Genomic DNA, 288358 nt, shown 5'->3' on the forward strand with positions numbered 1-288358 from the left:
GGGGAATAAGTAAAATCTACCCAATGAGAAACCACTAGATTCTTGAAGACAGCTAAAGTTCAGGGAAGCAAAATGATAACCAAATTCACACAGACAATTGACAGCATCACCCTATCTCTAAAGGTATTAGAAAACAAGTAACCACTAAAACCATTTGAAACTGGTTAAAAACAGAAAACTAGATCAGTGGAACAAAACAGACAAAACCAAGAAAGAAATACATACCCAAGAATTTGATCAATTGAAAAAATACAAACAAGAGGAATATTGCAATAAAAACCAGAATGAAATTTGGCAGAAAATAAGTCAGATCAGTATCATATACTATGTAGTACAATATGCCCGAAATATATTTGACTTACATGTAAAAGATTACATTATTTTTTAAAATTAGAAGAGAATAGAGGTACCATTCACAACTATGCTTAGCAATTTTTCTTTGTTAAACCAGAAAATTTTTGTTAGATAGTGGGGGTGGGGAGGAGGTTACATTGGAAAATGACTGTGGGTTTTTTCTCTTTAAATAGTATTTTTTTTCTCAAATTACATGTCAAGAAAATTTTTGGCATTCATTTGTATAAGACTTTCAGTTCCAAATTTTTCTCCCTCCCTCCACTCCCCCTTCTGAAAATGGTAGGCAGTTTGATACAGTTTATACATGTGCTATCATGTAAAACATATTTCCATATTTGTCACAGTTGTAAAAGAAGAAATAGGTCAAAAGGGGAAAAAACATAAGAAAGAACAAAGTAAGTGAAAAAAGTATGCTTCAATCTGCATTCAGAGTCCATCAGTTCTTTATCTGGATATGGATAGCATTTTCCTTCATGAGTCCTTTGTACTTGTCTTGAATCATTGTGTTGCAGAGCAGAACTGAGTCATTCATAGTTCATCATCACACAATGTTGCTGATACTGTGTAGTGTTTTCCTGGTTCTGCTCATTTCACTCTGTGTCAGTTCTTACAAGTCTTTCCAGGCTTTTCTGAGATCTGCCTGTTCAACATTTCTTATTGCACGAAAGTATTCCATTACATACATACATACATACATACATATGGATATATATATATACACATACACACATACATACATATACAACAGCTTGTTGTGACTATGGTTTTTAAAAGGTATCAATGGATTTTTTTGAAATGGGCCTTTATGCCAAAGAATAGCTTGGGATCAAAAAACATTGTAGTTTTCTGAGTGCTATCTAGTTTACTTTCCTACTTTTTATTCAATTCTGAACCCAGTTTATTGTCTGTCTATAATGCCTATCCAAGACAGATTGTACTTACTCAATGGGAAGTCCATCTAATTGTATATCACATCTCAAATCTCACCAGCTTATTTTGTACCTCTCCAATGAACTTAACATATGATATTTTGTTTTATAGTTATCTGTGTATATATGTTATCCTCCTTCTAGACTGGGGTTCCCAACATGGGATATATATACTCCCAGAGAATATGAGAAGCTTGTCAAGGGGGTACAAACGATAGTTAGTAAATAATTATATTATCCTTTTGAGAATTATTAATCTCTTAAAATTCTAATGTATATTTCTGTGGTAAATTCTAGAATCAACTTCTGAAATTTACTAGATTTACCTTAAAATTAATTCATTGAACATACTTCTAGAATTTACTTTACTGAGAGACCCTTCTCGAAAAAAAAAAAGGTTAGCAACCGCCTAAAGTAGACTGTGAGTTCCACCAGCGACTATGTCTTACCTAAACTTTGTATCTTTCTGTATTTAGCTTCTCTGCACACTGTGTATTCTTAAATATTTGTTTAATTGAGACTTACAGAAAAATCCACCTATTACTATATAAGAACTTTGGACTACAGTGACAGGGGTTCTCATGGGAAAGTTTATACCCTTAAACACTTTCATCAATACAAGAAAGAACAGATCGATGAATTGAATAGATCACCCAAAAAAACCCCACAAAAAACCAAACAAACAAAAACCGTGGGAAAGTAACAAAACAACCCCCCCCCCCAAACAAAATAGCAACTCTAAAAATCAAAGAAATGGTTAACTAAACTGAAAGCAAAACCATTGAATTGACAGCTAAAATGAGATGATTGTCTATGTATTTTTAAAATGCTTCATTGGCTCTTCTTTTTCTTTTGTACATCACTATCACTACCCTCTCCAAACTTGTTCGGTGCTTGCTTTTGCCCTTTGAAATATCGTATTACAAGAATTGTAGGTCTACATTCTTTTGGAATGGCATCTTTTGATAGAATACACTCCCCTCCACCCCCGCCCCCCACCTTCCCACAACCCTGTTCCTCCTTCAAATAAAACCCTATCATTATAACAAATAGACAAAACAAAACAAACCCATGCAACGGTCGCGTTATAAACTCTTGAGTCTCTGCATATCGGTGGTCCAGCTGGGACTACATTTCCCAGAATCCCTGAGATCCACTTTCCCAGAATCCATTTCGGCCGAAGCCTCCAGAAGCGGAAGCGGCGCGGCAGGTGCAGTCAGTCTTCTCTTGGTCTCTCAACGAGCTTAGTTCTGGAGGTAAAGTCTGTTCTACGTTCGCGGCGTGTCGGGGTGATTGTGTCACTAGGGGCCTGAGGGCAGTGGGGTCCGCCTGCCCTGGGGTGTGGAAGGGGGCGGGGAGAGCCTCTCGGCATCTCTGCAGGAGACCCGTGGTCCTGCGGGGGGCGGGGGGCTTGGGGTCCCTGGCCTCCAGTGTTCGAGGCTTGACAGCCCTCTTGCCCCGTCCTCTCCTTAGTTAGTAAACATGGATGAAGCGCCTCCTCTGTGCTTAGCGTCGGGGATACGGAAAGGGGCAAAAGACTTGTCCCTGCCCTCGGGGAGTTTACCATCTAATGGGAGAGGCCAAAAGCAAACACCTAAGTAAGGATAAGCCAATTTGGGATTCCTACAGTCGGAAGCTAATTGGGTAAATTGGAAATAATTAATTTGTAGGAAGGTACTAGAATTAAGGGGGGTTAAGGAAGTCTTCCAATAGAAGATGGGATTTCAATTGGGACTCGCAGGAGGCAGGAGGTTGTAGATGAGGAGGGAAGGCATTCAGTCCCGGGAGACTGCCAAGAAAAATGCCCAGAGTCAGGAGATGGAGATCCTAGTTTGAGGAAGAGCCAGGAGGCCAGTGTAGCTGGATCGAACACTACCTGTGAAGGGCTTTGAATGCCGGACACAGTATTTGATCCTGAAGGTGGTAGGGAGGCACTAGAATTTCTTGAGTAGGGTGTGTGTGACGTGATAGGATCTTCAGTTTAGGAAGATCACTTTGACGGCGAGGTGGAAGATGGACTGGAGTAGAGAAAGGCTTCTCCATCCAGGGTGTTGCCAGATTTTCTTTTCTTTTTTATTTTTTTAGAAGGTACTCTCAACTTTGACTTATTTTCCTTACTGCCAGAGCCAGGGTGGTATAATGGATAGAGAATGGGGTTATGGAAGCAGGAAGATCAGGGTTCCGGTCTCATTTCTCTAACATATCCTGCCCGTACGATGCCGGGCAAACTACCTTAACCTCTCTGTGCTCCAAGTAACTCTCAAAGATTGTAAATTTCAGAGAGAGTGCTAACCTGCATTGGTAGAGTACCTTTCCTCACTCAGGGAATTCCCTCTGCTCATCCATCCTTATCCACTTCATTCATTCTCACTAGTCCTAGTCACTCATCATTTTGAATGTATCTACATCAGAGGTTCTTAACCATTTTGTGTCATGGAGTCTGGTGAAGCCATTGGACTCCTCAGTATAACGTTCTTAAATAATTGACGGGAATACTAAGTTTCATTTAGAAGTTAGTGAAAATTAAGGTATCTTGAAATCTATCCTCCACCACACAGTTTCTGTGGACACCAAGTAAAGAACCCCTGATCTAGAACATCTTGCCTCTAATCTCTCTCATTCTCAGCCCAAACTAATATTTATAAATTCAATAAATCACTACCCAGATTGAGGCCATACTGGAGCCTTACTGTTGTCTCCAGCAGTAGTGGTGAAATTTGTGTTTAGGAACATCAATTTGGCAGCTTTATAGTTGATAGATTGGGCGAGGAAATGACTGAAGGCGCCAACTAATTAAGAGGCTATTGTAATAATCTAGACTAGGGGTAATGAGGACCTGAATTAGGATAGAGACTGTGTGAGTCATAAGAAAAGGATCCAAGAGAGGGGTGTTGAAGTCAAATTGAGATCCAGGGCAAATCTCAGAAAGGGACCTGTGCCCAGGCGTGGCAGTTCTTCAAAGTAAGAAGCTGCCAAAGATTGTAGTGTGAAAGGAGAAAGCTCAGAAGCAAACAGCAGCAGTAGGACTCCTTTTTATTTTTTGAAGGGGGAAGGCCGGGCAGTTGGGGTTAAGTGACTTGCCCAAGGTCACACAGCAGTATGACTCCAACCCCAGGAGCAGAGCAGGGTCTTCTTTACAGCCTATATAGCCCAGTCTGAAGCCTGCAGAGAAATAACAAGGATAGCAATCCCCAACCAAAGCCTACAGATCTGTCATTTAGAACTAGAGCTTCCTAGATGCCTAATAGTGGCTCTGTCAAGTTGCAGTCTCTTATTACTTAGACCCAAACTCAGGTCAGAAACTTGCAAAGCTCAGAGCAGCAGGGCAGTGATCAGACTTTGCCCTGTGTCTGACATTCGTCTGACTTTGGGAGCACCTGAAAGCTTGCAGATCTTCAGCTTGAGATGTTCCTGGAATTCTGGAATAGCACAAAATTCAATATACCTCAAGACCATCTGGACCATCCCTACAGAAGAGCAAAAGTCTGGCCCTAACATCAAGTCAGAAAATAGACTGGAAGAATGAGCAAACAAACAATCTCATTGTGAAAAACTGTTATTCTAATGGGGGTGTTCGAGACACAAACCCAGAAGAAGTAAATTATTCCAACATATCTGTAAGCAAAGTCTCAAAAAAACCAAAAAAGCTTAGGCATAAATTCATTCTACGAAGAAATGACTCTAGACCTCAAAAAAAGAGTTACAAATGTTTTTATCAGTGAAATAAGAGCACTAGAGGAAAATATTGGAAAAGAAATGTGAGCAGTGGAAGAAAAAAAGTGGAAAGGGAATTAACAAGAGATACAAAACCTTGCCCAAGCAACAAACTCCCTCAAAATTCAAATGGACTAAATAGAAGTTAATGACTCCATGAGACAAGAAAAAAACAAAGTCAAAAGGCTGAAAAAATTTAAGAATCATTGAATTGTGTATGAATGCCATGACCAAAAAAAAGAGCATAGATATAATACTTCAAGTAATCTTAAGAGGAAACTACCTCCATCTCTTGGAATCAGAGGGCAAAATGGAAATAGCAAAAAAAAAAAAAAAATCTACTAGTCATGTCACAAAAGAAACTTCACAATGAAAACTTCCAGGAACATTATATTGAAACCAAGCGCTTTCAGGTCAAAGGAAAAAGAATTCTGCAAGCATCCAGAAAGAAGGGATTGAGGTACCAAGGAGCCATAGTTGGGTTCACATGACTTAGCAGGCGCACTATAAAGGAGTGGAGAACTTCAAATGTTATATGTCATTAAAAAATAGACAGGAATTAAACAGTGTTAAAAGACTAAACAAGGGCAAACTGTCTACATTCCAATATGAGGAGATGGTGCATATGTTTTCTCTGGATCCTATCATCATGAGGAGTTATAAAAGGAGTCTAATTGGAGTGGTTCTTGATGGTTTTAAGAAGAGAATGAAAAGAAAGAGGAAAAGGAATATACTTGGGAGGGGGAAGCGAAAAGAAAGGTAGGGAAAATTATTTCATACAATCAGGGTGCTCAGCTAGCCATCCGTACAAACAGAGTGGGAAGCAACTGATACTTGACCTCACATGAACTAGACAAGAGAGGGAAGAACATAAACACACAGAGTTGGGTACAGAAATACATTTTGCTCAGTAGAGAGTTAGGAGGGAAAGGGGAAAAGGGGGAATAGTAAAGACAACCAACTTTGAAAGAATTAGGAATTCTAATAAGCACGATGATTAACCATAATTCCGGAGGACTAATGATGAAACTTCTACCTCTCTCATGATAGAGAATTGAAGGACCCAGTCTAGAATGAGACATTTTTTGGACATGGTCAATGCAGAAATTTGTTTTACTTGGCTATGCATGTTTACAATAAGGTTTTTCTTTTCTTCCCAGTTGGGGTGGGAAGAGAGGGTTGAGGGGGGGGGGATTTTTGCTGATCAAAAAAATATATAATTAAAAATGGAAATGGGGAAATTTGGAGAATGGACTGGTTTGGAGGAAGATATGATGAGTTCCATTTTGGACATGTTGATTTTGAAATGGCTATGGGACATCCAAGTAGATATGCCTTCTAAACAGTTGGAGATGTAGGTGTGAAAGCTTAGGAAGCCAGGAGATAAATATATAGATAGGTTATCTACAAAGAGATGATAATCTAATCCTTGGAACTTGTTGAGATCACCAAAAGAGCATAAAGAGAGAAGAGGACTCAGGACCAAGTCCTTGGTATGACTAAGATGAGGAAGATGATCCAGCAAAGGAAACTAAGAAGTGGTAGTCAGTCAAGTAGTAGGAGAACCAAGAGTGAATGGTATAGAAGGAGAGTGTTTAGAGCAAAAACTGCACAGAGATCAAATAGGATGAAGAATGAGAAAAGGCCATTGGGTTTAGCAATTAGAGTAAGAGATCATTGGTGACCTTGGAGAAGGCTGTTTCAGTCAATAAGTAGGACTGAAAGCAGGATTGCAAGAGATTGAGAAGTTAATGGTAATGAGGTAATGGAGAAAAGCATTCCTAGATGTTTGGCTGAGGAGGGAAAAAAAGATACAGAATTATAGTTTGAGAGAATAGCAGGGTCAAGTGAAGATTTTTAAGGATGCAAGGTAGACCCAGGCATATTTGTAGGGGTCATGTCAATAAATAAGAAAAAACTGAAGATTAAAGAGGGAATGAAGAGAGGGTGTAAGTTCTCAGAGGATACAAGAAGGGGTGAGTACCAAGAACACAAGTGGAGGGGTTAGCTTTGGTGAGGAGAAGCCTCATCTTTTCTGTAGAGACTGGGGCAAAGAAAGATAAGAATGGGGGAATGATGAAGGAGTTTTAAGGTATAGGGATGGAGAGAAGAAGGAACTCACAATGCACACCTCTTTTGTCAGTAAAATAAGAGGTGAGGTCCTATGCTGAGAGTGAGTTGATAGGAAATAACGTAGAAGCTGTGAGGAGAAATTTGGAATAGCCAACGTAGAGTGTGGTAGAGAATCAATCAGGTCAGATTAAAAGGACTCTTGTGCAGCAGTGAGTGAGGGACAAGTTAAGATTAGATAACATAAATAGGTAATGAACTCAGCAGGTTGCATGACTTGCTCCAGGATCCTTCGGCTCACAAATATGATCAGAGAAAGCAGGGAAGGGAGTAACTCAAGTTTGGAGTTTAAACAAGAGAACAAGGAACTTTAGTGGAAATTTTGACCTAAATGTTTGAAGACAGATGCAAGGAATCAAAAAATTTAAGAGTTGAGGGGGAAAAACACTCTTATCCTAGTTAGGACTGTCCCCTTTGTCTTCTTAAGCTATCAAGGTACAGTTACAATATCACACATCTTCTACTTAAGTGGCTCTTAGCCTGGCAGCCATGAACTTTTTTTTAAATTTGATAATAATAATAACCAAACACTTATATAATGCTTACTATATGCCAGGTATTGTGCTTTACAATTATTCTCTCATTTAATCCTCACAGCAGCTCTGGGAGGTAGGTACTATTATTGTCCTCATTTTACAGTTCAAGAAACTGAGGCAAACAGATTGAGTGACTTTCCTAGGGTCAAAAAGCTAGCAAGTTTCAGAGACTGGATTTGGACTTGGGTCTTTCTGATTCTAGGTCCATGCTCCATTTCCTGCACCACCTTACTGCCTATATTTTAGAATAATTTGTTTTCTTTGTAACCCTATGTATTTTATGCGTTTAAAAACTCAAAGGATCCATAGGCTTCAACAGACTGACTGCCAGAGGGAGTCATGAAATAGGAAAGGTTAAGAAATCATGTTCTATTTTATCCTGTCCTTTCAGTTTCTTTAGCTGCAATAACACAGAATCAAAAGGAAAAATGAGAGCCATCTCCTTTGGTCATTTCTATTAAAAACACCATCTACTTATTCCCTTGCACTTATAGAAGATGTACCTCTAAAAGTTTGTGTGATTTCCATCTTAGTTCATTAGTTTTGAGAATTAGACTAAACAATTATAAGATTTCTTTTGGCCCTTTTAGTATTTGACATGCTTTCCCATCATTTAGCTTAGATTTCCCATCATTGACCCTTAGAAGAACAGTAGGTCCAAGGAAGTAGAGAGAAGGTTCTGGAGACAAGGTATATAGTTCTCAATGGACAATTGAATTTTTTTCATGTCCCTTTGTGATTTTGCATCTTGTGTTCATATGTCTTGTGTACTTCTTTCTTCTAAATAAATTGTGCCTTAACCACCAAGTGAGGCCAGAGTGCCTGACTTTCAAGAAAGTAGAGGGAAAGGTTCCGGAGAGCAGCAGCATGACGTTATGAGTGGGTAGATCCCATTATATTGTTCTAATCTAACTCACAGAAAAGCAATTTGCAATAGTAGTTAACCATAAAGATCATCCAAGAGAGCTACCCAAGGGAAGATAAGAAACCCTAGAACTTGGCTTCATGTAAGAATGGAAGGCAAGGAAAATTTTGATGTAATCTTCAGATAGTATTATATTAATGTTCTGCCAGTACCAAAGCATTACCTATGTAACTACAAAATCCAAGTTTTCTTTCTAGAAGGGAAAGTGAAAAGGCTGTCATTGTAGACATTGTTCTCTGAGTTCTCACTTCACTCTGCATCAGTCATAGATGTTTTCCTAGTTTCCTCTGGAACCATTCATTTTGTCATTTCTTATGGCACAATATTCCATCACCTCATACATCACAACTTGTTTAGTCACATCCCAATAGTTGGGTACCAACTTAGTTTCTGGTTTTTGACTACTATGAAATGAGTTGCTATATAAATATTTTTGTGCATATGAATCCTTTTCTTTCTTTAATATGAAAGGGCTGGAAGGACTTGTTTCTAATGTGCAGGTTATCAGGTTGAATGAAATGTCTCTTAAAAGAGTAGAAGAAATACTCTCGGTGAAGAAATGGGGAAAAAAGAATGTGAAAAAACAGGAAAATTTCACCTGTGTGTAGAGTTTGAAGGGTAGAGAAATCTAACACAGAAGATAAAAAAAGGAAGAAAGAGTACCAAGAAGACGACTACCACTAAGTACTTGGAGCTATGTAGTAATAGGCATGAAGTTATCCCTAAAGAGGGAGGAATTGGACCATATCTGAAACAAGGAGCATCTGCTCCCAGGAATGATGATATAGATTCATAGGCACCTTCAATTGGGAAGGCATCTAGTAATGGTGAGAAAAAGAAGGTAATAGTGGTTGTAGGTGATACTCTGCTCACTATATATATATAAAACTATTTATATTATATACAACTATTATATATATTTATATTATATACAACTATTTATAACTATATAACATAAGTACCAGAAAGATTTGTTGTCTTCCAGGAGTGTGTCTGGGAGACGTGACAGAGCACTTTGCAAGAATTGTCAGTTCTGATGACTACTACCCACTTTTGGTGATTCACATGAAAAAAATGATAATACACCATCCTCTCTTCCTCACCCTCTCAATTAGGGATTTCTCCTCACGTACTAAAAAAATAGAGGTGGTTCATCATGTATTCTCTCTTCTCTACATCTCAAAACACCTTCACATCATGTCACATTCTCTTATCCTTTGTTTCAATCTATCATGAAAGGATGACTCTACTTAATAAGACCAACATCTTAACTCCAGTTACATATCTCCATCTGCCTATTGGAAATTTCCATCTAGGTATTCTAGAGACATCTCAAGCTTAACATGTCTGAAACTGAAATAATTTTTTCCCCAAAATCTATATATGCATCCTTGCTTCTGTCCTCTCCTGTCTTCTCTGCCAGATGGCCCTTGTAATCATCCCATTTCTCTCTCTAATCTTTAGGTTGTCCCTATTTATTAGCTCCTTCCCTGTTGCCTTCAAACATACCTCAATCCCCTCTTCCCCCTCCAAATCTCACTAGACCTTACCATTTCCCTAACTATTATTGTCATATCTCTTTACAATCAAACTTCTCTTACCTTTACTTCCTGTCCTTTCACTCACTTCTTAACCCTTTGCAATTTGTCTTCTACTTCAATGGAGATTACTCTTTCTAAGATTGCCAGTGTTCTCTTAATTGTTCAGACTAATAATGATCTGTTCTCACTTTTCATCCCTTTTAACATTTACAGTATATTTGGCGCTTTGCTCTATGTTCTTTTGTGACACTGTTCTTTGTTAATTTTCCTTCTATCTGTCTGGCTTCCTCAGTTGCCTTTGCTGGTTCATCATCCATATCATGACCCTTAACTGGTTATTCCCCAAGGCTGTCTTCCCCTTTTAAAATTTTCTTCATACTGTTACCAAGTGACCTCTTGAACTTCTATGAATTTAGTGATGATTTACACATACATACGTGTGTGTGTGTGTGTGTGTGTGTGTGTGTATGATTCCCAAATCTATATATCTAGCCCTAGTCTCTCCTGAATTTCAGGTGCACATTTCCATTTGCCCGTGAGACATTTCCAACTTGATATCCCATAAGTATCTCAAAATTAGCCTGTCTAAAATTGAACTCTTTATGTTTTGCTCCTAACACATCTCTTTTCAGACCTTCCCTGTTTCTCTAAAGGACATCAGGCATCTTTCTAGTGAGGTTTTCAACCTTGATGTTAACTTTGAGTGCTCACTCCCCACCTCCATTCATTTGCCAGATCATATTATTCCTTCCCCCATATCACTTTCATCTTTCCTCTTCTCTTCATTCAGAGGGCCACCACCCTAGTTTAGGCCTTCATTACCTCTTGCCTGGACTGTTGCAATAGCCTACTAATTTGGCTCCCTGCCTCAGGGTTTTCTGCTCTCTAATACCTTCCCAGAATTGCCAAAGGGCAAAATTTCCCCTGTACAGACTCTCTGATCCTAGAGCCAAGATAGTGAAGAGATTCCCACCCCACCCATTTGCAGATGTGGAAAGAACACAAGTATTTCATGTGTTTTCAGACTTTTGATGTATTGCTTGTTTTGTTGGTCACACTAATTTTTCTTCCTTTTTTGTTTTTTAAAAATTATTTCTTATATGGGGAAGCTCTTTAGGAGTGTCAGGGGAAGGATACTAAAGGAAACTATAATGATGTACAAAACATTAATAAAAACTTATTTAAAATTATAGAGAAAAAATCCAAGCTACACGTAGTAAAGATTTATGGTTTCATACGCAGTTGTATGTCCTTCTACAATTAAATGATACAGTCTCCTGTAGTTATGAACTATAGGACTAATCCTTTGTCCTGGTTCATGTGCCTTTGTATCATATTCTTCTCCAAAACAGTTATCTGAATCTCCATCCTCAGACCTGGATGTAAAGCTTGACATTCACACATTGAAGCAAACAATGCTTCAAATACTGATTTATCACTTGACACAAGTCTGAACTTAACTAGCCGTCCCAGTATCTTCATCATTGTCATCGTTTTCTTCCCCTTCAACCATAGGAGCATCTTTTTGTTCTTCCTTGCTAAATTGGACATTCACCATAACATACAAATGTTCTTGGGGAGAGGCATTTAGGACCTTGGAGATAGCATGTAAACTAATGGTGGGATAGTCCAGGGAAAACCCTAGTCCAGAGGTATCTAAACAAGACAGGTGGCTTTCAGTGATACAGAATGTGCCAGTGTCCTGACTGTTGCCATCCAGTCCTGCTTTGGTGTCGGGTCTCTGTTTCCAGAGCCCAACTTCCAGGTTCAGGATTGGGAATCTCTTTAGGAAACTCAGACTGAAGAGGAAGTTGCTGCCTGAATCAGGAGAGCCATCAGTTGGGGGTAGAAGGCGGTGAGGTTGGAGGAGACTGAAGTGAGTGGCCCAACTGCAGAAGGAAACGACTTTCTCTGTATTATTCATATTCATTGTTTCTTATAGCACAATGATAATATACACTTTAAAAACTATGCATGAGTTTATGGTTTCATGTGGAGTCTTTTGTCCTTTCTTATATTAGAATCTTTCTGTTTAACTTCATAAAAAAGAAAAAAATTAAAAATCATTAGAAAAGGTGGAGATCAGAAAGCATGATGGAAAGGGAGGGGGATTTCAACTATTCAGACATTTGCTTATTATATCCACAAAGGACTAGAGAACATGCCATACAAGGAACAACTGGAGGATCTATTGATGTTTAGCTTGAAGGAGAGAAGACTTAAGAAGAGATATGGAAAACTCTTATGCAGAAAATGGTTAGACTCATTCTAATGGGAATTGTGAGTGGCAGATTTAGTTTTGATGTAAGAGAAAAAAAAACTTCAATGATTAGAGCTATCTAGTAGTAGAATGGGCTGCTTTAAGAGAGAACAGGTTCCACCTTACTAGAAGTTCTCACAAGCTGTGTGATTGCTTGTCAGTTTTGCTGTTAAAGGGATTTTGTTCAAGCACAAACTGGATTGGATGTCCTCTGAGCTTTTCCAATTCTGAGATTTAGTGTTTCCCTGATGTGAGGTAGTAGTAAAAGTAATGAAACAGACTTTAGTGAGTGGTTTTTGTAATCACTCCTATTGCTTTTTAGTCGCATTTTATAGATAGATAACAAATAAGCTAAATGATTTGCCTTTGATTGCATAGATAATTACTGTCACAGCTACTCAGTTTTCCCTCTGATTCTAATGGCATGTATCCATGAGGCCACTTTGGAAGTCAAACTCTTGATTCTTTATATCAGGAAACAGGAAAGAGAATGAGAATTACTTTCCCTCAGTTAAGTAGGTTAGCAGCACAGAGATGTTGAGGTCTGTGGTCCAAATCATATAGCCAGTTGATAACAGAACCCTCAGTTCAAGTCATGTTTCCTGTCTTGGAATCAGAACTCTGTTCCTTGTAATGTTCTATGAGCACAGGAATGTGAAGTTATCAAGTTGTGATATCCTTGATCCTTGTCTCTTACCCAAGGAAAGGGCAGGGCAGACTCCCTCTGGGTGATGTGAAGGAGATGGGAAAATCACACCAAATCGTTACGTACAGAGTTATAGTCTGTTGAGTCTGGGAATTGCAAGACAAGACCAGACTTCCTCATGTCTTCTTTTTCTTACCCTAGCCCTACATTCTGTGGACTTTACCTTTCTCCAAGAGGGGAATACAGAAGAAGAAATGGCTCCTGTGTTCCTGGCAGCCAGATCCCAGGTAAATTGATTTTTCATGAAATGTAGTCACAATTTCCAGAATGTGCTTCCTTTTTCTACCCTCATCATGAAGCTTCTTTGCCCAGCTTTATCCCATCCAGGAGCAAGAACCTCCAATTCTTCATCCCTAGGAAACTGGCCCCATTTTGGTGCATGATGGACCATAAGGAATGTTTCCTCCCCTATTGCCTTCCTTCAGTGTGGCTCAGTGATAGGCACAGTGTCTTGGAGACAAGATGGCTTTTTTGCCTTATTCCTTATTCCACAGTACTGAAAGTCTTTAACATTACCAGACTTATTTACCTCCTGTCTATCCCATCTATCTCCTTTAAGTGCTTTTTATCAATTCCTTTTCCCCAGGAGTGAGGAGTCCATGGGTGAACAAGAATGTATTTGTTTCAGGAATCAGTTACATTCAAGGATGTGGCTGTGAACTTCACCCAGGAAGAGTGGGGGCAACTGAACCCTGCACAAAGGGAGTTGTACAGAGATGTGATGTTGGAGAACTATAGAAACCTTATCTCATTGGGTAAGGATAACTTCACCCTAAGGTTCAGATTCCACCTTGACAGCTCTAGGGGTGCAGGTATATCAGAGGAAATTGCTAAGAGCCGGGCAGCTTTTCAGTTGCTCAGCTGAGTTTTGCCTTGTGGTTCAGGTCAGAGATTTCTAATCCTTTTTGAAAGTTCTACTCTGAATAGAGTTGAAAATAAGTGGTTTCATTTGTTACCCCACCCACTTTTCCCAAGTTGTTCCTTTCCTATCCTCCATTCCCAGAGGCTCTGGAAATAATCCTTGAACCTCCTTCAGAAACCTATTCATCTCCTGGCTTGTTATTGTGTCCTAACCCAGTAAAATGTAGCATGTTATAGTGAAAGAGGGAGGAGTCAGAAGACAGTGGATTCATTGCAGCCAGCTCTTTCACTTGTTAGCCTTGTGATCTTGAGAACATAAATTACTTTGCTTAAGCATCTGTTTGCTCACATGTAAAATGAGACTGTACTAGATGATATAGTAATTTTCACTTCAGATAAATATATTTCCCTTCTCTTTGCAGAAAAAGGGCCGGGATTGACTTCTGTGACAGTTCTCTGTCTCCAAGACAAACTGCTAAGTCTCATTCCCTTCTCTGTAAACAGGACTCCCTATTTCCAAACCTGATGTGATTTTTCAGTTGGAGCAGGGACAAGAGCCTTGGATGCTTGATGGGCAAGGAACTGAAGGGAGAGAGGTCCCAAGAAATACCTCTTCGGGTGAGTGACAGAGAGACTGCTAATGACTTAATGGAAATTACAACTCATGTCTTTAGTGAAGTGTTCCCAGTGACCCTAAGGCCTGCTGAGATTGTTGTTGCTCTGGACCCAATCAGGGAGGCTTTTTTCCCATCCTGTATTGGTAGGCATGGGAAATCTGTTTTTCTTTAACCATGTTGCTTCTGATTCCCTTCTCATTTTTTAGCTGCATACCCTTTACCTCTCTATACATCATCTAAAGATCATCCTTCATTACTCCCTGAAAGGGTATTTATCCAAATCCTATCCTAACCCTTATGTATTCCTTGTTTTTCCTACTCATTAGTATCCCCTACTTTTAAGGATGCTGAGAGTAATGTTAACCGTATTCCTGAATAAGTTCTATCATATTTTTTACTTACCTTGCTAATTACTTTCCCCTCTTCCTACTTTTTCCTTCTTTGCTCTTCTCCAGTTCCTTAATTTCAATCCTGTTGATACTTGCCCAATAATATGGATGATTCAGTAGGCATTTTTAGTATCAGTATCCATATTCTACCAGATCATTTTCCTTTTAAACACCACAGAGAATGTTAATTTATATTACTTATATTTATTATTACCGTATTAATTTACATTGTTTTCTCTTAGTTTCAGGCTGGGAGAAAAAGCCCAATACCTATAAGTCAGTTCCAAAGCAGAACATTTCAGAAGAAATAAAATCACCAGAGATATTAACAGAAAGATCCACAAGTGAAGTTACTGTTCCTGAGGTTAGATTGGAGAAGAAAAGAGAAAACTCTGAAGGGAAGACATTGGAAAAATCCCTTTCCCAAGAGAGAAGTTTCAAGAAAGTTTCAATCAATGCCTCCAAAAATTCCAGTAAGGAGAGAGGCTCTGAATGTAATATATGTGGAAAAACCTTCAGACATATAAGTAGCCTTCGGAGACATCAGATAACTCACACAGGAGAGAGACCCTATGAATGTAATGAATGTGGGAAGGCTTTCTTTGACTGTTCATCCCTTACCATACATGAAAGAATTCATACTGGAGAGAAACCCTATGAATGTGATGAATGTGGGAAAGCCTTCTTTGACCGCTCACATCTTAATCGACATCAGAGAATTCATACTGGGGAAAAGCCCTATGAATGTGATCAGTGTGGGAAAGCCTTCTTTGACCGCTCATCTCTTACTCAACATCAGAAAATTCATAGTAAAGAGAAGCCATATGAATGTGGTGAATGTGGAAAAACCTTTATCCAAAAAAGGAACCTTAAACGACATCAGATAACTCATACTGGAGAGAAACCCTATGAATGTAGTGTGTGTGGGAAAATTTTCAGTCACAAGTCATCTGTAATCCAACATCAGCGACGTTATGCCAAAGAATAACCCTGGGAGTGTCATGAATTTTGGGAAAATTTCAGCCATACTTGTCACTTTATTAAATTCTCAAGAACTTAGGCATGATGAGAGATCACATAAAAACTTATGATTAATCTCTCTTATTTTAAATAAACCTGTTGTTCAAACTTACTACCATTTCTGCTTGCTATTTAATTTTTCTCCCTTCTTTTGCTGCGAAGCAAAAGAGCAAATGGTCCATGGGTAGTATGTCATGATCCTGGTGTCAGATACTCTATGTACAAAATGAACTGAAAAACTTTCCAAAAAATGGACTTTTCTTGGTTTTGTTGGGCCTCAATCTGAGAGGGACACAAATACTCAAGAGAAAACTTAAAAGTCTCCTTATCCTCCTAAAGCATATCAAGATGTGCAGGTAGGTCAAGTTTTCCTAGTGAATAATTTACCATAATTATAAGGTTGGGATGGTCTGGGGGCAGCTTGACAGCTCATACAAGGCTGAATCAACGAAGCATTTATTGAGTTCTTACTATGTTCTAGGCACCAGAAGCTGGGAGGCCCAGGAAAGTCTTCCTGAAGGTGGGATTTGAGCTGTCTTGAAGGAATCTAGGGAAATAAGGAGTCAGGGTCTGGGGGAAGCATAAGCACTCTAGGCACTGGGGGAACCATTACAAAAGCCCAGGGTAGGAGAGAGCAGGTAGGACAGTGCAGCTGGTGCATAGAGAGGAGTAAAGTGTAGGAAGACTGGAAAGTTAAGTAGGGGTCAGGTTATGAAGAGCTTTAAATCCCAGAGGATTTATATTTGGTTTGGAGGTAGAGAGCAGGGAATTGAAATGGTTAGACCTACCCTTGAGAAAATTCAGCTTTGACAACTGAGTGGAAGATGGATTAGAGCCAGTGTTGGTTATGTGCTATTCTGCAATGGAATGAAATAATGTATAGCCCTCCTTTTTCTTTCCATACTCCTTGAGTGTTCATTTTTCCTAAATCTCACCAAGTTGCCAATACCATTGCTCTCCAGTAGACGTTAAATTTCCTTATCATTTTTCTACTTGAAGCATTTGTCAACTTTTGGCCTTTCTTATTCCAGTCTCTCCCTATAGTAGGAGCTGCACCTATCATGCACAATTGTAGCTGCTGCTCTCTTTAGCAGCCAGGCCAGGGATGTGAACGGAAGCTCCATTCTCCACGTATGAAGAAGAGCATACCACCTCCTCTCCCTGCTACCCCTACCCCCTCATTATTGTTTTGCTTTCCTCCTTGGTGGGCCCTGGGCACAAGCTTCATTGGCAAGTAGGCTGGGCTAGTCCTGTAAGGTAAGTGGGTGAGATGTTTGGCTTCCCTGCTACCTGAGGTGTAGAAGGCCTAACTTGAGGGAATTTGGCATCTTGCTCACCATGACCAGTTGTGGTGACTGTGGAGTCTTGAGGAAGTAGTGTAGAGTCCACGTACCCAAACATTTTAGCTGAGTATGGATGACGCATTTGTTAGGGATGTGGGGGAAGGGATTCATGGATTGGGTAAGAGGTTAAACTAGATAACCTCTAAGTTTCCTTTGAACTTTACAACTACATGATTTTATGAAAATTAAATTTTTATGAAATTTTTTTGGTTCTACATCTAGTCTTAACCTATTTTACATCTGTTCTTAATTTCCGTTTCAGTGGGAATATCACTACTGCAGTTTAATTTTTTGACATTTTATTTTTAATTTGATGTGGGAAAAACAAATCAGAATTTAGAACAGTATCAAATTCATTGCTGCCTTGGCAAACTAGATGAACTGTGTCATACCTTTTTTCTTTTAAAGAATCTAGAATGTGGATCTATCCCCCTGAAGTATTCTTGATCTTACAAATTAATAACATCACTATGTAAAGTAAGGCAAAGATAATATAAAATGCCACTACAAACCAAACTATGGGGCTGCTGTGGATAGGAGGAAGTAGGATGGATGAAAGACCCTCAGTCTATCAGCCCATCCCCATTAGGCAGCTGTATGGTGCTGAAACATACTTGTACAGGTCAGGGATTTGACATCCACTTAGTCCTACTGCAGAAATCTTCAAAATCATTAGAAATTATTATGGTACTTTAAAGAGGATGGTAACATAAACTTCATTTAAAAAGAAAAAACAACCATGAGGTTTTAACCATAATAGTCCCATAAACTCAAAAGAACTCTTAAGTTGTTGTTTAGTTATGTTAGTTGTATCTGACACTTCGTCAGATAGATTTTTGAGATTTTCTTGGCAAAAATACTGGCGTTGTTTGCCATTTCCTTCTCTAGCCCATTTTACGGATGAGGAACCGAGGCAAACAGGATTAAATAACTTGCCCAGTGTCACAGCTAGTGAATGCCTGAGGCTAGATTTGAACTCCGGTCTTCCTGACACCAAGCCCACTGCTCTATTCACTGTGCCACCTAGCTACCCTAATAGTTATGGTAATAAATATTATATATAAATAAATATGGTAATAAATTCTGACTGTACCAAGAACTAAAAGCAAAAAACTGCTGAGAGGAATACTTTAAAAAAATAATCGGGTCATATATGCATACTTACTGTTTTTTAAGTTTTAGAAAAATTTCTTTGTAAATGAGGAAATAAAATTTATTAAATTATTACCCAAGCTGGATTCCTCATACTTTCTCACCCCCCCCACCTCCAATTTGTTGTTAAGTCCTATCAGTTTGACCTCAGAAACATCTCTTGTACGTATATGTCCCACCTTCTCTATTCTAACAATGTCACAACTCTAGTCAGTCAACCTACCACGTACCAGGCACTGAGCTAAGCACTGGGGATACAAAAAGAGGCAAAAACCCTCAAAGAACTTATATTCTAACGGGGAAGATAGTATACAAAAAGTATATATACAAAGCATGCTACACAGGATAAATAGGAAGTAGTTAATAGAGGGGAGGCACTAGAATCAAGAGGGGTTGGGGAAAGCTTCTAGTAAAAGATGAAATTTTAATTGAGACATAAAGGAAGCCAGAGAGGTCAATAGTCAGAGCATTCTAGGCATGGGGAACAGCCAGAGAAAATGCCTTGAGCCTAGAGATGGAGTGTCTTGTTCATAGCCAGTTGGCACTGGATCAGAGTATGTTTTGGAGAGTAGGGTGTAAGAAGACTGGAAAGATAGGAAAAGGCTAGGTTTTTGAATGAAGGCCTTTGAATACCAAACAGAACTCTCATCACCTGATGCCTGGACTATTGCAGTAGCCTGCTGTTGATCTTCCTGCTTGATGTCTCTTCCCACTCCAGTCTATCCTCCGCTCAGCTATCAAAGTGCACTTCATAAAGTGCAAGTCTGACTGTGCCATCTTCCTCTAGTCAATAAACTCCTGTGGTTCTCTATTACCTTCAGGACCAAATATACAATTTGTCTTTTAAAACCCTTTAAAACCTGGCCCTTTTCAAGTCTTCTTACACTTTTTTCTCCATGTACTCTGCAATCCAGCAACACTGACCTCTTCCCATGCATTTTCACTGGCTGCCCCCCATGCCTAGAATGCTCTCACTCTTGTCTCCAACTTCTGGCGTCTTTGGCTTCCTTTGCATCTCATCTCAAATTTCATCATTTGCAAGAAACCTTTCCTGGAGTCCCTAAATGCCTGTGTTCTCCCTCTGAGATTATATCCAAGTTATCCTGTATATATCTTGTTTATACATAGTATTTTGCATGTTGTCTCCCCTATTACACTGCAAGTTCTTAGAGACAGAGACTATCTTTGATTTTCTTTATGTCAGCTACTCTTAGTACAAGGCATGACATCTAGTAAGTGCTTAAGTTCGTTGACTTGCCATACATTTTTGATGGGAAAATTATCAGATGGGCTAGTGAGTAAGAGCAAATTGCGTAGTCAAGTTCTGGAATGCAGCACCTCAAATTTATGGGAGCCCTACACATTTGTGAAATTTTGATGTTCTAATGATCGAATTACACTTTAGAGTTGTTCCATTTATGTCTAATTTTAGCATCTCGTGCCAATTAAAAAATATCCATTACAGGAGGTCGTGCTCGAAAATATTAAGATACTGCAGGGCCTTCAATAGACACAACTGTCTTTCTGTGATTTGTCAAGCGGACACACCATTCTCCTAAGGAATAATATCTCATTAACCATCCATGCCCTCTTGCTTCAACCCCATGGCAGTGCAACCGAGGAGACAGGACTACATTTCCCAGAATTCATAGAGCCACATCGTCTCCCATTCAGACTCGATTTCCCAGAATCCATCTCCAGGACGGACTGGGCGGAGCGCCGCGGAGCCCTCCGGGAAATGGAGTCTGGGGGTGGAATCTGGGGCGGCTAGAGGTGGCAACGGGTGCGCAGGCGTAGTAGCCTGTTGGAACCGAAGTATAGGACTTTGGACCATCCTTGGTCTGGAGGTAAAGGCCGTTCTGTCGGCACGCGCTTGCGTAGGTGTGGGAGATTGAGATTATATCACGAGAGGCTTGTGGGGAGCGGGGGGCGCTGACCCTCACGGCGGGGAGGGGGTGGGGTGCGGGGCGGCGGGGAGCCGGGGTTCCGCTCTCTCCTCCCAGGCAACATCCCAGCTGGGACCTCTCTCGTGTCCGCTCTCGTGAGTGTTCGTGGCCTTTCATGGGTCATCGTGGGTGGCGCCGAACGTTCAGGTGTCCGTTCAGGTGCGGGTATGGGTATCCCCGTGTGGAAGCCTGGCACCCCCATCCTCTGGGCTTCTAGGCTGCCCATCCGCAGGCATTTATTAAGCGCCTCCTGAATGCGGAGACCTGTGCCAGGCACTGGGGAGTCAGAGACCAAGGGGTTCAGGCTTGTCCCCCGGGGCTCCTGCCCCTCCCCCTTCGGTCTCCGGACCCAGTGCTGGGTCGGGGTCTCCTTGGACCAAATGAAATACACAGAATTGCAAAAGAAACAAATTAATAAAGATGTAGAGGGGTTTTTACCCTTTCGAAGCTCATGGAACTCCTGGTTCAGAAGGGGCTCTCGGGGGTGACCACCACACTCTCACTGCTTCCACCTTGGTCCAGACCTCCATCACTCTGTCCAGCTGGTCTAACTGGCCCCATCTTCCCCCACTCTCAGCCCAATCTATCCTAAATATAATCTGTCACTAACTCGAGTGGGAGTGGGGTGGTTTGGTCCTTGCTGCTCACCCCAGATAGTGGGGTAGGGTGGAAAGAGCTCTGGACTTGGACCCCCGGGTTTGTGCCTCAGCACAAACTGGCCATGTGACCTCGGGCAAAACTCTCTAACTTCTCTAAACTGTAGTTCTTATAAAAGAGGTGTTTACACAACCCCTAATTTTATTCCTTCCTTCCAAAAATATTTAACGTCAAATAAGATTCTTTGTAAAGCACTTATCATAGTGCTTGGCACACAATAGGTGTTTAATAAATGCTTGTCTCCTTCCCCTTGTTACCTGATAAATGCTGGGCACTGGGGATAGGAAGGTGAAAAAGAAAACCAGCCCTTCCCATCAAGGAGCTTATGAAGTCAATGTGAATCTTACATTTAACTTGAGAATCGCTGTATCAGCTTCCTGCTCTCCCTGCTTACACATGGACTACACTCTTTTCAGTGGTCTTTGGACTCTGTATGGATCAACAGTCTGATATAGCAGTCAAAACGGCTAATATTAGGTTACATTAAGGGAGGAAGAATTCCTAGCACTAGGAAGATAATGAGATTTGGTGGGGAGACCACTCCAAGATCCTTAAAGTCTGTAGAAATGTCACTTGCTTTTATTAGGGAGGTGAGAGTTCCACTATCCTTGGTTAGTCCATATCTGGAGTATTCAGTTCTGGGCACCCCATTTTAGGAAGAGCATTGTTAAGTTTGGGGAGTGTCTAGCTGGAGGGCTAACATGCCATATGAGGATTTGTTGTAGGGATAAGAGATATTTATCCTGGAGGAGGGAGGACTTAAGAACATGTCTTCACATTATTTGAAGGACTGTCATGTTGAAAAGGGATTAGGGAGGGAAGAAACATTTATTAAGTGCCTTCTATGTGCCAGGCACTGTCAAGTGCTTCATGAGTATTATCTCATTTGATGAGGTTTCTTTTGATTGGCCCCATAAGGACAAACTAGGAGCACTAGGGTAGAAGTTGCAAAGAGTACAATAAAACTTCATTACAATTAAAATTAGTCAAATGTAAAATAAGTTCCTTGAAAATTAATAGGCTCCCCCTCACTGCCGGTCTTCAAGTAAAGGCTAAGTGACCATGTTTGGGTATATAGCGTAGAGAAAATTCTTGTTCAGAAATTTGACAAGATACTTTGACTTAGATGCTGGATTTCGTGCATCGATATAGTTCTTATCTTTACTTCTCAAAATCCTTCCTTCAAGCCTCAGCTCAAATTATCCATGATGAAGTCACCTTTTCCCTGATGAAACCTTTCTTCCCTCTCATTGTTCATTCTTCTTTCTGAAATTATAGTGCATTTATGTATTTGTGTATATATTGTATTCCTTAGGAGAATGTAAGCTCCTTGAAGGTAAGAATTGTCTTGTTTTTGTCTTTGGTCCTTCAGTGCATTGATCATATTAATCACTTAATAAAATGGCTGTGGAACTGGTAACGCAGTGGTAAGATTTCAGTTCAATGAATGTAAAAATTGCCTAAATTTTGGATCTTACCATTCCTTTGTTTTAAAAAAAAAAGGAGAGTTTTTGTAGGAATTGAAGTGAAACTCACCAGCCTATATTTTGCAGATTCCATACCCTTTCCTTTTTTTGAAAGCCAGGACATCAGCTCACCTTCAAATCTGTGGTCCTCCTCTTACCAATCTTCAAATGACATGAAGTTGAGGCCTTTTGTCCTCTTGCCCTTTAAATCCCACTTCCACAAGGCTTTTCTTTCTCTTCCCATCTGAAAGTATGAATTTGTATTCCTTGAAAGAGGAAGGGAAGGCATTCCATGTAGGAGTGGCTGCACAAAAAAAGGGGGACCTACTGTATATTTTCCTCATCATTTTGACTTTTATCATTGACTGCCGGTTGTTGTTGTCAGTTCATGTTTATACATTTTATGCCTTTAAGTAGATTATAAACTCCAGAAGAACAGGGACTGTGTTTTTTGCTTTCTTGTATTTCAATGCCTATTTCTTCGTTGATGGATTGACTACTCACCAGTTCTTGAAACTCCTCTTCTCTCCCCTGGCTTCTATGACACTGATTTTTCTGGTTCTTCTCCTCTCTCTCCCTAGTTTCCTCCTCTGCCTCTTCCTCTTTCCACCACTAAATGTTGGTATTCCACAAGATTCCACCTTCAGCCTTTTGTGCTTTACTGTTATGAGAATACCCATTGTATCTAAAGTCTTTCACAACTCAAATCAACACCCCTAATTCTAAACTCTTTTCACAGGATAGCTAGGCTTTTGATGGGGGATGGAATGGAGGAAGAAAGACTATTACTTATGTGGAGAAAGGCATAACCAAATCACAGAGATGGATAGAGAAGACTGGGACTAAGGAGAGAGGGCAGGGCTGGAGATAATAGATTTGAGTGACATTTTTTATAGAGGTGATAGTCTAGGCCACGTGAACAGATGATATCTTGTAGAGGCTGATGGCAACGTGAGAAGGCTGAGGGCAGAACCTTGGGAAACAGCCATGTTTGTGGTACTAGTAGAGCCCTAACTTCACTGTTTATATTGTGGACAGCACCATCTTGGAGGCACCCAGGCTTATATCTCCGGGGTTATCCTTGGCTTTCCCTCGCTCTTCACATCCAGCCAGTTACCAGGTCTTACTGATTCTATGTCCACAACATCTGTAACATGTGGACTCTTCACATGGCCACTACCCTAAGGTAGGACCTCATCATCTCTTTCCCAGACTGGCAGGAGCTTCTGGATTGATTTTCTTGTCTCAAGTCTTTCCCATCTCCTATCCATTAACCACACAGCTGCTACGGTGATATTCTTTAAAGCACAGGTCTGATCATATCACCTCCTTTCCCCACAAACTCCAGTGGTGCTCTCTTACCTTTAGAATCAAATATAAATTCGTCTGATTGGTATCTAAAGTCCTTCACGAAGTGGCCTCAACTTACCTTTTCAACCTCATTATACACAACTTCCTTTCTTGTGCTCTGAAGTTCAGCTAAACTGACCTCCATCCAGTCAACAAGCATTTATTAAATAAACATCTGCTACACGGCAGGCACTGCTCTTGCTTCTCCTTACACATGACATTTTTTCTCCTGTCTCTGCATTTGCACATACCATCTACCATGCTTAGAATGAATTGACTCTCTGCCCCAGCCTTTTAGAATCCCATGAAGAATTCTTCAGATTTAAGTTTAGATGCCACTTCCTGCATCTGATATTTACTGAATTTTATTTTTTTGTCACAGCTGGCTGGGGCTTACCTCCCAAAATAACTTTAACTATTTTGTACATATTTTGTATGTGTAGCACTTGTCTCCCTCCATTAGAATATAAGTGCCTTGGGCACAGGGATGGCTTCATTTTTTAAAAATTTGTATCCCCAGTGTTTATTGGTGCTTAATAAATGCTCGTTGATTGATTAAGTGATATTTTGAAGACTTAAATCCTAAGAGACACCAAGGACAGGAGCAAAGGATATCAGCAGGTCTTAACTGGAGTGTAAAGGCTGAAATGTAGTTTTAGTTGTTGACTTTTGGCAGTCATAGTCTTTAGGACGATACCAGGAGGATCAATGATGATCTGGGTCCCAGGACTTGGCACAACATCCAGGTTCCAACAAGCTAGCACCACTCCTAGGTCATATGTGGGGTAAATGGATCCTTCATAACTTCTATACCATGGCAATTCAATTATACTTTAAAAAGCTGTTGGTTTTAAAGGAAGTCCATTTGTTGGGTATGCTAATATGGGGGACTCTTTTTTTGTATGGGTTGGACTTAATGGCCATTAAAGGCCTTTCTAACTCTCAGATTCTGTGATTTTGTGAACTCAGCAAGCTCTTACCCAGATGCATCTGATAGACTTCCTGTCTCTGATGTTACAGGCAGGAAAAGGCAGGGTATTGACCTGCAAGGATCTGGCCAGACAAGCATGGAGCATGGAAGTTTTCAGAAAAGGGACCAGAGCAAAGACTGCCTGCTACAAATGTTTAGAAATCTTAAATAACAAAACCCAAACAAACCTAGAGAACTACGAAGTTCTGAAGACAGAAGGAGAAAATGATCCTGATTAGGAAGAAACAGGGAAGCTGCTTGAAGAGCCTTATATGGATACAAAGGGAATTAATCCACAAAGTCAGATTTTTAAAAGATATGTATAAAATATGGAAGCAAAGTCAAATAGCTAAGGACAGTAACAAGAGTAGCATGGTTCTGAGAGAACTGTGGCAGGAGCACCAAGTCCCAGAATGAAATGAGGCCGGCTAGAAAAGCTAAGAACAATACAAAGGATTTTTCCCCCAGTAATGTTGGGGGCAAGAGGAAGATCAAAGAAGGGAAGGACCTCTGTTCAGGAAGGATGGAATAACAAACAACGATGGGAAAGTTGGACAACTCAACTCTTACTTTTCCCATTTTTCTTCCAAGGAAAACAATCTTTGCACTAGGAACTGAACAAAAAATGGTTCAAAGGGAATAAAAATCCAGACCAGATGATTCTCAGTGTTGTAGATCTTTGGAAGATCTTGGAGAACTGGAGAAGGTTAAATGTCTCAATTTTCAAAAAGGGGAAAGGGTGGATTTTACAAACTGCAGTGAGTTTGACTTTGATTCTTGACAAAAACTCTAGACTGTATTATTAAGGGGTGTTTCGGTAAGGCAAGATTCATGACCTCGAAGATGACCATGAACATGCCTATATAGTTTGGAATCACAAAGTATAAGAGATTCTCTAGGTAGAAAGCAGAGGAAGCATAACATTGATTTAGACACCAGAGAATCAAATCCCAGAACCAATAACCCCAATTTGATATAGCAGTAATTGTATTCCAAAACCAGTAAGTCCACCTCAATGTAACAACAAAGAAATTATAACGCAGTATTACTGCAAGGAACCAAGTCATCCTATAACCTTCCCCCCTGCTGGGGCCTCCCCATAAACACTCAGAATCTCAACTGTCTTCTTGCCTTCATTTTCTACCCCCTCACTTCTCCGGTCTTTGCACTCTCTCTGCAGCCCTGCCTCAGAGTTCTTACTCCTTCTCCTTGGGCTAAATTCTGACCTTACAATGGCTACCTTCTGGGTATATCTATGAAGGGTGTAGGCCTGGGGCTTAGTAATTTGTAAGTAAAGAGTGTAGGCCTGGGGCTTAGCGCCTAGTAAGTAAAGGGTGTAGGCCCACCTACAAACACACCTCTAACCAAGGTTCCCTTAACTAGTCCCACCTGAGGCCTATTGAATGGGGTGGGGGAGAGAAGATCTTTAATCACTGATTGGCATCAGAAGGGATAACATGAGAACACTTAGAAAGGGAAGCAGTGATCACTGAAATCTAGCATGGCTACAGTAGTTCGTGCCAGCTTAATCTCATTTCCTTTTCATCAGGATAATTTAGCCAGCATGGCATAGTGGATAAGACCATCCTTAGGAAGACCTAGGTCCAAATCCTGTTTCTGACACATCCTAGCCGTGTGACCTTGGACAAGTCACTTGAACGTGTTTATATACCAGGCATTCTCTACACATGAAATTACAAGTGTATACTTCACCCCACCAAAAAGAGAGTGCTTTATCAGGGGAATCATTTAGATATTTTGTGTGCTGAAATTGTAGCACAACATCTAACAAAGCCTTTCATGCTGTGCCTGTGGATAAGATAGAGAGATGTGGGCTAGATGATGGATTATCTGGATTTGGACTTGGCCAATATCAACTTATAAGAAGGTCTCTAATGAGGTGCCTGTAATTTGTCCTTGGCCCTGTGCTAATCTATATTTTTGCCAATAATTTGACTAAGAAATAAGAGGTGAGCATGTTAAATTTGTAGATGACATAGAGCTTAAAGGGATAGCTCACATGAGGGATGATAAGAGTCAGGTACCAAAAAAGACTTTGAATACTTAGAACAGTGGGTTATATTGAATAAGATCATATTTAATATAGACAAAATAAAGTTCCCTTAAGTTCCAGAAGTCAACTGCCCATATGTAAAAGGGGGCAGTGTACAACATCCTGAGGTGAAGAAGCTCTTGGGATTCAATGGACTGCAAGCCCAAGCTAAGCCCACTGGGTGACAGCAGCCTGAAAGGTTAATGCTGTCCAGGCCCCAAAATAGGTAAAGTCCCCAGAGAGGCAAAAATGCCACCGTGTGGTCAAGATATGTGAAGTTCTATATTAAATTCTAGGCACACAACTTAAGAAAGACATAAGCTGGAGTGTGTCCAGGAGGAGACCAGGGTACATGATAGGGGACTTCAGCCTTCTGGAAAACCTGTGAGACAGGGTCTGATGGAAGGAATTGGGAAGTACTTAACCTGGAGATGAAAAGTCTTTGGAGAGAAATGAAGAACTGTTCTGTAGAAAAGAAACTGGTTCTGCTAGAAGGCAGGACTCAGAGGAATATATGGAAATTGAGAAGTGGCCTTAGCCTGAGAGAAAGGAGGAGGAAATTCAGTGAGAGCTATGCAAAAGCAGAATGGGCATCTAGGAGAGGTAGGATGGTTTCCTCTTACTAGACTGAGTCCTCAACCACACGCTAACTCTGATGCTCATATTATGTAGCCATGAGGCAGCTGGTGAAATCAAAACATTTATTCTTTATGTCTCATGTGAAACGGAAGAAATCTTTCCCTTGAAAGTGACTGAGGCACAGAAAGGTTGAGTCTTATTACAAATCACATAGCCACGTGTCCTGACTCCAATAAGAGCTCTTTCCCCTGCTGTGTATTGTAAACACAGACACAGAGTCAAAGTCACAGGTATTATTATTCTTGACATTTTTCTCTGATCTTGAGAGAGAAGACAAGATAGCACACCTGTGCTCTTTCTAGCCTCTGTCTTTATAGGGTATGGAAAAGGTAAGAAAGTCACACTCACCTGAGATTTCTGGCCTGGTGAGTTTAGGAGTCGTAAGACAAAACCAGGCTCCCTCATGTCCTCTCTCTTTTTCCCCAGCCCTGCATTCTCAAGACTGCCTTTATTTAAGAGGGGAATCTGGAAGAAGAGGAAGAAGAAGAAATGGCTCCTATGTTCCTGACAGCCAGCTCCCAGGTGAATTGGACTTTCTTCTCTCTTGAAATTCAATCCCATTTTTCCTTCCCTCATCAGGGATCTCCTCCATCCAGCTGTGGGATGGATCAGAGCCCCAGGTATTCATTCCTAGGAAACTGGGCTCACCTTAAGGAGTGTTCCCTGCTGTGGTGCCTCCCTTAGTGAAGCCCAGGGATGGGCACGATGACCTGGGGACAAGGTATTTCTGCCTTGGATCACATGCTTTTACCTTATTCCATAGTACACAGGATGTGTCCTTTATCCTCATCAGAACCACTTGTATGTCTAAACTATTCTTTTAATTGGCTCCCTTTCCCTAGGAGTGAGGGATTCCTGAGTGAACCATAATCTATTTCTTTCAGGAATCAGTGACATTTAAGGATGTGGCCGTGAACTTCACCCAAGAGGAATGGCAGCAACTGAACCCTGCTCAGAGGGACCTCTATAGGGATGTGATGCTGGAGAACTATAGAAACCTCATCTCACTGGGTAAGGTTGGCTTCATCCTGTGATTCAGAATCTGCCCTGTATTAAGAAAATATAGCTCTTCACTAAATGGAATTAAGTAAATTTAATTCAGTAAGCATTCATTAAATGCCTGATTATGCAAGGCACTTGGGATATCAAAGGCAGAAACAAAAAGCAGCTACTGCCTGGCATTTACATTCTACTAGGAGAATGGAGTACAGCATGTGCACAAATAGGTACATACCAGGTAATTTGAGAAGGGAGAGAGCGTTAACACCTGGGGGCATGAGGAAATCCTCTATCCAGGACGGGGCACCAGAGTGGAGGTTGGAAGGAAGCTTAGTCAGTTCTGCTATGTAGTGTATAGATTATCAGGTGTACCTTGCCTCTTTTTTTTAAGGCAGTTGGGGTTAAGTGACTTGCCCAGAGCCACACTGCTAGTAAGTGTCTGAGGCTGAATTTGAATTCAGATCCTCCTGACTCCAGGGCCATTGCTCCATCCACTGTGCCACCTAGCTGCTCTATTTGTTGCTGTTGTTTTTTTGGTTAAATATCTTGTTTAATTATGAAAAGCTTAACAGCTTTACCTAGTTCACATTTCTGCCAAAGAGCCACAAGCTGCTTGCTGGTTAGTACCCGGGCCTCCAGTGGGCAAAAAACACTCAAGTTTGGCAGTATTCAAAATAGACACATCCAGTTTAAGGAGGCCTGCTTGCTGTATATCGCAGGGCTGGTCTTAATCTACCCCAGGTAGACCAGGTATATAGTGTATAGATTAATCTACACTAACGAGAGTTAGTTTTAGTTCTCAGGGGTTGTAGATCTTAATTAAGGGTGAGAGTGTGTGAGAGTTACTATTTAATACTTTGAGGATTAGCGGAGGTGTTGATGTGGGGACTTTCTACGGTTAACCCAAATTACAAAGCCCTCTAGAGGTTCGTAGACTGTCTTCATGAGTCTCTGTGGCCAACAGATTCAGTCTTCAGTCAACTGGTGATGAGGCTCTCCAAACTTAGCCAGCCTGATTCTTGACAACTGAGTCTGTTAGGCCTCCCTTTGAAGCTTTTCTAGTTGGATACAAAGCCTGTTAGAGTCTATGCTCTATGGGCCTAGCCTTGGAGAGCTCAGGATTAGCTCTGTGCCTCAGTGAAGCATGATAGGTCTTTAGTGGAGGAGTGTTAATGGATGTTTATAGTAAATGTTTAAACTACATGACTGCTATCTAACTGTGAAGGTGACAGGTCCTGTTGTTTGCACAAAGACTAGGTAAAGAATAGGGTTCCTGGAGAGGACAAGGATCTCAAAAGATGTGAGTGCTTCAAGAATGGTAACAGGAGAGAGGATTCTGGGAAGAGAGCTGAGTAGGTCAGAAAACTCCAAGCTCTCAAGATTTTCCCCCACAAAAGAGTTAAAATAGCACCTTAGGGCAAACAAAGTGTGGGTGGAGACAAAGAAGAACAGGGGTGTAACTGGGGTCTTCCTGGGACCATTTGAGAACATCAGAGGAAAAATCCCAGGATGAGGTTTGGTCCCTACGAAGAGTAAACACTTCCAGGCTAGGGTCCATTTTAACAACTAGCGGCAAGCCCTGGGGTTAGTTGGTTAGAGAGGTGGCGTCATTCCCAGCCACTGGAACTTTTCATCCTGGGATAGTGAGGAGAGTTGGGCGTTTGATCCCAGGAAGATTGAGGAAACCTTGGCTGATGAGGAACGCCAGACCCAGCTGTGCTTAGAAGAGCGGTGGGGGCGAGAAGGAACAGCACATGCCTGGTGAGTGCAGAAGCAGTGTGGCAGAAAGCCCCTGGCTGTGGGCACTAGGTTGGAGGTTTAGCTCTGGTTCCAGGCTAGAGGAGACAACTGAAGATCTGGGGCAAGAGGCACCATTTCCCATACCCCAGGGCTAGAGGTGATTACAAAAATCAAGTTATTACCACAAGAAATGCACAGGCAAAGGAGAAAGAATCCAACCATAGAAACCTATCATGGGAATAGAGATGACCGGGGTTCATCTTCAGAGGAAGATATTGAAGTAAAAAAACTCCCAAAGAGCAACATCAAATGGTCACCTGCCCAAAAAGAATTTATAGAAGATACAGAGGAATTAGATGGGGGAGGAGGGCTAGTAGTTCTGATAACCTACTTTCATTGGGAATGGGTTTAAGAGGGAACAATACATATATATTTAGAAGAAATAAAATGGTAGGGGTATAGAATGGGGGGAGAGGATAAGGGAGGGATTTTTAGAAGGGAGAATGAGGGAATAGGTAAAAGGGGGGTATAGATGGGTATTTAAATTTATGGCAATGGGAAGATAGGGGAGGGATCCTTGGAGGGGGGTAGGCAAGTAATAGGAGGGCAAGGTAGTTGGCAGAAGTAAAGTAGAGGAGTCAGGAGGGATAGGAAACAAGAGATATGCACAAATGTAAAAACAAAGATCAGGAGGAGAGGATGTTTGGGAAAGCATATGTCTATATATGTATATGTGTATGTATATATCTGTAGCTATAGAGAAACATATCCAAACTTTATTGTAGCCTTCGGGGGTGGGGTTGGGGGAGGGAAAATAAAAAGAACAAAGTCCTGTAGGAGGCAACATGGACTAGATGTTGTAGGTCCTTCAAATTATCATGCTTCATAAGTCTGTTATTTTCCTTGTCTTTCCTTTTAGAAAAAGGGCATAGGACTGACTTTGGGGGACAGATTCAAAATGTTCTATTCCATTCTGTTCTTTATAAACAGGGCTTCCCATTTCTAAACCTGATGTGATTTTCCAATTGGAACAAGGAGAAGAGCCTTGGATACTTGATTTGCAAGGAACTGAAGAAAAAGCAGTACCAAGAAATACTTCTCTAGGTAAGTAAGTTAAAGGGAAAAAGGGAAGGGAATAAGTATTTCTATGGAGCCTACTATGTGTCAGGCACTGTGCCAAGCATATTTTTCTCCGAATATTTCATTTGATTCTTACAACAAGCCTGTGAAGTAGGTGCTATTATTATCCTCATTTTACAGTTGAGGAAACTGAGGCAGACAGAGATCAAGTGATATACCAGGATCACACAACTAGAAGGAGTCTGATGCTGGATTTGAACTCAGGTCTTCCTGTCTCCAAACCAGTGTTATTACAGCTGTGCCACCAGCTGCCTGTGAAAGAGAACCAGACAGATGGGACTCAGTGGAAATAACAGCCCAGATGTTTAATGAGAGAGATCTCCTCAGTTACTCCAAGGATTGCTGAGATTGTCGTTGTAATGGACCCAGACAGCAAAGCTTTCTTACATTTGGTGACCTGGGGGGTGGAGAAGAGTCTCTTTTTTTCCTCAGATGTTATTCCTGCACTTCTCTTTTCATGTTGCCAGCCTCCAGTTCTTTCCTTCTCTTCATCTTTCCCAAAGACCACCCTTTCTTACTAAAATGGTATCTTCCCACATCCATTCTAATTCTTATTCTTTCCTTGATATTTCTCCTCATTACCTTCTCCTCCACTTAAAGATGACCACAACAGTATGCTACCGTATTCCTGCATGGGTTTTCTCATATTTCTTGCTCACATTGATTAGAGAGATAATCCCTACCCCTTCCTCCAGACTGCTTGGTTCTTTTCTCTTCTCCCCTCCCCTCTCTTATTTCTTCAACTTTCCAGTTTTCAAGACTGGTTTGGAGATCTGCCCAATAACATGAATACCCAGTACTCATTATTTTTGGTTTAACTCTGCTTTTTTTCCATTAGAGCATTTTATTTTCTTTGAAGAAAGAGAATACTCTGTCCTTATCAAAAATTACATTTGTATATTCTTTTGGTTTCAGGCTGGGAGTATTTGCCTGAAATCCAGGAATCAATTCCAAAGCAGAACATTTCTGAAGAAGAAGAATCACCAGGCACATTAAAAGAAAGAATCAGAGGAGAGAGTTCTGTACCTGAAGACAGAAAGGAGAAGCAGAAGGAAAACTCCGAAGGGAAGACAAAAGAAAAACCACTTTTTCTTGAGAGAAGTTTCAAGCAAATATCAGTAAATCCTACCAAAAAACACACTAAAGAGAGAGGCCATGAATGTAATCAGTGCAGGAAATCTTTTTTTGATCGTTCTTCCCTTAATCGACATCAGAGAACTCATACTGGAGAGAAGCCTTATGAATGTAAGGAGTGTGGGAAAGCCTTCAGCCACAGCAGCAGTCTTCGGAGACATGAGATGACTCACACAGGAGAAAGTCCCTATGAATGTAGTGAATGTGGGAAAGCTTTCTATGACCGTTCATCCCTTGCTGTACATGAGAGAATTCATACTGGAGAGAAGCCCTACGAATGTGATGAATGTGGGAAAGCCTTCTTTGACAGATCATCTCTCACTCGACATCAAAGGATTCATACTGGTGAGAGTCCCTATGAATGTAATGAATGTGGGAAAGCCTTCAGCCAAAAAAGCATACTTACTCGACATCAGCTAACACATACTGGAGAGAAGCCCTATGAGTGTAATGAATGTGAAAAAGCGTTCTTTGGTCTCTCATCCCTTATTCGACATCAAAGGACTCATACTGGAGAGACTCCCTTTGAATGTAGTGAATGTGGGAAAGCCTTTTTTGACCGCTCATCCCTTACTCAACATCAGAAAATTCATAGTAAAGAGAAGCCCTTTGAGTGCAATGAATGTGGGAAAGCCTTCAATCAAAGAAGTCACCTTAATCGACATCAGAGAACTCATACTGGAGAGAAACCCTATGAATGTAGCGTATGTGGAAAGGTTTTCAGTAGCAAGTCATCTGTTATCCAACATCAACGACGTTATGCCAAAGAGTAACCCTAGAAATATGAATTTGGGGAAACTTCATTTATCCTTTCACTTTATTCTATTGCCAATATTTAAGATGGGGCAAGAGACCTCCATTAAAATATTAAGAAGGGGAGATCGATCTTAAATGTTTCTTAAATGTGCTACTATTTCTGGTTACTATTCTATTTTTTCTCCTTTCTTTTGTTTCCTAATTCTTTGAACAAATGGCCTATAGGTTCCATATCATGAATATAGAGTCAAGCATCTTAAAAGCAAGATGTTGCCCTAGTCATTGCTAAGGCTCATCATAAAGGGAAAAACAGAGGGGACACAGATACTGAAAGAGACTCATAAATCCCTCATAGACATACATGTTCCCTTATCTGATGATATATATTGAACCCCATACCAACAGATGGCTTAGCACCCCAAGCCCATGGAAGCCTCCACCTAAAGTAGAAAGCAGCAGCCCTTTAAGAATCTGGAAACCCTGACAACAGGACTATAAATACTTTCAGTCCATTGTGAAAAAAGCACTCAGTCAACATGCAAGCCTTTTAGCTGTGCTTATGACTCCAGTCTTCTCCACTTGGCAGCTTTCCTGGGATTTGCCCCTTAACTCCTGATTTGGTTCTTCCTATGTCCTGATTCTTAGGATGCTAGGTTTACTTGGACTTTGGCCCTTTTAAACTTCAGTTATCATAAACTCTAGCTTTCAGACCTAATTTACTATCTCTGACCCACTAACAGCTTAAATCACTCTTGCTTCTGGGCCAAGTAAGTGCTGGGCTTCCCACTGACAAAGAGATATGATACTAGGCTCACCATTCTCCCCTCTGACTGAATCTACCCTATTGCCTCTACTTTCTCGTTACCCATTCATGTCTTAACCCTTTATGCTGTACTTCTCAAAGGTTACTTATGATTTTCTTCTTTCAGAATCCAGTGCCCTATTATTATTCCTTAGTGTTGCAACAATTCAGCTAGCAGCAGCTGTGGGTGGTGAAAAACCACCACAAGCCCAACAACAAAAATGCTGCAAGCCCAGATTCTTTTGATCTGTTTTACTAAGGAAAGGAACCTTAAGGGGTTAACAATCTTACTTTGATCCAGCATACAAATATCATTCACTTAGTTCTGGGAAAAAAGCCAGCACCCTGAACTTCAGAGTAAATACAAACAAATTACAAACATCAACAGACAGACCTTGTCTGATTCAAATCTCAATGCATAGTGACCAGAGTTTAACAAAGTCTGAACATCCAGGTTTACAGGCTCTTAACTATAGCTGCCCAGAGTCTCCATATCAGCATACCGCCAAGAGTGAAAGCCCTAAGCAAATAGCTTTGTCTTCCCTTTTTATGCACTCTTTAGCCATCATCAAACATCATCTGAGTGACCAGAACTTAAGCTCTTACTTTTGGCTCTGGTCTTAGCAACTCCCCTTAGGACCCTGGGGGCTTCATGCCCACATCAGCTTAGCACCTAGTAGGTAGGAGTTTGGGGCCTACTTGGGAGCGAAGATATAATTGGACCTTCCTTCATTGGCCCCACCTTGGTTACCAATGCACTTACTTACTGCCTCTCTACTCCATATGATACTTTTGACTGCTGCTTTCAAACCTTCCTCTGTTTCCATAACAGTACCACCTCACTTTCATGCCTCCCACCTTAGTGGGACACTGCTCTTTTTTTCTTTCTTGCTTATAACTAGTTTTTCTCAACCAAAGGCTGGCCCTTGGTTTCATCTCTCCAGTTCATCACTGATGTTGGAATCCTGCTATAGAATACTGGAAGCCCTGGAAGTTAAGGGATTCGTCTGGACAGGCAACCAAACCAGCCAATAAACCAGCATTCCTCCTCTTCTCTGTTTGTTCTGTACGTAGAGCTTCAGCAGCAACACAATCTCACTGAAGGCTGGGGTGCACTAAAGGTTGAGTGTGTTCATGGGTTTTAGCGAAGCGTAGGATGCAAGGGGCACAAAGGTGCCAGATCTAAGGAGACCAGTGAGCACATCCATGAATGAGAAGACAAGTCCACTGGGGCAAGTGAAAGTGGGAAACAGTATATATCAAAACCATGAGGGAACTGGTTTGAGGGATGTTCTTAGTTCTTCATAACCCATGTGAGTTGGCTTGTGATAGGGCCAGGGTGTTTGTGGCCCTCTTTTAACTTGGCAGGATGGGGTGGCAGCTGTTCCTCCTGACCTCTTAAAGGACTAAGGATAATGTTCACAGTTCACAGTTATTGTTCTATTGTTCACAGTTATTTTTCTATTCCATTTTCACATAGGGAGATGGAGAGTTCTGTGGACATTGAAGGGATCTAGTCAGGAGCAGGCCACCTGGAGCCTTCCAGTACAAAAAGTGAAGGAGAGCCTGTGACCATGCACTAGGATCAGAAGAGATCCTGGATCCAGTACAGAGAGGTCTGATACTGAGCAGGAAGCAGGAACAGCAGCTCTATGGCTTATAACCAGAGCTGGGTGTGGACTATGGAGGGAACCTGTGCCTAGGAGTGGTGGCCTAGGGCAAGGATGCTGTGTACAGGGCAAGAAGCTGGAAAAGAAGTGAGCAGCAGCTTTGTGGCTCTGCCTCCAGTAATGGAGTGGGTTCTCAGATCCAAACCCCAGGCCAGTATGAAGCCTGCAGTGGAATAACCAGGGCAGGAAGTTCAGAACAAAGTGAAAGCTATAGTTCTATTGCTCTGAACGTGTAATGTAAATCTTTCTAGATAGCTGATGCTAGTTAGGTACAACAGTAGTTTATTAGCGGTCCAACCAGGGGCAAGCCCACATTTGTGTTGCTCAGGCCCAAACTCAGGTCAGGAGCTTGCAAAGCTCAGAAGAGGAAGGCAGCAATTAGATTTTGTCCTGGATTAAATTGCTTAGGGCACACTGAAAACTTACTGGTTCCCAGTTTGTGCTGTCCCTGGGATCCTTGAAAAACATAAAGATAAAAGCTGTAGGACTTTAAAAAAGAAAACATTAAAGGAAGAAGCAGGACTTTAAAGGATACGAAATAAGACCAAACAGGAACTAGACTTTCCCTCCATAAGTGCATAAAACTGTAACAGCACACTCTGGTACACCCAGGATGGCCTACTGGCACAGGTTCTTTGATCTGCTTTTGAAGGAAAGATAGCTTTTAAAAGGGTTAACAATCTTCTTTTAATTACATTCACTAGTTCAGGGGAAAGGTCAGCACCCTGAACATGGAGAAAATACAAGCAGAGAAATTAGCACAAAGACCAACAGACAGGGCTCCAGCTGTCTGATCAAAATAATGCAAGCACCTACATATACCACTGGATCGGAGGAGCACAGATACATCTGAGTAGTCGGAGGGGGCCTCTGAACAAATTGCTACTCAGAGAGTCCCATCCAGGGAATCAAGAGGTCCTTATCATAAGTGAACCCCCAAAGCAAAATCTCACCCCAGAGTATATATACACTTCTCAGAGCCAGAAGGCATCACAACCCTCATGACTCAGTGTCTAATTAATTTAGTACCAAAAGGTATGAAAGCTTTCCTATAAGCAAGCCTCCCCATGAGCAAGCTTCCCCTTTAAGCAAGTTCCTCCTTAGTCAAGTTCCTCCCCCAATGGGTTCTGTGTGACTCAGGATGTATCACAGCTGTGATTGAACACATGTGGTCACATAGGCCTATTAATGGATGGGGAAGATCTTCCTATTCCATTAACATTACAAAAACCTATACCTAATTCAAAATCTAAAGTGGGGAATGAGCTACCCCCCAAAAAAATCCTATTATAAGGAGCTATCATGATTACAGAGATCCCCAAGACCCGAACCTAGAAGAGAACTCCAAAATACCCACAAGCAAAGCTTCAAAGAAAAACACATTTTGAGCACAAATTTAACTAGAATTCCTAAAAGAAATGAAGCAAAAGTTAAATGAAAAAAAAATGATTTTTAAAACAAAATGAGACTATTTAGAGGAAAGAATTATAAAAGAAATGAGAAATGGAGGAATGATTTGTAAACGAATTAACAGTTTGTCACAAAAGGTACAAAACCTTGCACAAAAAAAATTTGGTGAAAATTAGAATGAACCAAACAGAAGTTAAGTCCTTAAGACAAGAAATATTAAAAATAAACCAAAAGATTAAAAAATAGAAGAAAATGTAAGGTATCTTATGTAACCAAAAAAATGACCTAGGGAAGAGATCAAGGATAAATAATTTAAGACTCATTGAACTACCAGAAAATTTTGATTAAAAAATAGCCTAGACATCAAATTTCAAGAAATCACAAAGTAAAATTTCCCAAATCTCTTAGAAACAGAGGGCAAAATGAAAATAGAAAGGCTCCACCAGTCATGTCCTAAAAGAACCCCAAAATGAAAACTCCAGGGAACATGATATCCAAAATCCAGACCTTCTAGGTCAAAGAAAAATACTGTAGGCAGCCAGAAATAAAGAATTCAAGTAGTAAGGAGATATAGGTAACATCACTCAAGATTTAGCAGCCACCCCTAATGAGGAGCTGAGAGCTTGGAATATGATATTCTAAGGAGAGGCTTACCTAGAATAGGCAAGAATAATTTACCCAGAAAAGGTATAATCCTACAGATGGAAAAAATAGGCCATTAATAAAGTAGGGTACGTTCAAGCATTCATGATGAAAAGACCAGAGCTGAGAAGAAACTCTGAAATTTAAAAACAGGAATCAAGAGGAGAAAAAGGTAAGTACACATAAGCAAGCATAAGGGATTAAACAAGGAGGAAGTGTTTAATGGGGGATATATAAGTATCTCCTCAGAACCATAATTTCATCTGAGGTTGTACAGAGAATCTAGTTAGATAGAGGGGGAGGGAGGGAATAAACATTTATATAGTGCCTACTCTGTGACAGGCACTGTGCTAATCACTTTTTACAAATATTATCTCACTTGATCCTTACAACAACCTTGTGAGGTAGATGGTATTATAATTCCCTTTTTATGGTTGAAACTGAGGCAAACAGACGTTAAGTGACTTGCCCAGAGTCACATAGCTAGTAAGCGTTTGAGGTCAGATTTAGTTAATAATTTCAGCTACATTTCAGTACAAAGAAATATTGTAACATAAACACATGTGATACATATGTGATACATATAGTAAATACTATGAGATATTCACTTGGAATATTACTTATACATGCTGTTATATAGATAAAAATCTAAACAAGGGGTTTAACTTAGCTCAAAGTGAAATATGTTATTTAAGTTAACAAGCATTTGTTAAGAGCTTACTACATACCCAATGTGTTAAATGTTTGTTGTTCAGTCATTTTTCAGTCATGTTTGACTCTTTGTGACCCCATTTGGGGATTTCATAACAAAGATACTGGAGTGGTTTGCCATTTCCTTTTCCAGCTCATTTTACAGATAAGGAAACTGAGGCAAACAGGGTTAAGTGACTTGCCAAGGGTCACACAGCTAGTAAGTGTCTGAGATCAGATTTGAACTCAGGAAGATGAGTCTTCCGGACTCTAGGCCCAGCACTCTTATCTGCTCTACCACCTAGCTGCCAGTGCTAAGTGCTAGGAATATAAATATAAATAAAAGTGAAAAGAAAGACAGCATCTGCCCTCAAGGAGCTTACATTCTAATATATAACAGTGAAGACAACAATACATAATGTGAATACAACACATGGGAGGAAGCTAAAAAGTGGTGTGGAGTGGAGGTAGAGATGGAGGGTGGGAGATGAGGCAGGAGAAGGTGCCAGTATTGGGGACATGGAGAAAGAAGTGCAGAGAATCAGGAAAGGAGCCTGGGGAGGAATGAAGGAGTGAAAATGGCTGGCCTGGATGCTTCCTTAAAATAAATGTTCTGGGAAAAACTAGCCAACCAGAGGAAAGTACCACAGGGATCTCCCTGTACAAGGAACTTCTTGGATAAGAAGGCTTTTGGGACTTGGTGGTGGAGGCATCTTCCAGGGCAAGAAGGCCACTGGGGTATAATAGTGAAAGAAATATATCCAGAGAGTTAGTGAAGTCCAGAGAGGAATGAGTTACCCACCAAGCAGTATTCCACTAAAGCTGTTCCTCATCAAAGAAAATAGCAATAAATGTAAATCTGCACATGATGCCTTTTATCAGGCTGACATCCTGAATTAGTATGGGTGTCTTTCCTTGCCCCAATATGTCATCTCATTGGGTGGCAATTTGCTCTTGTTCTCAGGTCTCAATTGTCATCTAGAAGATGAAATATTGATAAAATATTACATATATATGCATATACACATGTGTGAACATATGTATATATGTATTTACCTCATTATTCCAAATTCATTATATATTTCAGTTTTGCTGGTCTCTTCCCTTGGCACTCACTAGATTCAGAACTCAGAATATAATGACATATTTTAATAATAGAATTAAAGTGCAAAAGAAAACATAATTTCTTCTCCCTCATGTCCATTCCCTCCTAGATCTTTAGGGCAGATAGAAAAAAAGTCCTGAGCACAAGCAACTGAGTGGTAAAGAGGCATGGGAGGCGGAAGGCGGTTACTCTCCCCTCCTTCCCACCTATGGATGAAGGGGAGATGGAGATGATGTCTCCTGGATCCCCAGTCTCCCAGCAAATAGGATTAATAGTAGTTGGCAGTCCTCAGATGATCTTGGACAATGTTGACTGTGACATGGTGCCTGCTTCTCCCTAAGGTTTGTATTTTACTTTACAGGCAATAGGTAGCCAAAGAAAAATTTTTAGTAGAGGACTAGCCAGGGTGTGTTGGACTCAGCTGAAACTGGTTTGAGAGAGTCAATTGTTAAATTGTCAGTGTGGGCATTTACATCTTGGACATAGGCAAATGCTACATATTGAGACTTGAATTATTGTTTTGTTGATCATCTAGCCTTTAGAAAGTGATGGAGTAAACATTAATAATGAAGATTAAACTTAAAAATTATGTCATACATACATTTTTATTTCTGGGAAGCCAGTTGTAAAACATTTACCAGCATACCACGGGGATTTACCTTATCAAGCTATGTTCCTAAGGAAAATTATTTTGGCAGCTATGTGGGAGATAAATTGGAGGGTCTAGAAGTAGGAGACCCATTAGTTCAGTCAGTCAACAAGCATTTGTTAAGAGCTTACTATAAACCAACCCTTGTGTTCAGCACTGGGTAGGTTTAAAGAGAGATTAGAATTGGGTAAAAGAACCTCTAACATCAGAGGATGGGTTGTGGAGGGGGAAAGAGTGAGGGGAGGATGGGGAGGGAGAAAAAGGAAGGGAAGATGGGAGGGGAAGAAAAGGAAAGGAAAAGGTGGTAGGGAAGTAGAAGGGAAGAAAGGGCCTAATTTGGGCATCTTAGGGAGGGGAAGGGAAGACAGAACAGCAAAAGCTGATTATACCAAATATTACACTAGTACTGAGCACACCTCTCTCTCATCACTCTCTTCAAATTCACATATTAGTAATGGCTTTATTAAGAGGGTGTTAGAGACTCAAGAAAAGGAAGAGGCACAAGAGGATGGGAGGGAAATATACTGTGAACATGGATGGGATGAACTCATCTATAAAATGGAAAGGGACAGAGAAAGGATTAGAAAGCAGACTCCGATATGCTGTTTACACACTTGAAAACAAAGGTTCACACAGCCTTAAAATTAGGGGCTAGAGCAAAATTAATTATGCTTCATCTGAACTTTATAAAAGCAGAGATAATGATTATAATCTGAGAAAAGGAAACGGTGAAAGTGGACTAGATTAAAAAAGATAAGCAGGGAAACTCTATCACACTTAAAGGCACCAGGGACAATGAATTAATATATATGCAATGAATGGCACAGCACTTAAATACTTAAAGAAAAAGTTAAATGATTTACAGGAAGAAGTAGCCAGTGAAACTATAATAGTTGGGAAACTCAATGTATACTTCTAAGACTTAGACAAATCAAACAAAAAGGAAAACAAGAAAAAAATTAAGGTTCTGAATAAAATTTTGGGAAGCTTACATACACTAGCTCTCTGTTAATTATTGGTTTGGAATGGAAAGGAGTATACATGTTTCACAGTTGTGCATGGCTCCTTTAAATTGGCAATGTGTTAGGATAAAAAAAACTTTACAAACAAATATAGCAAAGCATACTAAAATCATATTCAATAAAAGAACTTTAAAGAAAGCAATAAAATTAATTGGGACTAAATAACAATACTAAATAATTGGTGGGTCAAAGAACAAATCTTAGAAACAAAAACTAATTTCATCAAAGAAAATAGCAATAAATGTAAATCTGAAAATTTGGGGAAGGCAGCCAAAACAAATCCTTAGAGTAAAATGTATATCTCCAAACATTTTCATCAACAAAAAAGAGAAAGAACAGATAAATGAATTGGACAAAACTAGAAATGCAACAAATAAAAAAAATCATGACTAAACAACAAAATGAAATTCTGAAAAGCAAAAAAGCAAAAAATAATCCATTGAATTGATAAACTAAACTAATATCTCTTAAAAATAATAACATGAACTATTAGCTAGTCTAATTTAAAAAAAGAAACTAAGAGGATGCCCATCGATCTGGGATTGTCAAAAGTAATGGAATATTATTGCACACTAAGAAATGATAACAGAGGCGGTTTTAGAAAAACCTGGGATAACTTGTATAAACTGATGCAGAGTGAAGTGAGCAGAACCCAGAGAACAATTTATATAATAACAGCATTATAAAGAGCAATGAGGAAAGACTTGAAATCTGCTCAGTGCAATGACCAACCATGATGCTAGAGGACTGATGATGAAAGATGTGACACACATACTTTTTGAGAAAAAGAGCATTGACTTAAGATGAAGAACGAAGCATATATTTTCAGACATGGCCAATATAGGGCTTGACTATGTGTATTTGACGCAAGGGTTTTGTTTTTCTTCCTTTCATTATGTGTGGGTTTTTGGCAGGGGGGGGGTTCGGGAGATTGAGAGGAGCTAGGGCTAGGTTTACTTAAATGGATAAATAAAAAAGTAAAGTAAGAGAGGAGTGTCATGTGAGCATTTTAAAAAATGCACAGATCATAGGAGAAAGGCCAGTGGGAAAAAGACAAGCAGGAGAGCTTTGAAAATCATGATGAATCTTTTATATTTAAAAATAAAAGCTATACAGACAGTTTTCAGATGAAAAAATTAAAGCTATCTATTGTCATGTGAAAAAATGCTCTATATCACTACTGATTAGAGAAATGGAAATTCACACAATTCTGAGGTACCACCTCACACCTATCAAATTGGCTAATATGACAAAAAAGGAAAATGATAAATGTTGGGAGAAGATGTGGGAAGACTGGAACACTAATGCATTGTTGGTAGAGTCATGAACTGATCCATCCATTGTGGAGAGCAATTTGGAACTATGCCCAAAGGGCTCTAAAACTTTGATCCAGCAATACCATTACTAGGTCTGTATCCCAAAGAGATCATAAAAAAAAGGGAAAAGGACCCACCAGTATGTACAAAAATATTTATAGCAGCTCTTTTTGTGGTGGCAAAGAATTGGAAATTGAGGGGATGCCCAACAGTTGGGGAATGGCTGAACAAGTTGTGATATATGAATGTAATGGAATACTGTTGATAAGCAAGTGAATTTTTAAAAAACTTAAAAAGACTTACACGAGCGATGTGAATAGAACCACAGTTATAGCAACATTGTGCAATGACCAACTTTGATAGACTTAGCTCTTCTCAGCAATACAATAATCTAAGACAATTCCAAAAGACTCATGTTGGAAAATGCTATCCACATCTAGAGAAAGAGCTATGGAGTCTGAATGCAAACTGAAGCATACTATTTTCGCTCTTTTTTTTTCTTTCTTGTGATTTTCCCCTTTTGTTCTGATTCTTCTTTTACAACATGACTAATGTGGAAATATGTTTAATATGATTGTACATGTATAGTTTATATCAGATTGCATGCTGTCTTGGGGAGAGAAGAGGGGAAGGAGGGTGGAAAATTTGGAATTCAAAATCTCATAAAAGTGATTGTTGAAAATTAAAAATAAATAATTTTTTTTAAAGAAAAGAAATGATTAAGGGGATGGTTTCAGGGAAGACTTGTATGAACTGGTAACAAAATGAAGTGAGCGAACTAGAAGATTACTTTATAGGATAACAACAATATTGTAAAGACAATCAACTCTGAAAGACTTAGGAACTATATCAACACAATGACCACTCACAATTCCAAAGGACTCGAGAAAATGTGCAACATATCCACTTCCAGATGGAGAGCCAATAGACTCAAGAGTTCAGACTGAAGCATATTTTGTTTTCTTCTTTTTTTTTCTTGACATGACTAACAAAGTAATTTGTTTTGCATGACCATAAAAAATAAAGGTTATAACAGATTCGTGGCTTTATGTTCAATCCTCCACTGTATTAATTGTACATGAAAATGCTCATCTTATTCGGTGTTTGTTAGGTTGTTCACAATTAAAATCACCGTTGCTGTATTCTTTCTCTTCTTTCTCTCTCGTGCGTCACCGTCACTACCCACCACTCACCATTCCCATCCCGACCCCCCCCCCCCCCCAAAGCCCTACAACAAATTAGCGGAGTCAACAAATCAAAACAAATTTACGCTTCGGCCACGTTTCCGCACATCCTCTCCGCCAAGCAGAGGGGCAGCGGGGACTCTATTTCCCAGGATCCGTAGGGGCCGGTTCGGCTCCCGTTTCCCAGGATCTCCGTCCGAGCCTGCCTGCGAACAGAGCGCCCCGAGGCCTTCGGGAAATGAAGTCTGGACGGAGGAAGCGGAAGAGGCCCGGAGAAGGCTGCGGGGAGTTCGGCGCTGGCGTGTGCGCAGGCGCAGGTGTGCGGTGGACTGCGCTCCTGGGATCCCGGACCACCCTTCCTCTGGAGGTAAAGCCCGCGCCGGGGTTGCCGTGCGTGGTTGTGAGTGGGGTTGTGTCGAGAGGGGTCGGCGGGCGGGCGGATGCCGAGGCTGGGGAAGGTGGGGTGGAGTACCCCTATCGCCGAGAACCGGACTTTCCTTCAGTCTGCGGCAGCGGGAGCCTGGGTTCTGGGCTCGGGGAGTCTGTTTAGGTGTCCGTCAACCGGGCTAGTCAAGGCGTCACGCATTTATTAAACGCTTACTGTGTGCCCATGGTCTGTGCTAAGCGCTGGAGAGACAAAAAGAGGCAAAAGGCAGCCCCTGCCCTTGAGGAGCTTACAGTCCAGTGAAGGAGACAAGCAAACATGTAGGAACAAGCGATAGACAGGATAAATAGGAAATAACAGACAAGCACTGTCAGTATTTTATTAAACGCCTACTGTGTGCCAGGCACCGTGTTAAGCTCTGAGTAAGCAAATAGAGGCAAAAGATAGCAAGGAACTTACAATCAGATGGGAGAGACAAGCAAACATGTAGGAACGAGCTATACGCGGGATAATTAGGAAATTGTCAACTGAGACATAATATTTGCTCAGTGCCTACTGTGTGCCAGGCACTGTGCTAAGCCCTGGGGTCACGAAGAATGGCAAAGGACGTTCTCTGCCCTCGAAACGCTCATAGTCTAAGGTGGAGGGAGACAACATGCAAACCACCACCCACAAAACATCGTGTATACAGGATAAATTGGAAGTAACCGAAAGACAGAAGGCGCCAGCGTTGAGAAAAGGCTTCTGGTAAAGGGAGACTTTAGGTGGGTCTAGATAGAAGGAAGGCGGGAGGTGGAGATGCAGATGGAGAGCATTCCGGCATGGGGGGCAGCCAGGGAGAAAGCCCAGAAGTGAGAGGGGAAGTTGTTCATGGGACAGAAAAGCGGCCAGCGCCGCTGGATCCAAGAGTACTAGTTGGGGAATAGAATCTAAGAAGGCTGGACAGGTAGGAGGGGTCTGGGTTACGAAAGGCTAAGAATGCCAGGTGGAGGAGACCATAGAAAGTCACTGGAGTGTATTGAATGTGTGTTGGGGGCGGGGAGGGGGTGTGGCCTGGTCAGGCTGGAGCTTTAGGAAGATCACCTTTGACAGCTGAGTGGAGGGTGGAAATAAGCATTTATTAAGTGCTTATTTGCTTACTACGTACCATGCACTATGCTAAGGTATTGGGATACAAAGCAAGACAAAACGCAGTCCCTGCCCAGTTCTAAAGGGGAAGACAACATGTAAACAGCTGTGCCTACAAAATAAATACAGTGTACACGAGAGAGAATCTCAGGGAAGCGGGTAGGGGAGGAATGGGACTGGAAAAGACCCCCAGCAGAAGGTGGGGTTTGAGCTAAGGCTTGAAGGAAGCCCGGAGTGGAGCACTGTGCCTGCAAGCATTTGTGTGGGTGCTGGTCTGGGTTTGTCTGAACTAACTTTCAGGAGTTAGAGTGTGTGCCCTGTGAGGGCAGGGGCACGGTGCCTGGCCCATAATAAGCACTTACCTGTTGATGAGTAAATGACTGAATTGGATTCAGCAGAGGAGTCTGGTCCCTCCACTGTCCAGGCTTCCGTGTAGAAGTCTTGTAGACTTTGACCAACCCCTCGTCCATCCTCTCTGTCCAACATGTTGCCGAGCTTTATTATTGTTATCCTTTAGAAGGAGTTCTGCAGTTAAACAGTTTTCTCTTCGTTCCTATTGCTGCCGCCCTAGTCCAGCCTGGACCAGCACATCTGCCCCGCTGGTCTCCCTGCCACCAGTCTCCTCAGCCCAACATAAGCTTTCTGAATTCAGCATATCACTGCTGAGCCTCAAGTCCACAGTAGGACCTTGTTACTGAACCCAGCATATTCAGACCCCTGGGAATGGGATGTGGCGGACAGAGGACTAGATTGGAAATCAGATCTACTTATTAACTGTGTGATCCTGAGCAGATTCCTTTATCTCTTTCTCGGTTCTCTGAGATCTTGTAAATTGGCTACTTTCACTACCTTTCAATTCATTCAACAACCATTTATTATGTACTTACTACATCCAGGCCCTGGGAATATAAGGCTAAAAAACCCCAAAACACCAGCTCCTGCCCTCAGTGAGCTAGAATTTTCCTTGGAAGGCTTAAGACTGAGCAGCCTCTGCCTCTAAAACAAGACCTAGGGGATGGCAAAGCAGAACAGTGACCATCTCCTGAGGGGTTGTAGGCCACAAACATTCCATTCTCTTTCCACGTCTGAGGAATATCTTTCCTCTAGCTGGCTCTAGACATGCTTGGATTTTTTTTTTAAGTAGAAGTATTTACTGTATTAATCTGTTTACCATGTACCATAATGATTATGTATCTCATTAAATATGTAATCATATTGGCTGGTATGAATTTAAGTTGTTTTCATATTCTTTTTAAGGAATGTCTCTTAAGTGTTACTTATGGTATGATGTGATAAATATCACATATATATATGTGATATATATCACATAAGTATAAATAAAACATTTAGGGGGTTTTACAGTGAAAGAAAGGAAAAAAAACATCTAAAGGGAAAGTATGGTTAAAAAAGAGTTTCTTTAAGATAAGCTCCCAGAGGAGAGAAGGAAAGAATGTGGAGAAGAAGAGATCGAAGATTCAGGAGAGGAAGGGGATGATTGTGGGATTGAGATCTGAAAGGTGATAGAGGAAGATGGGATAGAAGAGAAGAGGGGATAGTGTTAGAGGAAGAGGAAGATCACCCTTCCTAAAAATTGTCTAGGAAGGCAACCATGATGGTGAAGATGCCATATGAAGATCAGTTGAGGACCAAGAGATGGCTAGAGCCTCTGGGGTGGAGGGGGGAGTAAGGGTACAGAGCCATGATCACCATGGCCACACATGTAAAGGATCATTATATGGATGTTGAATTAGACTTAGTCGGTTTGGTCCCATAGTAAAGAACCAGAGTAATGGGTAGAATATGGAAAGAAAGGAATTTGAGGCTTGATATCAGAAAAAAAACTTCCTAACAAGTAAAGCATCCCCAGGGTGGAACAGGTTGCCTTGAGCAGAGGTGGATTCTTACTCATTTGGAAGACTTTAAGTAGGGTCTGGATGACCACTTGAGTATACAATGGGTTTCCTTTTGCCTGTGGGTTGGACTAAATGACCAGCTGAGATCCTGTCTAACTTTAAATTCTGTGAATTCTGATTCTTCTAAGGAAAGGCTGAAGTAGGGTCTGTGAAGTAAAATGACAACACATAATGAGCCCACAGTGTATGGTCTGAAATATTCTCCATTAAGTGTATAACACAAAGACATCCACTGAAAAAGAAAGTATGAGAGTCAAGGAAAACCCCTGCTATGGACCAGACTCTGGAGCTACAAAGAAAGTTTTTTAAGAAACCCCAACAAAACAGTGTCTGATCTCAGGTGTAATGGGGGCCTCAATATAACGGGAGAGACAACATGCAGACAGTAACTTCAGTCTGTTCTATTTTTAATAAAGCACCGACATTCCTTTCTAAGCTACAAAAGGGGAGGAGAATGAAGTCCATATGGGGAAAGAAACAATCAGGGCAGTGTTGGGACTATCATATTAATTTAGAAACAAAGAATGGAAAGGTCTGTATGAACTGATGCAGAGTGAAGCAAGCAGAGCCAGGAAACATACACACAATGGAAGTGGGAAGAACAACCACACAGAAGAATCAAAAGTGAATACTGCAAAATTTTAAACAACAAGCATGACTTGGAAGAAGAGAAATGAGAAGACACTGTCCCCCCGCCCGTTTGCAGAGGTAGGAGGTCCACAAGTGTTGAACATTTTACATAGTTTCAGACTTTTTTAATGAATCGATCAGTTACAATTGGTTTTCTCTTTTTTTGGCTTGGTAAAATATTTGTTATATGGGATGAATGTTTTGGAGGGGATGGGGAAAGGATACTGAGGGAGACTGTGATATAAAAAAGACATTAATAAAAACTCATTTTAAAAAATAAGTATATAGATAAAACCCAAGCTGTATAGAGCAAAGATTTGTGGTTTTATATGCAGTCCTCTTTTTCCTCTTTATTTTTATATAGGGAAATGTTCACATTTCTTGACATTTGTCAAGTTCATAATACTTTAAAGAAAAAAAAATCAAAAAGAAAACAGTGTATCAATTAAAAAAAAAGAACTCTAACGATCATGGGCAAATTATTTTTATGAGGAAGAAAAAGGCAAGCTCCCCCAAAAAACTGATGTGGCTTCCTAGGGCCCTCATCAACAAACTCATATTTTAAAAAGATGTGTAGAAGATGGAACTTGACAAAAAAGCGCAGTCATAGCAATTCTGTAGAGCACTCTCAAGCCCAGGATGAGGCTGGCAAGGAAAGCTAAGGACAACGAAAAGGGGATTTATTTATCTGTTTGTTTTAGCTATGTTGGGGTCAAGAGAGTGCCCAAAAAAAGTATATAATTGTTATTGAGGCCAGATGGAACAACAGATGACAGTGAGGTAGATGAAATACTCAAATATTATTTTGCTTTTCTTTTTAGGAGGAATGACCTTTGGAATGGGAAGGTAGAACAAACATTTTTACTAGGGAGTGGAAACCAAAGATAAATGAAGAGACAATCAGGCAGCATCTCTCTGCCCTGAAAGAATTCAGGTCACCAGGCCTAGAAGAATTACATCTTAGAGAGAACTGGCAGATGCGATTCCTGAATAGGTATCTCTGATCTCTGAAAGATCTTTGAGAATAGGTTGTTAAAGGACTAAAAGAAAGCAGATATTCCAATTTTCAAAAGAGGGAAGAAGGTGAACTCTACAAACCATCAATGAGCTTGCCTTCAATTCCTGGCAAGATTCTGGGGCAGATCATTAAAGGGTTGGTAGTGTCAGTCCTTAGAAAGGGAAACTATTGGTCTCTAAATTTCAGCATCACTTTATTAAGGACAAGTCCTACTAGACTAAACTTATTTCCTTTTTTCACAAGGTAAATAGACTGCTACATCAGGGGAATAGTATCCATATTAAATATGGATTTAAAGATTTCAACAAAGTTTAATTTGGTGCTTGCAGATAAAATGGAGCAGTTTGAGCTAGATCAAAGTTCTTAACCTGGGGTCCATGAACTTCTTTTTAAAAATGTTTTTATAATTATTTCAATGTAAATTGGTTTCCTTTGTAAACTGATGAATTTTATTTAATGCATTTAAAAACATTATACTGAGAAGTGGTTCATAGGCTTCACTAGACTGCCAATGGCAAAAAGTAGGTAAGAAGGCCTGAGGTAAATGATAACAAAATTACATGTATTTGGAACCGATTGAATATCCAGAATGGAAGAGAAGATGTCAATGAGTCATTGACATCATGGAGGGATTTCTCTATCAGAGTCTCTTATTCTGTCTGTGGCCCTGTACTATCCACAAATCTGTGAATAATGCGAAAGCATAAATGGCATGTTTCTTAAATCTGTAAATCATATGAAGTTTAAAGAAAGAGATAATAGGTTAGGTTGCAGAGTCAAGATTCAAAAAGATCTTGATAGGCCTGGATAATAAATCAAATGAGATTAAATTTAATAATAATAATAGCTAATGTAGCATTTATTGTGTGCCAAGCGCTTTACAGTTATCGTCTCATTTGATTCTCACAACAACCCTCAGAGGTGGGTGTTATTATCCCTATATTACAGTTGAGGAAACTGAGGCAAACAAGTTAAGTGACTTGCCCAGGGTCACACAGCTAGTGTTTGAGGCCATATTTGAACTCAGGTACTTCTGATTTCAAACACTTATCCACTGTGCCACCTACCTATGGCAGATATCTTTATACAGATAAAGGTAAAGTTAAAACATTTGGGTTCAAAAATTCAGTTGCACAGGCACAGGAAGGGGGAGGTGTGGCTAGACAACATTTCCTATGAAAAAAGATTTGAAGGTTTTAATCAACTTCTTCAAGCTCTGTGTGAATCAGCAGCGGGATATGGCAAAAAGGCCGAAAATCTCCTGCTATCAAAGGCTGGGTCTAGAGAGGCTACTATTTAGAACACCAAGGATAGTCACCCTTCTTTGTCCGATCAATGCTATGTCTGGAGTACTCTGTTCAGTTCTCTGAGTACTACATTTTAGGAAAGTCAGATTGGGAAATGGGGTGGGGGGGAGTGTGTGATCTTTGTGAGGAAGTAACAAATGCAAAAAGAAAGCATTAGTAAAATATAAAAACACATTAGAAAGGAAAACGAGTTCCGTTTAAGACAGTCTTGTTACTATTTTGTTAAATATAAGCTTTGGGAGAGATTTTAAAAATTATCAGTATTTTTTGTTTTTATGTCACTTTTATTTTCATATGTATATATACATACACACACACATGTATGTATGCATATAATCTGCTCCATCCCATAGAGACATTGTCTGTTAAAAAAAATTCAATAAAAAACCATTAACACTTTGAGTCTGACATATGCAATGATCTGTAGTCACCTACCTCTGCAAAAAATAGAAGACATAGTTTCTTAATTCTTTTGGAGTCAAGCTTTGTCATAATTTCACATCATTTTTTCACCTGTTCTGTTCTTTCCGTGTATATTGTTAAAGTCATTGGGCATATTGTTTTCTTGGTTCTCCTTACTTCACTTTGTGTTCCTGTTTCTTTGTATTTTTCCTAAAGTACAGTAATAATATGCATTTTTCAAGGAAACTAAGTAATAGAAATTCGTGGTTTCATGTCATTTTGTATATTGGAGTCTTTGTATTTAAGTTCATAATAAAAAAAAGAAATTGTTTTAAATCAATAGAAAAACTTAAGTGTGTCCTAATGGAAACTAGAATGCATGGTGGGAGAGGGGTATTCCACTCTTTAGGCACCTGCTTATTATATCCACAAAGGACTAGAAAATATTCTGTAAAAGGATTAATGAAAGGAATTAGAAATATTTAGCTGGCATATGGATAACTTATGTGGAAGGGGGCTAGACTTATTCTGCTTGGACCCTAACCAAGGAGCATTGAGGAAGAGCTGTGTGAAGGCAGATTTAGGTACAATGTAGGGGAAAACCTCAAATAGTCAGAGCTGTCCAACAGTGGAATGGGCCACCTCAGGAGAGAATAGGTTCCCTTTTAGTACACGTCCCCACGGACTGTGTGGCTGCCGGACAGGCATGTTCTGGAGGGGATTTCTGTTCAGGTACAAAGTACGCTAGATAGTCTCTGAGAACATTTCCCCTTCTTACATTCTTTGGTTCAGTGATACGAGGTGTCACTAAAAGTCATGAAACACATTTTGGTGAGTGGTTTCTGTTCTTGCTCCTGTTGCTTTTTAATCACACATCATAGAGAGCAGATGAGAAGCTAAGATTACATAGATCCTCAAAGGCACAGCTACTCAGCTCCCTCTCTGATTCTGTGTCATGTGTCGATGAAGCCATTTTGGAAGTCAGAGACTTAATTCTTCATAAAATATGTGAAACAAGAGAATGAGAATGATTTTCAGTGAAGGAGGCTGGAGGCCCAGATGTTAAGGTGAGTAGTTTGTAGGAATAGAGCTTGAAAGGACCTTAGAGGCCATCAAGTTCAACTAGCTTCATTTTATCGATGAGGAAATTGAAGTCCAGAAAAGTTAAGTCACTTGCCAAAGGTCACACAGATATTAAGTGACAGAGGCAGTATTTGAACTCAGGTCCTCCCTCTGATTCCAGAGCCAGTGAATATTGAACCAGGTGAGGACAGAGCTGTTAAGTCAAGCCACATTCCTGACTCAGAAACCAGACTGTTCTGGGTAATGAGTTACAAGCCCAGAACCAACAGCTCAGGTCCCTTGATCCTTAATCCTTCTCCCTTATCTGGAGAGGGAACAGGGCAGCTATGCCTGGGCACCTTCTCTCCCCTCTCTCTGTGTGGTATGGAGGAGGTGGGAAAAGTCATACCAAGCTGTTATGTAGAGATTCTGGGAATTGCAAAACAAGTCCAGGCCCTCATGTCCTCCTCCTCTTTCAACAGCCCAGCATCTCTGGACCTTGAGTTTTTTTCCAGAGGGAAATACAGAAGAAGAGATGGCTCCTGTGTTGTTGACAGCCAGGCCTCAGGTGAAATGATCTTTCCTTTCTTTTTCCTGAAATGCAGTAACAGTTTCCAGAGTGTGTATACTTTTTCTTCCCTCATCATGAAACATCTCTGTCAGGAATGAAAGCCCCCAATTCTTTATCCCTAGGAAACTGCCCCATCTTGGTGGATGATGAACTGTAAGGAATGCCTCTAGTGCCTTCCCTTACTGGGGCCCAGTGACTTGGAGACAAGATGCTTTCTGCCTTAAGCCACATGCCTCTGTCTCATGCCTTATTCCAAAGGACACAGTACTTAGAGCCCGTGATATCATTAGACCTACTTCCTACCTACTCCTATCTCTGTAGTGCATTTAATCAACTCCCTTTCCCCAAGGGGAGGGTCCATGGGTGAGCAAGAATGTGTTTGTTTTAGGAATCAGTGACATTTAAGGATGTGGCTGTGAACTTCACCCAAGAGGAGTGGCAGCAACTGAACCCTGCTCAGAGGGACCTGTATAGAGATGTAATGTTGGAGAACTATAGAAACCTCATCTCCCTGGGTAAGGATGGTTTCATTCTGCAATTCAGAATCTATACAGTATCAAGAAAATATTCTTTTGGCATAAATGGAAATAATTAAATTACTTTTTAAAATTAAGTGCTTGTACCAGATCTCAAATTATACTACAAAGTGTTAATCATCAAAACAATCTAGTGCTGAATGAGAAAAGAGTGGTCAATTAGTGGAGTAGACTAGGTGCATGACATACATAAGTAAATGACCACACTAACCTAGTATTTGATAAACTCAAAGATCCAAGCTATTGGGGCAAGAACTCACTGTTCAACAAAAACTGCTGGAAAAAGCAAGTTTGGAAGAAACTAGGCATAGACCAACATCTCACAAGGTAAACTCAAAAGGGATACATGATTTAGACATAAAGGGTGATGTAAGCAAATTAATGGAGCATGGAAAAATTACCTGTCAGATCTATAGATAGGGGAAGAGTTTATGAACAAACAAGAGATAGAGAGGATCACAGGAGGAAAAATGGATAATTTTGATTACATTAAAAGGATTTTGCACAAACAAAGCCAATGCATCCAAAACTAGAAAGAAAGCAGGAATCTGGGAGAAAAAGTTTTTACTGGAAGTTTCTCTGATAAAGGTCTCATTTCTCAAATATATGGAGAATTGAACCAAATTTATAATATTAATTTAATTATTTATTTAAATATTTAAATAATTTAAATAATTATTTAATTAAAATATAATAGAAGAACAAAGAAAATAAAAAAAGAACTGGCAAACCTCTGATAAGGATAGGAAATAGACTAAAGAAAATTTATACTAGTTTTGCCCGTGAGGGGAAAAACAAGGCATGGTCTAGAGAGTAGCTTTATAAAGGGAGAAGGGTCCTCCATCTTGAGCAGTTCTTAAGGTGCAGGAATACCAAAGACAATTGGTAAGAGCTGGAGAGCCTCTGAATTGCTCAACTGTGTTTATATAAGATTTAGACCAAAGATTTCTTTTTGAAAATTCTACCTTTAATGGTTCCATACCTGGAAATAAGCAGCTTCATTTGTAATCCTTCCCTCCCCATAAGAGGTACCTTTCCTGTCCTTTTCTCCCAAAGGCTCTAGAAATAAGCCTGAACCTCCTTCAGAAATCTCTGTGACTCCTGGCTTTCCTATCCTCTTTCAGTAGGGAGGCAGCAAAGTATAGTGGAAGGAAAAAAGGCAGGATTGACTTTTAGAACAATCTTTGTGTCTCCAGGACAAACTGCTATGTTTCATTTCCTTCTTTATAAACAGGGCTTCCCATTTCTAAACCTGATGTGATCTTTCAGTTGGAGCAAGGAGAAGAGCCATGGATGTTTGACTTACAAACAATTGAAGAGGGAGAGGTCTCAAGAAATACCTATTTGGGTGAGTAAGAGAGAGACTGATAGGTAAGACTTAATGGAAATAATAGCCCAGATGGTTAGCGAGGGAAGCCTTCTCAGTGGCCCCAAAGCCTGCTGAGATTTTTGATGCCCAGGACCCATGCTGAAAAACTGTTTTTGTGGCAGTGGGGGTAGAAGACTTGTCTTTTCCTCAGCTGCTGTCCTTTTCATTTTGTTAGCCCCCAACTCTTTCCCTTTCTTCATCCTTTCTAGAAACCATCCCTTTTTTCAAGGAAAGTTTTATCTTCCCAGATCCTGCCCTCATCCTTATGCATTCTTGGATAATTCTCCTCACCAACCTCTCCTCCTCTTAAGGATGATGAGAATCAGATTACCTTAACTCCTTTGATCATATTTTTTGCTCATCTTTTTCTCCTTCCCAATTCTTTATCTCCTATTTTCTAGCCTCTTCTTAGTTTACAAGGCTATTTAGAAGACTATCCCAATAATGTGGGTGGTCTAGGGGACATTTTTGTCTTATCCACTTTCCATCAGAGATTTTCCTTTTAAAAAGTACATGGAATACATTAATTTCTATTTTCTTTTGGTTTCAGACGGGGAGAGTAAACCTGAGACCCAGGGATCAACTCCAGAGCAGAGCATTTCTGAAGAAGAATCATCAGCAATATTAATGGAAAGATTCGCAAGAGAAGTCAATGTACCTGAGGTTAGATTGGAGAAGAAAAGAGAAAACTCTGAAGGGAAAACAAGGAGAAAATCTGTTTCCCATAAGAGAAATCTCAAGAAAGTGTCATTAAATGACCAAAAAAATCCCAGTAAGGAGAGAGGCCCTGAATGTAATATATGTGGGAAAACCTTCAGACACAGAAGTAGCCTTCGGAGACATCAGATTACTCACACAGGAGAAAGACCCTATGAATGTAATGAATGTGGGAAAGCTTTCTTTGATTGTTCATCTCTTACTATACATGAAAGAATTCATACTGGAGAAAAGCCCTATGAATGTGATGAATGTGGGAAAGCCTTCTTTAACTGCTCAAATCTTACCAGACATCAGAGAATTCATACTGGAGAGAGTCCCTACAAATGTAATGAATGTGATAAAGCCTTCAGACATAGTAGTAGCCTTAGAAGACATCAAATGACTCACACAGGACAAAGACCCTATGAATGTAATGAGTGTGGGAAAGCCTTCTTTGATCGTTCAACTCTTATCATACATGAGAGAATTCATACTGGGGAAAAGCCCTATGAATGTGATGAATGTGGGAAAGCCTTCTTTGACAGATCATCCCTTACTCAACATCAGAAAATCCATAGTAAAGAGAAGCTCTATGAATGCAGTGAATGTGGGAAAGCGTTCAACTTGCGAAGGCACCTTAACCGACATCAAATAACTCATACTGGAGAAAAACCTTATGAATGTAGTGTATGTGGGAAAGTTTTCAGTCGCAAGTCATCTGTTATCCAGCATCAGCGACGTTATGCCAAAGAATAATCCTAGGACTATGATGAATTGAGTGAAAACTTCAGCCAGATTTGTCACTTTATTAAATGCTCAAGAGTCAAGGTGGGACCACAAACCCCATTAAAAACTTGATGTTGACTCCCCTGACCTAAATAAACCTATTGTTCAAGCTTGTTAACTTTTCTGCTTACTTTTTAGATTTTCTTCTTCCTTTTGCTATTAAACTTTTTGAGTAAGTGGCTTGTAAGTGGTATGTCATGAACCTGGCCTTGATTACTCTAATACAAAATTAACGAAAAACCTCTCAAGAAATGGCTCTCACTGTCCTTGCTGGCCTCAAATTGAGAGAAACACAGCTCAAAAGGAAACTTGTTTTCCTCGTCCACTTTAAGACATAATCTTCCCTTACCTGATTATAAGTATTTTTTCCATACCCTCTATTAATGGTCTAGAGCCTCAAATCCATGGGACCCTATAGCTAAAAGCATTAAATACATGTCAGGGTTTTTAGTTATTTCAGTCTATTGGAGAACAGCTTATAATGAACACTCAAATCTATAGGACATGAAGCTGACCCCAGACCATGCTTTGTATCCCAATTAGTCATCTACCAAAAAACCTGTGCTTTCATGCCTGGGAATCTTGCTGTCTTTCCTGCCTCTCCCTTCCCCTTCCCAATCTGGACTACCTCCAAAGATTAAGCCAGCCCAGGCCTCCAACTTCCTTGGAGTTGTTGATCCACTAGGAGTTGAGCTATCCTTATTAGTGAGTGCAAATACAGCTAATCCACTATAATACAGTAGGAATGTAGTCCTTGGGTGTGGCCTTTTGACTGAGTCCCAAGTTTTACAGAACAAATCCTTTTATTGAGAGTATTTGTTTTGTGAAGTTAGGATTTAGTCAAAGGACCACACTTGAGGACCTAGAGGACCGCATATGGCCTTGAAGCCACAGGTTCACCACCCCTGCACTATATCTACCTGGCCCCAGGTCATGCTTTACATCCCATTCAGTCCTTTGCCATCCCTATTCAGGTTACTGCCATCTGTTCCACCCCCTCTTGATACATTTTGCTCTAGGATCAGTAATCAACTCAGTATACCTTTGTCATGGGAAAGGAAATGGCGATTGATTTCTCTCTGCCTCCACTTAAAATCCCTGTGACTTCCCAGATCGCTTCCTCCCAGGCTCTCCCCCTCCCACATATATGTATATATTTATGTGTATATATGTACACATATAAATTACATCATTGTGGTGCCACTGCCATGAATATTCAGTAGACAGTTAAATTTTATTATCTTCTTTCTACTTGCAGCATTTTTCTTCTTTACAATATAGAAAACATGACATTTTTGTTTTCTCTTCATTTCAGAGTGGGAGAATAGATTTGAAATCCAAGATTCATCTCTAAAGCAGAATTATGATTAGGGGGAGAATTGAGAAATAGAAAAAATAAAACACTTTTTGACTATAAAATGTAAATATTTTTACACAAAATCAATGCAAGAGACCATAAATATGAAGAACTGAGAGAAGCATGGGAAGACTTACATGAACTGATGCACAGTGAAGTAAGCAGAACCAGGAAGACAGTATACAGAATGGCCACAATATAATTTGAAAGAACAAAGAAGCTGAGTGTTGTGCAATTGTAATGACTAAGCTTGGCCCTGGAGAAAAAAGTGGAAGAATATATTTCTGTTCTTCATAGATGTGAGAGATTCTGTGCATGGAATATTGCATAGGCTCTCAGACTGAGTTGAATTTGCTGAACTACTTTTTCCCCTTGTCGTTTAAATCTTTGTTACAAGGGATAGCTCAGTGGGAAGGGGTGAGGGAGGAGAAATATTTGAAAATAAAGGTACATAATAAACAAATTTCTTGTAATGCTAAAAAATGCTAGTAATAGCATAAGATAAAAAATTAAAAGCATAAAGATAGACAAAGGGGAGATAAAACTATATTTGCTAATGATCTGATGGATTACTTAGAAAAGTTTAGGGAATCATCAAAGACACTAATTGAAATAATAGCTTTGGCAAAGTTGAAAGTTACAAAATGAACTCACAAAATCATAGTTTCTACATGTTAATACAATTCAAGAGGCAATAATAGAAAAGCAAATCTCATTCCAAATAAATACAAGGTGAATTGAAATACTTGGGAACCAATCTATCAAACCAGCTTCAACACTTGGATAGATTCAATTACAAGGTGCTTCTGAGAAAAATAAAGAACAACTTAAATAGCTAGAGGAATATTCAGTGTTCATGAATGTGCCATGCTAATGTAATAAAAATAATAATACTACCAAGTTTATCTATAGTTTTAATGCTATTCTAATCAATTATCTTTTTTTCTTTTTTTTTTTGAGGGGGGAAGGCAGGGCAATTGGGGTTAAGTGACTTGCCCAAGGTCACACAGCTAGTAAGTATGTCAAGCATCTGAGGCTGGATTTGAACTCAGGTCCTCCTGACTCCAGGGCTGGTGCTCTACTCGCTGCGCCACCTAGCCGCCCCAGATTCTAATCAGTTATCAAAGGGATATTTTATAGCACCCAACAAAATCATAAAATTAATTTGAAAAAAGATCTATAATATGAGAGAAATAATGAAAAAAAGATCTAGAATATGAGAGTAATAACATTTCCAGACTTCATATAATATAAAGTAGCAGTCATCAAAAACATTTGGTACTGATTAAAAAATAGAGAAGAAAATCAGTGGAATTGACCATAGAAGAGAAAGTCAGATACAATGGAATTCAATAACCCAGTGTTTGATCAACCTGAAAACATATTACTTAGGAAAGAACTTCCTATTTGATAGGAACCACTGGGGAAAATGGGAAAATAATCAGGTAGAAATTAAGCTTAGACCAATACCTTATGCCATATTTCATAATAAATTCAAAATGGATATGTGACCTTAATATTACGGATCATGCCATTAAAAAAAAGCTAAAAAAAGAAAGCGATAACATGCCTTTCACAGCTGTGGACAGGAGATGTATTCTTAACTGAACAAAGGATAGAGGTCATTGCAAAAGATAAAATAGATCATTCTGATTACATGAAATTGAAAGACAAAATGAATGCATCTAGGATAAAAGGGCAAGTGGTTGGATGGGGGAAAAATAACGATTTTCTCAGATAAGGATTTGGTATCTAGGATGTATAGACAACTAACATGTATATGTATACACACATATGCACTCATATATAACTATACACATACATAATAACTATATGCATATGTGGATAGATATCCAAAAACTGTTTCCAAAGAGGGAAAGGGAAGGGAATAAGCATTTATATAGCACCTACTATGTGCCAGGTACTATTCTAAGTACTTTACAAATATCTCATTTGATCCTCACAACAACACTGGGAGACAGGTGCTGTGATTATTCTCATTTTACGGTTGAGGAAATAGAGTCACCCAGGGTCACCCAGCTACTAAGCATCTGAGGTGAGATTTGAACTCAGATCTTCCTGCCTCCAGTCCCAGTGCTCAGTGCACCATGGTGTCACCTAGTTGCCTCTAGATTAGATTATGGCCAAAGGATATAAACAAACAGTTCTCAAAAAGAACTGCAAACTATTAACAACCATATGCAAGAATGCTCTAAATAACTAACAGTAACAAGTTTTCGCCTGGTACCCTGCAAATTGGCAAAAATGACAAAAAATGAAATTCCTCAATGCTGGAGAAGTTGTGCATTACTAGTGAGGCTATAAATTGATACAACCATTTTGGAAATCAATTTGGGATTATGCAAATAAAATGACTAAATTGTTCATACCCTTTGTCACAGAGATTCAATTATTAGGCATTATACCTCAAGGTAGTCATTGATAAGGAGAAAATTCTCATATACACCAAAATATTTATAGTGGAGCTTCTTATAGTAGCAAAAAACTGAAAACAAAGTATATATCCATTGGTTAGGGAATGGTTTAACAAAGTGTGGTACATGAATGTAATGGAATATTACTGTCCTGTAAGAAATTATGAATGTGATCAACACAGAGAAGCATGGAAAGACTTAACATGAATGTCTGTAGAATGAAGCAGAGCTAAAATACATACACACACTGTTAGGGGCGCTCTGGACCTGGGCCCCCCGAGAGGGTAGTGAGACGCCAGGGAGTCTGGACCTGCTGACGCGGCGGTGCCCGTGTGGCTTCCACCACGTCAGTACCGGGGCGGCTCTTACTGGAGGAGCTCCACCCTCGGGGAGGAACTGGGGAGGAGCCAACCCGAAACACCCAATATAAGGCGCGCCCCAGAGAGGGTCAGTGGGATTTGTGTGAGATTTCTGGTACGCCATGCAATAAAGCTGCTTGTTGACTCCGGCGTACTGCCTGGTGATTCTCCTCTCGCATCCCCCAGAGGAGCCGGAGACGTCCGAAGACCCGAGGGCAGGGTGAGTGATAGGCGGTAGTCGGGGAGTACGGGGTGCCAAAGTGGGGCACATCCCGTCCGGCCGCCGACAACACACAACATAGATGAAAAGAACAACCACAAAATAGTCAAAAGTGAACATTGCTGAATTAAAGATAACAAGCATAGCTCTAAAGAAGAGATATGAGCAGAAGCCTCCCCAAAATCCTTTGCAAGAGGTGGGAGGTTCCTAAATGTGGAAGGCTCCATCTATTTTCAACTTTTTTTTTCAATATACTGATCAGTTTTTCCTGATTTTTTTTTCTCTTCTTTTAAAAGATATTGTTACATGGGATGCCTCTTTGGAAAGGGGAAGAGAGGGGTGACAGTGAAATTTAGGCAATGCAAAAACAGAAGATATCAATAAAATTTATTTTAAAAAGTAAACCTGGCTAGTAAAGGACAAAGCATTAGAAAGGAGTTCCTGCAATATCACTAAATATAGAAATTGTAACAGCTTCAAACACTAACACAAGTTGTCCTTGTGAATTCATTTACTAAATTTTGGACATGCTTGTTTGAGAAAGTGATCTAGCTGTCCCCCTAGTCCACCTTCATCAAGTATCAGTGTGGTGCTATGGTCAAGCATGTTTATACTGGTCAGGTTTGTGGCTTTACGTGTTTATCCAGAACTCTTACCTAGCACACATGAGTTTCCATGACTCAGGACTCATGTGTGCCCCATAAGCTTAACTTTGTTTCCCACTTTACTCAAAATAGAGGCTCTTGGCTGTGAATTGAGCCATCTTCCTTTCTTTCTGCATCTGAATACCTTTTTTTCCACTTGTTTTTTCTACCTTCACTCATTTCAGAGGAAAGGGAGCCCTCCTCTTCAGGACTAACCCTTTTGACTACCTTCAGTGTTCTACACTCCTGTCACATGCATGGTCTTGTTTCCTCAATTCTCTACTATGGTTTCCATCATTCTCTACTACGGTTTCTTTCTAACAAACATCAAATATTTTTCAGGTCTTCTCAATCTTGAAGTAGTCTTCACTGGACTCAAATGCCCCTTCTAGCTACCTTTTTTAAGTATTTTCTTCCATTCACTGCCAAACTTCTTAATTCTGCGGTTTACCCCTGAGAACTCTGGCTTTTGGGTCTTACTACTGCCATACCAATGAAATAGTACTCTTCAACAAATCATAAATCTCTAGAGATTAAAAACTTTTGAACAGTCTTCATTTCCTTGAATTCCTCCTATATTTGACACTATTGGTCACTCCACCCTTCCTGAATCTCTCCTACTTTGTATTCTATAGCACCCTATTGTCTTCATTCTCTTCTGACCCTGTCTTCCTGTTTGCTCATTTTCCTAGTCCCACTCCCTAACTGAAAATAGTCTCTAAGGTTCAGGCCTTATTCATTTATTCTCCTCCTTCTACACTCTTTGACTTAGAAATCTTATTTGCTTACATGGCTTCAACTATCAACCTCTATGCAGCTGATTTCCCAAATCTTTTTTCCAGCCCTTAATGGTTAAAGAAGTAGATTCCAGTCAATAAGCATTTATTAGGGGAAGGGAAAGGAAAGGGAATAAGCATTTATATAGTGTGTACTATCTGCTGGGCACTGTGCTAAGCGCTTTACAAATATTATTTGATTTCAGCCTCACAACAATCCTGTTAGGGAGATGTTATTAACTCCATTTTACAGCTGAAGAAACTGAGGCAGATAATGGCTAAGTGACTTGTCCAGGGTCACTCAGCTAATGAGTGTCCGAGGACAGAGCTGAACGTAGGTCTTCCTGACTCCAGGCCCAGCACCTCCTAACTACCTCATCAAATACTTAATATGTGCCAGGCCCATACATGTGGGGCAGCGAGGTGGCTCATTGGATACAACATTGGGCCTCAAATATAAGACCTTCAGGACTCTCAAGCAACTTTCAGGGGAAAGGTGGGAAGGGGCCAAGTTATGAAGAGCTTTAAATTCCAAACAAAGGACTTAATATTTTATCCTGGAAGTAATAGGGAGCCACTGAAGTTTTTTGAGGGAGGTGCAGTGGTCTGACCCATGCTTTAGAAAAATCTGATTGGCGTCTGAGTAGAACAGGCCAGAGGGAGAACATGGGGCTGGGAGACCAAGTAAAAAGTTGCTGAAATAGTCCAGGTTGGGGTAATGAAGGTCTGAATTAGGGTGGGGCTGGATGAATGGAGGGAGGGGGGATATACACGAGAGATGTTATGTTGTGGAGACAGAAATGGCAAGATCTGATATGTGGGATGAGAGAATTGTATAAAAGTGCTGTTGATTTTCGGAATGACACCTAGTGTGATGCATTTGGAACAGTAAGAGGCTAGAGCCTCCTTGATTAATCCTGTGACTGATTTATGAATCAGAGCTGGAAGTAGGTGGTGGTGTATGCCATAGAGAGCTGGATTTAGTCAGGGAAACCTGAGTTCAAGAACTGCTGCTGATACTTACTGGCTGTGATACTGGGAAAGTGACTTAACTTTTCTCTGCCTCAATTTCCTCATCGAGGGTTTGGAGTCAGGAAGACCTGCATTCATTCAAATCTGGCCTCAGACAGCATCGTCTGAGGCGTGTGACTCTGGGCAAGTCACTTAATCTAGGTCTCAGTTTCCTTCTCTGTAAAATGGGAATAATGATAGCATTTGCTTCCCAGGGTTGTTGTGAGGATTAAATAAAATAATATATGTAAAGCACTTTGTAAACTTTGAAGCACTATTTAAATGACAGTTATTATTATTATTATTATTATTATAGCTTTTATATAGCAGAGACAATTGTTTTGAAAACAAAGTGCTCTTACGGAATTTATAGGTATTTAAATGTATATAATCCTAGTGTGTGAAAAAGCTAATTTGGTAAATAATACAGCAGAAACTGGAAAGCTAGAAATACTATCTGGAACACATTTTAGGAACAGTCAAGTGCTCAAGAACCAGGATGCTTTGAATGTAATCAAAATGTCAAATAGACTGCCTATGTCGTATTTAAAAGATAAATTTGGTGATTTAGAGAACTCTAGTTCATATTACTCTAGGCCAGGGGTGGGGACCCTGATCTAGCCCATTCAGGTGACTTGCATCTTATCTTTAAGACTGTTAAACTTGTATCAGTCCGTGTTTGTAACCGGATCTCATCTAGCAGTAGGCAGCTGCCTGAAGACCTCTTCTCACTGATGTGAGATATTCCGGCATGTGAAATTACTCTCTGTGTGAATGCAATAAACTTGTTCAGTAAGGACCACTTGAGGAGAGCAAAAAGTCAAATGAACAATTCAAGTTGCAAACAAACTTGGGTATCCTTGCTTTTGTAGATTGCACAAAGAGAGATTTTTTTCCGAAGTAGCATCAAAAGTTATGCTAAAGATGAATAGGCAGTTTAGACAGGAGATCTAGGCTCACCCCCTCCGTAGCCAAGGTCTGTAACCTTTTTTAACCTTTAGGAAGAACAATTGTGATATAATCTTATTTCTTTCCAGCTTCTATTAGCTAGTCTAGCAGAGTTTGTTTTTTTTCTTCAACAAGAGTGTAAAAAATGACCCATATTTGCTCCCATGCTTGGCACAATGAGGCACTTGAGGAAAGAGGGGAATTTGATGGGTTTTTTTTTTTTTGGTGTTGTTGAAGTCAAAAAATTTGGTTGAAAAAAGACTGTTTGAAATTTTTCTTTAAATGTTCAACAATATTATTGTATCTGCCTCATCCTCAAGGGTGAAAGAGAGGACAAAGAAGGGACAAAGAGAGCAGTGTATAACATAAGTCTTTTTCTTTTGTTCATATAATGATTTTATTCAAATGACTAAATGCTAAAATGATGACTATGTTCCTGTTATAGCTATATATGTTTTTAGGATGAACCGAAGTCTGCCCAACTGTTAACGAAGACTCCAAAGCAGTCACAAAGAAAACTGCTGGAGGATTTTTGTAACCAAATTACTGTCGACAAATAAATGGCTGCTGAAAGCCTGATTTCAGCAATTAAAGTCAAGACTGACTTCTGAAGTTTCAGGATAAAAATACATGAAGGCCTAGAAAGAGAACACTAGTTGGTTACTTAGTCAACAAGGATTTATTAAGCACTTACTACTGCTGTTGCTAGGCACTGTGGCTAAGGTCTGGGGATATTAAGAAAGTAAAAATATGGTCCTTACCTTCAAGAAGCAATTAGAAAATGTCACTGTCTTTATGACAGAAGTCTTATTGAATGGAACACTGAAATAGTGAAACCCCCTCAGTATGGCACAAGACCTTACCTCTCCTACCATCTACCCTGCCCCGCACCCCTTCTATATTTTTAGAAACTGCTCTGCTGAGAAAGTAGAGATAAGAAATTACATCAGTAGACAAATACCTGCAAGGTCCTGTTTATCTAGCTTTTACTCCCTTTTTAGCTTTTACTAGTCCCTGGTCTCAAGCCTTTTTGTTCTTTGTTCTCTGTTGCTGGGAAAAGATTCTGCATTTAGAATGTGAGCTCCAAACCCAGACAATGGGAACAGGAGTCAGTAGGGGGTGGGGGAACTCTGTGTTAGGGTCTATATAACTTTCTTTGAGCTGTATGCCACACGCATGTGCTTGCTGGCACCATCTTGGGCCATGCTGGGGTGTGTTCTTTCTCATGAGAAAGTAATAAACTCCTTTTTGCCTTTTCTCAAGAATGTCTCTGTATATTTTTAATGTGAATAGTGGTCTCTGACCCATACATTATTGAATCAGCTCCCGGTGGATTTGGGGGGCTCCACATCATTTGGGCAGCTAGGTAGCACAGGGTATAGAGTGCATGTCAGGAAGACCTGAGTTCAAATCCAGCCTCAGACCCTTACTCACTCTGTGTGATTCCAGGCTAGTTACTTAATCTCTATTTACCTCAGTTTCCTTATTTGTAAAATGGAGATAATTATAGAACCGATCTCCCAGATTTGTTGTGAGATTCAAATGAGATAATAATTATAAAGTGTTTAGCACAGTACTGTAAGCACTATATAAATGTCATATACACATATGTGTATATATACATATATATACACACGTCATATATAGTAAGCCCTATATAAATGTTAGCTATCATCATCTTCATTTCTGCACTAGGCAACCATATTAAAAACTCTCCTCATTAACGAGTAAGATAATCTAATAACAGGTGAGACACTCCAGTGGGACAGAGGTCCAGAATTTCTTGAATGACCAGCTGTGAGCCATAACCAGTGCCCTCACTCATCACTGTTGGCCTGAAAGTTCAAAGAATCAAGAATCCCATTTGACCTATGGCCATGAAGTTATGCCTGCAGGTTCTCAGGTTGGAAGGACAGCTACTCACAATGCACCTTTCTTGCCTATGGTCTCATTACAGGAATCTGGGGGATGCTGGAAAATCTGCCCTCAGATTAAGTCATCAATCAACAAGCATTTATTAAGCACTTACAATGAGCCAGGCACTGTGCGAAGTGTTGGAGATACAAAGAAAGGTAAAAGCAGCCTAGGCCTTTCAAGGAGCAATTATGTACATAAAGATACACACAGGGAGTAATATCAGAAGAAAGTTACTAATGATAGGGGCGTGGTGGTAGGTGGGAAAGGCCTCTTCAGGTAAGATTTGAGATATTCTGAAGGAAGTCTGGAGCGGTGGAGATAAAAAGGAGGGAGAGCATTCCAGGCATAGGAGACAGGCAGCATAAAAGCCAGAGGTGGGAGACAGAGCTTTCTATTCAAGAAAGAGTAAGTAAGCCAGTGTCACTGGATGGTAAAATACTCAAAAGGGAACAAAATATAAAAAGACTGGAAAGGTCAGAAGGGGCCAGGTCATGGACTTCAAAAATAAATAGCATTTCATGTTTGACCCTGGAGGTAACGGGAGCCACTTTATCCCTTTGACAGGTGAATGGAGGAGGGAATGGAGTATGGAAGAGATTTGAGGCAGGAAGACCAATCAGTAAGTTACTGCAATGCTGTAATAATACAGAGAGATGGTGAAGAGGTGGGGCAGGTAAGAGGGGGAACTGCTTAAATAAAGGGAATGGGACCTTTAAAACCACTGTGATAAGAGCCTAATCTACTCATAAATGGTCTGTGATAAAATCAGATATTTGACATGAAATGGAAATTAGGGAACTTTCAACCCTTTACAATTGTCCAGAAGAAACATGTACAAAAATTTGAGATGAGGATGTAGTTGCAGGACGTGATCTGTTTTTTTGTCAAATAAATAATACAAAGTATGCTCTCCAGATGAGAGTTATAGTTATACAAGAAGAATTAGTATAGACCCAGAACCTCTACTCTGTAATAGCTATGGCTAAAGGGAATCAGGCTATCCATTGGCCCATAGGAAAAAAATGTTACTTTTAAATTCCATACTCTTTTAAACTGGACCACCTTGCATGAATGTGAATGCTGGGTTTTGTCTCTACAAATTGCATTGGTCTGTGTCTCAGTTCAAGGCAATGCCCTCAATCCTATTAGATCACTCGGCATAGTGTTCTAACACATGGAATAATTCTTGTCATTTCACAGCTTTGCTGGATCTAATTTATTAAAACAGATTATTTTGGATCTGCAAATTATGCTTTAGCACAAAAAGGAGAGGAATGTGGAAGCATATGAAAATCCTCCCTGCATTACAAGGTCAGCAAATAACCATCTCCAGTCTAAAGTCCTTTCCAGAATTTTCCCTTTAGGAAAATACATAAAAGATCAAGTATAAAAGCTAAGGCTGGACCAAAAGCCTTAACAATGGTAACTAAATACAGAACAAGAAACACCTCATCTAGTTAAGAGCTTTGCCCTCTCCATCTCCAGAAAGGATGAGTTATGACTCACCTAAGAGCTCTGCCCTCTTTCCTTATTCTATAGGGATTGGGTTGGTGATCTGAGGGAGATGGTCACTTTGACTACTTCGGGAGAGCCCTTTAGGGGAGTGGTTAGGAAGAATGAGTGGCGTTAGAAGAATGATTCCCAGGGGTCTTCGGGAAAGATAAGGTGATAAATGTTCTATTAGATGAAGTATGTTAAACCCATACTGTGTTTTATCATATTGTGGCATTTTCTTTTTCAGGATTTCTAGGAATGTTACTTCAAAATGTCTTGTGCTAGAGAGACACCCAAGGTAATGAGGGGACTCTGCCAGTTTGGCTAATTTCCCCTCAAACAGCCAAAGCTTGAGTGTAGAATAAATGAATAAAAATATAAAAATTGTTTCTGGAAGAGGCAGAGTACAGTATACCTATGTACACACATACATACATACACATGTATGTATACACACATATGTGTATATGTATACAAACATTTACTTATCCCCCCCCCCCCCCCCCGCCACTATCTTATAAACCCCTTCACAGAGCTCTGGTGAAGTTAATTGGAATTGGGTGACTTCTTTTCAAACACACATCTACAGGTGGTTAGACACCAGTCTATAGAGGGAGATTTCTAAAAGAACTACCTCCAAATAAGTCTCCTTAGAGTAAAATATTTTAGTAGTGTTGGTGTCTTTCAATAAGCATTTATCAAACCCCTATAACAGAATCCAGAATTAACCAATAGCTGTTAAGATGTAGTTCTTACCCTAAAGGATCTTATAAGCTAATTATACCAATACTGATGAAGCAGAAAACTAAATCATGAACTTTATGGTAATATTAAGTAGAAAAGTTTTAGGATATTAATGAGAAATTGTTTCAAAAGGCTAGAGCAAAGGATGTGTTCTTCAAAAGACTGATCTGTAGTACCTCATTTAACTCCATTCTATCCCAGTGTCTGTTGTAATGTAAAAGCTGGGGATAAAATACATTTTCTTCATTGCTTCAAATGGAAAGAGTTCCCCCTATTCCTATCCTATCCCTAACAAGTTTTATAATATTTATCTTTTGAAAGAAGCTATTAATTAGGAGAAGAAACTTTTTAGGTGCTTTAGATGAACTATAGGCCTTAAGGCTTCTTTACAGGGGAAATTCTCCTATTCTCTGAAGTATGACTAGACAGAAAAAAAAATCCATTAGAAAGTCTAGTCATTTTTAAGAAGAATAAGAAAATGAATGCAAAACAAGTTATTTTATTTTTGTAAAGTTTGGATGCCAAATCAATAAAATTGTATTGAGCACCTATTATGTGCAAGGCACTGTGCTAAGTGCTACGAGGGTTACAAAGACAAATAAGATAGTCCCAGCTCTCAAGGAGCTTCATGTGTGAAAAATTAAATAACATTTAAGTATTTAAATAACAGTTCAAGTCAACAATAGACACCACAAGAAAGTACATGATTAATTACCAAATGAATCACACAGACAATAATTCTTATTCAGAGTAGGGGGAAGTCACACAATCCAGAAAGGGGAGGTCAAGAAAGTCTTTCAGAGTGGGATTTGAGCTGGTAGGAAGGGCAGAGGGCAGATGGGGAGAGCATTCCACAGCATTAGAACTCTATGAGTAAGAGCTGAGGCAGCAAAGTGAAAGGTGGATCAGCCAGAAAAAAAGCAAACCAGTTGGGTTGAAGCCAGGAGTAAATTATAGCAAGATAACGTTAACCCTTGGACTGCCAAGTTAATGCGTTTAGACATTATCTTTGAAGGCCAAGGGGAACCATTGAAAGTTTTTGAGCAGAGGAATAACTATGACTAAGCACAAGGGACACTTTCCTTATTCTCATGTCTGCTACCCAGTGGGATGTTCATGATATATAAGGGTAAATTATACTCAAAGACTATCCTCTAGCCATTGTTAATAATGCACCCCTTCTGAATTCCCCAATATGCAGTAAGGGTTGAAGTGACTTAATATTGGCATAGTAAGGAAGGGCTCAGGGTTAGTGGGTAAAAGCAGGAACGCAGTAGCTGTGCTCAAGGGCACTGAGGGGTCTTCTGGCATGCTGACAGTGTCTGCAGCCAGCCCACAAAAGAAGGTAAAAGACTTTCACTTTGTGTCTGAAGGTTGGTCCTAGTCATACCACATGTGCAGGGTTAATGGTGTTAGGAGAGAAAGAACAGGAGGCAGACGGATGGGGATCTTGCTTAATCACAATAAATGCAAGTGGAGTAAGTGCTCTTAGATTTTGTTCCTTGCGTCTATGATTTCCTTTGTGTTGTGATTATTCTTCTGTCAAGTTTTATGTGCCAAACAATGTTGCTGACCTGCCAGAAATCTTGGACACAGAACATCAAAGGGAGATGGCTCTGAGTCTGTATCACAAGTTCGGCAAACCCCATATTCTTGGCAGAATCTTCTGATCCATTCCCTTTCCTTTAGGGCACCTTGGTCTCAACCATGACAAGGGACCATGACACTGAAGATTATTTTCCATATATGTAAGCAGCACAGGATAATGGAAAGTTCACTGGGCTTGGATGTAGGGGACCAGGATTCAAATATTGGTTCTAATATTTACTAGCTGTGTGACTTTAGCCTCTCTAAGCCTCAGTTTCCTCATCTTTAAAATGGGGATAATACTACCTACTTCATAGGGTTGTTAAGAAAACAATCTGCAAACCTTAAATCCTATATAAATGTGAGCTGTTATTCATGACATTTCTATACAGTATAAGGTAGAGGCAATGTGGGATAATGGAAAGAGCAAAGGACTGGGAGTCAGGAAACCTAGCTTTTAGTCCTAGCCCTGCCATTTATCAGCTGGGTGACCTTGAAGAAGAGGGTTGACTATAAGACCAAGGAGGGGTCTTCCAATGCTAATATTTTATGATTCTATGAGTTCTCTGATGTTTAAAAAGGGATGAGCTCTGGCTGAAGGCCTTTCCACATTCATTACATCCATATGGTTTCTCCCCAGTATGAGTTCTCTGGTGTTTAATAAGGGATGAACTCTGGCTGAAGGCTTTCCCACACTGATTACATTCATAGGGTTTCTCTCCAGTATGAGTTCTCTGATGCTTAATGAGGGATGCAGTATGACTGAAGGCTTTCCCACATTCACTGCATGTATAGGGTCTCTCTCCAGTATGACAACTCTGGTGCAGTGCAAGAGATGAGCTTTGACTGAAAGCCTTCCCACATTCATTACATTCATAGGGTTTCTCTCCAGTGTGAGTTCTTTGATGTTTATTAAGGGATGAAGTATGACTGAAGGCTTTTCCACATTCATTGCATTTATAAGGTTTCTCTCCCGTATGAGTTCTCTGATGCTTAATAAGAGATGAAGTATGACTGAAGGCTTTTCCACATTCATCGCATTCATAGGGTTTCTCTTCAGTATGAATTTTCCGATGTTTTGTAAGAAACAATATGTGACTGAAGGCTTTTCCACATTCATTACATTCATAGGGTTTCTCCCCAGTATGAATTGTCTGATGTTGAGTAAGATGTGTTCTTCGACTAAAGGCTTTCCCACATTCATTACATTCATAGGGTTTTTCACCAGTATGAATTCTCTGATGTTTAACAAGGGAGGAGGTGTGACTGAAGGCCTGCCCACATTCATTACATTTATAGGGCTTCTCTCGAGTATGAATTGTCTGATGCTCAGTAAGGTGAGTACTCCGGCTGAAGGTTTTTCCACATTCATTACATTTATAAGGTTTCTCTCCAGTATGGATTCTCTGATGTTCGGTAAGGTGTGTACTCCGGCTGAAGGCCTTTCCGCATTCATTGCATTCGTAAGGTTTCTCTCCAGTATGACTTCTCTGATGTTTAACAAGAGATGAGGTGTGCCTGAATGCTTTCCCACATTCATTACATTTATGGGGTTTCTCTCCAGTGTGAAATCTCAGATGTAGAGTGAGGGATGAGCTCTGACTGAAGCCTCTCCCACACTCATTACATTCATAGGGCTTCTCTCCAGTATGCGTTCTCCTATGTCGAGTAAGTTCTGAGTGATAACGGAAGGCTTTTCCACATTCATTACATTTACAAGGTTTGTTCCGCAAATCAATTTTCTGATGACCAATTGTTAGTGGATTTTGCTGGAAGTTATTTCCATTTGCATCATATTTATAGGATTTTTCTCCCATAGGAACTTTGTGCTGTGTAACAAGGATGGAACTTAAATTGAAACTTCTTCCAAGGTCATTACAACCATGGTCTTTTTCCCAGATTGGTGATGGCTTGTGGTTAATTGCTACTTCCCTTAACTGTGTTTCCTGGTTTCTTGGCTGCCCCTGTAACCAAGTTTCATGTTTCCAGGCATCACCTGACTTAGAATGCCAAAGACTATCCCTTGTGAATCTTTGAATGATCACGTCCCGAGATAATCCTTCTTCAGAAACATCCTGCTTTGCAGTTCCCTTGATTTCAGTCCTGGTCCCCAAGTCTGAAAGAAATGAAAAAAATTAAACATCCCTTGTTCCCTGTACTCAGGATGCTGTGATAAAACTGAAAATAATGTATATGATGTACATATTTCTTTGAGAGCTCACAAATAGTGTCTTTTAACTGATGAAGGAGATAGGAAATGTCAGGAGAGAAGTAAAAGAACAATGGTGTATAAATTAAGCCCAGACAAGGAGAACTTATCAGGATGGATTACAAGATTAGAATGGAACCAAACTAAGCAGAGTAGACCAAGATCTAAGCCACCATCACCTATGCCTAGATTGTAATAGGTTTCTAATTCGTTTCTCTACCTCCAAATTGTCTCACTTTAAATCTCTCTTGAATACTACCATTAGACCTTCCTCATCTCAACTCAACATGTACAAAATAGAAACCATTATTTCAAATTTACCCCATTCCAAAATTCTCCATTTCTACTAAAGGAACCACCATTCTTCTAGACTCTTGGGTTTGTAACCTTATCCTCAACTCTTCATTCTCTCACATCTAGTACACAGTCAGTTGCCAAATCTTGGTGTTTCTACATTTACATCTCTCATACCTGTAGATGGTGACCTCCACCTTGGTTCAGGTCATCACCTCTTGCCTAGACTATTGCAATGACCTATTAATTGGTTTCTCAGTCTCAAATGTCTCCCTACTCCAACCTATCTTGTTTTCCACATCGCTGTCAATGATTTTCCTTAAATACAGATCAGACAATAAACTTGAACAGTGGCTCAGATTGCCTCCAAGATGAAATATAAATGCCTCTATTTAGCTTTTAAAGCCTCTTACACCTGGCCCCAACCTATCCTTTCAACCTCATTACTCCCCATCCCTCATTCTACAGTCTGGCCAAATTAGCCTTCTTTCTGTTTCTCATATAGCTTTTATTTTTAAATATAACAACTTATCGTGTTATTTTCAAAACTGTTCTGTACATTTTTAAAATGCTCCCATGACATGCCTTTCTTATTTTATTTTTCTTTTATCTATTTAAGTAATTCCAGCCCTACCTCCTCTCAATCCCCCAGCCTCTCCACCCTTACATAATGAAATGAAGAAAATCAAAACCCTTGTTTCAAATACACAGTCAAGAAAAAAAATCCCTATATTGGCCATGTCTGAAATGTATGTCTTGTTCTGTATCTTAAGTTAATCATCCTTCTCTCAAAAAATGTGTGTGTCATGTTTTTAATCATTAGCCCTCCAGCATCATGATTGGTTATTTCACTGACTAGATTCTTAAGTCTTTCCTGGTTGCTCTTTACAATGATATTATTATATAAATTGTTCTCTGGGTTCTGCTTACTTCACTCTGCATCTGTTTATACAAGTCATCCCAGGTTTTTCTAAAACCACTTCTGTTGTCATTTCTTACAATGCAATAATATTCCATTACTTTTGACAATCCCAGATTGCTGGGCATCCTCTTAGTTTCTTTGTTAAAATTAGATTAGCTAATAGTTCATTTTATTATTTTTAGGAGGTCCTAGTTTAACTTATCAATTCAACAGATTTTTTGCTTTTCAGAATTTTCATTTTGTTGTTTAGCTATGATTTTTTTTATTTGTTGCATTTCTAGTTTTGTCCAATTCATTTATTTGTTCTTTTTCTTTTTTTGTTGATGACAATTGTTTAGAGAGTTACATTTTACCTTAAGGATTTCTTTTAGCTGCCTTCCCCAAATTTTCAAATGTACATTTATTGTCATTTTCATTGATGCAATTATTTTTTGTTTCTAAGATTTGTTCTTTGACCCACCAATTATTTAGTATTGTTATTTAGTCTCAATTAATTTTATTACTTTCTTTAAAGTCCCTGTATTGAATATGATTTTATTATGCTGTGAATTTGATTTTATTATTCTTTGCTACATTTATTTGTGTTTTTTTATCCTAACACATTGCCAATTTAAAGGAGCCATGCACAGTTGTGAAATATGTATACTCCTTTCCATTCTAAATCAGTGACCAACAGAGAGAGCTAGCACATGAAACCTTTTTAAACTTTTATTCAGGATCCTAATTTCTTTCTTGTCTTCCTTTTTATTTGTGTAAGTCTTAGAAGTATACACTGAGTTCCTCAACTACTGCAGTTTCACTCTGTACTTCTTCCTGTAAATCATTTAATTTTTCTTCAGGCATTTAGATGCTATGCCATTAGGTCTTCCCCTTCCGGTTTGATTTTTTTTTTGATTAAAGGGGCCATCCCTTGGCTTACTTCTTAAACAGCTCTAATCACTGAATTGCCTCAGTCAAAGTGAGAACTAGGAAAGACCTTAACTTCAAAAGGCTGAGGTCTGCCACTGCATCCTGGGCCATTGCCAGTTGTCCTGATCTATATCTAGCCACTGGACCCAGATAGCTGCAGAGGAAAAAGTGAGGCTGGTGACTCTGCACAGCCCTCCCTCACTTAAATTCAACTCACCTGCAAGTCATGGCATCATCTTCCTGACATCATGGTCCTCTTTGAGAACAAAGGCACAAAAACCACCAAGCACCCCATATGGTAGGCCATTTTCTATCTCCTAGACAGAAGTGGGGAACTTATGGCCTTGAGGTCACATTTGGCCCTCTAGGTCCTCAAGTGTGGCCCTTTGACTGAATCCAAACTTCACAGAACAAACTTTTTTATTTAAAAGACTAAGAACTATATCAGATCAACTGATCACAGTCACCTTTGGCCTTGTGACCATCTCTGTTGATATTCACCCCAAAATATTTGACTTCCCTTTGCTCACTCCCTTTTTATGACTTCACACTTCTTAATCTTGCTCCTTGACCCTAACTAGGCTAAAGGAACCCTTATTATCTCAACTAGAATGAGGCAGATGAAACCCACAGTATAAATTAAGTAGTTTACTTCCTCTGACAAAGAGGGGAATAGGAAGCCTGAGGGAGACTATCAATGTTAAGGAAAAAACAAAATATTTGAAAGTGCTTATAGTAAATAATTTCAAATTTTTCCTAGGCCTTCACGATTTTGACAGTGGCTCCTGACTAATGGCTGAATGGTTCATCCTCCCTGAAAGACCAGATGAAATGTTATTTGTAATCCATCTGTTTAGTTTTTACTCACTCACCTAGACAGATGCCTCTTGAAACTTCTCTTTCCACCACCCAGGGTTCTTCCCCTTGTTCCAGCTGGGAGATCACATATGGCTTAGAAACTGGAAACCCTGCTCATGGAGAAAGAAATGGAACTTGTTGGTCTGTACTGGAGACAAAGGCAATTGCACAGTCAAATTCTGGCCCCTTGATGTGAGATGACAGAGAAGATAGTATAAGAAGGGTCCAAGGGTGATATGAAAGCCTTTAAAAATTAAGATAGTTGAAACATCTGAGATAGCACAATGAAGGCCTATTTTTCATTCTGTAAACAGCAGACCTCTCATTTGAAAACAAGGAACAGAACTGCCTGGCCTCTGAGCCCTAAAGAGATTATAAATCATTGAGTCCCAGGCTAAAACTTGGCTAAACACCTTTTAAAAATCAAGGAAGCAGAGATGTTCGAATTGACACAGTCTGAATCACAGGGGGAAGACATCCTTACCCAGTGAGACCAGGTTCCCATAGTTCTCCAGCATCACATCCCTGTACAAGTCCCTCTGAGCAGGATCCAGCTGCCCCCATTCCTCCTGGGTGAAGTCCACAGCTACATCCTTAAAGGCCACTGATTCCTAAAACACCAAATATGTTCCTGCTTTTAAGTCTGGATTTAAGTCCTACTTCTAACATATATTAGCTGTGTGACCATAGACAAGTCACAACTTCTCATGCCCTAGATCAAGTGTCAAATTTGCCTTTTAAATTAAAATGGGGGCAGCTAGGTGGTGAAGTGGATAGAACATCAGCCTTGGAGTCAGGAGGACCAAAGTTCAAATAAGCCTACTCCAAACATAGCTCACGGATGATGTGAGAAGTTGGCAGCACCAGGATAGGTAGATGGGATGTACAGGACTTCTAAAAGTGTTTTCAACCACTGATATTTTGGATATGATTCTAACAAAAAAGGGAGAAACTGAGGTGGAAATGACAGGAACCTTGGGAAGAAATAGCCATGCTATCTTAAGGAGTTCATGGTAATTAAGAAAGGGAATACTAGACATAGTCTGACCTATATCCTTGAGGTATAGGCCTATAGCCTTGAGGCCACATGTGACCCTCTAGGTCCTCAAGTGTAGCTCTTTGACAGAATCCAAACTTCACAGAACAAATCTCCTTAATAAAAGTATCTGTTCTATAAAATCTGGACTCAGTCAAAAAGCTGCACTAGGATCTAGAAGGTCACATGTGGCCTTGAAGCTGCAGGTTCCCCACACCTGCCCTAGATTTTTGGAGAGTGTATTGCAAAGAGTTCAGGGAAAGTCTGGATAGGATCCTGTGGCCTTGAATTTTATAAGGGAAGCTGGCTCAAGAGATAGGGTGGTCTTAAGAAATCAATTCTGAAAATGAAAACAAATGATTCTGATGAAGAAAACGGGAAAGATGAACATTGAAACTAATTTGATTGAACAGGCAACTCATCAATGAATTTAAATTGTAAAAAGATATAAAGACATGAAAGAAAAAATGGGGAGTTATAAATAGAAAATAGTGATACAGCCTTGTAAGAATAGTATCAGGCAATGATCCAAGATAATTCCAAAGGACTCATGTTGAAAAACGTTATATACCTCCAGAAAGAGAACTGATGAACTCTGAGTACAGATTGAAGCACACTTTTTAAAACTTTCTTTTGTGTGTGTGTGTGTGTGTGTGTGTGTGTATGTGTGTATGTTGCATGTGCCTGCACATTTTCTTTTGCCATATGATTAACAAGGAAATGTTTTCCATGACTTCATAGTATAATCATTATCCTATTGTTTTCTTTCTCAAGGGGTAAGGGAAGGGTGGGAGGGAAGGAAAGTATATAGAACTCAAAATTTAAAAAATGAATGTTAAAAATTTTTTTTTACATGTAATTGGGAAAATGAAATAAATAATGAAATAAATAAAATTCTGAAATAGAATCAGGAAGACTAAAGAATATAAAAAAACAGAAAAAAATCTTCAAGGCAACAAACAGAGCTTTTTAAAAGCTATGTTGGAAGCCAAAGTCTGATTAAGAGAGCAGGATATCTGCTTGGAAAGAGAAGGATGAGGGTGACAGACAATAGCAAGGCAGAAATATTTCATTCCTATTTTGTTTCTACCAAGGAGAAAACTGATCTGAGGATCAAACAAAAATTGTCTAAAGAAAACTGAAACTTAATTAAGTGAAGAGATAACAAAAAAGCAACTAGTTGCTCTCAGTGAGTTCAATTACCCAGCACAAGTAAAAAAGGTACTTCTCAGAGCCCTGAAAGAACTTGCAGATATGACTGCTATTGACAATTTTATAAAAGCAATGGTGGAGAACAGGAAAGTCACCACAAGACTAGACACTACCAAATTTTGCTTGGTTTTCAGAAAGAGTAATAAGACAATTTTTCAAACTCTAAGCCAATGAACTGTATGTCAACTTCTGCAAAAGTCTTAGAAGGCAAGAACCAGAAGAAGAAATTCCGAGGAATCGGCAGGGGTTCATTACCAAGTCTTGACTTCGTACCCTCATTTACAATTTTTACAGGGTTTACTAGGTGGACATATATTGCAGCAAAGCCTGTGATATCTCATTATCCTTGTGGATACAGTGGAGAGAATGGACTGAATGATAGTTCAACTAAATGGATTTGGAACAGGATGAATACTAGCACCTGAAGAGTGGTGATTGAGGGAAACTCATCAACTTGATGAAAGTGTCTAGTGATGTCCTGGTCTCTGTCCTTGGTCCTAGTTTGTTCAACATCTTTACCAATGACTGGAGAGAAAGTTGGACAGCATGCTGTAGATGACATAAATCTGAGAGGGAATTAACATACTGGATGACAGAATCTGAATCCAGAGAGATTTCAGTGGTGGAAGATGATGGGAAAAAATCTAATAAGAAATTTAAAGGTGATAAATGTAAAGTTAGCAGTAGTGTGGCATAGAGGATAGAGCGTCAGCCTTAGAGTCAGGAAGACCTAGATTTAAGTCCTACTTCTAATATATGTTAGCTGTGTGACCACAGACAAGTCATAACCTCTCATGCCCTAGATCAGGTGTCAAACTCGCCTTTTAAATTAAAATGGGGGCAGCTAGGTGGTGAAGTGGATAGAACATTTGCCTTGAAGTCAGGAAGACCAAAGTTCAAATCCAGCCTCAGACACTTGACACTTACTAGCTGTGTGACTCTGGGCAAGTCAATTAATCCTGATTGCCTTGCCCCCCCAAAAAAATGTAATTGGGAAATGTATAGCAAAGTAAATAAAAATACAACATAATGCTAATAAATGTAACAAGGAAATACATAACGAAGTAAATAAAAATACAATGTAATGCTAATTTTCTAAGACAAAACATGGCTTGCAGGATCCATTTCTATTTGAGTTTGACACCATCCCCCTAGATAACCAAAACCATAAGCAACCCTGCTAATCTGTTTCTGTGGAAGGAGTTACCATACTGGGAATCCCTTACAACCAGTCTAGACCAAAAGTTTAAAAAAAATCAAATGCACAAGTACAGGAGGGATGTGTCTAGACTGCAGTTCATATGCAAAGGACCTAGGGCCTTTAGGTGACTGTAAGTTCAATATGAGACTGCAGTATAAATAAAATGTGATAGCCAAAAAAGCTAATGTGAACTTAGCCTGCATCATCAGAAGTACAGTCTCCAGATTGGAAAGCGATAACTCCCATTGTATTCTATCTTGGTCAGATTACATCTGGAGTACTGTGTTTATTTCTGGATGCCATATTTTCAGGATACTGGAAAGCTGGCATGTAACTAGGGAGAGTAACTAGAATGAGGAGCGTGGAATGCTGAATATACAGTCAAATGTGGTCATTATGTTGGTTAGTTTTGTTTTTCCTTTGTTACAATGGAGGATTCCCTGATGATGGTATATGTTTAGGGAATATATGAAAATGACCATGGTATAAAGAAGGTATAAAAACACCTATTTACACACACACAGTACTAGTAAAAAAAAAAACCCTCCTACTAAATTCAATGATCCTATTGCCTTTACTTCCTACGTTTCCCTCACCAAAAAAAAATGTGCTTTAATTTTTAACGTGGAACTGACTCATAAAAGGTATGTGGCAAGATTCAATGTATAATCTCGGAAATATTATGAATTATGATACCCAGTCTCTCTAATGCTAAGTGACATAATTAAATAAGAGAGATGCATGACAGGGAAAGGATTAAGAGATAGCCAGTAGACAGCCAGCTCCTTTGCTCCACTGGTATCCACAATGTCAAGAGATGGATTCCCCTGCGGAGAATTTACGGAAGGACCTTGGCAAGAATCATACAGGGTGAGAAAGTATAGATGGACAGGTTGGGATCTGCACTTTTGAAAGTAGTATCCACACTGATGAAATCTCAGAACCACCCAATTAATGTGGTATCATTGAAACTATCTATTTTGGGGCAAAAAGTAAAAACGGACCATGGGAACAGAGCTGAGATTACAGAAAAAAAATATCCAGTACCTAGAAATCGAGTTGCCCAAAAGACTAATAGTGATTTTACGTTATTGTGAAAGTATGCTCAAGATGATCTAAATCGGATAAGTGATAACTACACTTTTATATTGTAGACAATAAGGTCATGAAAGTTGAAACTCCATTGTTTATTATTATTATTATTAGTTAACATTACATAGCAGATTAAAGTTTGCAAAGCCCTTTACAATGTAAGCTCACCAAATTCTCACAACTCAGTACAGGAGATTTCCAGAGGTATTAACGAGACTCAGAGCAGTTAAGAGAATTGCTCAGTCATACTGCTAGCTAGGGTCAGTGGTGGGATCTGAACCAAGGTTTCTCCTGACCACAAGTCCAGTGCTCTTTCTACCACATCCTTTTGCCTCTCATTTAACCGCCACTGTAAAAAGTCTTTCTGGTGTTTTTTCCTTTTATCCAGGAAAACATAAACATTTCACTTCCATTAAACAATCAAACAAGTTATAATCCCTGGCTTCTTGGAAAAGACTAACTAGGCCCAGAAAACTACTGGGAAAGAATCTGGGAAGAATCCTGTAGTCACCACATAATCCCATGGATTAACATTTTGACTATCTGATCGTTTATAATTGATATTTCAAGGCCTGTATATATCCACCTTTATTACTGGAGACTTATCTGTCTTCTAAACTAGCAACTCTGAAATTTTTTTAGACTCTTCTCCCTCATTAGATTTTAAGCATTTTAAACACTTCATCCTTAAAACTATCTAATAACTTTCAGTATACGGTCTAAACTGAGGATGGCATTCAAGGCCCTCCACCGTTTGTTACAATTCTACATATTTAAATTTATTACCTATTACGTCTCAACAGCAATTTCCTTAAGCCAAACTTATTCTTTACTAGTGTATGTGAGTGACAATCAATTTTGCCTGAGTTTCTGTCATGTTGTTCTTTCTGCCTGTAATGTCTCCCTCTATTATACAAATCCTTCAGGACTACCTTAAACCCCATCCCTTCCATTACCTTCCCCGACCAATCCAGCTTATACTGATCATAAACTTTCATAAACTCCAATACAGCTGTTATATATAATACTTATTTTGCACTTATTATCAACTTTCTTCTATCACTAATCCTTGATGTGTTAGTCTGCTATTACTGATAATACTGTCTGCATATTTAGGGTGAGGACTATGTCTTATTTTTATTTTCTATCCACCAGTGTACTTAGCATATTAATGACCACACAGTAGGCCCAAATGTCTTTTTAAATGAACTGAGTGCATATTAAATGGGGAAGACAGAGGCACTGAAGGAGAGCACTCAATAACAGGAAAGCATTTTCTACGGAGTCATTCACTCTTAGGGGCCCCATCTCCCTGGGAAGTACCTGTATGGGGATTCCTTGAAGAAAGGGGTGTTCTCAAGAGAAGGGAGTAAATGTCTCCATCATCTAGGCCTTTCAGAAGAGAGAAAACTCCAACTCACCTGAGACCTGGCTTTCAGGAAAAGAATTGTCATTTGCTCCTCTTCTGGTTTCCCCTCTTGAGAAAGGCCAGGATCCTGAGAAGATGAAGCTGAAGGGATAAAAGACACCAAGAGGACGGCTGATTCTATCTTATAGTTCTCACATTCAATAAGTTATAAACTCCACCACACCAGTTAGACTGGATTCCCATATTTCTAAGAAAGAACTTGTTCAAAAAGGGGTCAGAATAAGCCTGCCAAACTGAAGGTCACAGAAGGCCATGACTTGTTGCCGAGAACCCCCGCTCAGTGCCCATGGCAGATTCCAGGTGAAAGAACTGTAGTCCTGAAGTCAGAATATAGTTGAGGACACAGATAGGTGTGATATTGAGTCTATTAACAATTCTTTGTTGCTCATTCTTCTCCCTTAAAAAAAAAATCTCCTTTCTTTGCCTTCAATTTGTGTGAGGAATTATATGCTAATTCTTTTGGAAAAAGCAGCTATGTGGTCATACCTATGATGACAACTTAAATATCAGAAATGTAGCACTGGCCTAATGAAAATATGCTGAACAAAAGGCCACATGGGATAACATAAAGAACACCAGACTAGGAGTAAGGAGATCTGAGGATTCAATTATCATTCTTCTATTACCTAGCTCTGTCATTCAATGCCTTTAAACCTTAATTGCTTATCTAAAAAAATGAGAAGGGTGATTTTTAAGGTTGCTAAATTCTGACTTTATGAGGACCCTAAACTACATGATGTTCCAGCGGTCACTAAATAGTGCTGTAACACATACCTCATTGAATCATTGTTTCCAGTCTATAAAAGATACTGAAGCTCTATCTGCTTTAAAGGGTTTTTGTGAGGATAAAACGAAAATTAACAGCACTTAATAAAAATCCCATTGACTTGCGCTGGTCCCTCCAAAGGCGTATCTAGGAGGGAATGTTCTCTCTGTGGCTTTGGTAAGTTTGTTACTATACAAAGCTGGGCTAGAAGGAGTGTGTAATAATCTGGATGTTCTTGATTTAAAGGGCCTGCATATGCTGAAGTCTCAAATATTCTTATTTGTTATGACACTGAGATTGGGAAGTCTTTCCCCCAACTCTTTGGCCAGGGGTACCTTCCTTTGAGATGTTTTCCTTTTTCCCATAAGGAGAAGATGGCTTCCTCCATACCCCCTCCACCTAAACATTTATCTTCTGTCTGATCATTTCTTACCTTTTCCCTCAAGAATTTGAGTCAAATGCTCCATGGTCATCCACTGTTCCATGTTTTCCGTATACCTTGTGACTTCACCCAAATCCTGACCCTTCCCTTACAGGGTCATCAGGAATCCTTCCAACTCCATCAGTTTCAGCATGGACTCTGCAGACTCTTCCTCGAAGCTCTGGTGTCAGGCTTTAGTTTGGGTTTCTTGCTAGGAGGAATCCCAGGGGACTTCCGTCTTCTCTTCTGTCTTCATTCTTAAGGGCCAGACTTACTGCGGGGGATCCGTCATCTAGGAGCTAACGTCACTTTAGCCCGAGGATCCAATTGTCTGTTTCTCCAGTAGGGAACGGGCTCTCCCTCCAGACTCTCAAGAAGGACCCGCCAAAGGCCGGTGTCGGAACAGGAGAGATGCAGCGCCTTCAGTCACACGGAGATAACGGTACGAGAAGTAGCATCGGGGGAAAGTGAGGCACTGTTTGTAAACGAGAAGAATACGGCTCGGATAAATGTGCACACACGGACACACTTCCTCCCCTCTCCTGCCTGACGCTTCCCCTGTCCTCCACACCCCAAACTCCCACAGGACGCGGATCCTCATACCGGACGGCGCCGCCGGACTCACCTCGGCTCCCCGCGGTTGGGGAGGGAAGCGGGGGGGTCAGACAGGTCCATCCATGCTCAGGGAGGGAAGGGAGGTTTCTCCCGGTCTCTGGTCCCCAAGCTCCCCAACGCCGCCCCTCTCCAGCCTCAGAGCCCTCTTCGGCCCCGGGACACAGACACCACCACCCGGCTTCTTTCTCTTAGCAGCCGGGCCGGCAGTCGAGCCGCCCGCCCTGCACAGGTCCACGACCCACAAAGGAAACCAGCTCCCAAACCGGAAGGAACCGCTGACTTAGCCAAATCGTTGAACTACGATTCCCAGAATCCTCTGGGCGGCAGGCCGCTTCCGGCTCGGGTGTGAGAAGCTCAATTCCAGTTGAGGGCTAGGGGCCGAGACCTGGGGTGGGTACAGAGGTGCTCTCCATCCCTCCCACTTGTGCCCCGACCTCTGGGAGCGCGTTCGTGCGAGCCAGTCGCAGGCTCTTCTGATCTTTTGTCATCACCTGGGCTCCCTCGCGTCGAGTGTGGGTTGGGAGCGAGGAGGACTGGGGGTCGATCTAGGGGTTCTGGCAGCTCGTAGTGAGTCTGTCGCTCAGGCTCCCCAGGTGTGCCAAGGTAAAGCGGCACTGTAGGAGGGGAGCTCCTGGAAAGCGGAGACTGGCTCGTTTGTTTTGCCCTTCTGTGTATTCCCAGCGCTTAACTGTGACTGGCACTTAGTAGGCGATTAATAAATGATCATTAAGTGACCTGTCGCCTGGTGGGGAGAAGAAGGGAAGGGTCTTTTACAGCCCCTCCCCACTAGTGCTTCCCCTCCCCTCTCTTTTACTCTATACATCTTATATTATCTAATCATTTACGTGTGTATATCTATTTGTTGACATGTAGCTATCTCCTTACTAACATGTCTATATCTGGTAATTACCTGATTATTTTCATGTACATACTTGCTATCACCTGGTATTTAGCATGTTTCTATCTTAGTTGCATATATATCTAGTATTAACTAGTTATTTACACATACATAGCTGCTATTACCTAGTTATTTACATGTATATATCTAGTATCATCTAGTTATTTACATGTGTATGTTTGCTATTACCTAATCATCAATGCATACATATCTGGTCTTATCCAGTTATTTTATCTCACCTATTGGAATGTGAGCTCTTGAGGGCAAAGACTGTTGCCTTTCTTTGTATCTCTAGGGCTTAGCAGAGTGCCTGACTCCTAATAAGTGCTTAATAAATGCTTTTTTAACTGATTGATGAGAATTGGTGTGGGGGGCAGGGAGAGTGGTGGTTCAAGTGATGTGCACAATGACAAAACTTCCTATATATACTTTAATTGCAGAGGAAATGTCACCATTAGCCCACTTCCCAGGAACATTTGAGAGGTTGTTCCTTTAGGAAGGAGGTGTTTTAGAATCTGATTTTTGAGGAATTAGCTGTGTATTTCACATCAGAGGAGTAAGCCCGAGGGAGCATGAGTCCTGGTACCATGCTTCCCCAAAGGCCTCAGAACCTATTATTCGATACAACAAATATCAAACTCTAATATGTGCAAGGCAATGAGGACACAAAACCAAAATCAGTCTTAGCCCTTAAGGAATTTACACTTGTGGGGTAGGATTGGGTAGGGAATAGAATATATAAGCAATTAATTATATACATGATTGAGGAGGGAGAAGGTACTAAAAACTAGGGAGACCAGGAATGGCTTCCTATAGGAATTGACACATGAGATAACACTTAACAGAAGCTGGGGTCTCTCACAGGCAGAACTGAGGGACTGAATTTCAGGCAAAGGGGATATAGTTTGTGCAAAGGCATGGGAGGTCTAGACCAAGAAAAAAACAAACAAAATCCTCAAATATGGAGAATACAAGACTTGGCATGTGGGGAATGCTAGCCTTTACTTGAAAGACTCTGTAGAAATATTAGACTTTTTTTGCTTTCCTAAAAATAGAACTAGAAGCAAAAGATATAGGGGTAGGGTAGAGTTTTAAAGGAATCACGGAGAAGAATATTTCAGCTCATTTTAAGGGAATATTTTTTCACAGTGAGAGCTGCCCAACAGTGAAATGGACTACCTTAAAAGTAATGACTTCCCCTTCATTGAAGGTCTTCAGCAAAAGGCCAGATTATCACTTGTTAGGGACATTATAGATATAGAAGATATAAATGACCTCTGAGATCTCTTTCAGTTCTTAAATTATTTGGCTCTGAAATTGTCAGCAAATAAATGAATAATTTATTAGATTTTGCTTTTATCAGATTAGCAAAATAGCATATTTTGAGATAACTCATCATGATTATATATTGTCCCCCATATAACTTTGCAGTCTGTATTTGGAAAGCATCATCAATATACTCCATCTGGTCAAGTGGTCTGTGTTCTGTCACAATACATGTCATTATTCTTTGATTGCTTTTTTTATTCCCAACAAATTGCTCTCCACCATGTTCCCATTCCTTGCTTTGTGGATTTCTATAAGTCATATAATTTTAACATGATGTTACTTCCAACTCTAATCTCAAGTATTAATATTTCTTTTGAACAAAGTATATAGTTCCACCACCGTAGCCAGGCATGTCACCTCTTCCCCAGAAATCATTCAGTCAATAAAAAAAGTATCAACAGATCTAGAAGCTCTCATTTCTTTTCATCGTATGTTGAATCAGTAAAATCTCTGTGCTAAAGCTACCATTTTAAGTGACACTTTGCAACAAGTTATAAGTATTGTTAACGATATTCCTGCAATTGCAACACAGCATTGTCAATTTCATATCGTACTAAAGTTGAATGATGAGGGTATTCAGTGTGGATTTGCCTTATCATTCTGAAGTGTGTTGGCTATTGCAGGTCAGGTGTTAGCCAAAATTTTATCTCTGTGAGAACAGATAGTTGAATTTTATGAACAGGATCAGCAATATGAATTATTGAAAGAAGATTTCTACAGGAATGCTGCATTTCTGGGTGCTATCCTGTCAAATCAAAATGACTTGAATATTTCTTTGCAAGTCTATATATGATATGTAGCAAAAAAAATTCAAGCATTTCTAAAAAAAGCTCTTTTTTCAAAACATTTCTGCAAAAGGAAATTTCAGATGAACATTTTCCCCAGTTAGCAAAGGTCATTGACAAGCATTTGAATCATTTGAAGGATACATAGCTGTTATAGACCTATTAACTGGAGAATATAATGAAAGGTTCCCTGACTTTGAGAATCATGACACTGAAATTAGCATTTTAGCCTCACCTAGTTGGTATCACCAAGGCACCTAAAGAACTACAGATGGAATTGACTGAGCTCTCAGTAGATGACATTTTAAAGTGATTGATGCTCAGAAAGATCCAATTGAAATATGGAAAAATGCAGTAGAACACCCATGCCTTTGGCAACATGGCCGAAAAATGCTGTCCTACTTTTTATCTACTTATTGCTGCGAATCTACATTCTCTTACCTAACCCAAATCAAGATGCCCTTAAGGTCACAAATGGCTGATACCCATCTAGAGGATCAACTGAAACTGCGGACCTCCTTGCTGCAATCAAATATTCAAATGCTTTCTAACAAAAAACAGACACAACAAAGTCATTAAAAGGTTAGTTAACTTTAAAATTAGCAAATAGTTTTCATTTTTTGAAATTAAGTACATAGTAGTTAATTTTTTACTAAATAATGTACATTTTAAAGTGTATCTAATTGAAGTTTCTTGAATGCAGCCTTATTTGATAACAGCTAAATATTAATGTGGCCTTCCAACATGAAAAGGTTCCCCACTCCTGGTTTAACTTATATGGACCACGGAGGCTGTTACCATGGTGACTAGCCTGCGCGGTGCTTAAAGCCGAGTCTGACTTTTCTTAACAAGGTAGTTTGACAGGAGCCGAGCGAGAGCGCTTGCTCGGGTCTCGACTCCGGAAATCCATTTGCCCCTGGCTCCGAGACTCAATTTCCCAGCATCTCCACCTAGATCAGGCTCGTTTCTTCCTGCTGTGGGGCATTTGAACTTGGGTTGCTAGGGCCTCGGGGAATGTAGGCTGGAAACCGGAAGTGAGTCGACCCGAAGGATCGCTGGAAATCGTAGTTCTAGGGAGACATTATCGTAGGCTTAGTGCCGTTCCACTATGGGGACCGTAGCGGGTCGGGGCAGAAAACCGGTTTCTCTGGGTCAAGGCAAAGAGGGTCAGCTGGAGAGGTGAGGACCTGAGCGAGAACTGGTGTCTGTCTGAGAAGCTTCGGGGGACAAACAGAAGCTCTGCGGAGCGTTCGGGGCCCGGGGAGAAGCCCCTCCGGGATGTGTGGGGTAGGGTCCATCCTGAGGCCAGTGTCCATCCATCCCGGTGGCTTTTGCTCTTGGTGGGGCCGGTGAACTCCAGCCTGCCCGCAGCCTCGGGCCATTCATATCTGTCGGAGGGGTGACCCGGGTGAGTGGGACACGGAGCAGGCAGTCTGGCCAGGGAGATGAGCTGGCACCAGAGGGCAAGGGAATCAGAAGCTGAGGGCTTCCTGGAGGAGGTGGCATTTGACACTCTCCCGTTTTCTCTCCCTCCCTCATCTCTCCCGCTCCTCCCCTCCCCTCTCATTTCTCTCTCTCCCTCTCTCTTCTTTTCCCTCTCTACCCTCCCTGCACTCTCCTCAAGTTAGTTTCCTCCTGTGTAAAAAGTAGTTGAACTGCAACTGGAGTTAAACCTGGTTAGCTTAATCTGGAGTGCATGTGGAGTCTGTGGCTAGATTTCCGGGGAGGTGGGGCCCATGAACTTGGATGGGGAAGGTACTACATCTTTATTTTTACTATCCTTTGGTTTTCTTTGTAATCCTATGTATTTTATTTTATGCGTTTAAAAACATGATTCTGAGAAGGGGTCCATAGGCTTCACTAGACTGCTGGAGGGGTCCATGACACACAAAAAAGTTAAGAACCCCTAGACTAGATGATCATTAAAGGTCCTCCTAGTTCCCAAAAAGAGTTCCACAGTGGGAAATGTGGACGGAGAGACAAGTTGGTTTTTCCATGGTCCAAAGGTGAGTAGTTAAGATGGTCACTTCACCCCTGCCCCTTTACACATACATTTTCCCATTGATTTTAGGGCTATGGTGCGAGGGAAGGATCTTTCATAGGTGAGGGTGGCAATGTCTTCAGGTAAGGGCCAATTCCAGTGAAGACTGGAAGGAATGTGAGAAATAAGTTTAGGTCAAAGGGAAGTTTGCTAATGGTAGGGTGAAGGTTCCTCAATAGAGATAACAGATTTAATTCCAATGCAAAGGAGAGGGGCATGACAACTAAGAAAAATACTTTGCATTTGGTGGGGTCAGGAGACATGACATTGTTAACCCTGGAGAGAACCTTTTCTGTAGAATGGTGAGAGGGGGCAAAACCATCAACCTTGATGACTGAGTGTTTATGAGCTTCTCTGGACATAAACTATCGACATAAACAGGCAACAACTTTTCTTTTTAGCATAATGCCCATTCCTGCATCAATGTTCACTGTGGATGACTTCCCCTGCCAACTGATCTCACTGCTGTGGGCAGAAGCTACATCTCTCTAGGTCAGAGTCTGACCTTCAATGGGACCTGAAAAATTAGTTCCTTTGCCCAAGCAAAGTTTGGAAGTGGAGGAAGCATTGAAATGTAGTGGAGAGAACACTAGACTAGGGAACATTAGACAAGTTATGTCCCAGCTCCACACAGATTTGGCTGTGATTTTTGGCTGAATTCTTTAACCTTTGGTCATCAGCCTTCTCAGCTGTAAAATGAGAGAACTGGGTTGGATAATCTTAAAGGATTTCCCCCCCTTTTACCCCACCCCAGCTCTAACATCTTGTGATATTTTATGACTCGCAAATTCACTGGGCTGCTACTTTTGAATTCTCCCCTCATATTCCTGAGACATCCACTTTGGCTACTCTAGCATCTTCAGCTGTCCTATCCAAGCCTGTCTTCCTTTGAAGGCTAACTCTTCCTCCTTTTCTCCCATCTACATAATACATTCAGAAATACACTGTTTTACATACCATACTGAAAAATGTAACTGTATTGTGCCCATTTGGTTATTACTGCCCCTCCTCCATCCAGCAGTTTAAAAACATATTTTGATGACTCATTAGTTCACAAAGCAATTTTTTTTCACAACTACCCTGTGAGGCAGGTGCAAGTGTTATCCCTGTTTGAAAGATGAGGAAACAGGCTTAGAAAGGTAGTGACTTGCCAGGGTCATACAGTCAGTAAGTGGTGATAGGTACTTGAACCTTCCACTTCTGAATCTTTCTACTATACAAGACAGTCTCTCAATGTTTGCTGGTGCTTTTTTTTCTTAAAGCCTGTGTCTCATTTCTTGCTACTAATCTAATCAAAAGGAGCTGTCACCTAGTATTTTTGACTCCAAATGAGCCTTAAAATGAACAGAATAACATGCCTTTATTTTTTAAGAGAGCTGAAACTGCTCCTACCAGCATAAACCCAGATGCTGGCTGGGTATTTCTAAGCTGGCACCCTCCCAGCCTGACAAAGTGCTTAGAACTGAAAATCTACTTGCATACTGAAAGCATACTTGTGCTTCCAAAGCAAATGGTGCCAGCAGCTTGCCTTTTACTTTGTAATATTCTTGCTAGTATGAACATTTGTTCTATAATGTTGTTTATTAACTGAAAGCTTTCAGTTACTTCCAGGCCTCCTGCAAACAAATGCTTTGCTTTTGTTTCCTTCAGAAATTTTTATTGCCAGAATTGCCAGTTTCCTCAGGCATAATAAATCTTAGAATTTTAGAGCTAGAAGGGACCTTAAGCATCATATTATTCAATGCCTCATTTTATGGAAGAAGAAACTGAGGTTTTGAAGGATCTGCTCCTGATCACATAACCATACTTAGTAGCAAGCAAGGATTTTATGCCAGGTTTCCTGTTTAGAAGAGATCCCCTTTAAAAGTCCTGTATCCACACAAAAATGTGAATGAGTAATAGCTGTGTCCCCTGACTTTCCTAAGAGTGGTGTTAATTCAACTCTTTTCTCAAATTGGGGAAATGACTATTTAGGGTAGAGATCATTTCTTTTAAATCCTGCCTTTTAGCCAGTTCCCTAGGTCTGTAGAGCCTGAATCTGGGAACATTTGTGAATCCCAGCCTCCTCTCTCTCATAGGCTGCAGACCGGTATTTTCTAGCTGCCTGCAGAACAGCTCCTCCTGGATTTCCCTCTAGCACCCAAAACCAGTATGTATAAAACTTAGCTCTCCCCTTCTCCCCCCACCTTACCTGCTACTATCCTCGTTTTCCTCCTGATGTCACTGTTTTTATCAGAGAAACTACAGTTCACCCAGTCTTCTATCTTTGAAAACTTGTTATTTACTTTGATTCTCTCTTACCTGTCACATTCAATCAGTTACCAAGTTCTGTTGATCCTACTTCCAATACCTTTCACACCGATCCCTTCTGTTTTCTTTCCACTGCCTCCCACAATCATAAAATCATAGAATTTAAGTCAGAAGGGACCCCAGAGCTCATCTAATCCAACCTATACTTTATCAGGAAGCATCTCAGACAAGGGCTCATCATGACTGCCTTCCTCTGGATAGTTTATCATTGTCCTTTATAAACTTGGTGTCCAGACCCGAACAGAATTAGCCAATCAACTGTTTATCGAGAGTTTGCTTGGTAGGCACTTGGGTGTGCAAAACCAAATGAAACCACCCCTACTGCCAAGGGGAATTCTGCTGGGGGAAACAACATATTCACAGTAAGTATGTGAAAAATATATACAAAGTAATAATACTCCAAATGTGGTCTAAATAAGGAAGTTTGTACTTGAACAGCTCCGGTGATAGAAAGCTCCTGACCTCTTACTATGCCCTTTCTGTTTTGCCAGCTTTAATTGTAAGGAAGTTCTTCCTATCCAATTGAATCTGCCTCTCCATAATCTGCCCATCATCCCTGGTTCTACCCTTAGGGATGCATCCTGTTCCGTGATAGCCTTCAAATTCAAGTCTTCCCTTCTCTGGGCTATATGTCCTTATGTCCCTTAGCCAGGCATTGTGTAGCAAGCTGAGGCCCCTCCCTCATCATCCTGGACTCTTATCTGGAAATGTTCCAGTTTGCAGACCCAGATGCAAGAGGCCAGATGTGGTCTATCCAGAGCAGAACACAGTGGGACTAGTACCACCTGCCCTCCCCCCCCCCCCACTATTTGCTCTAGGTGCTCTTCTTCTGTTCATGACCCACCAGTTGTACATGGCAGAACCAAGATTCAGACTCAGATATTTTGACTTTAAGTTCAGTGCTTTTTCTGCTTCACCAGGCTTCCTCCCTATCCAAGGTACTCAGTTACCCAATAGAGGTGGGAGGTCAGGTGGCGGCACTTCTACCTTGTCTTTAGGAGTGAATGACCATGGGTGGTGGTGGGGGAGCAGGTATTAGTAAACTTCTCATGGCTTATGTCTACTCCTTCCACTCTCCAAGTGACCCTGGGTGTTACTGCCATCAGGCCTATTCAAAACCTCAACCGGTCAGCTCTATGTACCCCAAGGTAAGCTTGCTCAAGGGAAATGTCAACTTAGTAGCTTTTTAAAAATGCTTTTCATCCTTCCTACAAAAAGGGTTCCAAAACAAAACAAGAGGGAAAGGAATGTTTCTGTCTTTGTAGCTGAGCCAATCCTAACTGTGTTCTTTCCTTCCGCTCTCTTCTCCAGCCTATCCTTCACATAGCTGGTAAAAATCTTTGGGTCTATGTCACTCCTCTGCTCAAAAGCCTTTGGTGGCTCCCTATTGTCTTTAGGATCAAATATAAACACTGCCCTCTTGTAATTTGAGATGTCCCAATTTAGACTCAAACTGCCTTACCAGCCCCAGCTTCATCTCACACTATTCTTGGTTTATTCTGTATTCCAGCCCATCACTCTCTGATTCCATATGTTTATTTCAGTCATCCTGTACGCCTAGAATGTAGGCCTTCCTCTACTCCATCTGTTGAAATTCTTTTCTTCCCTAGGGACTTAGCTCAGGTACTGTCTCCATCCTGAGGCCTTCTATAATCTCCTAGCTAAAAGCCTTCTCTCCATCCTCTAGAGTTCCTTGAGTTCTTTAGATATTTCCTTTGCTCCTTTCATGTTCTCCCTTGTATTACATGTACATATCATTTTCCCTAGCACCTGGAACCTACTTAAGGAAAGGGACATGCCATTTTTCATATTGTACCCCTAATACCTAGGAAAATACCTTGTACATAATATGGTCTTAGTGTTTGATAAACTGAAATGAATTGAATTCTCAAAATCGATCCCTTGAGGGGTGGGCTTATCTTCAGGTCTTTAGCATAGGGTCTTGGGTTTGGGATTGAATCTATATTTCTCTCTATTAATCTTGTGTATGTATGTATGTATGTATGTATGTATGTATGTACTTCACTGTGTCTACACCAAATTCTAGGAGCTTTGTTCATGCTTAAGAACAGCCTATCGCTTCTCCCTCATGCTCATCTCATGAATAGACACTATATTTGATGCATTTGTTTTCCATTTCTGTGGAATCCAAAGGGTAGACAATGTACTTTCTGGGTCCCTGATGCTGACTTCTTCTTATCTGTTCTCAGCAGGTCTTGGTAGAATCTATTAGAGGTCCTACCTGGGGATCTAGAGGGTCGGTTCCATTAATTCATTCAACGGACATTTATGAAACATGTTCTATATACAATATTTACATTTTGCAGGTATAAATTGGATTCCTGAGTGGAAGCACTTCATTTAGCAATGGAAATTCACCCTAAGATAAGAAGTACTCATTGGATCCTTAGGTGGTTTCAATTCCAGGAGGGAGTAAGAACTTGAAGGATGCTCCATCAGCTCTGATAGCAGTCTGGCATTCATAGCTGAGACCTGAGATTCCCTAAAAGGAAAATAGACTATTGGCTCTGGAGTTGGAGGAATCACTGACAATTCTACCTAGAGAAATCAGAACTTGAATAGAAGCACATCATCAGAGGACAGCGAGGAAGCAATTTCTCATGGATAGTCTGATCCATGTGCATGAGAAAGTAAGTGAGGGTAATCAAAGATTGGTCAGAGGAAAAGGAATGAGGCTGATCTTTCTCAGAGAGAAAGAAGAAAACATAGTAACTTAACTCAGTAGGTCTGAGAATTGAGCTGAGTAAAACCAAGGTGGTCTCATGAACATGTGATATTTTTAATATTTCACATGCTTTCCCATCTTTTTTCTCATGTCATCCTTTCAGAAACTGATATGGTACAGGCAGGGTATGTAAGAAGGATTATTATGAAGTAATGAGACTAAAGTTCATGAGTGATTCATGGGATCACTCATTACCTCATTATTAGCCCCATTTCACAGATGAGGACACTAATATCTTGAGGTTAAGCAATTCACCTCGAATTGTCTAGGTGGGACAGACTGGTAACCATAGTATGGTATTCTAAGTCCCAGTTTCATTCTTTTTCCATTGTATCATGATACTTCTCTGATACTGTTATATCCATGAAGCTGCTTTCTCCAAGTAAGAAAATTGATTCTTCACATACTTTTTGAGGCAACAAAGGACACTGAAGTATTTTCTTTCATTAAAAGTAATTACTCATGCATAATAAGGTTATATGTTTAAGTTGAGGACAGGGGTGTGAATTCAAGCCATTTTCTGACTCCCCAGTACAGAGATCTGTCTTATGCAAACTGCTATGAACAGAGGGACAAAGTCAGTTTTGGTTATCAACATTCATGGTTTTCCCCTCTGATTCTGGGAGAAGGCAAGATTGTTATGCATTTGCCTTCCCTATCACTGGGATGGGAGGTTCATGTTTAATTGGTATGAGATTTTTAGTTCACTGAGTCTGGTGTAAATTAAATCAGTTTTCCTTATGTTTCCTTTTCCTCTTTCAGCCCTACTTTCTCAGAACTCTTTCTTTTCCCAAGAAGGGAGCATAGAAGAGTAAGGAATGGATGCTGTGTTCCTGATTGCCAAATTCCAGGTAAAATTGGCTTTCCCTCCTTTTTTTTTTTGGTCATGGCATCTCATTTTCCAGATTATGGTTCCTTTTTCTTCATTCTGAAACATCTTTGATCAGTTGCTCCTCTAGTAACCAAAGCCCTACTTTCTCATACCTAGGAAATTAGTTTTATTCCAATAGGTGATGAACTCTCTACAGCCAAGGATTTTTTAAAAAAATTCTTTTTATTTTTCATATAGTCCACCAAAACAAATTCCCACATTGGCCACATCTAAAAATGCATGCCTCATTTTAGATTTTAAGTCTTTCTTCTCTCTGGCAGGAGGCAGGTAATGGGATTTATTTCCAGGCCTCTGAATCATTGAATTAAGCGGTATTCTGAAGTCTTTCAATTATGTTTTTTTTTACTATGATGTCATCATTGTGTAAATTGCTCTTCCAGTTTTCCTCACAGGTCTTCCCAGTTTCCTCTGAAACCATTCATTTCATCGTTTCTTATGGCAAAATAATATTCTATTACATTCATATGCCACAATTTTTAGCCATTCACCCATAGGTGAACATCCCTTTGATTTCCAGTGTGGGGCTACTATGAAAAGAGCTGCTATAAATATTTTTATACATATGGGCACTTTTCCTCTTTACTTGATTTCTTTGTCAGTACATGCCTACTGGTGGCACAGTTAGATCAAAGAGAATGTACAAAGTAGTAACTTTACAGTGCAATATTGTTTTCCAGAAATGTACAGTTCCACCACCAGTACATCAATGCACTTGTTCCCCACAGATGCTCCAACATTTGTTACTTTTTTTTGTCATCTTTGCCATGCTAGTGGGTATGAGATAGAATTTCAGAGTCGCTTTAATTTGTATTTATCTAATTACTGATGATTTGAAGCATTTTTTCATAGATTGTTGATAACTTGGATAGCTTCCTTTGAAAACTGCTTGTTCACATCCTTTGACCATTTATATTTTGGGTGATAGCTCTTAGTCTTATAAATCTGAATCAGTTTTTTATATATCTTGGATATGAGACCTTCGCGAGAAACTTACTGCGATGATCTTTCCCAATTATGTTTTCCTTCTCATTTTAACTGAATTAGATTTTCATTAAGGAACAGTCTTTTCAATTTTATATAATCACAATTGTTCTTTTTATTTCCTCTGATTTCTATTGCTTGTTTAGTCATGAACTCTTCTTCTTTCCATAGATCTGAAAGGTAATTTCTTCCCAGCTCCTCTAGTTTGCTTACAATGTCACTATTTCTGTTTAAGTCATGTATCCATCTGGAGTTTATCTTGGTATACAATGTGAGATGTTGGTCTGTACCCAGTTTCTGCCAAACTCCTTTCCGGTTTTCCCCACAGGTTTTTATCACATAGTGAATCCTTGCCCCAGTATCTGAGGTTTTTGGGTTTATTGCACACTCAGTTTTATGTCACTTGTTTTATAACTAACCTATTCAACTGATCAATCTCTCAATTTTTTTTGCCAAATCATTTTGGTAATCAGTTTACCAAATTATCAATACCAAATCATTTTTTAAAAAATTTTTCTGGAGGGGGGAAAAAGGCAAGGCAAGTGACTTGCCCAAGGTAGTAAATGCCCAGCTAGTAAATGTGTCAAGTGTCTGAGGTTTGATTTGAACTCAGGTCCTTCTGATTCACGGCTCACTGTACCACCTAGCTGCCCCTACCAAATCATTTTAATAATTACTGTTTTATAGTATAATTTGAGATCTGGTACTAATAGATCTCCTTCCTTTTTGGTCATGGGTTCTTATTCTGTTTTGTTTAATGAATCCCTTTGACAGAATGGTGAAGTGAACCCTTCTCAGAGTAATATTTTTAAATGCATAACTTGAAATATATTGGATTACAAAGGAAAACAATTATATTCAAATGCATTTATCAAAATTTTAAAAAAAATCCAGGTTCATGGACCCTAGGTTAAAAGCCCCTGTTCTAGGAAATATGCTTTGCTTAACTTTTGTTCTCTCTCAAAAGTGAATTGGCGATGGGCACAATAAAAGAGAGAGAAGATAAAGAACTATCTGCTTCAGGTCACATGCCTTTTAATTCTGCCAGTACCTCTTCTGAACTATAAGCTCCTCCCAGTACTTTTATCTTTACCTCTTCCCTCTAGGTCATGGGGAGACAAGGACCATGGGTGAGCAAGAATGTTTGTATTTTAGGAGTTGGTGACATTCAAGGATGTGGCTGTGAACTTCACCCAGGAAGAGTGGAGGCAACTGAACTCTGCTCAGAAGGATTTGTACAGGGATGTGATGTTGGAGAACTACAGAAACATGATCTCACTGGGTAAGGATAGGTTTGCCCTGAGATTAAAAATCTTACCTGTTTTTAGAAAATACCTCTCTTCCCTCAGTGGGGTAATAACTACATTTTGGAAAAGACTCCTAAAGAGGGAACTAGAGTTTAAATTTTGTGGTCCCACTCATGTTTTAATATCACTGTATGGTCACATGCCAGAAGCCTGTGGGAGTTACTCTGAAACTAGAGCAATCTTTGTACAACAGTGAAAGTAAAGTAATGCTTATGTCAGGATTGGGTAAAGGCCAGGATTTCATGTGACTTTAGCATGTATCAAGGCCAAAAAAAAAAAAGGAATAGGCCCCAGGCAGAGACACACATTTATAAATGAAAATAAAAGCTAGAGAGGCAGCAGGTAATAAGGAGAGACATCACGTGGTGAATCCAAAAACTTCTGGTCAAGAAAATAAGAGTGGAATCTAGAGCTCCCTTGAATATCTCAGATGAAAAGAAGAAGAGAACAATCAAGAGGGACACCGAGGGACATCGAGGAGTCTGTGTCAGAGGCTTCATGGAGAAGACCATCCAACAGGAACTTCATCAGTGTCCTCTGCAACCTTTAAGGCTCCCTACCCCTTCTGGACATTCTCTCCTATGATTTCCAAACCTATCCAATAAGTGGTTATTAAGTATCTATATGTGCAAGGGACTGGGGATACAAAGACAGAGAGAAAAACTGACCCTCCCATCCAGGAGTTTATATTTTACTTGTAAGTAGGTAAATATATAGGTGATAATTGGCAGATACTTCAGGGATACCACATTTCCTTGGTCTTCTCCTACCTTTCTAACTACCCTGTTTCTGTCTCTTGTTGTCTCCTCATCTTTTCCCTTAATGCAGGTGTTTCTCCAAATGTCTATTCTTTTTATTTTATTTTTTTATTTTACCAGAACACAAATATAGAATAGAAAAAAAGAAACAAAAACATATCTGAAACTTAAATACAAAGAAAGGAAAAAAAAACATGTCATGTGCATAGCAGAACATAAACGAGGATTCAAAATATATAACAATAAATTTTCATTTCAAGAAAGCCTGTATGATAGATAATACACCTTGTGTTGAGAATTGTCCATCTTTTCTTTGCTTCCTTGTGTCTTCTTTTGTTCTCTGCTGTACACTTTTTAACTTTGTTCTTTTTTCCCTCCCCCCACCTCCAGAAGGCTACAATATAGTTTAGATATGTTTCTCAATATATACATACATATACAGATATATACACACACTTATATATGCATATATAGATATATACTTTCCCAAACATACTGTACTCCTGATCTTTGTTTTTATGTTTGTACATATCTCTTGTTTCCTATCCCTCCTGCCTCCTTTACTTTACTTTACTTTACGTTACATGGCCTTCCTATTACTTGCCTACCCCCCCTTCTCCATCAACAACCCTTCCCTCCTATTACTTGCCTTCCCCCCTCCAAGGATCCCTCCCCTATCCTCCCATTCCCTTTAATCTAAACACCCTTTACTTATCCCCTCATTCTCCCCTCTAAAAATCTCTCCCTTGTCCTCTCCCCCCTCACTATACCCCTACCATTTTATTTCTTCTAAATTTAGAAAACTTTTTTTTTTGGTTTTAAAATCAAATTTATTTTTTTTCCTATTTATTTTTTTTATTTAATATATTTAGTTTTCAGCATTGATTTTCACAAGAGTTTGAATTACAAATTTTCTCCCCATTTCTACCCACCCCCACACTCCAAGATGGCGTATATTCTGGTTGCCCTGTTCCCCAGTCAGCCCTCCCTTCTGTCACCCCACTCCCCTCCCATCCCCTTTTCCCTTCCTATCTTGTAGGGCAAGATAAATTTCTATGCCCCATTGCCTGTGTATCTTATTTTCTAGTTGCATGCAAAAACTTTTTTGTTTTTGTTTTTGAACATCTATTTTTTAAAACTTTGAGTTCCCAAATTCTCTCCCCTCTTCCCTTCCCACCCACCCTCCCTAAGAAGTCAAGCAGTTCAACATGGGCCACATGCGTATCATTATGTATAACCCTTCCACAATACTCATGTTGTGAAAGACTAACTATATTTTGCTTCTTCCTAACCTATCCCCCTTTATTGAATTTTCTCCCTTGACCCTGTCCCTTTTTCGAAAGTGTTTGTTTTTGATTACCTTCACCCCCATCTGCCCTCCCTTCTATCATCCCCCCCTTTTTTTATCTTCTTCCTCCTTCTTTCCTGTGGGGTAAGATACCCAATTGAGTATGTATGGTATTCCCTCTTCAGGTCAAATCTGATGAGGGCAAGATTCACTCATTCCCCCTCACCTGCCTTCTCTTCTCTTCCTACAGAACTGCTTTTTCTTGCCACTTTTATGCGAGATAATTTACCCCATTCTATCTCTCCCTATCTCCCTCTATCAATATATTCCTCTCTCATCCCTTATTCATCTTCAACTCACCCTGTGCCTGCTCGCTCTCTCTCTCTCTCTCTCTCTCTCTCTATATATATACATACACACACACATACACATATACATACATACACACTCACATATGCATATATATACATAAACATATATATATACATATATATATATATATATATGTATATGCATATTCCCTTCAGCTACCCTAATGCTGAGGTCTCATGAATCATACACATCATCTTTCCATGTAGGAATGTAAACAGAACAGTTCAACTGTAGTAAGTCCCTTGCAATTTCTTTTTCTTGTTCTTTTTCTTAATTATCTTTTCATGCTTCTCTTGATTCTTGTGTTTGAAAGTCAAATTTTCTATTCAGCTCTGGTCTTTTCACTGAGAAAACTTGAAAGTCCTCTATTTTATTGAAAATCCATATTTTGCCTTGGAGCATGATACTCAGTTTTGCTGGGTAGGTGATTCTTGGTTTTAATCCTAGCTCCATTGACCTCCGGAATATTGTATTTCAAGCCCTTCGATCTTTTAATGTAGAAGCTGCTAGATCTTGGGTTATTCTGATTGTGTTTCCACAATACTGAAATTGTTTCTTTCTGGCTGCTTGCAGTATTTTCTCCTTGACCTGGAAACTCTGGAATTTGGCGATAATATTCCTAGGAGATTTCTTTTTGGGATCTATTTGAGGAGGTGATTGGTAGATTCTTTCAATTTCTATTTTGCCCTGTGGCTCTAGAATATCAGTGCAGTTCTCCTTGATAATTTCTTGAAAGATGATATCTAGGCTCTTTTTTTGATCATGGCTTTCAGATAGTCCAATAATTTTTAAATTATCTCTCCTGGATCTGTTTTCCAGGTCAGTGGTTTTTGCAATGAGATATTTCACATTGTCTTCCATTTTTTCATTCCTTTGGTTCTGTTTTATAATATCTTGATTTCTCATAAAGTCACTAGCTTCCACTTGCTCCAATCTAATTTTTAAGGTAGTATTTTCTTCAGTGGTCTTTTGGACCTCCTTTTCCATTTGGCTAATTCTGCCTTTCAAGGCATTCTTCTCTTCATTGGCTTTTTGGAGCTCTTTTGCCATTTGAGTTAATCTATTTTTTAAGGTGTTGTTTTCTTCAGTGTATTTTTCAGTATTTTTTTGGGTCTCCTTTAGCAAGTCATTGACTTGTTTTTCATGGTTTTCTTGCACCACTCTCATTTCTCTTCCCAATGTTTCCTCTACTTCTCTAACTTGCTTTTCCAAATCCTTTTTGAGCTCTTCCATGGCCTGAGACCAGTTCATGTTTTTCTTAGAGGTTTTTGTTGTAGGCTATATGACTTTGTTGACTTCTTCTGGCTGTATGTTTTGGTCTTCTTTGTCACCAAAGAAGGATTCCAGAGTCTGAGACTGAATCTGGGTGCGTTTTCGCTGCCTGGCCATGTTGCCAGCCAACTTACTTGACCCTTGAGTTTTTCAGCGGGGTATGACTGCTTGTAGACTAAAGAGTTCTATGTTCCAAGCTTGGGCGGATGTGCTGCCACACCAGCACTCCTCCTTCCCCAAGAACCCCCAACCCAGACTGGACTTAGATCTTCAGCAGGCTCTTCACTCCTGCTCTGATCCGCCACTTAATTCCTCCCACCAGGTAGGCCTGGGGCTGGAAGCAACTGCAGCTGTAGTTCTGTAGCTGCCCCACCTCCGCTGTCCCCAGGGCAGTGGCTGAACCCAAACTCTATCCCTGTCCCCAGCAGCTTTTCCCACTAACCTACTCTGCTGTCTTTGGTGTTTGTGGGTTGAGAAGTCTGGTAACTGCTGCAGCTCACTGAGTCAGGGTGCTAGGGCATGCTCCACCCGGCTCCTGGTCTGGTTGGTCTGCGCCACCCACGCTGGGCTCTGCTCAGCTCCGCTCCCCTCCACTCCCAGTTCCATGCGGGATAGACCTTACCCAGAAACTATCCAGGCTGTCCTGGGCTAGAGCCCTGCTTCCCTCTGCCACTTTGTGGGTTCTGCAGTTCCAGAATTGGTTCAGAGCCATTGTTTATAGGTTTTTGGAGGGACTTGGCGGGGAGCTCACGCTAGTCCCTGCTTTCCAGCTGCCATCTTCCAGAAAACTTTTATACTCTTCTAAATATACATGTATTGTTTCCTCTTAAACCCACTCCTGATGAAAGTAGGTGACCAGAACCTCCAGCTCTCCTCCCCCAACTAAACCCTCTGTATCCTTTCTTCCTCTTGCACCTCTTTTGTATAAAAGTTACTCTTTTTAGCAGTTTCTAAATGGTTTTACTTTTTAAATTCCTATCAGTCAGGTTTATCCCTCTCTTTCTTATGTGCTCAACAATTATTAATATGAATCTTAGACATATATTTTACATTTTATGTTATGTAAAAGGTAAACAGTCTGTTCTTATGAATCCTTTATAGTCAGTCTTTGGTATGTACCTTATGTTTCTCTTGGTTCTTGTGTATCAAATCTTCTATTAAGCGGAAGATTTTTTTTAACAAAGTCTTGAAAGTCTGAAGGCTTGTCAAATGTCCATTTTTTCCATTCAAGATAATACTTAAATTTGAAGGGTATGATATTTTTGGCCGGAGCTCCAGGTCTTTTGCTCTTCAATATATTGTGTTCCAAGACCTGCGGTCCTTTAGTGTCTCTGCTGCTAGATCTTGTGTAATTCTAATTGTAGTGCCATCATATTTAAATTGTTTTAATCTTGATGCTTTTAATATTTTGTCCTTGAGCTGGGGTTTCAGAACTTGACTGATATTCCTATGAGTTTTCCTCGTAGGATCTCTCTTAAGTGGTGTGTGATGGATTTTTTCTATTTCTACTTCCTTGCCTTGTTCTAATATCAAGTATCAAGATTCTTTTTTTGGTCATAACTTTCAGTTAGTCCGATTATTTTTATATTTTCTCTTCTTGATCTATTCTCCAAATCTGTTGTTTTTCTTATAAGATGTTTCACTTTCTCTTCTATTTTTTCATTACTCATGTTTTGTTTAATTATTTCTTGATCTCTTATAATTTCACTGGCTTCACCTTGCCCGATTCTAATTTTCAAGGTGTCTTTTTCCTCCTTGAGATTCTGGATCTCCTTTTCTAATTGGTTGACTTTCCTTTCATAACTTTCTTGTTTTTCTTAGATTATTATTTTTTTTTAGTTTTTCCTCCATCGCTGTCATTTGATTTCTAAAGTCTTTTTTAAGATCTTCTATAAATTCTTTTTGGGCAAGTGACCATTTGATGTTGCTCTTTGGGGGTTTCTTTACTTCAATATCTTCCTCTAAAGATGAACCCCGGTCATCTCTATTCCCATAATAGGTTTCTGTGGTCAGATTCTTTCTCCTTTGCCTGTGCATTTTTTGGTGGTGATAACTTGATTTTTGTAATCACCTCTAGCCCTGGGGTATGGGAAATGGTGCCTCTTGCCCCAGATCTTCAGTTCTCCCCTATAGCCTGGAACCAGAGCCAAACCTCCAATCTCATGTAAGTGCCCACAGCCAGGGGCTTTCTTCCCCACTGCTTTTGCACTCACAGGGCCTGTGTTGGTTCCTCCTCGCCCCCACTGCTCTTTGCAGCACAGCTGAATCTGATGTTCCTTCTCAGCAGAGGTTCCTGCAATCTTCCTGGGCTCAAACACAGGACTCCCCTCACCATCCAGGGTACAAAGTTCCAGTGGCTGGGGCCAAGGCAGCCTGTCTAACCAACTAACCCCGGGACTTGCTGCTAGGTTTAAGCGGCTTGTGGCTTGCTGTTAAAAGGGAACCTAGCCTGGAGGTGTTTACTCCTGGCAGGGACCAAACCTGGTCCTGGGATTTTTTTCAGATCTTCTCAAACTGTCCCAGGAAGATTCTGGTTGCACCCCTATTCTTCTTTGTCTCCACCCACACTTTGTTTGCCCTAAGGTGCTATTTTAACTGTGTGGGGAAAAATCTTGAGAGCTTGGAATTTTCTGACCTACTCCACCATCTTCCCAGAATCCTCTCCTCCAAATGTCTATTCTTGATTCTCTTTTCTTGTGCTTTTATTCTGTCTCCCTTGGCCATTTCAGTCTCTCCTACAGATTCCACTCTCACCTCTACGCAGAGGACCACCAAATCTACCCTTGCTGTCCTGACCAATCTTCTGAGCACCAGATCCCCATCTTCAGCAGAAACAAGTCATTTCAGACTAACTTCATTTCCTTTAATAGGGTTATAAGATCAGGAGGTGGATATAGATATAGTTTAACTAGTCTCTTGTGCCTTTTGAACAAGATTGAAGTAGTCTAAACAACAGTACAGTTAGGAAAATTCAGAATTAGTTGAATGGTCAGACCCAAAGAACAGTCATTGATAGTTCAATGTCAACACAGATAAGTATCACCTAGACAGCACTGGGGAAGTACACGGTGTGTGTGGGTAGGCTGCAACAAATGTTTAAAAAAGCAATTATGAAAGAGAAGCACAGTAAAATACGTAATCAGAGAAGTATATGATCAAAAAGAAGAATGGGTTAGTCAGGTGGCAAGAGAAAGGAATAAACAAAGACAGCCTTTATGTTTCAATGGTATCCTCACAATGTCAAAAGAAGGCAAGGAAGGCCTCTAGTGTGTTGGATGAACACCCTGGGGTGAACTTATGGGAAGACATGGTAATAGTCACATAGGATAAGCAGGCAGGGATGGGTTGCAATTCTCTTCACTGGAGGGAATACCCACATTGATGAAATCACAGAACCATCTGTGAATCTGAGTTGATTATATAGGTATAAAGTATTACATGGTTTCAAAAAAATGAATTTCATAATCACAGGATGGAGGACTCATGGCTAGATATCAGTTTGCCTGAAAAAGATCTGGGAATTTTAATGGAATGTAGGCTTAATATGCCTCAATACTGATACAGCAGCAAAAACAAAAGCAAAAACAACGCCCCCTGCCCCAATCCTGGGCTGAATTCAGAGAGGCATTTTGTCTAGGACTAGTGAGGTGATATCATCTGCAATACTCTGCCCTGACCAGACCAAATCTGGAGTGTTACATTCAGTTCTGAATGCCCCATTTTAAGGACATCGATAAACTGGAGAATATCTAGAGGCCCACCAGAATGGTGAAGAGTCTTCAAATCATGTCATGTGAGGAATGAAGGAAATGAGGATGAGAAGAAAAGACTTCAGGGAGACATGATACCTGTGCAAGATACTTAAACGATCCATGCCTCAGTTTCCTCATCTGTAAAATAAAGGGGTTGGATTTGATGGTCTTAAAGATCCTTCCCAGCTCCAAATCTATAATCCTATGACATATACAATCACTTGAAAGATCACCCTAGCCATCCATGCAGGAAAAGCCAAGTAGATAAAGAGTACCTATTACCCAGATTATGACAAATAGTTGGATGGGTGGCCCATTGCATAAGTCTGTTGGTACATAGGGGTTCAAAAAGTCTTGTAGTTTTAAGCTTAATAGCTGAGTAGTTTAGTAGCTTTAATAGTTCCAAAAGTCTTATAGTTTTAAGTTTAATAGCTGAATAGTTTATTAGCTTTAATAGTTTAAAACTACACTGAGACTTTTGGGACACCTATTTTGGATAAGTGTTGCAGGTGGACAGTAAACTGGGCTCATAACTGAATATGAAGAGAACAAACTGCATAACACTTAGGAAACTGTGCACTGCTTTCAGCGAGCCCAAGTTGCTTCCAGCTCAAGTCCCTATTCTATAAATCCTTTTTCAACTGTTCTAGCTTGAATCAATCTCTAAGATTCCCTCCCAACTGTACAATACTACGATTCTATGACAATGCATCCCTTTCATTTCAATTCCAGATTAAACCATAATTTTATGAAACATTTAAATGGAACAAATTGTTTTTTTTAGAGACATAATATTAAGTGGTTGGACCGTATACCCACTGGTGCATATTTTTTCCTCAATTTACTTAATTATTAATAACTGTAGATTGTTTATGGTGTTCAGTCTTTTGGTTCTTGGATGAGTAAGGCTTCGATGCAGGTGTCTGTTTATTCTTTCTTTCTTTTTTTTTTGGAGGAGGAAGGCAGGGCAATTGGGCTTAAGTGACTTGCCCAAGGTCACACAGCTAGTGTGTCAAATGTCTGAGGCTGGATTTGAACTCAGGTCCTCCTGACTCCAGGGCTGATGCTCTACCGGGTGCCACCTAGCTGGACCTCGGTGTCTGTTTATTCTGCCCTTTCCTAGGTAAAATGTCTTCACTTTATAGAGCTGAAAATCGGCAGCTTCATTGCTTTTCCTGAAACTGTACATCATTCTCTGCTTTCTCAGGACAGGGCTTCTCACCAAAAGTCCAAGTTCAGATAGTTTTATACATCTGAGATACCCAGTTGTCTGTCAGTGAAACCATAAATGAACTCCAATGAACCTGCTACTTACTGGCAACATAACCCTAATTCTCCTTCAGAGACCTCTGTGCCTCCTTCTGGGCTTTATGATATCCTTTTCACTTTTCTATAGACTAAGGAAGGGAAGAAGCACTGTCCAAATATTTTATTTTATCCTCACAACAACCCTGGGAAGGTAGGTGCTATTATTATCCTCCTTGTACAGATGAAGAAACTTGAGGCAGACAGAGGTTAAATCACTTGCCCAGGGTCAAACATCTAGTAAGTGTATGAAATTGGATTTGAACTCAGGTCTTCCTGACTCCAGGCCCAGTGCTTTATCTACTGTTCTACCTAGCTGCCTGAAAGGTTGGGACTGAGCCCTGAAACAGCTGTTTGTCCCCAGCAAAAACAGCTATATTTTCTTTATTTGGTGATTAGGGCTTTCCATTTCTAAACCTGATGTGATTCTCCAGTTGGAGCGAGGGGAAGAACCATGGATACTCAATCTAAAGAGAACTGCAGAGAGAGAGATCCCACAACACACCTCTCCTGGTAAGTGAAAAAAAAAAAAAAACCAAACAGGCAGATGAGATTTACTAGAAGTAATAGCTCAGCAGTTCATTTGGGAAGCTCTCAGGGGCTCCAAGGCCTGCTGAAATTGTATTGCCACAGACCCACTGGAAGAGTCTCTTTTCCCTTTTTGGGGAGGAGGGGGTGCCACTTTCTCCTCACATTTGATTCTTTTGCCTTTCCTAGCTAGGAATTCTTGCCCTGTTCTTGTTCATTGAAGGGGCTACTTTTCTTTAATCACTAGAAGTTCTTTCCCCAAGTTACACCCCATTCCCTAACCATTTTTAAAACCCCATCTGGTCATTGTTCCTTATTTTGCTCTTACGCTGCTGGATAAGCTCTTTATGTATGCACCTTTACTTAATGGACTACGTACTCCAACCTACCTTGCACCCTACTTTCTTTCCTCTCCCAAGATGACAGGGCAGTTTGAGAGCCTGCCAATGCCAAAGCTGCATAATTAGCATTATTCCTCTAATACTAATCTAGTAAGCATGTATTAACAGGGAACAGCTGACATTTGTGTTTTCCTTTTTTTTTTAGATTGGGAATATAGGCCTGAGACTCAGGAGTCAACTGGAAAACAAAATAGGTCTGAGGAAGCAGAATCACCAGGCACATCAGTGGGAAAACTCAGAGGGGACCTTCCTGTGGAACTTGTATTTGGAAGATTTCATGTGCCTGGGAGCAGATTGGAGAGGCAAAGGGGAGACACTTCAGGGGAAACTTGGAAGAAAGCTTTCTCCCAAGAGAAAGGTTTCAGGCAAGTAACCATGACTCACAAGAAAACTTCCAGTAGAGAGAGAGTCCATGTATGCAATGAATGCGGAAAAACTTTCAGTCACCACTCGGCCCTCATTCGACATCATATAATTCATACAGGAGAGAAACCCTATGTATGTACTGAATGTGGAAAAGCCTTCAGTCAGCACTCAGCTCTTATTAGACATCATGTAATTCATACTGGAGAGAAGTCCCATAAATGTCATGAATGTGGGAAAGCCTTCTTCATCCGTTCTTCCCTTATTCAACATCAGAAAACTCATACTGGAGACAATCCCTATGAATGTAATGAATGTGGGAAAGCCTTCTTTGGTCTCTCAACCCTTACTCGACATCAGAGGACTCATACTGGAGAAAAGCCCTATGAATGTAGTGAATGTGGAAAATGCTTCTTTGATGGCTCATCCCTTACACGACATCAGAGAATCCATACTGGAGAGAAACCCTATGAATGCAGCGTGTGCGGGAAAGTTTTCAGTAGCAAATCATCTGTCATCCAACATCAGCGACGTCACGCTGGTGAATAAAAGAGGGCACATAATGAATTTGGAGAAATCTTTCACCAAGACCTGCCACTTTGTTAAATTTCTAACAATCAAGATGTAACCAGACATTTCTGAAAGCTTTTTATAAGATTTCCTATATTAAATCTATTGTTTGAACCTGCTGCCCTCTATGGTTACTTATTCGATTTCTCTTTTGCTATCAAACTACTTTTTTTTAACATTTAAAATTTTATCAACACATCTTGTTTTTACATCATCTTCATTTCTGAATATATACTTCCCTCCTTCCCTACACAGAAAGCTATCCTTTGTAACAAAGAATAAAGAGGAAAAGTGGTTCAGCAAAACTAACCAACTAAGCCCGATGGTATACGCAGGTAAGTTACAGCCATCATTCCCAACCTCTGCAAAGATGGTGAGTAGGTGGGGGTTGAGGGAAGATTTTCTTAGCTCCTCTTCAGGGACATGTTTGGTCATTATTATTAATATAGCATTCAGCTTTGCGAGTTTTAAAAATTTTGTTGTCATTGTATGTATCTGTGTATATATACTGATATATATTGTATATATATATATATAGATTCTGCTTACTTTACTTTCTGTTCTTTCATATAAGTCTTCCCATTGCCTCTCTGAATTCTTCATAGTCATCATTTCTTATGGCTGACAATTTTTTTTTTAAGGTCTTAGAAAAGTCATTTACTCAAATAGCATGGCAAGAACAATGATTACAAAACATTTGCCTAAGAAGCCTGGGGCCTCCTCTCCCACAAATAGAGCCTAGGGATGGAGAGAGTGGGATTGTAAAGACCTTAGGTTTATCGTAAGATATTGCTTTGGCAATACCCAATCTTTTAGTTCTGTTTTGGCCTGGTATTACATTGTGTCTCCCTGATAAAATGTGAACTCCCTGAGGGCAGGCACTGTTTCATGTTTGTCTCTGTATCCCAGTGCCTAGCACAGAATAGGTGTTTGCTGATAGGTGATTGCTTTTATGGTTGCTTATACCTAGGTTAATTGATTTGCTCATTCAACAACTATTTATTAAACTCCTATCATATGCAAAGCATTATGTTAGTTTCCAAAGAGATTACAAATGAGATTAAGACATGGCTCCTATTGTCACTGAGCTTACAATACAGCAGGAGGAGGTAAACACATGAATCTACCATACAGTAAGTGTAGTACAGAAAACAAGAGTGTGATAGATATAAAACACTGAATGCTGAAGGAAGAAAATATCATTTTTGCTGTTCCTCTCCCTTCCAGCCTTCTTCCATTCTTTCTATTAGGCCACCTAACATAGAGCCTGCTATGCCCCCTACATGTGGGTGGGGGTGGCCTCCTTTGATTGACTAGCTGCTTGAGTCTTTACAACTGGTGAGACTCTCTTTCCTGCCATCTTTTTGGCTGAGCTCCCATCTGCTGTGCCCAATGTGGAAGCCATGAACTGAACTAGTGAGAGGGAAAGGCCTTCCCTTCTCTTACTACCTTTCTTTTATCCTAGCTCTGAAAAATGGGTCTAGTGTTTGTTTCTGGTATGTATTGTTTGTTCCCAGTTTCTGTGCTGGAGATGATCACCATAGAACTAGGAGTTTGAGCCATGGTAACCTTGGAGCCAAGGTTCCATGCCAGCTTGCTGAAGCCCGGATTACAGAAGGTTATGACATTGGGAGGTTTGAAAAGTCAGAAGAACCACCAGAAGTCCAGAAACTGAAGTCTATAGAGTCTGCTGATAGCTACACTAGTACAGTGAGGAGCCAGCCCTGAGGACGGACATACTTGGTGCAGCCCAGTAGTAAATCGACCTTGTAGCTGAGACAGCAAGGGAACAATTGGCTCTTCCACAGTCTGAAGAGAATTTGGTAGAGACTCTGCAAAGGGAGAAAAGGATTTTCAGAGCTAGGAGGTAAGCCTACCCTCTTACCCCTTTAGGGGAGATATTTTGTAGGAATCATTTTGAGTCCACCCTCCCCAGGGACAGAGTGTGAAGAGGGGAGTTTGTTGTAGTTTGCTCCTTGCTATATACTTTCTCAGTAAATATCCCTTTGTAAAAGCTAAATGATGTTGATTGATACTGGCAAGTTGTTTATTGGTCATTTGGTATTAGGTTGCACACAGATGGGCGCTCATGACAAACAGTATCAGAAACTACTTCCTACCTCCTCAGGCTTATACCCTAGGCCCCCGAGGCAGAGAAGGAGTAGCCATGCTCCAAGGAACCAAACTAATATGACCATGAGTTGTAATCTAAGTGCACAGTCTGCACTATACCTGATTATGCTTAGTGAAAGATGAAAATTTGGTTACTAATCACAACATAAGGAGAGGCCTCTCACAGTGATGAACCAAGGAAATGGGGAAGTCAAAGAACAGACTTCAGGGCTGTGTTAAAAGAGAGCTTGTAGGGGCAGCTAGGTGGCGCAGTGAGTAGGGCACCGGCCCTGGAGTCAGGAGGACCTGAGTTCAAATTCGGCCTCAGACACTTGACACACTTACTAGCTGTGTGACTTTGGGCAAGTCACTTAAGCCCAATTGCTCTGCCTTCCCCCTTCCAAAAAAAAAAAAATACCTCACAAGGGAGCTTGTAACACATCCTCTCTGCCCGTCCCTAGCTGCCAAACACATTTGGTTGGCCGGAGAGGCTTAAGTTCTCTCTCCACTGCCTCCTCTTGCTGAGAATAGGAGAGAAGAGAACAAACGAAGAGTCTGAGTCCAGCTTCCGGACTTTACTGACACTGACTTCCTAAGGCGCCAGTGGGTCAAAGAGTACGCGCATTCTTTCACGTCGAATCACCTTCTATTCCTTAAGCTTCTTGAAACCAAGGGCGTAGGCGATTCACAAATGGTGAATTGTAGGATTACGGTCCTCTCTTTTCATGAGGTAATGAGAAGTTGAGGGGCCCGCTCCAGATTAATTAGTTGCTAAGTGGAACTAGGTGGAACTCCAGTCTCTAGGCCGCCAGGTACAAACACCTGACACATTTAGGTAAAAGGAAGAGATTAGGAGTCACTCTAGACCCGGGCCACCTTTCCCTAGGAGCCGGAACCAAGTCACGCGCCTGCAGAGTGCTGGGTTGGTTTCCATGGTAACCGTGACCCACCTCCCGCTCCCTCCTCCCTCTGCCAGGCTTTGTTTGCAGGGTGAGTTCCTCTGATCGGACCAAAGCCCTAGGTTTCGCATAGGCCCCGGTGCCGAGGGCAGCCGGAGACACAAGTGTATGCAGGCCGCGGAAGGCGGAGGCACGAGACCTCCAGTGAAAGAAGCAACAGGGCGCTGACGGAATCTTTCCGACTTAGCATCGTTGGGACTGTGTAGGAAATGGGAAAAGTGGAAGCCGGAAGTAACCAAGTCCGAAGGATTCTGGGAATTGTAGTTTGATTAGTAAGGGGGGGTTGGGTCCTTAGGGCCAAGGGCAATTCCGTTTCCGGTCTCACGTAGGTCCTTTTGTTAGTCTGGTCCAGCTCCCGCGTGGGAGGTGAGTTAAGCCTGGAGAGAGTGTATGTGGGTCTGTGCCCTCGAGGTGGGGGAGGGGGAGAAGGGTCAGAGACTGGAGGTAGACGCTCCCGGTTCCCCCTCGTGCCGGCGAACCTGACCTTAATCCCTTGGCGGGAGCCTTTGGCCCCTGCTTCAGCGCTTGGGGGAGGGGCTGAGCGAGAGGATGTGCGCATGCGCCATACGCACCTCTCGTTCCTGGCATGTACTTGCGCATGTGTTGTGTGATTGTACGATGTGGGGCGTAACTGTTTTGTGTGGCCTTGTACGTTAGTGTGCGGCTGTGTTTGATCTACTGCGAGCCCCGCAGCCGCTCCTGAGGCCGGGACTAGGAATTTAATGACTGGGGGGGGGGGGGGGGGGGGATGAGAAAGAGTAATTAATCTGGAATCAACTAGATTGGAGCAGCTAGGTGGTGCAGTGGGTAGAGCTAAGGGTCCGGAGTCAGGAAGAGACCTGAGTTCAGATTCAGCCTCACGTGGTTACCACCTGTATGACCCTGGGCAAGTCACTTATCCCAGTTTGCCTCGGTTTCCTCATCTATAAAAAGGGGATTATAGTAGCATCTGCCCCATAAAGTGGTTATGAGGATCAAATGATATAATCGTAAGCCACTTGGTGACATAGTAAGCTTTATATAAATGTTAGCAGTTATTATTATTATTAGTGTTCAAATCCAGCCTCTGTGTGACCTGGGGTAAGTCACGAACCCTCCTGGGCCCCACTTTCCATATTTGTAAATCATGGGATTTGGCCTGGACTGCTTCTGAGGTGCCCTGCAGCCCAAGAACTGGGATGCTGTGATGTCTTGCCGAAGGAAGGGCGGTTGTGAAAAAAGAACCTTGTGCTGTCAAATGGCACGTGGTAATATAATCTACCATTTAGTAGGGACTTAAGGTTTGCAACCATGTGACGTAGATGCTGTTATTATTCACATTTTACAGATGAGGGTCTGGCTAAGTGACTTGCCTAGGCTAGGGTCGCGCAGGTGGTATTGCAAAAACTTTCAGGGTTGTTGCTAGCTATAGCATGGTTACTGACAGACAGGTACCCTGAAGTTTGTTTATCCACTCAAGGATATGACACACAGTATCAGTAGGCGATAGACGTGTCTCTCTCAGTTCCATATATATATGTACATATGTACACACATATGTGTATATATGTGTGTGTATGTATGTATCTGTATATGTCTATATATATATCATCTGTGGAACATATGCTCCTCTTTCTCCTCCTCCCTCCCCTCTTTTCTCTTGAGCTTCTTGATGCAGAATTTTGGGTAAGATTATGTAGAACATGTTGAAGTGAAAAGATACATTTTTAGTAAAAGGAAAAAAAGGTCCAACTTACAACGGCCTTTAGCATAGCCATTTACACCACACCTGAGGAGTCAGTTTTTTCTTTATCTTTTATAGTTAATTAGCGTTTGTTGAGCTCCTACTATACACGCCTTATTAGATGAATAAAGAGAAATGGGTGAGTTCTGGAATTATTCTAAATTGTAAAGAGATTGTGGGAAGGGAGATGTTGAAGGAGACAGTGTCACAAAATGGAGTCAGTTATATCCTTCCCAAAATTCACTTTCGACAATAGTAAATGTCTGAGGTGGCATTCAAACTCATGTTTTCCTAACTCCATGTCCAGAGCATGAGTTAATATTATTAAATCTTAAGTGTGTTTTTGAATCAATTGTTTGTGTCTATTTGAAGACAGTTCCCAGCTGCTTGATGCCCACCTTGTCATTTGTGTATTTCAGGGTTACCTCTGCAAGGGCCCTGGATAAAGCTGGTGGATCTCTTTGGTTGACAACATCTTGTCATGGGCTGCTCTCTTAATCCTCCTGGTAGCTCTTGGTAGAGGCCAAGGGGACCAGCCTGGGTATTCCACAAGGTTGATTAACTGCAGGAAATAAATGTGAACTTCAGAAAAACAAAACAAAACTCTAACTGAAGAAAGTTTCTCCTAAAACTACCAAATCTCCATTCCACATGGACAAGTTGGTAACTTGAGAGCGAAAGTAGAAGATACCTTCACAATCATCCTTAATCCTAGGAAGGAGACAAATCTGACTCGGAGAGAAGTTCGGGGAAGAGGCTGGAAACATAGCAAGTTGGAGTTTTTGACATCAGAAAAATTTTCCTTTATTACTCGTAGGAGATCAGGACTTGAGAGAAGTTAAACGTACCAAGACAGCAAGGAAGGGGTCACCATGGAAACTCTTGGAGAGAGAGGTAAGGATTAAAAGAAGGGTGGGGCCCATTAGAGCAGAGGTTAGTCTCCCAAGAGTGGGGAAAATAGAAAACACATCAGAGAGGCTACTGGGTGTGGTAAATAAATGGCTAGGAAACTTGGTAAATAAGACATTAGGGATTTCAAGTGAATTTCACTTTTCCAGCTTAGTTTTCACCTTCCTTTATTTACATATCCTGTTGTATACTCCTAAGCACCAGGGTGAAGACCATACTCCATTGTTTGCCCCTGTGGTAGCATTTGGAAGTCAAGGATAGTTCAGACATTCTATTCCTTTCCAAGCTTTTTATCCTAACAATTGGGGAGTTAGTGGCTCTCTGTTTCTTATAGGATAAAATACAAACCCCTCAGCTTGGCTAGTATACCTCTAGCCTCTTATTTTGCAAACTTATTTCGCGTTACTTCCCTTTATACATTCCATATAAAGGCCAAGCTGGCATATTTGGTGTCTCCAGAATTTGGCATTCTATGTCCAGGTTGTGCCATTCCACATGCTGCTTCCTTTGCCTTAGACTGCCCTTTCTCCCCAGAGCTAAGGCCATACCTCCTCCTTATGGCTATTGTGAAGAGGCTTAACTGGAGCCACACAGGCCCCATGCTAGGCCATACCTACTGTGAAGATGGTCCTTGAGAAATGATCTAGAACAGCCACACCTTCTCTCCCTCAACAGTTCTCTCCCCATTCACTGATACTCCACTTGAACTCATCCCTCAACAGCTAACATTCTCCTATGCCTTTTTATACTCTCCCTCTTACAGTGATACAGAACCCCTTGCTACTAACCCCTCACGCCCCATTGCCCTTGCCCCAACCTTGGCTGTCCACTTTTTTAGTCCCATCTACTTCAGCCCTCCTCTTTCCCCCTCCTTGTCCTGAACAGCCAGTGCCTTTCTCTGTGTTCTCTTGAAAGTCTGCTTCATAGTTAGCAAACTTTAATTTCAAATTAAATCTCCTTTCTTACTCTTTCCATCTTTTTTAAGTCACTCATATCAGGCTTCTTTCTGATGACTGTGCTTCCCTTGTCACCCTTTCTAATATTGGCCATTCTTTGAGCTCTCTAATTTACTGGTCATGGCAGGGAAGTCAGAATGCTCATTACTTCTCAATACTGAATTTCTAGCCTCTTCAGCTCACCCTCTTTTCTCCAATGAGTCCACATTATCCAAATTTAGCACTGGATCCGGATTCTGGAGGTGGTTATCTAGTGACTCCTCAGCACATTCTACCTCCTAACTCAATGAGTTCATGCCTGACTCACAGTCTTTTTCTACACTGCAATACCTGCCCTCCTACTTGGGGACTTCCACTTACATGTGAAAATTTCCCCAAATAATCTAATTTTCTAGTTCTCAGTCTACTGAATTTCTATGATCTTCTCCAGGGCTGTTTAAAATGCAGCCCCTGGGCCACATGCAGCCTGCCTGCAAGCATAGAAATTTACATAAATGCTTTAGTAAAGGAAGCCAAGCTACCTTAGAGCTCTTACTAAAATGGCAAATCAAAATATATCGTCTATTGTTTCAATAAAAACCTAAGGTGGGACAGCCCTGATCTCTCTTTCACTCAGCTGCACATAGAGATGGTGGTCATACTCATGATCCTGCCACCACCTACAAATGTTCTACTTCCATGATCATGAACTCTGAAATTCTTGTGTCGTATCAGATCTTGTATCATCCCATATTTCCCTGTGCCTTACAGCCCTTACCCTTGTTTTTTATCCTCCCTATGACCTCCAGTCCCTCCATCTCTTGGTTCTTTCCCAGGACATTCCCCCCACTCTGACTACCTTCTGCTTCCTTCCCAATCTTGACACCTTGGTGAATCATTTGAATTCTACAGTATCCTCTGCTCTCAAATCCCTTGCCCCATTTTAAAACGTGTACACAAGGATATTTTATTGTATGTGGAGCTAGCTGATTGTAGTTTACATGATTTTAATTTTGGTGGCAAGATGAAAATTTCATAATCTGGGGCAAATTGGATGTCAGCTTCTTTCCATTAGGCCAGATCAGTGTTGATCTTGGCTGCATCAGTGTTATATAGCTTCTTTATTTATAGTCTCCTTTTATCTGATATTTGCTGGCCACAGTGAATAATACCAGGCTTATGTTGTCTTCAGTCTTCTTCATAGCAGATTCAGTGGTCAAGAGAAATTTGATGATAGTATAGTGATCATGCTTGTTCCTCCTCTGGGCACTTTTCTGAGGGTATTTGGACTATCACCAATGTTGAAGTGACCTGAGTCTCCAGAAGGTAGGGGACATTCAGATTTTTTTTTCTTTCTGTGGCTAAGTATACCCTCTAAAACCGCCTTCTTGGTTTTCAAGGTCTTTAACTTGGCTTCTGTCTTGGGGGCAACCACGTCCTTCTTCGCTCTCTCAGTGATCACACCTTGCCAAACCCTAATCATTGGATTACTCTTACTCTATGCCCCCTTTCCTGTTCACCTACTGCTGAATGAACTGGAAGAAGTCAGAAACACTAATTGGAACCACTACAGATTATGTTATTGACCCTCAGCTGGGCTCTCACTGTAGCAACGCAGTCCTTCTGCTTTATAGTTGATTCTGTATCCCATCCTACACAGCATCTATTCCAAACCTTTTAAGCTGCCCAGGGTATCACCTCCCTCTGTCTTCTCAGCTGAGGACCTTGCTTCATACTTCGTTGAAAAAATAGAGTCCATTTGACATTTGATATTTTGTCTCTTTCTCATATCCTTCATACATCTTCTCCCACTACCTTTTCCACTGCAATTTCTAGTGAAGAGGTAGCCCTTGTTATCAAGGCCAGCTCCTTTATGTGTACCCTTGATTCTTTCCTCTTTCACTTTCTCTAGCAGTTTGCCTGCCCCCATTATCATACAGAATTTGAGAATTACAGAATTTAAGTATTGGAATGAACTTTAGTGGCCATTTATTCTAACTTGTGCACGAAAGGAATCATTACTATAACATATCTTAGAAAAGATTCTTTCTAATCTTCAGTCTAATCCTTAGTTTCTTTCTAATCTTCATTCTCTTCTGTCTACACTGGCTCTTTTCTTGATGTCTTCAAATATGTCTATGTCTCCTCCATTCTTAAAAGACACTCAATCCTACCAACCCTGCTAATTATCCTATATCTCTCCTCCCTTTCTCAGTTAAACTCTGAAAAAGATAGCTATATGTGGTGCCTCCACTTCCTCTGGTCTCTCTTATAAACCCTCTGCAATATAACTTCTAACCTAGTCATTCAACTAAAATTACTTTCTCCAAAGTTACCAATGATCTTTTAGTTGCTGAATCTAATGGTTTTTCCCTAATCCTCATCCTTGAATTTTTTGCACAATTTGATACAGGTCACTTTCTTCTGGATAGTCTTTTTTCTCTAGGTTTTTGTAGTGCTGCACTCTTGGTGGTTCTCCTCCTACCTGTCTGATTGCCTCTTCTTAGTCTCCTTTACTGATTTTCCATCCATGGCACACCCACTAGTCATGGGTCTTCTCCTAGTCTTTACCCTTGGCCTTCTTATCTCTTTTCCCTCTATGCTATTTCACTTGGTGAGCTCATCAGGTCCCTTGGGTTTAATGCTCATCTTTATGTACATGACTGCCAGATCTGTATATCCAGACCTAGCCTTGGGAGAGCCAGCCCCATATCACCAACTGCTTTTTAGATATCTCAAACTGGGTATCTCGTAGGCATCTCAAACTCCACATTCACATTAAACCTTCCCCTCTTGAACTTCCCTGTTACTGTCGGGATGCCATTATCCTTCCAGTCACCCAGATTTGCAACCTCTGTGACATCCTCAGTGTCATCCTATGTCATCTCACCCCACACATAAAATCCATTGCCAAATCTTTTTATTAATACCTTCATGACATCTTTTGTCAGTTTCCTTTTCTCCACTCACACAGCTACCACTCTGGTCCTTAAAATGTAAGTCTGACTGTGTTCCACGTGCCACCTTCCTCCCCTCAATAAACTCCAGTGGTTTCCTATTGCCTGTAAACTCAAATAGAAAGTTACCTGGCATTTAAAGTTTTTCACAGTCTGGTCCCTTCCTACTTGCAGTCTTGTTACGTTTGACCCCCCTCTACGTACTCCACAGTCCAATTATACTGAAGTACTTGATGGTCTTTGTCCATGACATTCCATCTCCTATCTTTTGGCCAATACACCGGCTATACTGTCTGTACCCCATGCTCGTAATGTTTTTTTCTCCTCTCTTCACTTCTGCCTCTTAGGGTCCCTGGCTTTCTTCAAGACAACTCAAATGCTGCCTTCTGCAGTAGGCCTTTCTCAGTTTCCTCAGCTGCCAGAGCCTCTTCTCTGAGATAACCTTCATCTTTTCTGTATGTATCTTTTTGTATGTATTTATTTACATGCCGTGCACCTCTTAGAATGTGAGCCCCTTTCTTTATACCCCCAGCTCTTAGCACAGGGCCTAGCATATAGTAAGTGCTTAATAAATGCTTGTCGACTTACTCTTGTCTCTTAGAGTTCTTTGCTTCCTTTAGAATTCAGTGCATGTACCCCATCTTATGAGAAGTCTTTAAAAAATTAGAGAATTTTATTGTTGGAAGGGAACTCAACCATCTAGACCAACCCACACCAAAAGGAATCCCTACTGTAATTCATACTTGAAAAGTGGTCATTTAACCTCTGCTTGAAGATCTCCAGTGAAGGGGACCCCACTAACTTCTATAGTAGGCCATTCCTGATTCCCCCAAGATTGTCTTGTATTTACTCATCTCTATACATATTGTATCCTTCAGTAGAATATTATCACCCTGAAGGCAGAGGCTGTCATTTTTGTCTTGGCATTTTTAGTACCCAGCACAATTCCTTGACTGTTGGAGGTTTTTCATAAATATTTGTTGAATTAAATTTTCAGTTGTCATATTACTTTTATGTTTTGTTCTTACATTGTCCTTATTCACTGAGGCACATTAGGTGTACATCATTTCCATTTTACATGTTAGGAAATAGGTTGGAATAGATGAAAGTCATTGCTTAAGATATTACAGTAAATACCCTTTGAGTGGTAACGATACCATTACTAGGTGTATACCTGAAAGAGACCAAAGAAAGAGGAAGAAGAGGACCCATATGCATAATAATATATATAGCACCTTTTTTTGTTTTAGCAAAGAACTGGAAACTAAAGGTTTGCCCATTATTTGAGAAATGACTAAACAAATTATGGTATATGAGTGTAATGGAATATTATGTTAAGAAATGATGAAAGAGATTTTCCGAGAAACCTGGGAAGACATTTATGAACTGATATAGTGAAGAGAACAGGACCAGGAGAAAAATTATAATATTATAAATAAAAACAACTTTGAAAAACTTAAGAATTCTGACCAATGCAATGAATAACCATGATTCCAGAGGAGTCATAATGAAGCCTGCTACCTCCCTACTGATGACAAGTGTTCACTCAAGATACAAAATAAGACCTACATTTTCAGACAGCCAACACAACATAGGAATTTGTTTTGCTTGACCTCGTATTTGTTGAAATGGCTTCCCCCCCACCCCCTTTTGGGTATATATGGTATAGAGGGTGCTAGGGTAGTTGAGAAAAAAAGTGAGTCACTGAAACATCTATAACAGTGTACAGAAGAAAACAGAAAGAAGGCCAGAAAGAATTACAGACAAATAGAACAGCTTCTAAAGTTACATGTTGACTTTATCTTATATTTGAAAAGAAAAGCAAACTATATGCAATCGAGACCCGCAGTTTCAGGTTCAGTCTTTTTCTACTATGTATATAAGGAAATGTTACTTTTATTTTGTGGTTTAAGTTCAGAATTAAAAAAGCAACTTTAATAGAAAGATACCATCGTTTGGTAATGACAGAGTCCAGACTGGAATTCATGGCTTTTTAAGTTTTTATAGAAAGAACATATTTCTATTTCTATAATATGCCATATCTAGAAAGGCAGATTCTTGAAGAGTTCCACAGAATAATTCTTTGCATATCCTCTAAGTCCCAGAAAAGCATAAGAATTTTTTTCTCTCATAAGTGGCACAGTTGAAGGACAGAATTGAATGCTGTACTACTGTATATCGCACAGCAGATGGGAGATGGAAATGCTACTTTACAACATAGGTCCTAATTCCCAGACCAGGACTGTTGTCTTAAAGAAAAAAGTTTGGTTGATGGTTTTTATTTTTACTCCCAATTGTTTCTGGATAAAGCCTCTCTACCACCACCTCTGTAGCTTTGGAATCAAACCCTCTCTTGTAACAAAGAAAAACAGTTAAGACAAAGCAACAGATACTGGACTATGTCTAAGAATGTATGGTATGGAAGAAAAGGAATTGCCTCAAGTCAGAGGACGAAATTCACAGGGCCAAGCCATGACCTCTTTGAACGATAGTTTCCTCTAAGGGGATTGAATTAAGATGACTTTTGAGGTCCCTTCCAGGAATGAACATTCTGCCCCTGTAGTGTCCTGCCTCTCAGCTTCGGAGGAAAAATATGTTTTTTCATCTGGTTTTTTTGGGTCAAGATTAATTATGAAAACCACTGAGAATTTGTGTCCTTTTCATTTACATTATTAGAGTTGTAATCTGTCTTGTTTTCCTTATTTCACTCTGCCCTAACTTCAACTTACCATGAGGATAAGGAAAGTGTCAGACTTAAGTTACCTTAAGTCAATGTTCATGGCTGTTCTCTGATCCCAGTAAATGGTGGGATTGGTTCCCTGGCTCCCATTTGACTTCCCTCTTTGAGGGTATGGTAGTATGTGATTTAACATTTTTTTAGATGACTCCTATGTGCAAGGTGTGCTGGGGATATAAAGACAAAAAAAATGATAAAACAGTCTGCCCACCAGAAACTTAGATTTTGCTGGGAGATACTGTGTGTGTGTGTGTGTATGATAAAAATTGGAGGAGGGAAGGAGAGAGAGAGCACTAACTCCTAAGGTGATCAAGAGACTTCCTCAATGAGGATGCTTATGAAATGAGGTTTAAAAGAACCTAATCCCTGAGGAGGGAAATCCTGTGCATAGGCATGAAGGTGGTGTATAGAATGCTGAATTCTGAAAACAGCAAACAGGCCGTTTTGGCTGGAATATAAACTTTAAGATGGAGAATAGTGCTGTGTAAAAAATCTAGAAGGGGATACTAGAGCTATATGATGAAGGGCTTTAAATACCAAGCTGAAGAATTGGTATTCCAATCTAGAGGCAATAGGAAACCGTTAGTTTTTCTTGACCAGGATAATGACGTGGTCAGACGTGTGCTTAAGGACTATTTTTTTCTTTTTTGGTACCTGTGTAGAAGTTGGAAACACCTGTAGGTGAGGAGGCTAGAAGCAGGGAGAACACTTAGAAGGCTATTGCAGTACATCAGAGGTGACTCCTATTAGATATGGGGATTTCCAACCTAGCCTTGGGGCTACTCTCTTAAAAGTTTCTTCTTTTTTTCCTTAGCTTTGCCTTCTCAAGATTCTGCCCTTTCCCGAAAGAAGAGCTCAGGGGAGGACAGAATGACTGCTGTGGTCCTGACAACCAAGTCCCAGGTGATTTATGGTTTCTTTTCTTTCCTAAAATGCTGTATCTGTTCCAAGAATGGCTACATTTTCTTCCCTTGCCTGGCACATCCCAAAGAGCCTATTCAAAGAGTCAAGTGGTAGAAAATGTGCTCTATACTTGAATAGTGGTTCTGGCCTTCTTTAGTGTTTCCCTAGCCAGCATTCACTCATTCATCCCTCCATGGAGTCTTCTAGAACTCTACGCCCCCTCCCTTTTCAAGTTGCATCTCAGCCTTTCTCTCTACCTCCCATCCCAACCCCCCAGGAGAATGTTACCTCCTTGAAGGCATGACTGGTTTCATTTTTTTCTTTGTATCCCCCAGACACCTCGAATTCTCCCCAGGTCAAGCTTATTGCCTTAGCATAGTAGACGTTCATTAGTGATTGAGTTGAATCAGACAGGTAGCTCTGTATCATTCTCACATGTTTTACAGGTCTGTATAAGTTGTGAGAGACGGTATATAAAGGGCTGGTTTTGGAGTTAGGAAGAGCTGGGCTCGAGTCCTGCTGCTTTTAAACAATGGACAAGACATTCAGTCTTGCAGTCACTTGGACAATCTTCTTAGTATTTCTGTATTAGTGGAGGGAATTTCTATACTGAGAGTCCTGTATTCCCTTCATATTACAGGTCTGAATTCCCCCCACCCCTCCCCCCATGACTCTTATAAAAACTGGAAAGTAAAATGAAGATATTACCTTTGATTACACATTCAAGGTATCATCTTCAACAGACATTTACTTGTCCATATGTAGGACAATGCTAGATGTTGAGAATATAAAGTAATATATAACCACTTTTCATGATGAAGGGATGTTGATTTAATTCCAGTCATATAGAAACTTTATCATTTATAAGATAACTGTCTGCTCCTTGTGCTTCTAAAAGATGGTAAATTTCGGGGCAGCTAGATGGTGCAGTGAGTAGAGCACCTGCCCTGAAGTCAGGAGGACCTGAGTTCAAATTCGGCCTCAGACGCTTGACAGATGTACTAGCTGTGTGACCTTGGGCAAGTCACTTAACCCCAATTGCCCTGCCTTCCCCCCTCAAAAAAACAAAACAAAAAAAATAAATGATAAATTTCCCATATCAAATTAAGTAGATTTGAAACCATATGTTTTCTTTTTTCTAGCCCCACTCTCCCCAGACATATACAGAACTAAGTTCTAGGGGCATGACCAAACCCCAGAATCATTTGACTTAATTAAACTTAGGTGGGGTGTGTGACCTTGGGCAAGTCATTTAACCCCAAATGCCCTGCCTTCTCCCTTCAAAAAAAAAAAAAGAAGTAACAGTAAACTTAGGTGGGAGTAAACATCATCCATTTCTACAATAGTGCAGATATTTTCTTGTATGGAGAGCCATTTACATATTTGGAGATGGGGTACCCTTTTTATAATTTTCAGATAATATTTCAAATAATTTTGAGAATTTAATAAGGATGTTTCAAAACCTCCAGAATTTTCTTAGTTGCTAGTTCCTACTCATACACACAGATTCTGTAATGTGGTCACCTAAGTGTCATCCAAATGTATTAGTACAACCTTCGTCTTTTCAAGCACTACTGAAAGGATATTTAAATCCTTTCAGATCCAGATCTTTTGGCTATTTTGAAAATAATCTTTTAATAAATTAGTAAGATGATACTTGCTTATTATTGGTAAGAATGGTAAATCTGTTCTTCGTTATAAGATAATGTTAATTTCTGAACATTCATTGTCACACAAGCTCTAAGACATCTTTTGTGTTCCCAGAATGTTATCTTTAGAAGTCTCTTAATTAAAAATAACCTCCATAATTCATACTTTGCATTCTTTTTATTAAGAACTTATCACAAGCCCCAGATGTCAGCTTTTTGAGTACCCTACTGTATAGTAGGTAATTTTTGCTTGACTTAGAAGTACAAGAGATTGACCTAAAATGTAAGCCTAGATCTTTATAAGCTATATTATGCATTCTAAATACTCTGCTAGAGAGAGTGCCATGTCTCCAGAACATAAGTTTTATGTCTAGAACAGTATTATTTGCATAGTACATTTTTTGATCCCAGTTTTAACCACATTCAGAATTGATGATGACAAGTTAATAAGCCTTTATTTAAGCACTTTCTGTGTGTGCCAGGCACTATGTGTAGTGCTGGGTTTACAAAGAAAGGCAAAAACACAGTCCCTGTCCTCAAGGACCTCACATTCTAATGGAGGAGACAGCATGGAAACAGCTATGTTTACAAAATAAATGCAGAGGAAATTAGTATTAATCTCAGAGAGAAGGTACTGGGGTGAGGGGTGAGGAGGGGGATTATGGGGGCCAGGGAAGGCCTTTTAATTCCACATATTCTTCTTGTATGTTATTTCTAATGATTACCTTCCCTTGTGTATCTTACTTATTTTTCATGGGTTAATATGTGTGTGTTTTAAAAAATGGTACAGCTGGTGTGCTGGGGCCCATTTTACTAGGACTAGAAAAAACCTTGAGACCTTCTGGTTTCAAGCACTGACTTAGTGACAAATAATTCTTACTTTTTCTATGTAGTAATAGAAGGGACCTTGGCTTTTTAAAGTAGTAATATAAACAACAGATTAACATTATTTAAGGTATACTTCCTTCTGCTTCCTTGCTTTATATAGTTCTGCCATATGGAATCTGTAAGCAGTAATCTGCAAATTACAAATTCTTGATAAAGACTTATTTGCTCTTGCCATCTGTTTAAGGAAAAGTCTGAGAATTTTAAAAAGTCAGTCAGTGGATTTCACCAAACAGTTAGGGATTTTAAGAGAAAGGTGATGGGAATGTTCTCACTGTAAATATACTCACCTATCTTGGAGTTAAGATCAGCACTTGGGTATAAGATAAGGCCATTGTTTCAAATCTAGGCATCTCAATGACTGACTTAGGTAGAAGGATCAAGCCCCAGGGAAAAATGAACTCAGGAAACCATTACCTACAAGAGGCCACTTTATATAGGATTGTGAATTTAATAATTTATAGTAAGAATAAAAATGGTCAGCATATAGATTGTAATGATAATGACCCCTCATCTGTGCGTTAGTGAATCTGTGACATTGATGTATGCCCTCCTTCTGCCAGTGTATACCTTAATCCATTCAGGCCTTCGTGTCTTGTGTGATTCTTGTTCATAGCTTTTGTGAAATCTTCCACGGAGGACTTGGCTAACATGCTTGAGCAGAGATGGGGATCCTGAAGCCTGGAGGCTGCATGTGGCCCTCTAGGCCCTCAAGTGTAGCCCTTTGCCCGAGCCCAAACTTCACAGAACAAATCCCCTTAATAAAAGGATTTGTTTCAATATATTTGCCTTTGCTTTTCCCAAACTATCATGTACCTGGAATGCTTTCTTGATAAATACTTTCCAGTCAAATTCTGATCCCACCTCCTTAAAGGCTTCCTTTATTACCATTGAACCTCTCTAGCATTTTGGTCTATCTCACACAATTTGGCACTTGATTATATATGTTGTGTTTCTCTGTTTGCCATGTATGTGTTTAGCCACAATAGGCTTATGTGCTTAAAGGGTGGGGACTGTGCCTCTTACTGTAGTTGTATCTACCAGAGAATCTAGTACAGTGCTAGATGTGTAATAAGTAGGCGCTTAGACTTGACTGGCATATGTCAAACTGATAAAGAGCAGTTCTTATCTATCCCTTCTGTCCTCTCTGGTGTTACCAACTGCAGGAATGCATTTGATCTTTCAGAAATCATTGACATTGAAGGATATGGCTGTGGAATTTACCCGAGAGGAGTGGGAACGACTGGACCCTGCTCAAAGAAACCTGTACAGGGATGTGATGTTGGAGAGGTATAGAAACCTGGTCTTGTTGGGTAAGGACATTTTCCTCTTGTGAATTTGTTCACTGGGCATTCTCATTTCCATAATAGCCAAGGGCTTTGGAAGTATTGGATTTAGTTGAATTTGGTTTGCTTTGGGATTCATGCATCATTCTACTTTTTCTAATTAGACATGGGTAATTTATTGTGCTACCCCTTGGGTTATAGCATCTTTGCCCTTACATATACCTGAAGAGGTAATGAGAGGCTTCCATCCTTATAACTGGGAGGCTAAAAGGGACCAATTGCTTTTCTTGAGTGTATAGCAAATCCCCACCCTTCCTGTGAACGTAATACTGAATACCATTCAGAAATTCTTCACATTTACCCAGACCACTCCATCATGGTGTCTTTTTTTTTCTGAAAAATTAGTGGTTGCGTTATCCTCAGCATAAACATCCATTTCTTTTGTCATGAATAGGGCTTCCAATTTCTAAGCCTGATGTGATCTCCCAGTTGGAACGAGGAAGAGAGCCATGGATGCTGGAGAGAAAAGACCCAAAAAGTACCCACTTAGGTGAGTGTAGGAATAGGTGGGGAAGAGTCATTGGAAATAACAGTCCAATTAGTTGGTGAGGCTCATAGCTTTGAAATATTTTGTGAGGAACTCTCATCAGATTCTTCTCTGTCTGTGGAGAAGTGAAAGTCCACATCATATGAGTACCCTTACGTACTTGGCTGAACAAGTTCTTCTTCCTTAAATTTCTCAGTACTTTGCCTGGACTTTCCTCTATGCTTATCACATTTGTCTCTTACAGTTAGTTATGTATGTGTCTTCCCATCCCTTCTCCCATTAAACTCTTTGAGATCAGGGGAGGGGCTGCCTGGAACATTGTAGGTATTGAATTTAATTAAATCACTTCATGGCAACTTCCATCATCCAGCTCAGAGCCTCCCCGCTTCTGGCATAGTTTGCTGCAGTAGCTTCCTAGCTGACTTCTCTTATTCCCATCTCTCTTGCAGTCCTGCCTACATACTGTATCCACATTAATCTATGTAAATATTATTTTCCTAAAATTTTCTCATTCAGTAACATAGTCTCTGTTGCTTTCCTTACTTTGATGATGCTCTGCTTTTTATCATGTAGTCGCTTCCTCAAGTATTGCAAGGTACAACTCTTCTGTGATGCCTTATCCTATGTGATTCTGTCCATGTCTTAACATAAATCTTCATAGAGAGTCCAACCAGTATTCTGGGGGCCCTCTGTTTTTATTCTTACTGTATCAGAGGTATCAGTGTACCACTGAGGCTGTCTGTTGTCTCATCCTTATCACATGACTCGTTTACCTCTTTTTTCTTGTTGCTTACCTTATCAAATCTAAATTCTTCAGCAGTAGTTTTCAAGTCCTTCCCAGCTAGGTGGTGCCAGTGGATGGAGTGCTGGACCTGGAGTCAGGAAGACTGAGTTTATATCTGGCCTCACTTACTGGCTGTGTGACCTTCAGCAAGCCGCTTAACCTTTATCTGCCTCAGCTTTCTCATCTGTAAAGGGGAAAGAATGTAACCCTTGTCTCCTGGGGCTGTGGTGAAGATAAATGAGTTAATATTTGTAAAGTGCTCTGCAAACCCTAAAGCACCATGTAAATACTACTGTTCCTGGTGTAGTTTTTTTAACCTGGTCCCTATCTTAGATGGTCACCTTTTTTTCCTCATTGCTGTCTAACTTGAACTCTCTGTTATCTGGGCTGTTAGCTGTTCTGTCCTCCACAGCAAAAGTTTAAATCCTTTCTCAACTGTTCTAAGCCTAAATTAATCCCATCCTTCTCTGAACTCCTATTATGGTTTGTGCCACAAAATATCTCACTTGCTTATGTACTTGGTGGTATTGTTCTAATTGTTTCATGTACAACTGTGTTAGAACCATGTAATCTTACAGTTAGAAGGACTTGAGGCTCAGAGAGACTTCTCTAGCATCATACAGTGAATTAGTAGCCATGCAGGTATTAGAAATCAGATGTTTTGACCCCCTGTGCAGTAGTCTCACTACAATACACGTGGTGTTGGTCATGTCTCAATGTCTGTACTGTAAGCTGGAGAGGAGGAACCATGTCTTATACTTCTATTTCCAGTGCTGTGCATACAGATTCTGAATAAGTTTTTGATTAATTGGGTGCTAAGTGGTTTGAATAACTTTCTCTTTGGAACATCTTTTCTTTTTAGCTAATAGTCTTATTTTTGCCTCACCTTTCCTGACAATTTGCTCTTTTTGGCAGCTTTATGCATAGCACTCTTGCTGTGTACTCAGGGACTGTATAAGTAGTGGAGGACCAAATCCCTGTTCTCTAGAACCACTGGTTGGGAAGATAAGGGAGACACATATACATGAAACAGTTTAGTAACAGTTCAAGTGTACATATTCACTGTACCTGAATAAATAATACAGATAGTACTTTAGAAATTTTTTAAAGGGAGAGATTAGTATGGGCTGGTATTGTTGAGGAAGACTTTGTGTAGTCTATAGAATTGGAGATTATCCCTGGAAGGTGCCTAGATATTAGAGAAGTGGAGAAAAGTATCTCTCCCAGGGAGATCAGCATGAGCAAAGGTATGGGCTCAGCAGTAAACAGGCTGGGTTTAGAAGAGATGACAGGTACTGCTCTGATACAGAGGGACCATGGTAGGGTTAATAACAGGAGACAGCATGGGGTTAGAGTGAGGAAAGGCTAAGAGTGTCAGATTTAAGAGTTTGGCATTATCCTGAATGTATGGGAAGTATAATCAGGTAAAAAAGTGTTAGAAGAATTAGTCTGACAGTCAAATACAGGACAGATTAGAACGGTGGGGAGCCTAAGAAGCTGTTACAGTAACCCAAATAGGAATTTATACTGGATTAGGTTGGTGGCTTTGTGCATTTCCAGGAAACATATCCTGATCTTGATCTGCTTTTTTCAGCTACTGTTAAATTTCCTATTTTCTAATCTTTGATGCTTAGGTTTTTGATTATTTTTCCAAATTTTACATCTTTTTTTTTATTCTTTATTAACTTGTGACCCCTCTTACCATCACTTCTTCACTTGGTCACAGAAATGTCACTTATAATCATGCCTGCTCCAGGTTTAGAGAATTATTAGATCAGATCTAGGTAACTTCTTATCACAGCATTCTGCTGTGGGACCCAGATCATTGAACATGGTCTTTCAGAAACCACAGGTGGGGCTCCTTGTCGTAGCATTTTCTGATTTTCTCCTGTAGCATTCACTGAAGCTCTTCTGAATTATTCCTGCTCCTTGTCAGCTCACAAACTTCCACCAGAACTTTAGCACAAACAGTCCCACTGAGACTCAGATTCCTTAAGCTCATGTCACCATAATGTTAACTCTTCCTTCATCACACTTTGAGTTGTCCAAAATACCCGATTTACACTATCCCTGTGGCTGTTTCCTGTTGTCTTTAAAAAGGCCTGGGGAATAACTGGCTTGGCAGCTGTCCCTCCCCCCCCCCCCACTTACCTTCGGGCATATAGCTATTTCTCCTTTGTCAACATGTTAAACCTCTGACACTCTTCTCTGAGGAATGTAAGACTATATTAAAATACTGTCAGGTTCCTCCCTTTGTAGGCATTGTTTTCAGTTTCATTATTCTCTTCCAACTAAAGTAGAGCCTTTCTAACAAAGAATAAAAGATACATTTGCATTTTTCGTTTCTTTCAGATTGGAATATTAGACCTGAAACTGAAGAGTTAGTTTCAAGGCAGGACATTTCTGAAGAAGAATCATCCCATGGGGTGTTAACGGAAAGAGTCACAAGGGATTCCATGTTGGAAGAAACCTGGCAATGTGAAGGACAGTTAGAGGGGCAACAGGGAAACTATGAGAAACATTTAAGCCAAGATACAGTTATTCACAAGAAAACTACTGGGGAGAGAAGCCATCAGTGTAATGAGTTTGCAAGAAACTTTGGCCTGAGGTCATTCATTGTTACACCACAGAAAGTTCCTACAGGAGAGAGACTTCTTAAATGTGATACACTTGGAGAGAACTTAAAACAGAATTCAGACCTAATTAAAGATCCGAGAATTTGTGCAGGGAAGAAACCTTGGAAATGTAATGAGTGTGGGAAAGCCTTTAGTTACTGCTCAGCCTTTATCCTCCATCAGAGAATTCATACTGGAGAAAAACCTTATGAATGTAATGAATGTGGGAAAGGTTTCAGCCAGAGCATACACCTTACCCTTCATCAGCGAATTCATACTGGAGAGAAACCCTATGAATGCAATGAATGTGGGAAAGCCTTCAGTCACCGATCAGCCCTTATTCGACATCACATAATTCATACTGGAGAGAAACCCTATGAATGTAATGAATGTGGGAAAGCCTTTAATCAAAGTTCATACCTTACTCAACATCAGAGGATTCATACTGGAGAGAAACCCTATGAATGTAATGAATGTGGGAAAGCCTTTAGTCAAAGCACATTTCTTACTCAACATCAGGTAATTCATACTGGAGAGAAACCCTATAAATGTAATGAATGTGGGAAAGCCTTTAGTGACCGCTCAGGGCTCATTCAACATCAGAGGACTCATACTGGGGAGAAACCATATGAATGTACTGAATGTGGGAAAGCCTTTGGTTACTGCTCTGCTCTTACTCAACATCAGAGGACTCATACTGGAGAAAAACCTTATAAATGTAATGACTGTGAGAAAGCTTTTAGTGACCGCTCAGCCCTTATACGACATCAGAGAACTCATACTGGAGAGAAACCCTATAAATGCAAGGAATGTGGAAAAGCCTTTAGCCAGAGTTCTTCCCTTACAAAACATCAGAAAACTCATACTGGAGAGAAACCATATAAGTGTAATGAATGTGACAAAGCCTTCAGCCAGAGCTCTTCCCTCTCTCAACATCGAAAAACTCATGTTGGCAATAAAGCCAGCAAATATGGAAAAGTCTTCAGTGATCACTCAGCACTTATGCAACAAAAGAGAATTCATACTGGATAGAGATTCCACGAATGCGGTGAATTCAGTAAATGTTTGAGGGTTTACTATGAGTCTAGCACTGTATGAAATGCTGTGAATACTCCGAAGACTGTAAGACAGTGTTACAAAAAGACCATGTGCACCAAAAAGTTGTTATGATTGATGTGCAGTCCTATATGGTACCCTGATGGTAGGTGTGTTGAATATAAATGTGGAGTCTTGCGTATTTTAAAATGTTTTAGTGGACTACACTGAGGGATTTCCTTGGCAGAGTAATGATTGTCTTTATATCAATAATGTGATGTGAGCTATTGAATCCCTGAGAAAGGGAGTGGGGTGACCTTCAAAGGAGTGAGCCTCTCCAAACAGGGTTGATGATGCCAGGTTATGGAATACTTAACTTTTAGAAAAATTGGAGGTGAAAGAATGAAAGACGTTGATCTAGATTGAAAATTTGGAGAAACTGCTGTCCAGAAGACATTAAAAGCATTAAAAAGCAAAGTCATGAGGAAAAAAAAGAAAAAAGGGCTGGATAAAACTCAGGAAGTATTTATTAATACAGGCAGTCTCAGCTGAATATCCATAATCAAAAGAATGGCTGTCGGGAATTTCTTCCATGCAGAGATCCAGAGCATTGATTGTATTGGTGAGGCCTTTGGTTCCTACAATAGCAAGTTCCACTTGGAAGCCAAAGTGTGATGGGCCTATGGCCAGACAAAAGGACCCTACCCTGGCAATTGAGGGAAATTTAAGAATGCAGCTTAGGCTCACAGTTAAGAAGAAGGGTAGGTTGGTAAAAGAACTAAAACTCCAAGAATTGGAGACCAGTAACAAGGACTTGCAGACTAGAAAGGAAGAGAATGAAGGATGAGGGCTTTTTGATAATTTAAATGCTTCCTAGATGAGTAGCTTGAGAATGTTTTTGTGGTTTACCTCAGCTGTACAGGGTGGTATTGCGGAAATTTGCTGTAGTTTTGTTGTGTGTTTGAATTCCTCATATGCTGGGCTACAGTGGACAAGGTAGGAAAAAAGTACTTTCAGAGAAGAGAAAATAGGGAAAAACAGTTAACTATAGGATAGAGTTTATCTTCTCCCTTTTAACCCCTTGGTGTTAGGAGAAAAAAGGCCTTGGTGACAGGGAATCTGGCTGAGGGAGTCATCTCTTTACATGGTCAAGGTATCCCATTTTGTTACACGAAGTCCCTCAAAGAGTTTACGTTTTGGTTGGGGGAGTAAACCTTTGTCCTTTATCCATAACAATCCTTAATTCAGCACCAGAGAATTCCTCTTGAAGAGAAAACCATGGATGTCTTATAGCTGTAGTCATATCTTCAGGCCTTTGGCTGAGCTTGAACTCTCCAGGCCGAGCAGAAGGACCACCCTGAAAGCCTAGTCCACTGGAATATTTCTTATGGTTATCTGTAGGTCCAGTTCAGAAATCATGACTCTCACTCACACCATGCCAGGTAGTGTCATGAGAACAAAGATCTATTCATTCTTAACTAATTTGCAAAGTAGATGCCATACATACCCCCGAATCTTGTACATTGATCTGGTGTCGGGGTCAGAAATTTTTTTAACAGGAAATGAAAGGACATATGGAGTCCTAAGATGACAATGTTAGTTCACATAAAGTTCTCTAAGGTTTAACAAGCATTTTATGTACATTTCCTTCTCACAACAATCTTATGTGGTAGGTGCTATTACTACCTCCTTTTTAGATGAATAGACTGACTCAGATGTGAAGTAACTTGCACACATAGTAAGTATCTAAATTAGGATTTGAACTCGGTCTTTCTGGCTCCAAGTCTAGTATTCTGTCTGCTGTGCCAAATTGCCTCAAAGATGTTATCCAATTATATAGCAGGAAGTTTAGAATAACATTTTGAGAGTGGGATATGATTAGAGAAAATTTGGAATGAAGTAAACATTGGTGGTAATATGACAGTGTGACAAGCTGGAATAATTGATTCCAGTTTGGTTCAAATCCTAGGAAAACAAAATAACATTGTGGAGAAAACAGCAATATTGGTTTTTTAATCTGTTATTTAAAACAATGTGAAAAGTTGGGTGATAGTTGGAAGGGTCTTTAAAGATTGTTGAGTCCCACCTTTTTTATATTGTAAAAACAATAGCTGAAACTTTTATAGCTGTTTATAACTCACAAAGTGCTTTATAGAGTCTCTCATTGGGTCTTTAAATATTCTACAAGTGAGGAAACAGGCTTAGAGGGGGAGGTTAAGCTAACCAAAGTTCAGAATCTTTAAACTAGATTTAAATAAGCCGGCAAGAAGATTGATTGGATTAAAAGCTAATGATTTTCTAAATTCAGGGCATAGAGAACAAGCTCCCAGTATTTGGTTATTGACTGATAGCATCTAGGTTGCAGAATAGAAGAGGTGAAAAGGAAGGGGTCAGTCTTCCTTTAAAACAAGTATTCAAAAAAACCCAAAAAGGATGTGGAATAGAATAAATGAAACTTTTCTTGTTTGATGACCACTTCTTCCTGATTGGGACAGAAACATAGGTGGGAACTCAGATGCCATCTTCTCTCATAATTGACTTAGGAATGGGCACATGGTTTATAAAGACCTCTAAGAATTTTTGTATGTCCCAATGTGGCATAGAACAACATTAATCAATTAGGACTAAGTACTAGGTACAAACTTTGGTTTGTAGCCCAGAGACAAATTCTGGAACTTGGTATAAGCTTGGGGGATTTATAACCTAAAAAAATCAGAATTCTGAGTCAGAGTTAAACAAAAAAATTAGAAGTAGGACAAGTGGGGATGAGATCACAGATGCACATAGAGTTGGGTTTGGTGGTCTGTTCTTTTACAGTTATTTTTTAAAAATCCCTTATAAAAAAGTGATGGTAATCACAGGTCACATTATTGTATGTACTTGGGTAACAAAGATTGTTAAAAAAACAAACCCCAAACTGGCTGGATGTAGAGTGGATGTCATAATCAAAATGAACTGGTGCATCATCTAGTAGCAACCCGCATGGAATCTGAGGGAATGTGTCCAAGTAGATAGAAAAATGACAAGTGTCAGTCTGACACAGACTGGTCTTTGCCCTGTAATCTGGCTAGATGATTGCTTCAGGACATTTTGTCATGAGATGAAAGGGACCTGAAGCCAGCCAAGAATTGGAAACTTTCCCAAGGGGTAGGAAATGTGGGTTGTTTTTTTTCTCCATAGAAAATGATGAAAGATATAAATTAAAATAAATTTGAGTTTCTTTGTCTGGGGAAAGGTCTTCTGTGTCTTTCTGGGTCTTTACCTAGTGGAGCTCATGGAAAGAACACTGGATATTTAGTCAAAGGACATTGGTTTAAATCTGACTCTGTTGTTTTATCTACCTCCAAGACCCTATGCAGATCGTTCTGACAATTTAAGTGAAATGGATATTTATAAAAATATAAATTGCCCAGATCAACAGAAGAGGAAGTACAATATTTAAATAACTGTTTTAGAAAAAGAAATTGAATAAGCCATCAGTGGGCTACCTAAGAAAAAGTCCCCAGGACCAGATGGATTCACAAGTGAACTCTCCCAAACATTTAAAGAGAATTAATTCCAGTATTACATAAACTATTTGGAAAAATAGGCAAAGAAAGAGTCCTACCAAATTTCTTTTATGACACAAATGTGGTGCTGATACCTAAACCAGGAAGAGAAGGAAACAGAAAAGGAAAAATGGAAGGAAAACTTGACTAATCCCCTTAATGAATATTGTTGCAAAATTTTTAAATAAAATACTACCAAGGAGATTACAATAATATATTACAAAGATCATGTGCTATGACTAGGTAGGATTTATACCAGGAATGCAGGGCTGGTTCAATATTAGGAAAATAATCAGCATAATTGACCATATAAGTAACAAAACCAACAAAAATTATGATAATAGATGCAGAAAAGGCTTTTGACAAGATACAGCACTAATTTCTATTAAAACACTAGAAAGCATGTGAATCAACCTTGAACCTTTCTTAAAATGATAAGTAATATCTATCTAAAACCAAGAAGAAGCATTATCTGCAATGGGGCTAAGCTAGAAACCTTCCTGATAAAATCGGGTGAAGCAAGTATGTCCAATATCACCACTGTATTCATTGATATACTAGAAATGCTAGCTATAGCAATAAGAAAAAGAAAAGAAATTGGAGGAATTAGAATAGGCAATGAGGAAACAAAACTATCTCTCCTTGCAGATTATAGGATGGTATACCTAGATTCAACTAAAAAACAAGTGGAAACATAGAACAACTTCTACAGAGTTACAAGATATAAAATAAACCCACATAAATCGCCAGCATTTCTGTATGCTATCAATAAAATTCAGTAGAAAAAGATTTTCTATTTAACTTGCAGACAATATAAAATACTTGAGCATCTACCTGCCAAGACAAACCTAGGAACTATATGAACACAAGTACAAAACACTTTTCCCGCTACATAAAGAGATACAAATTAGAGAAATATCAATTGCTCCATGAGTAGGCCAAAATGGTTACATGATTTAGAGACAGTGTGATATTATAAGCAAATTAATGGAGCATGGAAAATTTTACCTGTCAGATCTATGGGTAAGGGAAGAATTTTGATTACATGAAATTTAAAAAGTTTTGCACAAACAAAAACAATATGACCAAGGTTGGAAAGCATATATATTGATAAAGGCCTAATTTCTCAAATATGTAGGGAATTGAGCTAAATTTACAAAAATATGAGTCATTCTTCAATTGATAAATGGTCAAAGGATGTGAATAGGAATTTTTTTTAGAAGTAGAAATCAAAGCTATCTACGGTCATATGGAAATTGCTCTAAACCACTGATATTTAGAAAAATGCAAATTAAAACAACTCTGGGGTGCCACCTCACATTTATCAGATTGGCTAGTATGACAAAAAAGGAAAATGACATGTTGGAGGGGATGTGGGAAAATTGGAACACTAATATACTGTTGGTGGACTTATGAACTGATTCAGCCATTCTGGAGAGCAATTTGGAACTGTGCCCAAAGGGCTGTAAATCTGAGCATATGCTTTCACTCAGCAATGCCACTACGAGGTCTGTATTCCAGAACGACCAAATTAAAAGGAAAGGAGCTGTATGTACAAATGTATTTATAGCAGCTCTTATTTGTGGTGGCAAAGAATTGGAAATTGAGGGAATGCCCATCAGTTGGGGAATGACCGAAGAAGTTGTGGTATGTGATGACAAACAGGATGGTTTCAGAAAAACCTGGGAAGATTTACATGAACTAATGCAAAGTGAAGTGAACAGAACCAAGAGACCATTGTACACTGTTAACAGTGATATTGTTCAATGATCAACTGTGAATGACTTAGCTATTTTGATCAATACAGTAATCCAAGGCAGGGACTTAGTAAAAATACTATCCTTCTCTAGAGAAAGAATTGATGGAGTCTGAGTGCAGTTTGAAGCATAATTCTTTTCACTTAATTTTTCTTGCTTTTTTTTAACATGTCTAATATGGAAATATGTTTTGCATGATTTCACATATATAATTGATATCTTCTTGGTTGGAGAAGGGTAGGTGGGAGGGAGATTTCGGAACTCAAAATTTTTTTTTAAATGAATGTTAAAAATAAATGAAAAAGTATGGTTCCAAGGACCATAAAAAAAAAGGCTTCATGCAAATCACTTCTCTGGGTTGTTTCCTTAGGTGTATAATGAGTGGGGTTGGACTAGATGACCTTGAAAGTCCTTTCCAGCTCTAAATATAAGATTTATGTTCTTAAGACACAGAGATGGGTAGCAAGAGGTATGTGAATCAAAATACTGTCAGCCCTGGGATTATGGATAAGAGGACAAGTGGAAAGTCAGCACTAAGAGATGGGGGTAGGAGTGGGGTTGTTTCTAGGATTGGCAAAAGTCGGGGAGACAGGAATCAAGTGCATAAAGGTAAGGACAAAGTGAGACTAGCCAGAGACTGATCAGGTTGACTGTGGTATCTGGTTTATTCTGTCTTGATCAAAGGGATCAGCTCCAGTGCCTGGGAAACTTGCTGTTTGAATGATGCTCTCAAGCTTTTAGACAAATGTTACAGAGACCTGAACTTTTACGAGTCCATAGCTAGCGAGACCCACAGCTAGGACTTATTGAAAGGTCATTTTCTTTCCTGATATTCTTTAAATGTAAGCTTCAAAGTAAAACTAGAACAAGCTTGGTGAGCAGAACAGAATGTAGTTAGTAAGATGCCATAATTAAGATAACAGGTAAATTCAGGGACTTTGATCTACCAGTGTAGTTGCTGCTAAGGTGTGTGGATGTAGGGTGAGTGGGGCAGAGTATAAAATATCTGCTCAGCAGGCTGGGGGCAGTTACAGAGTCAGCCAGCTTTTTCTTTGGGGTCTCACAACCATTCTACCCGTTTTATCATCTCCATGGCATTCCTTCTCCATTCAGATTTATCCCTTTAAGCCCCTCCTCCCTGTGAAAACAGGAGATTAGTCAACTAGCATTTATTAGGTGTCCAAATACATCATTCACTTACTTCAGGGGAAAAAGTCAGCGCCTTGAACTTCAGAGCAAATACAAACAGAAACTATATAAACAGAGCAAAATAACACAAATCAGCGGACAGGCTTCTATCTGTCCATAGCAATACATACACAGTTACCAGAGAGAGAAGCACCAACATCTGGATTTTCAAAGCCGGGTGGCTCCATGATGGCTGCCCAAAGTCTTGTCACACGACACTTACAGTGAGTGAGAGCCCCGAAATGAAATGCCAGCCTCAGATCTTATATACCCTTCTCAGAATTAGAGGGCATCACAACCACGCAACTCAAACCCACATGACCTAGGCCTTCCTGTAAAGTAAGCAGGTTATCAAAGACTCCCCATTCAATCAAAGAGTCCCAATTCAAACAAAGGCAAGACTCATTAAAGGCACTTGATTGCCTTAGCATTCCAAACAAGAAGAAAAAAGTCCCACCTTAACTCATTACACAAAACTTTTCTTTCCATTGGAGGAATTAGAACTTTTTCTTCAGTTAAAAGAATTTCAAGCATTATAGATCAGTTTAGGGAGGGAAACAATTGTATATGTAATGTCTCACATTTAGGCAGTCATAGATCTAGAGCTTGAAGGCACCTCAGAGACCAACTAGTCTAACCCTCTCATTTTACAGTTTTAGAAACTAAGACTGGGGGAGGCTTTGTGACTTATCCATCATCACAGTCCTTTCACTCCTCTCTACTCCATCTCAGGAAGGAAGGAAGAAAGGAAGGAGGGAGGGGATGAAGGAGGGAAGATTATATGAATACTCTCAGAGATAGTTGGGCCTCTGGCCTGGACTGCCTTACTTGAAAATAGAGGAGGCACATAAGGGATTCTATGCCAATGGGCTTTGTACCCTCACCAACCCAGCTAGAACCTCCATTGCCATGTAACTGCCAGTCTTAGACCTTCCTGGCCAGCTCCACTGTTCCTATGATACAGCACTGACAGTAGCAGAACCTTTCCTTAGCTCCAACCAAGGTTCATTGATTGACATAGCTAACACTGGCATGAGGTTGCCACCTGACAAGACAAGTCTTGTGCCCTGTGAGCCCACTTGTTTTCCTTTCCCATTGTGATCACTGAGCAGTTTAATGAAAGCCCAGAAACTTCTTTGCTTCCTTCCTAAATCCATTCTGCCTACTAGTGTTCCATACCTTTCTGCAAAGAGTCAGAAATGCCCAGGCCTGTAAATAAACAGATCTGAAGACCTTGATTGGGATTCCAGTGAAAAGTCTAGCTCTAAATCTTGTGAAGACTTAGGATGATCTTTGGTATTCAACTCAACCTCTGGTTAATCAAATTCATCCTTGAAAAGTGGGCAGCCTTGCTAGTTCAAAGAATACCTCAAAGGGAGAAAGATGCCATTCACGTTAAGAGAACTATATATTTTTTAAAGCACAGAGAACCTTTTTTTTTCAGTTCAAAATTCTTTCCCTTCTCCTCTTCAGACTAATTTGTTGATACAAAACCAAAGGCTCTGGCAAAGATATATTTCTGTCCAGCAGTCACCTGGCTCCCAGCCTTATTCCCTGATTCTTTGCAGGAGGCATGGGGGGCAAGGAGCCAGGGAGATGGGGAGAAGAGAGCGATACATGTGTCATTCAACCAGGAGTTAGCTGCCTGCTAGGCTTGTAGGCTGTGAGTTGCCCACTGCCCCACCTCTCACCTGATGTTCACAATAAATAAGCTACTCACACTGAGTTTACCATGCACCAATTGTGGGTTAAGAAACCCGCATGCACCTATGACTACAAATCAGAAACCCAGCCAACGAGCCTTTATTAAACTCTGTACCAGGCACTGTACTAAGTGGTGAGAACACACAAATAGAAGCAAAAGTTAAGCCCCTGTCCTTACGGAACTTAAATTCTAATAGGAAAGACAGCATAAAAGGAGGCTGAAAAGTGGAGGCTGGCGGGTCATGAGGGAGAAGGTACCTGCTCAGGAGCATGGAGAAGTCTGGAGAGTCGGAAGAGCAATGACCATGAAGCTGGTCTGGATACATCCTCAAAATGGAGGTTTTGGGCAGGGGAACCCCTCCATCAGAGGATGGAATTGCAGGCTGGAGGGTTCTTCCAGGGTTAGAAGGCTTCAGAGGAAGAGGTGTCTTTCAGAGTGAAAAGACTACTGGGGAGAAGAGAAATTGGGAGAGTCAGGAGCCAAGCCAGGAGAGGAGTGAAGGAGTGAGTCAGGAGAAGCCAGATAAGAATGCAAACAGATGGCACAGTATTTGTGGTGCCCTATGATTACATCTCTGGACTCATCAATTACTCAGGCTATTTCTGATGATGTTTTCCGAATACCTTCTCCCTTTGGAGAAGGGGCCAAATCTGACCAGCTAACCTCAGAAGGGCTGAAGGGAGGAGTCTCTTTCTAGGACTTTGATGCTTCCTGAGCAGGGTGCTAATGGGCTGCCACAGAGTAGAGAGAAGAAGGAATGGTGTGGCTGATCTTCTTTTCCTTTACCCAGTTGACACTGAAGGTATAGGTAATTCAGGGAGCATGGCATCATGCTAAGAGTAAGAATGGGGTGCCCATAAGTGTAGCCCTACACTGTCCTTTGTTTGCTACCTAGAAATAAGATCCTGTGAGGTTTGGGAAGACCTAGGAATTCTGGCACCTGGGGCAAATTCAACTTAGGTGTGGGGGGGGGGAAGGGGAGGAGTGTTAACATATGGGTACTCCTCTGTGTGGCTGCATGGGGGAGGGACAGATCATGTGTATTGGGGAAATAGTTGAACTGGAAGCCAGGGTGTTTGAAGGGACCAACGTTGGAGTGGAGAAGACTGAGCCAGGCATTGAACTTACTGGAGAAGATGGGGGTGGGGTGAACTGGTGGTACCTAGATGACTAAAACTTATTTCCTTCCAAAGATATCACATCCCCTGGAATCCTCTCCAAGGCTGACTGCTCCTCTTACAACCACTGACCCACAGGGCCAGGAGTTGGCATATTCCTTACTCCCACGCTGCCATCTTTAGACCCTCCCTCTGGCTGTCTCTTGCGGTAAGGGCCACCAGGGGAGGTAGCACATGGTGGGAAGGAGCAACTGATCAAGGTGGGAAAGTGGACTGGGGAGAAAAAGGATGAATAGGGGAATGGGCAGGTCAGGTTGCTGGTGTTTTGCTGGGTAGGGAGAGAAACACATCTCCCCCATCTTCTGGTGCTTGAGATAATGCCCTGGAAGCCCCATGCTAGTTCTAGTTGTGAACCTGCGGCTAGGGCACCCCAGATATACAATTAGAGGAAAAACTGATGTCACAGATTCCCTGGGGGCTTCAGTCTCCTTGACTCCTGCCTTTTCTAGGGTCTCAGGGGGAGGCTAACTCCAACAGTAGTAGTACCCTTATAAAAATAATTTGAGCTAGAAGTAGGTGGCACCAAATGTGTATGAGAAGCAGAGAGACCAGGGTGAACCTGAGGGAGGAGGGTTGGTATTTTTCCTACAGGTACAGCTGGGAGTTTGTCTAGTCTTTTCTCTATGCAGTAAGTCAGCTAGACCATGTGCCAACCTAACCTGGGGCAAAATAAGGGCATGGCTCCTCCATCCTAGACAAAGAACAGAGGGGTCACTGCTGAATATCTCCTATTAGTTTCTTTTCTTATGTTACTTTGGGGTCCATGATGAGGTTACATAGACTGATCATTACATTATATGTGTATAATAAACCTTAATGTGCTAAATAAATGTGAGGTGACGATTGACAATGATTGATGGTGATCTGAGATGCTCCTGTTTGTTAGGTGCCCACTCATGGTGGGATGATGGTTAGTTCACTGTTGTTTTTAATATATTTCTATTCTATTTCAAAAGGTTTAAAAATAAAGCTGTATAAAATTGCATGAGTCAGAGGTGTTGACAACATACCCAAACATATACATCACTACTCCATATGTGGCCCATATGGAGTTGCAGCTTGGAGAAGAATATGAGTATTGGATTTGGGACCATGACACCTGGGTTCATATCCTGGTTTTTGTCCCTTACTATCATATGATTTGGGGCAAATCATTTGTGTTCTTCATCTGTTCCCTCGTTTCAGTCATATCCAACTGTCTGTGACCCCGTGGACCAGAGCATGCCCAGGTCCTTCCGTCCTCCACCTTCTCTAGAAGTCTGTCCAAGTTCATGTTCGCTGTTTCTATGACACCCTCTCTGCACTCCCCTTTTCCTTTTGCCTTCAATCTTTCCCAACCCCAGGGTCTGCCAGGTTCTAATCCATGTGTAGATGTGGTGAGGTTAATGAAAAGGCCCTTCCCCTGTCTTCAGAGCATTAATAGGTATCTTCTGACTTGTCCCCTGTCAGCTCAGTGTGTGTCTGCTGAGGCAAAAGATTGAAGCAGACTCACTCTCTTCCCTGATAGCTTTTGAGGAGGAAGAATCGACGTAAGCCCATGGGCTAGGGGGAAGAGCACTAGTTTTAGATGCTTTGTCTCCACACCCAACTTCATGTGTCCATGAAAACCTTTGGCAGGAATCTCTGTTCCTTGAATATCCTGAGATGGAAGCAGCCACATGACTAGTGAGACTAGGGAATCCATCAAGAGGAACACCTGGGCAACTTGCAAGATTGTAATATCCACTGAAGCCATCTGAGATCCTACCTACAACCAGAATCACAGACCCAGCGGCAGTAGTAGTTGAATTTGGTGAAGAAGAGAGCATACAACAACCCTGAGGAACAACTTGCTTGACCCAACCCAGCAAGGAACCAGGCCACTGGCAGAAACTCCTCAAAAAGAGAAAAGGACTCCCAAGGCGTTTCCCCTCCCCCTACACACACACACACACACACACACACACACACACACACACACACGCAATAGTGGTGGTGTTTTGTATTTTGTCACAAACATTTTGAGTTTGCTTTCTATAGGGACTGAGTAGGTGTGTCGAGGGGAGAGTATGCCTCCCAGTTCAGGAGAATGTTGTACTTTGGTCCTCTCTCTACCTTCTCAGTCAATATCCCTTTGTAAAAGCCAATTAATGTTAGTTGGTTAATTGATGTTGGGAAAATGTTAACTGATTAGAAACCTAGAACTTGTGCACGTGGGCTCATCAGTGATAGTAGCTCCTCAGCTCTGGAGCCACATAGGGGAGAAGTAGTCAGCAGCACCCTGGGACGTGGGTACAAGTCTGAGGGAAAGTGGAGAGAATTAGCCCCGAGCTTGTTTTATACGGGAAAGAAGAAACACCTTTTGTCCTCCTCCTTTCCCAAGGTTGTATGTACGCTAGGCCCTAATTTAATGTATTGATCAAGTATTATTCACTCATGGTCAGGTGGGTGACAGGGTTATTCAGACCCTTTGGTATTCCTTCTTCCTGAATTGTACCTCACTCTTTCTTACTTCTAGTGGACTCAAAAGAAAATAACTAATTAATTATAATAGCTATCATTTTTATGGTGCTTACTATGTGCCAGGTACTTTACAATCATTATCTCATTTGATTCTCACAACATTGGAAGGTGGGTGCTGTTATTAGCCCCATTTTACAGATAAGGAAACTGAGACAAACAGAGGTTAAGTGACTTGTCCAGGGTCACGTGGCTAGTAAGTGTCTGAGGCCAGATTTGAACGTGGGTCTTTTTCTTTCTGGGGCAACAAGGTAGCGCAGAGTGCTGGGCCTGGGGTCGGGAAGACTCCTTTTCCCGAATTAAAATCTGGCTTTAGACACTTACTAGCTATGTGACCCTGGGCGAGTCATTGTTTGCCTCAGGTCTAAATCTGTAAAATGAGCTGGAGAAGAAAATGGCAAACCACTCTAGTGTCTTTGCCGAGAAAACTCCAAATGGGGTCAGGAAGAATCAGACATGCTTGAAAAAACAACTGAGGGTCAGCTAGGTGGCACAGTGAATGGAGCACCAGCCCTGGAGTCAGGAGGACCTGAGTTCAAATCTGCCCTCAGACACTTGACACATGTACTAGCTGTGTGACATAGGGCAAGTCACTTAACCCCAATTGCCCTGCCTCCCCCCCCCCAAAAAAAAGACAGAATAATATCTTCCTGATTCTAGGCCTGGTCCTCTACTCACTATTATCACTTAGCTGCCCTGTTCCTCATGAAAGGAACTTCAGAGTAGTCCATTTTGATTTTGATTAGCAAATTCTGGTGAAAGCTTTGGATGGAATGGGGAAATTGAATATTCTGTCTGAAAAGAAGTTCTTTTTTAAAAATAAAATTTTATTTTTTCTAATTACATGTAAAAACAATTTTTAACATTTCTTTTTTTTTTTTTTTAAAGTTTTGAGTTCCAAATTCTGTCCCTCTCTACCTTCATTCCTTCCCTGAGATGGTAAGCAATCCGATATGGATTATACATGGGCAACCATATAAAACACATTTCCATATTAGTCATTTTGTGGAAGAAAACTCAAACCAAAAAAAAGGAAAGAAAGAAAGAAAGTGAAAAATAGCTTGCTTCGGTCTGTATTCAGATGCCAGCAGATCTTTCTCTGGAGGCGGAAAGCATGTTTTATCATGAGTCCTTTGGGTCTGTCTTGGAACATTGTATTGTTGAGAATGGCTAAGTTACTCATGGCTGTTCATCATACAATATTGTTACTACTCTTTACAGTGTTCTCCTGGTTCTGTTCACTTCACTTTGTATCAGTTCATGTAAGTCTGGAAAGAAGTTCTTCTAATCCTGCATACAGACTTGCAACTGAAGCCCTGGTGCAGGCCTGCCCTGGTGCTTAACCTCTGTTTGCCTCAGTTTCCTCACCTGTAAAGTAGGGATAATAATATTATCGACCTTCCAATGTTGTGAGCATCAAAATGAGATAATAAGTGTAAAGTACCTGGCCCACAGTAAGCACTGACTGAAGCTGATCATTCAATTAAAACCCTTTTCTCCTTACCTCAGAGGCTGTCTCCTCCTCTGGAAGCTTAGGTTGCCTAGAAAGCTGTGTTTCTGTGCTTGTTCTTGTCTCTTAGCATTTCACTGATGACTGGTGCCCACATTCAGGAAAATGAGGTTTCTGTATCAGCCTCTTCATGTCATCCGACTGGACTGGGTTTCACCTGTGGGAGATGGCACGGTATTGTGCTGGCCTTCTGCTTTTGTCCCAGTCCTGGAGTGAAGCCTGAGGTGATGGGATTGTAACCAAGCCTGCTTTGTTCCACCGGATCTGACAAAGAAGACGATGGATCCTTGTTGGCGAATGGACAGTAGTATCTGTTTGTTTTCCATGGGAATCTCAAGGGTAAGAAGGGTCTTCCCTAAGACCCCGCGTCGCACTTGGATCTCGAGCCTTTCTCTAGACTCCCTGGCTTCTTGATCAGCTGCCCAGCTGTCTCTCCTGCAAGAGGGGAAAATTGGAACCTAGAGATTTTCCAGACTGGAGGATTCCTCCTTGAGAGATACAAGGCTGTAGATATGGAGATGAGGCCTACTTGGGAACAGTGATCCAGTCCCTTGCCTATTATGGTATCTAGTACCTTTTTGTTGTCATTAGGTCATTTCAGTGTCTGACTCTCCATGACCCCATTTGGAGTTTTCTTGGCAAAGATACTGGAGTGGTTTGCCATTTCCTTCAGCTCATTTTACAGATTTAGAACTGAGGCAAATAGTGACTTGCCTGGGTTCACACAGCTAGTAAGTGTCTGAGGCTGCCTTTGAACTCAAGTCCTCCTGACTCCAGGGCTGGCACGCTATCTACTGTGCCACCTAGCTGCCCGGTACTTTAGGTCAGCTCAAAGTCTTCTGGGCATTCTTTGTTTTGGAACAGAGCTCAAGAGGAAGCTCGGAAGCTCCCTCCTCAGCAGCCACAGCTATGGAAGAACAAGAAAAGAAAATCCTAGAGGTCAAAGTCCTTGGTATCATCAAATGCTTCACAATTATAAAGTGATATGGAAGATTAATGAAAATCGATCAATAAATACTTGTGAAGTACCTACTAGGTGCCAGGCTATCTGCCTTGCTGCTGAATCCCTGAGACCACCTAGATCTTGGTTTCCTTATTTATAAAACAAGGGAGTTGAATTAGATGGCCTCGGAGGACCCATCCAGCTCTTACCTCCCCATCTGATTTATAGCTGAAATCTCCTACATGTATGATCTCCCTCATTTTAACATAAGCTCTTTGCACTCAAGAAACTGTCTTGCTTTTCTACTTATATCTCCAGTGATTAGCATAGTGCTTTTGCACATTGTAAACACTTAATAAATGCTTCATTTATTCAGAAGCCCAATGATTTAAACCAGGGGTCTTAATAAAAGGATTTGTTCTGTGAAGTTTGGACTCAGTCAAAGGGCCACACTTGAAGACCTAGAGGGTCTCATGTGGCCTTGAGGCCACAGGTTCCCCACCCCTGATTTAGACACAGTATACTGAATAGAATGTGATCTTAATGGCCTTTCGCCCATAGTTACTGGTGTGCCGCCAAGTCCCTAATGCCCTATCAAAGCTCCCAGGCTCTGTACCAACATTTAGTCTGTATTTTCACTTTGCAATCAGTCATTAATTAGTCAACATTTATTAAGCACCTACTATGTGCCAGGTATTGTGCTAGGTCCTTGTACTGATTCACTTTAGCACACAACCAGATCACACCCCCACCCATGTCACCCATCCCTCTCTTCCCCAATTACAATTCCTGGGCTGGTCTCCCAAATGAACCACTAATCTACATATGCCAGTCCTGAAGCTGCTCTACTGTCACTTCTAAATACCTTTCCTGCCATGGAATAAAACATTTGCTTCCCTTTGCAGCTGCTACAGAGCAGTGTGGCTGAAGAGAGGAGGAAATCTTCCAAGGCGAGGCACACCTAGTTTCTTGTTCCCCGTCTTGGTCCCACAGTGTGCCCAGTTTTGGATATCACCAGCTCTTCAGCAGATGCTAATACCTGGAGTCAGCCAGGCCTTGCACCAGTTCCAAGATCATAGCTCTAGAGTTGGAAGAGACCCCGAAGGTCATCAGAGGTCTGGCCCCATCGTTTTACAGATGAGGAATGGTCACACAGGGTCAGTAAGCAGCAGGACTGGGTTTGAACCCAGATCCTCTTACTCCAAAAGACAGGCTGGAGCAGATCTAGTAACAGTAGGGAATATGTTGGTGCTGAAGCAATTCCTGATTAGTATAATCAGAGGAGAGCAGGAGCTGGGTCTTGAGGATAATGAAGAAAGAGGCAGATACTTTGAAGGTGAATTTAGCATGCAAATTTCAAGAGAAGGATGAGAAAGAGGGAAGTATTGGGAGGAGGACTGGAGATATTTGGGAGTGGGGAGGGAACCACCTTGTTCTGATTGATTTATAACCTGAGATTCAGAGGGATAGAGGTTTGGTTACAAGCTGTTACCTTCCATGAAAAAAGCCCCTTGACAGTGAGAACTCAGGTACCAGTATAGAATTTGAGCAGGTTAGCTATTGCTGATACACAGCTTTAATTTTTATTTTTGATTTAAAAAAAATTTATTTTAGACTTTTTTTTTTTAGATTCAGACATACAGCTTTAATTAAGCAAGGAGATCAGTATTCTTTCTTCCATGCACACAGATTTTGGAGGCACAGAAGAGATTAAGAAATGGGCTCCACTTCCCTTATAATATCACACAGGATTGTTGTGAGGGAAAAAAAGCACTTTGTAAATCTTAAAGCTCTGTAGAAATTCAAATAAATGTGAAGAAAATGGCCCTTTCATAAAGCTGAGCTTTTTATTGCTTCTTCTTGTTCAGTTGTGTCCTACTTCTTGTGACTCCATTTGGGGTTTTCTTGGCAGAGATAGTAGAGTAGTTTGCCATTTCCTTCTCCAGATCATTTAACAGATAAGGAAACTGAGAAAAACAAGGTTAAGTGACTTGCTTAGGGTCATACAGCTAGTAAGTGTCTGAAGCCAGATTTGAACTGATTCCAGGCCTAGTGCTTTATCCACTTAGCTGCTCTCTTCTTGGCTGAATCTTTATAGTGGGTGTGATACAGGGAATATCAGGGAACCTGAATATGAATCCTGGCTCTGCCATTTGATGCAGTGAAAATACTTCTGAACTTGGAGTCACAAGACTCGACTTCAAATCCCTGGCTCTTCTGTACTACTAACTGTGTGACCATGGGCAAGTCACTTAATCTCTCTGGGCCTCAGTTTCCTTATCTGTAAAACGAGGGAATTGTATTCAGTGACCTCCAAATTCTCTTCCAGCTCAGTCTGTGATTCTGAGTCTGGGGCCTGGACTTCTGATCCCCTCTTTACCTGGAGCCCTTCAGTGTAGCATCTCCTCGAAAGCAGACTTCCACTGTTCTCTTTTCCTGTTCTGAAGCCCACCTTCCTTTCTGGGCTGCCTGGCAAGCCTCTTCTGTTTCTTGTTCTTGTACAAATGGTTCTAACTCTTGGCTTATTTGTAAAGCCTGGGTGACTGACTTGATCTGAACCTAGTGAGTAACTCAAGCCTTCTGGAGCTAATGAACTCTTTGGGCAAACCTCTCTGGGCCTCAGTTTCCCTATCTGTAAAACAAAAGAGCTGGACTAGGAGGCCTAATCCTACCAGGGGAAGGGTAGAACTCTTTTTTTTTTGAGATTTTTTATTTTTAGTTTACAACACTCAGTTCCACATAATTCTGAGTTCCAGATTTTCTTTGCCCCTCCCTCCCCAAGACAGCATGGAATCCTATATATCTTCTACATATAACTTCACACTGAACTTATTTACACAATAGTTGTAAAGAAGAATTATGACCAATGGAATGATTCACGAGAAAGAAGAAACAAAACCAAAAAAAAAAAAACAAAGGGGAAAAAAAAAGGCGAGCATAAAGTGTGCCTCAATCTGCATTCAGAATCTGTAGTTCTTTCTCTAGATGTAGATAGCTCTCTCCATCATGAGTCCTTTGGAGTTGTCTTTGAACCTTGTATTGCTGAGAAGAGCGAAGTCTATCAGGGTTAGTCATCACAGAATCAATGTGTCTGTGGTTGTGTATAATGTTTTCCTGGTTCTGCTCTGCTTGCTCAGCATTATATCATGTAGGTTTTTCCAGGTTATTATGAAGTCCGTATCATCTCCATTTCTTATAGCACAGTAGTATTCCATTACCTTCATATACCACAACTTGTTTAGCCATTCCCCAATTGATGGGCATCCCCTTGATTTCCAATTCTTTGCTACCACAAAAAGAGCCACTATAAATATTTTTGTACATATGGGTCCTTTTCCCGTTTGTGTGATTTCTTTGGGATACAACCCTAGAAGTGGTATTGCTGGGTCAAAGGTAATGAACATTTTTATAACCCTTTGGGCATATTTGCAAATTGCTCTCCAGAATGGCTGGATCAGTTCACAACTCCGCCAGCAATGTAACAATGTTCCAATTTTCCCACATCCTCTCCAGCATTTATCATTTTCCTGTTTTGTCATTTTAGCCAACCTGATAGGAGAGATGTGGTACCTAAGAGTTGTTTTGATTTGCATTTCTCTAATCAGTAGTGATCCAGAGCATTTTTTCATATGCCTATAGATAGCTTTAATTTCTTCTTCTGAAAATTGCCTGTTCATATCCTTCAACCACTTCTCAATTGGGGAATGACTTGTGTTCCTATAAATTTGGTTCAGTTCCCTGTATATTTTAGAGATGAGGCCTTTATGAGTGACACTAGTTGTAAAGATTTTCTCCCAATTTTCTGCTTCCCTCCTAATCTTTGCTGCATTGGCTTTTTTAATGCAAAAACATTTCAATTTAACTATTGATTATCTATTTTGCATTTTGTAATGCTCTCTATCTCTTGTTGTGTCATGAATTCTTTGCTTTTCCATAAATCTGATAGGTAAACTATTCCTTGCTCTCCCAAATTGCTTATGGTATCAGCCTTTCTTCCTAAATGGAGGGGTAGAACTCTTAATTGCATTCTTACAGTATATGCCATTTTAAACCCAGTTCTTATCAATAGTAGGAGTTGAGTAGGTTCCTCACGGGCCATGAAGAAGCTTCCTGTCCATGGGAGGCCCGAGGTGGTCTGCATTTCCCATATTTAGTCATCAGCAGTGATGAGATTGGGATTTTCTGGAGCCACAATCAGGGCCCAGGATGGGAAATCCTACCATCACAAATCTATAACTTGAAGGTCATTAAGTTATAGATGAGGAAACTGAGGGATCCTAGACCCTGAGCTAGAAGAGAACTTAAAAGGCATTGAGTCCACTTTCCTCCTTTTAAAAATGAGGAATTATATGCTCAGAGATCTTTCAGGAGGAAAGTAGCAGAGCCAGGATTGGAACTCAGGTCCTGGGACTTCAGTTCAGTACTCTTTCCACCGCATTATGCATTATCTTTCTTCCCTGGGGCAATATCCCCTTCTCCCAGTCCAGTATCTATTTCTTGAACTACCCTAGGGTCACATCCTGGCTATTTCCATACCATACTGACTCTACCTCCTCCACACCCTCCTCACTCTGCCCCTACAACCACTCTGGGCTAGGCCAGATTTGGTTTTATCTTGCCTAGATCCAGTCCTCTACCATGCTTCCAGGGCTTTTTACTTTGCGCTCCCCTTTACTTGTTATCGTCACCTATTAAAATATCAGCTCCTTGAGGGCAAGGCTGGCTGGCTTGTGTGGTATATTCAGTGTCTGACATATAATACTCTATCATAAGTATGTGTGTATGTATGCACATTGCCTATCTACATATATATTCATCTATGCAGGCTTGTATATATCTTGCCTCTCTCTCTGTCTCTCTGTCTCTGTCTCTCTCTGTGTCTCTCTGTCTCTCTCACTCTGTCTCTGTCTCTGTTTCTTAATCAGGGTCTAGCTAATAGAAATCCATCTCCTCAAACCATCTGTACATATCTTTTCTCCCAAACTAGAATAACATTCTTAGAAGGCAGACCTTGTCTTCTGCTTTTTTGGGATACACCCTGCTCCTTTCCCCCTCCTAACAGTGCTGCGCACGCACCTATAAATAGGACCTTAATCTGGAATGCTTTACCTCCATGATTTGAACCTCATCACAACCCTGTGAGATAGGACTGCAGGCATTATTATCCCCATTTAACAGAGGAGGAAACTGAGGTTTAGAGGGGGTGAAATAACTTGCCCAGGGTCACATGGCAGAGGCAGGATTTGAAATCAGGCATTTTCTGCCTCCAAATTCAGCGAGACGCCCATCACTCTTTCCCACTTTGCCTCTTGAAATTAAGTGGCTCAATAAAAGGCTATCACAAGCCTGTCATCTCAGTCATTCTCTCTGTGCCTTTTCACTTGTTGCAGACGTTTCCAGACAGAGAGGTGCCCCTCATCCCCCAACAGCTTTAGGACTAGGCCACAACTAACTCTGAGAGATTTGGCTCTTCTCATCAACACAAGGTTCAAAGACAGCTCCAACAGACTCATGATGGCAAAAGCTGTGCACATCCAGAGAAAGAATTATGGAGTCTGAATGCAGATGGAGGCAAACTATTGGCTCTCTCTTTTTTTCCCTCTTCTTTTTTGATTTCATTTCTTCTTTCTCATGATTCATTCCATTGGTTATAATTCTTTACAACTTGACTATTATGTAAATAAGTTTAAGGCGAAGGTATACCTAGAACCTATATCAGATTACATGCCGTCTTGGGGGTGAGAGAGAAGGAGAGGGAGGGAGAGAAAATTTGGAACTCAAAAACTTGTGGAACTGAGTGTTGTAAACTAAAAATAAAAAATAAATTAATATACTATTTAAAAAGAGAAAAAATAGTAGAAGGAATTGTTAGAATGGGGTCAGGCAGGATACTGTTGGAGGGAAGGGAAGAAAACACTCACCAATTAAACACATGATGCTACAACCATAAATAAAAGGACTAGGTCACAGTGCTTCTCAAACACTTTCGTAGATAGCTTTTGCTTTTTACACCATGGTAGAAAACCTGCAGGCCTAGACCAGGGATATATAACCCAGTATCTGAATTTTTAACAATAGAAGAAATATTCCCTTACTTTCAGTAAAATGCCAATTAGCAAAAACCTTAGAGATAATTTAGTTTAACCTCCTCATTTTACGGATGAGGAAAATAGACACAGAAAAGTCATAATAACTTGCATTTATGTGACCCTTAAAGGTTTACAATTTTTTTTTAAATAGCCAGGTAAGGCATGAATTACTGTTCCTATTTTACATATGAAAGGCAGTATATGACAGTGGAGGCAGGACAATTGGTGTCTGGCAGATTTATGTTAATGTCCTGCTTCTGATTTGTCTAGCTATGTGACAATGAATAAGTCGCTTAATCTCTGGGGCCCTGAGAAACACTTTTTTTCCCCTCGGCATTAAGGGGTTAGGTGACTTGCCCAGGGTCACACAGCTAGTAAGTGTCAAATGTCTGGGGCCGGACTTAAACTCAGTTTTTCTTAACTACAGGGCTGGTGCTCTATCCACTTTGCCACCTAGATGTCCTGCCCTGGGCAATACCTTAAAGTGGATGCTCTTGACCTGGAATCACAAATTTGTTTTTGAAAAATATTTTGGCAGAAAAAAGAAAATACTTTGATAACTGTATCTCAATATAATTGATTTCCTTTGCATTCCTGTGCATTTGATTTTATGCATTTAAACATAATTCACAGAATTAGCTGTTAAATGTTTACTAGCACACCTCTGGTAGAGGTCGATTGACTCCAAGTCTGAAGTTCTTTCCCTTCATGCCAGCCTGTATAAACCTCAAATTTGTATTGAAATGACTGGAGAACCCTTCCCCCTATTCCAGCTTCAAGCCTGCCCTATTTGAATAGATTTCAGGTGGAGAGGGCAGCAAAGAAGGCACATCCAGGAAGAAAAGGCTAAAAGAAAGTTCAGGAAGAGCGATTTTTGCAACTGAGGCAAGCATAGTGAATGTGACTGGGGCAAGCAGTGTGAAATGGGCCAGGGTTTCGGTAGGGGTGTCTTTGATCCTGGAATGCTACAAAGGTGGGAATCTGCCTCTTCTCTCCCCTTTCCCTTTGCTGCCCCTTTTTAGTTTGAGAAGAAAAAGCAGAAAAGGGAGAGAGGTTATATAGCTGTTTTGTTGTATAGAAGATGATGAGATTTAATTGGACAATGTAGAATTAAGATGAGTGAAGAGCTGGTTAGATTTGCTCGCTTTGCTCAATAGTCAACCTGAGCTGTGTTTCTTCGAGCTCTGTTTTACTACAACCCAATTGATCAATGAAGCGCCCTGGTGGGTCAGTGTGGCCCAGAGATTGGCAGTCTGATGAGCTTTGCAGTTTGCTGGCTTAAAGGGAATTGGTAGCCAACTCGATAGTATTTTACTTTTCCAACACCCTTTTAAGGGTGTGTGAACATGAGTTGAAAAAGGTGGAAAATTCTATGTCAGTTTGAGAAGAGAAGAGGATTTACATAGAGAGTAAGGAGTATCAGAAGACAAGCAGTTAGCAGAAAAGCAGCTTAGTATGAGGCAGATGTTCCTGAATGTGCTAATGACATCGAAGCCTGCAGTCCAGATTTGTGAGTTACCCTGAACACATGGATTTTCCTCCTTCATGTGGTTTCCCTGCCAGGTTTCTTTAAGCGGATGCACACTTTCTTCCACAGATAATGAATGCATTGATAGAAGAGCGTAACCCAGGTTTATATGTGGAATGTGATGTATTTTATTATTCTTGCATTTGCTTTAATATGAGTACCTGTGATGTTATTTTTTTTTTTGCTTATTGCTAAGTAAATAGTCATGCTTAAGATTTAAAAGTGTTATCATTTTGAATAGCTGTTTTGTATAAATGGAAGCACACCAGTGGGGATTCAAGAGTTAAAGAGGTGAGTGAGGGGAGTATATTCCCATGGAACATGGCCCAGAGAAAATTTTGATGTAACCTTGTGGTCCTTCTAGTCTGAGAGCGTAGTGTGAGGAGTTTGTGAGAGTAGGTTAGAGAAGGTGAGTTAGTTCTGAGACCAAGTAGGTCCACTTGCTCATGAGAGGTGAGTTGCTACAGTATAGGTATGGACACTCCTTGTATCACTTACACAATTATGCCTGAACATCTAACAGGGTTTCAGAGTTTAGATTTCTCTCCTGCTTTTCTAAGCCTAAAAAAGCTGTCTTCCAGTATTCCTCTCCCAGGAGAGAGAGTGGGTAGAAGATGATTGGTTCTGGGAGGCATTAGCTATTTCCCAAGTTAGGCTCCTGTAGAGCCCATGATCCTTGAAATATTACACCTTTTCCTCACTTTCCCCTTGACCCTCATTCTCGGGGCTCCAGTCCTTAGGAAAGTTTGACAAGCAGGGGAGGGTGTATCCAGGGAGACTCAGAGTGGGGTGGGGCAGGAAAGCACAGCCGTCAAGCATAGATGAAGGTGCTGTCTCACTTTCACCACCTTGCCAACCTCCTACCTTCAAGTTTACCCACCATCAGCAGTCCAATCACAAATGGGGGAGGGAGCCATTCTCAACTTTACACTGATCTCAGGCATGCCCTTCCCTCCTCAGGCAGTGAGCAAAATTGTGAGAATAGCCTGGGACCACTGGTTGAACCACTGAGGAGATGACAGGTTGACTAGGTAAAGGATATTCGCTAGTTGACTGGGGAAAAGGATTAGCTAGCTGGGCTAGGGCCAGGGCCACATCTCCACTGCTAGGTTGGACAGAACTTGGTTCCTCTCAGCCTCCTCTGGCTGACTTACTCCAGGAGACATTCAAGCTGCTTCCCAAACTTCCAGTCATACCCTTCTATCACAGGCCCTGCCAGGCTAAAGCTCTGCTCACTAATGGGCTTTGCCTTTGCCTCCACCTTTTACTTAATGGCATATAATTGCTGAAAAGATACTCTTTATTGCTTCTTTTCTTTTCAAAATTCTGACCTTATACACCAAATCAACTGGCATTTCCTTATAACAGAGTAGAACAAAAAAAGAGAATTATACAGAAAACTGTGGACCTCTATCATGTATAGCTTATGTTTCTTTAAAAACATAATAAATTCAACATGTAACTTTCAGAGCTGCCATGCTTGACTGATTCTTTCAGGCCTTCCTTCTGTTCTCTTCCTTCTTGTACTTCAATGACCCTCTTTCCTTCCTTCCTTCCTTCCTTCTTTCCTTCCATCCATTCTTCCTTCCTTTCTTCCTTCCTTCCTTCCTTCCTTCCTTCCTTCCTTCCTTCCTTCCTTCCTTCCTTCCTTTCTTCCTTCCATTTTTTGACTACTGTTTTTCAGTCTTGCTTTCCTGTCCTCCCCCTTTGAAAATTAAAAAAAAACCAAACCATTATAACAAATGTGCATAGTCAAGCGAAACAAATTCCCATTTTGGCTGAATCCATTATTGTATCTTATTACATCTTATTACATTTTGAGTCTATCATCTCATCATCAGGATGTGGGTAGCATGCTTCCTGGATGATTAGTGCTCTGGATACAGTCATTCATTGGGTTGATTAGAGTTCTTAAGTCTTTTAAGGTTGTTTTTCTTTACAATGTGGTTATTCTATAAATTGTTCTCCTAGTTCTGCTCTCTTCACTGTGTATCAGTTCATATAGGTCTTCCTAGGTTTATCTGAAACTGTACTTTGCGCCATTTTTTGCTATGCAGTAATATTCCATTACTTTCATATGCCATTTGTTCAATCATTCTCTAATTGATAGGCACCCCCTTAGTTTCTAGCTCTTTGGTATTACAAAAAAAAAAGAATCTGCTATAAATAATTTTGTACTTATGGGTTTTGGAAAAGATGTACAATAATCCTTTCCTCCCTTCCCCCAGTAACAAGCTGCCTTTGGGCAGATGCCGATCCTCAAGCACGAACCTGGTTGTTCCAGTGTCCCCCTCCCCCAACCCGTGATTCCTACATGCCATTTTCCCCTTTTTCCACAAGGTGGCAACAGAGACTCAGAGAGGAGTGCTCTTGGTCCTTTTTGGGGAACACACATGAGCAGGAGACTTTCCTGAGGTAAATCTGTAACCCTTACACAGGTGGATGAGCAAGGCAGGGATGCAGACCGGAGGACTGCAGTGTCCCCATCCTCTTTCCTCTGCCATCTCTTCTTCTCGATCTCACCTGTTCCCTGCCTTTATCTCGTGTCCCTTCCTTATCTGACTGATGAAGTAATGATAGACCACATTTACCCACCGGTTTGCAAAGGGCTTTACGCACGTTATTTTTCTTGATGTCATGTCCTTAACTATCACACATGCCATCATTCTATGAGAGACCCTGGGGCACTCCTGTATCCAACCAATAACTACGTCCTCGGGGGTCCACTTTCATAATATCTCTTGCATCAGTTTCATCCTTTCCATACCCATGGTGACCGCCCTAACAGGGGCCACCACCAATCTTTCACCCAGGTCAATCAATCAACAAACATTATTTAAACATTTTTTAATGCACTAAGCGCTGGGACTGCAAAGGAAAAGGAAAACAGTTGTGCTTTCAAGGAGCTGATGTTCTAATAGGGGATAGAGTATAGAGATGTAACAGTGACTACCCTGGCCCTCATTGCCTGAGGCCTAGGTTTGTTACATTTCAACGTTCCTCCAGGGGTTTCCAATGTCCTTAAGGGGACCTGGGGGGTGTCATTGGCTCAAGACCCCATCGATCGTGTTCCCCTAATATTAGAGGGTCTCTTCCACCCCTGTTCTATTTAATTAACTGAAAGTCAGATTAGCTTTTACAATGGCATATATACGTCAAAGGCATAGCAAGAAAAAACATGCAAATATTCTCTCCAACACCTGGAGGGGCATAATCCTCCCTCACACCATCTCAGTCTCAGGAGGGGATGGAGATTAAGTTCACAGATGAACTCAGTTTCTATATAGTATGATCCCACCAAGTTCTGAATCCAAAGTTCCCCTGGCTTCTCAAGGCTTCCATGCTGGGCTGGCAGCAACATCTGGCTTGAGATCCTGCCTCCAAAGTCCCCAAGATTAGAGCACTGGGGTCTGGGGACTGAAAAGGGCAAACAAAACAGACCCAAAGCCCAAACCCATTTCTCGGGGCCACAAGGCCTGAAGGGAGAGGGGAAGGTAATTCTTCCCCCTTCCCTGCTTAGTTCATGATGACTAAGCTTTGGGTGAAGAGGACTTTCTTCTTTTGGAGAGAGAGAAAGAGAGAGAGAGAGAGAGAGAGAGAGAGAGAGGGAGAGAGAGAGAGAGAGAGAGAGCGTTCCTATCCCTGCCTAATAGTTTTAAAAATGCAGCCTGTTCTGCCTACCAGGCAAAGGAAAGAGGATGTTTCCATCCATATGTTTGGGGAGCACAGGGTACCTTCTTGCATAAGCAGATCCCTGCTTTCTCCTATGTGAGTGCCTTCATTTAGGTGATTTGGACATGAGCAGCAAAGCTCTGTTGATCATAGGTATATGAATATATACAAAAAGATACAAGATAACCTTAGAAGGTAAGGTGCTAGCAGCTGGGGGTGTGGCCTCCTGCAGGTGGGGCTTTAGCTGAATCTTAAAGGGTGTCAGGGCGAGGTGAGAAGGGAGACATAGAGGACGGCCATACAAAAGTATGGAGATGGGAGATGGAGCATAGTGTGTGTGAAGAACATGTAGGAGACTAATATGGGTGGCCCACAGAGTATGTGATGTGTAAGAAGACTGGAAAGATAGGGAGGTGTTGGGTTGTGAAAAACTTTAGATAACAGAGGAGTTTTTATTGGATCCTAGAGGTTCTAGAGACATACTAGAGTTTATTAAGTGGGGATGTGATGTGGTCAGATCTGCTGTTCAGAAAAATCACTTTGACAATTGTATGGAGGATTGCACTGGCGATAGGGTTGAGGCTCGCAGTTTTTCTGTGGTTGTGAAGCCTACTAAAATAAAAAATTTCCTATAACCTTTATTTTAAAAAAAAGGTCCCCCCCAGCTCTTCTGCCCCCAAAATTATTCCTTGTAACAAAGAATAAAAAAAAGAAAAGGAGAAAGAAAGCAGTTTAGCAAAACTAAACACTTTTAACCAAGTCTGACAACATATGCAATGCTTCAAACCCATGGTTCTCCGCCTCTTTAAAGAAGGGAAGGAGAAGTATTTTCCCATCTCTTCTTTCTGTCAAGGCTCAGTTATTATAATTACACAATTTTCAGATTGTTTTGTTGACACTCTTTCCGTTTACATGGTTCTGGTCTTATATAATATTTTCCTATTCTGATTACATCTCTTTGCATTGAAGTCTTCCTACACCCCTCCAGATCCTTCATAGTTATTGTGTCTTACATCTTAGTAATATTCCATTACATTCATGAGCCACACTTTGCCTAATCATTTCCTGGTTTACAGCCATCTACTTCATTTCTGTCTACTACAATTAGTATTACTATGAATATTTTTCTGCATGTGGGACTTCTTTTTCCTTGACCTCCTTTGAGATATATCTCTAGCTATGGAGTCTCTGGATCAAAAAGTGTGGAAATTTTATTTGTTTTCATAACATGATACCAATTGCTTTCCAGAATGGTTAAACTAATTCTCAGTTCTACTAATGGTGTTAGTGTGGTTGTGACTATCTTCCCAAAGCCCTTAAAATACAGACTATTCACAGCTTTTGTCATCATTGTCACTTTGCTATGTGGGAGATGAAACCTCAGAATTATTCTGAATTAGAGTTCTCTTATATACACTAATACGAGAGGATACTTTCATACTTTATTGGATCCATGATCTCATCTCCATAGGCACTCACCACTGTACTATTGTATCCTATTCATCCTTTCTCATCTTATGTGGTTTTTAGCTCTTTCTTTCCATCTAAATCCTCTATCTGAGTAATGCATTGGAGATCTTCCTCTGGCTTTTTTAATATTTCATGAATACTGGTGCATACTCATCCAGACTATATTTTACCTACTGAAAACCACTCTCGTACTCCCATCTAAACTCGGTTGAAATCACTATTCCATTTTACTCCTTTCCTGAATTCACCATCCTAACTCTGTGATGTTGACTCTACATTTAGGATTTAAGTCCATATATTTCCATCCTTTTTCTTCTTAATAACTATGAACTTAATAATCTACAAATGAAACATTTCAATATACAAAGAACAAAAGATGAGGATATAGGAACTATGAACTTCTGTTATATACATTTTAGGTAAACAAAATTGCTATTTTTCTGTCCTGAATTTCTTTTTGATTTCTTCTGATATTTAAAATTTTTTATTGATATTTCTTCCTTCCTTCCCCTCCCTTTATTTCTTTTCCCACTCTCTGTTTCTTCTTTCTTTCTCTCCCTCTCTTTCTTTCTCCTTCCCTCTCCCCTTCCTTCCTTCCTTCCTTCCTTCCTTCCTTCCTTCCTTCCTTCTTTTCTTCCTTCCTTTCTTTCTTTCTTTCTTTCTCTCTCTCTCTCTCTCTCTCTCTCTCTCTCTCTCTCTCTCTCGCTGCCTTCCTTCCTCTCTTTCTTTCTTTCCTTCTTTCTTTCTCTCTTTCTTTCTTTCTTTCTTTCTTTCTTTCTTTCTTTCTCTCTCTTTCTTTCTTTCTTTCTCTCTCTCTTTCTCTTTTTCTTCCTTTCTTTCTCTCTTTCTTTTTTCATCTGTCACTATCACTAGACACTAACTCATACCCTTGCCCCTTTCCAATAGAAGCCCTCCCTTGTAACAAATAAATAGAGTCAAGCAAAACAAGTCACACTGGCCATGTCTGAGAAAGTATATTTCGTTCTGTACCTCTATACTTCTAGTCCATCATCTCTAGGTCAATGTGCAGGAGAGATGTTTCATTATTAGTCTTTTAAAGATATGATTGGTCATTGCTTTGATTAGAGTTCTAATGTCTTTCAAAGTTGTTAAACATCACATTATTTATCAAAGGACTTGCTTGGTAAAAAGCCCTATATTTTACCTCCCCAAGGAAATGAGATGAACATACTGGCTTTTCCCCTCCATAAAATCAATCAATCAGTCAAGAAACACTTATTAAGTATTGCCTGTGTACCAGGCACTGTGCTAGGCATCCTTGCCCTCAAGGATCTTACATTCTATTGGGAGGGGATGAAAGTAAATGAAAAAATGAGGGTCACAGATAATTAGAAAGGGTAGTCAAGGGCCTAGAGCAAGGTCTATGCATGGAGTCTAGGTCAAAGAGTGTTTAGGCCAGGAGAGTTTTATGACAGACCTAACACACACAAGTCCACAAGGAATATAGCCACTCAAATGCTCATTGGATCCGGAGTCTAATATTTTAACCATTTGTGAGGAAAACCCACTAAAGTGTTGTACAAATATTAGTTGCTATTAAATAGCTCGAGCACTCCTCATTTGTGATCTTGCTGAAAGCTATCTGATATTTAAAGAACATTTTGGGGTAGCATCCACTAAAAAACACAATTGAAGAGTCCCTACTAATGTTTCTTTAACTAGACAAATTAAGCAGAGTAAATGTCAAGATACAGAAACATAAAGGACTAAATCATGCAACAACTTTCCTGGCATCTATTCTGAAAGTAGTGATTTCCTCTCAACATTAATCTGGGGGGGCAGGCAGAAGTTGATTCCACATGACAGCCAGAGCTGAATACAAGTCATTTGCCACAGGGTGTTTGTAGAAGTACCAGCACTGGGTGCCCTGGTCTCCAGATTAGCCAACCAGGTCTTTTCTTGATGCACATGAGCACATGTGTGTACACGTGTGCACACACACACAGAATTTGAGATCTAGAAGGAACCTTAGTAGCCATCTAGTCCAATGCACATATGAAATATATAATATATAGTGCTATATATACATACTATATATATATATATGTGTGTGTGTGTGTGTGTGTGTGTGTGTGTGTGTGTCTGTGTGTGTAATGTACACTATAATTTATCTGACAAAGTGGTTATCTGGCCACTTCTTGAGGATGTTAACTGACTTGTCCAGGATCACAAGAGGTAGTGAGGGTGGTGGCTTTGTGAGTTGAGAGAAAGGACTGTATACATAAGAGATGATGTTAAGGTAAAAACATTAAGATTTGGCAACAGACTGGATGTGTGGAATGAATGAGAATGTGGAGTCAAGAATGACATTGAAGTTTTGAGTGTTGGTGATTGTGAAGATGGTGATGCCTTGAATAGTAATAAGGAAATTCAAAGAAGGGGAGGATGGGGGTGGGGGGAAAGATAATGGAGTCTGTTTTACACATGCTGCATTTGAGATGCCTATGGCATATCTAGTTCAAGCGGTCCAAGAGGCAGTTGGTGATGTGAGACTGGATCTCAGGAAAGAGAATAGGGCTGGATAAATATAGATATGGGATCATCTGCATAGAAATGATCATTCAACTCAGAGGAGTTGATGAGGTCACCGCGTGAGATAGTATATGGGAAAAGAGGGGTCAAACCATTTTTTTCTTCATTCTTTTGCAATGATTTTCTCTCATGCCTGGGTCCTCTCCTTCCTTAACTCTGCCTCTTAGCTCACCTGGTTTTATTCAAGATTTTCCTTAAATTTCACCTTCTCCAGAAGGCCTTCCCTGGTTCACTCAACTGGTGATGCCTTCCAACTGAGATTTCTTTCCATCTGTTGCTCTGTATATATATTGTATCTCCATAGTTACTTACATGTCTCCCCTATCAGAATGTGAGTTTCTTGAGATCAGAGGCTTATTTTTTGCTTGGCGTGTAGTAAGTGCCTGATAAAGTGCTTGTTGACTGATTTGAGTCCTATCATTCAACTAGTTCTAAATTCATCTAACAGTATTTTCCTCTAACCCATATCTCCATCTTCTTTACAAGAATTGCCCAAGATACTTTATTCACTAGTATCTAGGCAAAGCCTAGAATCTAGGCAAACTGTATCTGCAGCATTTCCCTTATCTACTAGTTTAATAATCCTGTCAAAAAAGGAAATGATAGCCTAGCATAATGAGTTATTGAGGAAGCCATATTGGCTTTTTGTAATCACTGATTCTCTTTTCAGATGTTTGCCAACCATCGCTAGATGTTCAGCCACTTAAGCAACAAGAGAGGGAAGGAAGCTGCTAACTTCTGAACAGATGTTGTTGGCCAGCTGCAGCAGCTATCACTGCAGTGCTTCCTGTCAATCAATCATTAATGAGCACTTTTTAAGCTTCTGCTCTGTTTCAGGCACCTGTGCTATGGGTAGGGAATTCAAAGACAAAAATTAAGCCATCCCAGCTCACGCGGCTGCCTTGGTGCAGGGCAGATGCTTAATCTTCTAGGCAATGAAACTCTTACTCTACACAAGAGTGTCGAACTGGAGGTCTCCAGTTGACAGCAAAACTCTGGAGTACACCAGAGTTAGATTAAAATGTAATTGGGAAATGTTTAACAAAATAAATTTTTTAAGAGTACAAAATAGATAGTGTTACTCTGTGGTTTTCTAACTCATTATGTGGCCCACAAGGATCCATTTCTATTTGAGTTTGACACCACTGCTCACCATTTGTTCTTGGGTCCCCCATCATCTGCATCTTTGGCCTTTCCTAAATGCCACTGACACTCTTACTGCTCTCTCCGTCAGCTCCGATAGCCTCCAGTCTCTTTCAAAATCTGTGCTGAGAGAGATGTTTCTACTTTGGGTGCTCTGCACACTGATTTCTGGGTTATGGAATTCAAGACCCTCTCCTAATGGGCTCTGTCACAATACTTTATAGGGGATATAGTTCAGAGAGCCTGCCTACTTAGACACAGGTGTCTTAGAGGAATATTATTACTGTTAAAATAGTCCTCTTTTGGGGCAGCTGGGTGGTACAGTAGATAGAGCACTGGCCCAGGAGTTAGGAGGACCTGAGTTCAAATCAGACCTCAGACACTTATTAGTTGTGTGACCCTGGGTAAGTCACTTAACCCTGATTGCCTAAAAAAAATAGTCCCCTTTCCCCTCAAATCATGGAAAAGGAACCCTAGGAATTCCAAAGTACTCATAGAAACTATGTAACATTATTAATAGTTGCTTGGCATTAGTCATAGAAAAAAACTTGCTCCCTGAATGCAGTTATTCATCCATGTGATGTATCCATACAGTATTGAAGCATACTGGAATTGGATTCAGGAAGACCTGGGTTCAAATCTCAATTTGGCTTCTTACTAGCTCTGTATGTGACGTTGGCCAATCCCTTAACTTCTCTGAGCCTCGGCTCCTCTTCTGTAAAATTCGATTAATAATACTTCATGGGGTTGTTGTTATGCTCACATGAGATAATGGTTGTAAAAGCTATATAAACAGAAGTCATCAGTATTGTTTCTTATCCTCCCGACTCTTCATTCACAACTTTCCCCTCAGCGATAGTTGCCAAACCTTCCCATTTTCTGCTCCGTACTTTCAGTGGTGATACTCTCACCTGCCACAGGTCGGGCATATTACTACCAGAATAGGGCTCTTTGGTCGATAAAATGAGATATGACATGCCCTAGTTTCCATAACAAAAAGTCCAAGTTTTTCCCCTGAGGAGATAAAAGGATGACTTCAAGAATGGCTGTGCTTTCAAAATTTGGGTAGGAATCAAAGCGCATTTTAGAATAAATTCTGGCAGTTCCCCCAGGTTTTTAATCTGGAGGTTTGTATTTTTTTTTTTAAAGAGAAAAAAGTCATGTCAGTGAATGGGGTAGGACTGTGCTTCCCACAATCCCAGAATCTCAGCATTGTATCTGGGCAAGAATGTTATTCACAACACAGTCGACAATGACCGTATAGCTTCTGTCTGAAGGTCTTTGGTGAGGGAGAGACCCCCTGCCCCCACACCCCCAGCAGTCCGCTCTATTTTGGGAGAATGCTAATTGTTAGAAGGTTTTCCTTTAGGTCGAGCCTAAATACGCCTCTCTGTAGCTTTCACTCATTGGTTCTAGTTCTCTCTGGGGCCATGCAAAGTGAGTCCAATCATCCCTCAGTGCGACAGACCGTCAAATACAGTGCTGGAGTTGGAGATGTAGGAGCAGAGCCTACTTCTGACATTAGCTATGTGGCCGTGGGCAAGTCATTGGTCCTCTATAAGCCTCAGTATTTTAAAATGTAGAATGGGGAGAATAATACTTATAGTACTTAACTTACAGGTTTGTTGTGAGACTAAAATAAAGAATATGCTTTCAATGTCAACTGCAATGGCCCTCTGCACAGGCTCAATGGATGCTGTTCCTGTATCTTTAAGAAGGAATAGAATATTGGTTAAAAAAGACCTTTTAACCGTCATTTTGGATCATTAACCGTTGGCTGAAAAGAGACTATGTGAAGAGTGGAGAAAGAGGTCTAAGAGAATTTATTTTCTGAGAGAGTGAAGGAGCTGTCATCTTCAAGAAAGATCAGAGTCATTTCCTGAGAGAACATAATTTAATTCATGCTGTGGACAAAGTAACCTAAAAAGAATCCTTGAAAGACTTTGACTATGCTGAAGGAACAGAATGGTGGGACTGTGTTTCCAGAGTTGAGAAATCATCAATTGTTGTTGATAGTTGAACTCTGGCTGTGATTTTTCTCACTTTGATACTTTGTTTAAATATTTAAAAGTGTCTTCATATTGTTTTACACTGTTTATAACTTTTATGGGTAGTATCATTGATACTTAAGTTTATGAGACTTGTGGGATTGATATAGAGATGAGTGAAAGCTGATGAGAAAAAAGATTTCTCCAGTTTAATTAATAAACTATGGTGAGGCATGAGAACATTTCTGTTGGGGCAGCTAGGTGGCGCAGTGAGTAGAGCACTGGCCCTGGACTCAGGAGGACCTAGTTTCAAATCCGATCTCAGTCACTTGACACACTAGCTGTGTAACCTTGGGCAAGTCACTTAACCCCAATTGCCCTGCCTCCTCCCCTAAAAAAAAGAGAACATTTATGTTAATTTATGAGAAAATGTTACAATGTACTCTTTGATCATGAAAATGAATAAGGTAATGAGTTGAATAGCAGGCTGAGGGGTAGGGGTTTAATGTGGTTGTCAATTACTGTCATGTATAAATTAACCCCAATAGGTAGGCTACATACATGGGGGTCGTCTCCCCAAACTGTAACATGTGGAAGGCACTTTGCAAATTTTAATGTACTCTATAAAGACCAGTTTTTAAAATATTTGAATATGACCATGACTGTGACCATGACAAACCATGACTTGTAAAACTATATTTTAAAAAGAAATCTATCCATATATGTGTATATATCTATCTATATATATATTTATATCTTTTCTTTTTGGAGTCCTTTGAGATGAAACTGCCACATAGGAGCCAAGGTAAGGGCTTTTCCTGATCTTGACTATTTTGTTTCAATGTCAGTTTTTAGGGAGAAATCATTCAGGGATGCTCCATTAGTTGGAGTACTGATAGGATGAAATGACTACTTGTCTGGGAGTCAGGAGACCCAGGTTCTAGTTTTGATTCTGACCTCTGACTCATTGTCAGTGATTTTGGGTAGGTAACTTCATCTCCTTGAATGTCAGTTTTCTTATTTATTGGTAAAATGAAGGCGTTAGATGAGATAATTTCTGAGATCCCTTTACAAGATAACCCCTTTTCAGACTAAATAAACATTATTCACCTCCATGTACTCTAATGTCTGGCCAGACTAGCTTTCTTGTAATTCTTACACATGATATGCCATTTCCCTTCCCTGTGCCCCATGCCTGGAATGAACTTCCTCCTCATCTCTATCTTTTAATCTCCTTCAAAACTTAGCTCAAGCATTACCTTCTACATAAGGCCTATCCTGATTTCTCCATTTACTAGTACCTTCCTCCATTACCTTTTATTCATTTTGTATATATCTAAACATGTTGTCCCTTCATGATACAAAATCTTTGAGGGCAGAGACTGTTTTGTTTTTGTTTTTATATCTAGGCTCTTTTTTTGATCATGGCTTTCAGATAGTTCAATAATTTTTAAATTATCTCTCCTGGATCTATTCTCCAGGTCAGTGGTTTTTCCAATGAGATATTTCACGTTGTCTTCCATTTTTTCATTCCTTTGGTTCTGTTTGATAATATCTTGATTTCTCATAAAGTCACTAGCTTCCACTTGCTCCAATCTAATTTTTAAGGTAGTATTTTCTTCAGTGGTCTTTTGGACCTCCTTTTCCATTTGGCTAATTCTGCCTTTCAAGGTATTCTTCTCCTCATTGGCTTTTTGGAGCTCTTTTGTCATTTGAGTTAATCTATTTTTAAGGTGTTATTTTCTTCAGTATTTTTTTGGGTTTCCTTTAGCAAGTCATTGACTTGTTTTTCATGATTTTCTTGCACCACTCTCATTTCTCTTCCCAATTTTTCCTCTACCACTGTAACTTGCTTTTCCAAATCCTTTTTGAGCTCTTCCATGGCTTGAGACCAATTCATATTTTTCTTGGAGGGTTTTGATGTAGGTACTTTGACTTTTTTGACTTCTTCTGGCTGTATGTTTTGGTCTTCTTTGTCAAAAAAGATTCCAAAGTCTGATTCTGAATCTGTGTCCGTTTTCGCTGCTTGTTCATGTTCCCAGCCAACTACTTGACCCTTGAGCTTTTTGTAAAGGTATGACTGCTTGTAGTGTAGAGAGTACTTTGTACCAAGCTTTAGGGGCCTTGTGCTTCTGTTTTCAGAGCTACTTCTACACAGCAAGCTCTGCCACACCAGTGCTCCTCCTCCCTCAAGAACCACCAACCCGGACTGAGACTCAGATCCAAGCAGGCTCTGTACTCCCACTCTGATGTAATTCCTCCTACCTGGTGGGCCTGGGGCCAGAAGCAACTGCAACTGCAAATGCAGCTGGAAGCAGCCCCAGAGCTGCACCACTTCTGTGTCCCCAGGGCTGGGGCCAAATGGCACACTCCTTTCACTCCATTCTAGCAGTTCTACCTATTAACCTTCTCTGTTGTCTTTGGCGTTTGTGGGTTGAGAAGTCTGGTAACTGCCACAGCTCAATGATTCAGGGCCCTGTGGCCTGTTCCACCCAGCTCCCAGTCTGGTTGGTCCTGGCGTGGCTCATGTTGGGCTCTGCTCCACTCCCAGCTCCATGGGATAGGCCCTTTCCTGTGACCATCCAGGCTTTCCTGGGCTGGAGTCCCACTTCTCTCTGCTATTTTGTGGGTTCTGCAGCTCTAGAATTTGTTCAGAGCCATTTTTATAGGTGTTTGGAGGGACCTGGGGGTGAGCTCATGCAAGTCCCTGCTTTCCAGCCACCATCTTGGCTTCACCCTTGTTTTTGTTTTTGTATCTCATATCTAGCAACGTGCTTGGCAAATAGTGTATACTTAATAAATGCTTATGGATTGAATGATTGATCCCTTCTAGCTCTGACCTTCTATGAGTCTAGATATGAAAAGCTATGAAGTCTTAACTACACGGCATTTCCTTATTGGCTTGGCTTGTGCAATAGAATTTGAGAATCCTCATCCCCACTTCCCATTTGCAGGGCAGTGGGATTATTGGTTCTTGCCTCACTCAAGGACACTGATAGTGGCTCCTGTAGTGGGAAAGGAGCTCCAGCAAATCAAGGGTTAGATAGAAGTCAACATGGGGTGAGATATCTAGATGAAGAAAAGGAGGAGGACTGGGAGACTCTAGGACCTCTCTCTCTCACGCACACACACATTGTGTCTCTCTCTGTCCCTCAGTCTCTGTCTCTCTCTCCCTCTGTGTCTTTGTCTCTTTGTCTCTGTCTCTGTCTCTCTCTTTCTCTCTCTCTCTCTCTCCCTCTATGTCTCAGAGAGGAGCCATGGGACCATAATTCTAAAATATGATTTTTGATCCTAGATCAGCTCCCTGATCATTCTCTTTCTTTCATTCCATGGTACTCAAGGATTAGCCACCTACTTCTCTTACTGCTATCATCATCTGTTGCTTCATACTGAGGATCTTCTCCTCTCTGACCCACTGCAGCATTCAGACTCTCTAATCCTTGAATTAAATACCCAGATCCTTTAAGGTTTTAACTGCTGGTAGCAAAGGGGAAACACAGAGCCTTTATGCAGTCTCTGTTACCACAGATTATGCAGTTAGGTCTCCTATAGCTCCTAAAATTTCAGGGACCAGAACTAGCCAGAAGACAGTGGCAGAGGATTACTTTAGGACAACCAGCACCTTGATCATGGGGGCTCCCATACCAAAATTAAGAGAGATGTGATTCTGGTTTCTTTTGCTTTACATAATTCATGCTGTATCCTACCACCCTAGTAGACCTCCCACAAGGAGCTTTTCAAACTTAAAAAATGAATTGAATAAAGATGACTTTTGGTGTTTCACCTCTCTTCCTCCTGTCACTTAAGCATGATTTTATAAATAACTGGGATATTTTTTTTCCCAAGTGTTATTTGCAGATCTTATCTGCAGATCTTCTTGTCTCTCTGACCAAGGGTTGTCATGTGGCACCACTCCTTAGCCTTTCTCCCACACGTTGCAAAAGCACCCAAGAGAAATGTCATTTAGTTTTTATTTCTTCTCATTCACCTACCAAATACATACTATACTCTCATACCTCTATTCACCTGGTCACAAAATCCTGGTTCTGCCTTCTTGGGCAATTCCAGCATGGATGGTATGGGTAGAGACAGTAGCTGGATGAAATTGAGTCCATCCTTAATCACTTGAAAAGAGATAAAATATCAGGGTATAGAAGAGTTAAACAACTCTCTCTATTGATATTAGGAAACCTTCTCCAGCATCTTAGGGGGCAGATAGTGACTATCAGCCATGAGAGGAGAGAAGAGAGAGAAAGAGATGAGTTTTGATTAGAAGTTGGATTTCTTTGGATAACCTTGTAGACAACAGCTACTGTTGTGCAGTATTATTTTCATTAGGCGTTAATTGTAGGTCAAGTACACCCAGGAAAAAAGTGCCCAAAAAGGTAGGGGAAAGCTAGAGAGAAAGGGGATGAATGAAGCCTTTTAGAAAGTCTCACTCACTGGGAAAACAATCTAGGCCATGATTACAATAACGTAAATGAAAAAGAACAACACACATCTTAACACTGTGTAATTATAAAGATCAACCTTGGCTCTGGAACAGAGAAAAAGAAATGTACCACCCTCCTTTTGTTGATGAGGTGGGGGACTCTTGGTATGGATCCAGCATGCTGTCAGATAGGATCACTGTGTTGGTTTGTTGGTTTTGCTTAACTGTTTTCTTTGTTATAAAGGAAAGCTTGCTGTGAACATGGGGTCTAGAAAAGGGTATATCTGGACATTTTGTTGATACAAAAACCAAAGAGAATTAACAAAAAAAATTTAAAAGTCTTGTTCAAGACCCTCTAGAGCCCCTGGTACAGCACCTAGGCATGACTAAAAGATGAAGCATTAAATAGCAAGACAAGATAACTGAAGGGCTCAGTTTCAGCCAGTATGAGTCTCAAGAAGGAATGCTTCAGTGATTTGCAGAGATTGTGCTGTTTCTATTTTTTTTGCGGTGTTAATGTTAATAGTTACGTATATGCAAATTGCTAGAGAGATTCTTTGTCAGAAGAGGAAAAAGATCAAAGGACTGGGGGAATGCCAATTTATTTTTATGTCACTCAACCGATCCTTCTCTATAATTTCATAAATGAGGTTTACCCCTAGGTGGTAAGGGTCAGAGTCAGGATTGACACTCAGATATTCCTCACTCTAAGGCCAGCCCTCCCTCTATCTGTTTTAGCATGTTGCTTCTCTTACATATCAGGGTATTCTTTAGGAAACAGTGCTGTGACATACTGGATAAAGGGCCAGTCTTGGAGTTTGAAGGTCCTGGGTTAAAATGTTGACTGATAGCTATGCAACAGTAATAATAGCTAAATGTTTATATAATAATTACTCGATGCTTTACAATTATTAGCTTGTTTGATCCTCACAACAACCCTGGGAGGTAGATTCTATTATCCCTGTTTAACAGATGAGGAACTTGAAGCAAGCAGAAGTTCAGTGACTTGCCCAGAGTGACACAGCAAAGAAACATCTGAGGCCACATTGGAACTCAGGTCTTCCTGCCTCCAGACCTGGCACTTTATCCACTGTGCTACCCAGGGCCTTAATTGCTGATGTCTCAACCAACTCTCTAGACAGTAAGTTGCATACAGATGCATTTAAAATTTCCACGTTGGGATTTCCCTACACGGATGAAATCACAGGTCACCAAAAAAAATTTCGCTGAAAAAATGGAAGAAGTGTTTCTAGAGGAAAATAAAGAAGAATATGAAGAGTCAGAGGACAATCCAAATCTCTGCAGGAAGCTGTAAGACTCTTGGAGAATAAGGAAGACTGTAGAGTTGCTTAAGAGGAAGACGCAACGTGTTCTAAATCCCTGCGTGGGATAACAAGCTTATAGATCTAGAGTGGGAAGGGCTCTCTGAGGCTGTCTGCTTCAGCCCCCTTATTTGGCAGATGAGGAAACAGAGATCTTCTCACTGAAATTAGATGACCACTTTCTGGTGATGTTGTAAAGGGGATTCTTGCTGAGCTACAGCTTGGGCTAGGTGACCTCGGAGGTTTCTTTCGGCTTTTAGGTTCTGGGGTTTGTCCTTCGTAAGGTCTGAGTATGAAATGAACTGTGTTTGTCCAGAAGGCTGGCTGACTTCAGGAAGCCCTACGTCTGAGGCCTAGCAGCCTATTCAGCAGAGGACTTTGGGGCTACCTAAGAACCATCTGAGGATCTCATTTTCCTTCTTCTGACTGCTGTGTCACTACCAACTAGACCAACTGGAATGAATCCTGCTGATGATAAGCTAGAAAAACAATTGTTAGAGCCAAGGGCTTGGGGGTGGACCATATGTTTATAGGAAGAAAAAGTATGGTGTAGAAATAAACAGTCTTCTCACTGACTAAAGGGCCTCTAAAAATGAAATTCTACTGGATAAGTTATGTATTTTAATTTCAACATATATACCATGAACCTCCATATTTTGAATTATTGGGTAGAGTCATTGGTCTATACCTCCCAGTTGTGGTATTTGGAGACATAGCCTATGTCCCCATATTTTTATGTACTTGGGTTCACCTCATATTTCTTTTTTTTGGAGGGGTCTGTGCCCATGTTTCATGTTTATATTATTTGGGGTATAGGTCTTATAACACAGCTTACAATTTTGGTCTGTTCCCTATGCTGGGGTGTTCCTACCCCAAGGCATTGCTGTAATGGTCTCACCCTTGTAAAGTCTGAGGTCCAGTCCTCCCTGAATCACCCCTAGAAGCCTCACCACCAAAGAAAGGTCAAGGCTATAGATGTCCAAGACACTACAATTTCTAAATAAGCTTATTTTACATAAATTAATATGGTGATAGTGGAGAGGCAGCTGCTTGCTATGACATGCAGTGAAGCACCTTCTCTAAAGTAGCTCAATGCCACAATGGCAATCATTATTAAGTACCTACTATATGCCAGACACTGGACATACAAAGACAAAACATTTTACTGGAGGAAATAGTATCCAGATAAGTAAATAAGTGATAATTCAAGAAGAAAAAGAACATTAATAACTGGAAGAGGGAGGGATCAGGAAAGATTTCCTTCAGGAGGAGGCACCTGAACTGAGCTTTTAAAGAAGCTTGGAATTTTATGAGTTTGAGGTGAAGAGAGAATGCATTCAAAGCATGGGACAGCATGTGTGAAGGCATGGAAGATGAGAGATGGGAGACTGAGTTTGGGGAACAGCAAGTATGCCAATTTTGCTAGAATGTAAAGAATATGAAGAGGAGTAATGTGAAATCAGTCTGGGAAGGTAGGTGGGAGCCAGAAGGGACTTAAATGCCAAACAGAGGAGTTTGCATTTTATCCTAGAGGCATATTGGGCCCTGGGGAGTGGCACTCTCAGATTTGCTCTTTAAGAGGGTCATGGTTGCAGTTATGGGAAGGGTGAATTGATTCGAGGGAGACACTGGTAGCTGATCATCAGCTCCCACCCCAGGGTGAGATGGGTCACTATGCCTACAATAGCGGGCAAACTCTTTTCCAATTCCAGAGGTTCAAGATCTAGTGGTTCCAGCTTCTATCTAAAGTAGCCAGTTTCCTTTTTTTCCTAAGGGACAAGTCCAACTTCCACATATTTCTGAGAGGCCTCTGGTTGTCCATCAGGCTGTGATTAGTATTTAACTCATTCTAAGTGAAGCTTCTGCTTAAACCCTTCCTGGTTATCAGCGATACATACTAAATTTTATACAGTCATGAACAAAGGCATTTATATTCCTGAGCTGGGTAAAGGTCACAGTATAAGACCAATTGACCAAGTTGATGTGCATTCCAAATATCACAGGGGCAAGAGGTGGCTGTCCCATAGATTGAGATGATAAATCATAAATATGGTTTGTATTAAATCCGGTGCAACAAGGAAGCATTCAGTACCAATTCTCAGGCAACATTCTTAAACCTAGAAAAGGGGGTAGGTCTAGCAATGACCTTTCTAATTCAATACAGTCATTGTAATTTACAAGTTACATATGACCAGACCATAGTGGGAACTGTCTTAGAAAAAAAATTCAATAAGAAAAGGTGAGTGGGAAGCAATATAACATAGTAGATAGAGATCTGGCCTCAGAATGAGGAAAACCTGGGTTCAAGTCCTGTTAATCAGTTAATAAACATTTATTAAGCACCAGTGCCAGACGCTGTGGTAAGTTCTGGGAATACAAATACAGATAAAAACAAAGACAGTACCTGCCCTCAAGGAGTTTATAATCTAATTTAGGAAGAAAACACAGAAAAAGGAACCTGAAAAGTGGTATGGGGTGGGGGTGGGGGACAGGTAAAGGAGAAATCCAAAGAAGTCCAAAAGCAGTGTAGCTGTTTATTGTTCATTCTTTGTTTTCCAAGAGGACCAATGATGTCACACAATGACATCTTGACTTGCTAATGAATTGGATTTAAGTGAGGCAGAGTTGCGCAGCCATCAGCCTCACTCTCACTTTCAGAGTCATCAAAGTCCATTGGCAAGACAAAAATCAAGATGACTGGTGGTGGCATGGAGTGCAGTGGATGACCCTGACAGCTTAAATGTCTGACCGAGCTCTAAGCCCTACACAGTGTCTACTTTAGCAGCCTTTGTGGCTGTTGGAACAAATCGTTCACATCTGCCAGACAATGGGGAGAAGATTATGCTGAACTCCCTCCTTAAATGGAGACCTTGGGCCCATGGCCCTATCCTCTCATCAGAGGGTGCAATTAGAGAGGCAGAAGGTACTCATGAGATGTGAATACCTAGGCAGATTAAATCTTGCAGAATAATGAGATTTTCCAGGGATGAGTTTCCTTCGGAAGGAAGGCATGTTGGAGAGTTCCAAGAAAGTCCAAAGACAGAGTAGCTGATGGGAAATTCCTGCCTTTGACATATTATAGAACAGTTGCTAATCTGCATTGGTAGAAGGAATTTCTTCATCAGGAATTTCTTACAGCAATGAAATAGTTTCTTGTCCAAATTTTTTTTTAAATGGTAAAAGGAGAGGCCAGATATGCTCACTCCGGAATCTGATAGGGTTCATCATGGATTCATTTTAAGGGTGCTTTGAATATTTTGAACCTAGTAAGTTTGGTGCTGAGAGGCTAAGACTATATAGTCTGGTGGACTTTTTTTTAAATCTTCAATTTCATAAGCATAGGAACCCCTAGGAAGAGAGGAATCTCTGTTTGAGCTTGGTACCTTCTCTACAACTTAGAGTCTGAGAGAGTTGTTGTATAGAAGTAAAGTAACACAGCTCAAAGTCTTCCAGACCTCTATATGCATTGTCATGCTACCAACATAGGCTGGTAGACTTCTTCTAGTGTATTTACATTTTTTGGGACCAAGGAAAGAAAAGCTTTCTTTTCCTTCAGAGCTGAAGGTCTTTAAGCAAAGACCTTTGTCTTTTTCCACTGAAGACAACTTGTCAGGTGGGGTGTAAAGGGTATTCTTGTGCAGGCTTGGGTTGGATTAGGGAAGAGAAAATTCAAAGGGAACTAGAGAGCTGCCTTCAGGAGTTTGAAAAGTTAGCATAGGTCAGAGGCATTCCACTTGCTCTGTTTGTTCCCCAAAGGAGATAAGCGGGGACAATAGATGGAAGTTACAATGGGGCAAATTTAGGCTTAGTGTAAACTTCTGTTTTCAAAATAGTATTTTAATTTTTCTAGTTACACGTAAAGACAATTTTTAACATTGATTTAAAAAAATTTTTGAGTTCCAAGTTTTCTGCCTTCTTCCCTTACCTAACTCCTCCCTAAGACAGTAAGCAATCTGATATAGGTTATATATGTACAGTCATATTAAGCATATTTCCGTATTAGCCATGTTATGAAAGAAGAAATAGAACAAAAGGAAAAAAAAACCATGAAAGAAAAATAAAGTGAAATAGTATGCTTTGATCTACATTCAGACTCCATAGTTCTTTCTCTGGATGTGGATAGAATTTTCCATCGTGAGTCTTGGAATTGTCTTGCATCATTGTATTGCTGAGAGATGCTAAGTCTATCACAGTTGGTCATGCCACGATGTTCCTATTACTATGTATGTACAATGTTCTCCTGGTTCTACTCACTTCACTTTGCATCAGTTTGTGTAAGTCTTTCCAGATTTTTCTGAGATCTGCCTGCTTGTTATTTCTTATCACACAATAGTATTCTATCACATTCATATACCACAACTTGTTCAGCCATTCCCCAATTGATAGGCATCCCCCCAATTTCCAATTCTAAAGAAAAACTTCTTAACAATTAGAGGTATCCAAGGGTGGGAAAGGCTACCTTAAGAAGGGGTTTACGTTGCCTCTCTGAAGGTCTTCCAGCAGAGCCTGGATGGCCACTTGTTGGGTATCTTATAGTGGTGATACTTTTGGGTGTGAATTGGACTAGTTGGCTTCTGAGGGCCCTTCCAATTCTGAGATTCTTTTAGTCCTTCACTTTTCATAATTTTTCAGAATTTCATTCCCTTCTGTGGTTTCTAAGTAGGCATAGAATAATTTTGAGTTATTCGCATTTTCTTTCCTTTCTATTGGAATGCCTTTCTCCCAGCTGTTTATAGAATGTTGTTTGTCATTGACACTGATAAATGAGAACTGAGAAAAGACCACTGGCATTGACAACTGAGAGATCGTTAGTGACTTTGGAGAGAGCAGCATCAACGATGAGGTCAGAAACCAGATTGTAGAGGGTTTAGATGAGAATAATAACAAAACATAACTAGCTTTCACAGAGCCCTTGCAGGTTACCAAAGCACTTTATGTAGACTATTTCATTTGATCCCCACAACAAGCCTGTGAGGTAGGTGATATTATCGCCTTCATTTCTCAGAAGAAGAAACTGAAGCACAAACAGGTTAGGTGACCGCACCAGGGTCACACAGCTAGCGAGTTTCTGAGGTGAGACTTGATTCTAAATCTAGCACTCTAAATCTAGCATTGAGTTATCTCACTGCCCCAGTACGAGGAAAGGAAGTTAAGGGAAGTGTAGACAGCTTTTTCAATAAGTTTGGCTGAGAAGGAGGGGAGAAAGAGAGGGGGATGGCTAGTGAATCTTTGAATAACCATACTATAAAAAGAACTGGTAAATACGCAGAAGCCAAAGATTAGTGAGGGGTAGGATGAGAACTGTAGTAATCTACTGGAGAAGATGAGAGAGTGCTCGTAGAGGCATTGACAAGAACCCCGGAAAATAGGGACTATCATTACCCTTCTTTCACAGAGGAGGAAAGGGACACTCAGAAAGCTTACATAGCTTGCCCAGGGTCACACAACTAATAAGATATATGAGAAAGGACTTGAATTCAGATATTCTGACTTCAATTCTAGGACAATAATAACAAACAGTAATCGCTAGCATTTGTGTATTGCTTTAAGATTCACAAAGCATTTTGTAAATTTTAGCCTCACGATAACCCTGCAAACCCTGTCTTTAAAAAAAAATTCCTTATTAGCCATTTTGCAAAAAACAGCACAGAAAAAAGCAAGAAAAATTAAAGTGAAAACAGTGTTCTTCAATCTGTAAAGTTCATCAGTTCTCTCTCTGGAGGTGGATAGCATATTTTTTTTCATGGGTCCTCTGGAATTGTCTTTCATTGTTTCAGTATTGCTGTTACCATCTTTATTTTAGAGATGAGGAAACTGAGGAAAGCAGAAGCCAAATGACTTGCCCAGGTTCACAAAGCTAGTAAATCACTGATGCAAGATTTGAAGTCAAGACTTTCTGACTCCATGTTCAAGACTCTACTCACTGCAGCATCTAGCCACCTGGTTAATATGTTCAGTCCTTGCAAGATTCCTTGACTGAGGCAACCACAGAGATAGCTTTGTTCAATGATCCCTTCCTTGTCCATCATCTTGCTCCAAATATAGCTTAAAAATCCCTTTGTGTTACCTATATCATATTTCAAAAAGCTTAGCTCTTGTACATTTTAACCTTCCTGATATGGTTCTTACAGGTTCATGCTGTTCTTTTGTACTTATTCCTGCTTCTGTGCCTGGTAAAGAAGCCATGTTTCTTTGTGAAAATCAGATGAATTAGTAATGGATATTGCTAGTAATATTACCCTTTTGTTGAAGGTTTGTGTGCTAGGAGGAGTCCCCTTGCCCCCTTCATCTCTCCTTAAAGACATATAACTTCTTGAGAAGGTCAACATAGAAAATTCTATTCTGGCATTGCTAATTGCTAATTTGTCTCATAGTCAAAGTACGAACTTGCTTTGTTGTGAGTATCACTGAGTTATCTCCACCTTTTTAATGAAGTTCACAATGTCCCAGTAATTGGAGCAGTTTGGGGCATTGGAGCCTTTGACCTGGCCCTTAAAATCAATGGCCTTTGTTATGGGTACATTTTAACTTGGTGAAGGTATAAAATGTGAAGCCTAAAATATGATACCCAGAGGGATGAGGGTTGGGGGATGAGAAAAGGAAGGGAGGTTCAGGGTCAGGAATGTCCTGGGTCCCAATCACTAGAGGATAATCATCAGGTCTCAGGGATGATGATTGTCAGGCCCCAGAAATTAGTTAACTAGTATTTATTAAGAGCTTGTTGTGGTTCATCCTTCATTTTCAAAGAAGATCAATGAGTGATGTCTTGACTTGCTCACAAGGCAGAGTTAAGCAGATCATTAGTCCCACTCTCTCTCCCAGTCATGGAAGTCCAGTGACAGGACAAAGTCAAGATGACTTGTGATGGCCTGAGATGCAGTGGATGACCTTGGCATCTTTGATGCCTGACCAGGCTCTAAGCATTCTATAGTACCTGCTTCAGCCGCCTTCATGGCCGTTGGAACAAATTGTTTTCATCTGCCCATTCTACTGTGAGAAGTCTTCCCATGCTTGGGGTAGACACCCCACTAACTCACCAATAGGTTTGAGGCCTATAGGTTATTTTCAACCTGGTTTAGCTCATCTGCTGAGATGGTTTTTACCTGGGTGTGGCCATTGAGGATGCTACAGCATCGTAGAGCCACAGGTGAGAGTTGGGTGGAGGTTGACACCAAAGGTGGGCGAGCAGCCCTGAAAGGGTTTGGCAAGCCCTCACACCAGAGGTTCTAGTCCTGCCTGAATACCCCATACACCCCATTAAGTGCTAGGTAATGTGCTAAGTACTGGGGATATGAAGGCAAAAACAATTCCTGCCATCAAGGAGCTTATACTCTAATGGAGGAGAAAACATGCAAACAACTATATATATATATACACACACACATATGTAAAACATATATATAAAATATGTGACATATATGTATACACACACACATAATATGTAGAAGGCAATCTCAGAGGGAAAGTTAGTACTAGAGATACAAAAGACAAGAACACGGTCCCTGCTGGGGTGTGTTGGTAAATATTTAACAACTGGCTTTCCTTTAAAAAAAAGTATGCATGCTGCATTTAAAATTTTAGCTTGCATTATTAACATTTTCTCCATCACTTTCTTAAGCCTAGACAATTGATAAATCAATAAATCAATCCCTGATTTGTAGTGTTTGCCTATTCTCAAGTTAGGAATGTCCCACTGAAAATTTAACAATCAGCTCTATCATACCACTGGTCCCTCATCATATTCTAACGGGGGAGACAATATGTTAAAAATTGTGCACAAAAGATACATACAGTGTAAATAGAATGCCATCTCAGAGGAAAGCCTCTAGAAGGGCAGGAAGAACTGGGAAAGGCCTTTTGCAAAAGATGAGATTTGAGCTGAATCTTGAGAGGCCAGGGAAGCCAGAAGGCAGCTGATTTTTTCAGAGAGATACCAGGGATTGTCTAGGTGGTCCTCACTATAGAAGTTTCTAGTACAGAAGACTCCATCATGGAAGTGAGGAGGAAGAGGCTGCCAAGCATCAGGGACTGTCTGTGAAAAGAAACTGAATATTAGAAACTGGAGTGTTAGAGGAATATGAAGAAAGTCAGTGTCCCTCTATTATACAGTAAAAGAGTAAGGAAAATTGGAAAGGTGGGAAGGGTCCAGGTTTTGAAAGGCTTTAAGAGTCAAACAAAGGATTTTATGTTTGATGCTGGAGGTAATGGGAAGCTACTGGCATTTCTGGAATGGAAGTGGGGGAAGAATGTGGTGACATGGTCAGATTTGCACAGCAGGAAAAGGAAAGGATTCTATGATTCTGCGAGAAGCTTCTTTCTAGACTTGAGGCCCCCAGGCTACACTCCACTTTAATTCATTTTCCTAGTTGTTAGTGGGGTTGCCTGGATTCAGTCCTTCCACATCAGGACAGTGGGTTTATAAAGAAAGGTAAGGTCTTACTCAGTTGCACCTGATTGGTTTCCCACATCTGATGTCACAGACTGGGAGATGCCAGGGATTGTCTAGATGGCTCCCACTGTAGACGTTTTCAGCATAGAAGATTCTTGCACGGAGGATTGTGGGAAAGGAATGGGGTAGGGATGTTTGCTAGAAGTAGGGGGCACATCTAGGGTGTAGGTAACCTGTTGCACACGAACCTGATGGGTCTCAAAGTGCTCCGAGAAGCCACAGGTTTTTTGGACTAGCACATTCAGCTCATATTTCATTACTGATCAGTCCCTACCCTCATTTTATAGATAGAGAAACTGAGTCCCTCAGAGATGAGGTGACTTGCCCAAGGTTACACAAGTATCAGTGGTAAAGCCCAGAATTTGAAGCCCACTGATTCTAAATCTTTGGACTTGGTATTTAAATGGGAGAGCAGAAACAGATAGGACAGAAATGGAGCTGGGAAGGACAGAGCCAAGTCTATCAGGCACATGTAAATTTTGGCTCCCTCGGGGAGGCTGCACGTTCATATATCCCTTTTAGGGAATCAGTGGCCTCAAAGAAGGCTGTGAGTGGAGGCAATAGTGGAAGGATGTGTAATTCCTGGGTCAAATTGAGAGCTGCAGGAATGTAAGATGGAACAGCGAGGGAAGACTTCTTGGACCAAGATTTCTGGACCCAGAGGAGTAGTTGCTAGTTTATACCAAGGTCCTGGATCAAGTGGAGGAGATCCAGGACTAAACAGCAAAAAAGTGAGCCATGATGTTGAAGAGCAAACCTGGACCTTGCCCCTCACTGGTACTGGGAGTCATGTGGATTGTGCAGGTCTGAGGAAAAGGTAATAATACTGTAGTATACATTATAGTATATACTGTGGACAGTTTTGAGAACAGAAGAACTCCCTCGGGGAGGGGAGGTGAAGCTTGCTAAAGCAGTAGTTTCATAGACAATCTAACAATACTGAGTGCTTTCCTTTCACGTGTTTTTGGGTTCAACCCAGGGTAGTCCTATAAGTTGGGAAGACTATCTAGGCTTCTTGGGATGTGGGGCTTACCAGATTGGGAAGAAGAGGTGTCTTGGCTATTTATGGGTTTGGGTAGGAGTCCTTTGTTTTAATTTTTGTCAGGTTAAATAAAGCTTGTCAGATATTCAAAGCATTGTTGGACTGAGTGCCTACATGGCAGCTGAGGGTCTTTTCCCTTTTGTTTTGCAAACTGGGACATGATATTCCCAGGGGAAACCATAGGTGAGGACATAGACCAAGGAAGGATTTATGTGAGAAGCCTCCCTAGATTGAACTTGAGCCATATAAACCCAGAACTCTGGTTCTGGGCTGTGGATTATACTGGTATGTTGTTCCTTTCTGCAATGATACTTCCCTGTCATGGGAGGTCCAGGATCACAAAGTAGTAATTATAGTAGGGGTATGTGGGTGATGCCAGGGTGGAGCCAGGCATTGTTGACCCTTACTGATGGTATACTTATTAATATTATATTAATGTGTTAGGTAATGGCACAAGGGAGGAGCATGGAGGGAATGTAAAGCTTTCTGGAAAGAAGAGGCCATTTTGGTTTGGAGGCCAAGTTAAAGGAGCTCCTAATTTGATCTTGGAAATGCCATTTGGGTTGAAGTCATCTAGGTACAGGATTAATTTAGAATTAATTAAGGCCAGTGTTGGCCAGGTTTATGATTCATAATTATTTAGCACTCTTATAATTTTCATACCCTGTTGTACATGTTGTAGGCTTCATGGCAATTTGTGATTGAGAGGAGGAGAAAGATGGCGAGTACTAAGAAACAGATGGCATCAGAGCAATGGAAAATCTAGGGAAGAGTATATAGGAAAGGATGGAAGTGTGATAGATACTAGTTTTCAGGGCTGTTTGGATTGGTAGAACTGAAAGAAGGGACTAGGCGGGGTGGGGAACATGTGACCTCAAGACTGTAGCTTCCCTACTCCTGACAAAAGCAAGGAGGAGATTTAAGGGGATCTTGCGGGGTTTCTTCTCCAATGCTCCACATTGGAGCTTACCGGAGAGCTTTCCTGTAAGGAAACATTAGTTTTCTTTAGATATCTCTACGTCTTCTCTTTCATCATGCAAGGTATATGCTGTTCCAATAAATTACGTATATCCATATGGGATGTCTGCATGTATAGACAAGAAGCTCAAGGGGAGGCATTGAACCTGGAATCTGCTCTCCAAGGGACACCGTAATTCCAGCCTCCTGGCTATTCTATGAACGAGATACTCCATCTTTTGGTTCTGGGCATTTTCTCTGACTGTCTCTCCTGCCTGGAACATTCTCCCTCTTTAGATTCACCCACTGCCTTCCCTGGCTTCCTTTTAGATCCCAACTCAGATCTCATCTTTTACTAGAAGCCTTCCCTAACCCCTTTTAATTCTAGGGCCTTTCCTCTGTTAATTATTTCCTATTTATCATATATAGATTAATACACACACATATACACATACCCAGACATATATATGTATATATAATGTATATTCGCATGTTGTCTCCTTCATTAGAGTGCAAGCTTCTTGAGGGCAGGGATTATATTTTGTTTCTTTGTGTTTCCCTATTAGCATGGTGCCTGGCCCATAGTAGGAATTTAATAAATGTTTATTCATTGATCGTCTTGAGGGGATCAGGAAAAGGGGCCATGAATCTGGCTTCTCTGTTCTTTTCTGAGAGAGGGGTACAGGAATAGAATTATATCTATCTGCTCCCCTAAATACTATTGATCTGAAGGCACAATTGGTTCAGAACAAAAAGGGTGCTAGCTTTCCTGGTGGCTAACTCTGAAGGGTGGGGAAGGACAACCCTTGCTTTATATTCACCAGTTTGACTCCTTCCCGCAGAATACTAGTTACAGTAAAGAGACATCACAGATAGTGAATTATGAGCAAACCATTTATCCAAGAAAACAGAGGTGAGAAAAGTTACATAGATTAGAATATACCAGAAAACACACTGAGTGAATAGTTCTACAAAAGGAGAAAGCGATCTCAGCTCAAACCTGATCTCACCCAAGGAGAAACTCCCCCAAAATCTCTTAGGAAGCAAACTGGAAATCAGTGACATCATATTGGAAAAGCCAGCTTCTATATGTTTGTCATGTCCAAAATCTATCTTTCTGTCTGTCTGTCTCTCCATGTATCTGGAGTAAGTTCCCAAGAGAGTCTGTAACTGCGTGTCTTCCCCCTCTAAGAAAGAAAAAGGGACATATCTCCTCTCCTAAACTCTTCACCAAATCCTCCCCTCTTAGTCATGTGGCATTGTGTTGTAATATGTCACAGTCAAATTATGTTCTCTCCAACATCCCATGCAAAATTCCTCAGTCTTAACAAGAAGGAAACCTGAGCTGCAATCATAGTTCTTTATTATTATATATAACGTGACTTCATTTCTCAGAGCCTTCCTTCCCTTTCAGAGGTTGGGCAGAAAGATGAGAAAAATCTCAGGAGCTGGGGGGCTCTTAACGCTTTCTGATCGTGACATGATGACCAAAGAGATGGTAGTAGGAACAAGGAATAGCCTAGGAAGAGGATCCAGAGGAGGATAGCCAGGACAGTGAAAGACATCTAGATCTTGCCATAGAAGAATTGTTTGAGGATGAGGGATGTTTAGCCTGGAGAACAGCAGAGGGAGGAAGGGTAAGAGGGTGATAATTGCCTCTCAGTGTTTTCAGGACTAGCCAATGGAAGAAGAGTTAGACATGTCCTGCTCAGCCCCAGAGGTCAGAATGAGATGGAAAGTGCAAAAATTTGGCAGACTTAGTCTTGATATAAGGACTTTCTAATGAAGACAAGTGTCTGAGAGTGGGATGGTCTGGCTCAGGAGGCAGCAGGTCACCTCTCACCAGGGGCCTTCAGGCAAAAGCTGTTTGTTAGGTTGTAGCTCAATTTCTTGTCTGCTAATGGTTTAGGTTGGACTAGATGGCCTTTTGAAGTACTTTCTGGCTCTCAAATTCTGTGATTCTATAACTTTGTGGAGAAGGTCTTGGTAGGTCTGCAAGAATTCCATTGTCTTCTGAGTATGTCTAGTGTGATGGGATAGTCCACAGGTAGCCTTTGTCCCCACCCTCCTTTCTCCTTCTTGCTGTTTACCTTTCTCTTCTCAAAGCTCGCCTTAATGCCTATTAATCTGCCAGTGCCCTTGAAGACAGCCACAAGGGCGTTCCTGCTGACTGGGCAGCCCACACATGGCTTTTTTGGTCCCAGGGCCCAGGAGGTTCATTTATAGCACCAGCTTCTTCTCCTCCTACCACCTCCCAGGGTCCCTCCAGACACCTTCTGAGCCTGCTTTCTGAGGTTCAAGGAGGTCCCGGAGGAGATGTTCTGATCCCCCAGAAGACTTCAGGTCCCTGAAAATGAGACTAATTAGTCCTGGAGTTGTGTGATGGAGAAAAGGGGAATGGAGTATTCTTGCTACTAGATATCTCCCAAGTCTGCAGAGATTAGAGAAGCTGGGAAGCAGGGTTCTTGGATTCTCTTCCTTGTTTGGTCACTGATCTTAGGGCAAGTCTCTGCCCAACTTCATACATCAACATTCCCCCATCCATCAAGTGGCTAGATCTCTGCCTAGATCCTCCCACCCCCACCCCCAGGGATGCTGCAGAGGGCCAGAGGTCACATTTGTGAAACGTGCTTTGAGTTGTAGCCAAAGGAATCTTCAAAGGACAAAGTGTCACTAGTGCAGAGCTTCTAAAAACAATAGCCCTAGTGATTGTCCTAATTATAACATTACAAATAAAAAGAAGGGGCATTTGAGCAGCTGAAGCCAGTTTCCTAAAGGCTTAGATGCATTTTCTAGGGCCTCATGGATCAAATTATGAACTTAAACTCCTTCCAACCCTTACAATCCAGAAAAGTGAGAAAAAACAATGGAAATCAAAACAGGGACATGATTGTTACTAATTATTCTATAAATGGATTATAGAATGCCTAGGAAGAGGCTATTTACATTCTTTGGGCTGGGAAGACAAGTACTAAAGTTAGAAAGTCATCTATGCAGGGGTAATTTTCTCTTAACAAACTGAATGGGGATGGAGGAGTGGAAGAACTGCCCTGAATTCTGCTTTTGTAGATAAGGGGGAAGAGATCCAAGATGACTAGCCTGACCAAGGGAGGGACACAGACAGACAGGGTGGGATAAGAAGAGAGACCTGGGCATCAATGGTCAAGATAACCAAGCTCCATCCCTGGCTCTGTGGTGGGATGTCCCTCCTGGTGCCTACATCTGGGAGGAGGTGACAGATGTGAAAGTAGTTTGAGCTCCTCAGATACAAATGTAAGACAAGGCAGTTAACAGGGTGGGGCTTGTGGCCTGTGGTTGCTGGGTCCAAACAACATAATCAATGTTTGTCTATTTATTTGTTAACAGGTGTGGGTGGACATGAAGTGGGGAATGTGAATGCTGGGGAGGGAAATACAGACTGGCATGAGCCTCCAAGATCCTTATTCTCAAAAGGATGAAGTCAAGGGGAGGTGCAGAGATAGGAGAAACCTTTTTTCCAGTGTACCTGCTGAGCACCCAGGAAGGGACTTTAAGAACAAGAGTGGTTCAATGTAAAAGACACTATTTGGGGGCCAGAGACCTGGGTTATAGACTCTGTTCTGTGGCTGACAGGTTGTGTGCCTTTGGGCACACCTCTTCCTGGGTCTCAGTTCCCTCATCTGTGAAATGAAGGGATTGGATTAGTTGGGCCCTAAAGTTCCTTCCTGCTCCGACATTCTAGTGTCACCAAGAATAGCCCATTATGGTTCCTAATGCCATGACCTGAAGGAACCTAGGGAGGAAACTCAGCTGGACCTCTTTAAGACCAGAACAGGGCCAGAGACTGGGGCAGGAGGGGAAGGAGCCCACAGAGAAACAGAGAGCTTCCACAGGAAGCCTTTCCCAATACCTCTGCATTCTAGCTCTTCCCTCTGTTTTATTTCATATTTTTTATTTTTTGTTTGTATTTCCTATTTTTCCTGTTTGCACACAATTATTTATTCATAGTTGTTGCATGTTGTCTCCCCCATTAGACTGTGAGTTGGATTGCTTGAGGGCAAGGACTTTTATCTTTCTTTGTATCCCCAGTGTTTAGAACAATATTCAGCACACGGTAGGTGCTCAATAAATGCTTCTTGACCAACCGACTGACTGGTAGAGGGGAACGGTCAACTCTGTCCCCCTCACTTAGGGCACCATCTGCTTCCGGCCCCTTCCTATTTTTCTCCTCAGCCCCTACTTTGTCCACAGTCCCCTAACATCCAAGGATCTCACAGCCTTCTCCCTTCTGTTCACAGCAATTGGCATTTCCTCCATTTTCCAGAAGGGCAGATTAATATAGAGGGGGTGAGGGAAGAGGATCCTGCGTGATAGAGCAGTTCAAGTTAGAGGCCAAATGGCAAAGGAGAAAGTAACCACCAAAGGACCTAGTCCTCTCCTTTCTAATCTCTTCCCCTTTTTCCATCCTCCCCAGCCCAGACTGAGGTTCTGAGATCATCTTCTGCCCCAAGCACCCAAGCACAAGAGGGAGACTGTCCTTTGTTTCACTGATTTTCCTAGTTACAGGGGTGGGGGTGGGTGCTTATGTACAGGAATGACTGATGACATTATTTTAAAAATAAACCTAGAGACAAACGCGCTTGGGAATGCACTTACAGAATCCCTCCTTCCCTCTGGGTCTGTCTGCCTGTCTGTTTTTCTTTACTCCCATCTCCAACTCCCCTCCCCCAGTTTCCTTCCTTCCACTGCAAGTGGGCTGAAATTCATTCCTTTTTAGTCCGGTAGAATTAAAAACTTGAAGAAACCTAAATGATCATCACAGCAGCTAGGTGGAAAAGCGGATAAAGCTTCCTGAGTTCAAACGTGGCCTCGGAGACTCCCTAGCTGTGTGACCCTGGGCACGTGACCTGATTGCCTCAGTTTCCTCACCTGTAAAATGAGAAGAAAATGGCAAACGACTCCAGGATCTTTGCCAAGAAAACCCCAAATGGGGACATGAAGAGCTGGACACAGCTTCATAACAAATGATGGTCTGGTTCAACTTTTTTTTTCTTAACAGATGAAGAAACCGAATCAAGGGTTATGTCCAAAGTCTCACAGGTCAGAAATATTACACAGTCCTCGGACCCCAAATGCAACCACACTGACAATGCCATGAAAAGAGACTGAGGAAACTTCCCTGAGGCTCAGTTTTCTCCATTTAGAACTGGAAGGGACCATCTCTCCGACCTCTCATTTTACAGATGAAGAAACCGAGGGAGGCTGAGAGTGGAAATGACTTGGCTAAGGTCACACACAGAGAGAATGAATTTGGTCCCGGCCCTTCTGAATCCAGATGCGGGGCTCCTCCCACTGCAGCACGCCACCTCGCTGTTCAGACTAGATCATGGAGGTCCATTGGCGCTTTAACACTCTGTGATTTCCCAAGAGCTCTTTTCCCACCTCCTCCCAGAAATGTGGAGTCCTCTCTTCCTCAGGGTATCCTCTACCCATGTGAGATGACTGGCCTGACCCCCTGACCTTCCTACCCTGCTCCTGGCCCATTGATACATTTCCTTCCTTCTTCCTTGGGGCTCTGATCCCCATCTCTGAGTCATCCCGCTCTGATGAGTTCTCATTTCCGGACAGAACCCGTTATTAACTGAGGCCCTTACATCTCTCTCATCTTACTCCCCTAGCTGGAGGCCTCTTGGAGAGGAGGAGGAAGAGGAAGAGGAGGAAGAGGAGGAGAAGGAGGGATAAGGATTGTGAACCTTCATCTTCTGCAATTAGGTGGGGCTGGGAAGAAAGCAAGGGTGGGAGAAGGCCATGCCCACCCCTACCTTCTCTACCCCAGAGAGACCCTAGGAGAAGCCTTGCATGGTTTGGGGGGCTTGAGTCACCTTAAGTCTAGGGTCTGGGAGGAAGGGAAGATGGAGGGATGCTCTGAGTTCCATCCAGGGCTACCCTGTCTTAATTGTAGAGGGCGGCACCTAGAACCAGCCTCTGTCCCCTCCCCCTCTGGAATGCCTGTTCCCTTCCCGGTCCTCAGGCACTGAAGGGAGCCAGATCTGGAAGTAGCAAACCAGTTGGGCCGGTTTTAGAAACTCCAGTAAGCGGAGGACTAGAGAGAAGGATGTATGTCCTGCCCTCTCCTCCTTGCCTGCACGCAGAACTGTTGAAACACCCCCCTGCCCTAGCTCCTGCTGTCTGTCTCTAGGACTGCTGGGTCGCTTTCCAGATGAGACACCCCGGAAGCCTGGGCCCTATCGCCCTCCTGCTGGGCCTGGAGCTGGCCCTATGCAGGGGCCAGGCGACTTCACAGTACTGCGGGCCACAGGGCCAGGCGGAGAGGCTGCATTTTACCCGGCTGGGCAAAGGCCGCTGGCTGGATCCTCAGGTCCGGCCACCTGGGTCCCTGGATCCCCTCTACAGGATGGTGCGGGGCTTCCTGGACATGGTGCAGCTCAACCCCTTCCCAGAAGGTGAGGATGGTCGGTTTGGGGGAAAGGGCGAAGTCGTCTGACCATCACAGAGCCTTGTCGCTTCCTTTACCTATGGGGCTACTTATTTTCCACCTGGGGTCTTTCCTAACTCCCTGCCAATGTGGTGCTTTTGCCAGCCTAGGACAAGGGGGACCCAGACATCTCTAGCCCTGGCGCCAGCAGGGAGAGAGCTCCCATTAGCTCCCTCTTCCAGGATTGGCTGCATTCCTAGGAGAACTAGGACAGTGGCTTTGGTGGCAGAGGGGAGTGTCAGGAGATGTCTGGGAAAGCCTTCAAAGTGGAGGGTATAGGGTTAGGGTGAAGGAGTTGGGGGGAGAGCTGATGCCAGTCTTAGGGGTAGTCGGAGGCAGAGTGAAAAGTTTCAGGGTTGTGGTCTCAGGGGTAGGCTGTTCTCTCCGTCTCTATTCTTTCTGTTTGGGTGGAGGGGAGGAAACGTTAGACTGGGCTGGACCCCTTGCTCTGGAGCCCTGCATCCCTCTCACCTTTGCAACCTGGTAGGCATGGTGCCCCTGTATAGCAGAGCCTGTGAGGATCTAGAATTGTGGGTCCCTGACCACTTGTGAATAGCATCTGCCCCAGTGCCCAGATTGGGGAGGCCTGGGTGGGGTTGGGGAGCAAGGTGCTGGGAAGAATAGGGTGTGGGTAACTCAGTGTTCTATCCTGAGTTCTACCTCCCCCACTCCTTCATCAAGCACAGCTCCCTGCAGCAGGTCTGGGCAGGACCTTATGGGGCAAGGTGTCCTTTCCATGGCATATAGGGTGTGTATGGGGGAGGAGTTCCTGCACCCTCCCTCCTTAATTGCCAAAGCTCCTGTTCATTCAAAGATATGAAATATCTCCATTATGACTCCAGATTGGCTACTGGCAATCAGGGTAAGGCTTGGGAAGGCAAAGTAGCAAAATGAGGTGGTGGTGATGGTGGTGACCTCTCTCCCTTTTCTGTAGGATTGGTTCGAGTGGCATTGAATGAACCCTCTTCTGTTCGAACCTCTGATGTGAGTATCAAGAGGCCAGGTTACTTTTGGTGGGGTTGGTATATACATCTCAAGAGATGGGAGGGACAGAGTGGGAGGTGGGGACATGGAACTTTATAGAGTCATAGGATGCTGGAACTAGAAGGAACCTTTGAGATTTGTGAGGCTGGGTGCTATAGTGTTTAAGAGAGTGCTGGATTTGGAGTCAGGAGAGATCTAGGTTTGAAGCTCTTCTCCCACAGGCACACTAGCTATGTAATCATGGGCAGGCCTCGGTTTTCTTATCTGTAAAAGAAGACCATAAATGCCTGTAGCACCCATCTCCTAAAATAGTGAATCAAACAAAAGATGGTATGTAAAACACTTGACAGAACTCAAAATGCTCAAGCACATGTCAGCTCTTAGCTAGGTGGTACAGTGGTTAGAATGCTGGACCTGGAGTCAGGAAGCTCTTGCTGGCTTGCCTCTGGGTAAGTTGCTTAACCTCTGCTTGGCTCAGTCTCCTTGTCGGTAAAAGGAGCATAATTTTAGCACTTAGCTCGCAGGGTGGTCGTGAGGATAAAAACTTCAAAATATCTCTGAAATACACCCCTGGAACTTCCACCCCCCGGTACAGGCCCTCGTCTCCTTGTGTCTGGACAATAACGTGCCTCTTGGGCTTCCTGCTTCTAGTCTCTCCAGGCTCCAACCCCACTCTATTCAGCCACCAAAGTGATTTTCCTAAGGTGCAAGTCTGTCCACGTCACTCCTCTATTCAATAAACTCCAGTGGTTCCCTATCACCTCCAGCATCCACTATGAAATCTTCTGTTAGTGTTCAGTGCCCTTCATAACCTAAGCCCCCTCCACCTTCCCAGTCTTCCCACAGCACCACTCCCTGCAGCCCCGACTTTGATCAAGTGACACTGGCCTCCTTGCTGTTCCACTGGCTGTCCCCTGTGCCTAGAATGTTCTCCTTCCTCATCTCTACCTCCTGGCTCCCCTGGCTTCCTTCAAGCTCCAGATAAAACCTCTCTTCTATAGGAAGCCTTTCTCCAATCCCTCAATTCTAGTGCCTTCCCTCTGTTCGTTATTTCCTATTTATCCTGTGTATAGCTTGTTTGCACAGAGTCGTTTGCATATTGCTCTCCCCCCCCCCACCTTAGATTGTAAGCTCCTTGAACGCAAGGACTGTCTTTTGCTTTTTTGTATATCCTCAGTGCTTACCGTAGTCCCAGACACATTTTTGTTGTTGTGTCGTTTCAGTCCTGTCTGACTCTTCATGACACTTTTTGGGGTTTTCTTGGCAAAGATCCTGGAGTGGTTTACCATTTCTTTCTCCAGCTCATTTTACAGAAGAGAAACTGAGGCCAACAGGGTTAAGTGACTTGCCCAGGGTCACACAGGTAGTGTCTGAGGCTGGATCTGAATTCATGAGGATTGGTCTTCTTGACTCCAAGCTCAGTGCTCTATCCACTGAGCCACCTAGCTGCCCTCCTGGCACACAATAGGCACTTAATAAATGCTTATTGACTGACTACTATGTGTAAAGCACTTTGCAAACCTTAAAGCACTTATAAACATATCCATTAGTACTGTCCTTATTAGCTAGTCCAATAGCTTCATTTCACAGGCATGGAAGGTGAGGTCTAGACGCGGGAAGGGACTTGCCTGGTGTTACCCAGCTAGTTAGTGGCACATGTTGCTGTTTAGTCCTTCAGTCACATCTGATTCTTCATGACCCCGTGGATCATAGTGCACCGATGCTTCTTGGCAAAGAAACTGGAGCAGTTTGGTACCATTTCCTTCTCCAGTGAATTAAGGCAAACAGAAGTTAAATGACTTGCCCAGGGCCATGCCGCTATTAAGTTTCTTAGGCTGGATTTGAACTCAGGTCTTCCTGAATACCAGGTCCAGGGCTCTATCCACTGAACCACTTAGCTGCCTCGGCAGCATGCACAGAGGAGGCTAAAATCCAGATCTCATGGCTTCTTTTACAGGCAGTGTCTTGAATTCAATTCACTTTTAGCTCCATCTTCTATCACCTTCTATGAGAAGCCAAGGAAGGGTAATTAGGAGTGGATTAAGGACGATGCTATCTTAATCTGTTAATTATTCTTGCAGTTATATTTTCTCCCAGAACAGGAGAGCTCAGCTTTCTGTTCAAGGTTGGATGTCCATAAGCTGAGCAAAGGGTGGGGTTATAATATGGGAATGGGTGGGAACGGGACTGGGTGGGAGGCCTAGTCTGTTAATGCTCTCTAAGTGTTAGTAAATTATGTATGGGGGGAGATGGAGAAGATGGAACGGGGCCAGAGGTCCTGCTTGACGTCTTCCCTTCTTCCCTCCTTCCCTTCTTCCTTCCCTCCCTCCCTTCCTACCCCCTGCAGGTGGTCCGGTATGAGGCCGGCTACGTGGTGTGTGCTGTGATTGCTGGCCTCTTCCTTCTTATTGTGCCCACTGTTGGGCTTTGCTTCTGCTTTTGCCGTTGCCGCCGGCGCTGTGGGGGCCGGGTCAAGATTGAGCACAAGTCTATGGCCTGTGAGAGGGGCAGCCTCATGATCTTCCTGCTGCTCATCACTCTTCTCCTCCTGTAATCAAGGACCCTCCATTAGGGGACCCTGGGAGGGAGGGATGGCCAAGGGGGACAGAGGAAGGCAAATTGGTATGAGATCCAGGAGGCCTTGGTGCACTTCGATGTTTTTGGTGGGGAGAAGGGAAATAGAGGGTTTCTGGCTCCCTTATTCCTTGAGAGCCTTGGGGGCATCCCCTTGCCCACTCTGGATTCTGACCACAGCTCTCTCTTCCTTCTGCAACAGGACTGGTGTGGTCTGTGCTTTCATTACCAACCAAAAGACACATGATGAGGTAGGCCCTGGTGTCCGGGCTGTGCCTAGAGTGCTCAACTCCCTACAAGGTCTGGTCTCTGATGTCCCCCAGGTAAGCACTAATCCTTTTTTTTTTTTTTTTGCCATAGCAGCAGGTGGGCAGGGAAGCAATCAGATGTTGTAGGTGGTCAGGCAGGCAGCCAGTTTCTGCTTAGGAGCTAGCTTGGTGCCTGTGGGTAGATCCAGTGGATAGGAATTGCCTGGAGAAAGGCAATGCTCCTGGGGTTTTCTAGGTAGACCTGGAGGAGGTAAAGGCACCAGCTGGGACTTGGGATTCCCTTTCCTCTACAGGAGCTGCAGGCAGTGGCTGGGCAGTTCTCCATCCCCCAGAATCGAATCTTGGAGGAACTGGATGGTGAGGGCTTGAGGGCCCCAGAACCCCCTGGAACCTGCAGGCATGGGCTGCTTAGGAGCCCAGCACCTCCTCAGAGGCTGAGCTCATAAAGTCCAGTAACTCCCTGGGAGGAAGCCTCCCTTTGCTCCCTCAGCACCCATATGCTGCCTTTGGGAAGTGTCCACAAAGGTAGGGTTTAGATCTGGGCACTTAGTGCCTCCTGGCACTGAGCAAGGGCCTGCTACATGCAGAACCCTGGGCTGCAGATGGCAGGGGATATCAAACCACTCTCCTTTGGGAGCCTTGTGTTCTGATGCCCATCTAACCCCTAGAGGGTTGGCTTGGTCCCTGAACCTGCCGGGTCTATCCTTCCCTCCTTTCCCCACTCCTTCACTGTCCTTCATTGTTCCAGGATCTGTCTGCCTGGTAAAATTGTTCATTGTCTCTGCCCTCAGGTGTTGGTGTAAACCTTGGCAGTACCATCCATACCCAGCTCAGGGGCACAGTGTATCCTATGCTAGCCTCCCTCCAGAGACTGGGCCAAGGTAAGAGAGGCCCTGAATCTTTGGGGTGCATGGCATATGAGTATGAATGCGTGTGAATGTATTGGGGTGTGTGCATTGGTGTAGAACTGTTCTGTGTGTGTGTATGTATGTGTGTGTGTATGTGAACATGGATGGGTGTGGATAGTATGGGTGTGTTGATGTATATGAGAAATTTGTGAAGGGAGTAGAGTGAGGGTGAGAAAGGCAGAAAGAGCTTTGTTCATCAGGCAGTTAGGCAGCATGGTACTGGAGGCAGTAAGTCTTGAATTCTTATCCTGATTCAGACAGTTACTAGCTGTATGAACCTGGGCAAGTCACTTAACCTCTCAGCCTCAGTTTGCTGGTCTGTAAAATGGGGATAATGGTACTTAGCTCCCAGGGTTGTTGTGAGGATCCAATAATATACATAAATTAGGAAGTGTTATATAAATGGTAGCTATTTGTTCATGATGATGATGATGATGATGATGATGATGATGATGATGATGATGATGCTGATGTTAATTGGGCTCTAAGTTCAACCCCTTGGCTTAATCTGCCCCACCCCTCTCAGACTTGCAGGTTTCTTTGGACCACCTTCGGCTACTCAACTCCAGCACAGTCTCTCTACAGGACCAGCAAGAGCCTCTGGATTCTTCTTTGCAGGACCATAGGCACAGACTGCTCTCCCTACTCCAGGATGCCCGGTGCCGGGGATGTGCCAGTGCACTGAGTCACAGCCAGCTCTTGGAGCTGGGGGCCAATTTCAGCCAGGTGGGTACCTGGGGGCCAGCTGGCATCACAGCAGTGTGACTTGGACCTCTTTGTGGCAGGGGATGAGAGGGCAGGGGATGGGGAGAGTTGGTGAAGTGGAAAGAGTAGGAGTACAACAAAGGGAGCTTAGGACTGAGGACTCTTATGATTGAGGTGGGACACTGAGTGGAAGCAGAAGAGGACTGAGGAGGTAGAGACAACTATGCTCTCTGCCTTCTAGATTCCCCATTGCCCTGTAATGTAAAGAAAAGACATTTCAGAGATAGTGAGGTGGTGCAGTGGATAGAGCTCACCATTAAAGCCCTGGTGTCAGGAAGACGTACCTGAGTTTATATCTGGCCTCAGACATTTACTAACTACGTGACCCTGGGTTTTAAATAAACACCTGATTCTCAATCCTATTTCTTTCCACTAGGTCAAGGTCATGTAGGGAAAGTGTCTGGATGTTGGGATCATAGGTTCTAGGTTGGCGGGCTTTCCAAATCCACTGTCCCAACCAGGACTTAGTTGTTTTGGAGAGGGGTGGATTTATCTCCATGGATTTTCGACTGCTCTGGTTTCAGGTGCCTTCTGTGAAGAGCGTCCTCCAGAAATTGAAGGGTGTCCCAGAGGCCAATTTTTCTAACATGGTTCAGAAGGTGTGTATCCTGGGGGACGAGAGGTGGGGTTAGGCTTGAGGAAAATGGAATTCTGTGTTTTTTCTTGGTTCTGGGTCTGCCAAGCTCTCACCTTCTCCCTTCTGGGGAGAAGCCCCAGGCCTGGACAAGACCTTCTACAAAATGCTTTAAGATCCTCAGATCCAGCTAAGAGCTCCTCTTAGAACTGGGAACAGGGACAGTTCTCTCTGATCTAGATGGTGTGACTTCCTCTTCTGCTCCTCTCCAGGATAACAGCACATTCAATACGCTCCCGGTTCTGACAGCTATAGAGACAGCAGACATAGTTCAAGGTAAGTTGTCCCCCGCCAACAGGAATCCCGGGACGGCTCCTACTCCTATCTTCTCACTGCAAGCGTGGATTTCTGTGAGTCATCATGTGGATCCATAGGTCTCAAGGGATCTCTTGTGAAGAATTTCTCTTGAGGAGAGGCTTAGCCAGGGGTTGAATAATAACGTCTGATGGTGTAAAGAATACCGGGCTTGGGTTTTGTTCCTAGTGTCTTCACCCTACTAGCTGTGTGACCTTGAACAAGCATGAACCCTCTGAACCTTGGTTTCCTCTCTATAAAATGGGGAGAATATCCATCCTGCTTACCTTGAAGGGATTTTATCAGGTCCAAGTGAGACAATGCATGTGAAAGTAACTGGTAAACTATAACGCATTATACTTTTAGGTAAGGTGGGAGGTGGGTGTTTTCCCTCGACAACTTGAGGGTAAGATCAGGAACAGTGAGAAGACAAACATCTTCTGCATAGGCTCTAAGACAGACGTGTGAGTCCACAATTGTTATTGCTATCTCGCCCCTCCCCTTGCAGAGTTGAAGGAGGAAGTGGCCCAGATCCCAGAGGAAGTGAGGACCCTGTCTGAAGGCTTCCCAGGCTCTGAGGCTGCTGACCGCTGGAGACAGGCTCTTGCAGAGGCAGAGAACAGTAGCAGGCCTTATCTACATATGATCCAGAGATATGAGAGATACAGGTATTGGGTGAGTTGGGGGAGGACAGATCCAGGGAGTAGAGAGAAAATATAGGTGCTCCCCCACCTACCTACTCCCTGTCCTACCCACTCAGGGCTCAGATTTCTGAGTGCCTGCTTCCAATATCCTGTACTTAACTACCTTTATCCTCCAGTACTTAGTCACCCCTCCCCCCAAATAAGCCTTGAGCCCTAGTATTTCAGTCCTTGAGCCCAGTGAGTCCTACGCTCTCTTCATCTTTTCCTCAGCCCTTGAAACAAGGGGTATCAGTTGCCCTCCATCAGTAGGAGAGGTCGACCACTTCTTGTTTTGGTTTTTTTTTTTGTTTGCTTTTTTTGGAGGGGGGAGGGCAAGGCAATTGGGGTTAAGTGACTTGCCCAAGGTCACACAGCTAGTAAGTATCAAGTGTCTCAGGTCGGATTTGAACTCAGGTCCTCCTGACTCCAGGGCCAGTGCTCTATTCCCTGCGCCACCTAGCTGCCACGGTTGATCACTTCTAAGGTACTTCTGAGCCCTAAAATCCTATGTTCTTATGATCCCCAGTGTTTCCAGATCAGTAACCAAAGGCTTAGGATCAATTCTGTTCATATACTTAAATATTCATGTACTCTTCACATACATCTGACCTCAGGGTTAGTATCTTTTTCCTCTTCCTCTCACACTGTACCTTCGGCATTGTTCTATATTTTTATCCCTCTAAGGTCTGTGAAAGAGCTAGGAAAAGTTCATTTTCTTCCTGACCTCTCAGAGCTTGACTCTCCCCATCCCTTTCTTCCCTCCCCCACCATGGTAGGTGGATTGCAGGTTATGTGCTGTCCTCGGTGATCCTATTGGTGGTCATCTGTAACCTGCTGGGCCTCAGCCTGGGCCTCTGGGGGATCTCTGCCCGAGAAGACTCTAGCCACACAGAAGCCAAGGGCGAGGCTGGGGCCCAGTTTCTCATGGCGTAAGGATGAGGTGGGGGCAGGGGGCAGGAGAGGGAGACAGGACAACAAATGGAGTTGGGCTATAAGGGCTAGGGTGAAGGATGCTGGCCCCAGCTGGCCCCTGCTATCCCTCCTGTGTCCCAGGGAGTGGCTTCTCTACTCCACAAGCTGGCCTGTGTGAGGTGGGGAGTCACCTGGCCTCAGCATGGGTCCTCTTGTGTGTTTGGTGACCATCTAGGTCTGGCAGCTCATACAAAGACATCCAGGTCTGTGCAGTCTCCACAGCCTTATTTATTTATTTGGTCCCATCTGGCCCATGGAGCTGACCAGATGGTAGGAAAGGGGCCGGCAGTCCCAAAGATGGCTCTGCCCTCTGCTCTGCCCTTCCCTCTCCCCCAAACCAATAGTGAAAGCTGCCCCCTTTCCTGCTCCTTCAGACCCTCCATTCTCCCCTCTTCCTCAGGACCTGCTCAGCATGGTCCTTTCTGTCCCACAAAACAAAGAAACACCTGGTAGCCAGTCCCCGACCCCCGTCTTAGCTTGGCTCTGGGTGGATCTAATTACCTTTGCTGGGAGGATAATTGAGTATCCCAGGCTGAGCAGTTCCTAACTCCATGGTTGCCTGAGGAGGGGTAGGAAGAGATGTTTGGGTCAGGGAAAGGGGGGACAAGCCAAGACAAACCTACTTTGTACCCTCTTGATCCCTTGCCCTGTCTTTTCCATAGGGGTGTGGGCTTAAGCTTCCTTTTCTCTGGACCCTTCATCCTCCTTATCTTTGCCACCTTCCTCCTGGGGGGCAACATCCAGACATTGGTGTGCCGAAGCTGGGAGAACCAGGAGCTGTACAAGGTGAGGCCTGGCCCAGAGCCTGTGGGCTGGCCCTTGTTTCGCTGGATTAATGGAGACATAGGCTACCAGAGCTTCTAGCCTAGGGGTTAGGCTTAAGAGAAACAAGGCGGGAGACCAATAGAAACACAGAATGGAAGAGACAGTGAAAAACAAACACAGAAACAGCAGGGACAGGGAAAGACAAAGAAACATCAGCAGCAGGTGAGAGTGAGAGACTTGGGCAGAAATCCTAGAAGTCCCTGGGTGAACTCCTTGTTGTATTACTGTTGAAAACAAAGATAAATGGTTTCATTAGATCCATAAACTAATACTCCATTCTTGAAACTGAGAACAGAAACCAGGAGGCCTGACACTCAGTTTGTCCCCAATTTGTAAGCCCAGGAATTGGTGGGAATTTCATTATCTATAGCTAAGACCACTTTTCTGTATCCTGGGAAGCTACCTGTTGGAGAAGGCTCTTGATTTGGGTTCAGGTAATGACTAGGGGCATTGCTATGTGTTATCCAATTACCAGTCCAAGAAAGGCCGGGACCCTGGGAGAAGGGTGGGGGGCTGTCTTAGTCATTGCTCTGGACTTCCTTTCCCCACTTCATGTGTAGTTTGCTGACACCCCAGGGAACCTTCCCCCATCCATGAACCTGTCCAACCTCCTGGGCCTCAAGAAGGACATCAGCATCCCCTCTGCCTATCAGTGAGTGTCTCCATCAGCATCTTGGCCTTCTCAGGGCTGGGGAGGGGGAGATGTGAGAAATGGGGTGAGAGGTCGATGGGAAGGTTGCCCCCCACCCTGATTCCTTGCTGTTCTCTTAGGCAGTGTAAGGAGGGTGCTGCTCTCTGGAAGATCCTACAGCTTAATGGCTCCTATGACCCAGAAAAGCACCTGAACATCAATAAGGTAAGAAACTTGAAAAGAATCACAAGTCGGCCACCTCTAAAAACCGGCACGGCAGGATTCTGACCCCTTCTGTCCCGGGGTCTTGAGCTTCTTCTGGCTTCCAGCTCTTAGGTCAGGCAGTCAGTAGCCAGGGCAGCGGCAGCAATGAGGCCCCATTCGGAGAGAACCTCTCTGAATTCAGCCCTTGCCTATGAGATGCACCTGTACCATAGTTTCCCAGTCCCCCTGGCTGCAATGCAACTAGGGTCAGGACTGGGCAGCCAGAGGAGGGGGGCATAAGGGGCCCAAGAATAAGATAGGTAAGGGCTGTAGGAGAATAAGTCCTGGGATACGAGTCAGGCTAACCAGCTCTTGCCAATTACCATCTGTGGGATCTCGGGCAATTCTCCCCCTCTGAACTTAATATTTCTCATTTAAAAAATGAGAGGATAGCAGTAGATGATCTCGAAAGATCAAAGGAAATAATATATGTAAAGCCCTTTGTAAATTCTAAAGCACTATATAAGTGCTGGCTATTATCATATCTAAGGTCCTTTCATGCATTCACATCATATGACTTCAACGATGTGCCTGGGGACCAGGTGCAGAATGGAGAGCAAAGGGGTCACTGTGCTTTCTTCCTATGAGTTTCCTTCTATGTTTAGGGGGGAAATCTCCTAAAAGAACAGGAGAATACAAGCTGCCAGTCAGGTTCCAAGAAAGGGCCATGGAAGTCCTTGTAGATGACTAACTTGGGAGTCAAAAGTCCTGAATTCTTTCCGCTGCCCTGCTCTAGCTGTGCCATACTAGGCAAATTATTTAACCTTTTTAAGCCTCTGTTCTCCATCTGTTAACTGAGAGATTTAGGCTACCTCCTCCCAGCTTGGTGGGTCAGTGGATAGAGCGCCGGGCCTGGAGTCAGGAAGACCTGGGTTTAAATTCAGCTTCAGACACTTACTGTTGTGTGACTCTGGACAAGTAGTTTAACCTCTGTTTCCCTTAATGCACTGGAGAAGGAAACAGCAAACCATTCCAGTACTTTTGCCAAGAAAACCCCATGGACAGCCTCGGTGTAAGAGTAACTGAACAAAGCTGTTTTCCCATCTGTTATTTGAGAGATTTAGGCTAGCTCCTCCCAGTTCTTATATTACATGATTCTATAATAATCAATTAACGTGTGAAGGGCTTTGTGGGCCATTAAGCAATAAATAAATGTTAGTTATTGTTATGACTTCTAATAACAAATGCTTACTCACCTGGGATAGGAACACTTTGTTGCCTTCTCTGTAACATGGGGATGAGAACATCTGTGTTTTCTCACCTCACAGGGTTATTTTGAAGCTCAAATGGGATGTGAGATATGTAAAGAATTTGGTAAACCTCAAAGTGCTATGTAACAGTCAATTCTTCCTCTTGCTATCAGCCAACAAAATGCTTAAGGTCATCAGGAAGGCTGGTGAGAACCAAACAGAAAGCATCCTTTCCTTATATTCAGTCCTGGTCTGACTATGCCTAGATTACTGCACATGGTTTCTGGGCCCTGGACCTTGAGAGAGACATAACTGAGATGGAGAAGGGCCAGACAGGGTCCAGCAAAATGACCAAAAGAGGTTAAGGGGAGGGGCTGCTGTCTAAAGACAGGATAGAAAGGCCAGGTGTTTACAGTCTGGACAGAGGAAGGCTGAAGAGAGATATGATCAGTCTCAATGGGGATGATTGTGTACAATTCTGGCCACAGTATTTTAAGAGAGACGTTGACAAGCTGGGACACATCTAGAGGAGTGTCCCCAAGGTGGTGAGGATGTCATGAAACTATGTCCCATGAGGGACTATTGAAGGAACTGGAGAAAAACAAGACCTTAAGAGGGTGAGATCAAAGTATTCAAATATTTGAAGCATTGGTATACAGCAGAAGAGTTAAATTTACTCTGTGTAGTCTTAGAGAACAGAATTAGAACCAGTGGGTGTAAGTTATGAAGAGGCAGATTTTTGTGCAAAACTAGAAGTAACTTTCTCTTTTCCGCCATTTAATAGTACTTTATTTTTTTCCAATTACATATAAAGATAGTTTTCAATATTGATTTTTATAAGAGTTGGAGTTCCAAATTTTTCTCTCTCCCTTTCACCCCTCTCCCCTCCCTAAGACAGCAGGTAATCTGATATAGGTTATACATGTACAATCATGTTAAATATATTTCCACATTAGTCGTGTTGTGAAAAAGGAATCAGAACAAAAGGGAAAAACCATGAGAAAGAAAAAGACAACCAAAAAAAGTGAAAATAGTCTGCTTCCCTCTGCATTCAGACTCCATAATTCTTTCTCTGGATGTGGATAGTATTTTCCATCATGAGTCTTTTGGAGCTGTCTTTGATCATCGTATTGCTAAGAAGAGCTAAGTCAATCATAGTCAATCATCATATAACGTTCCTGTTACTGTGTAAAATTGGTTCTGCTCACTTCACTCAGCAGCAGTTCATGTAAGTCTTTCTGAAATCTGCCTGCTCATCATTTCTTATAGCACAATAGTATTCTATTACATTCATATACCACAACTTGTTCAACCATTCCCAAATTGATGGGCATCCCCCCAAATTTCCAATTCTTTGCTGCCACAAAAAAGCTGCTATAAATATTTTTATATATGTGGGTCCTTTTTCCTTTTTTACAGTCTTTTTGGGATACAGCTCCAGTAGTGTTATTACTGGATCAAAGGGTATGCACAGTCTTGTAGCCCTTTGGGCATAGTTTCAAATTGCTCTCCAGAATGGTTGGATCAGTTCACAACTCCACTAACAATGTATTAGTGTTCCAATTTTTCCACATCATCCCCAACATTTATCATTTTCATTTTCTGACACATTAGCCAATCTGATAGGTGTGAGGCGGTACCTCAGAATTGTTTTGATTCACATGAGAAATAACTTTCTGATAATTATTGTTGTTCCACAATGTCTGCCTCTCATGACTTGTTAAATTTTTTTTTCTCCAAATCATCTTAAGATCATACAATTTATAAGTCATAGGATTATAGAATTAGAGCTGGAAGAAAACTTAGAGGTCAATTAGTCTGACCATTCTTTTTACAGATGAGGTAACTGAGGCTCAGACATGTCCTGTCACTTGTCCAAGGCCACACAGGTAGTGAGCGACTGATCCATGGTTTGAGCCCAGGTTCTCTGATTCCTAATCCATTGTTTTTACAATTATGCCACACTGAGAGGAAACTGAGGCCCAGAGAAATTCAACGACATCTTGTCTAAGGTCACACAGTAGTGAATGATAGTTGACAGGGTTTGAAACCCAGGTCTTTTGACTCCAAGTTTAGTATTCATTCTGTTAGAATGGGGAGATAGCTGAGAAATCGTGGTCTAGCTGCCTAATTATATAGAAGAGAAAACTAAATCTCAGAGAGGAAGAGACTGACCCAAAGTAAACGACTTTCCAACAGCTAATCAGGAGCCTGAGAAAGGAAGTTGGTTTTCTTTCCCCCAAAGAGAGGGAAAATGAATCAATCCCTGAACACTTAGGAAGCACATTCTATATGCCAGGCACTGCGCTAAGCAGTGAGGCTACAAAGACAGAAATGAAATAGTTCCTGACCTCAGGGAGTTTACGTTTTATTGGGAAAACAATGTTTACATATAAATATATACACAATAAATAAAAAGGTAATTTGGATGTAACTAGTAATTGGAAGGACCAGGAGAAGGATCTTGGGCTCTACCACAGAGGAGGTGAGCTTGGACAGAAATTAGGGAGATTCTCAGAGGCAAAGATGGGGAGGGGAAGGTTTCCAGGCCTTAGGGGAACCTGTGCAGAGACAGAAGATGGTGGGTTGTATGTGAAGGACAGAAAGAAGACCAGGTTGGCTGGGCTGCGTCATACATGAAGGGATTTAGTATATAGTGAACCAAGAAAAGGAGTTTGGAATAATCTTTAAAAGTCAGAATGTGGAGGCAGTAACATGGCACTGTGGGTGGAGCACTGGGCCTAGAGTCAGAAGGACCTGAGTTCAAATCCAGCCTCAGACACTTATTAGCTATGTGACTCTGGGCAAGTCACTTAACTCTGATTACCTCATAAACAAAAGTCAGAGCCTATATTTAACTCAAGAGGAAAAAAGGAGAGATGTCTGGAGCATGAGACGCTGCTAGGACCCCACTATAGAGGGGGCATATGGTCAAGGGTACTTTTGGGCAAACTGGGGGTGATGGAGGAGGAGGTCAAGGGGACACTTCTTTCTCTGGTTGCCTATGGGCTGGTTCTGGTTCAACATGCCTGTTTCTCCTTATCCTAGTATACCACCCAGCTGCAGGAGCAGGTAGATAACTTTGATGTAGATATGAAGGATCTAGACCTGCTGAATGAAGCTGCTAAGAGAGATCTGGAAGCCTTCAGGAGCAGCGGGATTGAGAAGATTGACTACTCCAGCTTCCTCACCCAGGTCAGCCTGCTGTCCTCCCAGCATACTCCACCCCCTTGGGGCTGCCTCCTCATTATCTCACTACCTTGGTCTGTTCACTCTGCTCTTGGACCAAAGATCTCTGGTCCTCAGCTTCCTCGCCTATATAAAGGGGTTGGACCAGATGGTCATCTGCGGTCCCTTCCACCTCTGGAGCTTGTGACCCTATGAGCCTGTGGCATCCTCGTCTAGTCTGAGGTGCTCCTGCACAGCCTTACAGAATATTAGAGCTGGAAAGTTCTTGGGCTTCATGTCAGAGAGGCAACCCTGGTTCAGAGGTACCTGAGATGAGAGAAAGACCTTGGAATCATGAAAGCTTGGCTAGAATCCTACTCCAGATCCTTACCTTGCTCACGGTGACCCTGTGCAAATTTCTTTATGTCTCAGACCTCTGCCCCCCCTCCACTTCCACCTCATTTGCTCATCTGTAGAGTGGGGTTAATAAAAATTGCAAAACCAGCCTTAGAGGATTATTAAGGGCGTTGTAAACCCCAAAGCATTGCAGATGTGAGCTGTGACTATTAGCTGGCACCTTTGCCTCATTTTTGAGAGGAGAAAATTGAGACCCAGGGATCCTTTTCAGCTGCATTCGTGAAGACCTGAAAGCTCTTTCCACTAAATTCTCTCCTGTTACTGGCTATTGAACTGAATCAAAGAATGTCAGAGGCGAGAGGGACCTTAGTCTAACCCCTATCTGAACAAGCATCTTCTTTCCACCTTGGAAAAATGGTCAGTCTTGAAGATTTGGGAGACTTCTTGAAGTCAGCAGGAGAGGGAGGCAAACCCATTACTTCCAAGTTGGCGGGGGGAAGAGGGAGGGGAGATAGTGAGGAAGGGGTAGCAGCCTACTGCACTTTGGGACAGCTCTAATTGTTAATAAGTTTTTCCTTACATCAAGCCTAACTAAATCTACTTCCCTGCAACTTATTCTACTGGGGAAAAACAACATTAACAGAGATAAGTAAATTAAAAATATACACTAAGTAATTTGTGGGAGAGAGAGCACCAGACACTTAAGGGTAATCAAGCAGGCCTCCCTCCCTTCCCTCCTCTCTTTCCTTCCCTCTTCTCCTCCCTTCCCTCCTCCTCCCCTCCCTTCCTCCTCTCCTTTCCCTCTTCCCCTTCCCTCCTCTCCTTTCCCTCCCCCCATTGGAGCTGAGCCTTGAAAGAAGCTAGGAATTAGAGGCAGAGTGAGGAGGGAAAACATTCCAGACTTAGGGGACAGACTGTTCAAAGGCATGGTGATGGGAGATGGATTTTGTGTACAGAGAACATAGTCTGCCAGTTTGCTTGGAACATAGAGTGTGCTAGAGAAAGTAATGTTCAGAAACCTGAAAAGACCAGCTGCAGCCAGACTGTAAAGGTCTTTAAATGCTAGAGGTATTTAATGCATTTTATCTTCAAGACAATTGAAAGCCAAGGGAACTTTTTGAGCAGGGCAGTCACATGATGAGACTTGCGCTTTAGGAATATTAGTTTGGCAACTATGTGCAGGATGGATGGGAGGGGAGAGGCTGGAGGCAGGGAGGCCTGTTAGGAGGCTATCCCATAGCCCAGGTATGAGATAACAAAGGCCTGAACTGGTATGGTGTCTGTGAGAGTGGAGAGAAGGGAACAGACATGAGAGATGTTGAAGAGATAGAATCAATAACACTTGGCCACCCCCATTTAGATGCAGGGGTGAGGTACAGTGAAGAATCAGGGATGACTCTGAAGTTGTAAAACCGGGGTGAGTAGCTGGAAGCATAGTGGCCTACTTAACAGAAGCAAAGAAATTAGGAAGAAGCGAGGGTTTTTTTTTTCTTTTTTGGAGGGGAGTATGAAAAAAATTAATTTTGTTTAGGACATGTTGAGTTTCAGATGCCACATCTAGGCATCCTGAGGGAGAGACAGGAGGCACCATGTACTAGACAGGTCATTCTATGGCCCTCTCCTCTGTCACTACTTCCTCTTGGATCCCACTGGAGACCACCCAGGACCCACAGTCCAAGAGCCCTGGGAATTTTGTTTGACTTGTAATTGAAACCTTTTTTATGTATTGTCTTCCCCTATTAGAGGGGAATCCCCTTCCCTTATGAGCTCCTTGGGAGTTTTTCTATTTGCATCCTTAATTCCTTGAAGGAAAGTGCTTAATAAAAGCTTTTTTTATTCATTCATTCATGTATGCAGGATTGGGCCTCAGGAGAGCAATTCAGGCTAGATATATAGACCTTGGGAGTCATCCACAGAGAGATAAAAGTTGAACCCATGAGAGCTGATGAGATCATTCATTGAGAGAGCCTAGAGAGAAGAGGACCCAGGATAGAGCCCTGGGGTACCCATACACACAGGGGTGGGACTTGGATGATGATCACTCATATTAGAGACTCAAGAGGAGTGGCCGAGGGGTAGGAGAAAAACTAGAAGGGAACATTATTGTGAAAACCTATGGTGGAGAGAATAATCAGGGGAGAAGGTCGTCAATGGTGTAGGATCATGAAAAAGGTCAAAAAGACATCATGACTCTCTCGTGAGAGACTGAGAAAAAGCCATTAGATTGTGCCAATAAAAGGTTCCTAAGAGAAGCTGTGTGACCTAATGGATAGAGGGTTGGTTGTCTTGGGGTCAGGAAAGACCTGGCCTTTTTCTAATATTATCCAGTGCTTCTTAAACTTTTTCCATTTGTGACCACTTTCCACCCAAGAAATTTTTATGTGACCCCAGGTATATAGGTACATAAAATAGGTATACAAATCAAATATTTACTGACAATAAATCATAAAGAAATTTATTTTAAAACAATTCTTTGGTATACATATAGTTTTATCATTTATTAAAGACAATAGTCTCAAGCCAAGGCATTTGAGTTCTGTGGCCTGAGGGGCATGCACAGTGCAAAGTACCAGTGTGTGTTCAGAATCAAGGCTGCAATGAAGTTGTGTGATACAACATGGGCAAGCCCTGCCAGAAACACTTTGGTTATATCAAGTGTTTGATTTTAAATTAATTTTTGGTCATTGGGCATTGAGAAACCTTTTACTGTTGCCAGATTTTTTGCGATCACCACATTCAGTGACTTGACCCTGTATGGGGCAGCAACTCATAGTTTAAAAAGCACTGTTAGTTATACTAGCTATGTGACCATGGGAAAATCACAACTTCTCGGGGCCCAACAATTCCTCAAGACTGTAAGTTAACAGAGAAGTTGGCAATCTGTATTAGTGGAGGGAATTTCCTTTTTTTAAAATTTATTTTATTTTTAATTTATGGAATAAAACAAGCATTTCTGTAACATAGTACAATAAAAAGTTGGATGGCACATGAAACTGCAAATCTACAACTTGCCTTTTAAATACACAACAGAAGTATCGTGTAAATTTCTTTTTTCCTCCCTTTTACCCTTCCCTCTTTTCATACCAAAATTTCCTTATATTAATGGTCCAGGCATAGATTTTTCATTTTTAAAGGAAAAATAAATAAATAGTCATACATTTTTATTTCTGGGGAGGGAGGAGAGCGGAAAGGAATATATTTAGATATGGAGGTGATCTTATAAAAACCTTAAGGATATCAATTTTTTTTTTAAAGAGGGAGCATTGGTAACCTTGGAGAAAGCAGTTTCAGTTAAATGATGTTTGGAAGCTAGATTGCAAAAGGTTGAGGAGTGAGAGAAGAGGAAGTGGAGTCAAGTGGAATGTTGACAGCTTTTTCACAGCTAGCAGTTTGACTGTGAAAGGGAGGAAAAGCTTTCAAGCCGTCATTCCTAGTTCTGTCCTCTGAGACCAAGAGCAAAAGTCTAATTTCTCTTTCATGTGATAGTCCGCAAATACTGGAAGACAGTTAGCCTGTTTCTTCCAATTTTCTCTTTTTCAAGCTACAAACTTCTTAGTCTGTCCCAGGGCATCATTTTAGCCCCATACATTTTGCAATACCTCAATCCCAGGCCTCCACACCTCTCTCTCTTGCCCACCTGGCCTACAGCATCTGGGGAATTGCTATCTCCAGAGATGCCTAAATGTTAGACTGTCCCAGAGAGAGTAGACATGAGAGCTGGAGAGAAGGTAGCATGTGAAGCTCCCCCAAGGGTTAAACTGCTGATCTGTCCTTTCAGGTCCAGAAGCCAGTGGTGAAAGTTGACATCTTGAAGCTAGCCAAGGAGCTGGAGAAGTTGGGTCAAGCCCAGGTAAGCCAAGGGTAATGGAGGATTGGGTAGGGCCAAGAGGAGGCTTAGGAGGTAGGTGGGTGGGAAGAATTCCCCCAGCACAGGGAGACCTGGTTTGGGGCCATGGAACTTGCTGGAGGAAGGTGAGATGGAAGAAAGAACCCTGTATTTGGGGCCAGAAGACTCTAGTTTTAACCCCAATTCTTCATTTCTACTGGTGTAACCTGAAATAAGTCACTTATCAATCTGGCTTCAATTCTTTTATCTGTAAGAGAGTTGATATGTTAGATGATCTCTGGTGTCACCAAGTCTAAATCTTATTATGTTATGGTACACTGACCACTAGGGACCAAGAGGAAGAAAATAATGCAGGGGTAGGGAACCTATAGCCTTAAGGCCACATGTAGCCTTCTAGGTCCTTGAGCTCAGCCAAATTTGGATTCAGTCAAAAGGCCATGCTTAAGGACCTGGAAGGCCACACGTGGGCTTAAGGCCATAGGTCCCCACCTCTGAAATAATGTATCTGACTTTTTTAACTGGGAGGTGAGGAGAAGCCTTTTAAAAGGTGGGGTTGAGACCTTTCAAAGTATCTTCCTAAGGATGCTGAGAGTCTAATCTCAGGTCTACCCAGACAGCTGTGTAACCTTGGCACTCAGTTCCTTCATTTGTCAAATGAGGATTCTATTCCCTGGTTAACCTGAGGATCAGACAAAATAATAGGCTTGAAAATGCTTTGAAAAAGGGAAAAAATGTACAATATTACTATATTATTAAGGGCAGCTAGGTGGTGCAGTGGATAGAACACAGGGCTTGGAATCAGGAAGACTCTAGCCTCGGACATTTACTATGTGTGTGACCCTGGGTAAGTCACTTAACCCTGTTTGCCTAAGTTCCTCATCTGTAAAATGAGCTGGAGAGGGAAATGGCAAACCACTCCAGTACCTTTGCCAAGAAAACCTCAAAATGGGGTCATGAAGAGTCAGACACAATTACAACATGGCTGAAGAACAACAACATGGCTGTTCTTTCTTTCTTGATGTCCTGGGTCCATCCCCCTCCTCCCGCCTTTGCCCCTGATTCCTCCAGACTGAGTCTGCCCTGGGACAGGAGCTGAAGCAGGAGGCTCAGGCCCTACAGGCCCTTTACCAGGAGAAGATCCTCCCTCAGCAGACCCATGTGGTGAGTTCAGGGACCTGGGGAGTTGAGGGAAAGGGGAGGGAGGCAGGAAGCATGAAACTGGGCTCAAATGGCCGGAATCTAAGAACCCTTAGGAACAAATATAGAATCTTCTATTTTGCATTTAAGGCCCCTCAGAATCTGGCCCTTTCCTTACCTTTCCAACCTCTCCTACTTTAGCCTGCTCCTTGAACTCTACAATCCAGTTACAGAGTCTTCTTGTTCCTTGAGCATCCCAAACTTCATCTCTGGACTCTGTGCTTTTGAATAGGCTGTCCCTTCTCTCTGGAATGCCCTTCTTCCTCTCCTCCATCTCCTGCTTCCCTGGCTCCCTCTGCTCAAATCCCACCATCTGCAGGCAGCCTTTCTGAGGCCTCGGTGAAGTTCTTCTGAGATTACACTTCATCTACTTTGTATAATATTTTGTTGTTTGCAAATTGCAATTGTCTCCCCCATTAGAAAGCAAGCTTCTTGAGGGAAAGGAGTGTCTTCATCTTTCTTTGTAGCCCTTGTACTTAGTTGGCATGCAGTAAGAGCTTAATCAATGCTCATTGGCTGACTGACTCTTCACCTTTGCCCTTACTAATGCCTCACCCCGTTCTCTCCTAAACAGGTGACATTGAATCGTAGTGCCCGTGCGCTGTCAGCATCTGCCTCAAACCTCCAGGTGCTGGGTCTGGGGTGGGGAAGTGGAAGCCATGGGGTCAAGGCCCTTACTGTCCCCAAGACAGCTGGGGAGTGACTGGGAGGAATGTCAGGAAGGAACTCCAAGGTCTCAGATGCTAGCGGGCAAAGCCAAGAGGGGAACTTGCAACTACCTGCATGCTTTACCTTCCCAGGAGTAGACAGTGAGGGATGTGAAGGAGCTACCACCTGACGAGCAGGGTCTCTAGGTCAGCATTTTGAAACCAGACCTGCCATGCTCCTTGCCCTCAATTTTCACCCCTCTGCCATCCCTCAGCCGCTGATTTCAGAAACTCTGGTCAATGCGAGCTCCCTGAAAACTGAGCTGCCCATCCGGGCTCATTGGATCTTGAGGAATGTGAGTGAGAAGGAAAGGGCAGGAGCTGGGAACCTGAAGCAGAGAGTAGGGGGGAGGGAGAAGAGGAGAAGGGCAAGCTGGGTCTCATTCTGGCACTGGGCATACAACTTCTTCCTGATACTCTGGAGTCTTGTGTCCCTCCTTCAGTCCTGGCTCTGGAGGGCAGCTCCTGGGATGTTTGAGAAGATGGGTCCTTCCCAGTCTCCTCTCTCAGGTCCTCTCTTCTCCACAGGAAAGTGAGTGCTTCCTGAATCGAGAAATGGCCTACTTCATCCAATACATGGACTGGGCGAGAGAGATGGTGAGTAGTGGGGACCCAGGCAGCCTGTGATCACTTCTGAAGTAATCTCTCCATTTCCATGTCCTCACCCACCAATCCTCTCTGCATGTGCTACTATTGGATTATTCTTTGAGTAGAAAATGAATCCGTCAATAAGCATTTTTTAAGTGCTTACCATATGTCAGGTACTGTGCTAAGCATCAGGGTTACAAAAAAGGGAAAAAAAGCACCAAAAATCCCACAAAAGTCCTTGCCTTAAAGGAGCTCACATTCTAATGAGAGAGACAACATGCAAGAAAAAAATGTACGTATAGAACATTTACAGTGTAAGTGGGAGTCAGTCTCAAATGGAGGGCACTGTAGTAGTCAGGGAGACTGGAAAGGGTCTCCTGTGGAAGATGAAATTGGAGCATGTTCGCAAACCCTCTGTGGATCCTCACTGTCTGCGGGATCAAGTCTATATGCCTTAGCTTGGCATTCAAAGTCATCTAGTTTGTCCCCAAGGTTCCTGTGCCGTTTTATTTCCCACCATTCTCTACACAAACCCTTCACTAAGTCATTGCCCCTAAAGCACACCTTGGGCCTTCACATCTCTTTGCCTTCAATCTCTGTAAGGAGCCCCTAGTTTTGGAAACAGAACACTTGGGTTTGAGTCTGTGCTCCGATGTTGCCTGTGGGACTTCGGACAAGTCATCTGACCTATCCATGTTTCATTTTCTTTCCAGAGTGAAAGAAGGGTCAGACAAGATGACCTCTATGGTCCTTCTGTCTTTAAATATTATAAATTTAGTCCCATCTTCTCATTTTATAGCTGATGAAGCTGAAGCTCAGAGAAATAGGAAATTATTTGCCAAAAGTCACATAAGTAGAAGGTTGCAGAGCCAGAACTAGAAAGGGCATGGGGTTGGTTTGGGGAGAGGCTCTCCTGATTTCTAGCTTAGAGCTCTTTCCCCCAAATCACACCGGGTCTGGTTGTTGCCTCACTGTTTCATAGTTGGATGACTTGGCCCCTCAGCCAACACTGTGAGCTTCTGGAGCACAGAAACAGTGTGTGTTTATCTTTTTTATTTCCCATACATAGCACCTGACACAGTGATGGGCAGACGGGAGATGCCCAGCAGATACTGTTTTGAACAGAAAACCAGACAATGTGCCTACTTGCATATGTTTATACGTGAGAGACAATCTGGCATGTCAGAAAGCACATGGGAACTGGAGTCAGGAGAGATCTAGGTTCATATCCTGTCTCTGACACGTACTAGTTATGTGACTAAGGGCAGATGACTTCATCTCTCAGCCTCAGTTTCCTCATCTACAAATTGAAGACAAAAATGTCAGTAGGATGTACCTATAAGGTTGTAATATCAAATGCAAGTGTTTGCAAACCTTAAAGTACCATATAAATGGTAACTTATTATTATGTGGTATATATCTAAAGACATGTGTCTTTATCTGGCTAGGCACATATCCATATTTATGTGTGTATACCTATCAATTTGTGTGTGAATGTTCTTACCCTACGAATCCTCGTATCTCTGTATGTACATGTGTGTTTATGGTCATTCTCTTGCCCAACAAATGCAGAGGAGCAGCTACTGTGTGCCAGGAGCTGTCTGTGATACAAGATGAATGGTCTCTGTCCTTGTCTAATAGTTGAGAGAAGATAATTATACAATTAACTGCAATGTTAGGCGTGTAAGATAAATGTTGTGTGAGTGGCACAGAGTGGTTTAGGAACTCAGAAATGGGAGCAATCACTTCTGGCTTGGGGGAATAAGGGAAGACTCCTGAAAGAAGTGATATTTGATATGGGCCTTGCAGGATGGATTGGTATTTTGGCAGGTAAAGATTTGAGGTGTAAGAATATAATATTTAACAGCAATAGCATAATTCTTGAGGGCAGTGACGGTTTTATCTTTGTCTTTGTCTTCCCAAACACTAGCATGTTGCTTGGTGTCTGGTAGAAGCGTGATGATTATTTGTTGAACGCAATTGAATTGGAATAGGGAAGTTCTTCCAGACTCTCTCTCTCTCTCTCTTACTCTCACTCTCTTCCCCGCACCCCAATTCATTTGCATTTTACTTATATGTGGTGGCATGTTGTTGTTTGTCAAATAGTAGCAGAGGTGGAAGGAGGAGACAGATACTGCTTGGAGGTTGCTGTCATATACAATCTTTGGACTAGGGTCCCAGAGTAGGAATGATTCTGGGGGGGGAGATGAAATTGGCCCCAGCCAATGTAGTCTATGCCAAGGACCCCTCAGGGTATTCCTGGCGCTGACCTGAGTGCTTCTGCCTAATCTTAGAGTGCCTTCTGGACATTTCTTAGGGAATCCCCCCTCCCCTCTCAATTGGACACTTTTCTGTTGAAACCCTAGGGGTTTTTTTTTGGTTGTTTTTCCCATGGGTGTATTAGAGAGGGAGAAGGAAGATAGAGCCCTGGGGATCCAGGTCCCCCCACAACCTTTAGCTAGTAGCCTTGCCTCCGCAGGTCACTGAACACATTGCCACCTGCCAACCCCTGTCTGGGGCACTGGACAACGGCCGGGTGATCCTGTGTGATCTCATCATGAATCCTTGGGTAAGTGGCCCTCTTCCCCGTAAAATCAAATAGGTGAGTAGGATGTCCATTGTGTGGAGGGCACAGTGAGAACACAAACAAAGACATAATAAAATAGCTACTACTCTTGAAGAGTTTATATTCCAGGTCTCCCTCCTCACCTGACACGATACTTGTCATCTTTGGTCCCTTGTTCCAGAACCACTCCCCCTCGCCCCTCCCCTTTTCCCTCCTAGGAGGGGATGGAACCAAGGTTGAGCCCAGGCCCTGACAGCCAAGGCAAATGCCTTGGGCATAAAACGAGAGTGATGAGGTAACAGGAGTACAGAATCTCTGAGTAGGGAAGGACCCCAAAGGCCGCATAGCCCAATCTATGATGGCTGTTTGGCCTCCACTCCAAGCCCTGCCTCGTCCTATCCCTTCTCCCCGGGCTCCTCATGTCTTTGGAGATTTTTCTCTGCGGTATCTGCATACAGGAAGAGTTCACTGAGCTCTCCCACCAGTTGGGCAGAGTTGTTCTTGGCTGGGCCCTGGGGTGAAGTGGACGCCTTTCACTTGTCTGAGCCTGTGTGTTTCAGAACGCCTTCTGGTTCTGCCTGGCCTGGTGCACCTTCTTGCTTATCCCCAGCATCATCTTTGCCATCAAAACCACCAAGCACTTCCGACCTATCAGGAAACGCTTAAGGTGAGGGGTCACTAAGGTTCCAGGATCACAGAGGGTCACTAGGGATCATTTTATCGGGCCACCAACTTCTAGTATTGGAAATTAGTCATGGCCCTGAGACATCCCAGGAAGAAGAAGAAGTGCAGATCTTACTCTTAAAGACCAACACCCCCTCTGAGCCTTAGGGTCACAGGTTTTCCATAGGTCTGGCCCATTTGGCCTCCTGCTGCATTTACCCAACCCAAGGGCAAGTTCTGCCATTCTGAGGGATCCGGGGGAGGAAGAGGGCTCTTTTAGCTTCTTGTCCCCAAGCTCCCAGAGATGAATGAAGGGGAATGAGACTCCCTAACATCCTTCTCCTGGCCACAGCTCTACCAGCTCTGAGGAGACCCAGCTTTTTCACATCCCCAGAGTCACGTCACTGAAACTGTAGGATCCAGGGTAAGGAGAAGGATTGCTCTATACCCCAGGGTGAGAAGCCTGGAAGAATGAGGCTGCTGAGCAGTAGGGATCACAGGAACCACGTCTCCCTAGCCCTGAAGTCCCACTGGGGGAGGGAGGAGGGAAGGAAAAGAAGGGCTTTGTCTGAGCATCCCTGGAGTCTAGGGGTCTGGTGTTCCAGGGAAGCTTGAGTTTGTGTTCCCCAGCCTTATGTAACCATTGCTAAGGAGCCCGTCTCACAAGATTCTCTACTCAGCCACTCACCCTTTCCTCTTTCGATCTTTAGCCTTTAATAAAAGACTTGCTTACATTTTTGTGAGTGATATCAATCCCCATCCTTGGCTCAGCTTTATCACTCCTCTGTGTACCATTTTGGACCCCTCAGCTATTCGGTGTACCATATTAGTGGGGTCTAGAGGTTTCCCCAAACTAGAAATTTCTGTACCCTTTTGGTTCCATTCACTATCCCCTTCATCTTCGTGCTGCCCTTCTATCTTCGTTCAGCAATACCCGTCCCCCTTTGGCTCCCTCATACTCTCTTCCCCATCCCACACCAGCCCTATAATCTACCCCCATTCATTTATCCATTCATCCATTCAAACATTTATTAAACATCAACTGTGTTGCAAGGTGCTATGCTAGGCTCTGGTGATGCAAAGGTGGATATGGAACAGTTCTTGCCCCTGTGGAGTTTAAAATCTGTAGGGGAGGCAAGCATGTACACGCCCAAAGTAGAAAGGTACAAATGAAATATAGAGAGATCACTTCTGGCCAAGTGGAGTGGAAAGATGAAGGAAGTTTTCCTGGGGGAAATGGCAAGAGTTGAACCTTGAAAGACAGAAAGTGTTTCAACAGCCTCCCTTGCCCTTCACCTCTCCCCCTTCCTCCACATCTAATCTCATTGCCTCTCTCCCTTTCTCTGCTCCCCACCCTGGGTACGCCCTCCCTTACTGTCCTGCTTTCTTTTCCATTGATTCCCTGTAGATACACCTCTCCCCCAGTCCCAAGTCCCTCTCTCCTCTCCGTTGTACCTTTAATCTGCTCCATTGTTCAGATTTACAAAACCAGTCAGTCCCTAGGTGGGAGACTCTTTCCCTTTCAGACTAAGGGAAAATAACCTGTGAGGTTCAGGGCTTTCATCATAGAAGGAGTAGGCTGAACGCAGGACAGTGACACCCAATTTAGCTTCTCCTGCCCAGGCCACTAGCATTAGGTAGTGCAGCCTTGTCTGGCCCTGATCATTCTATGCTCTCTTTGCAGCTTCTGGGAGGGCCTGGATTTTTGCCCAGACTACCCTCGCCTGCCCACTGCCAGAGGGTGAGGTCCAAGCTGCTGATCTCAGAGGGGAGGAGCCCTGTCATCTTTGACTCCTCTGTCCCCTGCCAAGAAGCTGCCAGTCTTAGGGTTGCCAAGATAAATCTTTACTACTCCCTCGGTTTTGCTGAAAGCACTTCCTAGGAAGGGGACCTGGACTTGGGGTGAGGGATGCTTCCATGGACTGGCTTCCTCCAAGGCTGCTCAAGAGTAAAAGGGACCTGGTGGGTTTGAAATGGGGCTCAAGCCCTTTGGCTCTCTTCCGTTTTTTTTTCCTTTTGCTGTGTGACCCAGGGCCATTCCCTTCCTTTTCACCCCTTCCTTTTTCCCTTCCTCCCCTCCCCTTCCCCTTCTCTTTGCCCTTCCTATGCCCACCTTGTTTGTGACTCTGTGTGCTGCTGGAATATAGAGGAGGAGGGTAGCAGGGGTACCTCTGAACCATTAAAGTGTTTTCACTTTCCTAAGTCTCTGTCTCCCGCCCTTGGAGTCATACCTCTTAGTCTCATGCTCTGCACATAGTAAGTTGTTCAAGTGAATGTTTGCTGAGGTCAGAATCTCAGGACTGTGCCGAGGTCCAGGAGTCCACCTAATGCTGGCATTCTGGGATGATCAAGTTTTGTGTCATGAAAAGGGCACAGGGTTACAAGACCCAGGTTTGAGTCCCTGCTTTGACACATACTTGCTGTGTGATCTTGGGCAAGCTGCTCAAGATCCTCACTTTCTTCTTCTTTAAAATGAAAGCCCTGGTATTAGATGATCTCTAAGGTTCTTTCTGAGTTGAAATTCTAGCATCCTTGTAATCAATTATCAAATGCCATACAAACACTGTATGTAATGTTCTGTGCCAGGTACCCACGTGGAGTATACAGACAAGAAAAAGACTTGTTTTCTGCCCTCCTGAAGCTTATAGTCTACAGGGAAGACAAAATATAAGATGACTGTGTTTTCAAACCCCCACAATTATCACTTCTGTCCTTGTTGTCATAATCATGTGGGCTTTTATATTAGCATGTGCAGTGTAGCCTCTGGGGACTTCATTCCTAGGAATGTCATAGCTCGTCGTGAACGCCATTGTACAGCCTGCACAAAGCTAGAACTAGCATGGAGAAGGTGGGACTATGTCCCAGGCAATGACATGGAATGGGGGCATGCTCACTCCCAGAGAGGGTTTGCATCCTTCTTCCCCAAGAGAAGTGGTGTGTCTATGTCCCCCAAGGTTCAGTGCTGCTACCCCTCCTCCAGCCATGCCACAGGCCCTGCTCTACTCCCCCTCCCTTGCTGAATTTGCCCCGGGTGAAGTTTCACACTTTACAATTCCACATTTGCCTTGCACATGGAAATGCCTCCTACAAGGCCATTGTCTCCTATCTCATTTGCTAGTATGCACATGTTTTCATGAGTAATATTGGTATTCCTTCAACCTGTGAGTCTCTAACTTCTGTGTTTCTCTCATTATTTCCTGAATCATGTGTTTTCTTGTTGAAATACTTCCTGACTTTGATTTATTCATTTTCTATTTGCCCAAATACTGGAATTTCTGGGACATTCGGATGGGTTAATGGGAAAATAGGACAGAATTTTTATTAAATACGTATTGGAGACAGCTAAGTGCTGCAGAAGAGAATGTGCTGGGCCTAGAGTTAGGAAGACCTGATTTCAAATCCCATCTCATGCACTTACTAGCTGTGTGACCCTGGGCAAGTCACTTAACTCTATTTGCCTCAGTTTCCTCAACTGTAAAATGAGCTGGAGAAGGAAATGGCACACTGCCTGGCACATAATAGGTGCTTAGTAAATGCTTATTCCTTTCCCCCTTCTTAAGCCTCTATCGTATGCAAAGCATTGATAAAAATTGGTAAAAGCTACCTGTTGGGGGGAATGCAGGATTTGAACAATACACAATCTCTTATACTCTTGAAGGTTACAGTTTTAGTAGAGGGATGAGATTCTAATACATTCATAGGATCACAGATTTAGAGCTGGAAGGGACCTCAAAGACCATTAAATTCAATCCCCTTCATTTTACGGATGGGAAAACTGAGCTGCAGAGAAGTTAAATGATTTACCCAGGGTTACACAGCTGGTAAGCTGTCTGAGACAAGATTTGAACTCAGATTTTCCTGGCTCCAAGTCCAGTGCCCTAGCCACTATGTCTTCCTTCCCTTCATTCATTCAATAATTGATGGCTCTGGAGGAGAGAGTGAGGCTTTGTGCAGCTCTGCCTCACTTAAATCTAATTCAGGACATCACCATCATCAGGTCCTTGGTCCTCTTTGATAATGAAGGATGAACAATAGCAACAAACATTTTTAAGCACCTAAGATATATAAGTCACCATGCTAGGTATGGGGGAAAAATGGCAAAAATGAAAAAAAAAAACCCAGTCTCTGCTCTCATGTTATATTCTTAAGTAATATAACTTGTTATACATTACAGAGGTGCAGAACAAATTGCTGCCTAATATTTGAAATTGATACTGTCCCAGAAAATCAGGTATGGAGAACTGTCCAGCAATGGAGAAAGTATTGCCAGAGGTCTTGGGTTTCAGTTCCCATTGGAATGAATACTTGTTCGCTTGTATGACTGCAGACAAGTCACTGAGCCTTGGTGAGCCTCAGTTTCTTCCACTGTAAAACAGAGATAATATTCATGCTACCCTGAAAGCTACTGAGAAGAAAGTGATTCCACAAGCCTTAGAGTTTTAATAGAAATATGACGTGGTGTTGCTCTGAAGGGTACAAACAGTAATTGTTATAGGAGGGAGACAGCTCTGTGGGTTGGGGTGGTCTGGAAGAGCTTCATGAAGGAAGTAAGCTGAGCCTTGAAGAATCAGATGCTCTCAAATCACACTATGAGAAGGACTCATATCCAAGATCCCTGAGGAGCTCTTTCAAATTTATAAGACTAAGAACTATTCCCCAGTAATAGTTAAAGGATATGAACAGACAGTTTTCAAAGGAAGAAGTCTAAGCTATCAACAACCATATGGAAAATTGCTCTAAATCAATAATAGAGAAATGCAAATTAAAGCAACTTTTAGGCTCTACCTTACACCTATCAAGACTGGTGAAAATGACAAAAGAGGAAATTGACAAATGTTGAGGGGCTTTGGAAAAACAGGTGCATTAGCATACTCTTTGTTGGTGTAGCTGTGAATTGGTCTAGCCATTCTGGAAAGCAACTTGCAACCGTGCCCAGAAAGTTCAATCAATAATCAATAAACATTTATTAAGCACCTCCTCTGTGCCAGACATTGTGCTAAGCACTGGGGATACAAAAAGAGGCAAAAGATTATCCCTGCCCTCAAAGACTTCATAATGTAATAAAAGTTACCAAATTGTGCATATCTTTTGACACAGCTATACCACTATGAGGTCTATATTCCTCAATGAAATCAGAGAAAGAGGAAAAGGACTTATATTAAAAAATATTTATAACAGCTCTTTTCTTGGTAGTCAAAAATTAGAAACTAAGGGAATGTCCTTCTAGTGGGGAATGGCTAAACAAATTGTGCTAATGAATATAATATATGATTCTTGTGAATAATTTCAGGGGAAATGGGGAAGATCTCCATGAACTAATGCAGAGCAAAGTAAGCAGAACTAATCAATTTATACAATGTTAACATTATAGAGAAAACAACTTTGAAAGACTTTTGAACTCTGAAAATTGTAGTGATAAACCATGAGTCCAAGAGAATGAAAATGAAACATCACTCACTTGCTGGCAGAAGTGATGAACTTAAAATGTGGTATACGATAGTTTTCCATTTTTGATACTACAATAACAATAAAATAGATAAACCATCAGTGTGATTTAAATTAAAAAAAAGAAGAAAACCAAATTACTAGTATCAAAAATGGAAAAAATGAATGTACCACTAATGAAGATGAAATTAAAGCAATTATTATGAGTGATTTTGCCCAATTATACACCAACAAAACTGACAATCTAAGTGAAATGGATGAATATTTACAAAAAGTATAAACTGCTCAGATTAATAGAAGAGGAAATAGAATACTTAAATAACCCTCTCTTAGAAAAAAAAATTTAACTAGCTATCAATGAGCACCCTAAGAAAAAAATCCCTAGGACCAGATGGATTTACACGTGAATTCTACCAAACATTTAAGGAACAATGAATCCCAGGAGTATAAAAGCTATTTGAAAAAATAGGTAAAGGAGTCCTATCAAATTCCTTTTATGATACAAATATAGTGTTGATATCTAAACCAGGAATAACAAAAACAGAAAACTATAAACCAATTTCCCTAATGAATATTGATGCAAAATTTTTGAATAAAATACTAGCATGAAAATTACAGCAATATATCTCAAAGATTTTACACTATGATCAGATGGGATTTATACCAGCAATGTAGAGCTAGTTCAATATTAAGAAAATTACCAGCATGATTGACCATATTAATAACAACAAAAATATGTTATTCTTTTAATAGATACAGAAAAAGTCTTTGATAAAATACAACACCTATTCCTATTAAAAACACTGGAAAGCATTGTAATCAATGGGACCTCTTTTAAAATGATAAGTAGTATCTGTAATAACGATAAGCTAGAAGCCTTCCCAGTAAGATCTGGGTGATGTTAGATGTTCATTATCACCACTATTATTCAATATCATACTAGAAATTCTAGTTATAGCAGTAAGACAAGAAAAAGAAATTGAAGGAATAAAAAAAGGAATGAGGAAACAAAACTTTCACTTTGCAGATGATATGATAGTATACTTAGAGAATCCTAGAAAATCAACTAAAAAACTAGTTGAAACAGTGAACAACTTCAACAAAGTTACAGGATATGGAATAAACTCTCATAAATCATCAATATTTCTATATACAATTAACAAAATTCAGCAGGAAGTATAGAGAAATTCCATTTAAAATAATTGCGGACAATATAAAATGCTTGGTGGTCACCTGCCAAGAGATTATATAAGCACAATTACAAAACACTTTCTACACAAATAAAGACAGATCTAAAGAATTAGAGAAATAGAAATTGCTCATGGATAGGTTGAGCTAATATAATAAAAATGACAATTTTACTTAAGTTAATTTACTTATTCAGTGTAATACCAATCAAACTGCCAAATAGTTATTTTATTGAGCTAGGAAAAATAGTAACAAAATTCATCTTGAAGAATAGAAGGACAAGAATATCAAGGGAATCAATGAAAGAAGATATTAAGGAAGGTAGTCTAGCAATACCAGATTTCAAATTATATTACAACATAGTAATCATCAAAGCAATCTGGTACTGGCTAAGAAATAGAGTGATGGATCAGTGGAATAGATTAGGAACATAATACACAGTAGTAAATGACTAGAGTAATGAAGGGTTTGATAAATTCAAAGAATCCCAATTATTGGGGCAAGAACTCATCATTTGATAAAAACTGCTTGGAAAATTGGAAAGTAGTATGGCAGAAACTAGGCACAGACCAACATTTTACACCTTATATGAAGATAAGGTCAAAATGGATGAATGATTAAAGCATAAAGATGATATAATAAATAAATTAAGGGAGCATGGAAAAATGTATTTGTCAGATCTATGGATAAGGGAAGAGTTTATGATCCAACAAGAGAGAGAGGAGATTATGTGAAGTAAAACAGATAATTTTGATACCATGAAATTAAAAAGCTTTTGCACAAACAAAACAAATGCAGTCAAAATTAGAAGGAAAACAGGAAACTGGAAAAAAATTTTGCAACAAGTTTCTTTGATAAAGGTCTCACTTCTCAAATATATAGGGAACTGAATCAAATTTATAAAAATAAGAGCCCTTACCAAGTTGATAAATGGCCAAAGGATATGAACAAGCAGTTTTCAGAAGAGGAAATTAATAGTCACATGAAAAGATGCTCTAACTCACTATTGATTAGAGAAATTCACATTAAAACAGCTCTGATATCTGATATACCTATTTAGATTGGCTAACACAATAGAAAAGGAAAATGCCAAATGCTGAAGGGGATGTGGAAAAATTGGGACACTGATTCACTGCTGGTGAAGTTGTAAACTGATCCAATCATTCTGGTGAATAATTTGAAACTATGCCCAAAGGGAATACCCTTTGATCCAGCAATACCACTGCTAGATCTATATCCCAAAGAGATCAAAGAAAAGCGGAAAGGACCTATTTGTAAAATACATACACACACATATTGATAGCTCTTTTTGTGATGACAAAGAATTGAAAATTGAGAGGATGCCCATCAATTGAAGAATAGCTGAACAAGTTGTGATACATGATTGGAATACTGTTGTGCTATAAGAAATAACGAGCAGGATGCTTTCAGCAAAACCTGAGAAGACTTGTATGAACTGATGCAAAGGAAAATGAGCAGAACCAGTAGAGCATTGTATAGAGTAATAGTAACATTATAAGGATGATCAACTGTGAAAAAATTAGCTACTCTGATCAAGACAATGATCCAAGGCAATTCCAAAGGACTTATAACAAAAAATGCTATCCACCTCTGGAGAGAAAATTATTCTGCATACAGATAGCAGTATCCTTTTTTTTAAACAATTATTTTATTATTTAATATTTTAGTTGTCAATATTGATTTCCACAAGATTTTGAGTTACAAATTTTCTCCCCATTTCTGCCCTCTCCGCCACTTCAAGATGGCATATATTCTGATTGCCCTGTTCCCCAGTCAGCCCTCCCTTCTGTCACCTCACTCTCCCCCCATCCCCTTTCCCTTTACTTTCTTGTAGGGCAGGATAGATTTCTATGCCCCATTCCTTATATATCTTATTTCTCAGTTGCATGCAAAACCAACTTTTTTTTGAGCATCTGCTTTTAGAACTTTGAGTTCCAAATTCTCTCCCCTCTTCCTTTCCCACCCACCCTCCTTAAGAAGGCAAGCAATTCAACATAGGCCACACATGTATCATTATGTAAAACACTTCCACAATACTCATGTTGTGAAAGACTAACTATATTTCCCTCCATCCTATCCTGTCCCCCTTTATTCAATTTTCTCCCTTGACTTTGTCCCTTTTCAAAAGTGTTTGCTTTTGATTACCTCCTCCCCCTATCTGCCCTCTTTTCTATCATCCCCCCTTTTTTATCCCCTTCCCTCTACTTTCCTGTGGGGTAAGATACCCGATTGAGTGTGAATGTTATTCCCTCCTCAAGTCAAATCCGATGAGAGCAAGATTCATTCATTTCCCCTCAGCTGCCCCCTCTTCCCTTCCAACAGAATTGCTTTTTCTTGCCACTTTTATGTGAGATAATTTACCCCATTCTATCTCTCCCTTTCTCCTTCCCTCAATATATTCCTCTCTCATCCCTTAATTTAATTTAATTTTTTTAGATATCATCCCTCCATATTCAACTCACCCTGTGCGCGCTCTCTCTCTCTCTCTCTCTCTCTCTCTCTCTCTCTCTCCATATATATATATATATATATATATATATATATATATATATATATACATATATATATATTCCCTTCAACTACCCTAATACTGAGAAAGGTCTCATGAATTACACACCTTTCCACGTGAATGTAAACAAAACAGTTCAACTTCAGTAAGTCCCTTATGATTTCTCTTTCTCGTTTACCTTTTCATGCTTCTCTTGATTCTTGTGTTTGAAAGTCGTATTTTCTATTCAGCTTTGGTCTTTTCACTGAGAAAGCTTGAAAGTCCTCTATTTTATTGAAAATCTGTATTTTGCCTTGGAATATGATACTCAGTTTTTCTGGGGAGGTGATTCTTGGTTTTAATCCTGGCTCCATTGACTTCTGGAATATCATATTCCAAGCCCTTTGATCCCTTAATGTAGAAGCTGCTACATCTTAGTGTTATCCTGACTGTGTTTCCACAATACTCAAATTCTTTCTTTCTGGCTGCTTGCAGTATTTTTCCTTGACCTGGGAACTCTGGAATTTGGAGACAACATTCCTAGGAGTTTTCTTTTTGGGATCTTTTTCAGGAGGCAATCAGTGGATTCTTTCAATTTCTATTTTACCCTCTGGTTCTAGAATATCAGGGCAGTTTTTCTTGATAATTTCTTGAAAGATGATGTCTAGGCTCTTTTTTTGATCATGGCTTTCAGGTAATCCAACAATTTTTAAATTATCTCTCCTGGATCTATTCTCCAGGTCAGTGGTTTTTCCAATGAGATATTTCACATTGTCTTCCATTTTTTCATTCCTTTGTTTCTGTTTGATAATATCTTGATTTCTCATAAAGTCACTAGCTTCCACTTGCTCCAATCTAATCTTTAAGGTGGTATTTTCTTCAGTGGCCTTTTGGACCTCCTTTTCCATTTGGCCAATTCTGCTTTTTAAGGCATTCTTCTCCTCATTGGACTTTTGGAGCTCTTTTGCCATTTGAGTTAGTCTATTTTTTAAGGTGTTATTTTTTTCAGTTTTTTTTTCAGGTCCCCCTTAGCAAGTCATTGACTTGTTTTTCATGGTTTTCTCACATCATTCTCATTTCTCTTCCCAATTTTTCCTCTACTTTTCTTTCTTGCTTTTCCAAATCCTTTTTGAGCTCTTCCATGGCCTGAGACCAATTCATATTTTTCTTGGAGGCTTTTGATGTAGGCTCTTTGACTTTGTTGATTTCTGGCTATGTTTTGATCTTCTTTGTCACCAAAAAAATTTCTAGAGTCTGAGTCTGAATCCCAGTCTGCATCCTTTTTCGCTGCCTGGCCATGTTCCCAGCCAATTACTTGACCTTTGAGCTTTTTTTCAGGGTATGACTGCTTGTAGAGTAGAGAGTGCTTTGTCCCAAGCTTTAGGGGCTGTGCTACTATTTTCAGAGCTACTTCTACTCCACTGTCACCACAAGACCTGCCACAGCAGCGCTCCTCCTCCTTTTTTTAAACTTCATTTTTATTTATTTTTTTTTTGTGTGTATGTATTTTCTTTTGTAACATGGTTAATATGGAAATATGTTTGGCATGAAATCAAAATGTTTATCTTCTTTGGAGGGGAGGTTTGGGAGGGAGGTAGAGAATTTGGAACTCAGAATTTTGAAAAATGATTATTAATTTTTTTACCTAAAATTGGGAAATATTTAATGAAATAAATAAAATCATTAAAAAATTGTGCTTAATTGGTAGGTAGCAGTAGTAAGAGGGACAGATTAATAAAAAATTCTTGTTATTTGAAAAAACTAAAATATTTAATACTACAAAATATCATACTGTGGGGAGCTGCAGTAATGCAACCAACATGTAGCATTCATTAAAAAAAGAGAAAGTTTGCAAAATACCCTGGCTTTAAGATGCTGGCATTTTGAGGGCTGTTGGGACCTCCGTGGATATTAGGCCAGGAACTCCTTGGGGAATCACCCTCTCTAGGAGCTATTTGAAGCTTTGGCTGCAATAGGAGGAAGGAAGCCTCTCCCAGAGGAAAGTTGCCTAAAGTGCCTTGGCTGGCCCCTGCTCTGGGGAGAAAGAAAAGCCATATGGCAGGAAGAAGAGCAGAATGAAGGCCCCAGAGGCACTGAAAGTTAACTCTTCCCAGATGTACCCCTGGTTTGCTATGTTCTGCCTCTGAGGAGAGGGACTGGCCCTAGCCATTCCCAAGCAAATGGTTTTGGGGAGCTAGGAGCTTCTGACAAGGCTGGGCAACTGCAGTGTGGGTCCAGAAAGAGTCATGGGACCCAGGTGGCTTGTCAGGAATTGCTTCCAGGACGGGGAGAGGTAGCATGTGGACGCCAGCCATGGCAGGAGCACATGGATGGGAGCATGCCAGGGTTGCTAGGCAGAGCTGGGGATATCACATGCCAAGAGGTGGGGCATTTCAAGTAGGCAGAAGAGGTGAATCCTGCTAAGTCTGGAGTTCAAGGTGATCCCCTTAGAGCTGAGTCTGACACAAGCCTAGACACCTTGATTTTCGGCATTCTTTGGCTCATCTTGAATTGGGGTAGATTGTAAACAGGAGCGAGACCTTCTCTGGAGCAGCCATGTGCCCTCACTCTACTCCAGAGACTGGAGCTTACATAACAGCTTATGAGAAGAGACCATCTCTGCTGCTCCCTGTCAGCCGGGTGACTGAGCAGTCACTGCCCTACCCTACCCCTTCATCCAACAGGGAACATACACCTGGCAGCAGCTTCAGCCTTTATCCTTGCTCAGGCTCCATTCTCCTCTTACCTACAAAGGGCCCATCTTCTCTTGGGCAAGTACAGGTTTTTGGGGAGGGGGAATGGTATTTGCCCTCTTGGGGTTTTCAGTGGAGAGGGAGATCCATTGAGATGGCACCATAGCAGGCTTTATTTTGATCCTAAAATATTGGAGCTGGAAGGGACCTTTGAAGTCAACTAATCCCACCACCCCCTCATTTGATGGGTGAGGATCCACAAGCCTGGAAAAGTAAGGTGACTTGACTAAGGTCACACAGCAAGCTAGTAGCAGAATTAGAACCCAAATCCAAGAATCCAGTGCCTTTTCCATTGTACCACAGAGACCCCTTGGCAGAACTGTGAAGATTGCCTTGAGGCATTCTAGTTTCCCCTTTCGAAGGTGTTTCTGCTTCCCCCTTCAACAGGCTCCTTGCCAAGTACTTGGGACTCCATTTAATCAGGAAAGAAAGCATCTCACAAACTCATTCACATCGAGGTATTATGGATGACCATGTTATCCCTCTTAGGGACACTTAAAAGGCAGCAAAAAAGGGGAAGGGACTGGGAATCAGTAAGACCAGGGCTCAAATCTCAGTCTCTGTAGCTTACTAGGTGAATGTGGCTTGGAGTAAATCACTTCATTCATTTAATAAGCTTCTATCTAGTACCTACTATGTGCCGGGCATTGTGCTAGATGCTGGGAATGTGAAAGCAGTTCCCTATCCTCCACGAGTTTACAGTATATCAAGGAGAAACAATGTATACACCAATAGCTAAATCCAAAATAAATACATAAAATATTACGAGGCAGGGGAAGCCCTAACTACTGCAAGACTTGGGAAAGCCTGTGCATACGAGTTATTACATAAGCTGACCCTTAAATAAAGCTAGGGTTTGTAGGGGGAAGAGAGCAGTAAAAGGGGGCAGTCATCTTATTTCTTGAGGACTCAGTTTCCTCATCTGTCATATGGGGAAGTTTGATGGACTAGCCTTTTCGGCAGGAGGGGGTGTGTTGGAGCCAGCTCAAACTGGGCTACAAGATCTGATTGTTAAGTTTCCAGGGTGAGCATTTACATTTACAAAGGATCTAATTCAGGGCTTAATTTATTGTTTCATTGATTGTCTAGAACAGGGCTGTCCAACCTTAGGTTATTTTAGGGCCGCGTTAAAATAGAATTATTCGAGGGCCACACCCAGAATAAAAAATACAATACACTGATAGAAAGTGGAGCAACAATATGACAGGCCACAGGCGAAGGCGCAAAGTGTGAAAGCAAACACAAAACAATAAAGAGGCAACACAACTGTATAAAGGTAGGTGCATACTGACTAGTCTGCATCATACAGACGGAATGCATCCCACAGATCTACTGAAAAGTCCATGTGATATGTTCTGTTCTTAATACTGCTTAAAAACACCAAAGAAAATTAACATCGAGATTATTTATTAGTGATGGAATTAAAAAATCCAACACACATTCCATGCAAATTATTATTTTACTTTTTCGCTCGTGAAAATTGAAACCCACAGGCAGGCCACATAAAATCGCACTGTGGGCCCACATGCGGCCTGTGGGCAGTATTTCAGACAGCCTTAGTCATGAACTAAGAAAGCAGAGGAGAAAAAAAAAAAAGAAAGCAGAGGAGAAAATATTAATAATGTAAACTAAACATAAAAGTGAAAATAATCCCTGACTCCTCAGAGAGCTGGTTGTTAAATATTTACCAGCATACCTGTATTAACAATCCAGCTAGCAGCTCCTGTTGGGGCGTAAGATCCCCCCCACAGCCAACACCCAGGAGGCTGCCAGGACGCCGGGACAGCACAGGTTCTTTTTATCTGCTTAAACAAGGAAAGCACGGTGAAGGGGTTGACCAGCTTACTTTAATCCAGCATTCAGTTAGCATACAGACAACATTCATTTAGTTCAGGGAAAAAAAATGCCAACACTCAGTTAGCATTCAGTTAGTTCAGGGGAGCATACAGACAAGCATCAACAGGCAGGCCAAATACAGATTACAGTCAACTAGTTCACGGGAACAAACAGCCAGCACGCTGAAGTTCAGAACATTTATTTAGTTCAGGGGAAAACAAAACCAGCATCCTGAACTTCAGAATAAAAATACAAACAAACTGCAAATATCAACAGACAGACCCAATACAATTCATAGTTACCAACATCTGGGCTCAGCCCGAGAGCAATGGCTGGCCCAGAGTCACGCTCCTGCTCCTCCCACACCAACCGGAAAAGGAAAGAGAGCTCTTCAAGCTGTCCTCTCCCTTCTTATAGAGTTCTTGACATCATCAAGCGCCGCCTGAATGACCAGGGCCAATTGGTTCTTGAGTTGGCCCCTCCCCCTAGGGTAGACTAGGTTAACATCCAATAGGGCATGGCTGCTCTGGAGTTAACACCTCTCCTCAGCCAGCCCCATGACTCATCACACAGGAAGTTCTCTTCTTCCTGGCATGGTTTCTGGGCTTCCTGCCCCGGAAGAGAAGCCCCAGCACCCAGCGAGGCTCAATGAGGTAAGCTGAGTCACTCAAAGAAAACAAAGGCCATTCTGGCCACAATACCCCTGCTTTCAGATCCCTTCCAATTCAAGCTCCTATGAATTCTATATGAAAAGAGAACTGAGCAGAGGATGATGCTTAACTTAAAGGTGTAAGTTGCTAGCGAATGAAAATCAGGCATCAGAGAGAGACTCGATGGGGAGGTGGAGGAGTCTTTCTCGTCTAGCTTCTCAAATCAATACCCACCACATAGATACTCACTCTTTCTCTTCGTAAGAAAAATCTCCATAATTATCTTAATCCTCTGGCTTTTCAGCCTCAGTTTTCATCCCTAAGATTTTTTTTAAAAAAAAATCATTATTTATTTAACATTATTTTTTTTAGTTTTCAGCATTAATTTTCACAAGAGTTTGAATTACAAATTTTCTCCCCATTTCTACCCCCCCCCCACTCCAAGATGGCATATGTTCTGATTGCCCTGTTCCCCAGTCAGCCCTCCCTTCTGTCACCCCACTCCCTCCCATCCCTTTTTCCCTTACTTACTTGTAGGGCAAGATAGATGTTTATGCCCCATTGCCTGTATATCTTATTTCCTAGATGCATGCAAAAACTTTTTTTTTGAACATCTTTTTAAACTTTGAGTTCCAAATTCTCTCCCCTCTTCCCTCCCCACCCACCCTCCCTAAGAAGGCAAGCAACTCAACATAGGCCACATGTGTATCATTATGTAAAACCCTTCCACAATACTCACGTTGTGAAAGACTAACTATATTTTACTCCTTCCTATCCTATCCCTCTTTATCCAATTTTCTCCCTTGACCCTGTCCCTTTTCAAAAGTGTTTGCTTTTGGTTACCTCATTCCCCTATCTGCCCTCCCTTCTATCGTCCCCCCTTTTTTATCTCCTTCCTCCTTCTTTCCTGTGGGGTAAGATACCCAATTGAGTGTGTATGTTATTCCCTCCTCAGGTCAAATCCAATGAGAGCAAGATTCACTCATTCCCCCTTACCTGCCCCCTCTTCCCTCCAAACAGAACTGCTTTTTCTTGCCACTTTTATGTGATATAATTTACCCCATTCTTTCTCTCTCTTTCTCCCTCTCTCAATATATTCCTCTCTCATCCCTTAATTTAATTTTATTGTTTTAGATATCATCCCTTTCTATATATATATATATTTCCTTCAGCTACCCTAATACTGAAAAAGGTCTCATGAATTACACACATCATCTTTGCATGTAGGAGTGTAAACAAAACAGTTTAACTTTAGTAAGTCCCTTGTGATTTCTCTTTCTTCTTTACCTTTTTATGCTTCTCTTGATTCTTGTGTTTGAAAGTCAAATTTTCTATTCACTCTGGTCTTTTCACTGAGAAAGCTTGAAAGTCCTCTATTTTATTGAGAATCCGTATTTTGCCTTGGAGCATGATACTCAGTTTTGCTGGGTAGGTGATTCTTGGTTTTAATCCTAGCTCCATTCACCTCTGGAATATCATATTACAAGCCCTTTGATCCCTTAATGTAGAAGCTGCTATATCTTGTGTTATCCTGACTGTGTTTCCACAATACTCAAATTGTTTCTTTCTGGTTGCTTGCAGTATTTTCTCCTTGACCTGGGAACTCTGGAATTTGGAGACAATATTCCTAGGAGTTTTCATTTTGGGATCTTTTTCAGGAGGCAATCAGTGGATTCTTTCAATTTCTATTTTACCCTCTGGTTCTAGAATATCAGGGCAGTTCTCCTTGATAATTTCTTGAAAGATTATATCTAGGCTCTTTTTTTTTGATCGAGGCTTTCAGGTAATCCAATAATTTTTAAATTATCTCTCCTGGATCTATTCTCCAGGTCAGTGGTTTTTCCAATGAGATATTTCACATTGTCTTCCATTTTTTCGTTCCTTTGTTTCTGTTTGATAATATCTTGATTTCTCACAAAGTCACTAGCTTCCATTTGCTCCAATCTAATCTTTAAGGTGGTATTTTCTTCAGTGGTCTTTTGGACCTCCTTTTCCATTTGGCTAATTCTGCCTGTTAAGGCATTCTTCTTCTCATTGGCTTTTTGGAGTTCTTTTGCCATTCGAGTTAGTCTATTTTTTAAGGTGTTGTTTTCTTCAGTATTTTTTTGGGTCTCCTTTAGCAAGTCATTGACTTGTTTTTCATAGTTTTCTCACATCCTTCTCATTTCTCTTCCTGGTTTTTCCTCTACTTCTCTAACTTGCTTTTCCAAATCCTTTTTGAGCTCTTCCATGGACTGAGACCAGTTCATGTTTTTCTTGGAGGCTTTTGATGTAGGCTCTTTGACTTTGTTGACTTCTTCTGGCTGTATGTTTTGGTCTTCTTTGTCACCAAAAAAGGATTCCAAAGTCTGATTCTGAATCTGGGTCCGTTTTCACTGCCTGGCCATGTTCCCAGCCAACTACTTGACCCTTGAGTTTTTCGTTGGGGTATGACTGCTTGTAGAGTAGAGAGTACTTTGTTCCAAGCTTAAGGGGCTGTGCTGTTGTTTTCAGAGCTAATTCTATACAGTAAGCTCTGCCACACCACGGCTCCTCCTCCCCCAAGAACCTCGAACCTGGACCTGACTCAGGTCTTAAGCAGGCTCTGCACTCCAGCTCTGATCCACTACTTAATTCCTCCCACCAGTTGGGCCTGGGGCAGGAAGCACCTGCAGCTGTAGTGCTGTAGCTGCACCAGCCCCGCTGCCCCCCCGGGGTGGTGGCTGAACCTGGAACTCTTTTCACTCTGTCCCTGCAGCTTTTCCCATTAACCTTCTCTGTTGTCTTTGGTGTTTGTGGATTGAGAAATCTGGTAACTGCCACAGCTCACTGATTCAGGGTGCTAGGGCCTGTTCCACCCAGCTCCCAGTCTGGTTGGTCCAAGCACAGCCCACGCTTGGCTCTGCTCCGCTCCACTCCCAGCTCCGGGCCATAGACCTTACCCAGTGACCATCCAGGCTGTCCTGGGCTGGAGCCCTGCTTCCCTCTGCTATTTTGTAGGTTCTGCAGTTCTAGAATTTGGTAAGAACCATTTTTTATCAGTGTTTGGAGGGTCCTGGGGAAGAACCCTAGGCAAGTCCCTGCTTTCCAGGTGCCATCTTGGTTCCGTCCCCCCCAAAACCCATCGCTAAGGTTAATCAGCTTCCAGTTGCACCGTTCCACTGTTATCTTTTTTCTATCTCTTTAAAAAAAAAGAGTTTTATTGATGGATTTTGTCTTTATAGGGGGCAACTGGGTGGTGCAGTGGGTAGAGTGCCAGGTCTGGAGTCAGGAAGACCTGGGTTCAAATCCAACCCCAGATATGTACTAGCTATGTGACCTTGGGTAAGTCACTTAACCCTGTTTGCCTCAGTTTCCTTATCTGTAAAATGAGTTAGAGAAAGAAATGGTAACCCACTCCAGCATTTTTGCCAAGAAAACCCCAAATGGGGTAACAAAGAGTCAAATACAACTGAAATGAATTGACAGCAACATTTGTCTTTATATCATGGTCACTTCTAGGGGTGGGGGTGGGATAAGGAAGCCTCCTTCCCTCCAGGTCATGTGTTAATAGTGTTTAAGGCATCGTGGAGTAGTCTGATGGTATTAGACTCAAATAGAAACAGGGCTACTAGACCAGACTTAAGGATCCTTATGGTCTGCATAGTGACTTAGAAAACCACATATTAACATCCTCTATGTTCTACCGTATTTTTGTTTATTTTGTCAACTATTTCCCAATTACATTTTAATCTGGTTCAGGCTGCACTGGGGAGTGTTACTTGAGGCATTTGGCTGGCATTTGACAACTTCAGGATTGTGGATATTGACTGGGAGTCAGGAGACCTTGGTTTCAGAGAAAGCTTACTAGCTGTATAGTCATGGGCCTTGGTTTCCTCATCTATAGGAATGGCGATGATTCTTGAATTATCTAAATTGTTTGGAAGAAAGTACTTTGCAAACTTTAAAGCTCTGCATAAAGTTGAGTTGTTATTATAAGGGGGCAATTGTGTGATAGAAAGAGCGCTGAATTAGCTGTCATTGCAGATCTGAGTTCTCATCCCAACTTAGTTATTAACTAGCTGTGTGAACTTATTCAAATCATTACACTTCTCTGACCCTCAGTTTTCTTTTCAAACGAACAACTCCTCGTTGAACAAACATACTAATGGCTAACATTGATGTGATGCTTACTATGTGTCAGACCCTTTACTGAGTGCCTTACAATTATTATCTCATTTGAGCTTCACAACAACTCTGGGAAGGAGGGGCTATTATTATATCTATTTTACAGATGAGGAAACTGAGGCAGTTAGGGGGTAAGTGACTTGTCTGGGGTTGCATAGCTAGGAAGTATCTGAGGCTAGATTTGAACTCAGGTCTTTCTAATTCTAAGTTTGGTGCTCCATCCACTGAGTCATATGGGCCAGGTAATATTAATGAGGAAATTGGATGGAATCAAGGGTTCTTTCACCTTTTTTTGTATGGTGGACCCTTCTAGCAATCTGGTGAAGCCTCTAGGCCCCTTCTCAGAATCACATTTTTAAATACATAAGATAAAATACGTATAATAAAAAAGAATATTATATTAAACTTAAAAAAGCTTATGGATCCCAGGTTAAAAATTCCTGGCTAGATGATATCCAATATTGCTTTCAGTTTCTATATTTCTACTTTATTGCAAAGTGACACTGGTTGGGACAGTTTTATGTGGAATGCCACTAAATACTACAGTTTATATGGATAGAGCATTGGATCTGTAGTTAGGAAGACCTGAGTTCAAATCCTGTTTCAGACATTTATTTAGTTGTGAGCCTGGACAAGTCACTTAACCTTTGTCAGCTTCCTCATCTGTAAAATATAGACTGGGCAGACAGACCCTGTACCAATTACCAAGAGGAAGAGGGGAAGAGGAGGTTTAGGAGCTGATCTTTCCCCTACTCTGACAAACTGCAGACTAGCCCAGTTCTAGGAAAGAAGGTAGGCTTTTCCCTCTTCCCCAATTTCGGACCTTGCCCCAAGGCATCTGGTGTTCTCCTGCTGTCTTCTAGAGTGACCAGCAGAGGCCTGCCCACCCCAGACAAAAGGAGCTGTCATGTCATCTTGAGCAACATCATGATCCATACTTGCCCAGAAACACTGTCTTAATTGATCCTCCTTAACCTTGTGAGGTATGTAGGGCATTTATTATTATCTCTCTTTCAGAGAGGAGGAAACCATGACTCAGAGATGTTAGGTGACTTTCCCAAAATCATGCAGCTAGAAAGTGATAGAGGTAGGATTTGAACCCAGATCTTCCAATTCCATATCTAATCTTCTTTCCATTAAACCAGACTAATTCTCAAAAATTATCTGTCCCACTCTCTCCTTCCCCATTCCCCACCCCCATTAAAATGTCTATTCCCTTAATGTTCATTCTCAGATAGTGATCAAGGAGGAAGAACTCAGATAAACTAAGTCAAGTAGCGTTAGTAAACACTTATTAGGTGCCTACTATATGCTAGACACTGTACTAAGTGCTAGAAAGATAAATAAAGGCAAAAACATGGTTCCTGCCCTCAAGGAGCTCATGTTCTAATGGAGGAGACAACATGGAAACAACCATGCCACTGGACTCCCATGACTCTGGAGGAGAGATAACTTTGCACAGCCCTGCCTCACTTAAATCCAATTCACATTAAAGTCAAGACATCACCATCCTGGTGTCATTGGTCCTCTTTGAGGACAAAGACAAACAACAATATACAAGAAGTTGGAAATAATCAATAGAGGGAAGGTGTTATCACTGAGGGAGATCAGGAAGACTTCTTGTAAAAACTAGCTGAGACTCAGAGAAAGCCAAGGAAGTTTGGAGATAGGGATGAAGAGGGAGAGAATTCCATGTATTGGAAGATGGTGAAAATGTCTGTAGCTGGGAGACATAGTGTTTCGTTTAGGAAACAGCAGGAAGGCCTGTGTCACTGTGGGGCAAGTAAGGTGTAAGAAGATTGGACAGGTAGGGAGGGGCCAGGTTATGAAGGGCTTTGAAAGCCAAACAAGGATTTTATATCGGATCCTGCAGGTAATAGGGAGCCACTGGTCAGACCTGTGCTTTAGGAAGATCAATTTGACACCTCAATGGTAGATGGATTGAAGTAGGAAGAGATTTGAGATAGGGAGACCAAGCACTAGGCTATTGCATTAGTCTATGTGTGAGGTGATGAGGTCCTAGGTCAAGGTGGTGGCAGTGTCAGAGGAGAGAAGGAGGCATATAATAGAAAAAATGTTATGAAGATAGAAATGACAGGACTTGACCACTGATTGAATACGGAAGGTGAGAGAGAGTGAGGAGTAGAGGATAATACTCAGGGTATGAGTCTGGATGACTGGAAGGTTAGTGGTACCCTTGACCATAATAGAAATATTAGGAACATGGGAAGGTTTGGGCAGAGAAAAGATGGAAATAGTGAGTTCAACTTTGGACATGCTGAATTTAAAATGTCTATGAGACACCCAGTTTGATATGTCTAATCAGCAGTTGACTATGTGAGACTAGAGGTGAGGAGGGAGGTTTGAGCTGGATAAGTTGATCTGAGATTCATCACAGCAGAGATAATTAAATTCATGGGAGCTGATGAGTTCATCAAGTGAAATAATAGAGAAGGAAGAGAGAAGAGGGTCCAGGACAGAAACTTGGGAGACACCTAGGATTAGTGGGGATAATCTGGATAAAGATCTGGCCAAATCACATTCCCCTCTACTTTCCATCCCTGTAGAGGAACAGAACCCATCCAGGAAGGCTAGACTGAGGAAAGACTCAACTCTCCCAGTAGTGGCTCCTGTCTTTTTCCTTTGTCCCTTTCCCAGCTCCTGGCCAGAACCCATCTGCAGTAGCTGCCACTATGGCCTTACTTTCACCCCATCCATGGGCTATTCAGACCCAAGGCTATTTGCTCACATGGCTTAGAGGGGATGGGAGCCACCAACTCTATTCCTTCTGGAGAGATAGAAGATCACCAGATCTTACCATTTGTACTGCCCCTATGTTCCCAGACTCTTGGATCTATCTTTGATTCACTGATATAACCCAAGAACCCTGAGACTTTGTCTGCAGCCTACGGCTGCACCCTTCAAAATTCAAAGCATTTCCACCTGCCCTACAGCTGAAGAGTGGCTTCTTTTGCAAGCTGTCTCCCATTTAGAGTCTAAGCTCCTTGAAAGCAGGGAAATTCTGGCTTTTTCTATTTGTATCCACAACCCTCCCAAGCAGAGTGTTCTTCACTTAGTAAGAAGTTAATAAATCCGTTTTTGTTTATTTATTCACTCCCTCCTACTTTAAAACGTTAATGACTAGCAGAGAATTAATGTGTTATTCCTCCTCGGGCTATTTACCTTTTAAAGAACACAGTACATTCAAGCTGGTGGGTGGTGGCTGAAGACAACCAGACAGGCCAAATCCTCCCCTAGACCAGTGATCTCATTGATGGGATTACTCCCTCCTACTGTGCAGATAGTAACCCATCCCCACCCTTTTACTTTCACAGTAAATCTTCCCCATGGTCTCCACCCTAGGTAGGCTGGGGATCTGACACCTGATCCCTTTGGAGCATGGGTTTTCTCTGTTTCCATTTGGTGACCCAAACCTTGAATTCTTTAGCATTTGTGATATTATGAGAGCCATTGTGGATGACACACTCCTATCCTGATTTTCTTGGCACCAGTTCCTGTTTCCCACTCTGGATTCTCCTCAATCAAATATTTTGTTTTCTCCCACTTGCTCTGCTCTCCCCCAATTTGTTATTGTGGCTGCCACTTCACCGCCTAGATTCCTTGGGTCTTATTCCTGTTCACACTCCTAGGTTTCTCTAATAGGGCATATTGATTCCTTTTCCACCTCCTTTCTCCTCAGTCCTTCCACTCCCAACAGATTAAAGACTGTCCCTACTATCTGGGTCAATGTCCTGATAGTTATCCATTTGCCATATCTCTGGCCATTCTCTACCTATGTAACCAGCATCTATCAGGCAGGAGTAATCATAATAAGAACAGAATTTTGGAAATGTCAGTGTTTTGTACTGGAGCCAGGGTAAGTCATTCAGGGCTGCCAAGTGACAAAGTGGAGAGGGGAAAGGAATAGTGCCAGGTACTGTGTTAACTATGTTTTCAATGCATCTCATTTGAACCTCACAACAACCCTGGGAGGTAGGGGCTGTTATTATTCCCATTTTTTCGTTGAGGAAACTGAGACAGGCAGCAACCTTAAGTGATTTGTCCAGGGCCACACAGCTAGTAAGTAAATCCAGGCCCAGTGTCCTATCCACTGAGCCACCAGCTGCTTCAGAGCGTTGGATATGGGCTCAGGAAGACCTGAATTCAAATCTAGTCTCAGACACTCACTAGCTGTGTGACCACTTACCCTACCTCAGTTTCCTCTACTGTAAAATAGAGATAATAATACCACCTACCCACCGGGCTTAAGTGAGGATCAAATGAAATCGTATTTGTCAAGCTTAATTTGCTATTTAAATACCAGCTATTCTTATCATGTGAGTCTTGAGCTGTGATTCTGGGATGAAGAGACTGGTGCTTAAAGAGAATAGGAGCTCAGAAAGCAGGAGAAACTGGAAAGGAGACAGACATCACTGTGATTTGATTAAGAGCAGCCAGAAAGGATTACATTAATTGAAGAGGGCAGAGTCAGCTAGATTAGGCTTGAAGCAGGCAGCAGCTGCTTAGGGAATTTTCTCCCTGGCACTGTTGGAAAGAAAGGTCCTGGAAAAGAAAAACGTGATAGTTACCGGACTGAATCTAGGGGAGGGAGGCACCACTAAGTTGAGTTTCAGGTGTCTGAGTAAGAAAGAATAATCTAGACCTGGATCTAAAGTCCTGTCCAGTTCTATGAGCTACATTTGTATCCCAGGATGGAGCAACCCTAGGACGGTGGTTAGATATATAGACCCCCCGAGTGCACACATTAGTGGTACAATTGATAGAGCATTGGGCCTGGAGTCAGTAAGACCTGAGTTTCAATGTTGCCTCATATACTCAGTGTCTGTGCTGACACTAGGCAAGTCACTTAGTTTTTCTGAGCCTCACTTTTCTCATCTGTAAATTGCGATAATAATAGCACCTACCCATTGGGAAGATTAAATAAGATAATGTGTGTAAAGCACTTTGCAATCACTATATAAAAGTTATTATTAATGATAGCTTATTAACCCATTACTTGCCAAAATTGGTTGTTACACATTCTTTGGGATTCCTCCATGGTCCTGCGTTCTCCTCTGTGGCTTCTCTCGTTGAGACAGCCCCTCTGTGCCTTCTTGCCCTTCAAGAATCTCACTTACATTTTTCCACATATTCTCAGTATAATAAGGGCTCTTCATCCGGCGGTCTATGAACTTGGTCATTGTTCAGTCATGTCCAACACTTTGGGATCCCATTTGGGTTTTGGTTTTTTTTTTTTTTTTTGGCAAAGATACTAAAGTGATTTGCCATTTTCTTCTCCAATAAATCCATTTTGTCAGGCAATCGGAGCTTAAGTGACTTGCCCAGGGTCACACAGCTAGGAAGCATCTGAGGCTAGATTTGAACTCAGGTCTCTCTGATTCCAGTCCCAGGGCTCTATCCACTGAGCCACCAGGGCTGCCTCTTAGATATGAATAGCTAGTTTTTGTAAAGTGCTCTAAAGCTTGCAAAATGCTTTATAAATATGTTATTTTATCCTCACTACAATTCTAGGAGATAACTACTACTGTTATCCTCATTTTACAGATGAGGAAACTGAGGGAAACAGAAGTTAAGTGACTTGCCCAGGGTCACATAGCTAGTAAGTGTCTGAGGCTGGATTGGAGTCCAGGTCTTCCTGACTCTAGGTTGAGCACTCTATCTACTGCCCAATCCATAGGCATTTACTTTGTTCCTAGTTCTTTGCTACCACAGAAAGTACTGCTATGAATATTTTGGTGTATATGAGACCTTTCTTTTGGTCTTTGACCTTCTTCAGGTATACAACCTAGCAGTGAAATGTTGGGGTCAAATGGTATAAAAACAAGTCACTTGTTGAACATAATTCCACACTGAATGGCAGCATCAATTCACAGCTCTACCAATAGTCTTTTAGTGTATTTGCCTTTCCAAAACTCATCCAACATTGACCATTTCCACTTTTTTAAATCATCTTTGCCAACTTTCTGTGTATCAGATAAAACCTCAGAGCTGTTTTGATTTGCATTTCTCTTATTTGTCATTTGGAGCATTTTGTTACATGGGTGTTAATAATTCAAGATTCTTTAAAGGATTGTTTGTCCATATCCTTCATGTGGTCCTCCCATTTTGATCCTTCTCAGATGATGGTTTTCCATGGTTGACAACTCTGTACCACAGCCAGGAGGGTCCTGGAAAGCAACTGGCTTCAATGACAGCTAGTTACATGACATGGTTGAAAGTGTTACAGTTTTCTAAAAGCAATCCAGCTGAACTTGTCTTCCACTCAATTCTGGGTGCAATGATGGTGCTTGTGCAAAATATTTAGCCCCATGACTCTGCAAACATTCGTGATTTATTGGGTTTGAAGAGCTATTTGAAGTAATCATTTATCTAAATCTATGGCTCACAAGTCCCTGCCTGATGATTACTCTGAGAAAACAGTTCAACCAAATTCATAGGATACTTGGGAGTACTAGCAAATGCTAGCTGCTTAGTCATCTCCTCTTTAATGTCATAGCAGCAGCTAGCGTTTGCTGTGCCATTAGCCACTGGAGTTCCAAACATGGCCAGGGTAGGAGGTGTAGGCTTACTTCTCTGCTTCTTCTCTTCTTCCCCTGGCCTTGATCTGCACTTCTCTACACTGTGGCCCCAACTACCAACTAATCTTCTCTTTAGTCCAGGCCACCCATTTTCTTTTTCTTTTGGTTGCTTCTCTCCTGTACTGTGTGTGCCTCAGGGAGATTTCCATCATTCTTTTAAATAAGATATGCTGAAAGCTGCTGAGCTGGAATACAGACATTTTTCTCCTGGACCTAGCTTCCTTATAGCTATATGATTATGAGTAATTCAACGAGCTGCCTATCTAACCACATGTCATTCTGAGCAATAGGTGTTTTCATCCACTTTGTTTTTCTGATTTTGGGTAGTAATGATTTCATGTATATTTTCCTGGATTTCACTGAAGAGGATTTGTAGCGTTTCAGGGATCAATGGGATTAATACAATATCATTTATGAATACAGCATTTGGAAAACCATTTTGTTCACAGAGAACACTACTACTAAAAATAGTTCCTATTTATATTGTACTTTATATTTTACATAGTGCTTTTCTTACCACAATCCTGTGAAAGGTAGTGCAAGCATTATTTTCCCCATTCTTGTTTTGTTTAAATTCTTTAGAGGGCATCCTTGATGATCCTGTGTCTCTGTCTCCTTTTATATTGCGTGTTTGTCCTTTGTGCTTGAAGAGGACCATGACATCAGGGAAATCATGACATGACTTGCAGTTGACTTTGATTTGAATGAGGGAGGGCTGTGCAAGGTCACCAGCCTCACTTTCTCCTCCAGAGCCATCTGGGTCCAATGGCCTGATATTCACCAGGACGACTGGAGAGGCCCAGGATGCGATGGGAGACCCTGGCCCTTTCAGGCTAAGGTCTTTTCAGGTTCTCACTTTGAGTGAGATAACACCCATTCAGTGAATTGTCCTCTTTAAGAAATTTATCAAAGGATGGCCCCTTTAATCAAAACAAAACAAAAAAAATGTCAAACTGGGAGAGTAAGACCCTCAGGGTTCCTGGTCCTTCTTTTATATATGACTGGATGTTAACATTCAGTGTTAGTAAACAGTTATCTCCATAGAAATGTTTATCATAGACGTTTTTGTTGGCAGGGGGGTGCTTTTTAATGTTTTGTTGATGATTCTTCATTTTACACCCCAGCACTTCTCTATGATTTCACATCTATAAAACCTACAATAGAATCTCCCATGATAGAAATTTCCCTTGTAACAAATAAGGAGAGTCAAGCAAAACAAAGGGACAAACTGACCACATCTGAAAATGCAGGTCTCCTTCTGTATCTATAATCCATTGCCTCTCTGCCAAGGAGAGAGGCCTGCTTCATTCTCTGAAGTCCTGATTGGTCATTGTGTTCATTGGAGCTCTGAAATCTTTCCATGTTATTCTCCTTGACATTATTGGGATCATCATGTAAATTGCTGACCTAGTTCTCTTTATTTCATTCTGTATTAGTTCATATGTTTTCCCAAGTTTCTCTAAATTCCCATTATTAGTCATTTCTTGTGGCATAATAATGACCTAGTCCATTCATATGCCACAATTTGTTCAGTTGTTACCCATTTGTTGGGTGCTTACTTTCTTTCCAATTATTTGCTACTACAAAAAGTACTGCTATAGATAATTTTGTCTATAGGGATTTTTTTTTTTACCTCCTTGGGATGTGTTTATGCATATACATGGCATTCTAAAATTCTTAGTGGAGTTTTAAACTATTAAAACTTAAAGCTATTGAAAACTGTTAAAGCTTAAAACCATGTTGACTTTTGGGGAGCCTGGTATATTGTATCTAGATAGATAGATACATATATATATATATATGCATACAGATATCTAGATACATGTAAATATATGTCTAAATGTGTACAGATATCTAGATACATATAACTATATGCCTAAATATATACAGATATCTAGATGGATACATATAAATATATGTCTAAATACACACAGACATATAGATAGATTCATATAAATACATGTATATAGAAATAGATATGTAGATAGATAATTGTAATAGATACATGTAAATATATGTCTCTATACATAATCTCTCCATGTATCTAAATCCATATAAAAATGGCTTCACTGAATCAAAAGCTATGTACAGTTTAATGACTTATTTAGTATAACTCTAAACTATTTCTCAGAATGATTGGACTAATTCACAGCTCCACCAACAATGTAATAGTGTGCTAGCACTGATTCTTTTTTAATAGATGAGAGCATGTGCAAGTGCAAATGTGACCAGAAGACTTCCTTGATTAGGTCCAGTGCAATTCACAATAACCTCAACCAATCAGATCATTTATAATTGCTGATGCTTATTTCAGCACTTAGCACAGTGCCTGGTGCATAGTATGGGGCTTAATAGATGTCTATTGAATAGAATTGAATTTACTGAATTATTACTGCCTCTTAATGAAGTGTGAATTGACAAGCACCCAAGCCCTGAAGATTTCCTTAATCCTCTCAATGAGGTGTGATAGGCACTTCTGCATCCAGTCTACAAGAAAGATTCAGTCAAAGACCTGAAGGTTTACAGCCCAGTAATCTCTTCCACTTCCCTGTGAAGTCGACCTCACTCTAGATGATGTGGTAAGTAAGTGGAGGTCTACCAGTTAAAACTAATTGGGCTGCAGGGAAATCTCCATCAGAAACCAGCTTGCTTACATGCTGCTAGAATATAGATGCTGCCACACTAGCCATCACCATTACTACCTCTCCTGCTCTGATACTGACAAGGCTAGGACCCCAGTGGCGTGGCATTTGATGCTGATAAAGCTAAACATGGAATGTTCTGGTCAAATCTATAGATTTCCAGGGAATCTCCTGAATTATTTCTTCAGTAAGGTAAGACTCCAGGATTTGGTACTTTCCCCTCTGTGAAGAGCCTTCTCTCGAAAATTCACATGACAGTTTTTGTCAGGGGAATCATAGAATTTTAGCTCTGGAATAAACCTGAGAGACCGTCTGTACTAACCTTTCAGATGAGGAAACTGAGACCCAAGGTGGTCAAGTGACTTGCCCAGAGTCATACCAGGTAGTTGTAGTAGAGACTCAAACCCAGGTCTCTTGGTTTGATGCTATTTTCTGGGAATTCAAGATTGAAGTTGTGGGCAGCTCCATCTAATGGATAGTACCATCTCAAAGATTCTTCCCTCTGGTGACAAGTATCCCGCAACCTTCCCCTTTAAATCCTCCCTAGGGCTTGAAGAGAAGCTGACAGCTCCCTGACTATTTTTTCCCCTGAGGCTCTGTAAGTTAGAGCTAATTGGCTGCCTCAAAAGAAAGAAAAAGAAGATGAAGGAAAGGAGCGTGTGTGTCTGTGTGCAGGGGAGGGACAAGTTGGGGGGGGGGGATTCTGAGGACCAGTTTCCATGGGAACAGTTAGCGAGGCTGGTGCTACGTTGATGCCAGGAGGAAATAATGGATGGAAAGGTAAACTTTGCTGGTCAGAGGCTGTTCCTGTTAGGACTGTTTGTGGAGGGACCCAGACTTCCAGTGGGGGTTGCCTTAAGAACCTGAGAGGGACTGAAATGATTCTTTGGACTGTTTCTTTCCTAAATTATTCTCACTTTTCAAACAACAATGATGAGAATACCAGTCATGAATAACAGAAACCGACCTTGGTCCATGTCTGGGACTATTCTCCCTAGAGATCACAAGATCTCATCCATTTACTATCTTACTATTACATCTAGTGGAAAGTAAACAGTTGACCTTGACTCCTTTGCTAACCAGCTACATAACCATGGTCGGTCCATTTAACCTCTCTTAGCCTTTTTCTTAATGTGTAAAAAAAATGGGGATGATATTGGATCAGTGAAAAGAGAGCTGGGTTTAGAGCTGGAGGACCTGAGTTTAAAAATCTGGCTTTGCCACATATTGCCAGTGTGACCTTAAGCTAATCATTTAACCTTCCACTGGCGTAGTTAGGTGGCACAGGTAATAGAGAGCTAGATTCAGAATCAGGAAGACCTGAATTCAAATGTGGCCTCAAACACTTCCTGCTGTGTGACCCTGGGCAAATCACTTAATCTTGCCTGCCTTAGTTTCCTCTGCTGTAAAATGGGGTTAATAGCACCTACCTTCTAGAGTTATTGTGAGGATTAAAAGAGATAATATTTGTAAAGCACTCATCACAGTGGCTGTTTTCTTCCTCCATTGTACAATGAGGGTCATGGCCTAGATAACCTCAAAGATCTCTTCTATCTCTAGACTTATGATAATATCTGCCTGGCTTATTTCACAGGCTTATTGTGAGATATGTAATGAAGTAGCTTGGAGAAAATAATGCACAAGAGAGTGCTTTGTAAATTGTAAATGGTTATGCAAATGGGAAGTATTATTAGTCTCCTACATTAAAGCCCTATTTAGATGAATGCCTTATCATGGTATGGTATGGGGTTCTCAGAGGCTATGCTTTCAGAAGATAAGCTCTGGTGTGGTTGTTCAGGTCATCACTGGTGTGTCTGATTCTCTGTGACCCCATTTGAGGTTTTCTTGGCAAAGATACTGAAGTGGTTTGCCTTTTCCTTCTCCAGCTTATTTTATAGATGAGGAAACTAAGGCAAACAGGGTGAAGTGACTTGCCCAGGGTCACACAGCTGGCAAGTGTCTGAGGTTGAATTTGAATTCAGGTCTTCCTGACTCCAGGCCTGGCCCTCTAGCCACTGCACCATCTAGCTACCCTGGAAGTTCTTGTCAGTTTGGAAGGATTTTTACTGTGGGCCACAGAAAAAGACTGTATGTCATTCAACAACTTAGCTCAATGTGAAGAGGTTCACCATTAGAGGGGTGATCACTGCACCAAATGATGACTTTGGCGGGGGCACAGCAACTATTCCATTCAACAAGCATTTATTAAGCAGGAACTACATTCAAGGCGATGTGCTAGGTGCTGGGCCATACAAAGACAAAAATGAAATAGTCCCAGGCCTCAAGGAACTCATATTCTGCAGAATAGAAATAATATGTACACTGATTAGCAAATACAAAATGCATATAATTAAATACTAAATAATTTTTGGAGTAGGAGGAGAGAGTATTAACAACTTGGGGGATCAGGAAAGGCCTAGTGGTTCTTGAGTTTAGCCTTAAAAGGAGCTAGGGATTCTAAGAGGTGGAGATGGAGAAGCAGAACATTCTTTGATTATAGAGGGAAGGAGTCGTGGTAACCAGTACTGGACTTACAGGTTATTTAGATAGGACTTCCGAGTTTCAAAGTGCTTTGAGTAATTATCTCGTATTATCATAGAAACCCATAGGAAGTGGGTAGTGCTGGTGTTTGTTGCCAGGCACAGACAATCAACAAGCATTTATTAAGCAACTACTATGTGCCAGGTACTAGGCTAGGTTTGAGGGCATAAGTACAAAGAATGAAGCAAGAACTCACATTCTAATGGAGGAGACAAGTATACACAGTATATATATATATGTGTGTGTGTGTGTGTGTGTGTTTGTATATGTATGTATGTATATATAGTGTATGCACATATATAGTATATATTATATAATATATAGTCTTATACTTTATAATTTTATATATACTATATATCATGTAATACATTTATCTATATATCATGTATACTATATATAGATAGTATATATATCAAATATATAGTATATGTATGTGTATATATGTGTGGGTATCTGTATCTATATCTGTATCTATATCTATATATCTATGTATATCACCATCTCTCTACCTCTACCTCTGTTTCTATTTCCATCTCTATATCTATATCTACATCTATGTCTGCATCTATATCTATATCTACATCTATATCTATATCTATATCTATATCTATATCTATATCTATATCTATATCTATATCTATATCTACATCTACATCTACATCTACATCTACATCTATATCTATATCTACATCTACATCTATATCTATATCTATATCTATATCTATATCTATATCTACATCTATATCTATATCTATATCTACATCTATATCTACATCTATATCTATATCTATATCTATATCTATATCTATATCTATATCTATATCTATATCTATATCTATATCTATATCTACATCTATATCTACATCTATATCTATATCTATCTAGTAGTTAAATACCAGGTGGTTGGGGATATGGACCAGTGACTATTATCCCTATTTTACAGAAGACAGAGGTGAGGTTCATTGAAGCCAGATCATGGGATTTAGGTATGGTGGGTCCATTTAAGTAAACTTACTTCCTTGTAGTAGAGATGAGGAAAATGAAGCCCAGAGAAGTGAATTGATTTATCCAGGTTCACAAAGGCAGTAAGTGGTAGAACTTGGATTCAAGCCCAGGTCCCTTGGCTCCAAGTCCAGGGCTTTCTCCCAAGACCGCCCAGCTAGTACTTGGCACTGGAATTCAGAGCTTCGAGTCTCCTTTTCCTTTTATTACCCTGCCCTACTTCGCAGCTAACCTAGGAGAACTCATTGCCCCTAGAGGTATTGGGACAGCCTGAAAGTATCAATAGGGTCAAGAAGGGGGAACTAGGTTAACTGATGAGTTATCAAGGGTTATTAAGGGGAAGTTGGGGATGTTTGGGGGGGCATATGCAGAAACTTTTGAGGTGAAGTTCACTTGCAGCAGCCATCTCCATCCTCAACCTGTTCTTCAGAGACAGAATCCTGGACTGAATGGTCCTCAGGATTTCTCCAGGGTGGCATTTCTGACATCTTTGTGATGCTATGACAGTCCCTTCCATCAAGGGAGAGCTCTACTAACAGAAACAGATTTCCTTACCAATGCTCCAAACTTAGAGGATGTTCCCAGATGACATGTTGCTGGAATGATTGTCCACATATCTCCGTGCAATCTGAGCCCTTGGAAGCTGCTGGGACCTTAGTGACAGACACTGTGGGGGTGGCCATATGGCCATGAAGTTCTGTTCATTCAGACCCAGGGGAGTTAAGATGGGAATGTGAATCTTTTGCCTGAGGCACAAGCTTATTGTAAACACAGTGGCCACAGATCTCTGGTAACTTGGGTCCTGCTGAGAAGCAGGAGGATGGACTAGATGACTTCTTAGGGCCCCTTGGGATAGGAGATTTTAGAGTCTAAACTCTGCTTTTCACTTCCATATAGAATGGTTCCCTGAGATTGGGGTGTTGCTGCATAAGAAGGAGGGAAAGTAGAGAGTGGGGGTGATATGCATTCTTTCCAGCCTTTTTTTTTTTAGGTCAGCTACACTAAATTAAAATGATGATAACCTGGACATGCTCATAACTCAGTCCCTTTGGCTCATTACCCAAACCAGTTGGCCTCAGCAGGACCCTAGCCTTGGGGTTGCACCCCAGAGTAGAGGCCAAGCAGCAGCTCCCCAGGAAATGCACTGACTGAGCAGGAGGGGGTGATGTGGGAAAAAAGGGCAAACACCCTGAGAAGGAAGCAGGGCACCATTACAAATACTCTCATCTTACCATTCAGACCAGAGCGGAGGATGGGGGAGAGAGGTAGGGAGCAAGGTTGAGTTACAGGAGTGGGAGGATGAAGGAAAGAGGGAAAGAGAGAGAAAATGGATAACAGAAGAGACAGAGAGATGAGGATCTGAAGAGAAGATGGAAAGGGAGGGAAAGAGGGAAGGAGGAGAGAGAATGGGTGAGGAAATGAAAGAGAGATGGGAGGGAGAGAGAGAGAGAGAGAGAGAGGAGAGGGTGGGGAGAGGGGAGAAAAGAGAGGAAAAGAGAAGGAAAAGGAAAAAACAGGTAATGGAAAGGACAAAAGGTGGGAGGAAAGAGGGAAAGAAGGAGAGAAAAAAGAGAAAAAGGATGAGAAAGAAGAGAGAGAGAGAGAGAGGGAGAGAAGAGAGATCACTGAGGAGATAGAGGGAGAGAGGGAGGAGTAGGGGAGGGGGGGGGGGTCGGGGAGAGATGCAAATTAAAATCACGTCTCAGTCCAAGCAAACATGATGCTGCTGCCAAGTGGGCCCGTGGCTGTCCCAATGTTCTCGAGCGCCAGCTCCAGAGCTTTATCATCTGTTCCAAGAGCGTCCTAGGCAACAAGGCTTCCATCAGCCAGGGAGATGCAGCGAGCAAAGGTGTGTTGTTTCTTTTCCTTAGGGTCAAGGTGGAGGGTTCCCTGGGTGACCTGCATTGGGAAAGAAGAGATTCCAGCAGCTGCTTGTGCAGACCCTCTCTGTCAGTGCCCCCTGTGTGACTTGGCCCCCTACTTTTGACATCCATCCCTGCCTGGCTAGAGATGAGAGGGAAGTAATATTTCATGATTCTGTAGCATCTTTTGCTTTGGGTCTCTGAATTGACAGGGGGCTGGAAACATGGCTTCTTTCTGGGTTTTCAGGGCATTATTCTGGGGCCAGGGATTTTTTTTGGGGGGTGGGGTGGGGGAGGGATAAGCTTTCTAATCTTTTTGAGACTCTGGGGCTGGGGGGAACAGAAGGTTGCAGGCATAATTTCAGGCAAGACATGACAGATTCTTGTGTTCTTCTGAGGCTCCTTGCGAGCCTTGATCGTTTCAGGGTCTGGGACCAGGCATATTGGGCTATAAGACTCAGATAAAAACTGGGGGGGGTCACTCAGTGTCCTCACAATTCATAAAGAGGCAAAGCTATGGGAAAAAAACACTGGGAGGTCACTGAAAGTGTTTGTCTGGCGAAAGATCTACTGCCAGGCATAGAGGAGGGAGAAAAAAAGTTTTCTCCAGGATTTGGGAAGTACTATTTTCTGGGACAGTTTGGCCACACACATTTGGCAACTTTGGAGAACAGTTTGGGGTCTCTACGTTCTTATACACCTTTGTTCTGTAGGGACTGAAGACCCCCTCTATGGGGACTTAGTAGAGGTAATGAGGAGGGTAATTTTTTCTGCTTTCCCTTTTCCTTCAAGGAAATGGGAATAGAATATTAGAGCTAAAAAAGACTTTAGAATTTATTTAGCCATAATTCCTCATTTTACAGAGGGAGAAACTGAGGTGCAGAGAGGTTAAGAGATTTCCCCAAAATCATGCACTAATCAGTGTCAGAGCCAGGTCCAGAATCCAAATCTTTTTTAGGGAGCTTTCCATTACAGCCCATTGGCCTTTTTTTGAAGAACACAAACCGCAATTCTTAAATGGGCTCAGGTTTTAGGCTTATGTTGAGATCAAGGGTTAAAAGTAGAGGCCCTCAATGTTGGGAGATATAGGTATGGTTTGGCATAAACTAGGGACAAATGAGAAATCCGAGGATTTATGAGCACAGGGCTGAGGTGATAAAGACGGGTCCTGTTAATGGAGACCCAAATGAACACCTGGGAAAACTAGGCTGAGTCTCTTTCATGGAACCTTAACAGGACCATTCTCAACGTCCCTTCCAGACCTCCAAGACTCAGAAAGTTCAGGTCCGAGTGGCAAACAAAGGGCCAGTGAAGACAGAGAGCCCTAAAAATTCAGCTGGGTTAGAAAGGCAGAGGAGGAAGAAGGGAGGATGTGGAAGGGACCATAAGACGGGGACCCTGCGGAACCGCCAGGTTGAAAGCAATAGGGGTGGAGGTGGAGCTCAGGATCTAAAGTTGAAATGAACCTAAAAGGACAAGAGAGAACGAAAGAGTTAAGCCAGAGTCTGTGAGCTGCTGGTGGTCTGAGAGAAAGGGCGGGCGGGGGTGGGGGGAGCAGTCCTCTAAATGAGTGGGGGGAGGAATAAGGAGAGATGCAGTAAAAGGGTGGTTGGTGGCCAATAGCCCACTAGGCAGGGAGGGGTTAACCGAGGCTCTGGAGAGGCTGGGCTGGGAACATGGGAGGAGAATCCAGCTCAACCCATTGTTCCCTCAGCTACATCAGACTTCGCTTCGACAGCTTCACCTGCCGTGTTCTACTGATACCTCCTCGGCCTCACCCACCCTGCAGGTAAGACTGGCCCCATCTGGCTGGAAGGGGAGGGGACAGGAGGGAGGGGCAGGGGTTGACTTGGGGGGGTGGGGTAATGCCTAACCGCGAAAGGGGTTGGGGGAAGGTAGAAGGAGGAGGAAACTTTCACCCTCCCTCTTCTGCTTTCTCCGCGCCTGGAGTTAGGGCTGGGAGGAGCTCGAGGAAAAGAAGGAGGGGTCTCTCTCTGGAGCTCCTTATCAATCTCCTCCAGGAGGCATCAGGGCTTGGAAGAGGCAGTGCTGGAAACTTGGCTGTGACCAGGTGCCACAGAACCGCCATGGAACCGAGGCTGGGGGGAAGGCTCTGCCCTGGTCCTCGGGGACACCCAGAGCTTCCTCTTCATGTTGGCTCTCTGTCTCCTCCCCCACTTCCTGATCATCTTTGGGGCACCCGCCTCCCATCCCCTACTCCTTGCTTTCTTCTCAGACAATGCTTCCAGGACATCTGCTTTCCGAGGGCTGGATGTTGGACCCATCTACCTGCTCCTTTCCCTGGGGGTGAGAGTAAGGGTGACATTTTAGAATTCACCTGGTGCCTCCCCATCACCTCCTTAGCTACCTCCTCATTGTTGTCATTTTCAGTGGTATATGACTCTTTGTTACCCCATTTGGGGTTTTCTTGGCAAAGATAACAGAGTGGTTTGCCATTTCCTTCTCCAGCTCATTTTACAGATGAATAGCTTGAGGCAAATAGGGTTAAATGACTTACCCAAGGTTGCACAACTAGTATGTGTCTGAAGCTAGATTTAAACTTGGGAAGATGAGTCTTCCTGACTCCAGGCCTGTCACTTTTTCTACTAGCCACCTAGCTTCCTTCCAACCCACCCCCTCATTCAACTCAATTCATCAAACATTTATAGGGCACTTAATCTGTCCAGGGCATGGTTTGGGGCCTCATTTCTGCCCTTTAGGAGCTTATGGGCTAGTATTTGTACATAACTAACTGTAATGCCACTTGGAATGTGAAGGTGCATTGAGAGACTTGCCAACTAAGTGCTCTGAGATCCCAGATATGAGAGAGGTTAATTCTGACTGGGGGGAATAAGTGGTGGCAGCTTCATAGGACAGGTGACATTTGAATCCTCAGCAAAGATCCTGGCCTCAATGCCCTGCTCTGGGTGAAGGTTGGGAAAGAAGTGGTAATAGTAGTTCTTTGTGGAAATTTTGAACTGGGATTTGAAGGATGGGCAAGATATCCACAGAACTAGGCAGATGGGAAGAGGGAATGGTATTTGAACAGAGAGGGAGTTCTGGCTTCTTTGGTGAACAAGTTCAGTCTGATTAGAGCTCAAGGGGTGTAGTGAGAGGGAAGAGCTCTAAAGGGAGGTTGGGGCCAGCCAGCTCTTTCCTACTAAGGAAAGCCAGTTTTCAAAGCTTCTAAAAGGGAGGGAAAGTGTCTGATTTGCAGACTTCTTGATCTAGACAAAGCTTTGAGGGAAACTAGTATGGCATAGTTACCTGTCCTTTATAAATTTAGGGCTGGGATACACCTTGGCATAATCTGTCACAAGCCCTTGCCTCACCCATCTTATGAAGAGGAGGATCCCAGGCTTTTGATTCATGGGGTGGAAAGAATGAGGCTAGGAATGAGCACTCCCTTTTGCTTGGAATCAGGCAGTCGTGTGTGTATGTGTCTGGGGTGGAGAGGAGGTGATGCAGTGGGTGGGGCACCATGGACAGGTGGGAGCACTGGTTTGGGCAAGTACTCTGCTCACCTAGTGACTGAATCTTCTGATGCTGGAATCAGCTAGAAGCCTTCAACCCAGCCTCCTAAGGAGAGGAGGCAGCCAAAAACTAGGTTAAATGTTTATATGTTTCAGAGATTAGAAGCTCACGGGCAGACACTGCCCAAGCATGCTCTGCATTGTAGGAAGGTGGAACATGAAAGGAAGGCAGTACTGGATTGGTTTTTTTGTCACTGTTCTTTTGTTTTTGCATTTAACAAAGGTTTAGGAGCCCTATTGAAATCAGTCAAGAAGTATTTATTGAAATACTACTACATGCCAGCCTTGCACTAGGCACCAGAGCAGTAGAAATATTTAATTGGATCTCTGATTTCATTGATTTGTGGGTGATCACTCCAATGGTACTGATTATGACTTCAACCTATGAGTATCTATCCAGTTCTCTGGAAGTTTTTCTCTAGTTCTTTTAATATTTTTGTAGATTCCAGTTTGTTTTGTCAGGAGGCGCTATGGGATGTAGATCTGGAAGGGAAATTAGGGATCCCAGCTTGTCAATTTACAGAGGAGAAAATTCGGACCTAGAGAAGTTAAGATGTGAAGCCTGAGGTCTCACAGTTAGAGCTGGGATCTGGACAAAGGTGCTCAGACTCCAAATACTATGAAAACACTTCACTCTACTGCCTCCCACAAAGTGGGAGTTTATGCTATACTTCTTCATAACAGGCTAGGTAATATAAATATTATCCTGATTTTAGTAGATGTGGAAACTGAGGCTCAGGGTGGGATAAAGTGACATAGTGATTCACCCAAGGTCATACAGCTCATCAGTGGCAAGATCATAACTTAAACCTAAGTTTTCTGAGGTTCCTAGTTCAAGGTCCCTCCCTGCCTTTCCCTACTAAATGACTGCTAAAGGTGTTCAAAGAGAGGGGAGGAGATTTTCCCACCTGGGATTGTAGGAGAAATTTCACAGAAAAGATGGGGAATTGAGCTAAGCCTTGAAGGATGGGAAGGATTTAGATTGGGTGGAAAGTAGGGGGAGAAGGTGTTCCTAGGTGCTCAGAAGGGGTGCTGCTAACTAAAGTAATTTAGAGTCACTTTTCATGCTATGTATTTTGTGTCCCCAGGGCCTAGTACAGTGCTTTGCACATAGTAGGTGCTTAATAGATGCCTACTGATGAACTTTTCTGATCTTCAGGCAATCTTCAAGGTGGAAGAAATCAGATATTTGTCATCTCAAGAGGCAGATTTCTAGCCCACCTCCACCCCCCAAGATATAAGGACCCTTAATTTCACTGGTATGGGAACTCCCTCTGCAGAAGATATCCTAGTCACTGTGTGCCTTGGTAGACAAGCATTTTGATGACTTTTTAAAAAAGTCTCATCACTTTCTAGTCACACCTCCTCTCTCTGTGTGTATATAAATAAATCTAGTGTCCAAAGGATACGAACAGTTTTCAAAAGCAGACACCCAAACTATCACTAACCATATGGGAAAATGCTTTAAATCACTAATAATATGAGAAATGCAAATTAAAACAACTTTGAGATGTCACCTCCCACCCATAAACTTGGCAAAGATGATGAAAGATGGAAACAGTTCATGCTGGAAGGGTGGTGGGAAGGCAGGCTCACTAATAGTCTGTTGCTGGAGCTGTGAACTGGTGTAGCCATTGGGAAAGACAATTGGAATTAAACGTAGCGGAGTTGATCTTTTATCCACCCAGGAAACCCAGAATGTAATCATAAGGTGTTAATGAGGTGCTAAAGGAAGGAAAGGATGAATCTAATCCCTTTATGAGGTGTGATCACCTTTTCCAGAGTGAATCAGAAGGGTCAATCCCATTGGCAGATGAAAATGGACACACAAACCCCGGGACCCCTTTAAAGGGCAGCTTGAGTTGGTGGAAGCAGCCAAGGCTAGGGGCAATTATAGGATGACTGCTGGTAGGGGAAGGGGTTTCTATTTTTCCTCCACCCTTTTAGGCATGCCACATAGCAGCATATGTACTTACCCAGAAACAGACTTCCCATCTAACATTTGGAGAGTAAGTCTGCACAAGTTCAAGACCTAGTTGAGGGATCAGAAGCACATATAGTCCCCCAGAGGAGGAAGCAGATTCAAGCAGCATGACCCTTTATGTACACAAAAGAAAGCAAGTGGGAATCAGGCCATAGAGAAGACTGCACAAAGACAAAAAAGATAGCTAAGACTTGAAGTTCTGAAGTGGTCCATTGTCTTTGCACATGTATTCCAGACACAAGTGCCTCACTTTTGTTATACTTTGTTTGTGCCTGCCCTTTCAACGCAGAGATATTGTGTATGTGTGGAGAGTACATGCAATTTTATGGGGAGATTTTGTAGCTATTTTTCTTTCTATGTTATTTTAGTAAATGCCTCTGCTAAGAACTAATTATGACTAGTGGTTTTTAATGAGAAGCACACCAGTAGGGGCTCATGAGCTATAGTTTTAGAGGTGAGTACTCCCTAAGGTATCTCCCTAAAGCACGACAGTAGTCACCCCTGTGGGAATCCAACTCAGGAGTGTGAGAACAAGTTGTGAGAAGAGCCCAGAGCAGGTGTGTGTGCTCCACCAAATAATTCATATTCTTTGATCCAGCTGTGTTCCATAAGGAAGTAAAAAACCAAGCCCATATATACCAAAATATTAATTGTAACTATTTGAAGTAAGGGAAAACTGGGAGCAAAATGAGTGCCCATTGAGGGAAGAGTGGTTGAACAAAATGTGGCATATGAATGTAGTGGAATATTATTGTGCTGTAAGAAAAAAATTAGTGTGAGGTCACCAAAATATGGGAAGATTTGCATGAACTGATTCAGGGTAAAGTAAACAGAACCAGGAGAACAACATAAAAAAAAAAAACCAAACAAACAGAAAGGCAAATGAACCCAGAATAAATGCAATGATCAATACTGGATCCAGAAATCAGATGCACCACTGCAAAAGCCAAAGTGTCTAACAAAGACTCTGTTTCTGAATTGGTCAGTTTGGGTTTATAGAGACTGTCCTCCATGTTTGGAAGGCATTTCCTCCTCACCTCCCTGTCTTAGAATCCCTATCTCCCCTCAAATCATAGCTCAGGTGCCACTTCCTTTGCTGATACTTCCTCTCATTCCTCCTTTTGGGGTCTTTCCCTCTCCCGATTACTTTGTATTTCTTTATATTTACTTGCCTGTGCACATGTTGTACACCCCACCCCAACTGAATGTAAGCTCTTTTCAAAGGACTTAGATTTTTATCTCTGTAACCCTAGTACCTAGTACAGGGCTGGATCTTAGCACATAACCGTTTAACTAACGTTTGTTTGATTGAGATGAAAGGGCTAAGATAGGTTATTAAGAGAAAATAGAAAGTTTGGGGCATGTCCCTGGACCTTTGGAAGTGACTTCAGGAAGACAGACCTGCCCTTCCTCAGTGCCAAAGTAAGAGTTAGAATCCAGTCTATAGAGCTGACCTAGGGAGGTAAGCCCGAGTCAGTGCCATAGGACACTGGACCTGGAGTCAGGAAGACCTGAGTTCAAATCTGATCTCAGACACTTACCAGATATGTTACCTTGGGCAAGTCACTGACCCTCTATTTGCCTCAGTTTCCTTAACTGTAAAATGGAGATTTTAACAGTACCTACCTTGAGGGTTCTTAAAGAGATATTTAGATGTGTATTATTACTGTACCAACTTTCCATTCAGTATGAAGGAAAGAACATTTCCATCTTCTCTCCACCACAGTTCATGTTCAGTAGATTCGGTTGTGTCCAATTGTCCATGACCCCACTTGGGGTTTTCTTGACAAAGATACCGGAGTAGTTTGCCATTTCCTTCTTTGGCTCATTTTACAGATGAGGAAACTGAGGCAAACAGGGTTAAGTGACTTGCTTAGGGTCACCCAGCTAGTAAGTGTCTGAGGCCAGATTTGAACTCAGGAAGATGAGTCTCCCTGACTTCAGGCCCAGCATTCTACCCACTGCCATCTAGCTGCCCTCTCTAGCTACACCCCGCCCCCAGCTTTCTACCACACTAATTCACAATTCGTGCTAATTTGCTGAATGCTCCTACCCTTTCTGCTTTGTAATTCCAGCTTATGCTGGACTGATTGGAACAAAAAAAATTTTGGAGCAGGTTAGGGGTGCCCAGCAGCAATAGCAAAGAGTATAGGCTAACCACAGATGCAATCACAGCAGGAGAGGGGGCCCCCAGAGAATACAGCTATTGCTGCCAAAAAGGTTAGGGAGCAGGTGGGCCCCAAGAAAGGGATGTCAAGTGATGGGATCCTGGGGATAGCTGCCCCACATGACAGTGTGGGCCAGTGGAGGGTTATAAAGCGAAGTGCTGGGATAGTGGTCACCATGAGGAAGTATGTGCTACCCCCTGGAGAAGAAGCCCCACCCAAGAAGTTGGTGCTGCCGGCCAAAGTCCTATTCACTCTGTACCAATCATGACTCTGCTCAGATCATCGTCCTCTAAGTTTTCTCCACAAAATCAGAGCTGGTGCCTCTGGGCCATGCCATACCTGGACACGAAGAGCTTGTCAGTAAGGAAAGGATCACCTCTGAACAAGAATGTGACACGTGTATGCCCTAGACAAGATTAAAAATTGCACCCCTGTGTATTATCATCTATTAGAGGATGCTGTAGATAGAGCGCTGGTCTTGCAGTTAGGAAGACCTGAGTTCAAAACAGCTTCAGATAATCACTAGCTGGGTAGTCTTGGGCAAGTCACTTAACTTCTGTGTGTCTCAGTTTCTCATCTGTAAAAATGAATGAATATAACAATAGCCTCTATCTTAAATAAGACAGCAAACATAAAGAACTTTGTAACCCTTAAAGTACTATGTAAATGCTAACTATTGTTACTCTTATCATTATCATTCCCACTAGAATATAAGTTTCTTGAGGCAGTTAGGTGGTGTAGTGGACAGGGTGCTAGACTCACAGTCGTGAGTTCAAATCCTGCCATGGACACTTACTAATTGTGTGACATTGGGCAACTCAATCTCTCAACCTTAGTGACCTCCTCCACAAAACGATAGTACCTTCCTCCCAGGACTATCGTAACATCAAATAATGTATAGTACATAGAAGTGGAAAGTGCTTTCCAAACATTACAACGCTATATAAATGGTAGCTATTATTGTTAAAGGCAGGGACAGTTTCATTTTTTTTTTTGTCTTTCTGTAGCTAGCACCTAGTATAGCATCTGGCACATAGTAGGTACTTATTAAAATGTTTGTTGATCCATTGATGGGAGGCTCTGACCCTTCCCTTTGACATCCTCAACACATCCCAGGATGCCGTGGTATAAGTGGAACTGAACTGAGCAATGGGTGTGGAGTCAGGGTACCTGGGTTCAGATCCTCACTCTGCATGACTCAGTTTCTTCATATGTCAGATGATGGGTTTGGACTAATCTCTCAAATCTCTGCCAGCTCTAAACCTTAGGATCCTAAAACACAAATCATGAAGTGTAGATTATTTTTTTTGTCATGAATAATGTAGTCATTTGTAAAAAGTGACATTATAAAGCAGCCACACCCTACATGCTGGTTCTGTACTGGGTATGTTACCCTACCTACCCCTAATCTTGGCATCTAGGCACAGTCTCTCCTTCTCCTGGGCAGCAGGTGGCTGTGCCAGGATCTGGGAGGCAGGCAGCATTCTGTTAGCTGTAAAGACACCCCCCCACACTCTCACTCCTCACTGTCTATTTCCATTACTTGGGACAGATGGCAGGAAGTAGTCGTGGGTGTCTGCAATGTGCGGGACTTGGGGATTTAGGACGAAGAAGCTTTTTAGAGACTCAGTACTTCATTAAACCGCCCCCCCTCCAATATACTCTCATATATTCACATACCCACAAATAGCTGGCCAGTGACAAACTATGAGCTTGTTTTCAGTCCCACTTTCTTTCAGGGGCCATCCCATCCCTCCAGGTGGCCCACCTTGAGTGTCCTCCCTCCTTTCCCTAAGAGTGCTCCAATGGAAAAAGCCAGGACACCTAGGTTTGATACCCGGCTTGGTCACTAATGAGCTGTGTGGCCTTGGATAATTTCCCTTTCTGAGGGAAATTTTTTGTCTATGAAATGAAGAGCTTAGATAAGATTCCTTCCAGCTGTGATGCTCTGTGGTCTTGCCTCATAAAACTTACCTGTGCTGTGAGCTGTCCTACTCCCTGTTCTTCCTCTTGGCTCGTTCAGGGTAACCTAATTCCTGCTCAGGTGTTAACGACTATTGATGGCCTGTGTTAGATATGAGGAAATTGCAACTGAAGGGGACCCTTCAATGCCTTGAAGCCGAAGAAATAGCTCTAATGGAGAGGCAGGAGAGAGAAGGGAGGAGAGAGAAGGGAGAAGGGAGAAGGGGTTAGGATAGGCCATCAGAGGAAGAGATTTGTGGGCAGGCCAGCCTTTGGACTCCTCAAGCAATGTCATACTGGCTGCCATCCATCTTAGCTATAAAAATGTAATTCTCTCCCTATTCCCACTCCTCTCCCCTCCCTCTCTGCCTACCACCATGATTCAGGAAAGGTCGTGGGTCCATCCTCTAGTAGAGGTTATTACTAAAGGTCAGTGCCACATCCCCATAGCATGCACTCAAAATGAAATCAGCTAAGAGGAAATGTTTCCCATTTGGCCTAGACTAGAGTATACATCTGAGAGGGAGTTTAAAGATCTGAATCTCTTCTCTTACCAATGAGAAAAGTAAGAGCCAGAGAGACGAGGTGACAAAGCAGAAGTTTACTAAGCTAGGGGCAGAAACAGGAATAGGATCCAAGACTCTTGCCTTCTAGTCCAGCTCTCTCCCCACAGTACCCCTCCCACATGAAGCTTTGAAAAAGACTCTTCCACCGCACAGGGAGCCATCAAAATGCCCAGGGCATATAGCATGAGGGGCATTTAGCCAGGAACAGAGACTCAGAGGTCAGCCCAGGCCACGGAGCTGATAAGCCCCTCCAGCTGCTTTCTGGCTCTCCAACCCTCTAGGGATTGGCTCACACTGCTTCCCACAACCCATCTGTCTCAAGGACAGCCTGTTTGTCAGAGAGGGAGACAAGGAGAAGGGCTCCAGGGAGAAGGGAATGAGACATTCGCTGTGTGGGGTTGAGGGAGAGAGGAGATAGATCAGACAGAAAGGGCAGAGAGTCTGCCCAAGGACAGCTGTTCCAGCATAAGGAGACGAGATGGTAGATGGTGGAAAATACAAAAGGGGAAGCCAGCTCGCAGGGCGTAACGACAACGGAGCAATCGGGGACACTGTCCCATTTGGAAATCACACGGTCATAGATTTAGAGCTGAAGGGGGAGTGGTTATCTAATATAACCCTTTATTTTTACAGATGGAGAAACTGAGGCCCAGACAGGTAGAATAATGGATCCAAGGTTACCCAGGTTGCAACTATCAGAACTGGGATTTGCACCCCAGCCTTCTGACTCTAAATATAGAATTCTTTCTGTTGCACCCTCTCAGGGGGCCCTCTTTGGGAGTTCACCACCCCACAGCCTGTGCCCAAGTTTTCACATAATCTTTACTATTTCTGGGGCCCTATTCATATTATCACCCCGAGTCTTGCAGTTCAGGTACGCTAGAGTAGGGGAGAGGGAGCCCTAACATAGAACTGCAGGAGGTAGGACAAGTCCAAGATTCAGGCAGTACTAGGAAAACCAGGGCAGTTTGGTCCAGACTGTACCTCTCTACTTTCCTCCAGTAGCCTATGAAAGGACTTGTTTCACCTAATTTGGGTGCCACCTGCAGCCAGCCCCTCCCCTTTCTTCTGGCTTATTTCAGCCTCTCTCTTTTCCCCCCCTCCTCCTCCCAGGCTTCTCCCCCTGCTCCCCGCTTCCCTACAGTTCCCTTTTGTTCCCTCCACCATCATGTGGCTGCTCAGTATTCACAGACGTGGGCTGATCACAGCTGACAGATGCACCTGTTCAAGGAGACATCAGTCAGCTCTGTTAGGGTTGGGCGGAGCTGAGTTCTCTGAGGTCGCTGTCACCTCAAAGCCTCAGTGCCCAGAGAGAAGCCGATGCATTACGTCTCAGCTTTGTTCTCTCACCTCTTTTCTCCAAGCCCAGCCCTCTTAGTCTCCTCTAATGACCTCCATTCTCAGGCTTTGAAGCCTAAACGTTAAAACTCACTGATTTCCCCGTCTTATCTCTGCCTCCTCCCTCTTCCAGAAACCCAGCCAGGATTCTCTAAAGGAGTTCGAGGGTGCCAATCAACAGTGCCTAGGGTGGAGTGATGCCCATGCCTGATCTTTATACAATAGTGCTTTCTCTAGGGCTGTTGGGCTTTGACTCGGGGCATCTTGGAAGTACCTAAACTGTTAGCACTTTCTTAGATGGTAGAGAAAAGGAACCACAGTGGCATACACCCTTTGAAATCCTGTCCAGTGGGCTGGCATCATGGGAATCTTACCATGTTTATAGAAGCCATGAGTTCTCACTGTCTCCAGCCTCCTTCCATGAGAGAGGCAACCTGGCATAGTGAAAACCTAGGAATCAGGAAACCAGGGTTCAAATCCTGTCCCAGGTACTTACTAGCTGTGTCATTATCACCAAGTCATTTCACTCCATCAATCAATAAACATTTATTAAGCACTTATTATGTGCCAAGCACTGTGCTAAGTCAGCTTCTCAGACCTTCAATTTTCTCACCTACAAAAGCAGTAATAATAGATACACAAAGTCCTGCCTCACTGGGATAGGGTGAGGCATTTTGTCAACCTTAAAGGGCTGTGAAGATGTAAGTTATGATGTGATTTAGGCATGAAGGGTGATAGAAGCAAATTAGGAGAGCATGGAAAATTTTACCTGTCAGATCTATGGACAAGGGAAGAACTTATGACTAAACAAGAAGTTGAGAGAATCATGGGATATAAAATGGATAATTTTGATTACATTAAATTAAAAAGGTTTTGTACAAACAAAACCAATGTAGCCAAGATTAGAAGGGAAAGCAGAAAACAGGGAAAAATTTTACAGCAAAATTTTCTGATAAAGACCTCATTTTTCAAATATATAGAGAATTGAGTCAAATTCATCAGAATACAAGTCAAATGACCATTAATAAATGGTCAAAGGATGTGAACATGCAGTTTTCAGAAGAAATCAAAGCTATCTATAGTCTTGTGAAAAATTGCTCTAAATCACTATTGATTAGAGAAATGCAAATGAAAACAACTATGAGGTACCACCTCACATCTATCAAACTGGCTAATACGACAGAAAAAGAAAATAACAAAATGTTGGAGGGTATTTGGGAAAATTGAGACCCTAATGCACTGTTGGTGGAATTGTGAACTGATCTAACTATTCTGGAGAGAAATTTGGAACTATACCCAAAGGGCTATAAAAAGGTGCATACCCTTTGATCCATCAATACCACTGCTAAATCTGTCCTACCACAGGTTAGGCACAAATAGTCCATGTGAACATTTGGGTTGATTCTCTAAATTTGCGCATCCTGCTTTTCCTTTGAGCTGTTTCAATTTTGGTTTGCTCACAGAGCACAGCACCTTCTCTGATGTTGGCATGCCATGCTGGGCAGTCCTGTGCCAGTGTCTTCCATGTCACGAAATCAATTCCAAAGTTCTTAAGAGAGACCTTGAAAGTGTCCTTCTATCACTTCTTCTGATCACCATGGGAACGCTTGCCCTGTGTGAGTTCTCCATAAAATAGTATTTTTGGCAAGCGTATGTTTTGCATTCAGACAATGTGGCCAGCCCATTGTAGTTGCGCTCTCTGAAGCAGAATTTGAATGCTTGGCAGTTTAGTTAGAGAATGGACCTCAGTGTCTGGTATGGGTCTGGTCAGCTACAATCAGACATACTGAAACTTGACTCTAGCATAGTGATATCATTTTGGTCCTCTTCAATAATGTGAAGGACAAAAACCAACCAATCAACCAACTAAATCTGTATTACAAAAAGAGCAAAGAAAAAGGAAAAAGACCCATATGTACAAAAAATATTTATAGAAACCCTTTTTGTGGTGGCGAAGAATTGGATATTGAGGAGATGTCCATTAATTGGACTGAAAAAGTTGTAGTATATGATTGTGATGGAATACTATTATGTTATAAGAAATGATGAGGAGGATGGTTTAAGACTTAGATGAACTGATGCAAGGTGAAGTGAGAAGAACCAGGAGAACATTGTATACAGTAACAGCAATATTATATGATGATCAACTGTGAATGACTTAGCTCTTGTCAGCAATACAATTATCCAAGACAATCCCGAAGGACTCATGATGAAAAATGCTCTCCACCTCCAGAGAAAGAGGTGATAGAATCTGAATGCAGATCAAAATACTTTTTAAACTTTATTTTTCTTGTTTTTTCTTGTCTGTCTTTTCTTTTGCAACATGGTCAATATGGAAATGTTTTGCATGACTTCCCCCCAAAGAGATGTGAGTTATAATCAATGACCCCCAGCTTTGTCTTGGTGCTCTCCAACCTTTCCTTTCTCTTAAAGAAAAGGTGTCAAACTCAAATAGAAATTGTTCCCTGCAGGCTGCATATTGATTTAGAAAACCACAGAATTAACATTACCTATGTTCTATTGTGCTTTTATTTATTTTGTTAAACATTTCCCTGTTAAGCTTTAATCTGGCGCTGGCCTCACCAGAGAGTTGGCCAGCATATTGTGAGTCTGACAGCTCCGTAATCATCACCTACGTCCGCTGCTTCCTTAAGGTTCTCTCTCAAGGTGCCAAGCCTTTCTTTCCAAGATGACCAGAGAAAACCTGGCCCTTGACTCTTCCCTTTCCTTCTTGGCTGCAGCTCCTTGGGTCCTTTTGGTCCTGAAACAGCCTAGAGGAGGGCTTCTTAACCTTGCTTGTGTTGTAGACCCCTCTGGCAGTCAGGTAAAGTCTGTAGACCTCTTCTCAGATAATGTTTTAAATGCATATCATAAAATATATAGGCATGCAAAGGAAACCAATCATATCAAAATTCAGTTGTCAAAAACTATATATGTATGTATATGTATATATAGAAACTATATGTGTGTGTTATATGTATATTTATATATAGTGTATGTATGTGTGTGTACATACATATGTACATATATAGGTATAAAAAGCCATGAATCCTAGGTTAATAACTCCTGGCTTGGAGTTTGCTCTGGGAATTTCTGAACTAAGTCTCTGAATTTGAATCCCAGCTTTGCCAGCATGACTCTGGACTGAGGCTCAAAGACCTCTTGGGTAGGGTTGGGAGGGGAGGGGGAAAGGGGGAGAAAATTAAACTGCTTCTCTTGGATTTGGGGCAGAATAGGTGACAAGTGAAGATATCAAGGTACTTGGTTTATATGAGGCACTATAGCAAAGTAAATGCCAAAGAGCTAGAACAGTTCAGAAAGGTCTGTTCCTCCCATATGGTTCTCCTAGGGATTCGCAGCTTTTTCCACACTTTCCCTAGCAGTGAATGATCTGTGAATTAAGAGCCAAAAGCCCAGAGTGTTGGTCCTAGCCTGCCACTCACTCACCACGTAACCTTGGTCAACGTTGCATTGGTTCTCCAAGCCTTGGTTTCCTCATCTGTAAAACTCAGATAATGACATCTGCCTGCCCTCTCTCCCTCCCTCACAAGGGTGTTGTGAGAATCAAATTAAAGAAGAGATATGAAAGTTCTTTGAAAATTATAAAATTCCATCTGAACACGCGATTGTTAAGAAACTGTCATTTTAAAGAGAAGAAAATGAATTGCCAGAAGAGACCAGGATATGTCTTTGAGTACATATCCTAGGACGGTCAGTTAAAGGAACTGGAGATGCTTAACCTGAAAAAGAGGAGACATGATAGTTGTGTTGAAATATTGGAAGGGCCATCCAGGGAAGAAGGGATCAGATTTGTTCTGTTTGACCCTAGAAGGCAGGATCACAAGCAATAGGAAAAGTTGCAATGAGGTCAGTCTTGACTTGACGTCAGGAAAGACGTCTTGACAATGAGAGCATTCCAAAAGACCATCCATCGTCTTCTATTGGACAGCCTCATTACCTTTTTGTGGACTGGAGCTCTAGAGCTCATGGGATTATAGGATTTAGAGCTAGAAAGGACCCAGAGATCAGCTAGTCATTGGAAAAAGCAAAATTCTCCTGCCAAATATACATAGTCAGGTAAAAACCAATTCCCATACTGGCAGTTCCAAACACTGTATGTCTCATTTTGCACACTAACTCCCTCACCTCTAGGGAAAAAAAGAATAAATGCTCAGAAATGTCACAGTAGGGCACAGGAAATGGAAGGTACACATAAAAATTCTGTCTAGCACAGACTGGGAGACTCCCAAATTGACTAAATCTGGCTTAATGTAATGGAAGTCCCATGGCCTTGCTCTCTACCCATCTTGGCTCTCTAGGCCTCCAGGAATTCACTCTTGGAGCTTGCATGGGGGAAAACCAACTTATCCTCTAGAGTATTAGACAGGTAAAGCCCCACCATCTTCACCAGACATGAGCAATCCCACCCCCGCCATCAGATGGGAGGGAGAGTCCCCCTGGCTAACAATTTGCTGAAATCATCAGCCTCTTCCAGGCAAGAGAACCTACCATATGATCTGTTCTGTAGTCACCCTCCTTATTCACCAGATTGTCTCTGGATGACTCTTGGGTTTGTTCCACCAGCCAAGGAGGAGGCTTGGCCACTTTTGAGAAAACAAAGGAATGTTCTTTGGGTTCTGAAAGTAGTTCCCAAAACAAGTTCCAACAGTGTTTGGAGCTGGAACAACAGTCCTGTTGCAAGTACATTGTCTCCTGAGAAAAATCTACAACCACATCACAGAAGAAAAGGGAAAATTCTCATATGGATGGGAAGCAGTGTGACCTGGTAGGAGAGGCAGCTTGAATCAGAGGACTAAGTCCAGGAAGTCCTGTGTCCCCATTGGCAAGTTTTTTTTTAACTACTCTGACCTTCAGTTTCTTCATCTGTAAAATGCAGATGCTTATATCTGTAGACCTTGCTAGGAGGTTGTGAAGCTAAATTGATATATTGTCTATAAATTGCTTTGCAACTAAAGTATTACAGCAGCACCAGATACGGCTGTTATTGTTCTTTTTATTGGTTCTGATGGGTTTGTTAGAGACTCAGTTTATAGTCTATAATCACATCTCCTAGGTGCCAGCCTGCTACCCATTATGACCAGGGCAATGTCCTTATAAAACATGAACCAGGTCAAATCCCATGCCTGCAAGCTTCAGGGGATAGTGTTTCTTTGTTGCCACAGATTTGGGCTGCATCCAGTGTTGCTTGAAGTAAGTGGGCCATGGAACTTGGAAATCTCTAGCTAGTTTCTTTCTTTCCTTCCTTCCTTCCTTCCCTCATTTATTCTTTATTACCTTCCTTCCTTCCTTTCTTCCTTCCTTCCCTCATTTATTCTTTATTACCTACCTACCTACCTTCCTTCCTTCCTTCCTGCCCTCATTTATTCTTTATTACCTTCCTTCTTTCCTTCTTTCCTTCCTTCCTTCTTTCCTTCCTTCCTTCCTTCCTTCCTTCCTTCCTTCCTTCCTTCCTTCCTTCCTTCCTTCCCTCATTTATTCTTTATTACCTACCTACCTACCTACCTACCTACCTTCCTTCCTTCATGCCTTCATTTATTTTTTATTACCTTCCTTCCTTCCTTCCTTCTTTCCTTCCTTCCATCCTTTCTCTCTCTCTGTCTCTCTCTTTCTTCTCTCTGTGATGATAAGAACTCATGGTGAGGGCAGGCCTTAGGGAAAGAGAACCTTTCTGGAACTCCAATTCAATTTAATTGAACAAACACATCAACTGATAACAAACATTGATTAAAAACTGACTATAGGGCCGGGAGATGTAGTAGGCAATGGGGATATAAATCTATATACATGGTCAGTCAGCCAGTCAGTCATCTAGCATTTATTAAAGCCTTACTACATGCCGGGCACCGTGCTAAGTGTGGGGGGATACAAAGAAAGGCAAAAGATAGTCCCTGCTCTTAGTTTTATTTGTGTGTGTGTGTGTGTGTGTGTGTGTGTGTGTGTGTATTTTCCCATTTAAGTAAATGTAGAATCCATACAAAGTGATTGCAGAGGGCACTTGCAAAAGGAGGAATGTGGAAAAATCTCTTGAAGAAAGTAGCGCTGGAGTCGAATTTTTCTGAGCCTCAGTTTCCTTACCTATAAAATGGGCTTGATGATGTAACACTGCCAGATTTACAGGGCTGTAAGGAAGGGGCTTTGTAGGCTTTAAAGCTGTCAAGGACAGCCTAGAGTCGACCCCAGGAGCTCTAAATCCAAAGCTTTTCCCGTTAGACCCCACACAGCCCTTTAGAAAATGAGGAGGGGGCTCTGCAGTTCCTGTTTCCACACCTCTCTGGGCTGCTCCTGACATCTCACCAAATCATCTCCCAGACAGACAGGTGTCAAATATTCATGAAGATGATTCACTTCCTCCTCTTCCCTTCCCCCTTACCCCCTTGGTTTGAATAAGCTGATGCAGGCATCTTGGCCATCCCTTTGGGGGGGCCTGTCTCTGCTGAGGCTTTTGGGGTTCTCGGTGTTTCCCCCCAAATTATCTCCTTATTGGCATGGTAGACATGATGGAAAAAGATCCCTATTCAGACAATGGGATGAAGCAGATAATCCCTGGGGTCCGTTTCCACTCAGATTCCACAGTTAGTGGATTGCTATTGTGTACCTCAGTTTCCCCATCAGAATTTCCCACAATTGAATTAATCTCTATCCTGTCAGACTTATTCAAGTTTTGAAATCCTCAACTAATTAGCATATTTAGCATAGAAAAATTAATCCTGTCCTGAATGTTGCTTCCTACTCTAAACACCTTGAAAAAAAGCCTTGAATGAAAACATCTTTTAACCAGACATGCGTCGACTCTTAAACATTTAGACACTGAAGCCTCTGAATGATGGAAGGGCCAGTGCTGCTTGTTTCCTCTAGGGCAGGGATTCTTAACCATTTGTGTGTATGTATGTCGTCGATTCCTTTGGCAGTCTGGTGAAGCTGATAGACCCCTTTTCAGAGTCATCTTTTTAAATAATTGAAGAGAATGCTAAATTAGAGATTAGTTAAAATGAAGATGTAGGGTTTTCCCTCTATCCAAGGTCACAGACCCCCTGAAATCTATCCACTGCCCAGGTTAAGAACCACTGCTCTAGGAGAAGGTAACAAGCATTTATTTAGCCCCTGCTGTATGCTGGGCACTGTGCTGAGAACTTTACAAATATTATCTCATTTGATCCTCACAACAACCCTGGAAGTAGGTGTTATTATGATTCCTATTTTATAGCTAAGGAAACTGAGGCAGACAGAGATGAAGTGTCTCTTCTGGGGTCACACAGCTAGCAAATGTTCGAGGCCAGATTTGAATTCAGGTCTGGCATTCTATCCCTTATGCCACTTACCTACCTTTAGGGAGTAAGTGGGCTCCAGTTTGGATGTCTTGAAAAGGCTCATTACAAGGATTGAGCTACAACCTGCTGTGTCCTTTGGATATTTTCTGACTGGTCCTTGCCTTTCCACTCACCTTCCCACCTGCAGAGACCTTGTCTAGGAAATATTAATTTGTAGAAGCTTCTCTTTCAATCATTATCGACGGGGCTGATCTTAGCAAAATGGTGACTTGGACAGTTGGAATCTGACATCGGCTCAATCCTGGCTCGGCTATTAATGGTTTTGTGACCTTGGGTAAATCACTTAACTTTTCTGAGTCTTAGCTTGCCTTGTCTATCAACTGAGGTGTTTGGATGAGCTAATTTTAAAGTCCTTCCCAGTCCTATGCTTCTGTTGATCTATAGCTAACCAGTTTAGATTTGGAATGAGGGACTGGATCTAGTACCTGCTACCTCTTACCTTGTATGTCATCTTCTGCGTGCGTGTCATGGACCCCTTTGACAGTCTGGTGAAGCTGACGGGACCCTTTTCAGAATCATGTTTTTAAATGATTGACGGAAATGCTAAATGAGTGGTTAAAGGTCATTTAATGTCTCTGGGCTTTAGTGTTTCCCTCTGAATATAACAGGGCTTAGGGGAGGAGAGACGAGAGTGGGAGTGGGGGGATGATCTTGAATGGACGTTGTTCCTTCCTCCAAATGTCTCCTCCCCAAAGGCTAACTCACCTCTAAACTTTCCAAGTCTAAATCTCCTGAATCCTATTTTCTGCCTAGCACTTATGGGGGATGTAAAGAAAATGACACTTGGATCCCTCAAGTTCTTCTTAAAAGCTCTACGTCATACAACAGAAGTGGGATCCCCAACGATCTTAATTAGGAGGAACAAGGGATAAATATAAAATCTTGCACATAAATTTATGAATTCAACTATAGCATACAGGATGAGGGAGGCCTAGACAGCAGTCTGCATGAGAAAGATCTAGGGGTTTTATTGAACTGCAAGCTTGATATGTCAGCTGCGTGATGTGGCAGCCAAACGGCTAATGTGATTTTCATGCTGCATTAAGAAATTCAGTCAGGCCAGGACTGGGAGAGTGCTAGTACAGCTGTGTTCTGTGTTGCTCAGTTTACATCTGGATTATTGTACACAGTTCGGAATACCACATACTAGGAAGAACGCTGAATATTCAGAGGAGCGTGAACAGGACAGGGAGGGGATTTGAAACCATGTCACGGCAAGTCTTCGAGTGAAGGCTAGTGACTGAGGCATTGTAGAAAGGGCTTGGACTTTAGGTAGCTCTATTAGACCTGTAAGGTGCCTGCCGGATGGTGCAGTGGTGCAGTGGATAGAGTGGTGGACCTGGAATCAGGAAGATCCAAGTGCAAAATCTAGCTTCAGACTCTGTAGGACCCTGGCCAAGTCACTTAACCCTGTTTGCTCATCTGTAAAATGAGCTGGAGAAAGAAATGGCAAACCATTCCAGTAACTTTGCCAAGAAAACCTCAAATAGGGTAAAAAAAAAGTCAGATACAACTGAATAACAACATTTTGGGGCAGCTAGGTGGTGCAATGGATAAACCTGGCATCAAAAAAACTCTCCTTCCTGAGTTCAGATTCAGCACCAGACACTCACTAGCTGTGTGACCCTGGGCAAATCACTTAACCCTGTTTGCCTTCGTTCCCTCATCTGTAAAATAAACTGGAGAAGAAAATGACAAACCACTCTAGTATCTCTGCCAAGAAAGTCCCAAATGGGGTCAGAAAGAGTATGACACAACTGAAAAGCAACTTAACTAGTGAACTAAGGAGCCTGCCTGTTCCAAAGTTACATGATTCCAGCTCTTAGCACAGTGCCTGGTACGTAGTAGGTGCTTAATAAATGTTTATTGATATTGATACTGAGGATTCTAATATAACTGAGTAGGAAGCACACACACATATGAAAATAGAAGAAATAAAACAAGACAGGAGGCACTGCAAAGCAATGTAAGATTAGTAGTCAGATTTATGGTATTATAGGAATCTAGGTCAGGGAAAGATTTACAGTGGTCAGTCTGGTCAGGGTATAGAGCAGGGAGGAAAGTACTGCCAGAGACAGGAAAGGCTAAAAATGCCTTGAGGGATGCTCAGGGTCCGTGGATCTGGGCAGTGAATGATATGGTTGAATGGAGAGATTGAATTCCAGGCTAAAAATTTCAGACTCGATCCAAATAGGGTCGTAGGATTTAGAGCTGGAGTAATAATAATAAAGATGATGACGATGACGATGATGATGACGATGATGATGATTTCTTTTATGTATCACTTTAACATTTGCAAAGCACTTTTCATTTTACCGATGAAGAACCGACGCTGGAGGAGGTGAAGTGATTTGTCTACAGTCACACAACTAATAGCTGCCTGAAGCAGGATTGGGCTGGAGTCTTCCTGACTCCAAGGCCGATGCTCAGGCCACTGGGGCACCTGGATTGAAGGGGCCTCAGGGACCATATAATCCAGCCTCTTGAAGTTTTAGACAAGGAGACGGGCGCAGAGAGATGAAGTGACTCAGAAGTAAGTGACTCACTTACTCACTCTGTGATCTCAGGCAACTCCCTCCCCCTCTCTCAGCCTCTGTTTCCAAAGCTGTGAAATGGGGATAACAACCTCACAGGGTTGTTGTGGGAATGAATGAGACAATGTCTGTAACTGTGAAGCCCTATATAAATAAGCTATTATTATATAAAATTCAATTAGTGATTCCTAAAGCCCTTTGGCTTAGACCTTGTAGACTCAAAAAGCCAAATCTTTGTGATCTGCACTCGTCCAGAAACAAAGAATTCCTGCTTTGTGTCATGCCCTTCTCCAATACTCAACAGGCACCTACGGGCAGCATTTCAGCAGCAGCACTTAGAGTACTGTCTTTTGGTTTGGTTCAGTCATTTTCAGTCACATCTAATTCTTCATGATGTCATTTGGGGGTTTTCTTGGCAAAGATACTGGAGTAGTTTGCTATTTCCTTCTCTAATTCATTTTACAGGTGAGAAATGGAGGCAAACAGGGTTAAGTGACTTGCCCAGGGTCATACAGCTAGCAAGTGTCTTAGTCTGGATTTGAACGCAGGTCTTCCTGACTTGAGTCCCAGTGCTCACCACCTAGCTGCCCCAGAGTACTACCTCACCAGATTAAAATGTCATTAGGAACCATTTAACAAAATAAATGAAAATTCACTAGAACTGTAGATAATGTCAGTCTGTGGTTTTCTAAGCCTTGGCAGTCTGCAAGGATCCTTGCGTACCTTGGCTTCTCTCTGAGTTTTGCCATCAGTACTCTGGATCATTTTCATTGTTCTCTCTGATCTTCCTCCATCTTCTAGGTCTTGTTTCTGCTACAGTGATCAGAATTACAGAAGGCATTGGGAGGAGGGGGAAATGATACAAACCAACAAAAAACGGAGGGGTACAGAACAAGCAGAAGGCATGCCTAAGGCAGCAGTTTGCCTGCAAAAAGATCTGGGAATTTTGGTGGTCCTCCCTATGAGTCAGTAGTGGGATCCAATAGGCAAGAAAATGAATTCTTAGGCTCCGTAGGAGACGAATAGTGTCCAGGACTAGGGCGAGCATAGACCTGGTATATTCTGCCCTGGTCAGACGACATCTTGAGTATTGTGTTCAGTTCTGGGTGCAGTGTAGGAGGAGGGGCATTGATTACCGGGGAGCACGCAGAGGAGAACAGCCAGGATGGTGAAGGGTGAAGATCAGCTGGGGGCACTAGGAATGTTTAGCCTGAAAAAGAGAAGGCTTGGGGGATAGTGCAGGTAGCAAAGGGCATAATTATCATTCAGATTTTTCATCATGAGGAAGAGGCATTAGGTGTGTTCCGTATTGGCTCCAGAGGATAGAACCAGGAGCAGCGGGTAGAAGGTGTGCAGACACGCAGTTAGGCTGGATATAAGGGAAAACTTATGTAAGAGCTTTTTCAAACCTTTATTTAAGTCCTATGTAAATGTCACTGCGTGCGCTGAATGTATTGCAGGGCCTTGGGGAAATTCAAACATCAATACCTTCCTCCAGCATGAGCTCAGAGAGATGGGACCTGTACATAAATAGCAGCTGCACAAAATAGGCTCTGACGAGTGCCCGGAAAAAATACAAAGGGCCACGAACGTTCCCAGACGGAGAGATGTGTTTCTGATTAGGGAGTGGGGTGAGGATCAGGGGAGGCTTCACAGGAGAACCAGCATTGAAGTTGCGTCTTTGAGAATGGGCTGGATTTCAATGAGTGGTGATCTGGTTGGAGGAGGGCATTCTTAGAGTTGGTGATGCTGTGAGCAATAGTAGAGAAAAGAGGCAGTGGGGGAGGGGAGGATGGGGGGGTGGGAATGGGATGGCATATTTTTGGAACCATGAACAGGTCAGTTTAGCTGGAGTAATGTGATGTGAGACTGGAAAGTTGAAGCCAGATTTTGTATGGCCTTGAAGATTAAGCTGAGGAGCTTGGATTTTATTTAATAAATAATAGGGAGCCACCCAGGATATTTGAGCAGAGGAGTGGCATGATCAGACTTGCATTAGGAAGATTATTTTGGTAAGACTATGATGGGTTAAAGAGTGGAGGCATAAAGAATGATTAGGAGGCTATTTCAGTGGTATAGATGAAAGAATCACAGCCTGAGCAGTTGGGTTAAATGTCAAGAGGTCCTTAACTGTGAGGTTCTAGGACTTCCTTACAATTTGATCTATTCAAGAGTGGCCTGGGCTGCCTCAGGAGGTGGTGAGCTCTCCCTCCTTAGAAGCCTTTAGGCAAAGGCTGGACGTGGCACCACGTGGGATTCTTGTGCAAGTATGGGTTGGACTAGATGGTCTCTGGGTCCCATTCAACTCTGAGATCCCATCAAGGCAGAGAAATTGAAGCAGCACAGAAATGGGGTTGCATGCTAGGGACTGAAGGGGGCATCAGAATCTCAAGGAGTCTCCTTGATTGGGTGGTCCACGGAGAGCAGGGATGTCAGGAAGACAACCTTATTTTAAGTTCTGCCTTTGCTACTGCCTGTCTTTGTGACCTTGAGAGAGTCATTTGCATTTCTGCATCTTATTTTCCTCATCTATAAAATGAGGAGCATAGACTAGATCAAGGGTGGGGAACCTGTAGCCTTGAGGCCACATGTGGCCCTCTAGGTCCTCAAGTGCGGCCCTTTACTGAATCCAAACTTCACAGAACAAATCCCCTTAACAAAAGCATTTGTTCTGTAAACTTGGACTCACTTAAAAGCCTGCACCCAAGGACCTAGAAGGCCACATGGTTCCCTACCCCTGGACTAGGTGGTCCCTTCCAGGTATAAAATTTCTGGGTCTTATTTTCCTCGTATATAAAATGAGGAGCTTAAACTAGATGGTTCCTTCTAGGTATAAAATCCCATGAACTTTCATGATTCCATTCTGTTTTTTTGACATGGGGTAAATATCCTGAGAGGAGGGAGAGCCTCCTTGGATTAGGTCCGGTAGTAGTAGTAATAGTAATAGTAGTAGTAGTCATAGTCGTAGTCGTAGTAGTAACAAATAACTGACATTTGTGTATCATTTTAGGGTTTGTGAGAGCAAATGTAGGTAAAGTACATTGTCTTGTGTGTGAATCATGATGCCCCTGTGGGGTGGGTGCTACGGGCAATATGTTACCCATTTTATAGACGAGGAAACAAATTCAAATGATATGCATAGATCACATAACTAGTATGTATTAGAAGCAGGCTTTGAGGTCTCTTCTAATTCCTGAGTCTCCACTTTCTCACTAGAACGGGGGCGGGGCGGGGAGATAGGGGTCTAGGAATAGTTTAGGTGAAAGAATCCTGGAGATGGGGTAGGGTGGGGGTATAGCAGTGGTTAGTGGATTATAAGATCCCCAGGACTCAAGAGGACTAAGTGGCAGCCCCCAAAGTGGATGCCATCTTGGTTTGATTCTGCTTGGCTTCAGGGGGCGAAACTAGGACCAGGAGGTGGACGTTACAGAGAAGCAGCCTTTGACTCAATAGAACGAAAACCTTTCCAATGGTGAGACCTCTTCAGAAATGGAATAGAGGCTACCTGGTAAAATTTTAGGCTTCCTGACCCGTCAGTGACCACCTGCAAGGGAGAGGAATTTCCTTAATTGCAATGCCTTCTCTCCGTTAATTATTTTCAATTTATCCGTATAGAGCTAGCTTTGTATATATTTGCCTGTATGTTGTCTCTCCCGTTAGACTGTAAGCTCCTTGAGGGCAGGGGCTGTATTTCGCCTCTTTCTGAATCTGCCGTTTTTAGCATAGTGCTTGGCCAATAGTAGGCACTAAATAAATGTTATTGATTGGTTGATTGGCTGTATAGGGTAGTATGCTGGAATCCCAGGGTAATTCTAATACCCAATCATCTATTGCTGTGAAACCTAAAATAAGATGAGATTTCTATATCTAGTCTCACTGTCATGCTGTGTGACTTGGGGAATCCCCTTTTCCATCTCTGGGGTTGTTTTCTCATTTGTAAAATAAAATTAGCCCGGGGGAAGCCAAGACTTATGACAGCTGTCTTTAAGTATTTGAATGTATAAGGAGGAGGGTTGAGACTTGTTCTGGTTAAGAACCAGAGGGTCTAACAGTTGTGGGAACTAAAGAAGGGCAGGTTGGGAGTAGGTGGATGGAAAACCTCCTACCCCTGGAGCTTTTCCAAAGTGAAGGGACCTCCTCAGGAGGGAATAAGCCGAATTCACTGAAGGTCTTTGAGCAGAGGCTGGGTGATTCACTTCTTTTTGGAGATGTTGTAGAGTGTTTAGCATAGCGCCTGGCATATAGTGGGTACTTAATAAATGCTTGTTGCCTGCTTGACTGACTGATTGGAGAGGAATTCTTGTTTTTACATGAGTTGGACTCAATGGGCTTGAGACTTGAGTTTCTGTGATTCCTGGAGATTCTCTTTGGTCAGATGGATGGTCAGGTGGTGGCGGTTGTTGTTGGTCCTTCCTTCTTGAAGAGGACCGTGATATCAGAAAGTTGATGCCATGACTCACAAGTGAGGATGGTCAAGTAGGTTTCAGAGGGAGCTTAGCCCTGTGAGGCCCCCTAATAGCTTAGATGGGGAAGGTCACTACTTGGTCAAAAGTCGGATGAGTCTTTCCTAATGGGATGCTTATCTCTGCTTCAGGAAGAGATGAAGGAGACAGATGGCAGCCTCCTGGGCGACCCCAGCCAGACCCCTCTGGGCAAGAAGGAGACCACCAAGTGGCAGAAGCCTCGGCTGACCCGAAAGGCCCTGATGAAGTGCTGTTTGGTGAGGTGGATCCTGTCCAGTGCTGCCCCACAGGGGTCAGGTAAAGGGACTGGCAGAGAGGAGGGCTGACTGGTTGTTTGCATAGAGGGTCTGGGGACTGGCCAAGGGGTTGCCAGGGCCGTCTCTGTGGCCAGATCTGGGCTGGAGTTTCTAAGAACTCACAAAGCCCTGGATATGGAGCTGGAGGACCCAGGTTCAAATTCTGGCTCTGTCATTTGCTACCTGTGTGATGCTGGGAAGTCTGGAAGTGTTGGAGTTGAACTAAACACGCCCCTTTCCATCTCTAGGTTCCTCTGACCTCCCGTTGGGCTAAGTTCTTCTGTGTCTTGTGAAAGTACATGTATCCCCTCATCCATCCATCCATCCATCCATCCATCCATCCATCCATCCATCCATTTTCAGCAAGCACTTAGCAGAGTACGAAGAAGAGCAAGACACCGTTCTTGCCCTCATCGAGCACACAGTTTAGTAGAGAAGGTGAGACAAAGGAGAGGGAGCTGCAATAAGAGGTATTGTCTACATGCCTGTAGCTGCCCCAGAAAATGACAAGTGTTTTAGGAATGCTAAGAGTTCTAGGTGCTTAAAGCGGAAAGAGCACAGATGGTGATGATGATGACAGCTAATGTTTATGAAGTACTTACTGTGTGCCGGGCACTGTGCTATGTGCTTTACAATTATTACCTTCTCTGATCCCCACAACAACCCTATGAGGTAGACGCTGTTATTACCCCCATTTACAGACGAGGAAACTGAGGTTAAGTGACTTGCCCAGGGTCACACAGACAATAAAGGTCTGAGGTCAGATTTGAACTCAGGTCTTCCTGATTCCAGGCCTGGCACTCTATCTGCTGTACCACCTAGCTGTCCCTCCTGGGGGGCTCTGGGAGGAGGAGGAGGAGGCTCTGGAATTGGACCTTGAAGGACAGCTTGGGTTTCAAGAGAAGAGAATGAGGGTAGAGTAGGGAGGTGCTGGGAGGAAACTGAGAACGCTTTGGAAAGCATCTGACTATGGCTCCATGTTAAGTGAATTTCTCTAGTTTATTTGTGGAAGGTTGATGAATGAGTGCAGTGATGTTCCAGGAAGAGACATAATGGTTCTGGGCCCTAGTGGTATCAAAGGGAAGTCCAGGCATCCAGGAAGAAGCAGAGAATAGTGAAGGAATAGTGAAGGAAATTATTATTTTCTTTCTTCAGGAGTGGCTGATCAATCAATCGGTAGGCATCTTTATATTTTAAGCTCCCAGAATGCACCTGGCATGGTGCTAGGTTCAGACGATATAAAGACAAAAATGAAATCATCCCTGCACTCAAGCAGCATGTATTCTCCTAGGGAGAAACATGTACAATGATAAATATATATATACACATAGATGTATGTATAAATATAAATATATGTGTATATAAACATAAATATATGTGTATAAATATATATACATATGTGCATAAATATAAATATGTATATAAATATAAACACATATGTGTGTATAAATATATACACACAAATATAAGTATATACAAACACACATATGCAATTTGGGGGTAGTGGTAGTGAAGAGAGCACCAATGAGTTGAGGGAGGAGGAAAGGAAAAGCCTCCTATATAAAGTGGCACCGAGCTTAGCCTTAAAGAGAGTTTGGGATTCTAATAGATGAAATTGTGGAGGGAGTGCATTATAGGCATTGGGCACAGCCTATGCAAAGGCGTGGAGGCAGGAACACTATGTCAGGCACTGAGGATACAAAGACAAAATTTTTAAAAAGCCAGTCTCTATCTTTGATGGAATTCTACTGAGTCTAACAGCATATAAACATATAAGTAAATACAAGTAACTTATAATTTTTTTGACTTTTATTTTTTACTTTGGGTTCTAAATTCTCACCCTTTCTCAGCCCCTCCTCCACCCATCAAAAAGGCAAGCAATATGATACCCATTATACATGTGAAGTCACGCAAAACACATTTCCGTATTAGCCAAAAATACAAGTAATTCAAGGACCAAGACAATTTGGGTGATGGGCACAGGTTCCTGAAGGAGGTTACAGCTTGAAGGGAATGGAGGATCCTTAGAGATGCCAGTGAGGAGAGAGTCACAGCCTGAACCAACAGTAGCAGCTGATTGGAAAAAGAATGAGAGCCCAGACTTCTTCGAGAAAGAAGCACCTAGATGAGGTCTAGCTAGGTCAGTCAGAGGTCCAGGGGTCTCGATAATAAAAGCAGGCCAGAACTAGACTCTATTAAACTAGACTCTGAAGTGTGTGCCTGGAATTACCAGTCTGTATGGAGTTTGTGCCCAGCCAGAAATCTGCCCTACCTGGAATAAAATCACTTCTGGTGTCTCGAGGGTGGGATGCTGGCAGCAGCAGGAGACAGCAAATAGGATGGAGGTAACATCTGGAGACCAGTTCAGGGGCAGAGCTTGAAGATGGCAGCCAAGGCCAGGAGTGGGGACCTCTCCCCTTATCTCCACACTCAGATCAGAGTGATGGAAGAGAAAGGGGCTCCACCCTCTACTCAGGGGAGTAGCCTGGGAATAACCTTGTCTTGGGTGCTCTCCCCCAGCTCTGGCTGCAGAGAGCCAATCAAATCACTTTCCCAGCCGAGTTTTCTGCACCCTCCCGGCCCTCCCCAATCCTCCCATCCGAGTTCAGGTAGAGTGCACAGGTTACAGACTAACTTATTTCTTCTTTTTCGGCTCCTCACCTTCCACTGTTGAAGTTCTATCTCCCTCTGCTGGTCAGTCTGCAGATTGTCAGGCCAGGGCTCCCTCAGGATGGGGATTCTATCATAGATTAAAAATCAAAAAGCGTCTCAGAGTTCATTTACAAATGAAGAAAGTGAGACCCAGAGGATAACCCTCGGGATGGCCGGAGACCATAGAAGATGACTTAGAAAGGCCAGAGAATGGGGAGAAATAGGCTGGGGTAGGGAAAGATGGGGGAGAAGTTAGGTGTTGCAGTGGATAAAGCATTGGGCTTGGAATGGGGAAGACTCATGGTCTTGAGTTCAAATCTGGCCTCAGACACTTACTAGCTTTCGGACCCTGGGCAAGCCACTTAACCCTGTTTGCCTCAGTTTACTCATCTGTAAAGTGAGCCAGAGAAGGAAATGGCAAACTATTCTAGTGTCTTTGCCGAGAGAGTGGGACACGATTGAAATGACTGAACAAAAAGTTGGAGAGAAGAGAGACGGGGGAAAGGGAATTATAGTTAGCATTTATATTTATTTGGCACTTTGCAAATAGGATCATTTCATTTTATCCTCACAATAACCCTGGGAAGTCATTGCTATCATTACCCCCGTTTTGCAGATGAGAAAACCAAGGCAGACTGAGGGTTAATTTATTTGGCCACTGTCACACATTTGGTAAGCATCTGAGGCCAGATTTGAGCTCAGGTCTTTAACTCCAGCTCCAGTGCCCTATCCACTACCCGTATCACAGCAGTCTGGGTGTGAGGGGATAAGGGCTTGAATTCAGGGCAGAGAAATTAGAAGAGAAGGAGAGGACAAGCAGATTTGGGAGCTATCCAGTCTCTACAACCAGGCTGGGTATGGAGAATGAGGAGGATGGAAGAGGCTGGTCTCCTAGGAGATCGGTGTTCTTCATTCTCCCAGTTTGGGGCCACGTGGAGTAGGGCATAGAGCATCGGAAGACGGAGCTCCAAATCTCTCCTTAGACACTTAGCTGTGTGACCCTAAGTTGCTTATACTCTCTCAGCCCCAGCTCCCTCAGGTGTAAATGAGGTAGTAATGGCACCCACCTCATAGGGTTGTTGGGAGGAGGAAATAGCTATTTACAGAACATTAGGTCAATCTCAGCTATTTTTGTTCTTAGCTTTCTCCTTTCCTCTTGCTCTGAGTTGGGATCTATCATTTCTCTTCGGAGGCGTTTGGATTCATGGGGGTCAGGTTCTATTATGCATTAGGGTGAGGTCTCCTGGGCCCAGGCAGGGCAGAGCAACAGCTTTAGGAGCTCTTGGGAAGTTGGGATGGGCAACAGGAGATGGAGGAAGGAGGAGAAGGTGCCAGGTTAAATTTTGTGGGCTGAATGCCTCGAGCTTCAGTGTTCTTCAGTTTAGTCAGTCAGTAAGCGTTAGTTAAGCACCCACTATGTGCCAAGCACTGTGTTAAATGCTGGGGATGCAAAGCAAGGCAAAAGACAGTCCTTGGTCTGAAGGAACTCATGGGGTTCAGTGACAGGGATAGCAGTAGGAAATGGCCCTTCACCAGTCAAAGGTGATCACTACCTCCTCCTACCAAGGGCAGCTCTTTGCTGACTGTGCCAGGTTTTGGGGTGTGTGTGTGTGTGTGTGTGTGTGTGTGTGTGTGTGTATGCATGTGGATGTGGGTGCTTGTGTTGAAGATCAGAGAAGCAGATGTAAGAGGGGGTCCCAGAACTGGCCAACCTCAGCTCTTGGACCCTCCAGCTCCCCATGGACTATTACTGTATTGCCAAGAAGCAATGGGATTCTGCCTTTGGGGGTGACCTGCATGCACTGATATCACACTTCTCAGCTGAGAAAACAGATCAGCAACACCTCCAGGGGCATTTACATAGCAGGGCCAAGAATAGAACCCTGGAGGTCTCAGCCCCAGGCCCTAAGCTCTGCACTATTCCAGCTCTGGGTATATGTGGGGTCCCCATACAATCAATTTTAGCAATCTCCAGGGGAAACTAGGGGAAGCTTGGTGGGGCAGATAATGGGAAAGGAGGGCTCTTCAAGACCTACCCGGAGGATGGGGACTGAAGAGTGGGTTGGGGACACTCATGAAGGCCCCACAAGCCAAGGCTGGTGGGAAGGAGAGAGAGTGTGAGGGTTAATTTGGGCTTTCCCCAGAGGCAGGGTTTTCAGCTCTGCAGTGAAGAATGGGACTTGAGCATGGGACCAAGTGAGATCCCCAAAGGAGGTGGTGGTAGAGGTGAGGCGGGGTGAGGGGGCGGGGAAAACAGTGAGGCAGAATTAGGAGAAGGTTGGGGCCCTGGCATTTGGGGTTGGTGCTGCAGAGGGTAGAAGGACTCTCGGGAACTGGGCAAAGAACATAGGAGACAACACAGAGACAGAAACCAAGACAGACACGGGGAGATAGATAGACAACCGACAGAGAGGAGACGAAGAGATATTCTGGGGGAAATACAGGGAGACAGAGATCAAGGCAGAGGAGCAGAAAGGAAGAGTGCTAGGAAGAGTAATTGCATGAACATCTAGATAGATACAGAACGAGACTGAGAGGAAGGGGTTGCTATAGGGTCTCTACTGTAACTTAGGGCCCTGTGGAGAAGGAAGAGAACTACAGAAAAAGACATTTGGGGACAGGCAGGGTAGGCAGAGACACACTCAGAAAGAAGAGGGGAAGGGAGAAAGCAGAGAAGTTGGCAAGGTAGGGGAAGGTGAGCGAGGTGGAGTCTGTGGCCCCAGCCCAAGAATCCCAAGGCAGGAGTGCCTGGGTGGGGGAGCTGAGGGGTTCTGTCCCAGTGAGGACCAGAAGAAGCAAGATGCCTGGTCGAGGAGACGACCTGAGCCCAGGTGCCTTGGGACCCTCCCAGGAAGCCGCTCTCCGACTCAGAGAATGCCAGCATGGCTGCAAGAAACACCTGGGAGATCTCATCAGCTTCTTCTTCCGATTCATTTCTGGGAACCTGGCCCGAGGTGAGGTGGCAGGAAGGGCAGGAGCTGTTGAGGAGCGTGGCCCTGGAGCTTGGGGTCACTCTGAGAGATTCCTGTTGGGATGGTCCACCACAGACAGGATCAAGTATTTCATTTGGGATGGAGGAGGAAGTGAGGAAGACAGAGGGGGGAGCTGTGGGGTCTTTGGCTTCAGAGGGTGTGCTACTGGGTTCTGGTATGATCTGGTCTGCAAAGCAGTGTGGTGAACAGGGCTCCTGAATATCTCCTAGAGGGGACAGAGGGGAAGGACATTAACCTTGTGAATGATGGAGGAATAATCTATCTGAAGCCCCGGTGGAACTTTGGAGTCTGTGGTGAGATGGAAAGAGAGAGAGATTTGGGTTCAGATTCCAATTTTGCCATTTACTGTTTGGGTGATTTTGGGCAAGTCATTCACTTTTTTGGGTCTTGATTTCCCTGTTTGTAAAACAAGGGAGTTGTTTGGACTAAGTGACCTCTAAGATCTCATCTAGTCAGGCAACAAACATTTATGAAGCACCTAGTATGCCAGGCACTGTCCTAAGCACTGGGTACTGGCTAAGGTTATCTTAAAAGCTGTTATCTCTAAGGTCTTTCCAGGGGTTAACATTCTCTGAGCTATGATCCTCTCTAGGAATGAAAATATCCCAAGCTATTAGAACAGGATAGCTAGGTGGCACAGTGGACAGAGTGCCAGGCCTGATGTCTGAGTCTTCCTGAGTTCAAATCTGGCCTTAGACACTTATTAGCTGTGTGACCCTGGGCAAGTCACTTAACCCTGTTTGCCACACCTGGAATTGGGAAGTCTTGAGTTCAAATCTGGCCTCAGATATTTACTGGCTGTGTGACTCTGGGAAAATCACTTCGCATCTGTCTGTCTTAGTTTCCTCAACTGTAAAAATGGGAATGATCATAGCATCTACCTCCCAGGGCTGTCATGAGGATCAAATGATATATTTGTAAAGTGCTTTGCAAACCTTAAAGAATTCTCTAAATGGTAGCTATTATTATTATAATTTAGCAAACATTGATTAAAATCATATTCTGTGCAAAGTTCTGGATTATAAAGATAAAACCCCCCTGCAACATCTGTCCTTGTCCAACAGGAGAACAAGTTCTTGGTGGTGAAATGCACCCGACCACCCCATCTGCTTCTGCCACATCCAAAGCATACAAGTAGCTAGTTCATAGAGTTCAGCCCCTTGGGCATCACCACCTCCTGCTTTACCAACTGGCTGGAGACTATCGGGTTATAGATTGAGAGCTGGAAAGCGCCTCGCAGATTGTCTGGTTCAGGAGTTCCTAACTTTTTCAATTTCGAGGACCTTTACCCACTGAAAAAAATTATCGAAGCCTTTGTTTTTATATCACAATCATCTCATGCTTAAGCCTCGCTCTCAGCCCCAACCGTTGAACCCAACTTTGTAACAAAGAAAACCAGATAAACAAAAGCATATAAAATCCTCGTCATCCCTTCCCACCCACTACCACGAGAGTATGCTTTGTCTTTTATTTCCCAGGATCTAAATCAGTCATTTCAGTTACTCAGAATTTGGCTAAGAACTAGACCAAACCACTTTGTAAAAATAATGACTCTAGCTAGCATTTATATGAGCTCTAAGGTTTGCCATGTTCTCTCATTTTATCCTCGCAACAATCCTGTGGGGTGGAGGCTATTATGAACCCCATTCACAGATGAGGAAACTGAGGCAGAGAGTGGTTAAGTGACCTGCCCAAGGTCACACAGCTAGCATCTAAGGCAAGAGTCGAACTTGGCTGTTCCTGACTTCAAGCCTAACATTCTATCCATGATCTCACAGCTGCCTGTGTGCTTCATTTTTACAGATGGAGAAACTGAGGCCCAGAGAGTTTAAGTGACTGACTAAAAGTCACATAGTCAGTAAGTAGAAAAGCTCCGACACCAAATCCAGAGCTCTTCATTGTACCACATCACCTGTGAGTTTAATTTTTTGATGCTTTCAAGATGTTTTCAAAGTGTCCATACTCTGGTCTCTGAGTTGACTCTGACACCACCTAGTACTTGCTACTTGACTTTGGGAAAAATCACTAAACCTCTAAGCGACTCAGTTTCCTCATTTGGAAAATGAGAAAGTTGGACAAGAAGACCTCTCCAAGGTCCCTCTGATTCTCTATCTGTGGTTCTGTGATAGTAGCTTGCCAATTTGGTGAGGGGTCAAGGCCTGTGTCATCTTTTCTCTCCCCTTTCCCCTTGGCACCTCCCGCAAGTCTGGGCCCACAGAGGGAAGCATTAAGACCTCCTTATTGGCTGAGAAGAATGTCTAACTCTCACAGTGACCCAGTGAGAAAAGACAGGATGGGCCCCTTTCCCAGCAGGGGCCAAGGCCCCTAGGAAAGGTAGAAAAGTGGTCCCTTTCATTAGTCCACAGTGGATCTAGGAAAGAAATCAGTCTCCAATTCCTTTGTCTAAGGGACCTATGATTTTTTTTGTTAATTTATTTATTTGTAGTTTTCAACATTCAGTTCCACAAATTTTGAATTTTCTCCCCCTCCCTTCCTAAGACGGCATGCAATCTGATATAGGTTCTACACATACATTCCTATTAAACATATTTTCATATTAATCATGTTGTATAGAAGAATTAGAATGAATGGGAGGAACCATGAGAAAGAAAAATGAAACAAAACAAATAAAACAGACTGCTTTGCTCTGCATTCAGACCCTTACTTCTTTCTCTGGATATGGTGGCATTTTCCATCCTGAGTCCTTTGGAATTGTTTTAGAGGGACCTATGATCTTCAAGGAAAGGGTTGGAGTGGAAGACCATGAGCCAATGTCAAAGTCACTCAGGAAGGGAGAAGAATGTCCTAGAGACTGGCGGATGACTGAGGAGGGGGTGGGTGAATTTCAGAAGAGGGGACATCATTGAGTGATAGTGGCAGATTAAATATTAAATGTGTCATAGGGATGGGAGAAAGAGAAGAAAAGGTGTGGGCAGCTGTTACAGGGCTAACTAAGTGGAGTCACAGGGAAGCGTGGACCAACAGAGTTAACAATATAATGTGGGGGGATGTGGGGGACCTGGAGCATAAAAGAGGCCATCTTGGGTCAGGGTCACTTTGAACTGTGTCCTGCCTCCCCCCCCCATTTGCCCTTATATTCCCCCTAGGGGTCTGGCTCTTGGCTCATAGAATCAGAGTTTTGTCTTTACTTAGTCTCTTTGAAGTCTCTGTCTTTGAGGTTGGGGCTAAGAAGCCAAGGCCTGTTTGCATTGGTTCTACCCAGGAGCTGGGCTCAGCCCAGCAGGCCTCCTCCCCTTTTCCTCCCAGTGCTCTCTAGGTCGGTGAGACCCTGACCAGTAGCTCCCCATCTGCCTTCGGATCCATGCCCTGAGCCCAGCTAGGACTTTGGACTTGTATCTCATCTCTGAGAATTTGGGAATAGCCCAATGGGTGGGATGGTTGCTGTTCTGTCTTGGGATGTCCACCATCACTTTAACCAGAGAGGGAAACAGCTTTTCCTGACAAATTCTGACCAGAACAATGAGAACAGAAACTGCCCAGCAGGTGAGGGGGGCTGGGGTGGGAGGTTTAATGAGGATGCTATTATATTTCTTAAGCCTAGATCCTAGGCAGAGGAACTGGGAATCTAGGCTGGGCTTTTTGAAGTCCTTGATACTTAAAGATCTTGGTTTGAGGGTACCAGGTTGATCCAAAATGTACTCCTGCTTCCAGATAAGATTCTTAGACTCAAAATTAGATGAGAGCATAGGAATTAAGAGAACATGGGTCAGGATTAGAAGAGCAAAGGGGCACTAGGGAATAAGGGAGGTGACCTCACTATATCCTTATTGTTCTGATTGACATCCCTGAAAAAGGGTCCACTTGACCAGGCTTTTATGTCCAAAGCTGTAAAAGTTCTCATCACAGCTGTGGGATGGGGATCCTAAAGGACTTTCTGTGTCTGCTGACAAGATTGCCAGTGACTAGACATGGATCCCCAGGACATAGATGAGGGTTTGGTGGCATCCCTGTGGTCCACCACTCTCCCCATTATGGAGTCACAAGAAAGCAGTAATGAAATCTATCCGTCCATCCATCCATCCACCCATCTATCCATCGATCCATCCATCCATCCATCCACCCACCCATCCATCCATCCATTCAATCATCCACCCGTCCATCCATCCACCCACCCATTCACCGATCCATCCATCCATCCATCCATCCATCCATCTATCCATCCACCCATCCATCCATCCATCTGCCCATCCATTCTTCTCAACCTCCTTCACCCCATGTTGCACATATTGCCGTATTCACTGATGGCCACTGTCCTGGTTGTCCCCCTCTCTATCTTCCTGGTTGGGGGAGATTCAACAATCCAACCTAACTGTGCTGATGACATGGTATTCTAAATACTCTGAAATGTCTCTGGATTTGATGCTATGGATTTTCTGAGATCTTCCAAGTAGATCAGAGGGCATGGTGGGTTAGGGGTGTGATGGAATGCTGGTTCTGCTTTTCCAGGTAAAACCAGAAAATGACAAAGGGGTCATAAGTTTAGATCTGGAAGGGATGACAGAGACCATAGAGTCCAACACCTTTCATTTTACAGAGGACAGACTCAGAGAATCAGTATACTTGCCCAGAGTCAAACAGACTAGGATTCCATGCTCTGTGTGGATCAGGCCCTCTGACTCTTAGTTCAGGGCTCCTTCCACCACACTGTGCTGTCTCCCACAGGAAGCCCTGAGGGCACTGTTAGCACCTAAGGATTAGTAATGAGGAGACCTGGACTCTTGTCTTGCCACTTCTACTAATTTACTACTTGAAGTCTCAGTTTTTCCATCTATCAAATGGGGACAGTTATTAATTCCATGCTCACCTCTCAGAGTTGTTGTGAGAGAGCCATTCTGGAAACCAGAGAGTTCCACAAATGAGAGGGAGTATTATGACCGAGTCTGTCTTTCAGTTGTTCTTCCCATGACTGTGGCAGTTTGAGAGTTAACATGCATTCTGAGCTCGGAGATCCTCAGAGGAGCAGGTCTGAACAGGCATTCCTAATGGGCTCTTTGAGTGAATAGGTCTCAAAGAAATCTAAGAAGTGAAAAAAAGGAAAGAAAACCCCCCTAATTGTCTTAGCTTCAGATTCAATTCAATTCGGATATATTGGGTCTAATATATCAAAATTCAGATGATAGAAGGACAAAAGATGTGGCCTAGGCTGGCCTTCAAAATGGGAGGTATATATCATATCATATCATATCATATACATCCAAGGGATCAGTAAGTCAATCAGTAAACATTTATTAAGTGCCAGGCACTGTACTGGTCCCTAGAATACCTTCCCTATCACATAGCTATCTAAAAGAATAATAATCTACTATTAGTGATTAATTCCTTAGGCTTAAGCTTTTGTCAGTTGGTGAAAGGCAACTGTCCTTGGGAGGTGTAACTTTTTAAAGCCTCATCAGCAGTTATGAGTCTCAAATAGATTAGATTTCCTTCCTAGTTTTTCCCACGTAGGAGAAGTGACAGAAAGGTCACCCTTTTCTCTCTACTTCAAAATATTAAAATCTCTCCTTCTCTGAGTTCTTAGCACAGGTCCTTGAACAGTCCTTTCCCAATAAATGTCTGTTGATTTGATTTAAATGCAGTAAGAATGCGGCTGGGCGTTTGAAGCTTCAGGTTTGGAAATCTCCGCAACGGACTCGGAAAACATGAATTCTAATTCTGTGCGGCCTCGGACAAACCACTTCAGCTCTCTGGGTCTCAGTTTCCTCACCTGTGAAATGAGGTACTCGGCCTAGATGGAGCTTCAGTCAGCATAGGCCTTTCAAAGTCCTTTCCTCACAATTGTAGGTGTCACAAGCACGATCGACCTCCATTTTATAGATGAGCCTCAGAGAGGTTAAATGTTTTGCCAGAAGTGGCAGTTGGGACTCGAATCCTGGTCTTCTGACTTGAAGTCCTTTGTCCTACTGTGTCATATTTCCTACCAGCTGGAGTCCAACCTAGCTCTAAAATATTGTGATTCTATAGTTCCATATAAAAGCCCAGAGGCTTTCTTAGTCATATGTACATTCAAGTGGGCTGATTCAGGGACAGGGATGTACACAGTAGAATTTGTTTCCAAGGGCAGTGTGGACATGCAGTCCTGACATTAGTGCTGTGGTATCTTTTACTGAATATGGTGGTGGTGTTGTCCAGTCGTTTCTCAGTCTTCATGACCCCATTTAGGATTTTCTTGGCAAAGATACTGGAGTGGTTTGCCATTTCCTTCTCCACCTCATTTTACAGATGAGGAAACTGAGGTTAAGTGACTTGCCAAAGGTCACACAACTAGTAAGTGTCTGAGGCTGAATTTGAACTCAGGTCCTCCTGAGACCAGGGCCAGTGCTCTATCCACTGTGCCACCTAACAATGTATTTTAGGCTAAAAACATGGCTCGACCTGTGAAGTATGCCAGTCTTTATAATTAATTGCTATTTTTATTTTTTATTTTTGTCTTTATTTTTTTTTGAGGGGGAAGGCAGGGCAATTGGGGTTAAGTGACTTGCCCAAGGTCGCACAGCTAGGAAGTGTGTCAAGTGTCTGAGGCCAGATTTGAACTCAGGTCCTCCTGACTCCAGGGCCGGTGCTCTACTCACTGTGTGACCTAGGTACCCCTAACAGCTATTTTTGAAAGGTGTTGGTAGGATTTTTAAAATACCCACTTAATTGTTTGGCTATTGACAAATCATTTTATCCCTTTGGGTTTTACTTTTCTTGTCTATAAAAATGAGGAAAGTTGAACTAGATGACCTCAGAGCCTCCTTCTGGATCTAACAGTCTATGGCTCTGTTGGGATAGATAGAGATCTGTCTACTTTGTGTGTCCTCCTTTGCCCAGCCCATTTGGTCATTCTATTCTAGTCTCCAGAAATGGCTCTCCCCAATCCCCACCCCCAGCCCGTCCTTTTATTTCTCCTCTTCCTTTTCCCATCATTCCTCACCCTTCCCTATACTTGTCCCTCAGCCTCCTCAACTGTAAAATGGGCATGGTAGTAGCACCTGACTCCCAGGGTTGTTGCGAAGATCAATGAGATAGCCTTTGTAAAGTGCTTAGCGCAAGACCCGGCATGTAGTATGTATAGTAGGCACCATATAAATACCTATACCATCCCCTTTCTCCTGTTCTTTTTCTCTTCTCCCTTTCCTTCCTTCTCTTCCCTTTGGCCAGTCCATCTCAACAGAGTGCATTCCAAATTGCTCCCCTGGGCCTTTTTAATGAGAAACAGTTAATTGATAACCAATTAGGAGCCGCTCTGGGCTCTACTCAGCCTCTTCCCTGGGCATGCAGTCCAGGATCTTCCCGTCCTTCCTCGTGAGCCGCCTTCTCTGGGCTGCAGAGAGACCTTGAAGACGAGGTGACTGGGAGAGCAGGGGTGATGGTGCTCACAACAAAGCAAAGATGATCAACGTTGGCTTTCAGTCTTCCCACATCCACCCCTTCTTTTCTGCTGTGGGGGTAACCAACCAAACTCAGACCTTCATCTTTTTGCATGGGCTGTGGTAATGGTCTTCTAACTGATCCTACCTTCCATGTATCCCGGAGCTCAAATCCTGCCTCAGACACTTAGACAATCGATTATAGCTTGCAGCTATAGAGTGCCCCATATACATCTCTGGTTAATCCTCACAACAATCCTGTGAGATAGGTGCTGTTATTATGCCCGTGTTAAGAAGAGAAAACTGAGACTGAGATGTTCAGTCAGTCAACTAGCATTTAGTAAGCACCTGCTGTATGCCAAGAACTATTCTGAGTAATGGAGAATACAAGAAACGTTCCCTGCTGTCAAGGGGCTCATAGTCTAATAGGGGCGACAACACCAGACAACCATGTACAAGCAAGACATATACAGGATGAACTTGCCACACAGGCTAATACTTTCTTTGGTTGTTGTTCAGTTGTGTCTGACTCTTCTTGACCCCATTTTGGGATTTTCTTGGCAAAGACACTGGAGTAGGTTGCCATTTCCTTCTCCGGCTCATTTTACAGATGAGGAAACTGAGGCAAACAGGGTTAAGTGACTCGCTTAGGGTCACACAGCTAGTGTCTGAGGCCAAATTTGAACTCAGGTCTTCCTGACTCCAGGCTTAGGGCTCTCTGTCTACTACACCACCTAGCTGCCCAGGGTAATACTTCTCCTTAATACTAAAAGGGGAACCTCATATCCTATTTTGTGTACTTGTCTTCTGCCCCCTCCTCCACTTAAGCTTCTTGAGGGCAGAGCCTTTGTCTGATCTCTCTTTATATCCTCAGTGCCCAGTTGGCACCTAGTAAATGTTGACCCATTGGCAATGAATTTGAATTGAAATGGAAGGGGTGGAGCCTGGCCAAACACCAGGACCTGAATTCCCTTGTGAGTGGCAGCATTTCATTTGTCCAGAGGAGGGCAGCAGTGGGTCAACATGAGCATTCTCAGAGGACACTTCCTTTGTAAGGCCAGTTTGCTGGTCTCTGCATTGTCTCTACCCTCCTACTCACCCTCTCATCCTGCCCATTCTGCCATTGCTTTTCAGAAGCACCTTGGGGCTTTTGGCTGTGCCCTCTGGCTGTGACGATGACCTCAGCAGAACCCAGTCGATGGAGCTCATCTCTCTACTTGAGACTTCAGCTCTCAATATTTTGGATCCATGGGACTTCTATCCTTCCCACTCTCATTTAGCCTCTTCTTGGTCTTAGATTTCTTTACATGAGATTTAATTTGCCCTTTAATTCAATTTACTGTGGTGAACATAGGCTGAAATATCAACATAGTAGCAGCTGATCCTATTATGGTCGTATGTGAACAGGTGAATGAAAGAAAAAAAATATTTATTAAGCACTTACTATAGGCGAAGAGGCAACTAGGTGGTGCAGTGTATAGAATGCTGGGCCTGGAGTTAGGAAGACCTGAGATCAAGTCTGGCCTTAGACACTTACTAGCTGTGTGACCCTGAGCAAGTCACTTAACCCTGTTTGCCTCAGTTTCCTCATCTGTAAAATGGGCTAGAGAAGGAAATGGAAAACCACTGCAGTTGGGTTGTTTTTTCCAAGAAAACCCCAAATGGGGTCATGAAGAGTTAGAGGTGACTGAACAACAACAACAAACGTGCTGAGCACGGTGCTAGGCACTGGGGATACAGAGACAAAAGGGAGACAGTTCCTGCCCTCCAGGAGTTTACATTCTAATAAGGGGAGACAACACCTTTGGGGAAACGGTACATGTACAAACAAGGGATTTTTCTTTTGTCTGGGGAGTTGCAGATTGGTGAGTGGCACCATAAAACAGTCAATAGTCGTGCCCTCTCCAGAAATAACGGATGAGGGAGGAGTGGTGAGTGCTGCAGCAGTGGATGGCAAGATGCCTCAAGATGCTGGGACTAGCCAAATGTTGTCCTTCAGGTAAGTTTGCATTCACTCCCCAGCCAAGCAAGCTCAGCTCAGAGTGTAGTTCCCAGCTGAGTGGATTCCCAGAAAGGCAGATATGGACTCTGGTCTGGTCCGGTCCAGGTAGGGAACTGACAGGGGGAACCCGCACCACAGAAGGTCTCTCTTATGAAGGGATTGATGAAAGCTGGACTGGACCTTACTGATCGTCTAGCCTAAGCCTCTTATTTTACAAATGAAGTAAAGTAGTTTGTCCATTTGCCCAAGGTCATACAGAATTAGTGAAAAAGTTGGAACTAGATCTCACGTTTCTTGACTCCTTGTCCTGTGCTTTTCCCACTGTACCTCTCTGGACCAAACTGTAGGGAGAGCTGAGCTGAAGATGGTAGCAATGTCTGGGACCCACCCAATAGGATTTGTGCCCGTGGAATCCTATCTGTTACAGGTTGTGCCTAATGGCAGCTCTAGGCTTTCCAGACTGCTCCAGAAAGAGCCAAAGAGACCCATCCTTTCAAGGAGTCAGAGGTCCATTAAAACAGGCCTCCCTTTTTCCAGGTGAATCCTGGAAATAGTTGGTAAGTCAACTAGCTTTTAAGTCCCTACTATGAGCCAGGTACTGGCTGAGGACAGATCCTTAGGGAGCTTTGCCAGGGCCTGGGTCATCTTGGCCTCTATTCTCCCTCTCTGGTTGAGTCCTTAGGGCTTTTCCCATCAAATTTTTCTCCAGGGAGCAAGTTTGAAGGCCAGTATTGGGGCAATAGCTCCCCTCAGACTGGATGTTTCTTTGGTGACTTATTTTTTTTTACCTTATCTACTGTCTTTGATGTTCATTGAAATCAAATTCTGTCTGGGTACAAATGTTGTATGGGAAGATGCTCCATCATTGGAAAACAAGCCCCATCCAGGGATGGCCCTAATGACAGATCTCAGAGATGTATCACCAAAATCTAGGGAGGAACTGGGATCACAATGGACCAAATGAGCATGTGGAAATGCTCCTTATTGTGACATCAGATATTATTGTTGTTGTGCTTGCAGTTGGGGTTACCACAACAAGTGAAAGTTGGGGCCTGAGGTGAGGCTGTGTAATAGGGGTATCTAGAAGCTACATTTAGGTGATAGTCAAATGGAGACAATGCTGGACCTGGGTCTCAAATCTGAGCTCTGCCACTCATCTCCTGTGTGACCTTGGGCAAGTGTCTTGATCTCTCTGGGCTTCAGATTCCTTCTCTAAATTTAGAAAGTTGGACTAGAGAGTTTCCAAGTTATTTTCCAGCTCAAAATCTGTAATCCCTTAATTCTGAAGTCCAGTACCTTAGAGACTCAGAATCTCATGCATCAGTGAAGACTTCCCTCCCTGGAATGGGCAGATGAGAACAATTTGTCCCAACAGCTATGAAGGTGGTTGAAGCAGGTGCTATGGGGCACTTAGAGCTTGGTCAGGCATTGAAGATACCAAGGTCATCCATTGTATCCTGGGCCATCGCTGGTCATCTTGAATTTTGTCCTGCCACTGGTCTTTGATAACCCTGGAAGACAGAAGGAGGCTGACAACTTTGTGCAATCCTGCCTCATTTAAATCCGGTTCACAAGCAAGTCAAGACATCGCCCCTTGATGTCATTGGTCCTCTTTAAAAACGAAGGACAAGCAACAACAATAATACCATAATTGGTCCTCAATAAATACTCGTTGAATGATTATGTTAGTTTCGGATTTTGGCAGTAGAGGGAAAACCAAATTATGCTTCATGTAGTTTCTTGGTTTTAGAAAGAAAAAAGACCCTAACAGTGGGGAGTAGTATAAAGGAATGTATTTAAAGGAAGCCTGGGGGCATTTATAAATAACTTGTTGGAAGTCTAGGGTAAATGTGTGCTTGGAATATAAATGGTCAGATGAAGAGGTCATTGGAAAGGGGGCTGATTTGAGGCTAAGAGGACCTGAGTTCAAATCCTGTCTGTGCCAGTTACTGCCTCTGTGACCTTGGGTAAGTCATTTAACTTCTCTGGCCCTTGGTTTCCTTTTCTGTAAATGAGTTGGATGAGAACATCTCTAAGCTTCCTTTGATCTCTAAACCCTATTATCTTGTGCCCACAATGCTTGGCACATAGCAGGCAACTAATAAGTGTTTGTTGACTGATTATCTTAAGGGAGAAGCTATCTATCCTTCAAAGACCAGACAGCTGGCTCAATGGAGGTGACCAGAGAAGTAAAAAAAAATAATGACTGGTCAGAAGTAAATTGTAAACCGGGGGTAAGAAAAGAGAATTTGAAGGACACCTAGTGAGGTTTGTGCACCAAAGAGAGAAAGCCAGCTAGCCCATTGGTCAGAGCACTTAAGCATCATCAGTCCAGGAGGCAAATGTAAAAGATTCTTTGCCTCAGTTGTTAGATGTTAGGAACACTCCCAATCCTAAACTGTCAGAGATACTAAGTCAAACTGTGGTCAGTTCACGGGCTGTTCTAGCCTTAAACTACAAATAAGATACAGATAAATCACTGGAAGCAGGTGGCGCCCACCCAAGATTCCGGATGGAGTGCAGGGGTGACATTATGAAACAGCTGGCCACCTTTAATATAAACAAGTATTATGTCAAGGAGTTGGAGGCTTGCCTTCCTTATCTAGATAAGATTTGTCTTCTTGGAACTTTGTACCTCCCACAGCGCCTACCCCTGTGCTATGCACACAGTTAATGTTTATTTAGCATCTCTTGAATCTGCTTGACCATGGCTCTGACGCATAGGGAGAATGCCAGAGAGATTGCTGGGAACTGTAAATGACTAATTCTCGCCTGTATATCAGCGGGCAGTTTGGGATTTGTAAGAAAGGGTAGGATCATGACACTTTTAACTTACTCTACTGGGATGGGGTAAGGAAGCAAAATTCTGTCTGTGAAAGGAAATTATGTTGGACAGTTTTATTGTCCTTTGAGGAGGGAATCAAACAGAGGGATAAGGGGTGACATGGCTATGTAATTGATTTAAACTTTTAAAAAGGCCTCGGGCAATGATTCATGCCAAAGGGTATTAGCAGAAGTGAATTACTGTGGGAGTTGGAGGAAAATTTTGCCATCTGCTTTCAGATTTTGCCTTTTGCTTTTAGATCAAGAACTAAAGGCAGGAATAACAGGATCTGAGGGCTAGAAAGGACCTCTAATGTCATTCAATTCAGCAAACATTTATTAAGCACTAAATGTGGGCCAGACCCTGTGCCCTCTTGTCCAATCCATATCTGAATAAGAATTCCTTCTATAACGTCCTCCAACCTGTGCTTGAAGACCCCCAGTGGCCTGCTCCATTTCTGGATAGTTCTAATGGTTAGGAAGTTTTTCTTCATGTGTGTTCTAACCTGCTCTTCCAGGACTTCTACTGATTGTTCTTAGTTCTGCCCTAATTTAAGGCCCAGGAGAACTGGTCAGATTCTTCTACCAGAAATATTTACAAATTCTCGAAGATAGTTATCATCTCCCTCACAACTCTTCTCCAGGCTAAACACCTCCCGGTTCCTTTAAAGAATTCTTGTATAGATTCCTGCATGAAACTTGAGGGTCTTCACCAGCCTAGTCACCCTCTTCTGGACCCTCCCCAACTCATCAATGTCCTTCCTGAAACAAGGCACCCAAAACCATGTAGTATTCCAGAAGTCATCTGACAAAGGCAGAATACAGTGTTACTGTTAGCTTTGGGGAAAGTACACTACATTGTTGACTCAGATTAAGCTTGTAGTCCACTAGAATCCCCGGTTCTAGAGCACCCATGACTCATATTGGCCAACAAATTCTCTGTGTACTTTGTACTGGTGAAGTAGGGGCTATGGGGTGTTCAGGGAGGACTAGCATCTTTGGTGTGAGGGTTTGCTGAGTCTTTTTCAGGGCTGCTCATCCACCTTTGCTGTCTACCTGTCTGCCAACTCTCATCTGTGGCTCCAAGAAGCTGTAGCATGTGAAGCAACCACACCCTGGTAAAACCATCTCAGGAGATGGGCTAAACCAAGTTGAGAGTATCCAACAGGCCTCAAACCTGTTGGTGAATTAGGGGAATGTCTACCCCAAGCATGAGAAGACTTCCCTCCTCTGAATGAGGAGATGAGAACATTTTGTCCCTACAACCATAAAGGTGGCTGAAGCAGGTGTTTAGAGCTTGGTTAGACATTGAAGATGTCAAGGTCATCCACTGCATCCTGGGCCATCACCAGATGTCCCGACTTTTGTCTTGCCACTGGATTTTAATGACTCTGGAAGAGAGAGTGAAGCTGATGATTTAATTCCAATTCACCTACAAATCAAGACATCACTCTGTGATGTTATTAGACCTTTTTGAAAACAAAAGACAAACAACATCGGTGAAATTGATTTTTTGAACCCAAGAATAAGACATTTATATTTATCCTGATTAAATCTTATGTTACTAGATTCAACTAAATGCTAGTAGATTCGACTAAATGCTCTAGCCCTTTGCTCTCTTTTTGGATTCTCACCATCATATGTTGTAACACCAATGCTACTTGCCATTGCTGTGGCTGTGTAAGGCCAATAACACCAGCACATAAGAGGGCTGCTAGCACAGGTTCTTTGATCTGCTTTTCTAAGGAAAGCAACTTTAAGGGGATTGCAATCTCATTTTAATTAAACATACATATATCATTCACTTAGTTCAGGGGAAAAATCAGCATCCTGAACTTCAGAGAAAACACAAACAGAAATTACAAGCAGAAATTATAAACAGAGCAAAATAACATAAATCAACAGACAGGCTTCTATCTGTCTGATCATAGCACTATGTACACAGTTACCAGAGAGAGAGAGAAGCACCAACATCTGGGTTTTCAAAGCTGTGAAGCTCCTTAACAGCTACCCAGAGTCTCTACACCAACACTCTTCCAATAAGTGAGCCCCAAGCAAAATGCTAACCTCAAAGTATATATATACACTTCTTCAGAGTCAGAGAGTTTCATAACTCTCGAGAGCTTCACACCTCTCATGACCTAATTAGAAAAAGGGTGTGGGATTTCCTACAAACAAAGGCAAGACTCAATTAAAGGCACTTGATTGCCTTAGTGCTGAGAAGCACTCCAAATGAAAAAACAGTAAAAAGTCCCACTTTGCTTGCCCTTATGTTCATGTTACCAGTTTCTCCTAACTTTGCATCATTTGAAAATTGGACGAGAATGCCATTGATGCCTTTATCCAAGTCGTTGAAAATATTAAATAACCCAGGGCAAAGCATCCATGCCTAGGACCCTCCAGTAGAGACTCCTTTCAAACCTGACATCAAAGCTATGAAATGACTCCTCTTTGAGTTTGGCCTTTCAACTATTTCAAAATCCACCTAACTTTACTCTAGGGAAGGGGACTGGCCCTGTGATGCCATTGGCATATGGGATTGCCAGGGGAAGGAATTCCTTCAATCAATGTATTTCAGTGTCTTCTCTATAGTTTATAGCCTCTGACAATTTCCTGGAGCAGAGGTATCAAACTCCTTGTAGTGGGGGAACCAGATTAAAATGTAATTGGGGAACATAGATAATGTTAAGATGTGGTTTTCTAAGTCAATATACTGCCTCAGAGATACTTAAGAGTTTCTATTTGATTTTGACATCACTAGCATAGAGCACTGAGGAGTCAAGTGGTCTGCCCAGGGTCACAAAGTCGGGATGTGTCAAAAACAGGACTTTAACCCAGGTCTTTCCAGGTTTGAGGCTGGCTGCCTATCAAGTATGCTGTACTGTTTCTCATGACTTTACCAGTGTCTAAGCAATACCTTGGGTAGCTAGGTGATGCAGTGGATAGAGTGTTTGGCCTGGAGTCAGGAAGACTCATCTTCCCGAGTTCAAAACTGGCCTCAGATACCTACTAGCTGTGTGACTCTGGGCAAGTTACTTAACCTTGTTTGCCTTAGTTTCCTCAAATGTAAAATGAGCTGGAGAAGGAAATGGCCAATCACTCTAGTATCTTTGTGAAGAAAATGCCAAATGGGGTCACAAAGATTTGGACAGGACTGAACAACAACAAAGCTAATATCTCTTCAACTTTTCTGCAAGAATGGTATGATAAGACTATGTGCTTGGTTAAAATCTAGGTAAACTCTGTCTATAACATTCTCCTGATCTTGTAAGCATGTCAGAAGGAAAATAATGCTACTCTGGCCATTCTGACTCTTTGTGATCACCTCTTCCTTTTCTAGATATTTACTAACCATTCCTTTAAAGTATATTCTGAAATTTTATGGGAATTGATGTCAAGATCACTGACCTCTACCGTTTGCGGACTCCATTCTTTTCTCTTTTTCAAAGATTAGGACAACATTTGCTCTTCCCCATCCTGTAGCATTTCCCATACTTGCTACAACATGTCAAAGATCTCTGACAAAGGCCCAACAATCACATTTCCCAGTGCTTTCTATAGCCTAAGAAATAGTTCACAGGTTCATGGATGGCTCACCAGAATTA

General features: G+C 41.9%; 5 protein-coding genes and 1 pseudogene across 12 annotated transcripts; 4 read left to right on the forward strand and 2 right to left on the reverse strand.

The window, feature by feature from the left end:
* Positions 1-2467: 2467 nt before the first annotated feature.
* On the forward strand, positions 2468-16095 carry LOC118843621 (zinc finger protein 2-like). 2 transcript variants are annotated; one of them, XM_036751341.1, is made up of 5 exons: positions 2468-2539; positions 13237-13322; positions 13682-13850; positions 14461-14574; positions 15205-16095. In XM_036751341.1, exons 3-5 carry the CDS (start codon positions 13709-13711, stop codon positions 15948-15950), a joined length of 1002 nt encoding a protein of 333 aa, XP_036607236.1. In that variant the 5' UTR covers positions 2468-2539; positions 13237-13322; positions 13682-13708; the 3' UTR covers positions 15951-16095. The 2 variants fall into 2 exon arrangements, with proteins under 2 accessions (XP_036607236.1, XP_036607235.1); XM_036751340.1 differs by having other exon boundaries at positions 2476-2539; positions 13724-13850.
* Positions 11337-12059, reverse strand: LOC118842501 (annotated as a pseudogene).
* A 4192-nt stretch (positions 16096-20287) lies between the features above and the next one.
* Positions 20288-131391, forward strand: LOC118843617 (zinc finger protein 2-like). Of its 7 annotated transcripts, XM_036751332.1 has the most exons (9): positions 20288-20324; positions 27985-28080; positions 28443-28569; positions 31288-31401; positions 32353-33340; positions 54921-55576; positions 71745-71754; positions 105446-105948; positions 127091-131391. In XM_036751332.1, the coding sequence occupies exons 2-9, from the start codon at positions 28048-28050 to the stop codon at positions 128008-128010; spliced, it is 3351 nt and encodes a 1116-aa protein (XP_036607227.1). In that variant the 5' UTR covers positions 20288-20324; positions 27985-28047; the 3' UTR covers positions 128011-131391. The 7 variants fall into 7 exon arrangements, with proteins under 7 accessions (XP_036607227.1, XP_036607226.1, XP_036607223.1 ...); XM_036751328.1 differs by lacking the exons at positions 20288-20324; positions 27985-28080; positions 28443-28569; ... (3 more) ...; positions 71745-71754; positions 105446-105948 and adding exons at positions 109348-109414; positions 111191-111665; positions 115920-116027; ... (1 more) ...; positions 122933-123059; positions 123487-123582 and having other exon boundaries at positions 126716-131391; XM_036751329.1 differs by lacking the exons at positions 20288-20324; positions 27985-28080; positions 28443-28569; ... (3 more) ...; positions 71745-71754; positions 105446-105948 and adding exons at positions 109360-109414; positions 111589-111665; positions 115920-116027; ... (1 more) ...; positions 122933-123059; positions 123487-123582 and having other exon boundaries at positions 126716-131391.
* On the reverse strand, positions 68009-82321 carry LOC118843616 (zinc finger protein 2 homolog). Its single transcript, XM_036751325.1, has 6 exons — positions 82090-82321; positions 81477-81939; positions 80270-80358; positions 74792-74918; positions 74322-74417; positions 68009-71231 (listed from the first exon to the last, which is right to left on the reverse strand). Exons 2-6 carry the CDS (start codon positions 81526-81528, stop codon positions 69655-69657), a joined length of 1941 nt encoding a protein of 646 aa, XP_036607220.1. The 5' UTR covers positions 81529-81939; positions 82090-82321; the 3' UTR covers positions 68009-69654.
* A 51794-nt stretch (positions 131392-183185) lies between the features above and the next one.
* PROM2 (prominin 2) lies at positions 183186-207963 on the forward strand. The gene is made up of 23 exons (XM_036752034.1): positions 183186-183429; positions 184396-184445; positions 186793-186995; positions 187222-187342; positions 187582-187645; positions 188080-188169; positions 188723-188922; positions 189486-189560; positions 189808-189871; positions 190398-190557; positions 191349-191501; positions 192207-192330; positions 192930-193021; positions 193141-193225; positions 197503-197649; positions 201758-201829; positions 202895-202987; positions 203598-203651; positions 203946-204026; positions 204259-204327; positions 206798-206887; positions 207445-207551; positions 207900-207963. The coding sequence occupies exons 1-23, from the start codon at positions 183186-183188 to the stop codon at positions 207961-207963; spliced, it is 2502 nt and encodes an 833-aa protein (XP_036607929.1).
* A 32714-nt stretch (positions 207964-240677) lies between these two features.
* LOC118842502 (calsenilin-like) lies at positions 240678-267187 on the forward strand. Its single transcript, XM_036749981.1, has 4 exons — positions 240678-240707; positions 242435-242509; positions 266749-266914; positions 267162-267187. The coding sequence occupies exons 1-4, from the start codon at positions 240693-240695 to the stop codon at positions 267185-267187; spliced, it is 282 nt and encodes a 93-aa protein (XP_036605876.1). The 5' UTR covers positions 240678-240692.
* The last annotated feature ends 21171 nt before the right edge of the window (positions 267188-288358 follow it).

Source organism: Trichosurus vulpecula, chromosome 3, assembly GCF_011100635.1.
Source record: "Trichosurus vulpecula isolate mTriVul1 chromosome 3, mTriVul1.pri, whole genome shotgun sequence".
In the NCBI taxonomy this organism is placed as follows: Eukaryota; Metazoa; Chordata; class Mammalia; order Diprotodontia; family Phalangeridae; genus Trichosurus; species Trichosurus vulpecula.

Bases quoted from the DNA above. Each gene is read 5' to 3' on its own strand.
- LOC118843621 (XM_036751340.1), top strand. From the start codon at position 13,290: ATGGCTCCTGTGTTCCTGGCAGCCAGATCCCAG. The intron at 13,323-13,723 runs GTAAATTGATTT...TATTTGTTTCAG, and splicing joins TCCTGGCAGCCAGATCCCAG to GAATCAGTTACATTCAAGGA. The intron at 14,575-15,204 runs GTGAGTGACAGA...GTTTTCTCTTAG, and splicing joins CCCAAGAAATACCTCTTCGG to TTTCAGGCTGGGAGAAAAAG.
- LOC118843617 (XM_036751332.1), top strand. From the start codon at position 28,048: ATGGCTCCTATGTTCCTGACAGCCAGCTCCCAG. The intron at 28,081-28,442 runs GTGAATTGGACT...TATTTCTTTCAG, and splicing joins TCCTGACAGCCAGCTCCCAG to GAATCAGTGACATTTAAGGA. The intron at 31,402-32,352 runs GTAAGTAAGTTA...TTTTGGTTTCAG, and splicing joins ACCAAGAAATACTTCTCTAG to GCTGGGAGTATTTGCCTGAA.
- LOC118843616 (XM_036751325.1), bottom strand. From the start codon at position 81,528: ATGGAACAGTGGATGACCATGGAGCATTTGACTCAAATTCTTGAGGGA. The intron at 80,359-81,476 runs GTAAGAAATGAT...TTATCCCTTCAG, and splicing joins TCAAATTCTTGAGGGAAAAG to CTTCATCTTCTCAGGATCCT. The intron at 74,418-74,791 runs GTAAGGATGTCT...CTCCATGAGCAG, and splicing joins TGGGAACCTGGTCTCACTGG to GGTTTCCAGTTTCTAAGCCA.
- PROM2 (XM_036752034.1), top strand. From the start codon at position 183,186: ATGAGACACCCCGGAAGCCTGGGCCCTATCGCCCTCCTGCTGGGCCTG. The intron at 189,872-190,397 runs GTAAGTTGTCCC...CTCCCCTTGCAG, and splicing joins GACAGCAGACATAGTTCAAG to AGTTGAAGGAGGAAGTGGCC. The intron at 193,022-193,140 runs GTGAGTGTCTCC...CTGTTCTCTTAG, and splicing joins AGCATCCCCTCTGCCTATCA to GCAGTGTAAGGAGGGTGCTG.
- LOC118842502 (XM_036749981.1), top strand. The intron at 242,510-266,748 runs GTAAGACTGGCC...TCTCTGCTTCAG, and splicing joins CGGCCTCACCCACCCTGCAG to GAAGAGATGAAGGAGACAGA. The intron at 266,915-267,161 runs GTAAAGGGACTG...TTCCATCTCTAG, and splicing joins TGCTGCCCCACAGGGGTCAG to GTTCCTCTGACCTCCCGTTG.